The following is a 287618-nucleotide window of genomic DNA, read 5'->3' on the forward strand; positions in this document are numbered from 1 at the left end:
TATCACACTAGGTGAAACCTATTAATCCCTCTATGTCAGTAGTTCTCAAACTTCAGTATGCCAGAATCACCTAGAGGGCTCGATGAAATACAGATTTCTGGGTCCCATTCTCAGAACTTCTGACTCAAAATGGACTCCGAGAATCTGCATTTCTAACAAGTTCCCAGGTAATACTGATGCTGCTGGTCTGGGAACCCTACTTCAAGAACCACTGATCCAATCTAGCTTCTCCAAAAGATCTTCCTGGATGAAGCAGCCCCAGCAGAGTAGCTTCCCACATTCTGAATGTAGCTACTGTCCTTGCTTCCCTAGGTCTGCTCCAAGTCTGAACTCAGCTGACACTTTGGGAGGAGGCAATACTTAGTGAAATAAGAGACCAAGACACTGGAATCTTGTTAGCTGGATATATTTCTTTTTTTTTTCTTTCTTTTTTTTTTTTTGTCACAGAACACTGTTTGCAGTAAAGGAAACTGGCATTGCAGTCTGGCGGTACAATGGCTTGTTCACATAAACCAGTTCATGTTCATCCTTTAGCACAAAAAGCCCTAATGGCGCGTACCCTATAAAATTCAGGACATCTCCAATATTTTCTGTTTTTCTTTGTCATCTTTTCAAAATAAACATTTTCAAGGTTTGTCCAAAAGAAGGCCATGTAAGTTTCTTGGCTAGCGGAAGACAATTCAGAACAGTTGTTGCACACTTGGACTTCTCCAGGCTGGCAATTGATATCTTATTCTTTTTTCCAACTCATTTTTATTAAAAAAATAAAAAAATGTTCCAACTATCAGTTTTACAAAATCTCTAAGGGAAACACAAGAGCAAGGTGCTGAGGTAAAAAACACCTGAGGTAGCTTTTTTTGTGTGTTTTTCTCGTTAAAAAAAATCTGTAAATTTAACGCCCTGGGCCAACGACCTCTAGTAAATTTCTATTTTCCTCCACATTTTTTTTTTTCAAAAAGAAAGAAATCATTTTGCCGAATACTGATGGCTTATATACCAAAATGTAAAAAAGACAAAATACATTCTTTCTTGGTAGAATTTTTGTTTGTTGGCTGGTCAGTTTTGGTGGGTTCCTGTTTTCCTCTTCCAGAGTGCTAGGACAAGTACCATTGACTCTTGTTCTTTTAAGTAACCAAGTGTATGTTGAGGCTGGTTTGTGTGTTTCGCTTTTGTTCCTTTTGTGTGATGTGATACTCAGAGCACTGCTTTGCCGGGGGCTGGGGGTGGGGGGTAGGTGGGTATAAGGGGCAGTGAGGAGGGGGTGGAGTGGGTATACAGATACAGGGAATGGAGACAGAGGGATGAGGGAATTAAAAAGAATGGGAACGGGAAGGAAGGGGATGGAGAAAGAGCAGGGGAGAGATAAACAGAGAGACAGAATTATATAGCAGTATGCAAAAACCAGTCTAAAACCTGTGAAGCAAAGAGAAACGGTTATGTGAGCTAGACAGGGATGAAGAGAGACAGAGTTTCTTCTTCAAAGAGACGGTATCCCTTCTGTTGACATACACAGGTGATCCAGAACTGCTGTGAGTGTCCTTTAGATGAGATTTCTCTCTGGGTGAATTTTGTGTTGGGTGGCCTTGAAGTTCCTTATTATAGCATTAGACCTCCCCAAGAACAACTTTATTCCTGAAAGTCTTAAAAAGCCTGCTTTCTCTTTAAAAGAAAAAAATATATATATAATTGATTAAAAATGGGAGTTAGTTGAGTTATTTGATATATTATTTCTAAAATATATTAACGCTGCAGTCACCCTGTGTAACCCACAGGTCACATATCTTAACATCTTTCCCCTTCTAATATGTACACACATGTACAGAGACTATTTTCCACAAAAGAAGAAAAGGGTATGAATTTTGCTTTGCTTTTGAACATATTCACCTATGTTAGTTCAACTAAAAGGGATAGCGTCGTGGGAGTTTAGGAGAGATCTGAGTGGATGGTGATGTGGATGGCTGGGAAGCCTGCAGAACCCTGGAGTGGGCATGCCTGCTGCTGCGCGGTCCTGGGGAGACTGCTGAGCTCTCCCTCCCCCCGCCCCCCCCCCACCTCAGCCCTGAGGGCTGACCTCTGGGCCTCTGCAGAGGCCCTGGCCGGCCCCTCTGCAGACTTGTCATTTCTCAGGGTGGTCTTTGGCTTGCTCCCAATCCGGCTGGCTGTGTTTGGTCTCCTTCTGTCAGGTGTTGGAAGGGCTACATTCATCCATGGTTTTGCTGGTGCCTGGGGAGCCTCACTTGCTGCGCTGTGAGGCGACTCCCTGAGGATATTTCTGTTCCTGCTGCTTCACCTGCTGTACAATTTCCCTGATCTTGCGCTGTGCGGTCTGCAGCAAGGGAGATGGGGGAGAAAGGCAAAGAAAATGAACCCAGGTCTCAGAAAAGTACAGGGAGGGCCTGGGACATGGGGCAAGGAGGGGTTACTCCTAGGCCTTTTTTCTGTGCATGGCCCCCCCCCCCCCCCCCCGTCACAGAGCTGCTGGGTGGAAGACGAGGAGGTAGGACCTGAGCAGTTTCCATTTACTTGCTGGACAGGTAGGCCAATAAAGCAGAACCTGGGAGGCAGTGACTAGAGGGCCTTGCAGAAGTCAGAGAGCAAGCAACATACAGCTTCCCATGTTGCTGGCACCCACCTGCTTCTAGAATTACGTGATACTGCTGGGAAAGCTGGACAGCTGATAGGATGGGGGAGGAAGGGAGAAATGGCCCAGACACTCTACCCTGAACAACTGGAGAAGACACATGGACCTGAGCTGGCACCCCAGGCGCCTCTGCCCCAGTACTCCCAGGGGCCCTGCCAGAGCTGGGATATAAGGAAATGCAAAGTTTGGTGTGGCCGGAGCTGTATCTGCCAGATCAGGCAGGAATGTCATCAAAGGGCACGGGGCACAGGAGGAGCTCACCCACCCCCACCCCTTTCCCAGAAAGTCAGTTCTCAAGGCACAGGAACAGGTACTGGAAGAACAAGCTGACAGCTTAAACAAAATTCAAGGCAAACTCAGACTGTCTGTCTTTGCTAGTTTAAGACAAGGACAGGGAGTGCTCTACCCCCAAGCCCAACTAACAAAAAGCATCAAAGAGATTATATGAAGCCAAATTATGCCGAGGTGCTTGCCTTTCCATGTGAGGGCCCTGTATCCTGAGGTGGGTGGTGAGGTGGAGAAGGAGCAAGAAATAAGAAATGGATGTCTCTGGAGATTAGCATTTAACCCTTAATTGTGAGATTTTGGCACCTAGGCAAGCCCTGAAACCCCGGCTGGGGAAATTCAGAGGGTGGGGTGTGGCTCCTAAGAGAGGAAGACTGTGAGGGGAGCCAAGACCTCACATTTTAGCATTTCACGGGGCATGAAACTTGCTTGGCTTTGAGTAAGGGCTTGAATAAGTTTCACACTCTTCCCAGAGCTCCCCAAGTATGCCTGGTGAGAAAGCGTGGAACAGTATGCCCTCTCTTGCAAGCAGAGGAAATGGCTGAAGACCTAAGAAGAACAAGGAACAGGTTCCTCCTTGGGGGACGGGATTGTTCAGCGACTATGGCCACCAATAGCTTGGAGAGAGAACTGAAAAGCAATCGGCAGGAGAGAGGGGGTCTTTACAGCACAGGTACCTGGCTAGCAAAGAAATGCCCAATAATTCTGACAATCACTTCCTCGTTCTCATCTGGCGTTTGGTCGCGAGGCACGATGACTTCTGCACTGGTTAAGTTCTGCAGTTCATTCACCTGTGACGGGAGAAAAGGCAGAAATGTAGTGGGTGCAGGAGGGAGATGGAGAGGGCAGTAGGGCAAGGAGCCTGGTATCAGCATGTCCTTCCTAAGGCACCTCTGGGGGCTCCATGCTCCTAAGCATTTGAGGCCATGTTGGTTTGGGCTCTGGGAAGCCCAATGACAGGGAGAGAGCCCAACTGTTGATTCCATGGGGGCTGCTGCAGGCTGAGCTTTATCCTGGAGTTCTCATCAATGCAGTTCCTGCATGTCCTCACAGTGATACAATGCTTTCCAAAAATCCAGATGGGAATATTAATGTAGATGTGCTTATTACTTTAATGTGGACGTGCTCACCCAGGGGCTGAACATCTCTTGTCTGATTCACCAAAGTAAACTTTACTTTCTAATCAGGCTTGCACCATTCCCACTATTCATTTTCATTGTAGCCTCCAAGTCCTGCTTTTGCTTTTCCCTAACTTGGACTGTTAATACTTTCTCCCCACACATAAGATTCTGTAGCAAGCCCATCTCCCTCACGGAGCCTCCAACCCATGCTGATCCCCACCTTTTCTAAAACACATTTGCTGCCCTCTAGGGCTCCTCCCCACCTGCTTCACAGGACCTGTTTTCCACTAGTTTGTGCACTGCCTGAGGGGTCACCCTGACCTCTGCAAGCACAACAGTGGGTTCAGCAAGTGCTTAGCAGACAGAGGACTGCCTCTAAGAGGCTCAAAGAACTCAGTGACTGGTAAATATGAAACGGAAGGGTTTAGCATTTTACTCTCTCAAGGACTATTGTTTCCTTCTGCATACATTCCAACTCTGCTGGGGGCTCAGTGTGAGGCCCTAGGGTGATGATCATGTTCCTGCATCTGGGGAATAATCTGCATTCTATGCAGCTTTATTATTTTGCATAAAGGTGATTCATGTCTAGAATTTGGTTTTGATTCTTCTGTAAGACTTGATTCGAAGTGCTTTACAGAATAGCCAGCACACATGCATATATGTATGCACACACTCAGGACACCAGAGACATCCCACCCCCACCCTAATTTCTACCATCCACCACTGCCACTTTGCCAGCATGTAGTAGGCTCTACTGAAACTTCTTAGGAGTCATCTCCACAGCCGTGTCTGCTCCCACAGGTTTCAGTTAGTTCTCTGGCATCTGTCAAGTTACACTGTGCTACTGCTACCTTCAGGTTGAAAACCTTGACTTTTTTAAAAAAACTATTTCATTTTTGCTCAACACCCTTACTTCTAAACTAGTTCCCCTAAAAGAGAAAGCTAGGTTTGGGATATAGCCAGAAAGACTCAGTAGGAGGGAGAGTTAGGGCCCTGGAGATATCTGTTAGGAGAGCTTGGGAGTGAGAGAGCAGTCCGTCCAGTGGGTTAACAGGTACTCTGAGTGGAGCTCTACCCCCTTTCCTGTTTTACCTACTGCTCTGTGTGGGGATAACAGGGGAAAAGACACCTCCTTCACCTTCAGGGAGTGGACCTTCCTTTACTAGTACGTAGCTGAGATGTGGTATTGGGCACAGGACCCCAGTGATTCTGGTACCCGGCTCAGCAACAAGGACAGGGGGCACTAAATTCTAGAGAGATGTGATTACATTTTTATCCTTGGGATCCTCATTCCTCATAGAGTTTATTTTATTTTATTTTGCATGGGCAGGCACTGGGAATCGAACCCAGATCTCCAGCATGGCAGGCGAGAATTCTACCTGCTGAGCCACCGTGGCCTGCCCCTGCATAGTATTTAGATGCCAAGAGATCCTCTGTTGGTCAAAGTCCTCGACCACAAGTTGGGAAAGAAAGAGTCAATGGGGGTCTGAAGGAACCCAGTCAAATCTAGAAAGCCAGCATGGAGCAAACTTACAGTTTTGCCACCCTTGCCAATCACCCGGCCGGCTGTTGAAGAGGGCACTCTGATGTGGGCTTCAAGCTTCACCTCTTCTTTGGGGTTAAAGAAGTTTTCTTCTTTCAGTTTCCCAAAGATCCGTCCCTGGGCCTAAAATAGCAAAACATGACTTGGTAACTTTCAGCCATGCAGGTCAACCTGTTTTATTAGTGTTGCTAAGGGAATTAGTTGGTCCTGGGCAACTCCATTCTCCAAACTCATGGGTCAGACACTCTGGGAAGCAGTGCCCCCTGTTGTACTTCCCTCAAAGACCCTCTATCTGATAAGGTGCTATGCCTGCCATATTCAATTACTGTACTTTTCAAGAGGTACATGGGGACTCTCATGCCTTCATGGTTTTACATATCATCACCTACTCCAAGAAGCTTTCCATGTATTGGGGTAAAAGGGCAGATCTGTCTTATTTCCCTAACCATAGCACCCATAAATGTTCAGCTGATTGAGTGAATTTATTCAGGGTATTCTTAACTCCCTCTAATCATGGTATGTTCAGACCTCTGGTTATTAAAGAATGGAGGTGAAAGTGGTGGTGTTGAGATTTGAAGAGTTGATCATGGTTTTTGGTGTCTGACTCCAAAGCTAGTGCTCTTCCCTACAAGGTTATTGTTCTTTTCTCTCCTTTTTTTTTTTTTTTTTGACTTTTAAAAATTTGAGATATAACTCACATAATAAAAATATCATTTAAAGTGTACACTTCAGAGATTTTTAGTATATTCACTATGTTATACAATGATCACTACTATCTAATTCTAGAATATTTCTATCACCCCAAAAAGAAACGCCAAACCTATTAGCGTTAGCCCAAATTATTCCCTATTCCCAACCTGATAACCACTAGTCCTTATTGTCCCTATGAATTTGCCTATTCTTGACATTTCACATAAATGGAATCATGTAACATGTGCCTTTAGTGCCTGGCGTCTTTCATTTAGAATAATGTTTTCTAAGTTCATCGATATTGGAGCATATATCAGAACTTCATTCTTTTTAATGGCCAAGTAATGTTCTATTGTATATTTTGTTTCTCTATGCATCAATTAATTGTTCTTGAATGATTCCAGATTGTTTCCTTCTTTGCTAAATTTTAAATAGTAATAATGATAAAAATTATACTTTTATAGGTAAATATGTGTTCCTGACTTTTAGAAAGCCCAAGCTGTATTTTCCTAGGGGACAAAAAAGGACAAAAACAAAACAAAACAAATGTACCTTACCAGAGAGCTTCCAAAAGACCATGCCATTTCCCCTTACACCCTCTGTTAATGTCCCTATAGGCAGATAGGTAGAAATGACTAAATGAGTCCAAGACCTTTTCTCAAAACCATGGTTAAGGAATCAGAAAGATTCCAGAGGAGATGCCATTTGAACTGGGTACTGACAGATGATTTAATTTTCCCTGGGAAGACAAGGGAAGGAGAACTTCTAAGTAGGGCACACAAACTGAAGGAGCGACCTGGAGGTGGGAAGAAGGGTGAATGTGAGATTAGTAGGTGGCAGCAGGAAGGAAATTAGAGGTTGGGTCTCCAAAGAAAAGCCTTGACTATGCCTCTGAGGTGGGTGGTGCATGCAACAAAGGCCCTCGGCTCCCCCAAACCAGTTTCCCCATGTCCAGGGCCTGCAGGGCTGAGGTGGTCCTTGGCACTGACCTTGAACTGGGCTTCTGGTGGTCCAGTTATGATTACCATTCTTTCGCTGACATCGGGACCTTCTGCTGGAGCAATCTGCAGTTCACAGAAAAAGAGGAAAATATTGATGTTTGGCTGCATTTCCCAAGACCCTCTTTCTTGCTAAGTGGATGGTATATATGTGAAAGGGCAATGTCAGGGTTTCTGACTTTGGACCTGTTTGTCTGACACCACACTCCGGCCACCCTGGGCTCTAGGAAGTCACGGCTATAATGCCCACTATCAGATTTTGGTCTTTGGCCACCCAGGGTGAATCAGAAGCAAGTCACTGGTTACTGCCTGTTCCTGCCTGAGCATCAGGCTCCTTCTACCAAGTCAGATCTTAGGAAATAACCAGGGAGTCAACGGCTGTAGGAAGTAGGTAGTCCAGGACCCTTCAACCCACTCACGGCCCAGAGGGGAGGAAAGACTAGTCTAGAGAGGTGTTACAGTGGAGCCCAAATTGCAGGAAAGGTAACTTTGGTCCTAATTCTCAGCTCACACAGGCAGTTAGCTGTGAGTGACAACTGAACCAGAGCAGGTTTGGCTAGGAACCCCTCCTCCACGGCAAATGAATCAGAAATCTGACAGCATTCAAGCAGGAGTGGGAATGACTTCATTCCAGGCCCCAAGTCACTAAGTACTTTTGAGCAAATTCTGTTCCCTCATGTGTGACGTGTGGAGGCTGAACCTGGCAGTCTCAACACTTCTTCCGCCTCTCACTTCCTGAGGGTGATTTCTTTTGTAATACAACTTAAACAATGGGCGGAGCAAGCATTTTTTAAAATTTCTATTTTAGTAACAAATACACAATGTAAAATTTCTCCCTTTTTCACAGATATAATCCAGTGGTGTTACATTCACGATATTGTGCTACCACGACCACGAACCATTATCAAAACTTTTCCTTCACCCAAATAGAAATTCTGTATCAATTAAGCTTTAACTCCACATTTCCTAACCTTCCTAGCCCCTGGTAACTTGTATTGTAGTTTCTGACCCTATGAGTTTGCTTATTGTAATTCTTTCCTATCAGTGAGATCATAAAATATTTGTCCATTTGTGTCTGGCTTATTTCACTCAGATGATGTCTTCAAGGTTCATCCATGTTGTCGCATGAATCAGAACCTCATTCCTTTTCGTGGCTGCATAATATTCATTTGTGTGTATTTTCCACATTTTGTTTACCCATTTATCTGATGGTGGACATCTGGGTTGCTTCCATCTTTTGGCAAGTGTGGCTAATGCTGCTACGGACATGTGTACATACATCTGCTTGAGGCTCTGCTTTTCTTTGGAGTAGAGACCTAGAAGTGGGATTGCTGGGATGTATGGTAATTCTATACTTGACGTTTTGAGGAACCACCGAACTGTTTTTCTCAGAGATTATACCATTTTATATTTCTGCCAACTATGAATGAGTGTTCTGTTTCCCCATATCTTCTCCAACACTTATTATCCTAGCAGGTGTGAGATTGTATTTGATTGTAGTTTTGATTCACATTTCCTAATGGCTAGTGATGCTGAGCATCTTTCAGGTACTTTTTGACCATTCATATATCTTCTTTGGAGAAATGTCTATTCAACTCTTTTGACCATTCTGTTTGTCTTTTTGTTGTTGAGTTGTATGATTTCTTTATAGAATCTGAAAATTAAACCCTCATCAGAAAATATTCCAAATATTTTCTCCTATTTGGCAGACTGTCTTTTGATTTTCTTGATAAAAGGCCTTTGATGCACAAAAGTTTTTCACTTTGAAGAGGCCTCATTTATCTATTTTCTTCTTTTGCTGTTCATGTTTTTGGTATAAGGTCTAAGAAACCAGTGGAGCAAGCATTTTTTTTTGTTAGAGACCATTGTTATATTTTTGTTTTCTGCATACTTTGCCTTATTCTAGAAAAGACTTAAACTAGCTTTAAAAAGTGTAGCAAAGGTAAACCTAATTAAAAGTAAAATGAGTTCAAAGTAGGCTGGGCATTTGGGAATGTACAGATGAGTCAGGAGTGAGGTTAGTACATAAAATATATCCCATAAGGTCTCAAAGACTGAGGTTAGGCCATTTATTTGCTTCTAAGCTTTCTAAGAGCCAATGCAAAAATAGAAACATGATCAATTACAGGTTTCAATGTTCCTCAGGCAACACAAAACCACAGCCCCAAAACCATTTCACCAATGAACTGCATTTAGGTATTTATCATTTCTAACCCATGAAATCTGTCTTGGGCTCCCCCAGGAAAGCATCCACCTTTGCAAGAGGTATTTTGTTTTTTTTCTCTGTGTATGTTCTAAACCACATTCCATCCTTGGCCCCAGGGTCCTTGTGCTGCTCTCCTAGCTTTACTGTGCTTGTACATCCCAGATGCATTCTGACCTGTGGACTGCTCTGAAAGGAGGGACCCATTTACGAGACCTTGGACTACCTTGGAGCACGAGGATGAGGTTAAAGACAGGTTGTCAATGACTGCGCTTCTTGGGGTATTTCCCTTTGCTGCGGACGGGCTACTGACTAGCCTTCACGCAACAGGACAGCAGTCTTTTCTCAGCATCTGCCTCACCCAGAAACCACAGACTGCACGTATCCAGGGCCCTGAGAGTCTCCAGCAGGCGACGGATGCCCTGGCCCTTGAGACCGCTGGCAAGAACCACTACCTCCACTTCTACACCTGTAGCCAGCATTCAGACTGCTCGTTGTCTCAGAGTAGGTAAGATAGATCAGATAATGGACATGGCAGCCCCTAGCTCTTATTGCCACCCAAACTGAGAGGAGCTAGAAGACTCATGACGCGTGTTGACCAAATCCATTCTGCTGTCTCTGTCCACTTCCCAGTGACTCACGGTTACCTTACTCAATTTCTGAACGAAGCCCCTAATCTCTCTGCTGCCCAGCATTCACCAGCTCAGCCCGGAAGTCTAGGAACTAGATTCTTGCAGTGTTGGAGTGGTATTCCACAGGAAACTCTTTCTATAAGTCCAAGAATAAGGACCCCATTTTATGATTGAACCTGATGGGACCCAGAGATGGGAGGTGACTGAACAGGCGACAGAAATAAGCAGGTGCTAAAGCAAGGATCAGGAATTGGGTGTCCCTGCCTGTGCACTAAGCCACACTCCATGTGGCATTCTGGAGTCTGTGGACCAGATGCCCTACAGGAAAGGCAAGGCTGCCTGTAACCAAAGTGCCTCAGGGTGTACCTCCCAGATCTCGGCCCAGCACTCTGCTCCTGTGGGTGAGTGTACAGCCCTCTCCCTGCCCCGGTGCATCAAAGGTGGCCCTTGCAGACTAGTGAAGCACAAACTGGAGGGTTCTCTGGAGTTAGTGGGATCTTCCATCTTGTTTTAGAGACAGACTCTTTCAAGACCTACTGAGATAAATGGAATCTAGCAAAAATGAGATTGATTTTAAGAAGGAGGAATTCCACTCATGTGCTTGGCTTTCCTGGTTTCTTTTCCTTTTTATTTAATGCTACAGAGAGGAGGGGCTAGGGAATGAAAACGCCAGAGAACACTGTTGGCCCAGCATGGAAAACTCTGGTCATGACCAGGTGAGAGCAATTCTGACCTCCTGGTCCAGAACTGCTGTTCTTGTCCATTTCAGAAGTCACGAGCAAAGTGACAAGACAATCTGGCTGGGGCAAGGAAGGACTGTAGGCATGTTGTGAGCTTGTGAAGGCTAAGAGGTTGATAGCTATCTTTCTCTCTTTTCTCCCACCTTACTGGGAATGATTCTGACATAGCAGTCAGACTGCTACAGTGGAAAAAACACTAGATTAGAAAGAAAATATTCTGGTCAAGGCTTAACTCTCAAATTTCTTAGCTTTGTGACCTTGGACTGATCAATGGAACTATCTGGGTACCATTTCCTCATGGGCAATAATCCTTGTCTCACAGAGTTGAGTGGGTTAAATAAAATAAGATCAGGTACGTGAAAGGACTGATCACTATGACTGGCCCCAGCTTTGGTGCTCAATATCTTACAGGTCAGCAGAATTTATATCCAAGAGCCAGCCCTGCCACTTAGAAGCTAACTGTGTGTTTGGCTGTCTCTCTTTATCTCGGGGTCTCGCTTCTCTCAGGTGAGAAATAGGGGGATTTGATGAGATGATCCTGTAAGTCCCTCTTAGTTGAAATCATGTCATTCTATCTCCTGCCTGTCATCTCAGACCCAGGACTGAATGCCAGGAAAGGCCCTCAGGGTGCAGCCAGACCAGTGGCTGTCTACACTTTATCCAACCCACCCATGGGGAATGGGGACAACACCTGCCTAACAGCAGCTGGGCCAGGGTCTCACCTGCGCTCAGCCTGATCATTACAACGGCTGTGCATGCCCCCCCTCCCAACTCGGGGTTCTCATCCAGTCTTTGCACTCCACAGGTGAGATAAATGAGGACTTGGGAGGGAAATGATTTACTCAAATACAATTCTATTGTAGACTCACTACCATTTTTATCCTGTACTACTCAGAATGTTTTGCTTTGTTTTGTTTTCTCTAGCACACTTGCTGTGGGAGAAATTCCAGTCCCTCTTGGGGGAAAGTATAAGCATTCTTTCTCTCCAAGTCATGAGACTTCTTGTTGGAATCCCGGGTTGTCCCTTGGTAGCAAATTATTTTACGTAACAACGGAAACTCTGTTTCCGAAAGTGTTTCATGGGGCTTGGGATGTGCTCAGCATTCTGCCCGTGAGTCAGAGCTGATAGCTGGGCTTGGAGCAGGACCAGAGTCGAATAATCCTTCCCTTTCAGTTCTCTGACGATTCTTCACATTGTGCTTGATGAGGCAGGATGTGAGTATGTAACTATAGTCATGTTTATACTCACAACCATTTCCATAAATCACAGGCCTTCCTTCCTGAGCCTCTCTGCTCATTCCTGAGGCTTCTTATCAGGCTATATCATCAGCTTTTTCAATTTATAATTTTATCATCCCTTTCAAAGAGTTTTTCATCCAAACTATTCTCTCAAAGTTCAAGGGTTTTTAAAACTGAAACTAAAGAATCAAGCAATGATAACTGCTGAGCACAAATTATAGCTCCATGTAACTCCATTCTCTAAAGCTTAGAAAAAATCCTCAATCTTTCTTTGCTTATCTTTCTGAGAACAGGTCGGTGATAACCGACTGACTTGAATGATGTGTTATTAATATATATTTTACCATTTCGGTTGTTGAGTAAAAAAGGGATAAGAGAAAGATGAGCGCAGATGGGAATATTCATGGACACAAGTTTTCTAGATCCTGTGGGATTCTGTCCTTGGATAGTATGTGAGAGTCGCACAGGACTGACAGGAAGATAGGAGGATAAAGGGATAAGGGGTGGAAGGGGATAAATACAAACAGCCACTGACAGCAGCAGCCTTACCTTGATGGAAGCCCCAGCAAATCTTGCTAGCTGTTTAATGTGTGCCCCTTTCTTTCCAATGATGGCGCCCACAGCCTGGGTTGGGATGAAGAGATTCACAATCTCCTGCTCTGGATACTGGAAGAGCAAGACAAGACAGAAGACATCATTTCCCATCAAGGTTTCTCCCACAGGCACACAACAGTTACTGAGTGTCCGTGATGAGCCCTATGGTGAGTCAGCGCTCCCTATCCAAGGCAATGGTCAGAATGGTGTACGGGATTCTTCTGTGGGCAGAGGCGCAGCAGAATTCAACACTGGGGTGATGAATCTCAATCCAGGGAACAAGACATGACAGTCAAAATATAAACTCATCCCTCAATCTGTTGGATCCAAAAAACTGTCGGCTCACAGGGTTAGGCTTCACTTGTTCCCTAGGACACCCAAAAAAGGAAGCTCATTTTCAAGCTTACATATGGGGAAGGAGGGTGCTCGCATATTTTTTTAGTAGGAGTCAAAGAATGCATAGAAGTTGGCCATGCTGAAGTCAGCAAATTAGACTATAAAGGCCCTGACTCCTCTTCCCACATCTTCATCTGCTTGCCCAGCTCAAATGTCATCTCCTCTGTGAAACTTTTCCTGATATTTTTCAGGGAAGCCAGGCCATGATTCTTCAGGGCTCCCACATTCTATTACACTTATGTGCTCACATGCTAGATTCCCATCAGACTAGGAGCTTCTTAAAGGTAGGGGTGACCCATTCACATATTTGTAGCCTAGCACCAAAAACGGCACCACAGAGGAGCACTAAATAAACAACCTATACATAAAAAGAGGCATTCATTAGAGAGCTATTTTGTAGGACTGAACACTAACAAAGGTCCTAGGGGGACGATGGAGGGTTAAAACAAGGTTGGACTTGGGAAAAGACTGAAATAGAGAAGCTCAGAGTTAGCTGGGCTATGAAGGGATAGCCTGGAGTTCACTCTGAATGCTCAGAGCCACAACGGGGAGTGGAAGGCAGAAGTCAACCAACCCAGAGACAGACTCACACAGGTATGCTATTAAATACCCTGGGAAATTCCTCAGGAAAGAAGGGTCCACAGACACATTCCCACTGAGAGCTCAATCTTTACATCACAAAGGATGGAGCTGAGAAACTTCTGTATGGACTGCACAATCTGGTGTGCTTTCCTTTATCTGCTATAACAGGCAGTAGATTTTAAAGCCATATCTAAGCCTTCAAAGCTTCTGCGATGGGTCAGATTTAAAACCCTAAACTTGGTAGAAAGCAGCTCCCCTTCAGACTGATTACCGGTTAGACAAAATACACATGTATGTTCCAATTAAAAATCCCAACTTACAAGAGGAATCATAATAGAGGCTGATTGCTTTACAAAACCATTAACAGAAATTCTATTAAATCACGAGTCTGCCTGGTGACATTGATTCTACAATCATTTAACTGATGTGGTTTTTTGGAATGCATCCAACATTTCAGGACTCTTAAGAGAGAGTGAAAGTATCAGGGGATCTAAAATACAGGACCCCCTCAGGACTGCCAGGAAATGAGAATCAACAGGAATAAAGAGAAGTCAACACATTTATGCTTCTGCCCAACATCCATAAACTCTTCCTAGGTTAGCCCTGTAGGAAAAGACATAGACTCAAGACCCTGGAATTCGAGGTGAAGTCCCTTCATCTTCCTTGAGTCACTTGCTTAAATCCCTTTGAGCCTCAGCTTTTTGTAAGCCTGAGATAATGATACCTCTGTCATTATCTGCCTAGTGAGCACTGCGTGCGATGTAAGGCACTGCATAGTGGATTCTGAGAAACCCTAAGATGCTTTTCTGGTGGATTCAAGATGGGGTACTCATTATGGTATTATTAGTAACAATATATATATATATATATACATATATATATATATATATATATATATATACACACACATATATATATAGCCATGTCCTAGTATTCCTATCTTGTACTTTTTGTTTACAAATAAACAGGTAATCTGTATTATGAAGAAATGCTTCTCTAGTAATGGGAAGTGTGCTACTCCAGAAGGACCTGTCTATAATCTGGATATTTTAGAGCTCTTGCTTACATTGGACAGTTATGGTCTCTGTTCTTACTTTTGGGCTAAGGCACAGACTTTTGGACGAAGTCTACTTCCTCTTTCACATCCCAACCTGTCCTGACCGACCCCTTCTTCTCTATTCTGCCCTCCTATAACAGTGTCTAGATGTCCCCCAGGCATGGCCAGCTCCATCAAACAATCTCCAGTTGACATGTCCTTCTTATGGAGAGGCCGCCAGAAATGATCTTGACACTCCTTCTACTAGTCAGTATCAGGCAGGCTAGGATGGAATCCACTACAGCTCTCTCTCACTTTCCTTGATATTCCTTTCTTAATTCTGTTGAAGATTCTATGAATGCACTTAGTAGCTGTCATGTTATTTTATCTCAAATGTCTAGACAGTAAGAAATCCCAGGTCTTTCTCATGTGACCCTTTATTTTCTCTCAGCTCTCTACATTTGCTCACTTTAGTTTTGCAGCCTAACTGCAGACCTTCAGACTTTTTTCTATTGAATTCTACCTTTGCACACAGCCCGATTTCCTAGTGTGTTGAGACATTACTTAATCTGGACTCAATCCTCCACCTCACTAGTTATCCCTCCAGGTTTTGCATCACATGTAAACTGGACATGTATTTCACCCATGCCTTCATCCAAGAAATAAAAATAAAGCTATTAAGGGCGGGGCACGGTGGCTCAGCAGGTAAGAATGCTTGCCTGCCATGCCAGAGGACCCAGGTTCGATTCCTGGTACCTGCCCATGTAAAAATAAATAAATAAATAAATAAATAAAGCTATTAAACAAGACTCATCTCAGGACAGGGCCCTTTGTTAGAAGACATGGAAAGCTATCTAGCCCATCTTGTGGCCAGAGGTGAAATTTCCACAAGGGTGGCTCCAGAATCAAAATAAAGCAGCAAATAAACCTGCCCAAGCACAGCAGCATGAGTGGAACCTGGCCAGCCCCCCCCCCACCCCACCCTGGGACCTGTAAGGAGCAGGAGAGGGGCTCAGGTAAGGCAGCTGGGCGTTCTTGCCATGGGGCTCTGTGAGAAATGCCATGCCTCCATGTGCAAGACACTGTTCAATGATTGTCTTTGGAGACTTTGCTCTTCTGCCCACACCACCTTCTAACATGACTTTTTGATTGCTACTCTGCACCATTTTCCTGCCATCTATGAGATTTGCAAGTATAAACAGGATTGTTCAATGGGAACAGTCCCACCCCTTTAAAGAATTTCAAGTGCACTTAAGTGCCAGGTAGCTTGGTGTGCTTATGCTCCGTCATGCCTCACTTGCAGGATGGCCTAGAACACACCACGAACACCCACTGACCAGTCCATCAAGGACCATGAGGCGCTGGCCACAAGAGAGGAGAGTGTAGCCAGGGCTGAACTGAGGGGGCACTCACGGAGTGATGATGTGGGAACGGGCTGAACTGGTGAGGGGGGTACAGGCTGGAGAAGTATCCGGAGTGGGTCTGCAGCAGGAGAAAAACAGAAAATCAGTCAGTGGGTACATCATGGACAGTCACTCAGGTGGGGCAGGATTTCCCACATACAACAGGACTCGGCATCCTTCCCTGGGGTATATATATGGATCAGTCTCTTCTCATCGCAGTGCTCCCCTCCACTCAGAGCATGAATGCTTGGCAACGGGGCACCTCAGCACGGCTGCTCCCTGGGGTTGAATGCTTATCGTATCTAAACTGAGCTATGCTTTATGCTTCCTAGGAACTTAGCATGGGAATGAACATCTGCACACACATGCATAAATGCACACACACACACACGTGCACGTTCACCTTTTGAACCTGCCCACAAGTAGAGGAACAAGCCCAGTAGGTTCTATTTTCTGTAAAGTTCCAAGTTGTGGGTTAAAGGGAACTGAGGATACTAGAACAATATCCAAGAGTCATTCCGAATGAGCAAATGTGCTACTGAGAAGTGAGATCAGCCATCTCCACCAGAGTGAGGGGACATAGCCTTCGTTTGAGGGCCCCTGAGCACATCTCACAGTGATACACATGACCTGAATCTCCAGCTGGACTCAGCACTCCAGATCACAACTTCATCTCTTGACTCATTACGAACAAAACAAAACTCTTCCCCCTTTGGGCTTGGAGAGTGGATTTGTAGCCTTGGAGTGAAGACAGTGGTGGGGGGGCTGCTGTGCAGAGAGCACTGCTTATACAGGGAATCATCGCTGCAGAGCAAGCCTCTGCTTTCATTACTTGGCAAGAGGCTGCAGTGACACCTCGTGCCCATAAGAGGGTGTTATGAGATCAGTTTCTCTGGGTAACCTCTAGCTTTGAAGGGAGCTAGGTGAGGTCTGGCTCACCCGGCCCCGCCTCCTTCTTGAGGACTGACTCACTGGGAAGAGAATCAGCTCCAGACCCTTCCTGCACTTCCCTGTCCTAGGCCATAAAGGGTACAGAGACAATTCTTACAGCTTTTCTGCTCAAACAAAGCTGTACCTGGAGAAAAGGTGTATCTGCCATCCTCGCTCACCTGGAGAGCTGCTCCTTCAGCCCTCCCAGCAGTAATGATTTGTCTGAATTGTGATTTGCCTCTTCACCGAAAATAACGTGAAGGCCAAGAACAGACAAGCCACAGCGTGGCTCCTATTCTGGGTTCAGAGAGCCCCAACGTGAACACTGTGTCAAATTTAGACCTAGCATGTGGCAGAGGAGGAAGATGTTTCAAATTAGATGTTAAAAGATCAAAAGAACAAATTTCCCACTCCTCCTTTATTCATGAGTCACAGATGGAAAACTGCTGTAGGGGAAGAGTCCAGTTCTGGCATTAGCCTTTGTACAGAGGTTGGTTTTGGTGTCAGAAGACCCAGAGTCTGAATCACAAGCTCTGTAAAATGGAATAATTTAACTTTTCTGAACCTCATCTACACATGGAATAGAATATATCTGGATTGCGTAACTATTGTTGCGGCGGTCCACTCAATTGCTCATTCATTCATCCAAAGCCTGAGCACCTACTATGCACAAAGTATTGTTCCAGGTGCTGGGGACACAGTGAATAAGATGGCAAAGGTCCTTGCCATCACAGAACCTATGAGGCAGACACTAAGATACTTCCAGAGAAATACTGATAAAGAAACAAATAGGAAGATGTGAGCAAGGGTAGCTGCAGGGAAGAGGGAGAGGATGGCTGCTTTGGCCAGACTATTCTGGAAGGCTCCTGGAAGAGGTGACAGCTGAGCTGAGACCCAGGGAGGAGATGGTGCACCATGTAAAGTAGGGTTATCCGACAGCAGGTCCAGAGCTTGAAAAGGACTGGCCTGTTTGAAAAACAGAAAGGAGGCCAGAGTGGTGTAAGTAAGTAGGAGAGGACAACAAGTAGGGAGGCAGGCAGGGAGAGATCACACAGGACCTTGGAAGCTGTGGCTCTGAGCCTGGATTTGATACTAAGCACAGAGATGCCCCTACCTGAAGGATGCGACGTGGTATTTAATGAAGTCTTGTGAACAGAAGCACCTATCACAGCGTACTGCGTGGGCTGAATTAACAAGTGTTAAATGAGTACTTATTTATGATGAAATGTATGTCTTATCAGAGGACACTTTCTGTTTCCTATCCTCCCAGGCTTACATGGACCTTACAGACTCGAACAGAAGGGGTCTTTTAGGCATGCTTACCTATAATGATCAGAAAAAGGAATCTGTTGGTGACTAAATGTGGTCTTTAAGGGAAAGCAGAGTGTCACCATTTGCCACCTGCCCCAAGGCCCCAATGGAGGGGGATGTCAGTTCAGAACCCTGTTGTAACAGGATCATGGTCCTAGTTTGAAAGTCCCTAGCTATTTTATGAGGGGAAAGCTACTTTGTTTCTGGGAAAATATAAATCAACAAAATGGAATAAAAAACTTACAAGAAATTGAAAAGATTATAAATGCTCTTTCTCTAAACAGAAGTTGGTACGCCCAGATGTCTTACCAGTGGGCTCTATCAATTCTTTGAAGAAAGAGAATTCCTAGATATTCTTTAATTTCTCAGAGCACAGAAAAAGTTGGCCATTTTTTCAATTCATTCTTTGAGAATAAAATCACCCTGCTGTTAAAACTGTCAAAGATAGTATAAAACTACAATAATGACAGTGTAGAAAAAAGATGAATGGAACAAAACAGAGTCCAGAAATATGACTAAGTGGGAATTTATTGTATGACAAAGCTGGCATTTCAGATTGAGTGAAGAAATGGTAGATCACCCAATAAACTGACTTTGGGAAAACTAGTTATCCATTTGGGAAAAAAAAATTATAAAAGTTAGATCTCTACTTCAAAATACAAGTGCGGATAAATTTCCTATGAATTGCAGAAGTAAATATAAATAACAATCTCACATAATCAACAACTAAAAATTACTATAAGAAAACAGGAGAGAATATTTTACAGTCTTGGATGGGAGAAGCCTTTTTCCTTAGTATTTTATCAAAGGACAGAAACCATAAAGGGAAACATCACAGATTTATAATTTCTCCAAGAATTCTGGAGGGAAATCTGTGAAAATTTAAAATGCACATACCCTCTGAGATACAATAATTTCAGTCTTAGAGAAAAAGTGACTTTCAAATATACTCGATTTAGTGCAAAAACTTACATATTCTTTTGACATTGCTTGTAATAGGGAAAATGCAAATGCCCCAAAACATTGCATTAATTAGGAAAATTATGGTAATTCCACTTTGGAATACTTTGCAGATATTAAAATGAACTAGGCTTAGCTATGGAAAGATGCCCATAAAAAATTTTTAAAAATCAAGTTGTAATTCACTGTGCATGGCCTGATTCCATCAGTTTGCATTCTGAAGGTATGATTGTATACACACAAAAAAAAACTTAGGAAAAATGTGTAAACAGAACAGTGCTCCACTGCTGGGGAATAGGTGTTGGAAAAAATGTGGGTAAGAGAAGACTGAAGGGAAATATTTAAATTTTACCTTCACACTTTCGTTTAGAGTAATTTTTATTATTATTATAGCAAAAGAGTCCACAAATAAAATAAAAAGAAATGACAAGTTGGTGGAAAATATTTACAACAATGATGTGAAAAGCCTTCGTATATAATTAGCTGTTATAAATCATTAAGAAAAAGATGATGGGAAAATGAAGGCAAAGGTTCCTAAGATTTAAAGAGCCAGTTACTAAGTGCAAGTTTTAACTTATTTAATAATCCTCAGAGCAGTCTCTAAGATAGGAACTATTATTACCCCAATCTTACAGATGGGAATATCAAGACCCAAACAGATTTAGTTGTTTGCCCCAAGTTATTAAAAACAGCAGGTACTGGGGCAGAGATGTAAATGTAGCAGTCTGGCTCCAGAATGTAAGTTATACAACCTTTCAATAGACTGATGGGCAAGAGATACAGAAAGACAATTTATTAAAGGGATTAAAAAATGACCAATGAACCCAAAAGCTTATTTTCAAAATATCACACTGCAAGGACTAATTACACTGGCAGTGAGGAAACTGGAGGAAAATGTTCCTGTCACACACTCTTGATGGGAAGGATAAGTGGTAAATCCTTTATATATATTATGTATCAATTTTAAATACATATACATTCTTTGACTCAGCAATTCTATTTCCAGGAATTTGTTCTGAGGACAAAGTTGGAGAAGAGAGCCATAGTATATGTACAAGGACTTCAGTAGTGGAGCTTCTTTTTTTGAACCCCGGTTTAAAGCATAGCAGGCAAGAATTCTGCCACTGAGTCACTGTCGGATCACCCCATAGTAGAGTTATTTTCAAAAGAGAAAATTTGGAATCTATTTTAAAGTCTATTAATAAATAATTGGCTTAAAAGCTGTGGAACATACAGATAGGGATGCTACAACCAGTGTAAAACATTATAGAGCTATATGTCTGTATATAAAAACAAATCCAAGGTTAATCGAAAAAACAAGTTACTGAATGGTATCTATGCTAAGATCCTATTTTTGTTTAAAAAATTAATGTAGATAGACGGAAATTGTGGTTATTTATAGATTAAGAAAAAAAAGCTTCTACTTTCTACATTTCTGTATTGCTTCTTAAATACCATGTTTTTAAAATACATTACTTTTATAATCAGAAAAATACATACCTATATACACATATGCATTAAAAACTCCAGAGTTAAAAAAACAAAAACAAAAACAAAAACAGAAAAACCTCCAGAGTTTAGAGACCAACTTGTGTGTGTAGCCACCTATAAGGAAGGTGACACACAGACTCTTCCTGACTTTTGGATGCCAAGAAGAAAAGCACTGGTGTTTTGTGATGTATGAAAGCAACCAAGAAACACCCTAGTTTCTTGAAATCTGACTGCCTATGTGACAGGAAAACAGTAGTATTTGAAATGTACTTGGAAGTACCATTCCCAGCCTTCTCAGGAGACTTAGGTCCACCAGGGAAGCCCGCAGCCTTCAGTGCAGACCACCAGGTGGGGACTGGGGATCTGTCCTAGGTCCTGTAAAGGATGGAGTGACTGCTGGCCCTGGCCCCGCCCACTTGCAGCCACAGGAGAGAAATTCTGCCAGAACCTGCTTGTCTTAGATTTGGGGCAATCGTTGTTCTAGTTTTATTTAAAACCTATTTTATAAAGAACAGGAATTACATATTTAAGTAAAATAGCTTTTCTACTACTGTAGTAAAACTTTTGGTATAAAGAAGGTTTTAGAAATGGCAAATCATATTTTCAGGTTTAGAAAATATTCTGGTATCACCTGGAAACTTTTCTTATTTTAGATCGGTGATCAGCAAACTTTCTGTAAAGAGCCAAATTGCAAATATTTTAGGCTTTGCAGGTCAGATGGTCTCTACTGCATCGACTCAACTCTGCCATTGTAGCGGGAATGTAGACATGGACAATAAGCAAATAAATGGATGTGACTGTGTTCCAACAAAACATTTTTTTTTACAAAAGTAGGTGGTGGGTTGGATTTGGCCCTTGGGCTACAGTTTGCTGATTCCTATTTTAGATGTCCGATTTTAGAAGTGGTCTATTCCATTATGCCCCATGTATAAACCAGGTTGAGATGGTGGCCTGGCTCTTGAGCTTCCCTGGGGCTTCTCTTCCAAAGAATGAGATGTGTCTCAATGCCATTTACTTGTACCATGCTGGGTCATTCTCAAGACTGAGACAGCAGAGGTATGGGGATGTGCAAGTCTCGGAGCTGTTCTTGCCCCTTGGACTTTAACAGCTCCCTCTACACATAGACACAGGCTCACTGTTGGGCTCTGTCCTTTATTTGAAAGGAGAATGGATGTAAATCTAAAGTTATATCCATTATAACTTTCTCCGGTGTGCAGTGCCCACACCAGAGACCACCTCGCAAAAGAAAAGAGCGGTTAAGGCAATTGTTACACAATTGATTCTTCCCATTTAAACTGTACAAACATGGGGAAAAGAAAGATTGCTAAAAAAAGAATTATGTGTAAAGAAGAAAAGAATTAGGAATGAAAAAAAAAGCTGTCAGGTATCCTGGCTCCAAATCTGGTACAGTATCAATCCTGAATAATGCTGTGAAAGGGAGCAACAACTAGAAAAGTCATAAAAATAACATTTACTCTTTTGTTAATTATGATTCAGACAATAAATACTTACTGAGAACCTACTAAATGCCAGGCATTGTGTATATGTTCAGATATAAATACTGTGTAGTATTCCTTTTTAAATTGCCTACTAATGAAATCTAAAACATGGGAATTGTAGACATAGTGGGAAGTATATATCCCAACAATCACCCAGGTTCCCTAGTATTTTAATGAATGACCCAAACTCATGAAGGCACAGGTTCTTATTTGAGCTAACAAATCCTTGTTTTAGAATAAATTGGTTTCTGGTTAAATGAATTTGTGAGTAGCTAGCTTTCTCTCTTTTCCTGGATATGATGCATACTGTTTGAGAACACATATTTCAGAGGATGGTTTTAATATAAATCTGCTCATTAGGAAGAAGCCCTAAGTAATGCTACAATCAGTCAGGAGCACGGCTTCCAAATGAAAGCCTTAGCTCTGATTCGACACAGCAGAGCAACGCTGCTGCCTGGAAGTGGCCCGAGCATGAGACCTCTGAAAGCTGAGCTACTTACAGCGAAGGGGTGGTAGGGGGGAGCGGGGGGAGCTCCGCGGGGCCCTGCTGGTGGAGGCAGCATGGACAGTCCTGTTGAAAAGATGCCGAGTGCGCTGAGGTTCAACCCGGGGATCAGATTGGCTTGTTGCTGGGAACAGAAATGAAAAAAAAAAAATGAGGGGAGGAGACCAGAGAGGCTCAATTGGCCTGGGTCAACCTCCATCTCTTGTCTTGATGGCATGAGCATCTCCTAATCAGCTCTGCCCTGGTCCCATGGACCTCTTCCCCACCCTGCTGCCAGGGTGGGCCCTCCAAACCTCAACCTGACAAAGGCATTCTTGGCAAAGCTTCTTGGCCACCCTTGGGAGGGTCTGCACATATTAATAAGGCAAATGAGGCTCTTCTGGGGCTCCCAGGCTACCTCACCAGCCTGTCTCCTGGTAATCCCTCATCTCCTTGCTACCCACTCCAGCTGCTCCCAAATCCTGTGCTTTCTCTCTCACCTCTGGGCCCCTGTGCATACCATCTCCCCTGCAAGAAATGTGCTTCTCTGCCTCCTCACCTGTTTAAGTCCTACTCACCCTATGAGTTCTGCTTAGATGTTACCTCATCTTGAAAGCCTCCTCTCACCCCAAAAGGTCTCAGCCTGAGTGCCCTGTCCATGCCCTCCTAACATCCTTATGTGGTGTGTGAATTGCCTGTTTAGTTATCTCTTCCCTGTAGGCAGAGACTGTGTCTTTCTTAGTGTTGTGTTCTCAGTGCCTGGTACATAGTAAGTACTCAATAAATATTTGTTGAATGAATATGTTTAAAATAAATTGCATCAATAGTTTTTTCTAATTCTATGCAGGGAAGGATTAGACCTTTCACTAGGATATCAAATATGCAAATCCCATTACCCAGGTTCTGGACAATTTACCACTTTGGCCCTTCGACCATTCAGTTGGCAGCTTTGTGATCACTTGTTTATTTATTTCATATTTAAACATGGGAGCTCACACCGGCTGGGGTGAGTGTTAACTACACAGCTCTTACAACGCCGAGGGATGTAGCTGCCCACCTGGCCTGTGTCCTACTTGCCCCCACCTTTGTCCACCTGAACACTAAGCAGTGTCAGCATCTTCTATCTTCTTACTGTGACTCCACCAGGAGCTTGCATTCTTTTAGGACATTTGGAATAGCAGAGTTACGATTTTACCTTTACCCCATCCAATATATGAGATTAGTAACTCTGCTGTTCATCTGTCAGTGCGTGACATTTGGTATGGATGTGAACAAAGCTCAGGTCAAGACATGTGTGCTACTCAGACTCTTTTGTAGCTTTTCCTGGTGGTCCACAGAGATGTTTATAGTAAGATGACAAGAGCCCACAAAAAAACAAAATAAGATCAATGATGATATCTCCACAGCTAGGGGAGATGGTGACACTGCAGCCTCCTTCTCTACCTGTCCTCCCTGAGTCATGTGATATCATGTGATGTGGAGTCTTGAGAGGCTGAGGTTGGGGAGGGGGGCTGAGGTGGGGGGACAGACCTGAGTAAAAGGGTATTGTGGTAAGAGCTGCAGTAGGAACTGGGGGCTTAACTTACATGGCTCTTTCTCAAAATTTATTCCTCTGTGAAATGCTATGAAGTCTGGGATTTGCTTCAAAGTCATCCAAGAAGGTGGGGAAGTAGCAAAGGGTTCAGATGCAAGAAGAGATGCCATGAGCTGATATGTTGAAATTGGATTTTAAGTGTAGAAGGCCTCACTATACTATCCTTTCTACTTTTGTATATATTAGAAAATTATTATAATAGAAAATGAAAAACTTTCCTCCTCTTGCTGATGAACATCAACAGTTTTAAGATTTTCAAATGGCAGACTGGTGTCTCCCCATTATAAAGTGGGGAACAGGCAGCGAATCCATATCAGTATGCTAGAAGTGTTGGTAAAGATCAGTGGTTGACAACATCACCTGGGCAACCTAAAAGTGCAGATCAGGAAGCAAGTGATGAAAATCATAAGTTAATTAAAAAACATGTATTTTTAAAATATAAAAAGTAACAGGACAATATTCTAGAATAAGAATCAAAATATCACAGGAAGTCTGAAAAGTGAAAAAAAAAATCCCACTTTCCTAACACACTCGTTATTTTTATTTTTATAAAAATAGCCTTATTTTTATAAAAAAAATATAGCCTTCTAATCATTTGAGCCATATAACTTTACATTAATTATAGCCCTAGTCATAAATTCTTTCATATACTGCTCTTCTCAAGTAATACTCTATTATACGCATCTTCTCATTTTCCAGAGTCTTCACGGTTATTTTTACTAGCTCCCAAATATTTTGTCCAGTGTGTTCATCATAATTTACTAGTCAGTTTCCCAAACGTGTTGACGCCTTTACCCAGGAGGTGAGGAAAAATTAAGCACCTATTCTAAGGTGCTTCCTCACTAGCCGAAAGGCAAATTGTTCTCAGAGTTGTTTGGATCATTCCTGAAACCGCGTCTGACAGCCAGTGCAGAAGACACACCAGGCACTTACGTTAACAGCCAGCATGTCGTTTTCAAAGGCCTCGCGCAGCTTCTTCATGATCTCCACCTCGGCATTGGCACAGGCCTCCACGGTGCCCTTCACAGTAATGGTTCTCTCAGGGTTGTAGATGCTCAGGTCCTGCAAGCTGGCCCATGGGGAAAATAAAGACACTTCCTTTTTCAAGAGGAAAAATAAAGTGCCAGTATGATCACAAGCAAGTCCTGATGGAGAAGATGGGCAGAGGTCTGGATTCCCTCATAGCTGTGGGGCCGAGTGCCTGCCACCTTACCAACGATCTTCTAGTTATGCAGAGTATATCCACAGTGGACTACATAAGAACTAATGTATTTGTTCATGTCAGTATTGGAAATAATCACATTACTCATGATTATATTCCCATGTTAGGGAAAAACAGGTTAATGAGTTGGTCATATCAAAATCCTAACATTCTCCATTTTGGGTACAATTAATTTGAATGGGTGGCTTACGATGAAATTGTTATCTTAGTCCCCGTCTCATGTTCAATTTTCTTCAAGTTTCTGCCTTCTTTTCCAATCAGTCTCCCAACCAAGCCATTGTGGGCCAAGATTTTCAGAGGAATCTCTTCGGTTCTAAAAGAGACACACAATGACTTAACAGTTAAGGCATACATGGTGGTTGCTACCCAAGAGCCACTGCCTGGCCTTCTTTCTTTCTAATGGAACTCTCTATGTTCAGCTACCAAGTCCACAGGCTTTAGAAGAGGCCAAGTCCCTTACCAGCCCTAGTATGTGAATTCTGAATAATATAACCCAAATCATGGTAATTCTACTTTCTTGCCAGTGACTAGTTGGAAATGGGCTTATGAGGAAGATGTGATCAAGAAGATATGAAGAAAAGTCTATCACGTGACTTCAGGAAGGTTGTCAGTGTTCTTCAAAAAAAGACAAGGAAATGATGGCCCCTTTCTCAACTTGTGAATTTTTCTTCAATATAAATTAATTTTAACATTTGTTCCCCCTATTATTCATTTTTATTCTATATATTTTACTCGTCTGTTGATAAGGTAGGTAAAAGGAGCATCAGATACAAGGTTTTCATAATCACACAGTTATACTGTGAAAACTGTATCATTATATAATCACCTTCAAGAAACATGACTACTGGAACACAGCTCTACATTGTCAGGCAGTTCCCTCCAGCCTCTCCATTACATTTTGAATGACAAGGTGACATCCACTTAATGCATAAGAATAACCTCTAGGATAACCTCTTAACTCTGTTTGGAATCTCTCAGCCATTGACACTTTATTTTGTCTCATTTCACTCTTCCCCCTTTTGGTCCAGAAGGTTTTCTCAATCCCTTGATGCTGAGTCTCAGCTCATTCTAGGATTTCTGTCTCATGTTACCAAGAAGGTTGACACCCCTGGGAGTTATGTCCCATGTAGACAGGGGGAAGGTGGTGAGTTTGCTTGTTGCATTGGCTGGAGAGAGAGGCCACATCTGAGCAACAAAGGAGGTTCTCTTGGGGGTGACTCTTTGGCCTAATTTTAAGTCGGCTTGACCCATTTTCCTTTGTGGGGTAAGTTTCACATGAACAAACCCCAAGACTGGGGGCTCGGCTTATAGCTTTGGTTGTCTGCACTGCTAGTGAGGTCAAGAATTCAACTCAGGAAGTTGAATTTTCCCCCTATCTCACCATTCCCCAAAGGGGACTTTGCAAATACTTTTTTATTCACTGTTCAAATCACTCTGGGATTTATCGGGGCATCACTCTGGACAAACCAACAAAATCTCATGTCCTACTCAAGGTTCCATGTACTTATGGTGTTCAGTTAAGCTGTCTGCATAAGTTATATTAGGAAATGCACTAGTCAAAATATAAATTTTGTACCAAATAAACATTTTTCGCTTTAGTCTCACACATAAGTTAAAATTTTAAAATATTAATTATCATCTATTTTCAGCACCCTGCAGTAATGACATTCCTTTTCAACTTGTGGGTATTTTTGTGTGGAGATATACAATGTCTGCAATTGCTACAACCATCCTGTCATCACCAGGGAGTATTAGATATTCTGAGTATGGTAAAACACAATGACTTGAAAAAAATCCTGGGTCTCTGAACCCATGATTCAACTGACTCTGGAGTCACTTTACCTCATGATGTTTTGCTACATGACATAATCATTGCTTCTTATTGCATAAGCCACTTGTGTTTTCTGAGACCAAAAGTATCTAACAGATGTATTACCACTGCCTCAAAACATATATGATGTTGGAAGATGTTCCGCTAGAATGTAACTACCAGAAGGGAGAAGGATTTTAGATTTGCTTTGTTTATTGTTGAGTTCTAGCACATACAATGGTGCCTGGCATGCAATAGGTGCTCAATAAATATTTGGTAATTATAGTACAAAGTCAATTGGTTTTATAAAAACTGTATTTGCCATTCAAACCGGTGTAACACTCATTACACTGTGGAATCCTAAGAAGTATTTCATAAAGAAAAGGGAAGGCAAGAGAGAAATAAAAGAAAAGAAGAGGAAGAAGAGTCAAGTCATCACCTGGAAACTAGTATTCTATTCCTCAATGTAATCCAATTTTAAAAGAGTGCAAATGGTTTAGAAATAGAATGGGAAAACCTTTTTTGGAATGGTAAACAATAGTTTTGATGACAATGGAAATTCTATACCAGCATTGTCTGATATAATATCCATTAGCTACATATAGCTTTTTTTTTTTCCTCCTGCATGGGCAGGCATCGGGAATCAAACCTGGGTCTCTGGTATGGCAGGAGAGAACTCTGCCTGTTGAGCCACCATGGCCTGCCCTACATGTAGCTCTTTTTATTTAAATTAATTAAAATAAAATAATTAGGTTCCTCAATTTCGCTTGCTACATTTCAACATGTGGCCAGTGGAGACTGTGTGAACAGCACAGTTAGAGAATCTTCCTATCATCATAGGAAGTTCTACTGGATGGCACTGAACTCTACATTCCTACCAATGGTGTTGGGAGTGTTAGGAGCACCAAGAGTGACACATGAGGCAGAAAAGCCATATCATAAATGAAAAAAAAGATCAGTTTCCCATTGTAGTTTCCTTGTGAGCAAACTCCTTGAACATAATCCCTTTATCAAGTAATAGATTCATGGCCTTTAAAATTTTTCATGGGTTAAAGATGGGAATCTACTCTTTCACTCTGTTGAGTGATTTGAGCATTGTGTGAAAACGTACAATTTGGTCTCATCAGCCTCTTTCTGCATGATTTCAAGAATCATACGGCATGCTTCAGAAGTCCCCTCTGGGGTGGCATGGATGGTGACAGGCTTCTCTGCAGCCCCCGAGTTCTCCTTTCTGTGGATGTCTACCCTGCAGGAAAAGAGTCAAGAGCCATAAGCAGGTCACCTGGGGCAGGACCCTCGTTCCCGGAAAGCGTCACACCAGCTGACTTACAGCAAGGATGCAGACAGACAAGGAAGCGTCATTAGCACGTTTGCAACAAATACCATTCTCCATGAAAACAGCAGGCAGTGCAGGGGTAGTGTGCAAAACTTTAGTGCTATGCAGCTCCATTTAGAAGGGAATGGTTCTCACAGGGGTGCTACTGGACAGAGGTACCAGGCCAACTTGGTAATGATGCCAGTTTGGTAAATGGAGTATTTTGTGCAGTCTTTCAAATGACTGTAGAAGTGAAGGGCAAAGTGAGAAGGGTAACCTGCACAAATACCCAGTGCCAGTCCCTGAGTTGATGGCAGCTTTTAAAAGCCATATATTAATTCAAATCCAAACACCAAATTCAAGCAAGCTTTATTTATTTGGGTGTGGTAGAAAATGGGTATGCCTTCCTGCCCTTCTTCTGGTTTCTTTTCTACTAGAAGCCTGCCTTCTTCCAGTTCTTAAACTTAATGGCTCAAAAGTTTGATGACTTTATCAAAATCCTTTGGGCAACTGTGGCCCTGTCTCTATTTGTTAACTTTCAAAATCTATGTATACCATTTCTTTTTTACTTTGGTTGCCAGCAAGTCCAAAGCCAAGTCTTTGGCCCACTTCTAAAACTTTTGAGCACTAATCTCACTTCTACTTAATCTTGTATTTTTAAAGTCACTTTATACAATTTTTGGAACAAAAAAATATATAAACAAATAAAATCACTTTCACAATGAAAAAGCAAGCTTGGAGAGAAAGAAAGGACTGATTTTAAAATAAAAGAACCCCAAAAGAACTTCTCTCCACTCTTTGCTACCACATTCTCTCATCATCTCATTCCCATGATTATGGACTCTGGGATGTGGGACTCAATCACTGAAGCATTTGGGGGTAATAACATAGGCACTCTGAAGAAAGTGGCATTTTCCCTTTCAGGTTACAAGACACCGAATGACCTGACTAAAATGGACTAGCTCATGTGAGTAACTAATATTTACCAGTAAAAATTTAGTACTTTGCTATTTTAATGCTTTCATATTAATTATTTCATTCAATCTGTCCAACTGTACTATTCATCACAATAATTCAAGCAAAATAAAGAGTGTGCCTCTTTTTACAGAAGAAGTAACTGATGCTCAGAGAGGTCAAAAAATTTTCCAAGCTCATACAGCCATTAAGCAATAAAATTTGAACTTGGGTCTTTGTTTCCAAGTCCTGTGCTTTCTTCACTACTTCATGCTGTGGTCTTTATGAACATGCAAAAATTAGAGGTCCACAAGTCATTTTATCCACTACAACTTGTACTCCCGATTTATTCTCCTTAAAGAGACAGAAAACTAAACGTAAGGCCAGTGTACTTTATTTCTTGCTCATAGCAGTGACTCATCCACTTCTATGCAGCTATTTGCGAGATGACCCTGTGGTCTCAAAGAATGAATGCCTCCCAAGCTTTGATTTAGGTGAGGAGGTAAGAACTAAGGGTTCTAAGATCCCAGGAAGCTCAACCTCAAAATGCTGCAGATTTAGAAAAACGCTGCGATGCACCCACAAGCCTTAGTCAGCTCATGAGAACAATTACTGGTTGTGAAATGATTCGAATTCTCTTTATGAACCTTTAGTTTTTCAGGGTATGACCTTCCAGCTGTTAGCATGAAAGCTTATCAAAGCCCTCAGCTTTGTTAGGCTGTTAGTTGTCCTGTTTAAAGCAGCCACTTCCCGATGGCACAGTCCCCCCTCCCCCCACTGCTGACATAAGCAATAGCACTCTGATGTTGGCTGAGACCCACCGGCACGCAGTGGGCCCCGGGAAGGAAGCAACGGAAGCCCCGTAAGCACGTACCGGGACTGGGTCTGCTTAGTGATGTTCTTTATGGTCAAGCCCTCCTTTCCGATGATGGCACCAACAAACTGGGTGGGGACCAGCATCCGTAGCGGGAACTCAATCTGTCTGGCCTGAGCAGAGCCCCCAGGGGCATGGCCTTGCTCCCGGGAAGAGTGGTCCCCGCGCTGGGCTCGCTGAGGGGGTGGAGGGGAGCTCACCTCTTCATCTGGGATGTAGGAAATCTTGAACGAGTAGTTCTCAAACTGATGCCCACTTAGCTTCTCGACAGCTCTGAAATGCAGCAGGGCAGGAGAGCTTTATTAGAGAGCAGCATCGTGGAGGACCCGATGGCTGGTTCATTCAACTTTCAGTCACCAGATGCCTGTGGGTGGGTGCTGAGGTCTGGCATTGAGGGCCCAACAGTGAGCAAGAGCAAGACAGACAACACTGCTGTCCTCCGGAGCTTGAGTTAACAATCAAGCAAGTAATTGCAGTGCGCAGCTATGGTTGGACTGGATATACCACAGTGCGCAGCTATGGTTGGACTGGATATACCACAGTGTGCAGCTACGGTTGGACTGGATATACCACAGTGTGCAGCTATGGTTGGACTGGATATACCACAGTGCGCAGCTATGGTTGGACTGGATATACCAGTGCGCAGCTATGGTTGGACTGGATATACCACGGTGCGCAGCTACGGTTGGACTGGATATACCAGTGCGCAGCTATGGTTGGACTGGATATACCACAGTGTGCAGCTACGGTTGGACTGGATATACCACAGTGTGCAGTTATGGTTGGACTGGATATACCACAGTGCGCAGCTATGGTTGGACTGGATATACCACAGTGTGCAGCTACGGTTGGACTGGATATACCACGGTGCGCAGCTATGGTTGGACTGGATATACCACGGTGCGCAGCTACGGTTGGACTGGATATACCACAGTGTGCAGTTATGGTTGGACTGGATATACCACAGTGCGCAGCTATGGTTGGACTGGATATACCACGGTGCGCAGCTACGGTTGACTGGATATACCACAGTGCGCAGCTACGGTTGGACTGGATATACCACAGTGTGCAGTTATGGTTGGACTGGATATACCACAGTGCGCAGCTATGGTTGGACTGGATATACCACGGTGCGCAGCTACGGTTGGACTGGATATACCACAGTGTGCAGCTACGGTTGGACTGGATATACCACGGTGCGCAGCTACGGTTGGACTGGATATACCACGGTGCGCAGCTATGGTTGGACTGGATATACCACGGTGCGCAGCTACGGTTGGACTGGATATACCACGGTGCGCAGCTACGGTTGGACTGGATATACCACAGTGCGCAGCTACGGTTGGACTGGATATACCACGGTGCGCAGCTACGGTTGGACTGGATATACCACGGTGCGCAGCTACGGTTGGACTGGATATACCACAGTGCGCAGCTACGGTTGGACTGGATATACCACGGTGCGCAGCTACGGTTGGACTGGATATACCACGGTGCGCAGCTACGGTTGGACTGGATATACCACGGTGCGCAGCTACGGTTGGACTGGATATACCACGGTGCGCAGCTACGGTTGGACTGGATATACCACGGTGCGCAGCTACGGTTGGACTGGATATACCACGGTGCGCAGCTACGGTTGGACTGGATATACCACGGTGCGCAGCTACGGTTGGACTGGATATACCACGGTGCGCAGCTACGGTTGGACTGGATATACCACGGTGCGCAGCTACGGTTGGACTGGATATACCACGGTGCGCAGCTACGGTTGGACTGGATATACCACGGTGCGCAGCTACGGTTGGACTGGATATACCACGGTGCGCAGCTACGGTTGGACTGGATATACCACGGTGCGCAGCTACGGTTGGACTGGATATACCACGGTGCGCAGCTACGGTTGGACTGGATATACCACGGTGCGCAGCTATGGTTGGACTGGATATACCACAGTGCGCAGCTACGGTTGGACTGGATATACGACAGTGTGCAGCTATGGTTGGACTGCATATACCACGGTGCGCAGCTATGGTTGGACTGGATATACCACAGTGCGCAGCTACGGTTGGACTGGATATACGACAGTGTGCAGCTATGGTTGGACTGCATATACCACGGTGCGCAGCTATGGTTGGACTGGATATACCACAGTGCGCAGTTATGGTTGGACTGGATATACCACAGTGTGCAGCTACGGTTGGACTGGATATACCACAGTGCGCAGCTATGGTTGGACTGGATATACGACAGTGTGCAGCTACGGTTGGACTGGATATACCACAGTGTGCAGCTACGGTTGGACTGGATATACCACAGTGCGCAGCTACGGTTGGACTGGATATACCACAGTGCGCAGTTATGGTTGGACTGGATATACCACGGTGCGCAGCTACGGTTGGACTGGATATACCAGTGCGCAGCTATGGTTGGACTGGATATACCACAGTGCGCAGCTACGGTTGGACTGGATATACCACAGTGTGCAGCTATGGTTGGACTGGATATACCACGGTGCGCAGCTACGGTTGGACTGGATATACCACAGTGTGCAGCTATGGTTGGACTGGATATACCACGGTGCGCAGCTACGGTTGGACTGGATATACCACAGTGCGCAGCTATGGTTGGACTGGAGATACCACAGTGCGCAGCTACGGTTGGACTGGATATACCACAGTGCGCAGCTATGGTTGGACTGGATATACCACAGTGCGCAGCTATGGTTGGACTGGAGATACCACAGTGCGCAGCTACGGTTGGACTGGATATACCATTTTGCATTCTGCTTGTTTTTTTCACCACTGGACTGTACTTCCCTCTCCCATCAATAACTTTGTAAATACTGGTACAAAATATGACTTATTTTTCTCATTTTAATCATAATACATATTTATTATTGAAAAACTGAGAACTAGGTAAGCACAAATAAGAAATCATCCTAATCCATCCCATATCTTTCCTATCTTAAACACAAATGCATTATTTATCAAAATGGATTAATATTACATGTACTACTGTCTCACCTTTTAAAAAAGTTAATACATGATAAACATTTTCTTATGTCATTAAAGATCCTACCGTATAATTTTAATGGCTAATTAACATTCTTTTGGCTTACCATAATTTTTGCAAATGAGTCTCTATTATTAGATATCTATGTTATATTTGATCTTATAGCCTTTACACACAGTGTTGCCATGGGCAGCTTTGCAATTACCACTTAGCATATTGTATGGATTCCTGGTGGAATTCCTGGGTCAGGAGAGTGAAGAAATGGTAAGTACTGTGCCCAGTGGCTCTCTGGGAAGGCTTCACCATTTACTGTCCCATAGCCTTTTTTTTTTTCTCTTGGCATAGGCAGGCTCAGGGAATCCAACCCAGATTTCTGGCATGGCAGGTGAGAACTCTGCCACTGAGTCACTGTTGCATTGCCCTGTCCTCTAGCATTTTAACAGAGCATTTGCTTCCGTGAATCCTCAAAAGCACAGGGTATTATTACTTAAAAATAATTATCGATTTGATAGAGGGTAAATAGTACCCCACTATTACACTTTAGAAATTAAAGTGGGGCATTTTTTCACACTTTTTTGGGCAGTATTTACCCAATTCTACTTGGAAGATGTTTAGGGTTTATAAATTTCTTACAAAGTAGTTCCTTTTGAGTTCTTAAAAGGCAACAGATATCATATACAGAGGTCTTACCCAAATGGCAGCTGGACAGAGACTGTAAAAATGTGAGCTGTTGGTATATTTCCTGTACATGTATGGATATAAAAACTTTACAGCAAATGAACTATGACCTTTTCAGTGTAAAATTAATTTTAAATATGTCTTATTGTGTACCGAAACCTTGAAAAGGAAATAAAATTGGAATCCTGGGATGTATAACCAAAGTTACGCCATATCTATACAGCATATGTGATCATACAAAACTATAATTTTAGACACCATGACCTGATAGGTACTTCAAAGACCTACAAAAAAGGAACTTAAAAAAAAAAACAAAACCAAAACAAACAAACAAAAAACCCCCTCAATTCCAAGCCCATAGCCAGGCTCAAAAATAACTATCCCTGTTGCAACAGGAGGGAAAAGAACCTGAGCCAGGTGCTCTTTAATTGGCCACTCGGCATCCATTACAAAAGTGAGGAGAAAAATGAGCAACTGCTTCTTCTGCACAGGGCAAGGAGGAAGCGTTGGGTAAGAGTGGTCCCAGGTGGCTGGGAAAGTCTATGGGACACACTGTCGCAGCACTAGTACTCTCTATTTCTGACCATGCAAGATGCAGCTCCTTCCTCAGTTCTGAGGTCAAGGCTCAACTACCTTTTTCAAGGTAAATTCTTGGTGCAATCAACAAGTAAACCTCCTGGTAGGAAAACCCGGGAGCTCCACTTATATGTCAAAGGTGGCACAAATGCCCTGGGGACCCAGTGGCATGTCAAGGTCAAAGGTGTGGTTGTAAACCCAGAATTCAGTAAAGACAAACAAAAATAAATTTAAAAGGAAAAAAATCCCAAATCCACTTACGTTTTTGCTTCTTCTCTTGTTGCATATGTGACATTGACGACGGCAGTTTCTGTGTCTGTGTTGACTATGGAGAAGGAAAAAAATACATTGTCACAGAAAAAGACAGCTACCCCCTCTGGCTCAATGTAAACAGACTAACTTTAGAGAATAATGCACCTAAAAACTCATCCCCGTAACTATACAGTTATTTGCATCTCAATCTTTATTCATGTACATTGATAGTCTTTACTTCTGTAATTAATTGTACATACAACTCAGTTATATTTTTCACTTATTTTACAAACACTTTTGCATGTGTACATGTATATATATATTTTCTATTTTTCATTTTTAGTATCTACATAAAATTCCATTGAGTAAATTTGCCATGATTTAACTGTTCTAATAATTGTTGACAAATGGGATGGTTCCCAGTATTTTGCTATTACAAATAGTGTGGCTTAAAAAAAAAAAACAAAAAAAAAACCCTGTTACAAATATCATTTGATTTTTATCTGTTTGTTTTTAATTACTTTAGGCTAACATCAGAGAAGGAATAAAAAAAACTCGGTAGAACAGCATGATATTTTTAATGTGTATTTTTATATTGCTCTCCCATAAGTTTGTATCATTTTATTGTACCCCTATCAGTGTAAGAGGAGTTTAAACTTTTATGATTTGCATGTATTAACCTTCACTTCTTTCTTGTTCATTTATTTTTAAATTATTGGGAATATCCAATTTTATATACATACACACACACACACACACAATTACACATAAGTAAGCAATTTTATATACCTTACAAGTAAGAGGTTTTAAACTTTAATTTTTTATTCATTAACAAGGTTGAACTGTTAATATTTTTGTTTCCCTTTGTTTGAACTCCTCGACTGCTTGTGTGAGTTAAATCTGGTAACTGAGCACAGAAAAAAAGGGAAAACTGACAATCTCAACTCACTTGGCTATCCAAGGGAGCACGTAAACTCTAAGATAAGCTAATCAGGGATCACTCTTGTGAACTGGCTTATCTTGGTTTATAACTGCTTCTAATGTCAGAAGTTAAAAATAACTTCAACAGACAAGATAAAACTTTCTCAATTCAAGCTAGTAAACTTAAACCAAAAATATCCGTTTTCCCAAAACAAGCAAAAGTGACTAAATCACATCCTCCCTTTAAAACATAAGCTGAAGGGAGACCTGGAGTTAACGAAACATTAAGTTAAGGTCAACTCAAGGAAACTGTGATTAAGCTGTTTTTCGGAGCAATGATAAAACTAACATAGAGCAATTCTTAACTTTGAATCCATGCTTGGGTTTCAGGAATTCTATGAGCTCCCTAAATGATTAAATTTGTGGACCTGCCAATTTTTCTGGGAAGAGTATTTATAATTTCCATAAGACTCTCAGAGGGATCTGGGACCTCAAAAAGTTTAAAACAAACAAAAAAAACCCAACACTGTTAAAAATAATGTGTGTCCAAAAACTTTAAAGTAAAGTAGCTCCAGTCTTTAGGGGAAAGGGGTGTGCAATTCTCAAGAAGGAACTGCCACTGAGCTCTACATGTAATAAATGCTGAGTCACTCCTGGACCTTGCCCAGGAGTGTTCGTACTGCTCTCTAATCACACTTACCCCAGAGAAGTCCTCACAGTGCAAAACAGGTGATCTGTAGCCCATAAACGTCCTCTGAGTGCTGATACATAGAATGCTACAGAGGTTTCATATTGGCTACTTGCTAGTGCTACAAATGAAGCTGTCTAGTAGATGCCCAGAGAGGGCTGGATTTGAACCCCCTGAATAAAGCTATCCACTAGGATTCTCAGATTCTCAGATTTTGTACTCGCTTCTTAGTCAAATTCTCAGTTCTTCAAAGACATTTATCTTCAAGAAATCAGGCAGTTCTTTGTTTCTGGAATGAGCTGAGCTCCATTCAAATAATTTATTTCACTGGACATGAAAGCCCTTTTACAAAGTATCAAGTCACCTACAACTCTACTCAAGGTGTTTTCCTGCTGTATCAGGAATCACCTAAGAAACAGGATGAAACAAAAGCCCAGCAATTCTATCCTGTAGTTGTGAAGCAGCTGGAAACTGAGCCGTCTCCAGGGCAGAGGTGCCCTAGGAGCTGTAAACTGCCCCAGGGGCTGGGAATATTTCCTTCTTGCGTAGAATTGTTCTGAATTTATAACATGGTCTTAGCTAGTAACTTTTACAGGTTCATGTCTGCAAGGCCATCTTGCCTACAACATCCAATCCTTATTAGAATGTCTTCTTTTCCATGTTGAGGGAAATAACAAGAACTGAGAAATATAATCCTTGTGTCTTCTTTCTGAGCTCTTTCCCTTCACCTTTGGGCAGGGGGAGGCAGCAGCATGAAATTGAATAATAATATTTTTAATATTCATAGAGTGGAGAACATCTAAATAATTACTGCTTTAAAACTATTACATTAATTATACTGGCAGATAGAACAGACTGCATATGAGATAATGGGTTTTCTGTGATTTTTCCCAAATGAACTTGAACGATTCCTGAAGAGTACGTGTATCATTTCATAATCTAGAAATACATTATAGAGGTTCTCCTTGGGCACTACAACTATTCAGTGATATAGGAGGGTAGAAAATTGTTCCCCCCATTTCAGACACGTGAAAACTAAGTCAGTGAGATTAAGTGAGCTTCAATAGAGCTACTATTCTGGGACACAAGATATCAGTTGCAAGTACCTTTTTCTTTTCTTTTTTAAATCATAGCATTTCACTCTTTAGAAGACAATAAGAATGACGGCTGCAGGAAGGAAAGTAAATATTCTCTGGGCATCTGCAGCACTGCTGCTCTGACAGTGGTTTTCAAACGTGAGTGCATACAAGAATCACTTGGGGGGGGGGGTGGGTGCTTGTTTAAAATGCAGAATCATGAGCCCTTCCCTCAAGAGACACACTCAGTAGGTCTCTGGTAAACCCTAGGAATCTGCACTTTAAGAAACTGGCTAGGGGATTCTTGTATAGAACTCCTGCTCCTTGGGAAACACTCAGTTCAAGACATTAGGGATCAACTTTCTTAGTCAGGAAGAGGAAGTAGCAACAGTGTAAATCCAATTACCCCCACATGAATTAAGCCTTTCCCAGCCTGACAGTAACTGTCCAGTACTTGAGCACATTACAGAGAATAAGAAAAATAGTCAAAAGTCATATTCCATGAAAAAGTAAATAATAAATATAAATATAGATGGATAAAGGTTTCTCACACTAGATATGCAATACACACACTCTAGGAAGCTTGTTTCAAAGGACTTCTTTTAATTTTTCCCTGGAGTTAAACTAGCCTATAAGGAATAACAGGTAATATCCCTCTCAAAATTCAACAAGCTAATCCCGCCACTTATTACCTTGTTCCACATTCTCCACTGTCCCATACTGAGCCAAAAGTCCATCCAAAACCTGGAAAAGAAAATTTTAACTGTCAGGATGGTAAGACAAAATCATGCTCACAAAACAGCAAAACACAATGGTTATAAGAATAAAGAAATAAATTGATACTCAGCTATTCTATAAAAACAGCGAGAACTGAATAAATACATGCGGAATTCATGTGATTACTGGTCTCCAAGTAATATATTCACTAAGGTGACACCTGTCTGATTGATTGTGATACTTCGAGAAAATATCTTAGAGGGGTTAGCCTGCCCCTGCTGCATGAAGCACAGCAGAATATCAGTCTTAGTTAATGTTAAAAATTAAATTCAGCATGGTCGGAACCCACCTACTGTTCTAGAAATGAGAAGACGAATAAAGCAGAAGGCTCACTTCTCCTTTGCATAAGATATGACAATTCTTTTATCAGTTTTCTTCCAGGGATCTCCTTATTTTATAAAGTAACGGGAATGTGTATATTTGAATTCTCCATAATAAAATTTTTTTTAAAGAGTACTGAGACGGTTAGACAAAATATCCTGTTTCCTTTCAGACTATCTTGAATTCCTATAGGATCAGGAATAAAGCATAGGGCAGTTGGTTTTTAAATAATATAAAATGCCCCCATGTTTTATTTTATTTTTATTAGAATATAACAATCTTCTAAGAAATTTTACAACTGTGAAAATATATCGTAATTGTTTCTCATACCAAATAATTCCCAACAATCGAAAACCTGCTTTTAAACTAACAAGGAAACTTCTATTTTGTTGTTTTTCCAGTGATTGTATTTAAAAATCCTAATTCAGAAACATAAAAATCTTTTACAAAATCAGGAAGTGTAAAAATTACAATCCAGGGACTTCTGGGAAGATGGTCAAATAGAGTAGCTCGAGATTAGCCCTGCTCCACAGAAAAGTTAGAGAAGGTTGAGAGAGGCAGAGATTCAGGAGTGCAGCTGACCTGGGAGAGACTTCTGCACCACACAGGGCAGCCCTGGTTGTGGAGGCCAAGGAACTGAGAGGCAGAAAGCTGGGGCCTGGTATAGAGCCTCCAGGGACTAGGAAGTAATTCAGGCCACGTTCTTGTGCTACCACCTCCAGTGCAGCCTTGTGACAGGCGACTCACCCCACACCCCACACACCTGAACCCCGTCACCCGCTCCCATTTGCCGCACTCCAGGCGCCCCCATCCCACCAGCCCCCAGTGCATGTACCTGCCACCCCCTCATGCCAAGTGCAGCCCAACCTGCCTCTCCTGCACCCCTCCCAAGTACTACCTCCCTCCTCCCTGTTCCCTGCAGGCTGTTGCTAGCACATAAAGGCTGTGGGCACCAACCTCCAATACCCAGGCTACCCACAGTGTTGCACAAACAAAGAAGTCCTGAAAGAATCTGTCAACAAGAGACTGGCCCTATAAGAAATACTAAAAGGAGTTCTGTTGGCTAAAAAAAGAAGACTTGAGAGGAAGGCACAGAACTGAAGAGTATCACTAGGGGTAATTTAAATAATACAAAGAAAGAGGGAAAAGAATATATAGATCTGACAAATAAAATTAAAAAGATAAGATGGTGGAATCAAGAAATGCCTTTTCAGTAATAACTTTGAATGTTAACGGACTAAACTTACCAATGAAAAGATCCAGATTGGCAGAATGGATTAAGAAACACAATCCAGGTATATGCTGCTTACAAGATACTCATTTTAGACACAAGGATACAAACAGACTGAAAACGGAAGGATAGAAAGAGATTTTCCACCCAAGTTGTAATCAAAAGAAAGCAGGAGTACCTACACAAATATCGGACAAAACAGACTTTAAATGTAAAGACATCATAAGAGACAAAGAAGGACACCATATACTAATTAAAGGGTCAATTCACCAAGAAGACACAACAATCATAAATGTTTATGCTCCCAGTCAAGGAGCTCCAAAGTACATGAGACAGACATTGGCAAAACTGAAGGGAGCGATACATGTTTCAACAATAATAGAAGACTTCAATACACTACTCTCCTCTACAGAAAGAACAACTATACAGAAGATCAAAAGGAAATAGAGAAGTCAAATAACTTGATTAATGAATTAGACCTAATAGACATATATAGGTCATTGCACCCCAAAGCACAAGAATATACTCTAACACAGTGTTCTTCTCTAACACTCATGGAACATTCTCCAGGATAGATCATATATGCCGGGGCATAAAACAGGTCTTCAAAAATTTAAAAACACTGAAATTATTCAAAGCACTTTCTCTGATCACAGTGGGATGAAGATGGATCTCAATAGCCACCAAAGAATGAGAACATTCACCAACCTACGGAGATTAAATAAAACACTCTTAAACAAACAGTGGGTCAAAGAAGAAATCGCTAGAGACATCAGTAGCTATCTGGAGATGAGGGAAAATGAGAATAAAACCTATCAGAACGTATAGGATGGAGCAAAGGCTGTGCTGAGAGGGAAATTTATTACCCGAAATGCCTACAATTATAAAACAAGAAAGAGCAAAAATAGAGGATTTAACAGCACAACTGGAGGAACTTGAGAAAGAACAGCAAACCCCAAAGCAAATAGAAGAGAAATAACAAAGATGAAAGCAGAGATAAGTAAATGTGAGAACAAAAGAACAATAGAAAGAATCAATAAAACGAAAAGTTGGTTCTTAGAGAAAACCAATAAAATTGATGGGTCACTAGCAAGACTGAAGAAGGCAAAAAGAGAGAGGATGCAAATAAACAAAATCAGAAATGAGAAGGGGTGTGTTACCACAGACTCTGAAGAAATAAAAGAAATCATAAGAGGATACTATGAACAAGTATATGACAACAAACTAGACAACTTAGATGAAATGGACAGATTCCTGGAGACATACAAACAAGCTACACTGACTCAGAAAGAAATAGAAGATCTCAACAAACCAATCACAAGTAAAGATATTCAATCAGTAATCAAAAATCTTCCTAAAAGAAAAGCCCAGGGCCAGATGGCTTCACAGGGAAATTTTATCAAACATTCCAGAGAGAACTAACACCAATTGTGCTCAAACGATTCCAAAAAATTGAGGAAAAAGGAACTCTACCTAACTTATTTTATGAAGCTAGTATCATTTTTATACCCAAACCTAAAGATGTTATAAGAAAGGAAAACTATAGGCCACTCTCCCTAATGAACATAGATGCAAAAATCCTCAATAAAATATTAGCAAATCGAATCCAACAACACATTAAAAGAATTATACTCCATGACCAAGTGGGGTTTATACCAGGAACGCAATGACGGTTCAACACACAAAAAATTCAATTAATGTAATACAATACATTAACAAATTGAAAGGGAAAAATCACATGATAATCTTGATTGATGCTGAAAAAAGCATTCAACAAAATTCAGCATCCTTTTCTGATAAAAACACTCCAAAAGATAGGAATCAAAGGTAAGTACCTCAATATGATGAAGGGAATATATGAAAAACCGATTGCCAGCATCATACTCAATGGAGAGAGATGAAAACTTTTCCCCTAAGATCAGGAACAAGACAAAGATGCCCACCGTCACCACTATTTTTCAACATGGTGCTAGAAGTTCTAGCTAGAGCAATCAGGCAGGATAAAGAAATAAAAGCCATCTAAATTTGAAAGAAAGAAAAGTAAACGCTCATTATTTATAGATTATATGATACTATACTTGGAAGATCCTGAGAAATCTACAGGAAAGTTACTTAAGCTAATAAACAAATTAAATTCAGCAAGGTGGCAGGATATAAAATTAATGTGCAAAAGTCAGTAACATTTCTATACACAAGCAAAGACCTAGGTGAAGAGTCAGTTAAGGAAAAAAATTCCATTCAAAATAGCAACTAAAAGAATCAAGTACTTACGAATGAACTTAACTAGGGCTTGTAAAGGACTTATACACAGAAAACTACATTACATTGCTAAAAGAAATCAAAGGAGATCTAAATAGGTGGAAAGACATTCCCTGCTCATGGATAGGAAGGTTAAATATAGTTAAGATGTCTATTCTCCCCAAATAGATCTACAGATTCAAAATAGTACCAATCAAAATTCCAACAACCTATACTGAATGTTTGGAAGATCTAATTACCAAATTCATCTGGAAGGGAAACAGATCCCAAATAGCTAAAAGCATCCTGAAAAAGAAGAACGAACTGGGAGGATTAACACTCCCTGACTTTAAAACCTGTTATAAAGCCACAGTGGTCAAAACAATATGGTACTGGTACAAAGACAGAAGCATTAAACCAATGGAATCAAATCGAGAGTGCAGAAATTGACCACCAAATATATGGTCAACTGATTTCTGACAAGGCCCCAGCATCCTCTGAACAAGGTCCAATTATTTAAAAGACTATTTTGTCTTTTCAATAACTGGGCATGGAAGAACTGGATATCAGTAGCCAGAAGAATGAAAGAGGACCCCCATCTTACACCCAACACAAAAATGAACTCAAAGTGGATCAAACACGTAAATATAAAAACTAGCTCCTTAAAGCTTCTAGAAGAGAATGAAGGGGAAACATCTTCAAGATCTAGTAATAGAAGGTGGCTTCCTAAACTTTACACCCAAAGCACAAGCAATAAAAGAAAAAGTAGATAAATGGAACTCCTCAAAATCAAACGTTTTCACACTTCAAAGGACTTTGTCAAAAAGGTGAAGCAGCAGCCTACTCAATGGGAGAATATATATGGAAATCATATCAGACAAAGGTTTGATTTCCTGTATATACAAAGAAATCATATAACACAACAACAAAAGAACAAACAACCCAGTTATGAAATGGGCTGAATAGGCATTTTTCTGTCGAGCAAATACAGATGGCGTAAAAGCACATGAAGAGATGCTCATTTTCATTGGCTATAAGGGAAATGGAGATCAAGACTACAATGAGATACCATCCCACACCTATAAGAATGGCTGCTATTAAACAAACAGTAAACTATAAAATGTTGGAGAGGATGTGGAGAAATTGGGACACTTGTGCACTGCTGGTAGTAATGTGTAACGGTGTAGCCACTATGGAAGATGGTTTGGCAGTTCCTTAGGAAGCTAAATGTCGAGTTGCCCTATGGCCCAGCAACCAGGTATATACCCAGAATAGCTGAAAGCAATGACACAAACAGACATTCGCACACCGATGTTCATAGCAGCATTATTCACAATCACCAAAAGATGGAAACAAACCAAATACCCATCAACAGACGAGCAGATCAACAAAATATGGTATATACATACGATAGAATATTATCCAGCAGCAAGACAAAAATGACGTCCTGAAGCACATGACAAGATGGATAACCCCTGAAGGACATAATGCCGAGTGAAATTAACTAGACACAAAAGGATAGATACTTTATGATTCCACTTTTATGACCAGCATAAAGGTATAATCAGAGGTTTATAATACAGAATGTGGGGGACTTAGAGATACATAGAAGCTAGAGATGGGCGAACCATTAGCTAATGAGGTTGAACTCTGGTGTAACGGAATGCCCAGGAATGAAGGTGGTTCTCTATTGGGTCTATAAGTAACATTACTATATTGGGGATGAATAAGATTGAAAAGGGTTGCATAGACCTACATGTTCCAATGATTAACACTACAAATATGAATTAGTTCTTACAAGAATTACTTCAAAGATATGATTCTTAAACAAAGAGTGTTTAAATCCAGGGTTCAGGGGGAAAATTGCTATTGCATGCCATGAGCTATGTTCAAAAGGAAACCATGAGCACTACCACAGCAACAGCAGAGGTAATTAATGAGGGGAGGGACAAGAGTTAAGAGGAGGTTTAGATTTCCTATTTGGTGAGGGTGTGTTCATTGGTTTTCCTTCTCTTGGGAACAAAGAAATTATCTAAAATTTGAGAATGTTGATGGACTGTGGACTTTGGGGCCCTATAGATGATGCCCGATGAATGCAAGTGGCTGAAAGACACACTGCCTGAGAAGGAGATTGGCAAATGATGGTGTATATTTATAAATGAAGGTTGTGCTGCTACAAAAAGGAACAAAGTCATGAGGCATGCAACGATGTGAATGAACATGTGGGACATTGGTGAGAGAGAATAAGTCAGAAACAAAGCAACAAGAATGGTATGGTCACCTTCAGAAAATGCTTCTAAGAAAACGGGGGCCTAGACTGTAAGGTTTTAGAGCAGACACATTAAGCCCAGAGTGGTGATTATTATTTCTGGGTTTTGAGAGGCTGTTTTATATACATATAACCTGATATTTAGAAATAAGAAGGAAGTCGAACAGGTTGGGGTTAAAGTAATTCAGAACATAGGGGTAAGGAAGACAATGTCTATATTTTAGAAGTACACATACTCTCTGAGAAAGGTTTATTTTGGTCTGGAACTGAAATCTTCTGTACTGCATAATCTAATTTAACCTATCTTTATAGTTCATTTGAACAGTGAAACACAGGGAGCACAGAATAAGAAAGAGGTCCTTTAATCCTGTACAGATTACTGTAATGACTGGATACATCCTAGAGTATATTAAGCAGACAATCAAAAAGTATTGGCAAAGTCTCCTGAGAGATGGGAGAAAGAATATGGAACTATTAAACCTTACCATCAGGGAATCCCCTAATACTCTGTCAAACTTTAGGGATACCCAAATTAATAGGCCATGGCTTCGATTCTGAGGCTTACTCTTGTGAAGCTTATGTAGGTAGCAGAGAAGCTTAGACTACCTATAGTCATGCTTAAGAGTTACTTCTGGAGGACCTCTTTTGTTGCTCAGGTGTGCCCTTAGTCTCTCTAAGCCCAACTCCACAAGTGAAATCATTGCCCTCCCCCCATGTGGGACATGACATCCAGGGGTGAAACTCTCCCTGGCGATGTGGGAGATGACTCCCAGGGATGAATCCAGACCTCACACTGTGCGATCAACAATTCCATCCTGACCAAAAGGGGGAAAAGAAGTGTAACTATAAAGTATCAGTGGCAGAGAGTTCAAATAGAGTCGAGAGGCTACTCTGTAGACTGCACTTACACAAGCTTCAGTTAGACCTTGGTACCTATTGTAACCTACCAATCCCCAACCAGGACCATTCCAATCAATGCTAAAGAACACCTAGGTCAGTATATAAGATTCCACAAGGGTTCTATGCATAGAACTTTCCAACAACCTACAACCTACAGATGGGTCCCCGGTCCAAATAAATCCTGAAACCTAGCCCAGCCTCTAGAGAACATCAGATAGTTCTATCTCCCTACCCTATATTGGTGACAGACCCTTCCAATAATGAAAAGTTTAGAATTGCCATAGCCCAAATACCCCTAAAGAGAGGGATGGAAAGATCAAAAGTGATGGTGGAGTAATACAGTGAAGATAGGATTTAACAAATGAGTATGAATGCTGAGTCATTAAATTGACATCTCTTTCAGTCTCCAGAATTTTAGAGCAGGTAGAACTAAAAACCTAAAATAGTGGAATTGTAACTCATGTCAAACTCTGAAATATGTTCTACAACTAATTGTGGTGCTGTGCTTTGAAATTTATTGCTTTTTTGCATATGTTATTTTTCACAAAAAAAGGGAAAAAATTCTATTGTGATGATAAAAAAATATATATAAGCCCTCTAATCTCATATATTCTAGAGCAGCTAGAAGGAAAAATATGAGAGGATCATATGGTAGCCCATGACAAACTCTGGGATCTGTCCTATAACTACTTGTTGAAGAGTGCTTTGAAAACTATTGCTTTTTTTATTTCTTTGCTTTTTATATATATTACACTATACAATAAAAAAAGTAAAAAAAAAAAATTTACAATCCAGGCATGCATTTTGTTTCAGCTTCTTGCTGCTTGAGAAGCAGAGCATGAGTGATTAAAGCACACATCGTGTACACTGTAAGGGACAAGCATGATCCCAAACACATGACAAGTCAACTTAAATAAGGAAGCTGAAAAAGGAAGAGAGAGGGACCAGAGGCACTGTGGAAGAGTCTGAGAACTTCTAATTTCTAAATATGAAAGGGAACTACAAAAGAGAGAAAACATGTTGTTAGCCTAATTAAAAAATAAAATGAGGAAAGAAGAGCAGGAAGACAGTCAATATAGAAGTGACACTGACTTACCTCCCACTGCAGGTGAGGAGGGATGTTTCGAATTTGAATTTTCCTGCTCCTGTAAGAAAAAAACCACAGACTGTAATGCTTTTTCCAGGACACAAACTTCAGCAAATTAAAAAACTGAGATTAAGACAGTAATTCGAGCTCCCTTTCTCACTGTGTTCATCAAGCATCAACAAGAAACTTTCACTGTGACTCACAGTACCATGTCTTAAGGTTTCCCATGACATTGAGAAACAATAAAGAACATGATCCTAAAAGTCCTGAACAAACTAAAGAAACAATAGTTTAAATGAATACCTGGCTTTTCAATTTCTTATCAAAGTGGTTAGAATTTAAATTGCCAAAAGATTCTAAAAACAAAATTATCCCTTTCCTCTTCAGAATCTATGGTCCTGCAATCCACTTTACCCCAAAGGGTATACTAGGCCCAAACATAAATAAATCTCATATATGGTGGGTTTAATTAAACAAGATCAGATTTAGCTTGCCACTTATCTGACAATGCAAAACTTCATTTAAAAATTATTTTTATTTTATTTTTGAATAAATAGTAAGTCATAATTGTGAAAAGGCTTTCTCTCACCCTCCACTAGAAATAAACACTTGTTTCTATGTATCCTTCCAGTTTCTCTATGCAAATAATAGCAAATGCAAATATAAATTCTTATTATTTTGTCTTTTCTTAGAGAAAGATATGCACTCTATACAGTCTCTGCATCTTGCTTTTTCACCCAACAGTGATATCCTAGAGATAGTTCTATATTGGTAGAGAGCTTCCTCATGCTTTTCTGTTTTTTAAAAAAAAACTTTATATTTGAAAGTATTTCAAACTCACAGGATAGGCACAAAAATAATACAAGCCCATACAGAGAACTCCAACACATCCCCACCCCTTCCTAATAAGGTGATCCATCAATTTTGCTACCTTTGCTATAACCCTCCCTCCCATGCTTCCTATCTTTTGAACATTTGAGAGCAGGTGCACAGATCATACTCCTTGAGAACCTAACAGTTCCATGCATATTTCCTATGAACAAGCATATTCACTTATGTAATCAGCTTAAGTGCAATTATCAAATTCAAGTCATTTAACATTGATATAAAGCTTACAGTCTAAATTCCAATTTTTTCATTCTTTTTCAATAATGGCCTTTTGAGCCTTTTATCCTCCATTCTTAGATTCCATCCAATATCAGGTATTGCATTTAATTTTCAAAATTGCTTTAGTTTGTCTTTTTTTATTTAATTGTGAAAATACAAATGTAACAAAAACCTTCCCATCCCAGCCCCTCCCAAGCATTATCACTCAATGAAATTAATCACATTCACAATGTTGCAGTACTCTCAAAATTAACCTTTATTAGAACTTTCCGTTTACACCAAACAGGAACCTTGTATTTATTTTGATTTACCTCCCCCACTGTCCCTGCCCCTCGCCCCTAGTAACATGTACTCTACTTTTCATCTCTGTGCATGTGCATATTCTCTGCTATTTTCTTTGTGGTTACCACATTTATTTAACATCCTAAATCTATAACATCTTGTTTGCTTTGACACCAATGTAACCTAATAGTATACATATACCATGTTCCTATACCTCTGTCCCTCCCCCGCATTTACGTAGTTCTTGTCACAAATTACGTTTATATGTTATGAGTCTAAAACCACTGATTTACCATTACATTTGTGTACTTGCCTTTTAGATCCTATAGAAAGTAAAAAGTGGAGTTACAAGTGAGAAATTGGTATTGGTATTTATATTTGCCATGTCATTATCTTTACCAGAGATCTTTATTTCTTCACATGGCTTCAGTCAATTGTCCAATGCCCTTTCCTTTCAACCTACAGAACTTCCTTCAGCATTTCCTATAAGTCCACTTCATCAGCTAATGCTGATGAAGTCTCTCAGTTTTTGTTTATCTGGGAATATCTAAATCCCTCTTTCATTTTTTGGAAGACAGTCTTGTCGGATATAGAATTCTTGGTTTGCATATGTTTCCATTCAGTACTTTATTTCATCCTACTGCCTTCTTTCCTCTATTACTTCTGATAGGAAATCAGCACTTAATATTATTAAGGCTCCCTTGAATGTGACATGTTGCTTCTCTCGTAGTTTTCAGAATTCTCTTTTTGAGGCATTTGACAACTTGATTATAATATAGTGTGGTGTGGGTCAATTTGAGTTTATCCTGTTCAGAGTTCATTGAGCATCTTGGATGAACTTTCAAGATCTCTTTCACTGAGTTTTGGAAGTTTAAGCCATTATATCTTTGAATAGTCTCTCTGCTCCTTCCTCTCCTTCTCCTTCTTCATGTGATTCCCACAATGCATATATTGGCATATTGATGGTATCCCACAGATTCCTCAGGTGCTGTCCATTTTTCCTCACTCTTTCTTCTTTCTGTTTCTCAGAATGGATGATTTCCATTATCTTATTTTCAAGCTCACTGATTTTTTCTTCTGCCAGCTCCAATCTGCTGTTGAAGGCCTCTAGAAAATTTTGAATTTCTGTTCACTCTGGTCTTCAGTCTGTTTGGTTCCCTTTCATAATTTCCACCTCTCTCCTGGCATTTTCTGTGTGTTCATTTATTATTTTCCTGATTTACTTTAGTTCTTTGTCCATGTTTTCCTTTAGCCCTTTGAGCATATTCAGGACAATTTTTTTTAAACCCTTTTTTTGAAATGCCCAGGTCTGATCTTCATCACTAGTGGTTTTTAATGCTTCAATCTACTCTTTGCCTAGGCTATCACATACTGTTTCTTTGTATGTTTTATAATCTTTTGTTACAGTCTGTACCTTTTGATATTTTATAGTTAGGCATCACTGGAATTTAGACGCTGAGGCATCCGCTCCTTAAGCTGTAGCTGTATCCATCTCATGTTATGACAGAGCTTTCCTTAAATTCCAAGAACAAAAAAAAAAAAAAAAAAAAAAGGAGGAGGAGGAGGAGGGAGGAAGAAATAGAAAACACCTTTCTCAGTTTTTGCCAATACATAGGGGCCTTACTGGTCCTTTCTGCACCTGTATTCTTGTCTTGGATATGTGCTTGGCCTTAGGAATTCCCCTGTTTACATGGGTATGCGTATTCCCTCTTGCTTAAGAAACAGTTTCTTCATTGTCCTAGGCACTGCACTGTATGTCTCTTGTGCCCCAGGCAGCACAGCCTGACTAATTTCGCCAAGCATTCCGTAGGAGAGCTCTATGAGCTGCCTTCTATGTGCAAGGCAAGTTCTGGGATGGTGATTCTCTAAGGCCTCCACCAGACAGACTGGGCCACATATTTGCTCCCAGAACACGCACAAGTGTTGTTTGCTCCCTCCAGAATCAGGACTGGGAGTCAGCACTAGGTATGCATGCCATTCTGAGCTGATGAAGGATGGGAAAGGGGGCCAGCCAAGGGCCACAAAATCCTATACTTTTAAGTAGCCTTTTTCTTGATTTGGTACTTCACCCTGTTACTTCAGCCCTTCAACTGTTTTATGGACCTCTGAGAAAGTTGTTTCTGCCAGTTCTTGCTAGTTATTCAAAGCTTCTGTGGGGGGTGACAGAATGGTAAAGCTTCTCACTCTACCATCTTGATCTGGCTCTCTTTCTTTGTTTTACTGCTACATGGATGTATTGTACTATGTTTAACTAATCCCCTATTGATGGAAATTTGGGCCTTTTCCTGTCTTTTTATTCAGTGGCTTTTATCACAACATCCTGCTTGTCTGATAGCATTGAGTGTTGCAGGCTGTTTTTTAGATTTTTTTTTTTAACCTTAAGCATTAACATCAGACAGAAAAAAAAGAATAGAAATATGAGGATGATAATTTATTTCCTGTATTTTGAGATCATGTTAAATCTTGGAAAGAAAACACAAATCAGCATTTAAATGTTACAGGAGGCCATTTTAATGGAAGAGCTTGACATTAAAATCCCTTGGGTAAACATTTTGGGAGGTTTCCAGAGAAGGGATGTGGTGGACATACTGTCTTCATTCTTTTCCTTTCCTTCTGGTTTCAGACATACCAAGAAGCGGCCATACAAAACCAAATGTTTCTCCATGATTTTAATCTGGGCAAGAGCCCCAAAGAGAAATGTTCCAATTGAAGCACAGAGAGAAAAGGAGACAGAAAGAGAGAGGTAAACAGATAGAGGACACAGGGAAACAAACCATAAAATAAACAAAGTGCTTCAGTTTCTCACATCCTCTTTACTGAATTCAAGGGAAGTCACCCTTTGTTCTAGATCCTATATGTTAATTCTCTCTTATGTGAATTTTAAAAAGTGAGAACATATGTATGCTTTACTGGGGGCAACTATAATTACTACATGAGCTGATATGTTGAACCTCTTATCTTGTGTTATGATGGGAAGGAGGAAAAGGATGGAAAACTAATTTCTACTTCCATGTTGTGAAGGTGATTTTCTGATAGAGCCTTTGGCAAAAGATCATAGTAAAACCAACACACCATCCCACACATTGGCTACATGGAATGCTCTACAGAAGATGTTACCAGGCCTAACCATTTGTAGAAAAAGCATAAGAATTTGCAAGAAAATAGAATATTTTAAAAGAAGCACATTTTTGTTATTTCCAAGTACAAACATTAATTCCAACTACTAACCAAAAATTTATAAGTAGAAATCCTAATGAAAGAAACCCATGTATGAACACAAAAGAGTCTTGAACAAAGACAACCACTGTAACACTGCTTATAACAGCCAAAGGCTGAAAACAGTCAAAATGTCCACCAATGGGGAAATGAATAAATAAATTACAAGATAGCCATACTATGGACCATTGTACGACAGTTGAAAAGAATGATGCAGACATACATACACTGTCACTGGAAATTTGCAAGGCATGCTGCTACATGAAAAGAGCTAATTTCATATTAAGATGATCTTTTTCTTAACAGCAAAACCCAAAACTGTATGTTATCACATGCGAGCATATGTGAATGCATAGAAAAAGATAGTTACACACATCCTGCTTGGTAAATGGGCTATGAACATTTTATTCTAGCTACTTCTGTTTTGCTTGATTTTTTAATTCTTTATTTTATTTTTCCTGCATGGACAGATACCAGGAATAGAACCAGGGTCTCCAGAATGGCAGGCAAGAACTCTGCCTGCTGAGCCACCGTGGCCTGCCCTTTGTTTGACTTTTAAATGAGAATATGTTTATGCCTTACTTGCTTTAAAAGATTAATTAAAATTTCTATTAAGGCTGAATCAATATAAAAGATTTATTTTTAAAAAGTATACTGAAGGACTCTGGTTCACCAAGATGGCAGTGTAAGATTCCCCCAAAGAATCCTTGAACAACTAGAAAAAACAGGCAGAGATATCTTCTTCAAAACTCCAGAAAATAGTTAAAGGATTCCAGAAACTGGGTAAAGGAAAAATCAAGGAAAGGCAACTTTAAAAATGGCAAGAACTCACGGCACCTTTTCTAATCCCTCTACCACTCCCCAACCCCACCCCTGTGCTCCCATTATGGGTCCCTGACCCTATTTCAGAGGGAGCAGGGTAAACCCTATGCACAAACCGGGGTGCCTTTATATCAGTGACAATCTGTTAGTTGGCAGCCTGAAAGAAGGAATTAGATCTGGCTCATCCTCCCAGAATTTGTCCTGAAGTCAGAAATCGTTGTAAACATCTGAAGTAGTACAAGAAACAAACTAAAAGAAACCTGGGGCAAAGGGAACACCCGGGAGGGATGGTTATTTCTTAAGGAGCAGGGGGGACATTTGGATTCCTAGCATGTGCAAGAAATCCAGGAAAGGATGCAGGCTCAGAAGAGACAGAGGATTCTGTGCTTCACATTCATTTTAGGCTTATCTTCTAGAGGGGAAGGCTAAGCTGTGAAGGAGAGGACTAGCAGCCAACGAGAGCCAGTTTGCAAAGACTGTGAGAGGTTGTTTTGTGCATTAGTGTGTTTGTTTTTGACAGCTCTGGCTCAGGGAAATCTCTTTCTTATTACTACTTATACATAAATGCAAAGACCAACAACTTGGAACTAAAACACAGAATTAACACATTAAAATAAACAGTATGTAACAAATGACCACAAGACAAAGAAACAGGAAATGATGGTCCATCCAAAGGAACAAGACAAAATTTAGAAACCATCAATGAATAACAAAATTTAGACATATTGGACAAAGACTTTTAAAAAATGATCCTCGATATGTTCAAAGCAATAAAGGAAAACATGGAAAAAGAACTAAAAAAATGTAAGGAAAACAAACAATATGAAAATCTCGACAAAAAAAGATGGAAATCTTGAAAAGGAACCAAATAAAATATGGAGCAGACAACAACGAAAGCTGAAATGAAAAATTCCCTAAAGGGTTTCAATAGAATATTAGAGCTAATAGAAGAAAGAATCAGTACACTCAAAGACAAGAAAACTGACATTACTCTGAGGAACAGAAAGAAAAAAGAATGACTAAAAGTAAAAAGAGGCTAAGGGACATCATCAAATACACCAATATATACATTATGGGAGTCTCAGAAGAAGAAAAAGAAAAAGGAGCAGAAGGAAATATTGAAAGAAATAATGGCAAAAAACTTGCAAATTTAATGAAAGGCATGAATATGCAGATTCAAGAAGCCCAATGAACACCAAACAGGATAAACTCGAAGACAACCATACCCAGATATATAGCAAACTGTAGAATGCCAAGGACAAGGAAAGAATTCTGAAAGCTGCAAGAGAAAAGCAACGTGTGATGTACAACTGAACCCCAATAATATTAACTCCAGATTTCTCCTCAGAAACCACGGAAGCAAGGAGGCAGTGGGAATAAATACTGAAAGTGCCGTAAGAAAAAAATTGCCTATCAAGAATTTTATATAGAGCAAAAATGTCTTTCAAAAATGAAGAGATTAAGACATTCCCAGTTAAACAAAATCGGAGGGAGTTCATCACCACTAGACATGCCCTACAAGCAATGCTAAAGGAGTTCTTCAGACTGAAAGGAAAGGACATTAGATAGGTGATCAAAGGTGCATAAAGAAATAGATATCTCCAGTAAATGCAACCACATGGGTAGTTATGCCAGTACTGCTGCATTACACTTTTTGGTATGTAACTAACTTCACTTCTTACAGTTTCTAAAATGCAAATACATAAGAAGTAATGATAAATTTACAGTTGTGGACATACAGTAGATGAAAATATAATTTGTAACAAGTACAATGTAACAGTGGGGGATGCTATAAGACATGCTTATACATGCTACTGAATATAAGTTAGCATCAAAACAAATGCAATTATTATAGACTTAGGATGTCAAATTTAAGTTCTATGGTAACCACAAAGAAAACAACTGAAAAATACATACATAAGGAAAGGTAAAGGGACTAAAAATCATACAGTACAAAATCTTAAATAAATATGAAAATAGGCATTAATAGGAAAATTCAGGGATTAAAAATTTACAAAGACTAAATAAATACTAAAATGGCAGAAGAAAGCCCTGCATTATCAGTAGTTACTTTAAATGTAAATGGGCTTAACTTTTTAGTCAAAAGGTAGAGACTGGCATAAAGGATAAAATGGTATGACCTAACTATATGCTATTCACAAGAGACTCATCTTAAATTCAAAGATGCAAGTAGGTTGAAAGTGAAAGGATGGAAAAAGCATATTATGCAAATTGTAAGCAAAAGAGAACTGTGGTGGCCATACCAAAAATAGATAAAATAGACTTTTAACTGTTATAGGGGCAAAAGAAGATCATTATATACTTAAGGGGTCAATTAAACAAGAAGACATTAATAATTATAAATAAATATGCAACTAATAGCAGAGCCCCCCAAAGGTAAATAGTGATAGATTTGATGGGAGAAATAGATGATTCTATATTAATAGTAGGAGATTTCAATTCAGCATTTTTAATAATGGATAGACCATTGAGACAGATAACCAATAAGAAAACAAAAGACTTCAACAATACTATAAACCAACTAGAGCATGTATATATGGAACACGTCATCCAAAAGCAACAGAATACACATTCTTCTCTATTGCATATCATTCATTCTCTAGGATAGATCATATCTTAGGTAAAAATAAACTGAAAAATATTGAAATCATAAATGAATCTCTCTGACCACAATGGAATGAGTCTAGAACTCCGTAACAGACGGATAAATGGAAAATTCAGAGATATGTGGAAATGAAACAATACATTTTAATTAACTTTTTTTAATTGTATAATATGACACATATACAAAGCAAAGAAGGAAAAAAGCAATAGTTTTCAAAGTACTCCTCAACAAGTATTTACAGGACAGGTACCAGAGAAACAGTACACTCTTACAAAAACCCATTGGTTTTCAATGGGTCAAACTGAAATCACAAGTGAAATTAGGAAATATTTTAATGTGAATGAAAATGAAAACAAAAACAAAACATACCAAAATTTATGGGATGCAAAGACAGTGCTGAGAGAAATTTATAGCTCACTTATATTTAAAAAGAAGCACAAACAAACAAACAAACAAAAACAACAACAAAAAAACCCAAAGGGAGCAGAAGTAAGGAAATAAAGATCAGAGTGGAGACAAATGAAATGGAGAATTTTAAAAAAATAGAGAGGATTAACAAAGCCAAGAGTTAGTTATTGAGATGATCAATAAAATCAACAAACCTTAGATATACTAACAAAGAAAAAAAGAGTAAAGATGCAAATACCTAAAAATCAGAAATGAAAAAGGGAAACATTACTACCAACCCCACAGAAATAATAAGGATTATAAGAGGAAGCCATGAACTACTGTATGCCAACAAATCAGAAAACCTACATGAACGGGCAAATTACATGACACGCACAAAGTAGTTAGACTGACTGAAGAGGAAACAGAGGATCTCAACAGACCAATAACAAGTAAAGAGACAGAATCAGTCATCAAAACCTCCCAACAAATAAAATCCAGGACCAGATGGCTTCACAGGTAAATTTTACCAAACATTCCAAGAATAATAACACCAATTCTGCTTAAATTCTTCCAAAAACTTCAACAGGTGGGGACATTACCTAACTCATTCTATAAGGCCAACATCGCCCTAATACCAAAGCCAGATAAAAATACTACAAGAAAATTATAGACCAATTATTTTAATGATGCAAAACTCCTCAACAAAATACTAGATAACTGAATCCAATAGCACATTAGGAAAATTATATACCATGATCAAGTAGGTTTATCCAAGGCATGCAAGGGGAGTTTATTTAACATAAGAAAATCAATTAATCTAATATACATTAACAAAACTAAGGGAAAAAAACACACAATCACCTCAATTATGCAATAAAGGCATTTGACAAAATACTGCACCCCTTTCTGAGAGAAACACTCAGAAAACTAGAACCAGAAGACAACTGTCTTAACATGATAAAGAACATATATGAAAATTCCATAGTTAACATCATATTCAATGATAAAAGACTGAAAGCTTTCCCCCTAAGACCAGGAACAAGACAAGGATACCAACTGTCACCACTGCTAATCAACATTGTACTGTAAGTTCTAGTCACAATGATTAAGCAAGAAAAAGAAATAAAAGGCATCCAAATTGAACAGGAAGAAGTAAAACTTTCCATTTGTATATGACATGATCTTATATATAGGAAATTCTGAAAAATCCACAACAAAGCTACTAGAAGCAAAGAAATGAAATCAGCAAAGTGCCAGGGTACCAGATGAACAATTAGTGTTTCTATACACTAATAACGAACAATCTGAAGAGGAAATAAGAAAAAAATTCCACTTACTATAGCAACTAAAAGGATCAACTATCTAAGAATAAATTTAACCAGGGATGTAAAGGACTTATAAACAGAAACTGACAAAACATTGCTGAAAAGGAATCAAAGAAGACCTAAATAAATGGAAGGATAATTCATGTTAATGGACTGCAAGATAAATTTGCAATGCAATCCCAACCAAAATGCCAACAGCCTTCTTTGCAGAAATGGAAAAGCCAATCAAATTTATAAGGAAGGGTAAGGGGACCCCAAATAGCCAAAAACATCTTGAAAAAGAAGAAAAGAGTCAGAAGACTCCTATGTCCCCATTTTAAAACTTATTACAAAGCTACAAAATTCAGAACAGCATGGTCCTGTCACAGGACTGACATAGACCAATGAAATAAAACTGAGAGCTAAGAAGTAAACTCCCACATTTATGGCCAATTGATTTTTGACAAGGGTGCCAAATATTCTCAACTGGAAAGAAGTCTCTTCATCAAGTGGTGCTGGAAAACTCAACAGCCACATTTAAATAATGAAGGTGAACACTTACCTCATACCATATAAAAATGAACTCAAAAGGATCACAGATCTAAATATAAGAACCCAAACTATAAAACTCCTAGAAGAAGAAGATAGGGAACCATCTTCAGGACCTTGTATTAGGCAGTGTCTTCTGAAGAATTTACACCTAAAGCACGAGCAATAACAACAAAAATCAATAAATGGAACTTCATCAAAATAAAAACTTTTGTGTATCAAAGGACTTGAACATAAAGTAGAAAGATAACCTAGAGAAAGTGTGACAATATCTGGAAGCTATGTATCTGACAAGGGTTTAATATCCATAACATATAAAGAAACCCTACAAGTTACTAACAAAAAAATTTAAAAATGGACAGAAAACTAGAATAAATCTTTCTCCAAAGGAGATATATAAGTGGTCAATAAGCACATGAAAAGATACTCAACATCATTAACCATTAGGAAAATGCAAATCAAAACCACAATTAGATACTACTTCACAGTCACTAGGAAGGAAAATAAGAAGTGTTGGTGTGGATGAGGAAACATAGGATCTCTTGTTCATTGTTGCTGGGAATGTAATGGTGCAGCCACTGTGGAAAACAGGTTAGCAGCTCCTCAGAAAGTTAAACAAAGAATTACCAAATGACCCACAATTCCACTTCTAGGTACATCTTCAAAAGAACTGAAAGCAGGGATATGAACAGATGATCTGCATACCGATGTTCGCAGTGGCATTATTTACAATTGTCAAAGGATGGAAACAATCCAATTGTCCATCAATACATGAACGTAATGGTATATCTAAAAATGGAATATTTTTCAGACATTAAAAGGAATGAAGTTCTGATACATGCAACAATATGGATGAACTCTGAAGACATAAAGTTGAGTGAATAAGCCAGACACCAAAGGACAAATATTGCATGAACTAAATGATATGAAATAATTTAGAATTAGCATATTAATTGATTCAGAAGCTAGCTAGAATACAGGTTATCAGGGACCAGGGTGGGGTGGTGGTGGTTGAAGGGCATGGGGAGTTAAAGCATAATTGGTACAGAGTTTCTATTTGGGGCAGTGGAAAGTTTTCATAATGGATGGTGTGACGGTAATACAACATTGGGAATGAAATTAGTATCACTGAATTATATATTTTAATGTGGTTAAAGGAAGGTTTAGGTTGCATATATGTTACTAGAATATATATATATGTATTTAAAACTACAGTTTTACTTTAAAAACCTAACTACAGACCAGAGTTAACAGTAAAATTACAATAATACGGCCTAATATAAACTACAGACTATAGTTAATAGTATAATCATAATAATATTATTTCCTCAATTGTAACAAAGGTACACACTAATGTAAAGTGTTAATAACAGGAAAAACTGTGAGTGTGTGTGGGTGTGTATGGGAACTCCGTATTTTCTGCATTTTTTTCTGTAAACCTACAATTTCTCCAATAAAAAAAATTTTAAAGAATATTGGAATTTTCTAAGTAAAAAACAAAAGCAAAAATGTCCCTTACATTTTCTTTTCTGTAAGTAGCTTAGGTATTCTTGCACTCTTAACAAGGTCATAAACTATTTGGCAAACGCTTTGCTCACTGTGCAAAAGAAGTGAAACTACTCAGTTCAGATTTCCCCTAATCCTAATTGAACGAGTCTAAAACAATGCTGCTATGTCCCCATATTCCCACATGATTACACATCAGACAATCAGTCTGTTCAATGAGGTCAGTAACTGGAACCTTCCTTAAGCAGAACATTGGGAGAAGTAATCTCCAAAAACCTGGTCTGTAGCACCTCTAATCTTAGATAAGGACGGAAAGGAAGAAAGAGAACTAAAATAGGGAAATGGAGATAACTATAGGAGAAACAACTGAATTGGAGGTCACTGAGATACCATCAGAAGAGGAGATGAAGATCTCTGAGATCTGCTATTTCCTATGGTACAGCCTTCCTGTCATGATACCCAGGACGCCTTTCCCCCTTCATCCCTGGTGAGGACCTCAGTGGCTTTTTCAAAACTTAGTTCATACACTATTTCTGCAGAGTGAGCCTTCCAGATAGGACTGTTTTTCCCTCATTCTGTAGCTTTGTTAATAGCTCACTCTTAGCTGTAATTATTTATCTGCTGGTATTCTCTCCTGCTAGATGGTGATTTACTCAAGGATAAGTACCTTGTTCACTATTCTATTGTTCAACATGGGGTCCAGCAACAGAGAAGGAGAAAATGAAACCCCTTCGATGACGTACTCCTTTCTCAAACTGTACTCTGTTTATGATGCGTATCCCCCTTCCAACCATGGAAGATGACTTGTTCCTTTTTCCTCCTTTGTCAGGTAATCTAAAAGAGAATAAGGAATTCTTTGCCCTCTTCCTTTAGAAAAGAAACCCAGTATTCATATGGCCCAGTCTCAAACAGAAATATGGGTCTTCTTCCTTTGATGACAAGAAAGTGTGCTGTGCTTTAAGATTACCAAAACAAAAAAATCCAAACTTAGACAAATTAGAAAAGTGAGAGAATAAAACATTTGTCTCCTTAAAAACAGAATAATCTCACAGTTCTTTAAGTTTAAAAAAGAAACCAAGCTTTTCTAAATATATTTAAATAGGTTTCTCACCCTCACTGCCACCGAACTATAAGACTAGTTTCCTAACTGGCCTCTTCATATGGGCATTTCTGTCTCCCTCCTGTCCCATCCTTCCCATACTTGGCTGTCAGTGACTTCTAAGATGCAATTATGACTCATGACTCTTGTCTTCCTTAGATGACTCCCTGCCATCAAGTCCAAATTCCTTTCAGGGCCCTGTTAGTACCCCCTTTGCCCTCTCTATCTTAAAGCATGCCTCTCCACACCAAACTGCTCACACTTTGTCCTCCTCCTTGCTTCGTGAACAATGATGTGTTACACCTGTAGCTTCTAAGAGTGCTGGCTGTGTGTGTCCATTACCCCACTTCACCTTAAAAACAAAGGGTAAGAAGGGCAGTAGGGAGCATGGTTTTGATTTATTTTTTATTTTAACTGAAAGCAAAACACAATGAGCAGAGGATCTCTTTAATATAGATACAAACACCCTTTCTGCATCACTTTGGGATTAAGTAACTTAGAATTTCCAACTCTCCTACTAGAAAACTAAGAGTTTTAGGTGGGAAAGGGCAAGAAGTCTCGCCTCCACACCATCAGGAAAAGGATAATATAGCCCATGTGCCAGCTTGCTTGGTTGGGTAACTGGCTACTCTGATTCTACACCGACTAATTGGAGATTAGGGTATATAATGTGTCATCAAATGTTAAAGAACTACAAAACAAAATACATGTAACTCGACCTCATCTGACTCTTAGTTAGCGGATGATTTCCAAGGCCCTCTAACATATAAATTCTCTTTTTATGGATTATTATTTTGGTACTGTAGATTCCCAGAGATAACAGAAGATTCCAAGTGGGTGAATTTCAGACAAACTAGATGTCCATTGTTAGGAATTTCAAGATTGTGGCAGAAATTATTTCGTGTGGCAGAGCTAATTACTTTTAAAAAGTGGGCAATCAGTTGGGGAAATAAAATCATATATAATTATTGAGAAATCTCTGTGATATGGAAGAACCATTTCACCTGCATTATTTTTTTCACCCGTATTATTAAAACAAAACAAAACAAAACAACTCTTTGCATATGAGAAGGATTTGTAATGCCACAGTTTCCAGGTACACGGTCGACTGACCACAGTTCTGGTCAGCAAGCTTGGGAACTCAAACCCAAGTCATGTCCATGCTGGGGGCTTGACCAGAGAACAAAGACAACAAAGGCATAGGATCCCAGGAACATTTAAAACTGGGTCACCTCTAAGGATCCGAGAATCTACTAGTACAGTGTGAGCAAGAAAGCCAACAGAGATGTTTCCAGGCCTTGCCCTATGTGTCTTTTTGACTTCTGATTCAAATCCATTTTTGCTGTAATAAAATTATAATTATAAAGAAACTGAGCATTAGTTAATTTGCTCAGAGCTGCATGGATTCAGGCAGGGACTCATACCCAAGTCTGTTAATTCCAAGGCATTTAGAAATTAGTAGAAGAAACTTTCCTGGGCAGAAAACAACCTATGTCTGGATATCAAAAAGACTCACTCTGAGTATCAAAATTATTAATGTAATACATCACATTAACAAATCAAAGGGGAAAAACCACTATCGAGCATCATCTCGATAGATGCAGAAAAAGCATTGAAAGAAAACCCACCACCCTTTCTTGATAAAAACACTTTGAAAGTTAGGAACAGAGGGAAACTTCCTTAACGTGGTAAAGGGCTTATATGAAAAACAGCCAACATCATACTCAATTGTGAGAGAAAACTTTCCTTCTAAGATCTGGAACAACAAAGAATGCACATTATCACCTCTGTTATTCAACATTGTGCTAGAAATTCTAGCTAGAGCAGTTAGGTCAGAAAAAGAAATGAAAGATTCAAATTGGAATGAAAGACATAAAATTTTCACTATTTACAGATGAGATGATCCTACATGAAATCCTGAAAAACTGACAACAAAGCTATTAGAGCTAATAAACCAGTTCAGCAAAGTGGCAGGATATATAAGTGGTCAATAAGCACATGAAAAGATACTCAACATCATCAACCATTAGGAAAATGCAAATCAAAACCACAATTAGATACTACTTCACAGTCACTAGGAAGGAAAATAAGAAGTGTTGGTGTGGATGAGGAAACATAGGATCTCTTTTTTGTTTTTTATCTCTTTTGATCAATAAGCAAAAGTCAGAAGTGTTTCTATACACTAATAATGAGCAATCTGAAGAGGAAATCAAGAAAAAAATTCCATTTATGATAACAACTGAAAGAATCAAATATCAAGGAATACATTTAACAAGTCCTTCCTGTGTAAAGGACTTGTATAGAGAAAACTACAAAACATTGCTAAAAGAAATCAAAGAGATTTAAATAAATGGAAGAGTTTAAATGGAATTCCATGTTCATGGACTGGAAGAGTAAATATTGTTAAGATGTCAATTCTACCTAAATTGATTTATAAAACCAAAACAATTTCAATCCAAATTCCAAAAGCCTACTTTGGAGAGGTAGAAAAGCCAATTATCAAATTTATTTGGAAAGTCAAGGAGTCCCAAATAGCCAAAACCATCTTGACAAAGAACAAATCTGGTGGACTCACACTTGTGTCCTACATATTACAAAGCTACAGTGGTCAAAACAACATGATACTGGTGTAACAACAGATATATTAACCAATGGAATCAAATTCAGAATTCAGAAATTTACTCTCAGGTCTATGGTGAACTGATTTTGGACAAGGCTCCCAAGTCTACTCAACTGGGATAGAACACTCTGTTCAACCAATGGTGCTGGGAGAACTGAATATCCATATCCAAAAGAATGAAAGTGGACCCCTATCTCACATCTTATACAAAAATGAACTCAAAATGAGTCAAAGTATGACTCCCAGAGATGAGCCTGGCCCTAACATCATGGGGTCAAGACTGCCTGCTTGACCAAAAGGGGGAAAAAGAAATATAACAAAATAAGGTTTCAATGGCTAAGAGATTTCAAATGGAGTTGAGAAGTCATTCTGGAGGTTATTCTTATGCAAGCTTCAGTCAGATATTACAAACTGCCACAGTATGCCAAGACCCAACCAACAGTATCCCTGAAAACCCTAAAGAAAACCCAGGGCTCTATATAATATTTAAAAATTTTACTTATTAAGTTTATTTTTCAGAAATTTAAAACCCAAAGATTGTTCCTATGCCAGATAATCCCTGAAACTTAGAGGCACCAGTCTCTCTCAGAACATCAACCAATTGCATTCCCCTACATTGACACCCCTTTTCAATATGAAGAAATTAGAATGGTCAATGCCCAAACATCCCTGAAGATTGAGAGAATGGTCAAATGAAAGGGAGGAGTTGTAAAAGAGAAGTTAGGATTTAACACAGGATTATGACTACTGAATCATTATATAGATATTTCTTTTTAGTTTCTAGTGTATTAGAACAGCCAGAAGGAAATACCCGAAATTGTAGAACCGTAACCCATACTATACTTTTAAATTTGCTCTATAGTTTCTCGTTAAACTGCACTTTGAAATTATCACTTTTCTGTGTATATATATATATATATATATCACAATAAAAATGTTTTTAAAATAATTAATATACTTAAAAAAAAAATAAGTCAAAGATCTAAATACATGAGCCAGAACCACAAAAGTTCTAGATGAAAATGAGGGAAACATCTTCAAGATCTGTGGCAAGTAATGTTTTTTCTTAGATTTTATACCCAAAGCACAAACAATGAAAGAAAAAATAGATAAATGGGATCTCCCTAAAATTAAAAACTTTTGTGCCTCAAAGGATTTTGTCAAAAAGTGAAAAGGCAGCTACTAAATGGAAGAAAATATTTGGAAACCACATATACAGTAAGGGTTTGATATCCAGAACATATAAAAGAAATCTTACAGGGCGGGCCACGGTGGCTGAGCAGGGTAGGCCACGGTGGCTGAGGAGGCAAGAATGCTCGCCTGCCATGCCAGAGGACCCGGGTTTGATTCCCGGTGCCTGCCCATGTAAAAAAAAAAACAAAACTTACAATTCAACAATAAAAACACAAACAATTCAATTTAAAAATGGGCAAAAGACCCAAATAGACATTTTTCCCAGAGGAAATACAAATGGCTAATAAGCACAAAAGATGCTACTAACCATCATTAGCTATTTGGGAAATGCAAATCAAAACCACAATGAGTATCATTTTACACCTACTTGCTCTGCTAGCCACTATTAAAAGAAAACAAAACAGAAAACTACAACTGTTGGGGAAGATGTGGAAAAACAGGAACATTCATTTATTGCTGGTGAGAATGTAAAATGATGCAGATGCTGTGAAGACAGTGTGGTGGTTGTGCAAAAAGCTACTTATACAACTGCCATATAATGTGGCAATCCCGCTTCTAAGTACATACACAGAATAACTGAAAGCAGAGATGCAAACAGACATTTGTACAACAATATTCATAGCGGGCTTGCTCAATAATGACCATATAGATGGAAGCAACCCAAGTGTCCATCAACCAACAAATGGATAAAGAAAATGTGGTATATACATGCAATGTATTATTACTTAGCATAGGACACCATGGATGAACCTTGAGGACATTTTGCTGAGTAAAATACAGAAGACACAAAATGACAAATATTGTATGATCTCATTGACATGAACTAATTACAATAAGCAAACTTAAAGAGTTAGAATATAGAATATAGGTTAGCAGGAGATAGAATGAGAGTAGAGAATGGGAACCTGATGCAGAATTTTTAATTCAATTCATTGGAAATGGGTAGAGGTGAAGTAGCACATCGTTGTGAGTGCAATGAACAGCACGAAATTATGTGTGTGAGTGTAACTGAAAGGGGAAATTTAGGGTCATGTATGTTACCACAAGCAAAGTCAGAGAATAAAACATGGGACTATATAACAACAGTGACCTCTGTTGTGGATCCAAACTGTGGTCAGTGTACAAATACAAGAATGCTTTTTCATGAACTAGAACAAATGTATGTCACTATTAAAAAGTGTTACTAATAGGGTGGTATATGGGAAAAATAAGCCTAATGTAAACTCTGGACTATAAGTAATAGTAATATTTTAATTTCTGTCATCAATTATAACAAAGGTACCAAATCAATGCTTAGTGTCAATAATGGGGGAGTGTAAGCGGTAAGGGGAGTTTTCTTTTCAAAGTAATGAAAACGTTGTAAAATTACCTGTGGTGATGAATGCACATCTTTGAAATTATATTGAAGGCCACTGACTGTACACTTTGGATGGATCATATGGTGTGTGCTTTAGTTTTTTTAATGCTATTAGAAATGCAATAGTCGGAGGGGCCAAGATGGCAGCTTAGTAAGGTACGTGCGTCTTAGTTCCTCCTCCAGAAACTACTAGATGAACAGAAACAGTGCAGAACAGCTCCCGGGGCCATGGCAGGGAATGGACACACAGCGTACCCCAGTCTGGACTGGCAAGACTGACTGCGAGACTCTGCTGCGGTGAGATCCCTGAGCGGCGCGCGATTCCCCGAGCAGCGGCAGCTGGCGGCCGGAGCACCTCCCTCCTTCCTTCCCCGGCCGGCTGAGAGTCTCGGAGAGGCAAGTTTCCCAAGCTGCGGCGGCCGGCGCCCCTCTTTTGCGGGCAGCTTCCTGAACCGGCTACGAGTCTCGGATCAGAGGGCTACCCAAGCCGCGGTGGCCGGCAACCGGCGCCCCTCCCCTGCGGGTGGTTTCCTGGTCCGGTGGCGAATTCCCCAGGCCGCGGCGGCCGGCAACCGACGCCCCTCCCCCGTGGGCGGCTTCCTGGTCCGGTGGCGAATTCCCCAGGCCGCGGCGGCGGGTAACCGACGCCCCTCCCCAGCGGGCGGCTTCCTGGTCCGGTGGCGAGTTCCCCGGGCTGCTGCGGCCGGTGACCGACACCCCTCCAGGGAGAGGAGGGAATTTCCGACAGTGGTAGGGACTGGGTCCAACCAAACATCAATAGGGGTATTAATAAAGGAGCCACAGCAGACAAACTGAGAGAATTGGATCGGAAATCCCCAGGCCGCGGAGAATGGTGACCAGGGGAATCCCTTCCAAACACGTGAGACAAATGTGTGCCACGAGCGCCACCTACTGGGCAGGATAAGAAAAACAGAACCCAGAGATTTCACAGAAAAATCTTACAACCCTGTTGGGTCCGACACCCAGGGAAATATGACTAAATGCCCAGACGCCAGCAGAAGATAACGGATAGCGCTCAGAAGATTGAGAATATGGTCCAGTCAAAGGAACAAACCAATAGTTCAAATGAGATACAGGAGCTGAGACAACTAATGCTGAATATATGAACAGAAATGGAAAATCTCTTCAAAAACCAAATCGATAAATTGAGGGAGGACATGAAGAAGACATGGGCTGAACAAAAAGAAGAAATAGAAAAACTGAAAAAACAAATCACAGAACTTATAGAAGTGAAGGATAAAGTAGAAAAGATGGAAAAAACAATGGATACCTACAATGATAGATTTAAAGAGACAGATGATAGAATCAGTGATTTGGAGGATGGAACATCTGAATTCCAAAAAGAAACAGAAACTATCGGGAAAAGAATGGAAAAATTTGAACAGGGTATCAGGGAACTCAAGGACAATATGAACCGCACAAATATACGTGTTGTGGGTGTCCCAGAAGGAGAAGAGAAGGGAAAAGGAGGAGAAAAACTAATGGAAGAAATTATCACTGAAAATTTCCCAACTCTTATGAAAGACCTAAAATTACAGATCCAAGAAGTGCAGCGCACCCCAAAGAGATTAGACCCAAACAGGCGTTCTCCAAGACACTTACTAGTTAGAATGTCAGAGGTCAAAGAGAAAGAGAGGATCTTGAAAGCAGCAAGAGAAAAACAATCCATCACATACAAGGGAAACCCAATAAGACTATGTGTAGATTTCTCAGCAGAAACCATGGAAGCAAGAAGACAGTGGGATGATATATTTAAATTACTAAAAGAGAAAAACTGCCAACCAAGACTCCTATATCCAGCAAAATTGTCCTTCAAAAATGAGGGAGAAATTAAAACATTCTCAGACAAAAAGTCACTGAGAGAATTTGTGACCAAGAGACCAGCTCTGCAAGAAATAATAAAGGGAGCACTAGAGTCAGATACGAAAAGACAGAAGAGAGAGGTATGGAGTAAAGTGTAGAAAGAAGGAAAATCAGATATGATATATATAATACAAAAGGCAAAATGTTAGAGGAAAATATTATCCAAACAGTAATAACACTAAAGGTTAATGGACTGAATTCCCCAATCAAAAGACATAGATTGGCAGAATGGATTAAAAAACAGGATCCTTCTATATGCTGTCTACAGGAAACACATCTTAGACCCAAAGATAAACATAGGTTGAAAGTGAAAGGTCGGGAAAAGATATTTCATGCAAATAACAACCAGAAAAGAGCAGGAGTGGCTATACTAATATCCAACAAATTAGACTTCAAATGTAAAACAATTAAAAGAGACAAGGACACTATATACTAATAAAAGGAACAATTAAACAAGAAGACATAACAATCATAAATATTTACGCACCGAACCAGAATGCCCCAAAATACGTGAGGAATACACTGCAAACACTGAAAACGGAAACAGACTCATATACCATAATAGTTGGAGACTTCAATTCACCACTCTCATCAATGGACAGAACATCTAGACAGAGGATCAATAAAGAAACAGAGAATCTGAATATTACTATAAATGAGCTAGACTTAACAGACATTTATAGGACATTACATCCCACAACAGCAGGATACACCTTTTTCTCAAGTGCTCATGGATCATTCTCAAAGATAGACCATATGCTGGGTCACAAAGCAAGTCTTAACAAATTTGAAAAGACTGAAATCATACACAACACTTTCTCGGATCATAAAGGAATGAAGTTGGAAATCAATAATAGGCGGAGTGCCAGAAAATTCACAAATACATGGAGGCTCAACAACACACTCTTAAACAACGAGTGGGTCAAAGAAGAAACTGCAAGAGAAATTAGTAAATACCTCGAGGCGAATGAAAATGAAAACACAACATATCAAATCTTATGGGACGCAGCAAAGGCAGTGCTAAGAGGGAAATTTATTGCCCTAAATGCCTATATCAGAAAAGAAAAGGCAAAAATGCAGGAATTAACTGTCCACTTGGAAGAACTGGAGAAAGAACAGCAAACTAATCCCAAAGCAAGCAAAAGGAAAGAAATAACAAAGATCAGAGCAGAAATAAATGAAACTGAAAACATGAAAACAATAGAGAAAATCAATAAGGCCAGAAGTTGGTTCTATGAGAAAATCAATAAGATTGATGGGCCCTTAGCAAGATTGACAAAAAGTAGAAGAGAGAGGATGCAAATAAATAAGATCAGAAATGGAAGAGGAGATATAACTACTGACCTCACAGAAATAAAGGAGGTAATAACAGGATACTATGAACAACTTTACGCTAATAAATACAACAATTTAGATGAAATGGACAGGTTCCTGGAAAGACATGAACTTTGACTCAAGAAGACATAGATGACCTCAACAAACCAATCACAAGTAAAGAAATTGAATTAGTCATTCAAAAGCTTCCTAAAAAGAAAAGTCCAGGACCAGATGGCTTCACATGTGAATTCTATCAAACATTCAAGAAAGAATTAGTACCAACTCTCCTCAAACTCTTCAAAAAAATCGAAGTGGAGGGAAAACTACCTAATTCATTCTACGAAGCCAACATCAACCTCATACCAAAACCAGGCAAAAATATTACAAAAAAAGAAAACTACAGACCAATCTCTCTAATGAATATAGATGCAAAAATCCTCAATAAAATTCTAGCAAATCGTATCCAACAACACATTAAAAGAATTATACATCATGACCAAGTAGGATTCATCCCAGGTATGCAAGGATGGTTCAACATAAGAAAATCAATTAATGTAATACACCACATCAACAAATCAAAGCAGAAAAATCACATGATCATCTCAATTGATGCAGAGAAGGCATTTGACAAGATTCAACATCCTTTCCTGTTGAAAACACTTCAAAAGATAGGAATACAAGGGAACTTCCTTAAAATGATAGAGGGAATATATGAAAAACCCACAGCTAATATCATCCTCAATGGGGAAAAATTGAAAACTTTCCCCCTAAGATCAGGAACGAGACAAGGATTGTCCACTATCACCACTATTATTCAACATTGTGTTGGAGGTTCTAGCCAGAGCAATTAGACAAGAAAAAGAAATACAAGGCATCAAAATTGGAAAGGAAGAAGTAAAACTATCACTGTTTGCAGACGATATGATACTATACGTCAAAAACCCGGAAAAATCCACAACAAAACTACTAGAGCTAATAAATGAGTACAGCAAAGTAGCAGGTTACAAGATCAATATTCAAAAATCTGTAGCATTTCTATACACTAGTAATGAACAAGCTGAGGGGGAAATCAAGAAATGCAATATACAGAAATGGGTTGGGTTGTGTATTAGTTAGGGTTCTCTAGAGAAACAGAATCAACAGGGAACACTTGCAAATATAAAATTTATAAAACTGTCTCACGTGACCGTAGGAACGCAGAGTCCAAAATCCACAGGGCAGGCTGCGAAGCCGATGACTCCAATGGATGGCCTGGATGAACTCTACAGGAGAGGCTCACCAGCCAAAGCAGTAATAGAACCTGTCTCATCTGAGTCCTCCTTAAAAGGCTTCCCATGATTAGATTTAGCATCACTAATTGTAGAAGACACTCCCCTTTGGCCGATTACAAATGGAATCAGCTGTGGATGTAGCTGACATGATCATGACCTAATCCTATGAAATGTCCTCATTGCAAGAGACAGGCCAACGCTTGCCCAATCAGATAAACAGGTACCACAAGTTGGCCAAGTTGATACCTGTCCCTAACCATGACAGGTTGTTTTATCTTTTTTTTTAATTTTGAAAAAAAAACATATATACAAAGAAGCAATAAATTTCAAAGCACACCACAAAAATTAGTTGTAGAACAGATTTCAGAGTTTGGTCGGGTTGGCTTTTTTAACAGGGGTTTGTTATGTTACAAGTTTACAGTTCTACGGTCATAAAAATGTCTAAATGAAGGCATTCAGAAAAAGACACCGTGACTCAAGAAAGGCTGATCTGGGAAAGCAGGTGGCTGGCATCTACTGGTCCTTTGGCTTCTGGTTTCAAACAGCTTCTCTGGGGGCATTTTCTTTCAGCATCTCTAAACATCTGTCTGTGTCTGCTCTCAAGCTTTTACCAAAATGGTTCCCTCTTAAAGGACTGCAGTAGGTCACGCATCATGAATGGGTGGAGACATATCTCCATCGAAACAAGTTAATCAAAAAGAGCCCACCTAACAATATGGAATCAGGATTAAAGAACATGGCTTTTCTGGGGTACACAACATTTTCAAACTGGCACAGTGTGTGAATATATCTCAATAAAACTGCTCAAAAAAAAGGAAGCAACAGCAAAGCAAAGATGGTCCTGCAAGGGAGTCCTTTGGGGATCAATGAGGAATTCAACTAAATCTCATCTGTTTCCATAGCAATTCCTGAAAGTCAGCAGATGACATGTGGTCTACATTTTGGAGGGAAATCAGGACCATGGAATGGGCATTATCTGAAAAAGAGACACAATGGAATGTGCATATCTGTACAGAAAGGCAGGTGTGTCAACTGAATCCAAAGACAGTGGCAGAGTAGGGACTGAAAACACCAGAGGGCTCGCCCCTTCTCCCCTCTTTAGCACTACAGTAACACTCCACTGCATCCCATGCACTCATTAGTATGTGTTTGGGACACTTTATCTTTCTCTCATCATTCATTATTTTGAAAGTTCCCCTTAAACTTCTGGACATTCTGTACAAGGGACATCCTGCCTGTGCTAAAGGAAAAAGGACTGAGGGTTGCTCAGGGAAGCAAATGAATCAGGGAAGATGGTCAAGTCCAATCCTCAAACCAACTGTCTGTTAAAGTTCTTGCATGGAGGGAGGTGAGCACATGGAATTATTAAGAGCCAATTAAAAAACTGTCTAGTCACTCTCTTTGTTGCAATATGATTAAGAACAATTGTCTTTGCCTCTACAGAATCCAAAAACAAATGTATTTTAAGAGTTGTTAAGAAACTAAATGCTTTCAATATAATAAATGTTGAAAAATTAACAGAAAGAGGTTTCTGAGCATGGGGAGGAACCATGTGATCAAAGGGAAGTCCTTGTGAATATTATCAGTGTTAGGGCCAAATCATAAGAGGATTAAAGCAGATATCATTGTGGTGGCCCACTGCAAAGGGTTTTGAGCCAGGAAAACTGCAGTTATGAACCCAGGAAATTCACTGTTCTACCAACTAGAGTCCACAAACCCATAACACCCCCAGGATGGCCCTACACACCCATGTTTCCTGAGCATTGGATGACAACAGCGCATTTAAGTTCCCTGCTTGAGAGAGACAGAAAGCAAACAAATAAGCAATAGTCTGAGATCTTGTCATTCATTTACCTCCTCATCACCTCTCAAAGAGATAATCTACTAGCTCATAGCAGGATTTGTGGTTTTGGGGAGCTACTAACACATGTATAGATTTCCCTTTAAAAAAAAAAGCATGAGGGATTCTCTATTGTTTTCTGCGGAAATAAGTGAAGGGGAATAGAGGAAAATCTGTGGGATGATTAATAGACAGGCTGGATAGCTACTCTATGGAAAGACAGGGAATTAATTCCTGTATTAGACTGTGGGAAGATGAGTAAGGATTTGCATTAAGACTAGGATTTGCATTAAATGACCATTAAGTTTCGTTCTTACCCCAGGATCCTACAAGTCATTCAGAAAGAGGTGTAAGAGGAAGGTTAAAACCATCACCTGTTGAAAGGAATCAGTGTGCTTGGCTATGGATTGGAACCATCATACTCTGTTCTAATGAAACAGATGACCACATTTCTCAGAGATTCAATATTTTAGTTTTTTAAAAAATGTTTCATTATTGTTAAATATAACACATGTATAAAGAAAAGAAGAAAAAGCAATGATTTTCAAAGGACATTTCAACAAGAAGTTACAGATATCAAAGTTTGTTATAGGTTACCATTCCACTCTCTCAGATTTTTCCTTCTACCTGCTCTGAAACACTGGCGCCTAAAAGAAATGTATTTTTCTTTTTTTTGTGAAAAATAACATATGCAAAAAAGTAATAAATTTCAAAGCACATCACAACAATAAGCTGTAGAACAGATTTCAGAGTTTGGTATGGATTACAATTCCACAATTTTAGGTTTTTACTTCTAGCTACTCTAAGGTACTGGAGACTAAAAGAAATATCAGCCTAATGATTCAGCACTCATACTTGTTTATTAAACCCTACATCCTCTGTATAACTCCACCATCACCTTCGATCTTTCCCCCTCTCTTTAGGGGTATCTGGGCTACGCATATTCTAACTTTTTTATGTTGGAAGGAGCTGTCGATAACATGGGATAGGGGGATGGAATGGAACTAGTTGATGTTCTCAAGAGACTGGCCCCTCTGTATTTCAGGATTTATCTGGTCCAGGGACCCATCTGGAGGTTGTAGATTTCTGGAAAGTTACACCAGTACATGGATCCTTTGTAAAATCTTATAAATTGCCCTAAGTATTCTTTAGGATTGGCTGGGATGGTTTGGGTTGGGATTTGACAAGTTATGATACGTAGCAATGTCTAACTGAAGCTTGCATTAGTGTTTTTAGTAGGGAGGTTTCCCCAAACCACCACCATTACCTATCTTTTTGGGTGCTAATCAATTCATTTAGGCTTTACTACTTACTCCCCTGTGAAGTAGGTATTGTTAGCCCGTATTCTTCAGAAAAGTAAACTGAGGCATTGATGAGTCCTTTGTCAGAATCTTACAGCCTTTAAGTGTATTTGACTTGTGGTCTATAAGCTTAAATCTTTGGTCTTAAAATGTGGTTCTGGCATTTTCAATTCACTAATTATAAAAATTACATTTTGCACATATTTTGCAGTGCAACGAATGCCTCAGGCAAATTCTAGGAAAATGGGTTTTAAGAATGGATTTCCACCATTTCCTTCTCAGTGTCAACCTTACTTGTAGGCTCTCTGACCAAAGACATGCTCTGCAGCAAGGGTTATTTTGGAAACTTTCACCAGTCATGGCTCATTCTTTCTTCTTCAAAAGGGATTACTTAAATATAAATACCTTTTAGAGAGGGTAGCAAAGGTGTTTGACTAGTACAATGATCGGTTGACCCAGCTGTGAGTGAGGCTCTCCTGGAAACGGCTGAGGGAGGGAGGTGGTACATGTGAAAAATCACCCACTTCACGGTTCTGCTTATCACAGGCCCCAACCAGTGCTGTGCTGAACCTCACAGGGCAAGGAAAGTTTGAGAACGTACCCCTAAAATGGATTGCTAAATGGAGAAGAGTGGAAGGAAACCTCAGAAGGGCCATTCATTTGAGCCTGAGTATGAACATGCATTTGGATTCAGGAGGTGAGATTTTGAGGGGCAAGGCTGAGTCTCTGTGAACCAAAATCTGTATCCCGGCTTCTAGCTTTGCAAGATTTGTACACAGTAAGAATTGAAGGCACTTTCTTTAATATTTCTTTAATATACTACGATGAAGACTCCAGTTAATAAAACTAAACTGTGTTTCTAGAGAAGTGATTAGTTACTCTTATAAGGTCCTCAACTTATTATCAGTAATTGAAACTAAACAGTAAAAACAAATATATACAGATAAATAATTTGAGCCCAGATAAATAACCCACATAAGTATGATGCAATACAAGTTATAATCTATACCAAGATACCTTAATATATAAATGTTTGCTTTGAAGGGCACATAAATACAAAAATCACCTTTTTTAAAGGCAAAGAAGTCACACAATCACCAATCGGGTTATCCTTTTAGTATCTCTTCAACTGGTTTTCAAAAATTTTTTTCTCTTTTAGTTTTCCCTAAACAGCATTCAAATCTATCCCTTTCCTTTCTTCACTACTACCTGTGTCTTTTTCATTTATCATCCTACTCAGCCCAAATAGTGTCTAGAATAGAGCAGGTGCTCGGCAATCAGCAAATTCACCAAGAGCATTTGTTGCTGACAGCTGGACTCCCCCCAACCCCCACCCTCTCCATCCCATATTCTGTTTCCCAACAATAAGAGGAACATGCAACTATTGAAGAGACTGACTCGTTTCAAACAAGCCAATTACTTTTACTCCAGTTTAAGCTAGTCAGCTCAACCCAATAGGCTGCTGGCTGGAAAATTTGGGGGAGACATTTCCCAACACAGTAGCCACTGTGTAAATTTCCTTTGATTAGATGTAATGACTCATGTGGAAGTGGTACTTTTTCTTTATGGCATGCCATGACTTACTGAAGAAACAGTTTCACAATGAATACAAAAATTCAAGCCAGAAGCCCTGAGTATTCAATGTTTGAGAATGAGTGATAAACAGTAACATTTTACTATAAAGAAAGAATTGTTCCCAGAGGTTATAAAAGACTTTGATCTTATTCATTATTGTTATGATGATGATTAAGGAAGATTAAGTTCATCTTAATAATATAGTCCTAAACTCCAAGTAAGCAGGGAAAGATTGAAGAGGGTTGCCAAATCGCATATTCCTCCCTCCTTAAAAAAACAGTTCCTCCCCTTACTGCGTAAACCAAAAAGCATTTTCCATCTCACACAAGACAGGGTCTCTCACCCACACTAATGGTTGGTGTGATGAAAACAATCCAAACCACTCAAATGCAAATGTTTTGACTGGATGTTATGTTACTGGCCATATTACCTGATTTCAGAGAAACCTCACGATTAAAAGTTTCTCCAAACTCATTTAACTAATGTTCACTTGAGTGCCTATTATGTGCCAAGCTCTTGTTTTAGGTATTGGGGTAATCAAAACAAAAACAAAGATATCCTCGTGTAGCATACATTCTAAAGAGTAAAAAAACTAAAATATTGACTTCAGCAATCCTTAGAACTCTCCACTTGATATAAAACAGAATTCAAAAAATTTGTGGTGACATATACCATAAATTTCTTATTTTAATACACACATATGTACAATTCAGTGATATTAATTATATTCCCAATATTGTGCTACCATCACACCATTCACCAAAATTTTTTCATCACCTCGAACAAAAAATTCTGTATCCATTAAGTAATAATTTCCTATCTCCACCCTCCAGACCCTGGTAACCTGCAATTCACTTTCTGTCTCTATGAATTTTCTTTTTCTAGGTACTTCACGTAAGTAAGATCATACAGTATTTGTCCTTCTGTTTATGGCTTATTTCACTCAACATGTGTCTTCAAGATTCATCCATGTCGTAGTATATAACTTCATTCTTTTTTTACAACTGAATAATATTCCACATGTTTATCTATTTCATCTGCTAGTGGACACATGGATTGGGTACACCTTTCAGTGGAATTGATAAAGTCCAATTTACCTACTTTTTATTTTGTTGTTTGTGTTTTTGGTGTCATATATCAAATCCATTGTCTATTCTAAGGTCCTGAAGAGTTTCTAAGAGTTTCTAAGAGTTTTATGGTTTTAGCCCTTATATTTAGGTTGTTGATCTATCTTGAGTTAATTTTAGTATAAGGTGTGAGGTAAGGGTCCATTTTCATTCTTTTGCAAGTGGATATACTGTTTTCCCAGTACCATTTGTTGAAGCGAATGCTCTTTCCTCACTGATAGAGTTGGCTCCCTTGTCAAAAAACAACTGGTCATGGACATCTGGGGTTTTATCAATCCATCTATCAATCTATTGAAGATTTTGAGAGCAGGTTGCACACCTTAAACTCTTTGAACATGTAATAGTGTCATATACACTTCCTAAGAACAAGTAAACTAACTTTCATAATCACCTTAAGGACAATGATCAAATTCAAGAAATTTAACACTGTTATAAATCTTACAGTCTATATTCCATTTTTTCATATGTCCTAATGTTTATTCAAACTTTTCTCTACCATTTCTTAATCATTGTTTCTTTAGTTGCTTTTTAAAAAAATTATGGGAACGTACATACAACATAAATCTTCCCATCTCAACCACTCTCAAGCACTGGGATTAATCATATTCACAATGTTGTATTAATACACTTGATGGTGTCCACAGGTTCCTCAGGTTCTGTTCAATTCCCTTTATTCCTTTTGCTTTCGGTTCCTCAGACTAAATTCAATGGTCTTATCTTCAAGTTCATTGATTCTTTCTTCTGCCACTACAATTCTCCTGTTCAATCACTCTAGGAAATTTTTAATTTCCATTATTGTGGGTGTTTTAGTCTGTTAATGCTGCCAGAAATGCAATATATCAGAAGCGGGTTGGCTTCTCTAAAGGGAATGTGTTAAGTTACAAATTCACAGTTCTAAGGCCATAAAAATGCCCCAATCTAAGGTAACTGGGGAAAAGATATCTTGACTCAATAAAGGCCGAAGGGTCTGGAACACCTCTGTACCTGGGAAGGCACATGGTGATATCTGCTGGTCCTTTGGATTTTGGTTTCAAACAGCTTTCTGGGGGCATTCTCTTTCTGCATTTCCAAAGGTCTCTGAAGTTCTTTCCAAAATGGTTCCCTCTTAAAGGACTCCAGTAAGTGACCCACTTTGAATGGGTGGAAACACATCTCTATGGAAACCACTTAGTCAAAAGATCCCACCCCTAGTTGGGTGGGTCAAATCTCCAAAGGAAACAACTTAAAAGATTCCACCCTAAACAATAGGTCTGGCCCCACAAGTTTGGACCAGGACCTAAAGAACATGGCTTTTCTGGGGTACACAACAGCCTCAAACTAGCCCAGTGGTCTTTAGGTCTGGTTGGGTTCATTTCATCTCTCTCTCTATCCTGATATTCTTTGTGTTCCTCTGTTGTTTTCCTAATGTCCTTTAACTACCTGCCAATATTTTTTCCTTAGCTCTTTGAGCACATCTAGGTCCATTTAAAAATATATATTTTTATTGAGAAATCTTCATACACATATAGTCCATACTTGCTGTACAATCAATGGCTCACATTATCATCACATAGTTGTGCATTCATCACCATGATCATTTTTTGAATATCTGCATCACTCCAGAAAAAGAAACAAAAAGAAAAAAACCGGACTTCCGGAGAAGATGGCGGCTTAGTAAGACGCGCGGGTCTTAGTTCCTCCTCCAGAAAAGCAACTAAAGAAACAGAAACAATACGAAACAGCTCCCGGAGTCACGACAGAGACCAAAAAGACAGCGTACCCCATTCTGGAACAGCTGAACGGGCAGGGAGAATCTGCTGTGGTGAGCTACCCGAGGGGCGCGCGTTTTCCCGGCCGGGGCGGCTGGCGACTGGGGTCCCCTCCACGCACGTGGCTCACCAGCCTGACTGGGAACGTTGGATAGCGGGGCCCTCCCGTCACGCTTGGCGTTTCAGGCCAGCTGGGCAATTAGGACCGGCACTCTCCCAAGCCGCGGCGGCCAGCGACCCCCACGTCCACGCGCGGTTTCCCGGGCCGACTGCGGTGCAGACAGACGAGCGCCACGAGCGCCACCTACTGGGCAGGAAAAGAAAAACAGAGCCCAGAGATTTCACAGAAAAAGCTTTCAACCAGCTGCGTAACACACCCAGGGAAATCTGATCAAATGCCCAGACACCAGCAGAAAATAATGGATGACGCTCGGAAAATTGAAGATATGGCCCAGTCAAAGGAACAAACCAATAGTTCAAATGAGATACAGGAGCTGAGACAACTAATGCTGAATATACGAACAGAAATGGAAAAACTCTTCAAAAATCAAATCAATAAATTGAGGGAGGACATGAAGAAGACATGGGCTGAACAAAAAGAAGAAATAGAAAATCTGAAAAAACAAATCACAGAACTTATGGGAGTGAAGGACAAAGAAGAAAAAATGGAAAAAACAATGGATACCTACAATGGTAGATCTAAAGAGACAGAAGCTACAATTAGTGAACTGGAGGATGGAACATCTGAATTCCAAAAAGAAACAGAAACTATAGGGAAAAGAATGGAAAAACTTGAGCAGGGGATCAGGGAACTGAATGACAATATGAAGCGCACAAATATACGTGTTGTGGGTGTCCCAGAAGGAGAAGAGAAGGGAAAAGGAGGAGAAAAACTAATGGAAGAAATTATCACTGAAAATTTCCCAACTCTTATGAAAGACCTAAATTTGCAGATCCAAGAAGTGCAGCGCACCCCAAAGAGAATAGACCCAAATAGGTGTTCTCCAAGACACTTACTAGTTAGAATGTCAGAGGTAAAAGAGAAAGAGAGGATCTTGAAAGCAGCAAGAGAAAAACAATCTGTCACATACAAGGGAAACCCAATAAAACTATGTGTAGATTTCTCAGCAGAAACCATGGAAGCTAGAAGACAGTGGGATGATATATTTAAATTACTAAAAGAGAAAAACTGCCAACCAAGACTCCTATATCCAGCAAAATTGTCCTTCAAAAATGAAGGAGAAATTAAAACATTTATAGACAAAAAGTCACTGAGAGAATTTGTGACCAAGAGACCAGCTCTGCAAGAAATACTAAAGGGAGCACTAGAGTCAGATACAAAAAGACAGAAGAGAGAGGTATGGAGTAAAGTGTAGAAAGAAGGAAAATCAGATATGATATATATAATACAAAAGCCAAAATGGTAGAGGAAAATATTATCCAAACAGTAATAATATTAAAAGTTAATGGACTGAATTTCCCAATCAAAACACATAGAATGGCAGAATGGATTACGACCCAGCAATACCACTGCTAGGTATCTACTCAAGGGACTTAAGGGCAAAGACACAGACGGACATTTGCACACCAGTGTTTATAGCAGCATTATCTACAATTGCAAAGAGATGGAAACAGCCAAAATGTCCATCAACAGACGAGTGGCTAAACAAACTGTGGCGTATACCTACGATGGAATATTATGCAGCTTTAAGACAGACTAAACTTATGAAGCATGTAATAACATGGATGGACCTAGAGAACATTATGCTGAGTGAGTCTAGCCCAAAACTAAAGGACAAATACTGTAAGGTCCCACTGATGTGAACCGACATTCGAGAATCAGCTTGGAATATATCATTGGTAACAGAGACCAGCAGGAGTTAGAAACAGGGTAAGATAATGGGTAATTGGAGCTGAAGGGATACAGACTGTGCAACAGGACTAGATACAAAAACTCAAAAATGGACAGCACAATAATACCTAAGTGTAATGTAACTAGGTTGGAACACTGAATGAAGCTGCACCTGTATGTTTTTTTGTTTGTTTGTTTGTTTGTTTGTATCTTTTGTTTTTGTTTTTTTTTCTTTTTCCTTTTTATATATATATATATTATTAGTATTATTATTTTAATTCTCTTCTCTATATTAACATTCTATATCTTTTTCTGCTGTTTTGCTAGTTCTTTTCCTAAATCGATGCAAATGTACTAAGAAATGATGATCATACATCTATGTGATGATACTAAGAATTACTGAGTGCATGTGTAGAATGGAATGATTTCTAAATGTTGTGTTAATTTCTTTTCTTTTTTTTGATTAATAAAAAAATTAAAAAAAAAAAAAAACCTATACATCCCATAACTCTTACCCTTCCCCTCTCACTGACCAGTATTTCAATCTACCAAAGTTTTTACCCTTAATCTCTTCCCTATTATTTACTTATTTATTTACTATCCTTATTTTTTCACTCATCTGTCCATGCCCTGGATACAAGAAGCATCACACACAAGGTTTTCACACTCATACAGTCACACTGCAAAAGCTATTTAGTTATACAACCATCTTCAAGAATCCAGTCTACTGGAACACACTCAACAGTTTCAGGTACTTCCCTCCAGCCACTACAATACACCATAAACTAAAAAAGGATATCTATATAATGCATAAGAATAACCTCCAGGATAACTGCTCAACTCTGTTTGAAATCTCAGTCACTGAAATTTCGTCTCATCTCTCTCTTCCCCCTTTTTGGTCAAGAAGGCTTTCTCAATCCCAAGATGCTGGCTCCTGGCTCATCCGAGAAGTTCTGTCCCATGTTGCTGGGAAATTTACTCCCTGGGAGTAATGTCCCATGTAGGGGTGGGGGGTAGGAAGGGGGACAATGAATTTCACCTACCAAGTTGGTTTAGAGAGAGAGGCCACATCTGAGCAACAAAAGAGGTTCTCTGGGGTGATTCTTACGCACAGTTATAAGTAGGCTTAACTTCTCCTTTGCAGGAATAATTTTCATGGGGGTGAAGCCTATGACTGAGGGCTCAGCCTATTAATTGGTTGTCCCTACTATTTGTGAGAATATTAGGAACTCCCCAAATAGGGAAGTTGAATATTGCCTCCTTTCTCTCCAGTCCCCCAAGGGAACTTTGCAAATACTTTTTTATTCATTGCCAAAGTTATTCTGGGATTTATCGGGCATCACACTACCTGCACAAACCAACAATATCTCACGCCCTATTCAAGATTAGAACTTTTTCGAAAGTCCTTTCTCTGGTATATCGCAGGTCTGATCTTTCTCATTGATGGTTTCTAATGCTTTAATCTTTATCTCTCCATGGGTCATTCTTTCCTTTTGTTTGTTTTGTAATCTTTTGCTGAAACCTGGGACATTTTGTTATTTTAATTGCTATCACTGGAATTTAGACTTTGGGGTGTCTGTTGTTAAGCTTGTATCTAGTTAGCGTTATGACAGAGCCTTCTTTGAAAACCAGGAGCTAACAAAGGGGGGGGGGGGGGAAAATTCCTTTCTTAGTCACTGAAGATTGACTTATGTGAGTGCTCTCCTCCATAGCTTAGCCATACAATGTCCCTTCTGTGCGTGTGACTTGCCTTGGGCACATACACATGGCCACAGGAATTCCCCCATTTACATGGATAAATATCTGCTCTTTCCTAAGAAAAGGTGTTTCCCCATGGTCCAAGGCACTGCATTCTGTCCCACAGTCAGTCATCTCCTGACCAAGGCTGCCATGACTTGACTGCTCTCCCACAGCATTTTGGAGGCCACTTCTGCATGCTGTCTCTACACGCAGGGCAAGTTCTGGGATGGCAAGCCTGAATTGAGCATCCTGGTTCAGCTCTTCCAACTAATACCAGACAAACTAGGCCAGAATTACATGCACCTGGTATGTGCATGAGGTTTACTTTGTTCTGTTCTGAACTGGGGCCACTGACCTGCACTAGGAGTATAGGCTCTGCAGTGAGTCAGTGTGGGGCTGGTTCAGAGGCCAACACAGGTGCCAGGAGATTCTACTGTTTTTAAGTTTACTTTTTCTTGATTTGGCATTCAACCTGTTACTACAATTCTTTAACTGTTCTCTAGAACTTTGAGAAAGATGTTCCGCTAGTTCTTCATGCTTGTTCAAAGCATCTGTGGTAGGACAGAGCCCCGGAGTGTTTCACTCCACCATCTTTATAGGGACAGGCCAGCTTCTTTTTCTTCAAGGCTTCTGGAAATTTGATTGGGATTGTGATGAATCTGAGACTCACTTTGGACAGTACTGATATCTTAAATATTAAGTCTTTCAATCCATGGACACAGATGTTTTTCCATTTATTTCTTATGTAATTTCTTCCTGCAATGTTTCATAGTTTTTAGTGTACAATTCTCTTTATCTCTTTGGTTAAATTTAACCTAAATACTTTGTTCTTTTAGATGCTATTGTAAATGAAATTGTCTTCTTGATTTGCCTTTTGAATTGCTCGTTTCTGGTAATCAGAAACATGGTGGTTTTGTGTGTTGATCTTGTACACTGCAACTGTGCTGAATTTGTGTATTAGCTCTTTTGGTTTCTTGATTCAAGTAACAAGTCTTCAAGGAAAATGGCAATGATCAGTCTTTCTTCGTCCTGCCCTTTTCTAATATTTTTTGTCTTTTAGCCAGAAGTGAACCCAATATTTTAAATACCTATTTCTGCATAGCATCTTTATAATGCAGTAGCAGCTAGTAAATAACATCACATGAAACATTTCCAAGCATGAGAAAAGCAAAGCTGGGGCAGGTATTTTTACGTCAAATACCGAGAAAAGGTATTGGTGAAGCTTTCTTCAGCCATAAGGGTTAGCCACCATGGCACCTAACTCCCATGGACTTTTTTTTCTAATACACAAAGGAGAAAATAAAAAGATCTAGATTAATTCTGGTTACTTGCTCCAGAGGAGGAGGGAAAGGAATTTTTTTTTAATGCCTTAAGGAAAAGTTATTTATTAAAATTGGGAGGGAGATCCCAAAAAGTAAGTTCTCAGAGAAAACCAATAATAAAATAAAAGTACTTCAGAGAAGAGAAAGAAAAAGAAGTACATGAATATCTTTTGGTATCTTACAAGGTGCTGATGGAATAAAAAGGAAAATCATTTGATCACAGAGTTAATGCTACATGATTTGAATACAACGAAATTCACTTTTTTTTTTAAAAAAAGATGAACTGGGGAACGATGGGATATACAATTATTCTTCTTTTAAAAAAGATTCATTAGCTTATTGAGAATTCATATTAAAATCATTTAAATCTATTTTGAAGTGAGGGAAAAGTTAGTGGGACGATAACTTCAAATACACAAATTCGATTTATAGCCAGTTTTGGGAGACTAAACTTTTGCACAAAGGAATTTTTCCAGTTGTATTGATAGAAATGTAAAACTTTATACTGTATTCCTCCTGAAGTATGTACATCTCAGTCCTATCTCTTCTAATCTGGGGACTTGTACACAGCAGTCACACAGCTTGATGAATGAGTGAATGTAAATGACAGGGTTAACATCTCTGGCATGTAAACACAGAGTTCCTTCCAGCTGTTGATTCACACTATCTTCTGAGTTCCTCGTCTTGTGTAAGACAGTAAACAGAGCATCTGTCTCTGCTGCTTCCTGAGTTTTCATCACTTCCTCTCAAGCCAGTACCATTAACTGGGCGGGTCCTGGCAGGACCCATCAATGAATGTGAACAGGAGTCAACACCTGACTTTGAATAAAGGGGAATACCCTATGTACCGGTGTGAAAGGATTAGGTTTCCTAGAAAAGCCATGCTTTAATCCTGATCTATTTTGTGGAGGCAGCCGTTTCTTTTAATCCCTATCCAGCACTGTAGGTTGCAAACTTGATTACATTATTTCCACGAATATGTGATGCACCTAATTGTGGTTATTAACTTTTGATTTGAAGGAGATGTGACTCCACCCATTCTAGGTGGGTCGTGATTAGTTTACTGGAATCCTTTAAGAGGAAACATTTTGGATAAAGGTTTAGAGTCACAAGAGCCATGAGAACCATGAGAACCCATGCAGCCAGAGACCTCTGGAGATGAAGGAATATGCCTCTGGAGGAGCTTCATGAAACAAAAAACTTACAGAGAAAGCTAGCAAATACTGCCATGTGCCTTTCCAGTTGAGAGAGAAACCCTGAACTTCATCAGCCTTTCCTGAGTGAAGGCAACCTCTGGTTGGTACCTTAATTTGGACATTTTTATAGATTTGCTTTTAATCTGGACATTTTCACAGCTTTAGAACCGTAAACTTGCAACTTAACAAATTCCCCCTTATAAAAGCCATTCTGTTTCTGATATATTGCATTCTGCAGCTTGCAAACTAGAACACCCTAACTGACCCAACAGGCAGCCACAGGAAATCCCTCCTACCACAGTTTCAAATTCCTTTTCCTCTCTTTTCCCTTCTCTGACTGTAGCTGAGGATTTCTCCCTACTTTCAGGATCCTGCTTCTTTCCTTGCTTGGATCCAGACCCTAGGCAGCAGGACTGAGGGGAAGGAAGGGCTTAGCAAGTACCCTCCCACAGATGCTCACAGGTCCCCAGTCTCCTTGGCACTGTGATGAGCTCCTGCCTCCTGCCCTCATCCACCCCTCACTAAACCTGAGGAATTATAAGGAAGTACTCCATAAACACCAGTACACCCTAGAAATATGGGTGCTTTCATAGGAAAACATTTTGATAATTAATACCTCAAAGCTCCGCTAGAACCTCTCACATCCCAGCTTTAGTTTCGATGTGCCTGGGAGACTCAGTATCTTGTTTTCCTATGAAATGTAAACAAATAAAACTTTGCTGATGAATCACAGTCAGATAACTAATTAGAAGGCATTGCCTGGAGCCAGTATTGAATAAAAAAAAAAAACTCCCAAAGTTGTACAGCATCACCTGTGGATTAAAGCAGAAGATCCATTACAGAATAATTTTCAGAAGCTGAATTGGCAAATCGATGGTTATGTTTCTTCTTCATTTAACAGCACTTTGATTATCATGTTTATTAAGTGACAGTACTTTTGTTCCTTGGTGTGAAGTACAAAATTTATAATATTCAAGCGCAGATACTGGTGAAAATACAAACACTTGTACTTACTAATTTCTATAAACAACACAAAAAGCCTTGATTTCTTCAAGAGCAATACTTTAAGAAAAATAATTTAATGTATTCCCTAGATTTTCAAGTGCGATAATATCTCCATCTTCAATAAAACATTTTATATATTCTACCTTATTGCAGAAAGCTTTATGCTTATATTTTATTATTGCCAGGGTTAGTCTTGTACAATCCTTTGTGCCAGGATTTGCTGGTGATTGACTGATCCAGTGAATGTTTCGAAGGTGTAATGTTGTTTCATGAAATTTGCTATGAATACAGAGTATAGCACAGCTAAGTAACTGTTCATTGATTTCATACAGGCATAGGAGTCTTGATGTGGAATTATGAATTAGGAGTCTCTGTTTGTCCCAAGGAATTACAATGATGTCATTAACCACCAGATCAAAGAATATGTTTCTATTAACACAGAAACAGAACCCTGGCCCATAATTCAGATGTGGTTAATTAGTATTGTAGAGATACTCTATTTATTTTTGCAACTTTTTTCTAAACAGCTCTGTAAAGCCCACATTCACATTTTTAAAGTGGCACATTTTAGCAGCAGACAAGAGGAACTTACGACACATTTATTTGTAAAACAGCAGCAGGGAGCTTTATTTCATGGAAACACCACTAGATTAGTGTCCAAGGCCCTTCCTCTCCAGTTTCAATGCTCCAAGTAACAGATAAATAAGAAGGACTTCAAAGGTGGGAGGAAAGGTGTCTCTATTTACCTGGAACTCTTCCTAATGATTTTGACAAAGTGATTTTGCAAATGTTGGAAAATCTGAACACTTATACGTACCACTCAACTGGTTATCTTGAAAACAAATGTATGTTTAGAGTACTACATATTCTTTGCACAGAATTCATAAGTTACCAAGGAGTACAGTAGAAAAATTCTCCCTTCTACACCTGTTCTTCAGACCTCCAAATCACATTCCCAGTTTTTAAATTGTTCTGGAGTATTATATGCATAAAAGCAACTAGGTATATACTTTTTTCCTTCACACACAAATGTTCGTGCTCTGTATTTGCTTTTAGCACTTGGTATACCCTGGAAATTGTTTCATATTCATATACATAGAGCTGCATTATTCTTTTTTTCTACAAATGTCTAATATTCAAATTTTATAAGTGTACCATAATTAAACTGGTTTCCAACAGACGAACATATGATGCTTCTAATCTTCTGCTATTTCCAAAAAAATGCTGCAATGAACATCTATCTATCCTATTTACCTACCTATGCCAGTTTTGCACCTTTGTGAATGTATCTTGGGAGGTAAATTCCTAGAAGGGTGTCATGAGTCACTGGGTCAGAGGGCTGAGCATTTGTAATGGCTGACATTACAAAGGTCTTATTTCCCCATATATGTGAAAACACAGAACTACCAAACATTTTTATTTCTGCCCAAACATAAATGAAAAACACTATTTTAATTACATTGCAATTATGAATGAGGTTGATCATTTTTCTTATGTTAAAGAATCTACTCATGCCCCTGGGAAATTCGTATTTGCAGAAATCTTCCCTGCTCTTTTTTTTTTTAAGATTCAGGCGGGTGACTATTGGTCCTATTAATGTCATTCGATTCGTTTCATTTGTCTGACAAACTCTTACAGTCAATTACTATGTAAGACATCAAAGAGATGGAGGTGAAAAATCTCTTCCCCACCACGTGGAGCTCACAATCCAGTGGGGAAGACAAGCAAGTGGACCCTGCATGTGGCAGTGCCACAATCCAGACCTTCCCGGCTGGAAGGTGGAGCTGAAGGAGGAGGGGCCAAGTGGACAAAGGCAGGAAGGGTCAGAGTGGAGAGGGGCAGGGAAGACATTCCAAGTCAAAGGAGTGAAGTCTACAAAGGCACATGGCCAGGGAGGACACCTGTAGGAGGAATTTCAAATTATGGGGCTTGAGAGTAGTAGAAAATGCTTCGGGGGGGGGTGGCAAGAAAGCAGTTCAGAAAGGTTGGCAGGAAGCCCTCCTATTTCCTGAGGTGATAAACCCTTCCCAAAGACCCAAAAACTAATAATCACGTCCTACAGTGTCAGTAGACACCAGCTGAATCACTGGGAAACACTTAGATAAAGCCATCAGCATTAACTTCATTTTCGGATGTTGTTTTCTTATTGACTTCCTTAGAGAAGAGAGTCTTGTGGTTCTGAAGATTTGGGTATAAATAATTCTATCCTTTCCTATGACTGGGTACATGCCACTATTGGGGCATTCTACTGCCAACTTCTCACTTCTCTTTGACAGTGGCTGCAGGGTAACCTTAACCAATACATTAAGTGCCTCTTTATCTTAAAATAAAACCATTTCAGCAACTACCATTATAACACTGTTCTATTCTCAGCAGGTATTTACCACAACTCTTGAGAGTGCAACCGAAAGCTCCATTTAACATATTAAGAGTGTTTTAAGTCAATAGAAGATATGATTAAATAACATGATTTTTTTTCAAAACAAACACAGCAGAACTTTTATTTTTAATCCACATGAATATTGCCTTCTTCATGATGGCCTTCCTTGGAAGACTATTTTACTTATCCAATAATTTCTCTGGGCACCATATTTTTTGAATCCTTTCAATGACATTTTATGCAGTACCTATTTAATCAAAAGTGATTTAATTGATTTTTGCCTTTAGTCTGTAGCACAATGTTATGAATTAGTATTGAAACAATATCCTTCTTCTCCTTTTCCTCTCCTTTCTGTATTCAATAGAAACAAAGCAAAATTCAGAGGCTTCTTTTTACACCTCTGCTAATGGCAAAGAGAACAGCTCTCCCAGGGGCACACTGCCTTATTTTGTAGAAGTGGAAGCTGCTGGGTGGGCCATCACACCTCTGTCACTAAGCTATTCTCATTCAAGCACTTGCTTCCTACTTTCCTTCAGGAAGAGGTAGGGAGGAACAGCACCAGGGAAAGTAATGGCCTATGGCTAAGGAGAGGTGTTTACTCAGGGCCCCACTAGCGCTGGGGAAGCCAACCCCATCCCCCAGCAGAACAGCATGGTGCTGGAGGGCATTCTCCATATCCAATTCATATCTGCTAGACATCTAGGTCAACATCAGGGTCTAGGATCAACATTTCATCTGAACTGAGGGGCCAGGCAAGGCTGTCCAACCTGGCAGGGACAATGCTCCTGCAACCCTTAGCTCATACCTTGTTTGTGGCACTTATCACATTGCACTGTAATGCTCTGTTTATACCTTTGCTGTTCAACCAGACTGTGCCCTCCTGTGTTTCATTCATCCCACCATCGAGTACTTTACATGCTTGAGGAACGATTGTAAACAGGTGAACAGATAGCAGGAACAGCAGCTCTTTAAGTCCACCTCACTGGGTCTCTCAATTCAGCCCACCGTGATCAGTCCAGGTCATCTGTATGTAAAGTCCACTCTGTCTCTGATCAGGCTCCTCACAGCCCTCTGATGACCATGGAGCTTGGAGAAAGGGTCATTCTCTGGGAGCCTGAGTCTCTTGGAGGGTCAGAACAGACATTAGGACTCTTGGGCACAAGGCCACCAAATGGACATGTGACTGGCACATTATTTTACTTATCTGGGGCCAGACAGCTCCTTCCTACAATCCTCCTAAGTATCCAAGCCCTGCCTGCTGTCTTAAGGACAGAATAGATGCTGTTTCCTCCAATAGAAATGTATGCAAGAACTAGGTTGTCCAGGCAAAGAAATCTTTGAAGGAAAAATTTCTGAACTGTGAGTGATTTATTCTGAGAGTAGGCTAAGAAAAGCTTTAGAAATCTTTATTCAAAGCCATAGATAGATAGACAGACAGACAGATTTTAAACTGTAAGCCAAGGAAAATGGTTTGTGAAGACTAGAAGAAAAGAACCCCATGGCTAAGAACGTGTAAAAACATCTATGATAAACAAAAGTTCTAAGGGAACAACTGTGAATCAGCAGGATTTCAGGAGGTGGAGCGGAGCTTTGGAACCGCACAGAATTAACTGTCTAAAGGGAAAATGGCAAAGAATACAATCGCAGGAGGTGACAAATATGAATACAAGCAGCATCCAGAGTCAACAGAACACAAGTTTTCATCCCAGGCCTGAACTAAAGGGGAAGGAAAGCCTGCCCTACCTGTATTTTCCAGATGATGGTAAGTAAAAACCACAAAGATTCACTACAATTTTAGGGGTTGAAAGATTGGAATGACACTTTTCACTCACTTCACTGACAGCTTTGCCCAGTTGCAGGCAAATGCCAAGGGGTGATGCAGCTAGAAGCACCCCACCCACCCCCCCACCGCCCCAGTCTCTGCCTTCAAGGAGATCAGTTCAGGAGGTGAGAAAGAGAAGGACACAAAAACCCGAGGTACGGCCAATGATAAAACCAGAGTAGACTTTACCATTACAAGGCATTTTTTACACACTTCATCTTACTTGATTCTCACGATGGTTGGCAGGCAGCAATTCTCTCAGTTATGTTGTGCTAATTCACATATACTACTGTGAGACCTGTAGGAGATATTCTGAATTCACAGGAGTCCCAAGGACAACAAAAAGCTATGACAATGAGCGCCCATGCTATGGACCAGCACTGTACTGGGAGCTTTACGAATACCAGCTCCATTCCTGAACGAGTCCAGGACTGGCATCAGGCTGGCCCAGAGTCAATAACTGATGCCTATTTACTGAAGGTGAGGTAGCATGAACTGTTTCTGCTCTGTAGTTGGGGAAATCTGAGGTGAAGTCAGTAATTTGAACATAGGTCTATGTGAAATGCTTTTAGGTGGTACACGAGACACAGGGTTCCAGGCAAGGACTGCAGGAGGTGAGCAAACTCAGCAATATATAATAATGACTCACATTTATGTTTGAATATTTCTTGATATGTCAAGGAAAAAGTCTCTGTTTGGCGCTGGCCAGTCTTTACCCTAATATTAATCCTTCTCCATCTCTTAAAAAGAGAAAAGTCTTAGGGCATAGAACCTTCTAGCAAGCAACACTAGCTAGAATTCAATAACAATACTTTGTTTTCAGTATATTTTATTTTTATGGTTACTTCTAATTTATGGCATATAGTACTGTCCCATTTATAGTAATTATTTAGTTTATTTTTAAAGGAAATTTAGGTTAAGTTTTTAAAGAGGGGATCAATTTAACAGATAGTATTAAGTAGCAAATATGGCAGAAAACATGAAAGTAGTAGGTGGATGGCTGAAATTTGAGAAATGCTGCTCTACATCATACTGGCCCCAGAATACAAACGTTTCTAGCCGGATTTGAAACAGAGCTCTTTCGTGTATAGGACAAATAAGAAAAGGAATGTGCTACAACTCTCAACTCTGAAGCTGCAGGGTTCTCAGCTGGCATGTCCCAGACATGATCTCACATGAGCTACACTAATGAACATGGCGTATTCAGGCTAGAAGGCGGTTATGCGAACAAGTGTCAGGAGTGAGTCTTAACAGGTGTTTGACCAGGGCAAGGATCAGCAAACTCTGGCCCATGGGCTAAATCCAGCCCAAAGCCTGTTTTATGTTTAAAGTTTTATAAAAACATACTTTTGTTTATATATTGTATAAAGCTGCTTTCTTGCTATAATGGCCAACTTGAGTAGTTGCAACAGAAACCATATGGCCTACAAAGCTAAATATCTGGCCCATCATAGAAAAAAGAAATTGCTGGTCCTTGGCTTAAGTGGACCAGACATTGAAACTGAGAAGATTAGGGTCAAGGAGGGGATTTGAGCGTAGTTCAAGGGCCAGAAATTAAGCCAGAAATTCCCTCCTGGAACTGGCAGACGGGTAGGAAGAAATCTGAGTGGAAAACTGAAGCAGGAAGAGGGAAAGAGCAAAGCCATGATCAAAATTTGAGGAGAGAAGGTAAAGAAAGGGCAGGCAACTTCGCAAGTGAAATCATTGCCCTCCCCCCTACATGGGACATGACATTCAGGGGTGAAAGTCTCCCTGGCCACGTGGGAGAGGACTCTCAGGGATGAATCCAGACCTGGCACCATGGGATCAACAATTCCATCCTGACCAAAAGGGAGAAAAGAAGTGTAACTAATAAAGTATCAGTGGCAGAGCGAGTTCAAATAGAGTCGAGAGGCTACTCTGGAGGTTGCTCTTATGCAAGCTTCAGGTAGACCTTGCTATACCTATCATAACCTACCAACCTCCAACCAAGACCATTCCAACCATCCTAAAGAATACCTAGGGCAATATATAAGATTCCACAAGGGTTCCAGGCACTAGAGTAACTTGCCAGAAAACTACAACCTCCAGATGGGTCCCTGGTCCAGATAAATCCTGAAACCTAGCCCAGCCTCTCCAGACATCAGATAGTTTCATCTCCCTACCCCATATTATTTATTTTTACTGGCGCAAACCTTCTATTTATTCATATTATTAAAACTGCAATAATAGAAATGAAAGCCACTTCAATGAAAAAGGCAGGAATGGGGAGTGACAGACCCTTTCAGTATCAAAAATTTAGAATTGCCATAGCCCAAACAACCCCAAAGAGAGGTATGGAAAGATCAAAGGTGATGGTGGAATTATACATAGAAGATAGGACCTAACAAATGAATATGAAAGCTGAATCATTAAATTGCTATCTCTTTTAGTCTTTAGGATTTTAGAGTAGCTAGAAGTAAAAACCTAAAATTGTGAAATTGTAACCCATGTCAAAGTCTGAAATACATTCTACAATTAACTGTGGTGCTGTACTTTGAAATTCATAGTTTTTTTGTATATGTTATTGTTCACAAAAAAGAAAAAAATCTATTGTGATGATAAAAAAGTATTTAAGTCCTCTAGCCTCCTATATTTTGGAGTAGCTAGAACGAAAAATATAAACTCCTGTAACCATTTTTTGAAGAGTGCCTTGAAAACTATTGCTTTTTATTTCTTTGCTTTGTATATATGTTATACTATGCAAGAAAAAAAGTTAAAAAGTTAAAAAAAAAGAAAGAAAGGACAGGAATAACATCTTTTGGAGCCAACACTCACTCCTTCGTTAGGCTCTTCTGAGATTCCCAGACAGGGCTTTCCAAGGAGCTGACTCTTACATCTAAAAGAAGCCACATCCTTAGGAAAGTCAGGGACCCCACTAATGCCCTGCCAGATGATATTCAGGGAAGACCACGACAGGACTGTGATAGGCAGAGGTGGGCTTGGGTGGGGAAAAGAAGCAGTCCAGAAAGAGGAAGTAACAGGTTGCATGTGGTCAAGAGCAACTAGGATACATCTAGTGGTAAGACAGATGAATACCGAGTTGGCATGATGGTGGAGGCCTTATTTAGTAAGGTGAGGAGTTTGCATTAATATAAAAGGCTATGAGAGATCACTGCAGGAATTTGAACAGGGCAGTCATTCATGATTACAGCTGCAGCAGATTCTTGGTAATCATGGTAGTTATGTTCTATATAGTTGCTGCAAGCACTGAGTTAGCGAATAACTGAACTATTGCTCCTAGGGAAAATACAGGGTTAGGTTCCTGCAAGCTGGTGGTCTCAACATTTTCCTCAACCAATCAATAATGAAGATACTTTTGTAACCCCAAGTATTGACTTTGGGGTTATAAATAAATTTTAGCAAGAGAATTCATAAATATGGAATCTGTAAATAATGAGGATTGACATATTTGTGAGGCAAAGATAGCAGGGCATGACAAAGCTCTAAAAAAATACAAGAAAACACATCTGTTTGACTAACAATAGTATAAAAGATAAAAATGGACTGGGTTTGCTAAAAGAAGTGTTAAGATGGCTGTCACTAGCAGTACTGGAATCTTCTGTAGCCAGACTCAAAAACATGTATGCCCAGCTCTTCTTTCATGTGCTTCATCACATTTGCATGAATGTATGAGTGACTTAGAAAGAAGGTAGTGATGAGGTTTTCAGGAGTGTTGACAGGGGAGTGAAGATTGGAATAGAAAGAAGTGAGCCTTGATGGAAGACAAACTCAATGAGAGAAGCAAGCTGCACAGGGTCTAGGAGCCACTAATGTATACTTGAACTAGTCAAGTATGGGAACAGCTGCAGACGTGCATTTCTGGTTATCCAATGTTGACCTAAGGAGATGATGGTCCCTTCTACAGTGAAAGCTCCTGGAAAGTGGGAGAACATTCTCCCTCTGGTAACCTTCTGTCAACAAGGATCTTACAGACACTGGTCACAAAGCAGGTCACCAGGCCTATGTTTCAGTTTTCAAAAACCCTAAAGTTTCTGGCCATGGTCTATATATAAGACAGTAATAGCTTTCTTGGAAATGAGAGCAGTATTGATAGGCAAATCAAGTGTGTGCTAGTAAGGCTCTTCACAGGAGGTGAGGACAATCTGTAGTGTTCGCCAATTTACATAGTATAAATACTCCCACCACAGGTGATTTCAAGCTACTCATTTGATGTCACTGAATGGGAGTTGGAGAGAAATGCATACAATTGGTTCTGGTGAGCAAAACAAGGCTCTTTCAGCACAGCAATCGAAATCCAGCATCGTGCTCACAGCAGCTCTTTCCTGAATAATGGTCTGCTGGGATGTGAGTTGGCACTAAAGGCTCACTCAGCAGTCCTGCTGGTGAACACTCCACCTGCCCAGTTAATCAGTCTGAGACCTCAAGCTGACATTTTCAAGAGATTTTTGCAGATCCTCAGTTTCAGACTTCATGAGAACTTCATTTTGCAGACTAGAAAACAGAGACTCATGCTATATGGAATGGCTCAGTTTGGGCTACACGGCAGGGGTGGAATCATTAAGCTTTCTATGATCAGAAACAAATTCGGAAATCAAAGAGTAGTGAGAAGAATGGTCGGATGACATGAGCTGATACAGGGGCAGGTAAATGTACTCCAAAAAAGTCTGGTCAAAGAAGGGAAAGGAAAGGAGGACACTGGGATGCCTGGATGTTGCGTGTATGTTTATGCATGTGTGGGTGGCTGGGTGCCACCACGCACTCACCACAGCCACATCCTGTGCATTGTCAATAAAGCAAGAAGTCCTAGGAACCTTGCAGAAACAACAAAAAATTAGTTTGTGAATTTTAACAAATTAATGCCATATGTGAAAGGGGAGGCTCTTTCTCTCTTATTCTTTAAAGCAGGGTTTTTCTTCTCCCTTAATTTTCTCTCTATAGTTAAAACATTTAAGTTTTGCTATTCACTCACCTGAGCCAAAGTGAATTGTGAATTTTATTGAAAATCAATTCTTTTAAAACCTTCCTTTTGTGCTCATTTCCTCAAGTGGGTCTCTCATTCACCTGTCTCCCTCCTTCCTTTCTGTTGGCCAAGAAAAGGAAAAGACATGAACACCTTCTGTCATCAACGCCAACAGACCCTGAGGAGAATTCAGCTGTTAGCCTTCTTTCTGACTATTCCTGCCTCCAACAAATGCTCTTTTGGCAAGTCAGGGCAACTTTTTTGGTATGTTTGTGAGAAGCTTTTCTTCTGGGTGGCAGATAATACCTTCTATTTACCAACCATTCATTCACCACTAATCAGCCTCCTTGGCAGCCCTTAGAGGAGGAGCTTTCAGGTGGCAAGTGTTTATTTACCCCCATTTCTGGGGGGATGAAACTGAGGCAAGGAGAAATCACTGTCAAGACATGCCACAAGAGCAAGATACTTATGAGTTGAGAGCAGTTCAGCTTCATGGATTATTTTTTATAAACAGAGACAAGATTGCAACAAGAACGTAATCATACCTACTACAGCATTGCTTTCTACTTCCTTCACCAGCCAACTGTGAAATTAAACCTCTAATGAAGAGCAAAACTGCTTGAGTTTTAGCTTTAGGTCATTTTGTGTTTTCTAGAGGAGGTATAGTGAGCTTATAAATAAGCCACAAGGTGGAAAGGGGAAGAGAGGGCAGGCAGGACAAGAAGCTTGTATGATCCAGAGCTGGGATAATCAGAAACTATGAATTATCAATGTGGTGGAGGTTGCACAGAGACTCTGGGAAATGACAAACGAATGCTTTTTACATCTAGGTTGGCAGGTGGAGAACTCAGGCCTGATGTGGCATAACTATATAATGTTTTACAAATACACACACACACACACACACACACAAATACATGCACAGTTATATATAATTTTGTCATCATAATTGGGTTACAAGAACCCACTATGTTAGGGACTTCATTATAAGAGAAAACAGCCACAGAAACACCGTTTTGTCTTATCCTCAAAGAGATAAGATATGCCATTTTGTCCTGCTTTTGCTGGTTGAGAGTTGAAAATGTCTCTTGTCGGCTAAACTGAAGAAAAGACAATGACATTCAATAGAAACACAAGTCTTGAGAATCAGGATCCACTGAAGTTTATGTGGGAAGAGTAAAGTGTGTGTGGAGTATGGATATGTTTATGATTCCAATAAATTTAGTCAGCCATAGCCTCACATCAGGGCCATCATCTTAAAAATATGCAAACAACTAAGATTCTCTCTCGTGGAAATGATGTCAATGGATAAAATCTGCAACACTTAGAACCTACTGCTTGGTTCCATGGTAGCTTATCATCAAAAGTTTATCAGATGGAGTCATCTTCACAGAGTATTAGGCCTGGAAAGGTCCTTGGGGCAGCCCTTTCATTTTATAAATGAGGAAACTGCATCCCCAAAGAAATATTAAGGTACATAAGATTTCAGAATGAGAAGCCACATTTTCTGATTCTCAAGATACCCGAATCTTCTTCCCATTCCAATGACTCTGCTGGTGGCATTGCCCCATCAACCCATTAACCGGCATGAACAAGCACCAGTGTTACAGGCACTGTGCCAGCCACCTAAGGAGAATGTGAGGGTCTCTCAAGTGCTTTTCAGTTTGAACAGGCACTCAGGACTTCAAGACGAGTGACACACAGCTTCTTCCCTCTGCAGGTGAGGGTCAAATGCAACTAAACAACTGATGAGTAAGGAGGAAGGTGCAAACCCCTCTAAAATATATACAGGATACTATAGGAGCCCAGAAGAGGTGCCAAAACCCAGTCTTATGGGAGTGGTGGGAACCTAATCAGAATTTCAAAAGACAAGTAGACATTAGCCAGGGAAAGAAAGGGACAAAGGACATTCATCCTGCAGAGGAAACGGCATGGGAGGCAGGTAAGCATGTTTAGGCTGAGCAATCCCAGGAAAACCAGGTAAGCGAAATCCAGTAGAAGAAAGACTATGAAGATACAAAATCTCTAACTCTTAAGTGGGACTGCAATAAGCGCACGGTCAAAACAAATACATGCTAGAATGAAGGAGTCCCAATTAGGCAGGAATGAACAGATTAGGGGAGATTGGCAAGAGAGCCTCCCAGACAGTACGTGAGCAAAATAGCCCACTAAGGGCTGAAGAGTCAGACACAGGGACCAGTCACTGAGGTTATTTCCTGGACTCTTCTTGTCCACTAAGGACATGTGTGGTCCAAAGACTAAGCTAGCTTGAGTCATCAGCCAAGAAGGGTCTTGTTTACCCTGAATTATGAGCCCTAAGGGACGGTACTGGATAACTGAGAAGAACAGAGTCTAAACTAAAACTAATTCCTTAATGCTTTTTAACTGCTATTCTCTCCCTCCCCACCTGGGCTTTTGCCTTGATAGACCAAAGCCTATGTTTTTACTGAAGTAAAAGATTTTGAGTTTAAAATTCACACAGCTATTTACTGAGTGATCATTGGCAAAGCTGCTTTCACCTCCCTGACTCAGATCCCTCATCCAAACTCTCAAAATTATTACATTCAATGAGAATGCATAAAAAGTGTTTTCAATGCAGTGCCTGGCACATGGTAAGTACTCTGCAAGTGGTTGGTATACTAGTGTTCTATTTAAAAGGAAGGCTGCATCCCAGTTTAAAGGACACCCAAATTAGTCTGGTATTTGTGGTAGATTGTATTTTCCAAAGACGACTGCAACAAAATGTCTCATCTCATTCACACACTCTTCTTACGATGTGGCTTTGATGCTCCTCCCACTGAAATACGGGGTTCTAGATTTCTTCCCCTTGAATTCTGGCTGGCATGTAGCCACAGCTAAAGTGATGCTGTGTGACTTCTGAAGTGAAGTCACGAGAGATGATACAGAGCCTGCCTGTCTGCCTCTCTCTGGAATGTTTACGCTTGGAACCCAACCACCCTGCTGTGAAGATGCACATAGAGAAGTCACTGCTTTGGTGGGCAGCCCCAGCTGAGGTCCCAGCCGACAACCAGTATCCAACCACCATGTGAGCGAGCTGGCAGGGGAAGGTAACAGTCATTTATTGAGTGTCTACCATACATTGCCCATTTGATATCTAAACTCATGAGCTATTGGTACCCCCCTTTTATTTCCCAAGATTGAAAATTATTTTTTAAAGAAAAAGGGAACCTCAGCATCATGTCCTGAGTGCATCACTCAAAGTATGCAAGTATACTCATACTATATTGACATAAGCCAGAAGAACAACAACAAACTAATAAACACTACAAAAGCATCATGTTGCAAGTCATTCTATCAAATCCTTTATGTTTAAGCTTTAGCTACAACATGATACAGGATGGCAGCCCCATTTTAAAACAGATTAAACAGTGGCTTGAGAGATTAAATGCTTTGCCCAAGGCCACACAGCTAGCTCATTACCGAGCCAGAATTTGAGCCCTGGTATGTCTGATTCCAAAATCTCTTTTGTGCATTGCATTACATTGCCTACCTTTCATTAATGACAAGTTTAATGTTAGTCAGGTCTAAACAAATGAGATTTATTGTGCACCTTAGAATGGGAGAGTGCGCAAGGTGGAACAAATATTAAGTATACTTGAATGACGTTAGCAATTCACAAAAGAAAAAGAAGTGGCCAAAGCCAGTCCCAGTGTACTAGAGGCAGACTTCCTGCTGCCCTTTCCATTCCCTTAGATCCATTCCCTTAGAGAAAGATTCCTTCACTCAGTACTCTCACGCTATACTCTAGCTGTCCAAGGGACCTCCTCTTCCCCTGACTTTCTCGGGTCTTTTTCCACCTCCTCCCTTCATGAAGCACTATATTTCCTCTTCTCCATACCTTTGGAGACTTGACTTGGGAGGCAAAAAGTGTCAGGTAAATCAGATAAACCAAATCCCTGCTAAACTGTTAGCTAATATATTACCCCTTCTAGGATATGAAGTTTAACTCAGTGAATGTTTACTTTGCCACCATAAGAGTACCAAAATAGTAATTATAATGGTAGACATTTCAGGCATTTTGTAAGACTGAAAGAGGAGACAGATTTAGGACAAGGAGGCCTTTGGGCATTTCCCCAACCAATTGATCAATTTATCAACTATGCATTGAGTCTTACCAATACCCATTTAACAGATGAACTATTAGGTGAATCAACTCATCAAATGAAGTAGATACTATTATTATATGCATTTGCTGAGAGGAAACAGTCACACGAAATTCAATAACCTCCCAAAGTTGCAGAACTATTAAGTGGCAGAAGCAGGATTTACAGCCAAGCAATCTGGATTCTGAATAATGCTCCTTTTTTTGTTTAAACTTGTTATCATGTTTTATTCTTATTTTAATCAACTTCAAATGTACAATTCAGTCACATTAGTTAAATTCACAATGTTGTGCCACCATCACACCATCCATTTCTAAACATTTTTTTATCACCCAAAGCCAAAACACTATACCCATTAAGCAATAACTCCCATTTCCCATCTCCCTTGCCCTGGCCCCTGATAACCTGTAATCTACTTTCTATCTCTATGGATGTGCTCTATTCTAGTTGTTTCATATAAGTGAAATCATTTATGTATGTCCTTTTGTATCTAGCTTATTTCAATCAACATGTCTTTAGGACTCACCTGTATAGTAGCATGAATCAGAACTCCATTTTTACAGCTGAATAATATTCCATTGTGTATATATATACACCACATTTTCTTTATCCATTTATCTGTTGACAGGTGGACTGCTTACACCTTTTGGCCACTGTGAATAATGCCACTATGCACAGTGGTGTACAAATATCTGTTTATGAGTCCTTACTTTCAATATTTTTGTGAATTTACCTAGAAGTAGGATTCCCAGGCATGTGGTAATTCTATGATCAACTTTCTAAGGAACTACTAAACTGATTTCCACAATGGCTGTACCATTTTACATTCCCACCAACTATGTACAAAGGTTTCTGCTTCTCCTCATCTTTTTCAACACTTGTTATTTTCAAGTTTTTTTACTACTAGCCATCCTAGCAAGTATGGAGTAGTATCTCTTTGAGGTTTTGATAAGCATTTCTCTGATGACTAATGAGGTTGATCATCCCTTCATGTGTGTATTGGCCATTCTTCTTTGGAAAAAGGCATATTCAAGTCCTCTTGGCCATTTTTAAAATTGGGTTGCATTTTTACTGTTGAGTTATAGGAATTCTTTATGTATTCTAGATATTAAAACCTTAACAGAAACATGATTTGCAACTATTTTGCCCCATTCTGTCAGTTGTCTTTTCACTTTCTTGATAATATCCATTGGTGCACAAAAGCTTTTAATCTTGATAAAGTACAATTTATTTATTTTTGTTGTTATTGTTGCTCGTGCTTTCGGTGTCTTGTCTAAGAACCTCTTACCTAGCACAAGATCTTAAAGATACTCCCTTATGCTATCTTCTAGGAGTTTTATGGTTTTGGTTTTTATATTTAGGTCATTGATCTGTTAGCTCATTTTTGTATAAAGTGTGACGTAGGAGTCTATTTTCATTCTTTTGTATATGGATATCCAGTTTTCCCAGCACCATTTGTTGACAAGACTATTCTATCCTCATTAAGTGAACTTGGCCCCCTTGTTGAAAATCAACTGGTCACAGATGTTTGAGTTTATTTCTGAATGCTCAATTCTATTCCATAGTCTATAGTCTACCTTCATGCCAGTATCACACTATTTTTATTTTTTATGCCTTTGTAGTAAGTTTTGATATTAGGACGTGTGAGACCACCAACTGCATTCTCCTTTATGTGACTGATTTTGTTATCTAGTGTCCATTGCAATTTCATATGAATTTGAGGATTAGCTTTTCCATTTCTGCAAGAATGGCTGCTAGAATTTTGATAGGTATTATGTTGAACCCACAGATCACTTTGGGTAGTGCTGACACTGTATTAGTTAGTGTTCTCTAGGGAAACAGAACCAACAAGAAATATCTGCACATATGAGCTCTTATAAAAGTGTATCACAGAACAGTGGGGAATCACAAGTTCAAATTCCACACGGCAGCTCACAAGCTGGCAACTCTGGTGAAGGGATTTGATGAATTCCCCGGGAGAGTCTGGCTGCTGAAATAGAGTTGAAAATTCTCTCTTCTGATCTCTCCTTTTAAAGCCTTCAACTGCCTGGATTAAATGTTCTTATAGCTGAAGAGACTCTCCTTAGCTGATTACGGATGTAAGCAGTCATAGCGGCAATCAATCAACTTATTGATGATTTAAGTCCATGAAATGTCCAGGCAGTAACTGTTAGGCCAGTGCTCATTTGACCAGACAACTGGGCACCATTACCTGGCTAAGTTGACACATAAACCTAACCATTACAACATCTTAACAATATTAAATCTTTCAATCTATGAACATGGGATGTCTTCCCATTTATTTGGTTCTTCTTTAACTTCTTTCAGCAGTGTTCTGTAATTTGCAGTGTACAAGTCTTTCACCTCCATACTTAAAACTTATTCACAGATATTTTGTTGTTTTAGATGCTATTGTAAAGGAGCTGTTTCCTGATTTTCGTTTTGAGTTGTTTAGTACTGGTGTATAGAAACATAAATGATTCTTGTGTGTTAATCCTGCAGTCTATCATTTTGCTGAGTTTATTAGCTCTACTAGTTTTTTTGTGTGTCATGCCATCTACTAACAAAAATAGTTTTACTCTTCCTTTCCAATTTAGATGCCTTTGCTTTTTTTTTTTCTTGTCTAATTGCTTAGGCTAGAACTTCCAGTACAATGTTGAATAACAATGGTGACTCCAGCGGTAACTGGAGAACAAATAAAAATATTCTGTGTCAAGAAATGGAGACATACACATAAAGTAATCCTGATACATACTAAAGATGTCTTGAGGAAAGACACATGTCAGGTTGAGTTGTGACTCAACCTGTCTTGCTTTTTTTATAGAATACAATTTTATTTGAAAGAATGTCTGCTAGAGCGCTATGGCTATTCAGAATTTGGTATTTGACATACATTTTCTAAAAATGAATGAAATGAACTGGTTACTTCAAAGAATATAACTGACAGTATTTGTTGTCAAGGACCAAATTTGAGCCTTCAAGCAAAAATCAGAATTGTGAAAAACTTGTATTTACTACCATGACCTTACAGTTTCCCTATGTTTAAAGACTTTGATTGGTCATTATATTAACAGATATCTTTTTTATATTGTATAATATAACCTGTCAAAATTTTGAAGAGCTTAATAAACTGGTATGCTGATTTGAAACTGTTATACACCCCAGAAAAACCACACTCTTTTAATCCAATCTTGTAGGTACAGACCTATTGTTGGTGGTACCTTTTGATTAGGTTGTTTCCATAGAGTTGTGACCCCGTCCATTCAAGGTGGGTCTTGGTCTGCTTGCTGGAATCCTTTAAGAGAGCTCATGGAGAAGGAGAGCTCAGAAAGAAAGCACGCCAGAGAAGCTAGAAGGACTCACAGGAGCTGAGAAAGCCATTTTGAAACCAATCCAGCAGAGAGAAGGGCTAGTAGATGTTGCCATGTACCTTCCCATGTGACAGAGGAACACCAGATGCCATCGGCCTATCTTCAATGACAGTGAAGTGTTAATACCTTAGTTATGACATTTTAATAGCCTTAGAACTGTAGATTTGTCACCTAAAAAATCCCCTTTATAAACACCAACCCATTTCTGGTATATTGCATTCTGGCAGCTTTAGCAAACTGAAACAGCCAGTGAACCAATATTTTCCAAATGGCTAATGTTACAAAATCCTGCATGAGTAAAAGATTGTAATGGAACATAATCTAAAAGTTCACTCATGTTTCAAATACATGGCAACCAGCCTTTAAGAAACTACTAGGTCTATAAGTATGCCTCAGAGTCACCTCCAGATGACCTCTTTTGTTGCTCAGATGCGGCCTCTCTCTCTCTCTCTCTAAACCTGTTCTAGCTTGCTAGCTGTCAGACATCTGTATTAGTGTTCTGAATATACCAGAAACAGAATGGCTTTTAAAAAGGGGAATTTAATAAGTCACAAGTTTACAGTTCTAAGGCTGTCAAATTGTCCAAATTAAAGCAAGTCTACAGAAATGTCCAAATTAAGGCACCAACAAGAGGTTACCTTCACTGAAGAAAGGCCGATGAAGTTCAGGGTTTCTCTCTCAACTGGAAAGGCATGTAGTGAATATGGTGATGTCTGCTAACTGTCTCTCCAGACTTCTTCTTTCATGAAGCTCTCCTGAGTGTTTTCCTTCTTCATCTTCAAAGGTGTCTGACTGGTGGACTCTCAACCTCATGGCTCTGCATGGTTCTGCAGCTCTCTCGTTGTTCTGAAGTTTTCTCCAAAATGCTTCCTCTTTTAAGGATTCCAGTAAACTAATCAAGACCCACCTGGAACAGGAACAGGCAGAGCCACATCCCTGTGGAGATAATCTAATCAAATTTCCAGCACACAGTGCTGAATGGGATTTAAAGAAGTGGACAAGATTGCATTAGGATTTAAAAAGTGGCTTTTCTAGGGTGCATAAATCCTTTCAAACTGGCACAAAGCCCAACTCTGCAAGTGAAACCATTGCCCTCTCCCCACCCTATGTGAGACATGACATCCAAGGATGAAAGTCTCTCTGGAAGTGTGGGAAATAACTCCCAGGGATGAGCCTGACACTGGTACCATGGGATCAACAATGCCATCCTGACAAAAAGGGTGAAACAAAGTGTAACAAATAAGGTGTCAGTAGCTGAGAGAGTTCAAATCAGGTCGAGAGGCTACACTGGAAGCCACTCTTACACGTTTCAATCAGACATTGCAAACTATCATAGCTTGCCAAACCCTAACCGAAACCATTCATGCCAATCCTAAAGAATACCTATAAGATTCTACAAAGTTTCCACGCACTAGGGTAAATCCCCAAAACTTATACCCTTCAGTTGGATCCCTGGACCAAAAAAGTCCTGAAATGCAGTGGGGCCAGCACTTCTAGAACATCAGCTACTTCTATCCCCCTATCCCATATTATGGCAGCCCCTTCTGACATGAAAAAGCTAGAACAGGCATAGCCCAAACATCCCTAAAGAGTAGGATAGAAAGATCAAAGGTGATGGTGGAGTTATACAGAGAAAGTCGGGTTTAATAAATGAGTATGATTGCTGAATCATTATACTGATATCTCTTTTAGCCTCCAGTACCTTAGAGCAGCTAGAAATAAAAACCTAAAATTAAGGAATTGTAATACATACCAAATTCTGAAATCTATTCTACAACTAACTGTAGAACAGATGTACTTTGAAATTTATTGCTTTTATGTGTATATGTTATTTAAAGAGAAGAAGTTTAACAGAGAAAATAGGATTTAACAAATGAGTATGCCTGCTGAATCATTATATTGATATTTCTGTTGGTCTCCAGCATCTTGGAGCAGCTAGAAGAAAAAACAAAAACTCATGGAACTGTAACACATACCAAATTTTAAAATCTGTTCTATAATTACTTGTTAAAATGTACGTGGAAATTTATTGCTTTTTGGTATATATGTTATATCTCACAATAAAAAAAGAAACTACAAGTCATCAAGTTTTGGTATAATTATCAAAGAAAAATATCCACAATTAGTTGAAAAGACTTATTGAAATATCCTTCTTTTTTTCCAACTATAATCTGGGTGAGTACAGATTTTCTTCATATATTTTAGTCAAAATAACGTATTAGTGTCAGATTGAACACAGAAGTAGATATATGAATCTATGTGCTTTCTATTAAGCAAGGTAGTAAAAAGGTTTGCAAAATCAAAAAGGTAAAATAAAATGCCATTCTTCTAATTAAAAATTTTTGGCTTTGGAACACAGATGTTTTAATTAAAATGTTATGTTACATTGTAACTGGTATATTCACATTATTTTTAAATGAATTGATAAACAGTTCACTTATGGTAAATATGCATAGATATGACCCAACATGAACAAAAGCTCTTTGAAGTCCTCAATAATTAGTAAGGGTATAAAGGAGTCCTAAGACCACAAGTTTGAAATTCACTGCTGTTCGGCTTGGAGTTTAAAAGGGAGACAAAAGAGCACACTGTACAGCTGTATCATTTGCTAGGTGATTTGCGAGGACTTGCCACCATTAATTTTATGAACTTTTCAATAAGAAAGCTTTCAGGACCCAATTTCTCATCAGGCTTTATGGCTTAATGAAAATAAGCATTAGAGATTATCCCTGACGCCTTGCAGCTTCCAAAGTGCACTCAGCCTCTATTCTTGTGCACTTGCTCTCCCTAATGTCTGAGAAACTCCTCTTGTTCAAGATACCTATTTCAGTAAGTTTTTGCCTCTACTCTCTGCCTCCAAAAACCTACTTATTCCTTCCTGCACAAGCAGGTGAGTCTGGTATCTGCTTACATGGTTCTCTCTCCCTTAGGACTATGAGTTTCAAAAGCTAGAATTTTGTATTAATCCTATCACTTTGCTCAGTAGTTGGCACAGAGAGTGGCACTCAATAAAGATCTGCTAAATTAATGAAACAACTTAACTTCTCAATGCCCATGAAGCAATCTTCCAAAAGTAATCTGGTTTCTCCAAAGGAAGACTATGATGATCAATGAAGAGAAAAAATGCTGTTGATAATGTTGTTTTGGCATTTCTCAATACACGTTATTCAACTGGCATTTTTTTAACACACATCTTCAACAGATCATTATTTTGTTGAAAGGGATAGACTGGGAAAGAAAAAAGCATAGGGCAGGGAGAAATATAGAATAGAAAACAAATACAAATGTGAGCTGTTTTGCTGTTTTATAACCATAACAAATTAGTACAGAGAATGCCTTGTACAAAACAACACAGTAAAGGTTCAGAGATCAACGTGTCCCGTTAGCACGGCTGAGGATTTCCGTCTCTGGTATTTGGAGTTTGATCTTCAGTCCTTGTTTTTGGATGGATCAGTGGGTGTATGGAATGGCCCATGCTTTAATCAGATTTCAGCAGAAGAATGGCCACTTGGCCCAGGTAGAAGGAGATGAAGTGCTTGGTTTCATGTGTCACATAATGACCAAAGTTCCTCCCCATTATGCTGTGCCAGGTGTGGTTGTACTTAGTGTCAAACCCCTTCTTGATATGGGCTAGTGGGCTGCAAGGTCCCTCTCTACGTTATATTTCTTCAACTCCTGTGCAGGGTACTCTACTGAGTCCCGTTGCATCTCCTCCAACCCATCTGCATCTTTGATAGTGACCTTTCGGTTGCACCTGGTAATGGAGGGGCAGGGTTGGTCAACTGCAGCAGTCTCTTGGGCAAGGGGCTCGCGTGGTTTAGGCTTGGTGGGGGCAGTTATCGTCCTTGAAGCTGCCACTCATCTCTCAACTGACATTTTGATTCACTCTCAACTCTCTCGTGAGATTGTGATCCGGAAATTTTAACAATGAAACCCAAACGTGGGTCTATAAGATAGCCCAGCCAAGTCCCTACCTCCTGATGCAGTTCGCCTTGTGCAGACATGACCTTCCTCTCGGAAACTGTGTCTCAAGAAGAAATTTCTTGTAAAATGAAGAGTCTATGAAGTCAAATAAGAAGTCAGTGACTGTAGTTAGTCTAAACTACATGATCAGGGACTTCATACCTCAATTAGAGAAATATATTTTTTCCCCAAATTTAATATGAGCAATGTGTGGGATAAAGGATGTTGAGTCAGATAATCCCTTATGAAGATCACAGATGATACAATGTATATAAATTATGCCAGATGCTCACATTCTTCAGGATGCTACAGTTTCTTTCTGGAATGCTGCTACTGTCCCATTAATCCTGCCCTCCACACACACAGCCTCCTGTTGTTCATCTGACTGTTTCCCTCACTTTCATGCCTTTCCTTCTTCTCTGCCTTGTTCTAATGCTTCTCACTGTATGTACCTGGAAACTGGGGGAAGCTACAACAAAGCTGAGAGGCATAAGACATCTCAAAGCCTTTTTAGGCTCTGCCAGAGAGTGTAACCTTCTTATTTCCTTATCCCTAATGAGAAAGAAGGAACCTTGGAAAGCACCTATTCTTACTCTCTCATTACATCAGAGAGGAATTTGAGGAAACCACATTAATTGACTGAAATGCCACACTCCCTTATTTAATTTCTGTATGTTTCAGGAAAACTGATAGCAAGGAAAATGGGCTACCCAAGGTTAAAAGGAGTAAAGAAATTGAGGAATGGGTAAGAAGATCATCAGCCTCTACTCTATACCACTTAGTGAGTATTTTGTATATCTAGGGTGCCCGAGGCCCTATGTTTGCACAGGCAGATAAAGAGAGCCCTTGTATTAAAAATTAAGACATTAAACCAGAACCCAAAAAATGAAGTAAACACAAAAAAGTATAAAAACAACAGTCCAGGAAAATAAAAAGCCTAGCTATGCTCTCTACGAACTGCACAGAAAAGAAATGGAGGAAAACATAACACTTTATTCTGAGTGAATAACAAAATGGAGTATCTCTCACTGCAAGAAAAATTCAGTAAAAACTAAACAATTTATTCACACTGCAATTTAAGGATTTGTTCAGAAAAAGTGTGCACACTCATTACTGGGAAAGGATTTCTGGTGACAGTTAAAAAACAAACAAACCAGAGTAACATTCAAATATTTTTTTCAGCAGCTGTCCCTCCCCACTCCCCATTTCAACATAAAAGGGGACACATTTCCTTATTAATACAGGAAGCAAGGTAAACTCTTCAATTCATCCAGAGGGCTGCCCAACTTTGCCCTGGTGCCTCACTCTCCAACTCCTGCTGCCTCACAAGAGTAACCAATATCTGAACAGAGTTAAGGAGTTTGAACTGCTTCTACATACAGCATCTCATCTAATTCTAACAACAGCTGTGTGAGGGTGGGTAGGCCAAAAAGTATCTATGAGAAAATACACCCTCAGAGGTCAAACAACTCACTCAACGTAACAGAGATAATGTTAGACCCCAAACTTAAACTAATATCTTATGATCCCCAAATCCTATATATTTTTTTCATTATTTTCCTATAAAAGCATCATCAATGCCCATACTCCAATCATTAAGGGCCTCTATGCATTCTACTTTTTCTGAGCAAAGAATTTGCAAACTGAACAGATCGGGAGACTTTGCTTGCTTTTGCAATGTTAAAGCTCTTTTGAAAAAAGTAGCATGCATTCATTACTGGCAAATATTTTGATGGGTTTCCAACGCAGTGAGAAGTACGCTGATACTTCTCTATAGTAGTCCAAGACAGCGTGCACATGGCCTACGATAATTTTAAGTGTTGCTTTCAACAGGAAAATTGACTGTAAGCTCAAATTTCTTTGGACACATCTTAGGAGAGTCAGGCTAAACCATAACCCCAAAGGCCTTCTCTTGTGAAAGACAGTATACTCTAAGTGTTCAAGGATGTGGACTTGGCAATCAAACTACCTGAGTTCAAATGCAGGCTTTGCCACTTATCATGTGGCCTTCACCAATTATCCAACTCCTGTATGTCTCAGTTTCCTCTGCAGAGTACTTATCTCCCAGTACAATAGTGAAGAAAGAGTTATTATATGTAAAGAACAAAAACTAAGGTCTTAATCAGTAAAAGGCAGCCCTTATTCAAAAATGGCAGACAAAATAATTAAATAATTATTAAAGAAAACATTATTTGTGTGTGCTTGTATATCAAGCAAATTGTGTTTGTGTATCAGCAAATTATACCTATCTTAAAGGATTTAGAGCATAAATATATAAATTGTTAAGGAGTACATAGTTCTCATATAAATATCTTTACTTTGTTAGTCATATCTGTGGTTAATTTGATGCCAAGTCCTTGATTAGGAAAGAAAACCTAAATTACATATTTCCCGGGAGGAGGAAATATGCTTTCTACAGCAGGCAGGATTCATTGTCCTACAATCCTGAAGATCTAGGTTGTAGTCATAACTCTACCACTGAACAGGGACCCTGAACTCCATACCTATATCTCCTAAATCTCTCTAAAAATATACCATTTCTTTTTCATTTTCACCACTACAGTCTTGATATCTTTATCATCATAGCCTCCTAAGTAGCCCCAGGAAAGGCTCATTAAGTTAGCTGAATGAGTGAATAAATGTGGATGGGGAGGGAATAGTGACACTAAAGGAGAACACTGCAAAATCAAGGACAAAAATATTCATTTACAAACTATATACATACACTTTAGTCCTAGCTCATTTGTGACTTGTAGAATTCTGGGCTGCTCCAGCAAAGCTGATCTGAAAGAATCCTCCCACCCTCTCAGAACTTTTTCTTCGTGGTAATATCACAGGCACCATGAGGACCCACAGTCTACCTTTATCAGTCCTGCACAGTTTGACAGATCAAATTCACAGATCATTAAGGCTGGCTGCTTCTGCACCTGGGTGAAGCTCCTCTAGGTCTAAGGTAGCACTGGGCCTAGACTCCATAAGCTCACATGCACTAGGGGTAGGGTGGACCATTCCTTCACAGGGTCTGATGTGTTCCAACCCCTTCCAATGACCCCAAAAGACCCCTGACCCTTCTCATTCCGAACATCATACTCCTTCCTTTTAAGACTGCTCTCAAAATTCTCATTTATTTGAAGGACATCTCTCACCTAACTCCAATGGGGCCAGAGATAATACCATGGATATATCTCAGCTAAAGCTGAACAACTTTTACAAATGTGACTTCAGCATTTATGTGATGTCCCCATGGGCACTGGTGCCCCACCTGGGGACACAACTTTATACACACAATATGCATAAGATTTATGGTCTTGTGCATATTGTGCCCAGGGAGTGGCAATATTTTACTGCATTTCTTCCTAGATGCCCTCAGGAATGAGCCCACTTGCTTCTCAATGTGGCACCTTTGCATCTCACCCACATCCTGAAAATTCCAGCAGGGTGCACAAGGCAGGGGGAAACAGTCACCTTCTCACAGCACGGTTAATCATCTTGGGGTTCCGGTTTAGCCTACACAGCAGGCTTGGCAACGTCTGACTACATGATGTTGGGAACGTGCCCGAGTTCGGTTTCTAGGAGATTCTAACAAGACTCTTCCTTCTGACCCTGATATGTACAACTGTGCAATTAGAACAGTTGGCATATCCATGGCAAATCCATGTTAGGAAGGGACATGATCTCAGTCATCAAAATTAGAAATGGAAGAGACCTCCCCAAATTGGCAGAATAGCTCAGTCCCAAATGCCTTTCTATATAGGTCCTTTGATATTTCCTTTGGGACTCTATCTAATTTACAAGCTCACAAGTCTCACCATGAAATAAGGTTTTCTTGATGTTCAGCATTAATTTTTATTTCATTTTAAATACTGCTTTGATTGAGTCTAAATACGTTTTCTCTTTCCATGCTGTTTACATCCTTCACATTCTTAGGGACTGTTATCATATCCACTTTAATCATCCTTTGGCCAAGCTATACATATTTAGCTCCTTTCATCTCTCCTATGTCCTTCCTTCCAGCAGTGTTGGCTCCTCTTTAAATTCCTTCTAATCTGTCAACATCTTTCTGGAACTGATGCACACCCTCGTTTAATAAACATTCTAGGTACTCGTTGTTTCCTAAGAGTTCTCCAAAGACTCCTGTAGTGAAAATAACACTCCACCAGGAGTTAGCAGCAGTAGCTCTAATCCTGGCTGTTCTCCCAACCTTTTTTCCCCTCCATTAAAAGTAAGTGATACCTTTTCTGACTTGATCCACAAGAAAACATAAAATATGAAATCACATGGCAGGTTCAAAAGTATTGTGCATGGAGAATATGTGCATATACTACCTGCATAATTTTTAAATTATAAACAATGAAAATTAAGATTGGAAACAAAAATGTCAAATAATACCAGTTGTTAAATCTGTGCAGGGGTGTAACTGTTACATTATACTATGTACTTGCCCTTTTTTTTTTTTTTGCATGGGCAGGCACTGGGAATCGAACCCACGTCTCTGGCATGGCAGGCAAGAACTCTGCCTGCTGAGCCACCATGGCCCACCATATTTGCTGCCTTTTGTTTCAAATCTAGAGAAATATTCATTCAATAAAAACATTTACTGAACCTTTACTATATGGCAAGACAATGGGCTGGAAGATGGGGAGACCATAAGAAGTTATAATTATCATACCAAGTTCTTAGGAACTCACTAGTCAGTTGGGAACACATAAAATCAGAAAGTTGTTGCTCTGGTCTTTTTATGTTTTATATTATAACATTGGGGTGAATTCTTACTTTTTCTAGAATAGATTCTTAGAAATAGAATTACTAGGTCAAAGTGTATACTCACATTTAAGCCTCAAATTTCCGAACCATTTCCCAGAAAGGGTGTGCCAATTTATACTCTCATTACCAATGTGTAAGAGTTCCTCTTACCACATCATTCCCAACACCTGACTACTTTTAGAAATATATTCATTTTTACCAACACAAAATATCTCCCACTTGGCACCAATGCCAGTGTTGTCCTCTGATAGTTAAGTTTCATGAGAATCTTTAATCATTCAAAAGATATTAGCTGACTGTTTATTACTTTCTAGGTAATATATGGGGGCTAGACCACAAAGATGAATTAGACTAAATCATACCCTCACAGGGCTCATAATTAAGGCCAGAAAATAAACACCAATAATTATAGAGCATTGTAGAAGTACCTCATGATAAGCAAATGTAGAGTGCAAAAGCAACAGGAAAGAGGAAACAAGGGAAGGCTTGAGGGAGGTATTAACAGCTAAGTTAGGTTCTGAAGGATGAGCTGGCCCTGTCCAGAGAAGGGAGAATGAAGGAGAATAATCTGGGTAGAGGAACCAGCTTTTAGTCACCCAGAACTCGAAAGGGGTTCAACAGCAGGCTAGAGCTGGCAGAAGAAACAATCAGAGGACTTGAAGAGAAGACATTTTAAATCATTCAATCTGAGGCACAGAAAGAATAAAGAAGAAAAGTAAAGAATGCCTGGGGAACCTCTGGGACATCACCAATCCCATCAGTGTACACACTGTGGGAGTCCCATAAGGGGAAGAAAGAGGAAAAGAGAGACTATTCAAATAAAGGCTGAAAACTTTCACAATTTAATAAAAGACATGAAAATAAATATCCAAGACGCTCAATGAACACCAAAAGGGTAAACCAAATAGACCCACATAATAACATCTTATAATCAAACTGCCGAATGTCAAAGAGAGAATTCTAAAACCTGAAAGAGAGACGCAATGTGTCACATAAAAGGGAGCCTCAAAAAGATTAAGTATTAATTTCTTATCAGATAACATGGAGGCAAGAAGGTAGTGGGATGATATATTTAAAGTGCTGATTGCAAAAAACTGCCAACCAAGAACTATATATCTGGCAAAACTGTCTTTCAAAATTGAGGGAGATTAAAACAGTCCAGATGAACAAAAGCCTTACCACTAAAGAGACCCTATAAGAGATGCAAAATCTCTGCAGGTTGAACAGAAAAGTCAAAAGATAATAGACTAAAGCCATATGAAGAAATAGAGACCTTCACTGAGTAATGACATGGATAAATACAAATGCCAGTACTATAGTATTTTTGGTTTGTAACCCTACTTTTTACTTTACTCCTACAGGATTTAAAATCAAATGTACAAAATGTAATGATCAGTGATTTGGGACTCATAATGTGTAGATGTGCAATCTTGTGTGTGACAAGAACTACTTAAATGTGGGAGGATGGAAGGGCATAGGAACACAGTTTTTGAACTCAAGTTGGTATCAGAGCAAAAGAGATTGTTATAGATACAGGATATTAAATTTAACCCCCATGGTAACTACAAAGAAAATATCAGGGAATGGGCAAGTTCATAGAGACAGCATTACAATACAGGATGCCAGGGGCAGGGGGCAAGATGAACAGGGAGTTTATACATAATGGGTGTGAGGATTCTGTTTGGGGAGGTGGGAAAAGGTTTAGCAATGCAATGTGGTAAGGGTACCACAATACTGTAAATGTGATTTATCTCAAGGTATGCTTGAGAGTAGATGAGATGGGAAAGTTTATGTTGTACAGAGCAACTATAGAGAAAATGACAATTAAATGCAATACATGATCTTGGATGGGATCTAGCAAAGGAGAAAAAGAAAAGGCTCAAAGGCCAATTATTGGGGCATACAAAAAAAATGGAATATAGACTGTAAGTTTCATATCAATGTTAAATACCTTGAACTTGAGAACTGTGCTTAAGTTGGTTATAAAAGTGAATATTCTTGTTCATAGGAAATGTACGTGGTAGTATTAAGTGTTCAAGATGTATCATGTGTACAACCTACATTCAAGTATTCAGAAAATACCTAGACAGACAGACACACAGACCGATAGGCAAAGTAAGAAAATGTTAAAATTGGTGGATCTGGGTATCTGCAAGTGTAGGGGTATGTTAGAGTTCTCTGTATAAGGCTTGTTTTGTTTTCACAAATGTCCTGTAAGTTTGGAAGTATTTCAAAATAAAATGTTTTTTAAATTGCCTTTTTCCTACCACAGAACTTCTTTTTATGCTCCAGGAAAGAAGAAAACAATATTTTTTTCAAAAAAGGCAAGCAGACTTTTCCGACTCTAAATCATCTCTGACTCTCTCTGGCTCCCTGGGAATCACCACCACCTGCTGGAATGCAGCTGTGCTTGGCCATGAGCAGATACCTGCTATCTCTGATGCTGCTGCTCCCATGCTGGGGACAGATTCTCTGATGAGGGTGAACTGGGTTAAAGCTATGACCCCAGAGCTCAGGTGAGCAAACACACACAGCCTTGGTTTCCAATTCAGCCTAGACGGCAGCCAGATTCCAGCAGAGGCTCAAGCCACCTGCTATAGTGCCAGGACTCACAGGTCAAGCCTCTGTTCAGATTTGGAAAATTATCAGCTATGTTCATCAGCTATTAAAAATAAACAACAAATTTTGTTTGGTTGCTTTTTTCCATCTTTTTCTTTTTAACTGTCAGAAAGCGAAGGGGATCCTCACACAAACACTAAACCATATATGCCCACACAATTTTCAATGGCTTGAAGAAAAAAACTCATGTTTTTGTTTTTTTCAAATTTAGGAGACATGTCTACAAGGTGAAGAATATTTACCTATTCAGTCACCATTTAATCAATGAGGCTTGTGCTGAGGATACTGAAATGAATGAGTATTTCATTCCTAATCTCAATACACTCACAATTTAGTGTAGTATAACACTGTTTTCTCCTTTGTATTGTATTTCTGTCTGCTGGATTTCCAGCAGAACCAGACCTGCCAATCAGCTTTGTTCACCTTCTAATCTCACAAGCAGAATCATCTGAAGTATTTTTTCAGTTTTATACCTAATAATCATAATAGTGAAAATAGATAGGAGAGGCTTACGGTTTGCCGAACATCAAATGAACCATTTTCTGCACATTATTAAGGGCAAACCTTTGAGCTACCTACTAATATCATTGCTTGTTCACAGACGAGGAAACCAAGCTCAAAACCAAAAGTGGGGGCAGCGCAACGGTGGTTCAGTTAGCAGAATTCTCGCTTGCCATGCCAGAGATGGCAGGTTTGATTCCTGGAGCCTGCCCATGTTAAAAACAAAAAACAAAGGTGGTTTCTCCAAGTCAAATCCTGGTAAGGGGTAGAGCCAGGATGCAAACGTGGGTCTGCCTGACCAGACCTTATGCTCTTAACCACCAGGCTGTACAGTCTCTACTCATTCAAGGGACAGTCAGGATTGTTGCAATGAGCGACTCTTTGGGTATTTTTTCCCTTGGAGTTGTATTTTCAAAGCACAGGGGCGAAATACTCCAATAGCCTATTAAGATCCTCTCAGAGATAAGTTCACTGGCTTGCAAGCATTTGACCAGTGAACTGATAATTTTATAAGCCCATCAGTTCATATGGATAATGCTATAACTACTAGCAGAAGTACAATTCTGAAGCTATTGGTTGGAAATTTTTACTTGTATTACCTTCTGCAATCCCAAGAGTCTCACCTTTAAGGCACAGCTTCATTTCTTTCACATTTGAGATTCACAGGCTAATCTGACAAACACATGAAGACAGAATGAATTAGTATCAATAGTATCAATAACGAGCGGCACTTCATCCATGGATAACTGTTTTCTGTCATTTTCCAACACCCTGGAATTCTTGAGCAGAGCAGAATTCTGTGTCCCGTAAGATTAAAGCGATCTCATAAACCAGAATAGAAAGCCATGGGAAGATTGACAAAAACAGAAATTGGACATCAGGATGACAAAAAACAAGTCAGGCTGGCTCCAGAGCGTGTGACCTGTGCAGTCACAAAGGGGCCCTGCACTTGGTTTAATGCACTGCTGGCACAGCCTGGGATCCTTAATAATTTGTCTTTGAACTTGTGTTTCTGTAAGTTAAGTCCAATGGGGCGACAGAACACGCATGCGAGCAGAGGAGATACGGGCAGCAAGCATGTTGCCATTCCTCATTGCTCCTTCTGCACACAGCATTTGTGATCCCCATGAGCACAGAATTCCAGTGGGACAACAATGTGTAGGCTTTCAGGAAGATTCACAGCAAGCGCAAGTAAAGCAGGTAACGTTTATGACCAAATATGTGGAGGTGCTGACAGACCCAAGAGACCCATGCTTTTTCTACTGGAACCAGAACTTGGTTCAAACATAGAAAGAAAGAAGGCAATGGCATCCTAAGGAACATCAAGGAAGCCTATCATATCCTTTCATATGTGTGTTACTTCCCCCATGTTAACCAACTGTTTACACTGAAATTGATGATGTCTGATGTAAAAGGAAAGGGAAAGATAGGGCAACCCATAGCTCCTTTTCCTTTCAATTGTTCCTGTTTCATCAGTAGTAAGCCAACAGTAGAGAATGTTGGTAGAATGTGCACAAATTCAGAAAGGAAATAAAAAACAGTTGAGTCAGTTTGGTGCAGTATTTCACTGCTTAAAATGAAATACATATACATGTATGAGCGACAGAATACGAATTGTGTATTTTTCATGCTAAGCGTTCTTACATTTGCATTTAAAACTGCATTTCCCATTTAAAGATGAACAATAAAATCCATACTTTCAATAAAAATTTCTATTTTTTTTTTACTTAGGAAAACACTCAGCAAATAAAAATTACCAAGCTTCATAGTTGAGCTATATTTATATACAAAAATTTTTAAAACACTTGAAATTATATTTTTATAGATATAATTATAATAAAACTATTTAAATACATCTTAGCTACATACACAAGCCATATTTTACAACACTTTTTTCTTTTTTGAATAAGGAGCCACACATTTTCATTCTGCACTGGGCCCTGCAAATTATGTAGTTGGCCTTGACAACAATAACAGATAAAACGATGAAAGTATGATTGACTTACTGACTCCTTCCAGTTAAACCTCTAATCAAGAGGTAAAAGACTAGATGTTTCGATGATAAAGTAAAGGATTGTTATTGCGTGAAATCAATTAATCAAACACATGCACTGGGAACCTAGTTCCCTCTTTGGAAACTTAGACCTTTGGTTCTGATAAGTGATATCCTTTAAAACTTCCTGAGACCCAGACCTGGCCACTCAAGATAGCTGTTGTAATTGGGCCCCTTTCAGGTTGCCTATTCCTGAATCCTTACCTTCATAACCTACCTAGTATCGTAAGCCCTTAGTATTCGGATGCTTTGCCTTGTTCTAGGATGGAGTTTCTCAATCCCAGCAGGACTGTCGTTTGAGGCCAGATTAACTCATGGTTGTGGTGGGCTGTCTTGTGTATTGCAGGATGTTTAGCAGCATTCTTGGCCTCTATCCAGCAGATGCCGGAAGCAAACCTGCCCCATCACCCAAGCTGTGACAACAGAAAATGTCATAAGACATTATCAAATGTCTCCTAGAGGGGGAAAATTGACCTCCTGGTTGAGAACCATCTTAAGGTCTAGGCCAAGTTCCCACCCAGAGGCAACCTCCTCAGACTTTCATACATCATTCTTAATTGTCTCCATGACTTCTATGCTACACCAGCTTTCTCATACCCCTTGTTGATGCTCTCACCACTGACCACCAAGACCTGGCCCACCACCTGCTGCCTATGTCAGGATGGAAGGCTCCATGGGCTCAAATGAACTTCCTCCTATCACTTGCATATTCACAGCCCCTCCCCCATCAACACACCTTTCCCTCAGTGTGTCCCTTCATATAAACCATTCAATTCTAAGCTTCCCCTCCTGAAAGGCTATTCAGTCTAACACCTCTTACCACCATGTGCAAACACTGGGATCACAGAAGACCAAGAGTATTCAGCCTGAAATTGAGTAATGAGGTTTTACTTTAAATCAATCACTAGTAGTTCTCCCAGTGTCCAAGACTGCCTAAAGGGCTTCCCCAGGACGGGAAAACATGCAGAAAGGACAAGTGGTATAAACGATTTTTCAGAGATTTTTCAGTCAAATCTCTGTATGACACAGCAGCCTCAGACTTTGTAATGGCTTACTGCTTATGTGTACCTGTACTCTTCAGCAATTTAGAGGAGAAAGATAACTTCTTATGTCTGGTGGATGTTTTAAGATTTAATTAACACAGCACTTTCATATATAGTCATTTCATTCTATGTAAGAGACTCAGGAAAAGAATTTCTAATACTATTTTTATTGTTAGTATTTCAACAATAAAAGTAATGTTGCTTTTAACGTTCTTGGCCTAGCTGGTCATTACATGGTATTCACATTATATGCATTCATCAACCTGCATATATGTCCTATTATGTGCTTTTGTGTATCGTATATCATACAACAAAAAGAAAAAATGGTAATAAATGTTCAATGTAAGGAATGCAATGAGTAAACACTTCCCTAATACTATCAGAGGGAACTACTGTTTAACAACTTGGTGCTTCTCCTTCTGTCTTAATAAAGTTGGAACAATACGTTCAATGAAGTTTTCTGTCTTTTTTTCTCTTAACCAGGATAAGCCATAGTTTATTTAACCAATTTCCTACTGTTGGATATTTGGGTTGTTCTAATTTATTTCAGTAATTACCAGAGGGCACAGATCCTTTTTCAGCAGAAAGGAATAGCTCATGGAGGTTAACGATCCTGCAGCTAGTTTGCAGTGGAGCAGGAGAAGCCATACTCACTGGGTTTCCAGGCTTAGCTCCTCTCCATACACTGCTCTGCATTTCCTTTGATCACAAGGATTTAACATGACAAATTAAAGGAGGAAATAGTGAAAGACAATCCACTCCTGACCCTTTCCCATGAACTCTTATCCTATAAAGAGGCACAGTCCATCGAGTTCAGAGTTAAATCAGGAAGAATACATTTCTGTGGTACCCAGCCTGCAAATGAAGAAGCACCATCAGTGTCAGTTTGAGGTGTCCTGCCTGGTCCAAAAACTTTCTTGGGAGGTCAGAGAAGAAGGAGAATAAACTTTTCAAAGGTACAAAGTTGCGGGGTCCGAGGTTGGTAAGGAGGTTCTATAAATATTTACTGAACAAAACTCTGCCTGTTAACTGGTTGACACAGAGCAAGGTGTGGTTTTCCTTCCCACCCCAGTAGGCGGCTGGGAAAATTGATCTGACAAACTAGTGGGAAACACTGCCCAGCCAAGATGGAACCAAAAGACGGCAAGCATGCCTAAGATGATTCAGGAAATGAGTTCAACCATCTTCTGTCCTCTTTCCCAACCCCCACAACTCCCACCCTGTTCACTGAAGCAGGAAACCGTAGAAGGAAAGACAACTCACAAACAAAACACTGGTTACAAAAATGAGAGCCTGGAGTAGCTAACCAAACAAATAGCTCTGGTCATAGTACACAGTTTAGCTGTTTTCCAACAGGTTGAAATATTACTGGCATCATTCAAAAATGTGAATATGCCACTGGATGGCAATAAAAATCATGAGCTGTGGGGAGACTATGCATAGGAAAAAAAAGTTCTAGCCTTCCCCTGGTTTGGTGGGTGGTCTGAATGTTCTCTTTTTGGCAGGGCCATATCCATTCCTTTGTACTCCTTTTTAAATTGAAGTAGCCAAAAATCTGAGTTTGAGAAGACAACCTTTCCTAAAGCAGAACCACAATTAAATCTCTTCAGACCTAAAAGAATCTATCCTATATTTAAGGACCCCAGAGACAAGTGATTCCAAAACCTACTGGAAAACATGAAAATATTTAGCAACACTTAACTGGGAAATTCCTCCTACTCCCCAAAGTCAACTCTAACCTAAAACCCTGATTTGAAAAAATAAACTTATTTCTCATATAACTTAGTTTATGTGACATGATAAATTTTACTTTGGGGTATATTCTGGGTAGAAGGGGGCATTAACAGAGCTAGAAAGCCATTTCCAGAGCTGCTGAAATCAAGGTGCCTTGTGATTGTCCACAGCATCTGTGGGTACAAAACCTCTTGACTGCAAACATGGCCTTCTCAAGAGCAGCTGCTTTGAATGGCAGGCACAACTCTGCAATGGAGCTGCTTCTTACATGGGCAGCTCCATGCCCTCCCAGTAAAAGCAGGGATTGATTTACCTAATAATAAATGATCTTCCTGAGCAACAATGGGGAGGCCAAATAGGAAATCATAATTCAGAAGGACAAGTGTTTTGGGCATGACTCTTTTAGATTAAAAAAAAGGCAGCTTTCACTAACATGGGTATGAAACACAGTTTTATTTATAAGTTGTATATAGACCAGAAGAGAGGATAAAACCAACAAGAAACACGTATCATGTTATGCAAGCAAGATACCTATTTATAGCTTTTATCTAAACCTTCATTTATATGAGAGATTCTTTTGAGCTAGGGATTCTTGTAAAAATTATTTGAAGTACTTATTATATAGATCTCATTTTTGGAAGCAGGGCCCAGAGACAGGTCTCTTTGCTACTTTAATTGAAAAGAGAGGTCTCTAATGATCTAGCTATCCAAATGTAAATTTGAGTGTGGGCTCTTTTTCATTCCTGTACTGCCTTCTTTTGGAAGTGTGATTGGTCAAAAAATAAAAATAAAAAACAAAGGCAAAACAGAGAAATAAAACAGAGATCCACAAAACCCACAAATGAACAATTTTCAAATCACTAGGAGATGAGGATAATTATCCAGCTATGTATCAATGGAACAACTATGTTTTAACTTTCTAGGATCCCTGTTCTTCCAAAATTAATTATCCACTTTTAGCTTTTAACTCATAATTTAGGGTCTAGAGTGCTGGCTTTTACAGTTTTGCCTTTTTCAAAATACATGGAAAATGAATATTTCAGTTTCTTTAATATATTGGGAGGGTCCCAAATCTGATTATAAAAGAAGTGTCCTTTTTATCTTTTTTGGGGGGGGGTTGGATCTTATTCAGACTGCCCTCAGCAGCAGCAACAACAAAAAAAAGTGGAAGAAGGCAAGATGGGTTGGTATAATGGATATTCTGTCAGGTGTGTGATGTACTGCCTGCTTATGCTCAGTGTGTCGTTAACAAGTATCACTGTCTCTCAACACTCGTAAGTAGCAACTGGCAGATAGAAAGACATGCCTTGAAGCTTGCTGCTGTTACTGTTCTGGAAAGTCAAAGAAGAATCTTTTCAAATATCTATTTCCTTTCCTACAATAAATAGAAAAGCTTTCTTCCAAATTAAAAAATTTTATTTATTTATTTTTTTTAGCGCTGCAAAAACCTAAGGCAGAGCCTCCAAAAATTTTATACACCAAGTAAGTATGTTGTTTTGGTTTTATCAATAAATTTCCAACCAGTAAATCTTAGACCAGCAGTAGGTAGGGCAATCATTAGATTGTCCTGATTTAGAATACAACCACTCCTCCCCAGTCTGCACTGTGGCAGTTCTGTTCCAGAAGGTCTGACTATCCCTCATAATTCATTTCCTGAATCCCCAAGTTCCTGATTCAAAGAACGCCAATGTTACTGATAACCTCTGAAATTCCACAAGATCCTCTTACCTCTTTCCAGCCATTAAAATTATTTAAAAATATAAACAGTAATAGAAAAACTTCCCTTTTTTCCTGCTAGATTTTCATTTTAAACAGTAGTTTAATCTACATTTATACACACCGGGCTGTGTTCTAAAAGATAACTGCTGTTAGTCTATTCATCAGACTTCTGGCCTTCAAGATAAACGTCAGGAGGGAAAAAAGAAACTAAGATGTTGGGGTCATTCCTTGAAGATTCAACATGGTTGGAGAAATTAGTACACAAAATAAATTACTGATAAGACAGTAATGATTATAACGAATGCTGGAATCCATAGTTCAAACAAGCAATTAAGGTCAGGTTGATATAAGAAGTGTAAACAATTAATGAATGGGCCAACTGCTCTTCTGAATGGAGACTCTGCCCTCTCTGGCTGCCACTCCTCACACAAACTCTGCGACACATCCCGTCAGATCCCCAAATCCCTACAGTAACTGCCATGCCACTTCCTCCCACATGCAGCGGCAATAACGCAGGTTTAGGTTTTATGAATGCCATTTCTTTCTCTGGGCAATTATAAGCAAAATAATGCAACCTGCTTTACAACACAGTATGAAAAGTAAAACAGGCCCTATCACATACCTTAGGCTTAGAATTAGTCAGGATATGATCTCTCACTGAGATCATGAGCAAAGGTGTGATGTGTGGAAAAGGTCCCTGACACCAAATCAAAAACATGAATTAGCTTGGCTCAGAAAGAAAAGAGACTGTTCCTGAGATAAACCAGGCAAGCACACAGCTTGAACGAAAACTAAAAGCACACAAGAACACAACAGCATCTTGGCCTTTATCTTGGTGATTTAATATGTGACCATAAATTCTTCCAAGGTGGGGACTACCTCCTAGCTTATCTGTTTCAACCTCAGCATGCATCACAATCCCCCTTGCAGGACATGTTACCACACACACTGCAGGACACATCTCCAGAGCTTCTGATCCAGTAGCTCCAGGGTGGGACCCAAGGATTTCTATTTTTAACAAATCCTCAGTGGATGTTAAGGGATCACATTTGAGAATTACTGTCCTGGTTTATATATTAGAATGGTGTACAGAAGTGACAGGACAATTACTTTTCAGTGGGGAACATCCTCTAAGACAGTACTAGGGTGCTGCACTGTGAAGGGATCCTTCAGGAAAAGACCACATAGGTCCACATTTTGTCCTTGACATTGGAAATTTATCATCTTTTGATTTTTAATGTATATATTATAAACCTCTCTCATTTTACAGATCTTCCAAAGAACGCTGAAATCTTCCAAAGCAAAGGAGAGCAATTTCCCAGTCTCAGGACCAGCTGCCCTGAGATATCATTCTTTCTATCCCGCAGTGGTACTTGTTATTTGTTTCTTCATCTTTAGACTAGGAACAATAATAACAAAGCTTACACCTCATAGGGTGGTTTTAAGAATTCAATGAAAATAATATATATCTAAAGCTTTTAGCCCAAAGCCTAACTCACAGAAAACTCAGTGTCAACTATTCCACTGCTGGTCCTTGCTGAGGTTATTAGAGTTCTCTAAATAGATCATTTGTAATCCAGGAACTCTTTCTCCACTGACAGCTCCCACTTCCCCATTCTCCACTGCCAGCTCCCACCTACCCAGACTTTTCCAACAGGAAGAGAGGTATGGACCATCATGAATTCAGCCAACCAAAGATGAGCAAATCATTACACCACACACACCATGAACACATACATTTACAGTGAAATATATACAAGTCAATGCACATTCTTTACTTTTTAAAATTTAAGTTAGAGCTTTTTGTTATAAAATACATGTAGAAATAAAAATGAAGGTCACTGGTAATTCTATTATCCAAAGATAACTACTGTTAACAATTTGATGAATATTAATTAGAGTTAGTTATGTGTATTTACAAAAATGGGATCATACTATTTACCACTGTTCTGAAATCTTTTTCACTAGCATATTGTACGTGTCTTTCCATATCATTAAATATTCTCCCACAACATTAATTTAATGACTGCGAAGAGTTTGTTGGCACAGTTAGGCAATTATTTACTTAACTCCTTGAAGCCTTTTCTTTTTCTCACAAGCTGTGTATATTTAGGATGCAACAGAATGAACGTGTGAATTTATAACAACCACTGCTCTCCATCACCAAGCCACATGCAGAGAACTGTTGGATGATAAAGTAAAAAGAATTATTACCTAATAAACTTGTAGACTCTCTTAATCAGAAAAACTCATTTAAATTAATTAATTAAAAAACATTTCTGGGCAGGCCATTGTAGCTCAGCAGGCAGAGTTCTTACCTGCCATGCCAGGCCTGCCCATGCAAAAAAATTATAATAATAAAATAAAATAATAACTTTCTACTCATTTCCTGCACATTCTAAGACTGGAGAGCAGGTAGTTAAACTACTTCCCCATTCTACTCCATGCAGGTCAATTTTTTTTCACTTTTATTTAATTGAGAAACCTAATTTTTTCAATGAAACAAAATTAAATTAAATCAGAATATATTTTATGCACATTCTCCAGGGCCTGAAGTTAGCAGAGCATTAAAAAAAAATAAGGGGAAAAATGAAGACTTACATAAACTATTTACTATGGTTTTTTTTGGGGGGGGGCACACACCAGGAATCAAACCAAGGTCTCCAGCATGGCAGGCAGGGTTTTTCTCTCATCTGGCAAGTCATGTGGCAAACATGGGGTCATCTGCTAGCTTTCTCTCCTGGCTTTCTGTTTCATGAAGCTCCCTGGGAGGCACTTTCCTTCTTCATCTCCAAAGGTCGCTGGCTTGTGGACTCTCTGCTTCTCGTGATTATGTTATTCTCTGCTCTCTCAGAATCTCTCGCATTGTCCAAAATGTTTCCTCTTTTATAGGAGTCCAGTAAACTAATCAAGACCCACCTAATCCAGCTTAACAACCGTTCTTGATTGAGTCACATCTCCAGAGAGATGATCTAATTACAGTTTCAAATACACAGTACTGAATAGGGATTAGAAGAAACAGCTGCCTCTACAAAATGGGATTAGGATTAAAACATGCCTTTTCTAGGGTACATACATCCTTTCAAACCAGCACAAAGGCCATCTTTGATTATTCATCTTTCTTACCTTTGTTAGACTTGTATATTCAGTCATTAACTCACCAAGTCCTGTTTCTTTTCTCTTCACAGTATCTCTTCTATCTGCCTCTTTCTTTCACCTTCCTTAGCCATATCCTAGCCTAGACTATTCTTACCCAACACCAAAACAAAGCTGTAGTCTTTTAACTGGTCTACCCCACCCCCAGTTCATTCCAATCATCCACCTGTTTTGATCACCTCTCTCCCCTGAACAGAAACTCAGCAGTCTACAGAATAAAATCTGAAGTTCTTAGCCCACCACTCAATATACTCCATGGTTCCATCCATATCTTTTACCTAGTAAAAACTGGTCTATTCTACGCTAGGGCACTCTATGTTTCCAAACAACTCTTGACACTTTTTTCCTATATTCGGAATCTTCTTTCTATTTTCCCACTCTTTTCTTGCTGATTTCTATTCAGATTTTAGTGGCCAGCTCAAACCTAACTTCTTTCATCAATCCATCATAAAAGCTACAAATCTCCCTCTTCTGCATTCTCATTCAATGAAAAATATTCTCTGAGTTCCTATGATGTGTATGCAGGGCACTAAGCTATTTGCTGAGGATGAGGTGATGTAAAAAAAAGTTTCTATTTTTATATTTTTCTCTCTGTATGAGTCATATCTGCACCAATTAGTTCTAAACCTTTAAGAGGCTGACTGTTATCTCACACATCTTTTTTTTTAAATACATTCTGATGTATTATTCTGATGTGTAAGCATAGTGTCATACACATGGAATATTCCTAGTGCATGCTTGCTGACTGATTTTTGATTGGTGACTACAGATTCAAATTCATCCACACATATTCCTCCTGACCTGCTTGTGACTGCAGCTTTTTCCAAAGAACACATCCAAGTTAACTAGGCTTGTACCTGAAGAGGCTCACCTTTATTAATGCTATGCTCCAAAACCAAATAGGCTGACTGGCCCACGTGACCAAGAGCAGTGTAATTTTCTCTTCCAAATAGCATGTGAGCAATTTGCCTAGAACAGTTTGTGAAACCCTCCTGAATGGCAATAGGAGAGGATACAGATGGTCTTTGCCTTCATACGATGAGGCAACAAAGTATGGTTTGGTCAGATTCCCACCCAATTAATGCCTTTAATATTCCTCTGGATTCAACCATTTAATTTCATATACATTTAGGAGGTAGGCAAGACCAGTCAAGTATACAAAGTGTGCATCAATTCAGCAAATACATATATCGAATACTAACAAGAGGCAAAAAATTTTAGAGGGAAAAGCAGCATGGGCTTTGGAATTAAGAACCCTGGGTTTGATTCCTGGCTTTACCACTAACTAATTATGTACAGAAACATCTGACCTTGCTCAGCTTTGGTTTCCTTCTCTATAAAATGAGGATAGGGCCACCCACCTCGCAGGGTTGCTTTGAGGAATAAATGAGATAATGCACAGAAGTATCTGGCACAGAATGGATGTTTGGTAAGTGGTAAGCTGTGGCCATGGTGAAGGAGAAGAATAACAGACAGCAGTGGTATTGCTAGTGCTGAGCACTGTGCTTCATGCTGCCGTATAGCTAACAAAACAACCTCAAGGGAGACCTTCATGTAGTGAGGGAAATAAGATGAATACACACAAAACTATCTTATAGCTTAGAACTCTGTCACACAATTCTAAGTCATGTGGAAATTCAGATATTTCACTGATATCACAACATTATCTCAAAGCATTTATTAAGTAAAATGTCCATCTCCAACCACACTCATGCCATAGTTGCTTGGTGCTTTCAACAATTCAAACAGCTTTCAGGGTACGGCTCGGTGGTTGAAACATTTGGCTGCAATTCCAAGTGCTTTCTCCTATTTTACCTTGAGTTAAATAGCCTGTCAACTCCTGCGGGGCCACTGCCATGTCCAAAACCAGTGTTGGTTCTTTAGGGAAGGTAATGCTAGGAATCCAAAACCAGTGCAAAAATTCAGCTCCCATGTTGGCCACTGTGACAAGGTCACACTTAGTACACAGTAGACACACAAAAGTTTGCTGAACAAGAATGAGTTTCAGTTCCAATGGACCTGTATATTCAATGTCATAAGTACCTGGATAGCATGCCATAAATACTACTGCTACTAAGAGTCCTGGTCTTCAATATCGGAGAAGGAAATGGAGCAAACCCAGTTTCGCTCTCTCAAGTACAAAGAGTACCCGAAGAACAGGTATTTAAAAATGCTAGCATTCACTCTCAAACACATGCCACTGACACATGTTTCTTCACTCATTTTCCTCCCCAGTCTTGTGGTAGGGTGTGTGTGCATATTTTAGCTGATTGGGCTTCAAATTCATACAGAAAGTCAAAGATAAATGCTGTTCTTCAGTACCTTCCTAAAAATTTTAACTCCCTTCTCAAAAGATATTCAAGTATAATAGTGCTCAAATTCCTCTGAAGCGCAGGAGGAACTGGGAGACAAAGCAATATGTAAAGGGCTAGGCCACCCTTACGAAAAAAGAGTTGAGTGTTCTTCCCTGACTATTCCTCCATTACCCCAGTAGCAGTATCAGAGAAGTACAGGGAAGGCTGAAAAAGCTGTAGATGGCTTTACTTAAAATTCCATTCTTACTTACACATGTGACTTGGAGCCAGTACCCAGGCTTCCAATCTCTCAGAAATCATCCACTGATCAGCAAATGAGACAAGTGCTACAAATAGCATACTTTCTCATAAGCAGGAACCTTGGTTGTGTTGGTAGACACAGAATAGTTAAATTCTGTTGACAGAGAATAATTAAATTTGTTTTAACATTTTAGCATGCCAGTTTCAAATTTACACCCAGTAAAGAGACTATAGTGTAATGAACCCAAATTTAACTGTTATGAAATATAGTCAATCTTGTCTAATCTGTACCCTCTCTACTGGATTATTTTAAAGTTAAACCTAGGTATTCTAGCATATTATCTTTAAACATGCCAGTATTTATCTCTAAAAGATACAGACTTTTAAAAAAACCAAATACTGCCATCATATGTTAACAATGAAAAGTAATTCCTCGATATGCTCAAACATGCCATCAAGGTTCAAATGTTCCCACTGTCTCATAATCTTCTTACAGTTGGTCAATAACTGAATGTTCACCATGAAAAGAAACCTGTGATTGCATAGTCCATCTTCTACCCAACATGACCTAATCAATCCCCTGTAAATTAGAATCTCAGCAGTGACATTTCCCCTGAGAAGCGTGCATTTGGGGAAGATGTGAATTTTAAAATGATCAGTTGTTTGTTTTTGCTTTGGTTGTTAGAAAGCTCAGAGTTTCATCTGTGGCCCAACTTTTATAACCGTGCAGGATATCACATACATTTCTCTGATCAGGCTTTCCCTGCATCCTCAATTTACTATCCTATCTGAACATTTCCTTTCGTTTTGTTCATTTCCTTTTGTTTTTTCTTATATTTCAAAAAATTTATACTTTATCTCAAATACTTTGAAACAAGAAAGATTTAAATGTATAATATTTCTCTCCAGACATTTTGAAGCATCCTATCATTGTCTTATGCTCTCCCATTTGGTTACAAGTATTTTCTCTTTGATGATGGATACTTGGACTGAAATTCCCAGAAATACGGTCCTAGGACTCCCACTAAAGGATGTGGAAGAAAAGAAAAGCATAAGAGGTATCTTGAATGAGGATATGTGAAATTTATTCCTGTACACACACAAAAAAAGGTATAAGTATGGGGTGGGAACTGTGAAAAAAAAAAAGTTGGTGATTCAACAGCTCAGAAAACCTAAACTTAAAGTTGACAGTAAGGGGAAATAAAGAGAAAAAAAAGAAACACATTAGGTATCACTTTGGGGTCTTGGGCTGATGGCTCAATAACAAATTACTACATTTACTGAGAGGTGTGTGACGGGTGTGGAGTATGTGTGTGTATGAGAGAGAGAGAAGAGGGTCAGAGAGACAAAGTTCAGAGAACCAGAACTGTAGCTTTAGTGCTAAAAGTGGCTTTAGTGCTAAAACTCATCCCTGTCCCAACTACTGGCTGTTTAGTACATTCTACTTGATGGAAATCGGTTGCTTTGCTCTTGCCAAAAGAAAAATATTCTGTACCAAAATAACATTAAAACCCAGGCTTGTGCCTGCCCATGAAAAAAAACAAAACAAAACAAAAAAACAGGCTTTCCCAAGGAAGACCTCACAGGCAGAGGACATTAATTCCTAAGATGATAGAATTCAACAAACCCTCTTCCTGTACCCAGGAATGCAATGATTAATTAACTAATTTGGACCCAAGTTTTATTTATATGTTCCAACCCTAAACATTAATTGAAATATTTCCACTGCAATAAAAACACTTTGGTTGGATTTAAACACCTCTCTGACAATATGCAAGCATATTCAGAACATGAAAGCACAATTTAGCAAATCCAAAGGGGCACACAGTGAAAAGTGCATTATTCTAAGGCTGCATGACTATTTAAAACCTAGAGCAAGGGGGTGGGATTTCCTTTTCCACGTGATAAACTGTAGTAGCTATTTCACCTTGTTTTGTGGCTTTAGAAAAATGCATTAAGAAATATTTGCTTGTTGATATTCCTTGGTTTTGTTGGAGTTGGGAAGACTCCGGTTTTATACACACAGGAAAAAAATGGCACAAATGTAGAAAATGCCAAGTCAGAGAGAAAGCATGTTTTGATCTTATTTGAATGTGGGTCAAATTCCTGGAAGAAGCATGGATACAATAACAGAGGTAAATGTGATGACATAACTTGTCCTGGCTGCATTCTATTTTAGATATTCTCTAGAGAAAGTAGCCTTTAGGAGGGGAAAAAAAAAAGTCTGGGCAATATAAGATACACAAGGGCTATTTTCTTAATAAAATCCAAAGATTAATTTTATCAAAATGCTACATATATCCAAAAGTACAAATACCACAGCATAAACCACCCCAGCTAGTCTAACTTCCACCAAAACTCTCTCATCCACAAGAGGAACCAATCTCCTGGTTTCTCCAATAATGTTACAGTGAGACATTTACTTTAAAAAAAAAAAAAATCTCTGCTTAAACTGTGGTTCTCAATCCTGAATGCATTTAGAATCACCTTGCAAGCTTTTTCTAAATTGTTAAGCCAACCCCTAAGATTCTAATTTAACTGGTGTAGGATGGGACCCAGGCATTGATATTTTCAAAAAGTTCCTAAGTGATTTCAATGAATGTCAGGGTTGACAATCAATGGCCTATACAGACTTCTCCCTATTTACATACCCAATCATATCTGTCATGGCATTTTTTTCCCCACTTAAAAAAATGATCTCCTTCTTTTCAAAGCTGAATCCCCTCCATGTAATATACCAAACGGTCCTACTGCAGCTTAGTCATTGAACCATTCCAGACATACCTCCAATATTAAAGCTTTTTTGCATTGTTCTTGTGACACAGTATTCATAAATACATTCAGTGTTACGTTCATAATGCTGTCATGTCTGTTTTTGTTACTGTGGTCTTGCACATAAGCTGTTTGCCTTGCCTTCCTTGTTTGATTCAGCAAATTTTGGAGTGCTTATTATGGTAAAGTGGGAAAGGTACTGCACTCAAAGCCTGTAAAAGCGGGGTGGACATGGACTGACCACTAATCACAGCTTCACTAATCACTGCTTTTGATTAAGAACTTCAGATTACTGGGCAGTAAGTACCTGCTTTGAGGGTGGCTACTGTTTCAACCCACCCCAGACAAAAGCTACAGAGAAGACTTAAAGAAAGAATGTTTGGTTTGTTAATGCTGCAGAATGCATTATACCAGAAATCGACAGCTTTTACAAAGGGGGATTTATTAGGTTACAAATAATAGGCAGCAACAACAGGAAACCTCCACTCAAGAAAGGCCAACTGAATCCAGGGTTACTCTGTCACATGGGAAGGCACATGGCAACCTCTGCTGGCCATTCTCTACTGGCTTCTGGTTTCAAACAGATCTCTCAGCTTCTGGCGTCTATGGGGCATTTTCCTTCTGCATCTCCAAACATTTGTGTCTGTGCTTCCTCTAAAATATTTCCCTCTTAAAGAACACCAATAAGCTGATTAAGACTCACCTTGAATTGGGTGGGTCACATCTCCATGCAAACAACCTAATCAAAAGGTCCAATCCAACACCAGGTCTGTCCCCACAAGACTGGATTAGAAGACTATGGCTTTCCAAACCAGCACAGTATGCTTCCTCAGAGCTACAGTGGACAGGTGAGGGGCTGAATTTGCTAGACAAGTCAAGAAAACACAGGTTTGGGGAACGTGGAAGAAACTCTTGGTGCCTTTCCAGGCCCCTCCATCATCTCCTCTGGAGGGCAGTTTAGAGCTGGCTAGGCTCCCTTTGTGGGACTCCAGCTTTGTTATGTCTGGGAAATGCTGACTGGGGAAAACCCTCTCCAGTGCACACCACAACTTTCAGAATTTGCCTTCCAGTGCCTGCCCACGCAAAAAAAAAAAAAACAAACTGTGCTGGTTAGAAATGATATATGTACCCTAGAAAAGTCATGTTTTAATCCTAATCCCATTTTGTAAAGGCAGCCATTTCTTCTAATCCCTATTCAGTATTACACGGTTGAAATTGTAATTAGATCATCTCCCTGGAGATGTGATTTAATCAAGAGTGGTTGTTAAGCTGGATTAGGTGGAGGCATGTCTCCATCCATCTCAGTGGGTCTTGATTAGTTTCTGAAGTCCTATAAAAGAGGAAACATTTTGGAGAATGAGAGAGATTCTGAGAGCAAAGCGACACAGCCACAAGAAGCAGAGTTCACCAGCCAGCGACCTTTGGAGATGAAGAAGGAAAGTGCCTTCTGGGGAGCTTCATGAAACAGGAAGCCAGGAAAGAAAGCAGATGACACCATGTTCACCATGTGCCCTTCCAGATGAGAGGATAACCCTGAACGCGTTCACCATGTGCCTTCTCACTTGAGAGATGAACTTTATCAGCCTTCTTGAATCAAGGTATCTTTCTCTGGATACCTTAGATTGGACATTCCTATAGACTTGCTTTAACTGGGATATTTTCTCAGCCTTAGAACTGTAAACTAACAACTTATTAAATTCTCCTTTTTAAAAGCCATTCCATTTCTGGTATATTACATTCCAGCAGCTAGCAAACCAGAATACAAACAAACAAAAAAAAGAAATGAGGGAGAGATAAAGGTATTCCCAGATAAACAAAAGCTGAGGGAGTTCACCACCACCAGACACTACGCCATTAGGGAAACGTAAAATCAAAAGCACAATGAATTAGAAAATGAGATCTTTTCTGTACAGATTAATATAACATGATACATTCCAGAGTAATTTAGGCAGAAAATAGACCATTTGCAAAGGTCCCTTGAGGGACTGGGGAAAAATTAAATTTCCCTTTCTCAGGAATTCCTGCTATTCTTACAAGCATTAGGGACTACCAATTTAATAAGACAAGCCCTCAATCTTGGGGCTTAACCTTATGAAACTTACACCCGCAAAGGAGAAGCTAAGACTATTTATAGTTATGCCAGAATCATCCCCCAGAGAAACTCTTTTGTTGCTCAGATGTGACCTCTCTCTCTAAGCCAATTCTGCAAAATAAACTTATTGCCCTTCTCCCCTTCATGGGACATGATTACTAGGGGTATAAATCTCCCTGGCAACATAGGACATGACTCTCAGGGATGAACCTGGTCCTGGCCACAGGGGAATTGAGAAAGACTTCTTGACCAAGAGGGTGTAAAGAAATGAAATAAAACAAAGTTTCAGTGGCCAAGAGATTTCAAATAGAGAGGTCATTCTGAAGGTCAGTCTTACGCATTAGACTATTCCTTTTTAGTTTCTAGTTATTAGAGCAGTTAGAAGGAAATATCTGAAACTGTTCAACTGTAATCCAGTAGGCTAGATTCTTGATGATGATTGTATGACTACATAGCTGTTATCATGTGACCATGTAATTGTGAAAACCTTGTGACTGACACTCCCTTTATCCAGTGTATGAACAGACAAATAATAAAGACAAAAAAGAAACGAATAATAGGGGGATAAGACGTCACAAGATAAAAGCTAATTTCAGAAAACCTTATGACTGACCTTTTATCCAGTGTATGGTCAGATGAGAAACAAAATAAAGATTAAAAAATAGAAAATGGAGGGGGAAAGGGTATGGGATGTTTTGGGGGTTTTATTTTATTTTTTTTATTTGTTGGAGTAATGAAAATGTTCTAAAATTGACTGTGGTGATGAATGCACTACTAAGTGATGGTACAGTGAGCCATTGATTATATACTTTGTATGGGTTATATGATATGTGAACAAATACCAATAAAATTGTCTTAAAAATAAAAAAAAAGCAGTTTCTATTTGGGACAATGGGACGGGTTTGGTAACATGATGGTAATGGTAGCACAACATTGCAAATGTTAATTTTTAATTAACAGCACTGAATTATATATTTGAACATGATTATAATGGGAAATTTTAGGCAGTATATATATATGTTACTAAAATAAAACATTTTTAAAAACTCCATGGATTTGCACAACACAGTGAATCTTAAGTTAAACTATGGACTATAATAAATAGTACAATAATAAAAATGTACTTTCATCAGTTGTACCAAATGTACCACACCATTGCACTGTCTTGATAATAGTGTGGTATACAGGAACCCTATATTTTATATATTATTCTGTAAACCCACAACTTTTCTAATTAAAAAAAATGTTAACAGAGATTATATCTAAGAAATGGGATTATTTGTGTTTTTCTGTTTTTCCAAGTCTTACAAGAGATATGTGATGGAAAATATTCTCTATAGAAGGTGACATCAGTGTGAAGAATGGAAACTCAACAGGTGGAAAAGGGTCATAAGGAAAACAAAGCACCAAATGTTTTCGGTAAAAGTGAATAGCTCCATTTTGAGAGTGTAGGGCAGAATGAAAAGGAGGCTAGAAAGAGAGATTAGAGCAATACTGCAAAGGCACTGAATGTCAAGAGGAAGACTTACTTATAATCAGCCCCTGGGAAACACTGAAGGCTTTTAAATAGTATTTTATATTATTTGTAAAAATAACACACACCCCCCACTACCAAAAAAAAAAGTATTATTTGTTCATTGTAAAAATAATTGGAAAACCCATCAAGTAAATCAGAGTCACTACCAGGAATCTCATCACTCAGAGAAAAATCACTACTAATATTTTGGCACTTTTCCTTTCAGTTTCTTCTCTTTGCATATGGTTCTGGAAGATTTCTGAGCAGCAAAGTGACATCATCAGGGCTAGGTTCTAGGAAGGCTAGTTTCAAGATGTCATAAAGAGGACTTTCTCTCTGGCAATAAAAGTGACCAGCTGAGCCTTCCTTAAAGACATCTACAGCTTCTCCTGCTTATCTATCCACAAATACATCCTATCATATCCAAATATGAGTAAGAGGACAGAGAGGGAAACCCAAAGCTGAAACCTAGGGGTAAACCTTTCTAATAATATTCAGCAAAATGGAAAGAACTTAATGGACGCAGCAAGACTGATCTACAAAGCAAAAGCAGATTGTCAGGAAGGGAAAATCTAGTCTTGGGAAGGGGGATTGTTTCATCAGCTGAAGGGAGCTTTTCTAGAGACAATTCTCACCACGATTCCCTGTTAGGAAATTGCTAAAAATAGGTGATAACTACAATCTACTATGTGATAACTCTATTACGATAAACCCACACATATTATGACAGCTACTGCCTATTATTCAGAAATCACGTTGACTCTGAGAACACAGCCTCAAGAAGAGATTGACCTGCCTCAAAATTCACTGATGGGCTTTATTTGCCAAGTCATTTTTCACAGCCCTCAGGATTTACCCCTTCTCTGAGACAATGGGGCTCTGTGAAGGAGCAGAGGCCCAAAATTGGAAGCACATTTGCATGCCTCTTTTACCTCCACAAGGTATTTATTATTTTGCTTCCAAATAAGCTGAGTCCAATGTTTCATTCCTCCCTCTACTTCTCTTGGCTAATTTTAACTCAATTTCAAATTAATGTATTTCAAGAGATAACAATTAATTTCCTAGTCCCTCCTACCTCTGTTTTTGACTTAGGAACGTAAGCACAAAACATCTTGTGATGGCCTCAAAATAGAAAGCAAGTTTCAAGTTTTGTTTCTCTGCCCCCAAAGCCGCCAAAGCTCTGGCATGTCTTAACTTCTGCTCTATAACACTGTTTTCTCCTTCCCTCCCTCCCATCCAGCTATATTTAGTAATGCCCAAATAAAAGGGATCCATGCAAAGCAAAATTAAATATAGTTTCTTTGAATCAGTAAACCCCAGAGTTAGCCGAAATGGCAGCAGCTAAGAAAACGAAGCTCCCATGAACATACGTATACTACTAAAGCATGTCATGCGCTAAGATGGCTCAGCAGTCTCACCTGCTTCACCAAGTAGCAGGTGCACCTAGGAAGGCAAACACATTATCTCCCCTTTTCAATCTCTGACTACCATTTCCCTACTTGTTCCCACATCCCACCTCCATCTCTCTCTTCTCCATGTCTAGATGTCAATGTATCTACACCACATACTACTCTCTGTCTACACACAAAAGCAAAACAGAAAAAAAAAAAAAAGAGAGAGAACGATAAATCTAGATGAAAAGAAGCATGGAAGAGTGTTTAGATGACCAAGGAATTCTGAACCAAGCTAGTTCAGAAACACACCTATGTAAGTGGCATACATTATACATTTTTGCCTCAGTTGATTTCTAAAAATTGATCTTGATTTTTGTTAACTGGAGGAAATTTCTATAGGACTTGGAGGCAAGGAAAATGCTCTGGTTCTTGTTTTCTGCTAGAGATAATGTACCTATAATGCCAATAAGTTTTTCGGGGGGAGGGGGAGGAGGAGCTTTTATCCATAAGATAACAAAGCTGTTAACCTAAATATGGAACATTCCAAAGGAGAGAACAGGGATGGGCTTGAGGAGCAGGGATCATGGACATGGATATGGAGACGGTATCGAATGCAACTTTAGTTCGTCCCATTAAAAAAATTACCTGATTTCTGTCCCTGTACCCAAACCATGGCAATGAAGATGACAAGGGAGAAAATGTGGAAGTACTAAGAACCTAATGGCTGGGTAGCAAACTCATTCTTCATAGAGAATTAGTTATAGGTTCTAATTCCCCATAGGAATTAGAATTCTAATCCCCATAGGTTCCTAGGGGAACCTATGTTCCCCTAGGTTTATATACATGACCATTAAATTAATTTAATTCTACCATCAAGGAGAAAACAACTATCAACTCCAATCTGAACAGCAAGAAAGGCAGTACACTCTATTTAGACAGTATCATCAGATGAAGCTCAAAATGTATTGCTACTACATTAAGGCAAAACAACCCTAGTTTTAAACTATTTTAAGTAGAATGGTCTAGAATAGGTGTCAGCAAACTATGGCCCATCGGCCCAATCCAACCCGCTGCCTGGTTTTATACAGCCCATGAGCCAAGAATGATTGACAGAAAGAAAAAAAGAATAAGATTCCAAGGCATATAAAATTACATGAAACTCATATTTAGGTGTTCAACTCTTACAGAATTGAGTACGTGCAAAAGAGACTAAATGGCCTACAAAGTTGAAAATATTTACTATCTAGCCCTTTACAGAAAAAGTTTGCCAACCTCTGGTCTAGAGACATAATCTGAGTTGTAAAAAATACCTTTCACTTACTTCATACTTTACAGTCTTTCCAGGTACATTTACCCATATTATTCTATTTCATGTTTACTACAAGCCTGTAAGAAGATAAGGAGAAATTATATTTGCCCAAGGCCATGTTTCTGGTTAAGTGGCAAGGTCAGTGCTAGTTTTCTGACCCATATCGAGACATTCACATTATACAATTTTGTCTTCTTGGATACCCCAGTGGGAGGTGGCCAAAGTCTTTTTAAAACACTTTTCATATTTAACAGTTCACCGTAGAAATATCCTTAAAGTAGAATCTAAAGCACTATACTTCCTAGCTCCTCTTCCTGCTAAGATACAGACATATGATTATTGACCTGGTTTCTGATCTTAGCAAAGACAGCAAGGTTCTGTTGGCAGCCCTGGTGGAAGCTTCCCGATGGTGAGGAGGCTTCAGCTCTCCTGGCAGACCAGTTTTGTGGAGTTCATGGAAGCTGAACCTGAAGTCTGTTTCTTAGCCCACCCAACAATTCTATAATCTATCTACATACCTTCATAAATTATCTTCTGCTTAATCTAGCGTGTGTGGATTCCATTCTCCACAACTAAGATATAAAATGATACAATTTAAGTACTGTACTTAATTTATATTTTAAATATAATTAAAAAAATACTTATATTATATTTATATTAAATTATATTTATATAATTTAATTATATTTATATAATTTATATACTTAAATTATATAAATCCTTATAATTCTGTAGTACTTCTTAGAAACTTTTGGAACAACTTTCCACCACCATCACCATCTTCCAAAACGTACTCATATTTCCATAAGATATCACCAGATGAGTAAAGAGGATTTTATAATTAAAGAAATAAAATTGGAAAAGAAATAAACTTGGAAAATGCCAAGGTCAACTGCTTTACTGCGAGACTTCTCAAAGCCTTAATATGTACACAAGCTTCATAAATTTCAAGAAATGAACAAGTATGCAATATCTGAAAAAGTTATTTGACCACTAAACCATTGTTTATATATCTCCCCAGGGTAGTAAAATGTCTTGAGAAACATCAACATAACCTTTACCTAGAAAAAATGCTTATAATTATAAAATGTGGAAAAAAAAGTCAAAATGAGAATTCAATTCTAGATCGTGTTACAGTGAGAAAAATACTTGCATACAAACAGTATATATTAGTACAACCTTTTTGGAGAGCAATTTGCCAAAGTATAGCAAGAACTTTAAGAATATTTATATTCTCTGACCCAACAATTGCACTTAGGAATGTATCCTAAGAAAATAATTTGAAATGTAGACAAATACCACGTCCTTAGCATGTACACCTTTGTCACCTTATGAGGAAAAAAATACACCTCTGGCTTGAAATAAACATAAAAAGGAGCTGCTTTATCTTTCCATTTAGGTGATTAAAAAAAACAACAACACTCATTTATGATGGAGGGAAAACAGACAAAGGCATTTTCATATTCTTAGTGGCATCATGAAAAACTACATAAACATTTATATAACATTCAGCTCTTTACCTTCTACAGAAAGAGGAAGAAGGAAAATTGAAAAACATTCCTCAGACTTTATCGTTAATTAAAACAATCTGGGCCAGATGCCTAGCATCTCCTTAAATGAAGCAGGGAGAAGATATCTGTACAACATAAATATATAGTTAGAGGTGCTGTTATTCTCGGTTAACCTGGAGGCTGATGATAAACTATAAACCCTTGGTACAGATTTTCACTCCAGAATTCTGGATAACTTGGTTAAGAATACATTAATAATGATACAGAACTGTATCTTAAATATTTACTTTTTAAAGTTGATTTAAATATTTTAAAAGGTTATTGACTATTATTTAAATTACATTTTAAGTATGTACATATATATAAATTTAACACATATACAACAGAAATTTAAGTATGATACTGTGTAAGACAGGATCTTCAAGTTTGGCAAACTGAAGTTCTAACCACGTGATGAGGGTATTGTACTGCCCTCTAGCGATGAACAGCCACACTTTCACTCTGAGACACTTGAGACTCTTCAGCCACCGATAAGCACCTTTAAAATTCCAAAAAATAAAGTCTGAAGACACAGCAAATATTTTTAATAAACTAACTCTCAAATGACGAAGGCCTTAATCAAATAGGGGTATTCAGTCTAAAGGTCCTTGATCTGCTCTCAAGTCCATTTTACCCATCCAGAAGCCAAGGCCTTTAAAGATTAGAAATGATGTAGAAACAATAAGAAAATGATCAAAAACTATTTTAAAAGATCAGAAACTGAGCGGATTGTGTCTCTGTCATGCTTACTGCCTATTAAGCAAAACCCACAGACTGAGGATGAACGAACCATGTTTTTTCATATTTTATTTTTAAATATGAACTGCTAATACCTGTAGTAGTTATGCTTCTTTGCGAAGTTTCAGCCCTGTGGACTAGAGGCTCACACAAATTGTGTTTAAGATCCAGCTGCCCCCAGGACGGAAATGGTACCTGACCCATAAGCAGTCTTCACATCTTCCCAGTAAGCAGCATATAAAGACTGCCTTCCTGTTCACCTCACATGCCAACAGAATCACTGTTACACAAGGGACGTGGTGGTGGGTGTATTATTTACATCAGAAAAGGAAGGCCATACTCTTGTTCTGAAGGAGCGCAACCACATAGTTAGGACTTGGGATTGGTAAAGTAGGACCGGCCAACCCTAGGGAGTATATTTAGTGATTTACAGGCAACTCTACATCTGTCAGGGAAAAAATGGGATGTGGCAGGAGAGGCAAACCAGAGACCAGAGTACCATCATGTAGATGTGAGAGATGGTAGTTTATATCTGCAGAGTACTTTATGCATTGCCAACTATTTTCACAAATGTCTCCTTTGTTCCTTTAATCAGGACCCTGTAGGAAATTAATCTTTATTCCAAAATTACAGATTAAGAAAACTCCAAGTGGTTTGCTGAGGAGATCTACTGTTTTCCACAGCATTTGTGAAGTGGGAGGTGACTTAACTGCCAACAAATTATGAGGAGTCCTAACAGGCAAGCAGGTAGAGCAGCAAAAAAAGATGGTTAAAAGATAACTTCAAAGAATATTTATTCTTTCTAGTCTCCTATATTCCGGAGCAGCTAGAAGGAAAAATCTGAGATGATGGTATGGTAGCCCATGACGAATGCTGAGATTCGTCCTGTAACTACTTGTTGAAGAGTGCTCTGAAAATTGATTTTCTTTCTTTGCTTTGTATATACGTTACATTATACAATAAAAAAGTTTAAAAAAAAAAAAAAGGTAACTTCCTGGAGGGTGCACAGCTGGTTCCATGGAAGAACACTTGCCTTCCATGCAGGAGACCCGCGTTCAATTTCCAGATCGCCCCCCCCCTCGCCACACACACCCCTCTCCAGGAAAAAAAAAAAGATAACTTCTTGGAAAGGTTTTTTTTAATCTAAAGAACAGTCACAGAACTTAAAGAACAAAGCAATATGAGACCATTTAGAATAGGGACAAACAGGCCAACAAAACTTGAAAGAGCCTAACATAATCATTGTATTGCAATTAATAATGTTCAATATTATTTCAGAAGAGGAAAGTGAGAATTCCATTTAGAAAGACTGCCATTCAAAATTGCTAAAACACTTGCTTCAAGAGGTTAAACTCCCCACTTTGCAACAATCTTTTGGATAACCAAAGTTCTGGCTTTTTGAATTCTCTTCTCAACAATTTGAATCAATTAGTCAATCTCTCTCTTTTTCTTATGCTCTCATTTTCCCCTGCATATACTTACAATTTTAACAAATAGTCTTGTACCCTAGTTTTTAAGATGATACATTTTAAATCTTCTGAGCTTATTTGTAATAAAAAACTCATTCTTTTTTTAATTATTATTTTTAATTTTTTATGGTATAGTATAACATACCTACAAAACAAAGGAATAAAAAAGCAATAGTTTTTCAAAGCACTCTCAACAAGTAGTTACAGTACAGATCCCAGAGTCCGTCATGGGCTACCATATGATCCTCTCATATTTTTCTTTCTAGCTGCTCCATTATATAGGAGGCTAGAGGGCTTAAACATTTTCTTATCACCACAATCGATGTTTTTTTCTTCTTTATTTTGTGAAAAATAAGCGCATATACAAAAAAGTTATAAATTTCAAAGCACAGCACTACAATTAATTGTAGAACATATTTCAGAATTTGACATGGATTTCAATTCCACAATTTTAGGTTTCTACTTCTATCTGTTCTAAAATACTGGAGACTAAAAGAGATATCAATTTAATGACTCAGTATTCATATTCATTTGTTGAATTCTATCTTCTCTGTATAACCCCACCATCACCTTTGATCTTTCCATCCCTCTCTTTAGGGGTGTTTGGGCTATGGCAATTCCCAATTTTTCATATTGGAAGGGTCTGTCACTAATATGGGGTAGGGAGATGGAACTATTTGATGTTTTGGAGAGGCTGGGCCCTCTAGGTTTCAGGACTTATCTGGATCAGGGACCCATCTGGAGGTTGTGGGTTTCTGGAAAGTTACTCTAGTGGATGGAGCCCTTGTGGGATCTTATATATTGCCCTAGGCGTTCTTTTTTTATTATTATTATTACTTATTTTTTTTTGCCTGGCCAGGCACTGGGAATCCAACCCGGGTCTCCGGCAGGCAAGAACTCTCTCTGCTGAGCCACCACAGCCCGCCCCCTAGGTGTTCTTTAGGATTGGCTGGAATAGTCCTGGGTTAGGGGTTGGCAGGTTATGATAGGTAGCAAGGTCTAACTGAAGCTTGCATAAGAGCAACCTCCAGAGTAGCCTCTCGACTCTATTTGAACTCTCTGCCACTGATACTTTATAGTTACACTTCTTTTCCCCCTTTTGGTCAGAATGGAAATGTTGATCCCACGGTGCCAGGTCTGGAATCATCCCTGGGAGTCATCTCCCACGTCGCCAGGGAGACTTTCACCCCTGGATGTCATGTCCCACATGGGGGGAGGGCAGTGATTTCACTTGCAGAGGTGGGCTTAGAGAGAGTGAGGCCACATCTGAGCAACAAAAGAAAACTCATTCTTGGTAATGAGAAAGCGATGGAACTGTAAAGGTATAGAGCCTAAGTAGACCCATTTCTGAGACTCTCCAGCTCACAACCTCAGGAACCGCCTCCGTCATCCACAGGGGTGGACTCTTGGAGGTCATGTTTATGTTCGGGAAATATGACCCTGTGGCCATATCTAACTGCGTCAGTAGAAGACATCTGTTTGAAACAGAGCTGATCAGAAAAGCCTTCACAACAATTCCTTTTGCTTAAGCTACCTTGATTTTGTCTCTATTTCTTGAAACCAGAGGTTTACTTTATTTTCTGTTTTACCACAATAAATGGCTTATTTCCCGAAGGCAGAGATTTTTGTCTGTTTTGTGCACTGTTATATCCCAAGTGCCTAGATAATGCCTGACCCATAGCAGGCACTCAAATATGTTTGCTAAATAATAAGTATTGTGAGCCTTTCTCAGTTTTTCCCATTGTAAGTTTTATTTAGTATATACATTCCATTTGCTTAAGGAGCAAAGCCCAGCGCTGCAGAGTTTGCTTTTTACCATCTTTCCACACAGTCTCTAAAAGATTTTTAAATTCATCCTTTGTCAAATATCTACTTACTCCCCATGCTTTTGTCTCTGAGTCACATCGCCACATCTCTATGTCAATCCGTTAGCACTACATCTGTTGTAGGCAGTATACTGTCTCAGCACAGGGACAATCCCTATACTTCCCTTTCTTTCCTTCTCTTTTATCTCTTCAAATGTCTGCTTTCAATAACGTCACAGACTGGGCCATCTATTAATGAGTCAGCAGAGGGCCTCATTTCACAGGGACTTCTTCACAAACTCCAGGTTTAAATGATGCCAGCAGGGGAATAAAGAGGTACGTGGGGAACCTGATAACTCAGTTATGGGACTAATGAGGTTCCCAAGAGCAGCAGCATAAAAAAAGTGATTGCTACCCAGGAGGCCAAACCACACCAGGACACCTCTAAATTCCTTCACTGAGAACCAGGGCAGTGGACAAATTATGAAGACAGCTGGCCACATCTTTACACCCCCTAGATGCCGTTTCAGTGGCTATCACGGAGCCATTTAAACAGCTCTGTACATTGACTGATAAGGAAGATAATTCCTATTCCCTATATTGTTGAGGAGGAATAATCATTATTATAAAACTAGACTACATAACTCAAGCTCTTGGCTAAGATAAATTGATCTTTTAGACTTTTAAGTAATTTAGGAAGCAAAAACACTATATAAATATAATTTTTTTCCTATATAAAGTTCAAGTGGAAGCATAATGAATAAGAAGATATTTTTAGAAGTAGAAAGTTTTCCCAAGCATATTGCTTTAAAATTTAGTGTTTATATTGAAAATCACAACAGACTTCAGTGAGTTAAAATTCCCAACACAGAAACCAAGTTAGAGAGACCAAGAAAAGCCTCATTTACAAAGTGGGAAAAAAAACCTCATCAAAACTGGATAAACAGGCAACTAGCCTCATCCCTACAGTTTCTTTTATCACATCACCCACCACCTCCTTTTGCTTGTTGAAATTTCTTGCCATAAACCCTTTTGGGTTAAACACAATTTTTTCATATTGTGACCACTCACTAGTTCAATTTATTTTCTTGCAATCTAAATCCTCTAAAAACAAACACACGAAAGTACTTGTACCACACTTTTAATGTGCTGAGTACACACCCTTCTACGTGATCTGACAAAATCACATACTTTTCCAGCTCCATTTACCTTCTCAGATTTCTTCTCACTTTTGGCCGTCCCTGCCAAGAAGTCCAGGCTTTCTGATAAAAAAGAAAAGCGGGGGTGGGTGGGAGGGGGGGTGCAAGGGTAGTTCAGTGGTAGAATTATCGCCTGCCATGCAGGAGACCTGGGTTTGATTCCTGACTTGTGCATTTACCAAAACAAAACAAACAAGCAGAATAAACAAAACTTCAGCAAATGGTGCTGCAGTAACGGGATATTCACATGGAAAAGAATCAAATGTGACCCCGCCATACAGGACACCAAAAAAAGAGAGAGAGAAGCAAATCTCTTTTGTAAAAGCAGCATGCCCCTCTCCACCTCCCCTTAATACAATGCTGAACCTATTTTATGGAGGAACTCCAGTATGAATACTGTTTACAATGGTAACGAATTGTTGCATCATCCTTATTCCTCTTGATCCAGAGCATGTCGAGGGGTCCAAAGCAGAAGAGAAGAAGGCAGGGATGCTGTTGCATAGGTCTTACATGATGTTGATGACATTTATCATGTTTCAAGTTGTTTTCCTCCATTATGGTAAATCATAGGCCAAGAGAATTAGAGCAACTTCAAGAAATAATCTTGAAGCCCTGCCTTCCCAAAGATAAATAGTTCTCAGATAATATAGTTGAAGAGATAGCATGGGTTCAAATCTTGGTTCAACTACTTATTTTTTGGGTAAATTCTAGAAAGTTACATAAACTCTGTCCCCAGGTTATCTCACTTGTAAAAATGGATAATAATAGTACTGACTTCATAGAATTCCACAGAATTACATGAGATAAGCATTTAGAATATTACTGAGCATCTAAGAGCCCAATAAGTGATGGTAGTCATAGCTGATGATGTTATTGCTATACTACTGTTTTCTAAAGGAGTTCCCATAATTATTATTCCTTCATTCAGCAAACATTTAAATGAACACTTACCATGGCTGTAAAGCTGGTGCTAAATACTAGTGGTACAGACTTAAAAGCCTCAATCTGGACATTCAAAGAGTCCCCAACAAAAGGGAGTCTGTTGCTTCAACAATTACATTATGGAGTGTTAAGAACTAAACAGAATCTTGAGAGGCAAGAAGAAACCTGGAAAAGTTCAAGCAAAGGAGAATGAAACAAGCCTTAGAAGGTAAACAGGAGTACACCAAAGAAAGAGGAAAACAAAAGTAAATCTGGGCAAGGATGGAGAACTGCAGAACACAAGACTTGAACAAGCTCAGCAAAGGCCGGTAGATAAAAAGCCTAAGCAAACTATAATTTAGACTACAGACAAAAAGGCACCAATTCTTGAATTTATGGCAAAGAATTCAGGAATAATAGGGGCAGGGGACTGAACAGTGATTAGTAACAATGATAAATACCCCAACGTGGGTAAGGATAGATAATAACCCCATAAGGGCTTTAAAAGAAAGATGGAGTAAAGAAAACAGACCCAAGAAATATTTAGAAGACAGATCTTGGTTGCTGACTAGATATGAAGGGTTAGAGGATGGAAAAAGTGAAAAATCATGACCAAGTTAGTGGCTGGAGGTACATGGACGTGGTAGAAGACGCCACACTTGTGATCCGGGGTGGGGGGTGCTTGCAGAGAAGGTGCTGAGCTTAGTTTTAAACATGCCAAGCACAGGTGCCTGTGGGCACTTGGATGGAGCCATGCAGTAAGAGGGAAATACAATATGGATCTGCATTTGTGAATCCAGGATGAGACTAGAGATGACCCATCATTGCTGGGTATGCCACAGAAAAGAGGTGTTAGCGGCGAGCAAGATGGATTACTGAGGGAGACAGGACGACCAGGGAGAAAAAGAGAACAGATGCCACAGCCATGAACATCTTCTCAAAATTACAACACTATTTTCATCTTTATCAGTTTTGTCAACAACAACTTGCTCAAATATTCCAATGTTCTTTATTTATATACCATCTGTTTCACAAATATTTGAGGCAGCTTATGATAAAGACATACAATAAACTGTGAAACAAAAATGAAATGAATAAATCAAGACAAGGAAATTATATTAGGAGATTATATATAAGGAATTATATTAGGAGATTAAGGAAGAGGCAGGCTAGGGGAGAAGGAGGATTAGAATACAATTTTGTAGACCAAAGGAGACTAAAATTGCTACAGCAGAGCTGCAAGTTTGACTCTGGACAAAGTAAAAAGAAAGTCTGTTACCTCCATAAGAAGAAACTATACCTTCCTTGGGATTAAATGATTTGCCCAATACCACACGGTTAAAAGGTGAATGGTTTCCTCCAATCTACCAAGTTGCTTCAACATGCAAATAAATATTCTACAGCATAGTTAGCTTCCATTTTCAGGGTAGAACAGTAGAAAAGGAACTGGGTACTAGCTCCTCCTCAAATCACAAACCTTAGGCAGAACATTTAAATTCTTTGTGCCTTGTTTTCTTACCATGAAGTAAGTGCTTTCAACTGATTCGGGGTCAACTGATTTTTAGCATTTGTGCTAAGTCTCCATTTAGAGAATTATGGCCCTGGAAAGCAAATCAGAACTTTTTTCTATAGGACACTGAGGAGACCTGAAAATCCTGCTCAGCAGTGTTCCAGGTAATGACTGATCAGTCAATATCGGTATTCTGGCCCTATATGTTCTCTACAGTGCCTCCAGCACAAACAAGCCCTTGTCCTGCGACAGTGGTATATCACACTTTACTGCATCCTCTTTTGAACAGGGAAGACTGAGGGGGATTCAACCACAGCTGCTAAGACTGGCAGATATGGAACAAAGCTGTTGTATCCAGTTATTTTTAAATTTCCAAAACTACTGTGATATATTAAAATTAAAACTCACATGAGTAAAAATATACTACTGACTTAAAAAAAAAAAGACTTTAAAATCATCTATTAAAGAAATCCAGGAAAGGTAAAGTAGCATGTACAACAAGCTGAAAACCTTTAGGAATAACTCAAATTTCAAAAGATCAAATTTTATTTTCTTTTAAAAACATTATTATGAATATTTCCAAACAGACACAAAAGTGAAGAAAGTACTACAATGAACCTATATGCACGCATCCGTCATTCATTCACAACCACCAGCAGCCATCAGCATTATTCCACACATGTTCAGAGGATGTAACCTTAAAGTTCAAGCTTTCTGAGGTTGGAGTTTAAATTCTTATAGCAAAATATAGCTTCTTCTGTGTCCTGTGTCCATGCATCAATGTATAGGCACACATATGCTCACACACAAAACAAAAAACAAAAAACACAGCAGTTTCAATTTCAAGAAACAAGCTAAAGAAAGATATGTTCTCCAGATCCTTGCTATTCAAAATGTGGTCCCTGATCAGCAGCATCTGTATCAACAAGAACTTGTTAGAAATGCAGAATCTCAGGCCCCATTCCAGACCCACTGTCATAATTTTCATTTTAACAAAATCCGAAGGTGATTAGCTTGCACAGGAAAGTCTGAGAAGCGTTGATCTTCTCTAGAACACCATTAACTGTCTTCTGGAAACTTTTTCCCAACTAAGTGGCACAGAGGAGCTGAACAAGAAACTAAAGAGTGAAAAATAGTGGTCGCTGAACTTCCAGGAAGATGGCGGATTAGGGAGCTCCAGGATTCCCCACTTCTCCCAAAGAACTAGTGGACAGCCAGGAACCATCCAAAAAGTTCTGGGTTTCCTGAGGCCAGGGGAACACTGGACACCACCCAGAAAAGAGTGAGAAACTCTAGGTGGCGCTGCAGTAGCGGCTGGTGCCCATTCCCCACTCTTAACCTAGTAGGGTCCTGAACCTGGCCGGTTTCTGCAGACAGAGAGACATGGAAGCCCTCTTCCCCAAGAAAAGGGGTGGTGGGGGGGGGCAGGTATGGCTGAGCACCGATCATGGCAGCTGAGCAGCAACTTCTGGCCGCTGGACAGGGATAGAGGTGGCCACCGTCTCAACATTTCCCCTTAACAGTGGGCAGAGGTTGTGGAAGTTCATAGACACAGTACTTTCTAGGGCTGTGGGGAACAATTGGCTGACGAGCACCATCTGCTGGGCGTGCCAGGAAAGCACAGCTTCTGGAAGTCATCAAAAAATCACTTCTGGCATCTTTCCTGACCCTTTCCCCAGGGCTTTTTGTGCTGGTCTGCACCCCCTTTGTAGGTCCCCGGCCCTGTTTTGTCTGGTAATTACTGACTTCCGAAAATACTCTCCAGGGTAGCCCTCCTCCCAGAATTTGCCCTCCAGGAAAAAGCTATAAGAAATGAAAGGAGCGTTTAAAAAAAAAAAAAAACCAACTATAAAAGCAAAACAAAACCAAAGAGAAGCGATCAAGAACTAAATTGACTTCCTGCAGTTTAGAGTCTAAAGTTTTGCATCTGCGGATGGACTTGGATCAGAATGCGGAGTGTAGGGTGGGGCACAGGAATGCGATGACGTTACAGCGCTGATATGGGCACAGGCTGGGGACTCTACGCTGGTGCCTTTGAGCATGGGGTGTGTTGTGGGGTTGGAGAGGTGCAGTGCGGGGGCCACAGATATGGGCAGACCTTGGGGGGGGGGCAGGAGCAGGGTGACGTGTAAGGGACACAGATGTAGAGTGCTCCTAGTCCCGGGCTCCCCGTCCATGCACTCCTATGGAGTCCAGGCTTCCACTGGAAAGGGGCACGTTAGGTTGTTTACACCAACTGGACGGTCTCTAGTTCTCTGCATCTCAGTCCTTCAGTTTTTGTAACCAACCTCCCAGGTCACTTAAACCCTGGAATCACTGTCTCGGTCGTCCTCCCATCCCTTCTCTAGCTGTTCTTTGGAGCAGGGGTGAACTCGACATATCCAATTCCGCCATCTTCCCGGAACGCTCTATTCTGCCATCTTCCCAGACCCGGGACCCAGCCCTTTTGTGGTATTTTGTCCTGTCCAACTCAAAAAACCTCGAGTTTTTTGTTTTTGAGTTTTTTTTCCCCCATCATCCCCACCCCGCTCTGTCACAGAAAAAATCCTACTACCTTTAACACTTATTCCAGGTTTCTCTATGCTGGGGGGCTTGTTTTCAGTAGTCAGATTTCGTTAATTAATTCCGCAAACGGAGCAGGGTTGAACTAAGCCCTTGCTGCTAGTAAGGTCTCTTTCCTTTCCCCCCAGGGAACCAGCCTGCCGCACCCTAGGTGAGGGGCGTTGGCCTCTGCGGCTTGGATGACTTACAATTCTGTGTGGGGTCCCAGCTGGTCCATCTGTTAGGCAGAAAATAGGTAGAAAGGGGTGGAAGAGGATGTCCAGGTGGAGCTCTGAGGTTCCGGCTGAGGCTGGAGATAGAAGGTTCTGAACCGCACAGTTCGGTGGAGGGACAAGATGAGGTCAATTATTGCAAAGGGGAGCATGCGCGGTATAGAGATACAGCGCCACCTCACCATAAGCATGCGCAGTACAGGGACATCGGCCACCTCAGCATGAGCACGCACTGTAGAGGAACACAAGGCCACCTCACAGTGAGCATGCGCGGTACAGGGCCACGGGCCACATCAGCATGAGCATGCGCGGTACGGGACACCTCAGCATGAGCATGCGCAGTCCAGGGACACAGGCCACCTCAACATGCGCATGCGCGGTACAGGGACACAGGCCACCTCAGCATGAGCATGCACGGTAGAGGGACACAAGGCCATCTCACAGTGAGCTTGCGCGGTACAGGGACACGGGCCACATCGGCATGCGCGGTACAGGCGCATGGGCAAACTCAGCATGAGTACGCGCGGTAGAGGGACACAAGGCCACCTCACAGTGAGCATGCGCGGTACAGGACACGGGCCACATCAGCATAAGCATGCGCGGTACAGGGACACGGGCCACCTCAGCAGGAGCATGCGCGGTACAGGGACACGGGCCACCTCAGCATAAGCATGCGCGGTACAGGACACGGGCCACATCAGCATGAGCATGCGCGGTACGGGACACGGGCCACCTCAGCATGAGCATGCGCACTATAGAAACAGGCCACCTCAGGGTGAACATGCGCAGTACAGGGGCACAGGCCACCTCAGCATGAGCATGCGCGGTACGGGACACAGGCCACCTCCGCATGCGCATGCGTACTATAGAAAGGCCACCTCAGCATAAGCATGCGCAGTACAGGGACACAGGCCACCTCAGCAAGAGCATGCGTACTATAGGCCACCTCAGCAAGAGCATGAACATGCGCACTATAGGAACACAGGCCACCTCAGCATGAGAATGCCACTGGCCTAACCACAGCAGTAGAAAAGGGTTTTACTCTGGGAGGAAGGGGCCAGCCTGCTCCGGCTGAGCCCATCTGAAAGGTGCCTGCTGGTGCTTGTCCTTGCTTAATAAAGCTGGTTTCTGAAAGCCACCCCCAAGACTGACAAAATTCTTTTCGCCACTGCTTCACCAAGGCATTCCTCCCGAGTAACACATCTTGTCCAGACTGGTATATACTGTGTGTCCGGTCCCTGATGTAGCCCCGACAGTTGCTCTGTACTGTTCTATTTACTAGCTGCTTTGGAGGATAAACTAAATTCCACACCTCACTAAGCCGCCATCTTGGCCCTGTCCCCCTGCCCCCACCCCCTGGGCCATCTTCTTCAATAAATTTAAGTCAAGTGAAATTATAAAGAACTTTCTCTGATGACAATGGAATGAAGTTGGAAATAAACAATAGGCAAAAAAAACCTAGAAAATTCACAAATGTATGCAAGTTAAAGAACACACTTGAAAACAATGGGTGGGTCAAGAATCCTATTTTCTTCAATATCTAGCTGATACTTCTCACTGTTTTCTTCACCATCTAGCTGATACTTCAGCATCTAGCTGATACTGGGCACATTTAAGAATGTCTTCAAAAATGGTCTGTTCATTTTTCAATGTTAATGTTTTTTTTTTATTCCCTTTATTGTCTACGAGCTACCTGAGATCAAGTTATATCACATATCAAACACATGACTATTTTTTGCTACATATTCTAGGTTCCAGTTTAACAAATGATGCACCACAGTTAAATTAATAACTCACTACTCTACATTAAAAAAGCTTAAAAATCCCTAAGAGGTAAGCGAGCACCTATTGTTCCTATTTTATGGCTCAGAAAGGTTGGATGGCAAAGCCAGAGCTTACTTAGCACTAGCCTTGTGACTGATTCCAAGTCCTCTGCCCTTTCTAATCATTAGACATTTGCCAAACTCCTATATTTAAATTTAATACTTATTTGCACTTTAAGGCTGTTTTTAGAGAGCTTCAGATTGAAAACCCATAGGAGAAATATTAGAATTCAAATACTGCCTACTCTTTTGGGATCTCAAATTTATTTACTTATTTATTTTAAGTTTCTTTTCTTTTCCAATACTCTGCTTTGAACAGCCCAAGGAGATGATGCTGGGGGAAAAAAACAAACTATCACCATATCCCCGCCATAAAGTAGGAGAACTATGGATTCCAGCTATTCTAAGTTTTTACAAATTTGTCTAATCACGGAAAAAAATTTTAAATACAAAAGTAGACAGAATTCCATGTACCGAATTCCCACTTTCAACAATTACCATAGCCCAATTAGAAAAATCCTACCGGCAATGTAAATAGTATCTGGGGAGCTGGAGGGAACGAGAGAATCTAATGTCTGTTCTTAATAATAGCTGAAAAAATCCACTTCTAAAGTAAAGTAGCAAGATAACCAGAAGTTCTGCTCCATATGAAATATTCTCAAGCTAACCTATAGGCTTTATGAAGTTAAATCTTTTTAAAATAACTTGAAATTAACAAAGTTAAATGGTCACACTGGGCCTCAGACATCAAATAATACAACTGACTTCTTACATGAATCCTCTTAAGTCTTGTGACCAGACAGAAGCATGCAGAAAACTGCAAATGTGGACATATATGCAAGACTATTTATAGCAGCAATCACCAAGTCTTATGGGAAATGCTCTTCAACCCTTTAAACGTCAAACTATTTTAAGTACTCACAACTTTCTAAGAATTTTGTTTGTTTGCTTTATCATTGTTCCCAAAAATTGGGTTATAAATTGTGTTGTGTGTGTATGCGTGTGTTTCCTTATTTTTGGGAAATGTGTAAAATAAATTAGTGGGTTTGAAACATTAAGGTCACAGTAAAGAGTTCTAACCAGGGCTGTGTTAATGGGATAAAGTCTTGAGAGTTCACAATATGACTAAGAAATCAATTAGCTGCTTAAATATATTTTTAGAATTAGGAAGAATATATATATTATTAAAAAAGATTAATCAAGCACAGCTCATTCCAAGTAGAAGGCATATTTCCCACAGCCATTTAAAACATATATATACCGACACTGGGATCTTGCTAAATCTAAACACTGACTCAGTAAAATAAGACAAATCCTTCTTTCCTCTTTTGGGGAAAGAAGAGTAGAAAAGATTGCCCTCCAATGGAGAGTATTGTTAAAAACAAATAGGTACCAGGAGCTTGGTAGTGACAGAATTATCAGCCTTATAAAAAATAAGAAATTAACAGGTTGAAGAAGTTTAAAAATATGCATAGGATCACACAGCTAACACTGGTCTGGTGGACTCAAAATCTACCCCTTTTTTCTCTCTCTACCACATCAACAATGACCATCTCTGTTTGAAACTAACCTTTTGATCTTAGCTTTCTCCAATGTACAATGCTCAGAAAACTCACATTCTTTATGGAGAAAGTTGTATCAATACTCACTAATTTTGAGGAGACTTGAGGAGAGCTTTCCACTACACCATGGCTTTCACAAGGTGGTCATCAAAAAATGGTTATTCCTAGTATTTTTATTCCATCACCAAGAGCTCAGAATGTAAATTAATAGGCACAGTTGTGCTGCCCTTGTCTGAAAATAGCTGCATGACTAACTGTGTCCACACATTGACTAGGATACATCAACGTACAAGACTCATGGGGTCCAGTACTTTCAGTAAAGGAGAGCCTACAGGAAGGTAGACCAGAACTCTGAGTCTGGGGGCTTAAAGGTAGAAGTCACTTGCTTTTTAGCTTAGTCACCCAATGATACCCACTTGAGATTTCTACCAAAAAGTCTTGATGTTGTACATATGACAAAATTACACAATAGGGATTAACCACCTGTCAGCTGTGGTCCTTGTGTTATCGAGTTACCAGCTTGACTCAATTAGTAGTTATAATTAATCACACAACTATTATTCCAGGTTTAATGCCACAAAAATATCATATGAAGCTAGGCCATTTATGAAGGCTTATGGATAAAAGGGTTAATGATAATATTAAAGGTTTTCACACACTAGATTCAGATTTAAGACACCTGAGATAACTTGTACACCAAGAATGGATCCTGTTGTTCCAAGACAGCAATAAAAGTAAATATACCCTTCACATGTCTAGGTTTCTGAACATTTAAACTCTTACTGAAAATAAGTTGAGAGGCTTCTTCTTGGAGAAGGCTTTGGAAGTCCTAACTCCACAGCAAGGAAAATGTGGTGGGCCTCTCCAAGGCTGGAAAGACACCTGCAGCCTCTGAAGAAGTGAAGAAGGATGGTGGGGAGCCCTGGGCCACTGTGCCGGTCACGGTCAGGAAATGGAATTCTCACCACTGAGGGCAAGTCAAAGGGATCCCCAAGAGATTCCAATTTAGCAGGTGGTTACAAACTCAGGGACATAAACCAGGCAGAGTGTGAGAGGGTTGGCATTGTCACTCTAACCAAAGGCCATGGCCTCTACACCTGGTTCTCTGTCTTTTCATTTTATGTGAAAACACATCACCATTTCAAGATCTGACTGGTCAAAGAGGCTGTCTGTGTCCAACTAATATTCCAGCTCCACTTTTCCATCTACAGTGTAACTCATTCTTGGGATTCCTAGTGATGGACTAGAGGTACAGGATGAATGCAGTTCATTTTTGTGGAGTACCAATTCCAAGAGCGTAAATTTAAAAATATTTTTTGATATTGTTATACTAAAATGAACACATATATGGTGGAGTACATTGCTACAAACACACACATGTTAAAAATATAAAACAGGAGACAAACTTCATGTTCTTAGAAGTCACTTTGGCAGAGAGCTCCTGATTCCCCAGGGGCAACCTGCTCTGTTACGAAGAGAATTTTGGTGTAGATATTGAGGAATGCTTGTCTGCTAGGGCAATTCCCTCCGAGCCTCAGGATGGAAAGCGAGGTTGCTCACCCACTGCCACCTTTACCTGCCACCCAGCAGGAGGCACAAATCCTTGGCACTGCCTCTTTCAGGATCCCCCATCACACTACTCTCTAAATCAACCACAAAGCTTGGCACTACTACATCTTAGAAAAGCCTCCAGATAAAGCTGGCAGTGTTGGTTCTGCCCTGAAGACTTTTCCGAAGCAATGAATGTTGTGTGAACAAGTCCTGCCCTTTATCAACATCAAACCCTACAACAGTGATGAAAAGACAAATCAGTACTGGGGACCAGAGTAAGAGAGGGAACTATAGGCAGGGGAAGGGGTCTGTGAGTGAGAGTAAGTTGGAGGGAAAAAAAAGCCTCAGGTAGAAAGAATTTCAGGGTATAATGGCATGTGCAGAACTACTGTCAGCAGTGTCAGTCCCAGAAATACATTAGCTGGCCACTACCATGTGCCTGGCATTGGGGATGCAGAGCTATGTAAGACACAGCTTTCACTATGAGGCAAGATCAGGATGGCCCCAGTTCCTGACATTTCTGTGGCCTGACATCAAAATTTGTATATTCTAAATCAGACGTCATTTTTCAGGTATAAAAATGATAAACGTGCTGTCTTTTCAATTTTGTGTTGACCAGACAGGGAGGAGCCCTCCGTGGGGGCCTTTACCTCCCAGCACCTATACTCATTTACTGTGCCACTGCAAAAGAAGATAAGGAAAATAATAAGAATTTCATTCTAAAAAGCAAGAAGCATTAGTGTTACATCAGACAGACTAATCATTCAACAAACTCCTAAAAGATTAAAATTTTTCTTTTTTAATTTCCAGTGCTACTGAGTTTATTGTAGAAGCAATTTCTACACGGAATGCATCACTGAACTACATGAGAGGTTTCATTCACTCAACTCCACTGTAACAAATGTAATGGATTGAAGAAAATATTCTAGCCTCTGCTAAGTGCTGGTATATTCAGAAGTGAATAACACATGTCCTGCCTTCCAGAATTCAGTTTTGGACAGTGTTACCCAAAACTTTTTTCACTGTTGCTCCCCTAAAGGGTCTTATGAGATACTGTCCCCTGTCCCCCCTTGAAATGTTAACAACAGAGATATACTATATATCTTTTCACATACTGTGAAAAGCCTTTCAACCCTTTGAAAGGCTACAAACATTAAAATATCTACATCACTTCCATCTCCCACCCAAGACCTAATTTTCACCACATTAAAGAGAACATTGCCTTCCTAGAGAACGGTCTTCAAACACGCACATAGTTTCTTAAAATAATCAAATTCTTAAAGGATTCTATGATATAATAAAAAAACAAAAACATACACACTAGAACAGGGGTCAGCAAACTTGTCTGCAAAGGACCAGATAGTAAATATTTTAGCTTTTTTGGACCACACACTTTCTCTGTTGCCTAGTTTGTTTGTTTCTTTTGCTTCTTTTTTTCTATAACCCTTTAAAAATACAAAAACTTTTAGTTCAAGAGCCTTACTAAAAGAGGTTATTGGCTAAATTTGGCCTGTGGTTTGAAGTTTGCTGACCCTTAATCTAAGGAATAATGGCGAATGCTTACTGCACTCATATTATTTAAAAAAACAACTTTCATTTAACATTCAACAAAAACCCCTATGAAGTAGTTTTCATTTTCATCTTATAGCTTAAGAATGTGAGGCAAAAGGAGATTTGACACTTCAACAGGTAGGAATAGAAGGGAACTTTCTCAACATGATAAAGGGAACATATGAAAAACTCACAGCTAACATCATCCTCAATGGGGAAAGACTGAAAGCTTTCCTTCTAAGACCAAGAACAAGAGAAGGATGCCCACTGCCACCACTGTTATTCAACACTGTTCTGGACATTCTAGCCAGAGAAATTAGAAAAGAAAAATAAAATGCATCTAAACTAGAAAGGAAAAAGTAAAACTTTCACTGTTTGCAGATGACATATGTTGAAAATCCCAAAAAATCTACTATAAAGCTACTAGAGCTAATAAATGAGTACAGCAAAGGGGCAGAGTACAAGATTAACACCCCAAAATTAGCAGTGCTTCTTTCTGTATTTAGTGATGAGAAATCTGAGGAGGAAATCAAGAAAAAAATTCCATTTACGACAGCAACCAAAATAATCAAATATTTAGGAACAAATTTAACTAAGGACACAAAAGACCTATACACAGAAAACTACAAGAAATTACTAAAAGAAATCATGGAAGACCTAAATAAATGGAAAGGCATACCATGTTCATGAACTGGAAGACTAATTATAGTTACAATGTCAATTCTACCCAAATTCCTTTGTCGATTCAATGCAATACCAATTAAAATGCCAACAATTTACTTTGAAGAAACAGAAAAACCAATAACCAAATTTAGTTGGAAGGGCATGGTGCCCCAAATAACTAAAAATATCTTAAGAAAAATGAAGTGGGAGGTTTCACACTACCTGACTTTAAAGCATTTTGGAGAGAGTCCCTTTTTAGAATGATGAGATAGCCACGAGAATGATGAGAGCCCAGGCAGCCAGAGACCTTTGGAGATGAAGAAGGAAAACGTCTCCCAGGGGAGCCTCATGGACAAGGAGAGAAAGCTAGCAGACATTGCCATGTTCACCATGTGTCTTTACAGTTGAAAGAGAAACCCTGAACTTCACTGGCCTTTCTTGTGGGAAGGTAACCTCCTATTGGTGCTTTTATTTGGAAATTTTTATAGACTTGCTTTAAATGGGATATTTTCATGACCTTAGAACTGAAAATTAGCAACTTAAAAATTCCCCCTTTTAAAAGCTGCCCATTTCTGGTATATCACACTCTGGCAGCTAGCAAACTAGAACAGATTTGAAGTGAGAAGTGAGGTGCTACTGCAGTTTGCAAATATCAAACATGCTGAAATGGCTTTTTAAATGGATATGAGGAAGATTTTGGAAGAGGTGTGAGGAACTTGATAGAGAAGGCCTAGAATGCTTTGAAGAATAGAAATGTGGACTCTAAAGATACCTCTGACGAGGTTCTAGACAGAAATGAGGCATGCGCTATTGCAAACTAGAAGGCAGGTGAACCTTGTTTTAAAATGGCAGATAATCTGGCAAAATTGACTAGTAACTTTGGCTAGAAGGCAGATTTTAAAAGCCATGAACTTGGACATTTAGCAGAAGAGATTTCCAGATAAAACGTGGAAGGTGCAGCCTGGTTTCTCCTCGCAGTTTATAGCGAAATGCAACAGGAAAGAGACAAACTGAGAACCAAACTCTTGGGTACACCGAAACCAGAAACTGATGTTCTGGAAAATTCTGGGCTTCCAGGATGGGAGATGCCAGAAAATAGTGCCCCATATGAGGATTTAACCAAATGTGTAACCTGTCAACCATTTCAGAAAAAGCTAGAATTGGACAAGGACTTATCCAGGAAGAATTTGTGGAAACTCCTGTTGTCTGATGGGCACAATCCTTGCTTGCTACACAGAAAACCCAGAAGAGTGCTGTGGGACCTGTGTAAACAGAGCTGCTTCCAGTCTCGACTGGGGGGTCTTCATAAAAGGGACAATGGAAAGGTAAAATAACTTCAGAGGCAGAACTACGGAAGCGAAAGTCTAAAGTCAAGAAGCCTTGGGCCAAGAGAGTGGACCCACCAAAGCACGTGGAAAGGGTGAGTCTGCCCCAAAGGGTGGACCTCCCACCTCATTGCAGAGGAAGAGTCATGCCGCCTCAGGCCTTGGTGAGAGTGGATGGAGTACACTCCTTAAGGATTGAGGCAAGCCTGACTGCCACCACATGGCAGGGTTGAGCAAGTGCCCCAGAAATGGCAGAGAGCCCATGAAGCCCCGATGCTTGGAGAAGGTTGAGCCGAGAAAAAGGTAGTCTCCCCAATGTCCCCCCAGATGGCACTCTATGATAGGCAGGCCTCTGCGTAAGCCCTTGGAAATGGTGGGACTGCCACTTTCTAAAGCCCTGAAGATAAATGACTCTCAAACTTTGAAATCTAATGGACTTTGCCTTGCAGGTTTTTGAAACTGGTGGGTCCAGTGACCCGTGTGTTTCTTCTAATTTCTCCCTAAGGAAATAGGACTATGTTTCTAATGACTGTCCCTCCTTTGTATGTTGGCAGCAAATAACTTGTTCTGAGTTTTACAGGTCCAGGGCCAGAGGATAATGTTGCCTTAAGACATATACCTGTAGCTCACTTTGATGAGACTCTGTACTGGTTTTAACTTTGTATTGCTTTTGTATTGTTACTGAAATGCATTAAGGCCTTCTGATATTATTATAGGATGAATGTATTTTGTATATGGGAAAAACATGTCTTTTTTAGGGGTCCAGAGGGTGGAATGTACCAGTTTGAAAGGATTTATGCACCCTAGAAAATCCATGTTTTAATCCTAATCCATTTTGTGGGACCAACCCATTGCTTTTAATGTAGGTTAGAAACTTGATTAGATTAGCTCCACAGAGGTGTGACTCACCCAATTGTGGACATTAACTTTTGAATACAGTATGATGTGCCTTCACCCATTCCAGGTAGGTGTTGATTAGTTTTCCAGAATCCTTTTTTTTTTTTTTCTGGGTGCATGGTCCAGGAATCAAACCTGCATGGAGGGCAAGTATTCTACCACTGAACCACTAGTTTACTAGAATCATTTAAAAGAGGAAGCACTGGAGAGAATCCCTTTTTAGAATGGTGAGATAGCCACGAGAACAACAAGAGCCCATGGAGCCAGAGACCTTTGGTGATGAAGAAGGAAAACATCCCTGGGGGAGCTTCATGAAACAAGAAGCCTGGAGAGAAAGCCAGGAGACATTGCCATGTTCACCATGTGCTTTTCCAGTTGAGAAGGAAACCCTGAACTTCACTGGCCTTTCTTGAGGGAAGGCAAGTTCTTGTTGGTGCCTTTATTTGGACATTTTTATAGATTTGCTTTAATTAGGGCATTTTGAAGGACTTAGAACTGTAAACTAGCAACTTACTAAATACCCCCTTTTTAAAAGCCATTCCATTTCCGGTATATCATATTCCAGCAGTAGCAAACTAGAACACAGAGTAAGTGGATTTCTTTTAGTTGCAACCAAGAATCTTAAAATATGGACTGAGGCATTTGAGTGACTTGGAGGGACAGACTGCGTCATCCTAGAGAAAGTAGGCTAAAAGTAACCAGCTCCTCGATTCATCCTGTATTGGTTCAGCATCCTTCCCCCCACCTTGAGTTATCATTTGAGAAACTAGTTATACCTCTTTGCTGCCAGGTGAGCTCAAATCCCTTAACCAGTCAGATGTGACATAATGTATTGTGCTAGCTTTTTTGCTTTCTTTTTGGTTTGCTTTTTTAAAAAAGTGGAACAATTATATGTTTACAGAAAAAACATGTAGAAAGTACAGGTTTCCCATTTAACCCCATCTCACACACACATTTTGTCGGTTTGAAAGGATGTATGTACCCTAGAAAAGCCATGTTTTAATCCTAATCCCATTTCACAAAGGCAGCCGTTTCTTCTAATCCCTATTCAATACTGTATGCTGGAAACTAATTAGATTATCTACATGGAAACGTGACTCAATCAGTGTAGGTATTAAATCTGATTTATTAGAGACAAGTCTCTACCCATTCTACGGTCTTGATTGGTTTTACTGGAATCCTTTAAAAGAAGAAGCACTTTGGAAAAAGTTAGAGAACAACAAGAGAGAAAGCCACAAGAATGTGAGAGAGCAGAGAATGCCACAGTACCACAAAGCACAAAGTCCACCAGCCAGTGACTTTTGGAAGTGAAGAAAAATGTCTCCTGGGAGCTGGAGAGGAAGCTAGCAGATGATTCCATGTTCACCATGTGCCCTTCCAGGCAAGAAAGGAACCCTGACTGTGTTCACCATGTGCCATTCCAGATGAGAGAGAAACTCTGTGTTCACCATGTGTCTTTCCACTTGAGAGAGAAACCCTGAACTTCATAGGCCTTCTTGAACCAAGGTATCTTTCCCTGGATGCCTAAGATTGGGCATTTCTATAGACTTGTGTTAACTGGGACATTTTCTCGGCCTTAGAACTGTAAACTAGCATTTATTAAATTCCCCTTTTTATAGGCAATTCAATTTCCGGTATATTGCATTTGGGCAGCTAGCAAACTAAAACTCCTATTATTAACATTTTGGCATTAGTGTGGTTCTTTCACTACAATTGACAAAACAGTATTATTATATTATGCTATTATTTTTAGCCCACTGCTACATTAAAGTTCACTCTGTATTTTAGAGTTCTGTGTGATTTTTTAAAAAAATATTTTCATCAAGAAATCTTTACACAGACAGTCCATACATGGTATACAATCAATGGCTTACAATATCATCACATAGTTGTGTATTCATCACCATGATCATTTTTAGAACATTTGCATCACTCCAGAAAAAGGAAAAAAAAAAAAAAACCTCATATATCCCATACCCCTTACTCCTCCTTCTCAATAACCACTAGTATTTTCATCTACCCAATTTTTTTACCCTTTATCCCCACTATTATTTATTTCCTATCTTTATTTTTTACTCATCTGTCCACACCCTGCACAAAAGGAGCATCAGACACAATGTTTTCACAATCATATGGTCACACTGTAAAAGCCATATAGTTACACAATTGTCCTCAAGAATCAAGGCTACTGAAACACAGCTCAACAGGTTCAGGTACTTCCCTCTAGCCTTCCCTCTTCCCTCTGTGCTGGTTTGAAAGGATGTATGCACCCTAGAAAAGCCATGCTTTAATCCTAATCTCACTTTGTAAAGACAGTCATTTCTTCTAATCCCAATTCAGCAGTGTATCTTGGAAACTTTTTTTAGATTTTGTCCATGGAGATCTGACTCAATCAGGTGTGGGTATTAAACTTGATTAAGTGGAGACATGCCTCCACCCATTCCAAGTGGGTCTTGATTTCTTTCCTGGAATCCTTTAAAATTGGAAGCATTTTGGAGAAAGTTTCAAAACAACATAGCTGTGAGAAGCAAAGTCCAAGAGCCCACGACCTTTGGAGATGAAGAAGGAAAATGTCTCCCGGGGAGCTTCATGAAACATGAGGCTTGAACAGAAAGCCAGCAGATGCCACCATGTCCACCATGTGCCTTTCCAAACGAGAGAGAAACGCTGGCCATGTTCGCCATGTGCGTTTCTACTTGAAAGAGAAACCCTGGACTTATTCGGCCTTCTTGAATCAAGGTATCTTTCCCTGGGTGCCTTAGATTGGACATTTCTATAGATTTGCTTTAATTGGGACATTTTCATTGTCTCAGAACTATAAACTAGCAACTTATTAAATCCCCTTTTTAAAAGTCATTCTGTTTCTGGTATATTGCATTCTGGCAGCTAACAAACTAGAACACACTCCAATACACCATAAACTAAAAAGGGCTATCTATATAATGCATAAGAGTAACCTCCACGATACCTTCTCAACTTTGTTTAAATCTCTCAGCCACTGAGACTTTTTTTTGTCTCATTTCTCTCTTCCCTCTCTTGGTCAAGAAGGCTTTCTCAATCCCTTGATGCTGGGTCCCGGCTCATCCTGGGATTTCTGTCCCATGTTGCCAGAGAGATTTACACCCCTGGGAGTTATGTCCCTCCCACAAGGCGGGGGTGGGGGCAATGAGCTCACCTGCCAAGCTGGCTTAGACAGAGAGGTCACATGTGAGTAACAAAAGAGGTTCTCCGGGGGTGACTCTTGGCATAATTATCCGTAGGCTCAGCTTATCCTTTGCAGGACTTAATTTCATGGGGGTGAACTCCAAGATCAAACGGTTAGCCTATTGAATCTGCTCAAATTACTCTGTGATATTTCGGACATCAAACTAACCTGTACAAACCAAGAGGATCTCACATTCTATTCAAGATTCCATGTAATTATGGTGTTCAAATAAACTGATCACATAAGTTAAGTTAGATAATGTGCTACCTAAAATATAAATTTTGCACCAAATTAACACCTCTACCTTTGGTTTCACACAGAAGTTGAAGTTTTAAAATATGGGTCATATCATCCTTCACCCAGTATTATGATGTACCTTAGTCCTACCCAAATAGCTTCATTCATATCTCTAGTTGAAGTCTGATCACTTTTTCAACTTTTCAACAGTTGCTGAATGGAGTAATGCTGACTTTCATAGCTTCAATGCTCTACCTCTCAGTCTCAGATCCACACACATACCCGAAGTTTCAGGGAATGACCAGGTTATACATAAATAGCTCAGTATCTCAGAATTTAGAAATAACAGTTACAACTCCTGAATATATGTGACTGCTGTAAGAGCTTACAATCTAGGACCCTTTACAATAGGCCTCAACCTGCTCTCAACTTCAATCCTCCAGGTTTGTGCATTATAGTTAGTCCATATGTGCGAGGCATGATATTTGTCTATTTCCACCATGTCATTGAATATATTTGTCCTTAAACTTCATTCACCTAGTTGCATGCCTCACAACTTCATTCCTTCTACTAGCCTCACAGTCGTCCATTGAATGTAAACACCACAGTTCCCCTTTCCATTCCTCAACTGTGACCTTAGGCCACCTCCATCCATTGCAGCCATCAACAACCGATGTACAAATGTTCATTCCCGTCAGCACAAATGGGATTTTTGTGGTAGCTTACATACAACCTAAAATTTCCCCTTTTACCCCACTGTAAAAATACAACTCATTCACAAAGGGTTCCTCTATCACTACCATCCATCACCAAAACTTTTCCATCGCTCCAAACAAAAACTCCATACCAATTAAACATTAACTCTCCATCTGCGTTAATTTTTATTCATTCATGTTCTCAAACAGAAGTGAGACAAAAAAATCTCTAAAAGGAATACTTTCTATCTTGAAGCACCTCTACACTTCATAGCGCATCCATTCACAGACAAATGTGGAAAAGTGACTGTGCTTCAGGCTACACATCACAAAGAGTTTTAGAGGAAATGCTAAGAATGTAATCTCTTCATATAGCCCACATAAATTATACTAATCTAAGGAAAGAAATCTTGCAACACAAAGAGAAGGCCAACAAAAAAATTCCATTTCCTTCCAAAGTCAACCACCAGCCAATCACCCTTTATCTTGCTAGTTTTATGTTGTTTTCTTACCTTTTCTTCTTAGAGTTTTGATTGTTTTTTTCTGTGTGAAACTAAATGAAGCTATTTGTGTTAAATCTGCTCAATTCTATCTAAATTTGAAGACCTATGAATAGAAACAGTACGCAACTAAATTAGTCAGCAGCCACAAAAAACCCTGATGTTTGCCTTAATAGATAACTCAGAAAATTAATAATTTATTAGCAGAATATTTTTAAAAGGTCACCTTTCTTTAATATCTCAGATTACTATTTTAAAATTTCATCTGAAAAGAAGGTAAATAATAATTACTTTCTAATCAAAGACTATGTTATAAAAAGCAAACTACATCACGTTTTCCACCAGTTTATCTCTAAGGACAATTTTGAACAATTTTAAAAGTCACTTTTGATCATTGATATTTAGACAAAGAAAAGATTTCAATATTACACACCTAGGCAACTTCGAGGTCAGTCCATGTATCTCGAAAACAGCAGCAGTTTCTAGAGAATAGTTCTACCTAGACTCGATTAGTGCCTTTCCAGCTGTGGGATATATTCTCCCTGACTATAAACTCCAACAGGCAGGCACTGGAAGAATACTGATCCACTGCTGTGTTTTTAGTGCTGGGAGTGCCTAGCTCATCATGGGTGATTAACAAATGTTTGGCGAATAATGGGATCAGTAAGAAATTCAACTGCATGTCCCATTCTCAACCTGGATATAGAGTTAGGCATAAGAATGTTATTAAGAAACTGCCGAGGCTGAACATGGAGAATGTAAAATTTCTACTTCTTAAATTCAACCTAAATCGTCAAGTATTTTTGGCATGTACTCTGTGCCAGGCACTGGAAGAGGACCTGCTGACCCCCAAACAAGGACGACAGAACCCCCGCCTCCAATGTGCACGTCAGAGGGAGCTGGCAGCACCTGGGGGTCTTCACCTGGGGAGCACCTGGGGGTCAGAGCCTGAGAAAAGTATCCAATCATGCATCAGGGAGGCTTGCCTTCTGTAAAGCTGTTAAAAGTAGGAGGAACTAGAAGAAAACCATGGAAAACTTAAGAAAATAGATTTATAAATGCAGTTTAGTATCCTAAGTAGCCATTAAAAGCTTACAGTAACATATGACCTATTAACCATAACATCGTTTCCACAGAAAAATACATTCTAACAAGATGCCACAGTTCCAGGGATAAGCGTCAACATCTCTTTTCCCATTAGAGCTTTATTCAGGCAGAGGTGGAAGGAAGAAACACAATGATGGGAAAGAAAGTAGGTTGAAAAAATATGGGAAGGAAAGATTGTTGGATGACATTCCCACATGATATGGATTATTCAATTAGTCGAAGAAGGGAGTGGCTGCATCTTTATTTTTGAACCTCATTAAGCTCAGATGAACCTTCCCATATCCGAATTCCACCTTACAGAAAGGTATTACTGGCACCTGCCTGAATGTATGATCACAGACACTTAAAATCATTCATCAAATTTTAGCAAATCCTATTAAAAAGCTGATCATTAATTAATAGGTTCAGATACCATCAAATCATGACCTCTCCCAACACACAGTTTTCTAAGAACTGCAAGCTCTTTTATCTATACATCCACCTATCCATGGAACATCAATTATGAGCCAGAAAGCACATCAGCCTGAAGGAAAAATAAGGGCGGGGGTGGGGTGGTTTACCATACCCTCAACTAGTAATACCAAGTAGTATTCTTTCTACTTCTTATCTTGACTCTTAATATCAAAGTTTAACTGAATGACTAATGAGTGGAATAGGAAAGGAAGATAAATTCTATAAATCCTATCCCGCAGTAAATTAGGGTTAGGGCAGAAGTTAAAAAAAGATTTAGTAAAAGCTGCTATTACTCAGAAATACACAGGTGCAGACCAAATGAGGTATCTGGTCACATCAAAAGCACTCAAAAAATACCATAAAGAGACCTACAAAGACCTAGACGCACGGGGTGGGTGCCCCCATAATAGCCCCTGAACTACATGAGACCCCTCACAAGCAGCCTACAGCTTCTCCTCCTCTCTCCTGGCTGGAATAGTCCACTGTCCTAACACAAAAGGTAGATTAATTGCTAACTGTTTTTGGGCATGATGACTGCAAACATGGCTCCACAGTCACAGAACAGTTCAGATTTTGGCATTACAGGGGAGAAAATTACAAACATGGCCAGTTAGTAATTCTATTAGAGACTTCTTGAATTGAAGATAATCTTTCTGTTCTAGATTACCAAATAGCATGGTTACCTGCCTTCCTATATTATGTGCGGTTATAGCACAAAGAACACAGGCTTTATGGTCAGATTAAACTCAGACTAAGATTGGTCACTGTCCTTCCTGGTTGCCTGGGGAGAGTAGCAATCTGTGCTTCAGTTTCCTCTCCTGAAGAATGAGGCTTCCCCTTGCCTCACAGGGCCACTGAGAGATAGGTGATAATCCACATAAAGTAACCAGCCTAGTAAACGATCTCTGTTTTTCATGGCAATCTGTCCATAACCCCTTCCACTCAACATATGCAGAAGCTAATCACACACTACACTCAGAATGTGTTAAAGAAAGCTTTAGCCTGTCAACTGCTCTGTCTGTGCTCAAAAAAAAGCAAAGCTCTGCTAATACAAGCCTAAGTGAAATCTAAGGGGAAAGATTAACTCGGCACAAAACCACATGCTTTAAAGCCAAAAAGAAACAACTTCTATAAAACTGACATCACTGGCAAAGATAAGAGAGCATCTTTTCCCTGAATTACTGAAAATAAGGACAGTTTAGGAGGTATAGGCCCATCCTCCAGGAAATGATAAAGAAACTGGTTTCCTTTGATGCCTCAACTGCACAGTTAAAAGCACGGAAAGAAACAGTCCTGCTCTCTACCAGGACTAAAACACAGTCCTGGAACCTGGCAAGTTCTATGGGCTCTGGTCCTGTCTAGAAACAAATGAGGAGAGACAGATAGCAGATCCAAGATGTTTACTATTTTCAACCCCCTAGACATGTGTTGGTCACAACAGGTTTTGGAGAACTGTTTTTTGCCCTCATATCATAGGTGTGCCCAGCACCTTATCGTCATACAGGAAGCTGTTCCTAAACAAGTTTTTTGTTGTTTTTGTGTTTTGTTTATGCTGAGGACTCGTGATTTCACAGAACTCTAAGGCAGATGGAAAGGCTGAAGAACAACAGGTCTATACCCCACCTTACTGACGAGAAAACTAGTAGTCACAGAGCTGGTTAGTGACAGAGCTCCTTCCACTATATTTCACCACCTCCTGGAAAGAGCAGCACAGCCGGTCTCCTTGGGTTGTTGCTATCAGTGCCATTTGGAAATGTCTCAAAGGAGGCAAAGCAAAGACTAAATCAACTTGCTTTGGTTCATTTCTTTAAAAAAATGAAAACCCCTGAAAGTCTGGGTCCTGAACTTTACTTAAAAACAAATTATATGAGAAATCTTTTAGAGGTGGTATAGTGTGAGGTAAAGCACAGCAATGAGAGTGAGAAAGAGACTTTGTTATTAATACCCTTTGTAATAGTGGACAAGTGTTCTGACCTCCCAGCATGAAATTCCATAGTTTTGGGGCAGGGAACAGTACTCTAGATGATCCCTCAGGGTTACCACTCTGTGGGTTCTATAAATCTACAGAAAAGCTTACTCAGAGTACTATTTTATTTAATCATTTTTACATTTTCTTTAATGCTGTTTGAATTATCTTTTCTTCTTCTTCTTCTTTTTTTTGTTTTGCATGGGCAGGCATCAGGAATTGAACCCGGGTCTCCGGCACAGCAGGCAAGAACTCTGCCACTAAGCCACCACTGCCCTCCCTAAGCAGACAGATTATCTTTTAAAGAACTGATTCTAAAGAATTAAGTATATTTTTGAAACAACACAACAGCAATGAGAAGAAGTTCTAAGCTAGAGAGACCTCATCAAGTCCAATTTAATATAATAGGCAATAATTTTCTCTATCAGTAGATTTTTTTGATAATTGCCTTATAATTACTGCAGTGTAGTACCTGTATAATCTGAATCGCTGTGACATAATCTGAGTCACTGTCAATTTGTTATCAAACTACCAAGAAAAGTTTGATGAAAAACAATGGTCAAAACAACAGTTCCGTTACCGAACAACATATCATCATCAAGATCCCTGACTAACAGAGCATTCTGATTGAAAACGCAGGTTTAATTCCAGGTAATACACCAACAACACATGTCAACACCCATCCATCCCTGGGCCTTCCCTAATGACCCAGATAGTGGACACTGATCTCTTCTCAGGAATAATCCCTTTTCCCAGGAAAGATTTGCAGGGTGAGAAACTCTGATGCACCCTGTTCCCCCAGCTCCCTTAGAACTGTCTCTGCGTGGGTGTCCACCCTACAGCAAGCTTTCAACTCTGGGCAAGGAGGGCAAGAGAACAGATAAAATTCTTCAAGTTTGTCCTACTAATCAGTGTTTCAACCATTTAAAGTAACTTTTACGGAAAGTTTCCTAAGCTGGGTACAACCATATACACTAACACGCACTCAAACTTTACAATCTTGCAAGACGGGGGTGTGCAGGAAAGGAGACATAAGCTCAGAGAAGTGAGCATCATACCGCGAAAGGAGGACAGTTGGGTTTCATCAGTCTTCTGGCCTCCAAACCTGTGCTCTTTCCACCACATCATTTGCCCATGTTCTTACCAGCCTATACCAACTTGGCCACTCAGAAGAGAAGAAGATCTGAAGTGGCCCTCTTAAAAAAGCCCTAACGATTAATAATTACTTGTATGGCTTTTCAATCAAGCGTGGAGTGTGGTGATAACATCATTTATTCTCTCACCTTTATTTCAAATGATAGGCCACATGAGACTGTCCAGAGGAGAAATCTTGGATCAATTCTTTTGTTAAAAAAATGCTTTTCGGAATGGAAACCAGTATTATCACCAGTCCCAACAAGCAGCAGACACTCGGGGGATCCAGAGTTCTCAAATACCGTTAAGGAGAGGGCAGGGACTCTGAACCTCAGACTTGCTTCTGGGAAGTCTCCTGGGGGAAAAGGCATCCACCTAACACTTCCTTGGACATACTAGGAGAGTTAGACTTTCCAACTCTTCCCTCTCAAATTCTAAGAGTTCAAAGCGTGGTAACTAATATTTATTACATAAAAGATTTAAGAAACTGTGTTTTGTACAGCCATGTGGCTTTTTCTACAACACAGAGACCTCTGGGGTAATTCTAGGGTGTATGCTAAAATTATGCCAATTTTATTGGCCTTAGAGCATTACTTTATTATTTTAAATGGCAAAAGGTTTATAATTATCATATCATTGGTTTTATGGTACATTATTGGTCCCACATATGATTTATTTGATGCCAAGACCTTGATCAGGAAGTTAACACCCAAATATGACATTGTGCCTGTGGGAAAATATCACTAGCCTTAAAACACCTGCTTTTACAGGGGAATTTTTATTAATGTGATGCCACAAAAAGCAAGGGTTTTCTGTTCAATAAAAGCCTGATTATACAAAACGTAACTAAGTTTTTCTTTACCCAACTTCTAACAGAAAGAAGCATTACCTTGCATATATTTCTTAAGTAAGTTGCAGAGAATAATGGTGGAGTAAGTACAAAGTTTTTACTCTATTTTCTGAATCAGTGGTTCTCAATTTTGGCTGCACATAGTAGCATTCATGGGTCATGTAAAAAAAAAAAAAAGAAAGCCTATGTGAGGCCCCACTCCAGATCAACTGAATCAGAATTTCTGGGCATGGGCTTGAGGGCTGTTGTTTTAAAAGCTCCCAGGTAATTACAATGTGCATCCAGGTAGAGAACAACTGCCTTACAACAGTTGCTCTCAAATTTGAGGGACCATCAGAATCACCCAAAGGCCTTGTTAAAACAGACTGCTGGACCCAACCCCTAGAATTTCTGATTCAGCAGGTCTGGAGTGGGGTGGAAAATGGACCTTTCTAACAAGTCCCAGGTGATGCTGATACTGCTGGTGCCATACTGAAAACCACTGGCCCTAGCTTGTGTAGGTGAACAATACTGCTATTCTAAATTATTTTTATTATACAATTATTTACTATTATAAAGTAAATACAAACATACTTATATATTAAAAACTAAGGAGTGGCCTAATACATTTGGAAGGTTTTCAACAGTATGGGCTAAAAAAAAAAAAAAAAGGATTTTCTGCTTAGCCATGAATTAAAACAGATAACTTAGTTTATCAGAACGTTCCACTCCCTGAGAATTTCGGTCACTAAAGTAAAACCAGGATAAATTCAGAAGCAATTCAATTCAACCATTAGGAAGCTCCTCCCCTGGAATGGCTGGTACGAGGCGTTTGTGGGCACACTCCATGAGTAAGTCATTCTTCCCTTCCTAGAAGAGTGCACAGTCTACCAGGCACAACTGTTGTGCACACAAATAGCTAAGCAGTCTGATCATGACAGCTGAGGTACCAGCCAAGACCTGAGAGGGAAGGGTTCAGGAGGAACTGGGGGAGGTTTCAAGCAGGGGAAGGGGAGTGATTTTAGCTGGATCTTTAAGGGGACTACCCAGCTGCCGGTGTTCTATTGTCCAAGACAAACTTTACACTATGAGTGCAGCTTTCTTGTGCATCTGGACCTTGTCCCCAGACATTATAAGAGCCACCAGGAATTACAAGGTAATTTTACTTCTAGCTGAAGGCAGAAGTGGTTTATCCACCTTTGTACTTTTTAGAATAGCCCACCACCTGACACAAAAGAAGGTGCTTGCTGAATGCCTGTGAGTAAACGGTGAAAAATGTACTCTGGAAGGTAAGCCTAATGCACCCCAGGAGTGCAGACAGGTAGACAGGCAGAGGGGGGGCAGGCTCAGACCCCTAGCCTTCTGCTCTCTATAGCCATTTCCATTCCAGGCTCAACACACCACAAGCATAAGAAAGTGTTCTTGACCATCCAGAAATGTGGCAGCACATTGAGCTGGTGTTGGGAAGGAAAGTGTGGGAAGAAGCATTTTCGTCATGCCTTGTTTCTACAGATTTGGAAAAGGGAACAGGAGAAGCCTCATAAGTGCAGGGTCAGAGGGCCAGCTCCTTGTGCAGCCCATACTCTGCGCTGTGTACTTTGGCTAATCACACAGTAGGTGCTCAAGTAAGAAATGCACTTCGGGATTGCCATAACTTTTAAAAGAATTGTGACATTATTTGACATTCAGCAATTAGTTCAGATGAGGTAACAGAGAAGTGAGAGGCAGTAGCTGACTTTCAGGACCCAAGTGCACTATCACCAACCAGAGAAGAGCTGTTGGTGAGGCTTAGCTCTCTAAAGACCCCTGATAGCAAAAAATATCCCAAACTATAAAGGCTTTTCTTAGAATGAGAACACTCACATACTTTTTTTTTTTTTTTAATTAGGAAAACTGAAATAAACGCAGAAGTTAAATGCTGAGACTACCCTTTGGAGAAGTAATGCAGCAGGTCTGGCTGGCTGTGGGACTCTGCCCCTCCCAAGACACCAGAACACAGTTTCCAGGCAGCATACTCTACTCAGTACCAGAACACAGTTCCCAGGCAGCATCCTCTACTCAGTACCAGATATTCGAGGTTAGCATCCTATTTATGACAAATGTACTTTGCTAGGCACAATCCTAGAAATCACCCATAACACTTCTTTCAAAACCAAGATTTTTAAAAATTTACCTTTAAAGAGTGGTACAGAATAAAACGTCAAATGATCAAACATTAAAACAACCCAAAATTTAAGTACTACTGGTTATTATTCTTAGTGACTATTTCCCAAATAATGGCAATAAAAAAGAAGTGTCTTCATTTAATTAAGACGTGATTATTCTGATCAAAATTGTCTTCATTTTCTTTCAGTTAAATAACATTTTATGCCATGACTTAAATTAACCTCTTTATTTTGAACGAATGGATTTTTTTTTACCACTTTCTACACCATGTAAAATCTGTGAAAGCACAATCCTAACTTCTTCTAGAAAGAATGGTACCCAGATATTACTAGTTGTATCTCAAGGGCATCCTAAATCTAAAATGAATCAAACTATAATGGAAAAAATAGTGGAATATCATTAACTCTAAACTACAATAAGACAAAGCTGGAATTTACCCTACCTTTTACTTAACAAAAAAAAAAGGGTTGTGGGGGTTACTTGTTCAACAAAGGAATCAATTTAAACAAGATCATAAAAGGCATATTTAAACTACTCAGAGAATAAGTTAATTAAACATTTCAAAAGTGCTTATATATAACTAATATACTGAATACAAGTTACTTTTTAAACTCTATTCAGTAAGGCTGGCAGAACTGGTTTTTGGCAACTTTTTTTAGCATACTCAAGTTATAATATTTAATTGAAAGTAATATAAAAAAATCTGTTTCTTTCTTGTAACTTTTTTTAATTTAAGAAATTAAAAAAAAAATTCTGACCAGTCAGATCTTCTACTAATTATCACTGATCTTCCCCATGAGATTTCTCCGACTAGTCTGAATGAATGAGGCTTAATGTATTTAATTTTAACTATCATAACCTCGGGCCAAGAATTGAACAGGATCAACCAACTTCAAAGAAACTAATAATTTTGTGTTTTCAGAGAGGAGGATCTAATGCATTGTGGTGATGAAAAATGTCCAATCTTACTCCCTCTGTTTGATGCAGCTCTAGGCTCCTGAAAACAAAAGGTGAGCCTCTGAGGTTCAAATATCAGTTGCACTAACCCAGAAGCATTTCTAAAAATCTAGGTAGGAGCCTGCCAAGGGCTTACAGCCCCCTCCAGACCCACCCAGGAGTGCCTCCCAACCGGAGCTCTGAGGGAAGGTTCAGGGAAGTAACATTTTGTAGGTAGAGACACCTACACAGCACTGTGAGGAGGTCTAGGAAACGGGCACTGTCGGGTCGCCAGGTAGGAAATGTTCTCTTTTGCACCAATTTCAAATGCTGCTTTTTCTTGACTTGAAAAAATAATCAACGGGGTGCAAGAGTAGTTCAGTGATAGAATTCTTGCCTGCTATGCAGGAGACCCAGGTTCGATTCCCGGCCCATGCACTTTCCAACAAACAAACAACAACAAAAAAAATCAACAAATGGTGTTGCAATAACGTGATACAAGGAAAAAAGAATAAAGTGTCACCCCCACTATACAGCATACAAAAAAAAATCAACTGGAAGGATAAATTAAGAAGAAATACCCAAGATGATGTTTTGAGGCCTGAATAGGTCACTTGAGGCAGTTCTGCTCAACAGGATGGGCCTCTGCTAGGGATTATAACAAGAAGAATTATGACTGAGGAAAAATAAGAGAATATATATTTCTTTCTGTGCATATCCACAGGTAGTCAAAATATTTATAAACCAACAATAAAAAAGGGTCTAGACCATGTCAACCAATCCTAAAGAACACCTAGGGTAATATATAAGATTCCACAAAGATTCCAGGCACTAGAATAACTTTCCAGACACCTACAACCTCTAGATGGGTCCCTGGACCAGATAAGCCCTGAAACCTAGAGAGGCCAGCCTCTCCAGACATCAGCTAGTTTCATCTTCCTATTCCATATTACTGACCGACCCTTCCAACATGAAAAAGTTAGAAAGGCTATAGCCCAAACACCCCTAAAGAGATGGAAAGATCAAAGGTGATGGTGGAGTTATACAGAGAAGGTAGGGTTTAATAAATGAATATGACTGTTGAATCTTTAAACTAATACCTCTTTTAGTCTCCATTATCTTAGCACAGCTAAATATAAAAACCTAAAATTGTGGAATTGGAACCCATGTTAAACTCTGAAATACGTTATATAACTAATTGTGATGTTGTGCTTTAAAATGTATTGCTTTTTTGTATATGTTATTTTTTCACAAAAAAAGAAAAAAAAGTCGACTGTGGTGGTAAAAAAATATTTAAGCCTTCTGGCCTCCTATATTCTGGAGCAGCTAGAAGGAAAACTCTCAGAGGATGGCATGGTAGATCACGACAAACTCTGGGATCTGTTCTGCAACTACTTGTTGAAGAGTGCTTTGAAAACTTGGTTTTTTATTTCTTTACTTTGTATATATGTTATACTATACAATAAAAAGTTAAAAAAAAAGGGTCTAGAGATACAATATTATATTTGGTCTTCTGAGCTCATGGCATTCCTTGTTTCTGCTCACCTCCTCTTTCTTGAAGATTTAAAAAACATGAAATAAATTTTAAACCCAATTTCACTGAGGACAGGTGGAGAGTTCTCTCTAAACCCTCTACACAAAATAAAAAAAAAAACATAATCATTTGATTGTTTTGTGGGAAAAAAAATTAAGATTTTAAACTATGGAGAGATAAACAGTCCTCTCAGAGTGTACAAAAAAAAAGCGGAATGGGCAAAGAATTGCTCAGGATATGCTCTGTTTGATTGAAATACATAAACTATGTAGAAAATATAATATTTACCCCTAGCAGTTTTTTATACCAAAAACATCCTTCTTTCCTAAAGAGCAGGTGTTCCTAAGACACTCTAAATATCCCATAAGCCTCAGTCTTTACACATTCAAAAGGAAAAACCTAAAATAACTTTTCACTACATGTAACTATCATGTTTTTAGAATCCTTAAAAGAAAAGGTTAAATGGGTTATGGAAATATGTAATAGAAGTAAAGTAAGCACTGAGATTCAAAAAAAATTTAAAGACATGACTAATAAAATATGTTCTTTGACTGAAGATAGGGTAATTTAGGGCCTTCTATAAGCAAAGCTGATATTTTGCATGCGTTTGGCAAAATGCTCATAAAGTATGAATCACTTACATCAACATGGATGTGCCTGAATCAAAAACAATATAAAGCTACTATCCCATTTCTTCAAGAAAATAATATCATGTACTATTATTTTCATTTGTGGTATTTTTCCAATGTATTAAAAAGGCAGATACCAAAGATGCCTGATACTTGCTTTGTTAGTGGAGAATTAGCCATGTGTGATATCAAAGTCACCAGTGCATTTTTGCCTGAGAAAGAGTTACTCAGATTTGGTATAGTAAATGGCATATTTCTTAGAAAACCAATGATTTTAAAGAAGAGTAAATATATTTTCCTCTTGTAGACCATGGCTAACCACAGTATGGCATAATTCTGGAGAAATGAGACCTCACCCAGTTATAAAAATAGCAAAAAGTTTCTTGCTGATGACAGAAAAGCGACAAACATCTTTATTGATACTAGAAGAGCCGTGTTTTAAACTGATTTTCAACTAAGCAAACAAAAATCAGCTCTTTTCAGGGAAGACTGATAGGGGAAAAATTTAATTATGTTTTAAAGATGTTGAAGTTAATGAAATAATTCTTTAGGGGGAAGAATAGAAAGAGCAGAAAAAAGGAAAAGAAAAACCAAAACTGTGGCTGAATGCTAAACATATAACCTCCTCTGAGGCACTCTGAATAATCCAGGCCTCTGCTACCTAATGGGGATATTAGCATCTGCCTTCCTTACCAACAGGGTGTTGTGACAATTAAATACAGATTTACAAAAGGATTCAGGAACCAGTGAAGTACCACAGAAATGCACCGTCTACATTATTACTATTGTTTAATAAGGGACTCCAATTTTCCTCTGAAAGGGGCCTTACCATAATTAGTACCAAAGAGGGATTACTAGTTTTCAAAGTGGGCATCAAATCTACCAAGTCTACCTTTGGTTTACTGACTTTTTTCAGGAAGTTAAACTCTACGATGGCTCCCAATTATCTCACCTTCTTGTGCTCACACTCTTGTTCCTTTGAGTGCTTTACCTCTGATGAAGAGAATGAAGCAAAAGTGACAACTCGAAACTGAGTGATGAGGTCATAAAAGGCAGGATAACATCACACCTCTTGCCCTCTCAGAGGACTCATGCTGGGGAAGACTAATGTTATGAGGTGGGCAGCCCGATGGAGAGGCCACCAACCCACACCCAGACAGAAACAGGCCTTCAACTGCCACCTGAGTTAGGTGGGAGCAGCTCCTGCAGCCTGGCTGACAACGTGCCTGCAATCTCACCATAGTGGGCCAGGATAACCCAGCTAAGCTGCCCCCATATTCCTAACCCTCAGAAAAAGTGTGCAATAAGAAATGTTTGGTGATTTAAGTTCCTGAGTTTTAGGGTAATATTATGCAGCGACAGATTACTAATACAGAGCATATGACAGCATCTTGCTTCTCAATTAGCATTTAAGACCAGCTACTTCCTTGGTTTTGAATTCTTATCCATCGACAAACGTCATTTTGTACTTGTCTGGGTTTTGCTTTGTTTTTACAATAACTTTAGACACACTCTGCTTAAATTGATCATATTTACGATATGAAAACATACATTAAGTGTGGCTCTTGTATCCACCTGCTATCTTGAAATAAGAGGATGGCTATTAATTTTTTTCAAATAGATTTTTTTGCAAGTGATCCTAACCAGATTTTTAGTGCAATTTAGGATTATGGAGAAAAACAGCTTCAGGGGTAAACTATATTTTCATGTTTCATACTGAACGTTACAATTCTAAGAATTAATCTATTCTTACTTGATTATTTTAAAAAATGACTGATTTGTGAAACCTACTCTAGTTTCATCAAATCTAAAGCTCTGCTTTCCAATGCTCATTCTGAAGCCCTGTGCAATTGCTCTTTGCAGCCCACCTCATGTTTTAAAGAATCTCCCTACCCAAACTGCCCATGAAAAGGTTTTATTTCACTCAGGCCAAAGATTCAGTCAAAACTTTAAAATCCATTTATAAAAATGAAAAATCTTTCAACAGCTATTTTTTTCTTTAATCCAGTTTGAAATTAAGAAGAAAAATAAGACAAAAAGAGGGACTTTAATTTCATGGCTTTAATTTTAATTCATTCATTAAAATATTTAATGAGCAGCTATTTCTACTATTCAAGGCATCCAAGAAGCAGCTATGGAAAGGAAAAAAAAGTGAGAGCGAGAGAGAGAAGACCCAGCCCTCACGGAACTTCAAATTATTAAAGTTCAAAAGACCAGCCAAAAAAATTGGAGTTGGCTATTTTTGTGAAACTAATGACCATCTGGATTTCACCACAGAAGCCAAATGAAATCCTGAATTCCTAGAATGTATGCCCTTCTCTTGTGCCTTCCCATACATGATTTGCTAATGTAAGATCTCCAAGACATCAGCATCATAAATTGATTACCAATAAGCTATTTCATTATGTACATTAAGTTACACAACAAAAAGATACATTTTAAAGTGCTAATTAATTAATTAATTAATTAAAGTGACAAAGTGTCAGAGTAAGTTTGTTTTTTTGTTTGCTGTTTAATTTTGTTTTTCAAAAAGGAAAAGGGTCCCTTAGGCCACTGGCAGTTTTCATTTAGTTTGGCCTTAATGAGAACTTACTGTACCCAGGGCCCAGCCCAGAAGCAGAGTCCGTATGTTCTTCAATTTCCTCAAACTTAAATAGAAAAAAGAGCTCAGTAACCAAGACACTTTTCAAACATATGTAAAAGTATCATTTTTCTCCAGTGAATTTTCCTACCAGGTACACTCTATGCTTTTACAACTACCTGCCTTATATTAGGCATTAAACAGGCAAGAGAACTGAATTATATTTTTAAAAATGTTTCGTGAACATGCAAGGATCATATTTTCTTAGGAAATGCTTTAAAACATTGTATTTGGCCTCAGTTTTTAATTGGAGAGACTGTAATTGAGATAATGTGGGAACATTTTCCAACAATTATATGAATATAGGTTTATTTTTTTCTCTTCAATATATATTATAAAATACTACATACATACACTTTTAAGACTGTTACATATTCAGAATATGTTCACTCTGCATTTATCTACAAGAGGATGCTGGGTGGTTTAATACAACAAACACAGTAAGATCATTACATAAAGACAAAAATACGGGCTAATTTATAAGGGAGAAAATAAAATAATTATTCCAGAAAACTAAACTAAGGATGGTTGCTGCAACTGAGACTTAATTTTAATTTTGAACTTCCAAGCAGCCATCGTCATTAGATAAGAGACATACTAGTTCATCCAGTTCCATCAAAAACAGGACGTTTCCCTCTCCTTCCAAGTTAAGCCTTAAGTATAAGAGAGAGTGGTGGACAGTACCTTCAACATTTTGCAGAAGGTACAGATTTTCACGTGGCAGAGATTGCAAACTAGTTACCCACAGGCCAGTTTCAATCCCCAGCCAGGTCTTATTTTACTCTCAGTGTCTACAAAAAGTTTTTAATTGTTGCCAATGTTTTAAAATTCAGAGATTTAACATAAGATCTCAGCTTTCCCTCCGCCCTGCACTAGCAGCCACCTCTACCTCACCCTCTGCACTTGTCGACCCTCTCCAAGGCCCCGCCCACCCATCATCACCTACCTGACACACTTACTGCAAACTCCAAGACCTGTGCCCTGACCCTACACACTAGGGCACCCGCAAAAAAAAAAAAAAGATCTCAGCTTTCCAGCTTCTCTTGAAAATCAAATTTGGGAACTCTGGCTCTACCCTTCCATATGGCAGTAGAAACTAGAGCTGAGTAACAGCTGCCCCTCCTGTACTCCACAGCAGCCCCTTTGAAAACCATCACATCATTTACCTGGCCCCTACAGGCATGTGAATGTAGACTCCTGTAAATGAACAGCAATCTGTTATAACAATCTTACTACAAAAGTTGGGTGTATGATATGAAATCATTGTTCTTTGAAGATGAGGGGCAGGACACTGTGGCTGGGCATCAGAACCACCCATGGAATTCTTTAAACAGCACAGAAGCCAAATTCTGAGGACTTTAAGGAATCCCCGAGAACTCTTGGTCATAGGGTAAGAAATCACTAAGAGAACAATACATATTTTTTCAAATAATATCCTATCTTTTAACAAAAATCATGCATGCAAGACATACTCAGCAAGTGTGTACTGGCAGAATAACAGCTCATGTCCCTTCTGATGTGGTGAGCTTCCATTCTAACCAGTTGAAAGTATTTTGAAAATCATCTATGTTCACGGTATCCCAACATTTACAACAGATAAAAGTGGAACTACTCTGGTTGAAGTAGGGGAAGGAGGGCAAATAACTCAGATCTTTTGAAGCAAAATCCTGTTGTTGATGCATGAGTGATTGCCATCTTACCAGATCCATAATTCTTAAAAATCACTTGGCTCTGATGGACTCTGCCAAGAAATGGAGCACCAACACTGGCCAGAAAGGTCTGCACTCTTCCTTAAGGGCAGTCATTCTGTATTGTGGATTGTAGAAAAAAATCCATAGATTTAGTGGTCTGGCATTTAGTTGGTAAAGCAAACATTTGTTACTAAAGCCAAAGTGACAGGAGGTGGAAGGTCATTCCACAGAAAGCATATGCAGAAGTAACAAAGGCAGGGTCAAAATTTTCAAGAAGGAGCTTTGGATCTGCTGGAGTGCTTCACCACAGAATGTCCGTCCTCAAGGCTAAGACATAGCACAGAGCAGGCACTTTTAAACTTTTTAAAAAGCAGCAAATTCCTTTTCTAAATGAAATTCTAGACAGAACTCATATATAAAATAGAAATGAATGCAGCTGTCTTCTGCTTAAAAGGTGGGTGGGAAGCCAGGAGTTCCTGTGTACATTTGCCCACTCCCCCTTCCCATGAATTTGACCTCTCCTCAGAACCCTAAGACTCTGGTTAAAAGCACCGTCGTGGGGAATAAAAGATAAGATTTTGGCCTGGAAAATTTTAAGCACAGGTGTTAACACCTTGACCATGATCATTATATGAGGATTAAAGCCCATAAATCATTTTCTATATATAAACTACTGTACTGAAACCACTACTGAAATAGACATACACCAAAACAATATAAAAAGCAATAAACCAAAGAACTTTCCCTAGCAAAACTCTTAAAATGCATAAGAAGTTACTAGAACCAATCACCTGTTCCCAGTCCTTCATAACCCTAAAAAAAAATAAAGAAACCCTAAAATCCCTGTCCTTTTTTTTTCTCCTGTCCATTTTATTTCAAATAATTGAGTAACCTGAATCTTTATCATCTCAACTCTTCCATGAAGAAAAATATAAATAAAATGTGTCAAATTTTAAAAATATATTAAGTAGCCAAAAAATTTAAAGAATATTAAGCCACTAGTATTTTGTTCTTTATTCCTTAAAAGGGAGAATTAACCTTACATTTTTAAATATCTGAGCTTAAAATTTGGTTCTTAAATCTCTAATTTCATCAATTTTAGCAATGACATGACTCAGGGAGTTTTAAAAAAACTCAGTTTACAAATTCAGTATCCCTGACTTAAAGACATCAGTATCAGTTTGTAAAGAAAAAGAAAAAGAATCCAGATGGATCCAAGGGAGAGGCCAGATTATTAATGCACCCACAAAATTTTTAAAAAGAAGATGTTTTCCTTTTACAAAGAATAAATACAACTGCACTTCAAGGAAAAAAATAACAAACTTTCAGGACTCGGAAATTCCTTCCCACATTTTCAAACACTTATAAAAGCCTACGAAGTTTGACCCCTACAACCACTGAGGAGCTTGTGTCTGCTGTGCATTCCAAGGAAGCATATGCCACAGTACCCATACATTCCAACATATTGAGCAAGCACATACACGCCTCCCCAGTTTCCCCAAACCTCAGCCAGAGAGGGGGCAACAGGCTGGAGGCAGGCCTAGATACCAAGTACTGCCCTTCCTCCCTTCCCAACCATCCTCACAGAAATACAAAGGGGAAGGAGAGTAAGAGAGAGAGGAAGTGGCCAGTGCACTGCCTCACTGAAAGAAATACAAAACCTTTTGTGGGGTGGGCCAGGTATACACATTTAGAGTTGTTAAACATCCAAGAAAAGAACAGGCTGTATGAATCTCCCTGCCCCGTCACCACTGGAATTACTTACTGCCTTCTACACACCATCAGTGAGCACCAGTCTTTCCCACATGTTCTGGAATTATAAAGAGAATACACAGACGATACAACATGGGTAGGCCAGGCACCTCCACTTCTATGGCCGCCTGCTTGCTTTTTGCTTATTCTGCCTTATTTTTCTTTTCTTTTTCTTTCTTTCTTTCTTAATAATTTAAGATGCTAAACAAGAATTTTTTCAATGTTAAACCGCTTTCATCATCTACATCAGACTCTCAAATAATAATGCACATTTTACTCCAAAATCTTCTCTAGAAAAAGAAAATACTCCAAAATCTTATCTAGAAAAAGAAAATCGTCCATTTTTCAAAGTATGCACTGTTAAATAATCACAAAGATCAGAAGGCACTAAAGTAAAAGGTCTTCAGGTAATACAAAAAAATCAATACAGCCTGACCTCACATGTACTTTTTCAAAATATCCTCCACTTCATCATTGGTTTGACATCATTCAATTATATATTTTTTTGCTTCATTTCAGTTTTTAAAGCCAAAAGGTGAAGAAGATATACGGCATAGTATCAGAAATGTTTTTATGATATTTGTTTTTAAGCTCTACTAGAGGTTCTTGACTGAAAATAGCCATTTTTTTAAGATAATAATAAATTTCATAAAATTATGTTATCAAAAAAGAACCACCTCTTTATCCAGAAACATTCTTGTATATGTCATTTCTTTATAATTTAACTATATTCTAAGTCTTATATTACTAAACCAAAGAGGAGTCACAAACACATAATACGCTTACTAATGGTCTCAGAAAGAGCATACAAATCTTTCTACCCTCTGTGCTTTCCTGACTTTTTCATATATCAAAAAGGTTTAAGTTTTTCCAGTATTATTAAAATGAAATCTTTTATAATATGTCATTTGCAAAAAGCCCATTCTTTCCTTCTCCAAATCATACATTTTTTTATATTCAGATAAAAAATGAAACCATGCCAAATTTTGTATAACATTCTAGATCTTAAACAAAAAATCCTGAGTTTTTCTAAAAAAAAAATCTGAGTCAAAGTTATGGAATACAAACCCTCACTCCACATTGCTACTTAACTTTCAATCCCAGTGATTTTTAAAAAAACACCCTTATATTTGTATATAATTAAAAATACCTCTACTATAGGACTACTACAAGAAAGTTCCTTCAAATTATGACTAAAACTTTTGCTTTTCAATTACATTAAATTAAAAACATACTAAATTTCACTCACTGTCTTCAGCATGTCTGCTGTATACATGTAAACTATGTCTCCTATTCTATATTAGGAAAAATTATACAAAGTTATTATATAACCTACGTACACATTATCACAATTTCCTCCTTCACCACTATTATGCTGTTATTGTATTCAAGTTAGATAACCAGCAAGGAGAATATGACTGCCACTCCTCTGGACAGTTTTGGTCAGGTGGAAGGAGGAGTCACTTTGGAGTCTGAAGCTTTGCAGCCCTATCTGTAAAAGGGATTAAAAACAGATTTCAGTGGGTGCAAGGATAGTCCAGTGGTAGAATTCTTGCCTGCCATGTAGGAGACCTGGGTTTGAGTTCCAGTCCATGTACTTCCCAAACAAACATACAAGCAAACAAAGAAATGAAAAACCAAAACAAACAAAAATTCAACAAATGATGCTGCAATTAAGGTGACACTCACATGGAAAAAGAATGAAATGTGTTGTCCCCACCATACAGCATACAAAAACAAAAAAAAACAGATCTCTTCAAATTTTTTTTGAGAATTAAGTTAGATATACAGACGGCTTTGTCCAGTGCCTGGCACACAGAAGATAGTCAATACATATTATTTTTCTACCTTTTTATCCAGCTTCTGAGTCAGAATCCAGTGGAAAATACCATGTCCCACTTTAGACTGTACTAACTTAAGAAGTATGTGGAGAGTTGGAAATAACTTTTGTTCGCCTATTTTTTTTCTTGATCATTTCTTCTGCCCTCTGATGATCATCATACATATGATGGTCCACAAAAGTTAAAGAAACAAGATAAATGAGGAAAGAGAAAAAGTTTACAGTTAAGGCGAAATGGACTGTACTTCATACACACAGTAATTTGATGTATATCAAGGATACTTTCGAATGGTATAACATCAGTGAAAAACTCAGAGGGGCTTTATGGATGCTCTCCTATTAATACTCACACTATCACCACAGGACAAGCCAAAAGCCATATTTTATGCAGAAAATGAAGTAAATCTTGGGAAAGATTTGGCTACCAGGAAAATACTTAAATCAAAACACAGTCTTGGGCGGGCAACAGTGGCTCAGTGGCAGAATACTCATCTATCATGCCAGAGACCCTGGTTCGATTCCCAGAGCCTGCCCATGCAAAAAAAACAAAACAAACAACAATCAAACAAAAAAACCAGTCTTGACCTTATCCTACAATAGGCTGGCTGAAACCAGGTGCCGAGGATTCCTTGAGGTAGCCTTCCATCTATCACATGGAATATCACCTTGAAAAGGATTTCAGCCACTACCTAATCTTAGATGCTGAGAGAAATGTTTGTCTTTGCAATGTCCTATTTCATAGCACAAGGAACACAACCACTGAAAAAGGGCAATGAATGTAACAATAAAAAATACAACCTTCTTAGATACAAGCTCCCATTCATGAGCAAACATGGTGACAGGAGGAGGGAAAGTTGCTCTTAAAATTACCTCTGTTTTATTTCTTTTTTTCTAAGAAACTATAACAAAGTACAAACCATTCAGACTGAGGTGAGAACAAGATCATTTCAAACAATCAATTTATAAATGAATCTATTTTCCAATATTTCCATCACTTTTGAATGGCACTCTTTGAACTCTATAACACTTTCAGTTGACTAATTTAGTAAAAAAAAAAAAAAAAAAGGAAAAGAAAATCAGTGTAGGTGAAACACACAATTGAGAATCAGAAAAAACTGGATTTTTGCCCTAGTTCTACTACTTGATAGCCATGTGCCTCAGGCAAATTACTAGAACTCTCTGAGCCTGAATCTCCTCATCTGAAAAAAGAGTTATCAGTGTCCTATCTTCCTCACATAATAATTATTTGGAGTAAATGAAATAATATTTCAAAGAGGCTGCAACAGTCTCAGTGCTATATGAATATAAGACGCAATTGCATAAAAATGCATATCTCTTTCTGAGATAATTCTACTAGTATTGTTGACATAGCAACACACGGAATCACACAAACACCTTTCTGCAAAGATTTAGAACAAAAATTAAAATCCAAGCTCCCCCCAAGGCAAATTCACAGTTTGTGACATATTTAAAATATGACAATAAGAAAAACTGAAAATACCATTCGTACTGCAATCTCATACAAAATTTCCTGGCCATGAAATGCAACATTTCTTACGATATAGGTAAATATTAGAAATTCTAAAACATGCCTCAGGCTAAATTTTTATTTATTGGCCTTATTAAGATACCTATTTCATTTATGAAACATCCACTTCACCATGATAGTAAACAGAATGGGAAAATCCTAATTAAGTGTTCACATTTTAAGAAATAAAGTGTAGAACAGATAATAACCAGGAGAGCTGGGAATAAACAAACAAAATGTACCTCAGAAAGGCAAACATTATTTGGTGAAAACTAGATACGTGGGGAGGAGACAGATTACTACTGAATGATGGACACAGGATTAGTTCTCAGTTTTGATTGCCTCCTATTAAAGTAAAAGCATTCATTTTCACTGGTCTACTTATTCTATCTCACTATGCCATCAAAATAAAGCAAATTTTTAAAGGAACAGTTATTGTACAGCTCTTCCTCTTTGGAAGCCAAGGCAACAGAATTTGAAATTTCTGCAAAAGAAAATCTTTTTTTTTTTCACTATTTTATGGAGAGACCATAGTAAAGTTCATGATCAAAACAGGAAAGTAGGAAAGTAAAACCTTAAAAATAATGCTCTGAGCACTCTGCAATTTTGTTGCCCAAAATAGAACCCATACAGTCCATGCCACCAAATGAAAATTACAAGTTTCTAAGCATGAGGTCAAATTATAAAGTAAAAGACTTTTTAAAATGTTTTAATGGTAATAAATGGGAGGAAAGACTGTTATCGTTACTGGTAGGTGTTTACTGTTTATCTATTATGTTTTGTTCAACGATACTGCTTTGAATGACTACCCAAACTATTTCGAACTTCAATTTGCATGTAAAAAGCATAAACTTGACTAATAAATTATTTGGGTACTTTTGTTAAACCGAATTCTCCTGCCCCCTCAGATTAAGAAGTTAATCACAGCCTTTCAGATATTGTGCTTCTAAGTTTTAGAGGGAGCAAAGTTTTTAAACCACACACAAAGAGTTTACCAAGCTCAAAACACTCCTCCTTAACACCCAAAAGAACCTTGAAATTCCTTTGTTATTTAAATAAAATTTGTTAAAATATACCTTTTAAATTTATAGGTCAACTTTAACAGCCTCCAGAGACATCTCAATGCAGTTTCTTCTAAAGAAATTAATTCACACTAGAATTCTTTTGTTATGCAAAGAAATATTCCTTTTCAAAATACAGAATTTCTAAATGAAAACAAACACTTAAAAAATGGCTTATAGTTTATCAAAGTCCTCATAGAATCATTTGGATAATTCTATGAGATAAAGGGACAGCCAAGCTAAAATGCAGGAGGGTGGATTTTTGCATTGGTTTGGTCCTTTCTGCAGCACGTTCACTGAAAAAGCCACTACAGGTGCCAGTGACTTGCCTTCCCCTACAAGGCTAATCACCTACAAGGGTGATGCATCGCTCAAGGCAAATACTAGTGCACCTGATTCTATCTGCCACAAAGTCCAGTCACCTAAAGATTTTTCATTTGCAGTGTTAGGACTGAAATTGAGTAATTCTTGCTCAAATAATGGTTTCCTCCTCTTCTCTCTTTCATACCAGCTATTTTTGAAACTACAGACCCTCGCAACACACAAACATACACAACATACATATACACAAACAACACACACGTGCACACATTCCAGTGACTCATAGAAACGACACACTCAGCTCAGATAATATCCTCTAATAACAACTCTGACCAACTGCACATCTACTTTGGAGGATTTCATTAGCAGACTTGGAAAGTGACTCAGCTATAGACAGCATATATTTAGAAAGTTTAAAAGTATCAAATATATATAAGTAGCTCCTGTAGAAATGTGGGGTTTTTTTTGTAAATTTTTAGACTTTTAATCAATGTACCCAAGCTACTATCCTTTTTATATACATGATTTACATTCCCTCCCCTAGTACTTCAAAAATTAAAGCAATCTGCACAAAATAAAAGCATCTGTTTACTCAATAGTGAAATGCTAATTTCAATATGCAGTAAGATCTAAATCTTCAAAAGTCCTTTCAAAAATATTTAATAGTTAAAATAATTTATTCTTGTAGAAAATACACTATACTTTAGATTATTTATAAAAGCCTTTGTACAAATATTACTAATCTTCCCTCATCTTCTCCCTATTAAATGACAATATCAGGCTACCATAAAAAAAAAACAAAAATCATAGACTGCCCTTAACAATGTTATAGACAGCCACAAGTACAAGGAAACATTATGATTATTGAAAAACAATTTGGCAAATATATTTCAGAGCACCAAATCACCTTTTAAAATTAAATGTTTAGGCATTTAAACAGCTAATAAATACTTGTATGAATTGATATTTCCATTTGATAAAATGGAAAATCAAGCAATATATAACTTTTGTAGATTTCAATGGTTTTCAATGTTTAACTTAATAATGTATAAACATGAAATGACCAGGCTTTTTAAAATGTTAACTAGAATTTTAAACCTACATTATCACCTGAATTATCAAGTAAATTCTTTTCTTTACTGCTTCTATTTTAATTCAATTACTTCTCTCTCAAAGATTAAAAGTATATAATTCTCTATAGCATTACCTAGAACCATCATTTAAAAAATCACTAACCTTTTTTAAAATGGGAAATTAAATATCTACCCAAAGCCAGATCAAAATAATCTTACTGTTTGATATTACATATTTTGTATGAAATATATTATAACCACACACAGAATCTATAAAAATTCAGGCACTGATATCTGATTCAACAAATTCTTGAAATAGAAGGCTACCATATGATTTTAACCTAATAAAGTCTTTTCTGTTTCTAGAAAATTAAAAATTGATGCAGCAAAAAGTCTTTGTTGCAGGGAAGGACTGAGGTTGAGTTTTTTGTTTGTTTGTTTGGGTATTTTTGTTTTGTTTTGGGGTGGGTTTTTTGTGGGGTTTTTTTGGTATTTAATTCAACTACACACAATGTAGTACATACAAGCAAAATACAATTGAGATACTGTTTTCTTTAACATTCCTATAGGAGATCAAATTAATTTGCATTGGAGAGAACACAATTACTGATTTTTAACTCATGAAAGGCAAATTCATAGCTTTTTCCTTCACTACTTCATAGTATTCACACCATCACAGAGGAAGCATGTCTAGCACCATTTAGTGACTTCCTAGAGGTGGGTAGAAACTGCATTTTTCAAAGTTTTGTTTTTCATAGAATCAGTCAACTTCAATCACAAAAGCACATTCAAGTTATCGAATGTCTTACTTCAAAATAATATATGAGTGTGTATATCTACATATATTCTTTAAACTTGAACACCAAAAATGGAATTTCTATCAAGGAAATTTCCACAACTTTTAAACAGCATTTTAAACCTTACCAGTTTTTCCCCCTTAAGAAACTCTTGATCCTTATATACTACCAATGCTAAAATTTATCAAACCAAAAACTGAAAAATATGGAGAAAAAAGATCCAAAGATTCTTATTTACCAGAGCCTGAAACCAACTAAGAAAGTAAGAGAAACAGATGTTCTGTGTATAGTTTTACCTAAGAATAATTTGCAATTAATAAGAATGAAACATGTAAAAAGAAAAAGGAGTTTTCTACTCCTGAGTAACCCTGAGAAAGTAACGGTGTCTAGCATATCTACTATAACAACACATATAAAATGATATTAGAATGACATTTAACAGAGCCAATTTATAAGCAAATGGTATGCCAATAATTTTATAACTTAAGAAATCTTCCCCCAAAGTATTAGCTTAAAAAAATCTATTTGTGTATACAGATATTAAAACTGAATTCTGGAAACTGAAACAAATCAGTACAACATAAAAAAAATTAGCACTCAATTGTTGAGTAATTTTTAAATAAGCAAGCAATGAGGATGAATTATTTTCATCACATTTTCACTTCAAGTAACACAAAAACCACACACAGAATTGACTTAATGTTGACAAATTTACTTCTAACATTCATTTTCACAGAAATACAACAAAAGAGCAGTAAGAGAGCCACCAGAGAACATAAAAGCTTTGGTTTCAAATGTCATAATGCCTTGCTTTTTTGAAAGCCACCACCGTGGTAGTGCCCTGTACATAAAAACATACAACTGCCTCATCCCAGGCATCTGACCTCAGCACACAATTCCAGTCATTAGCCATCTCTCCCATAGCCTGCAGTACTAGTAACTAATTTCTGCATTTTAAACTAATAACAGAAAGGAAAAAGGATTAAAAAATATCCAATCAGAAATCATGCAACCCCTCTACAGCAGCAGCTTATGCATACATATGGTATGTTAGACTTCTTCAGCAGAATGAATCATACACAGTGCATTTTAATCTACCTCCTGGACATTTCCAATCGCCCAATGTTCAAAGTAAGCATGTACTAATACGGCTCTTTAAGTCCTAGATTGCTTTATATTTAATTTATACTAAAACCTTGGGGGACACTTTTAATTCTGAGTTCTTATATAAACACAATCAAATTACTTAAATGACATTCCAACTAACACCTTTCCATTTGGAAAGAAAAGAAGACTAAGGAAGCTAAAAGAAAGAGTAGAATACGTAGTTTCGAGACATGTTGCTAACATTAGATAAACCAGCATTTCACTTATATTGCAACATTAAAAAACTTACATTGCAGTATTAAGTGAGACACTAACCAAAGTTAAAATTTTGGTGATTCTTACTACTTAAAACCCAAAAAAGGGGCTCAAAACAGCTATATACCCAACAGAATCAAACATTCATAAATACCCAAGTCCATCAAATAGTTTGGGTGGTCCTTTCAAACCTTGTTCGATATATTCATTAAATTTTCAAGTGTGTGAGACAGTAATTTAAGTTTACAATAAATAATATATCATAAAACTTAAACTTGGATTTCTCAAACAAAAAAATATTATTTAGACAAAATTATAACATTTAGAATATTTAATTGAAAAACCAATTATACATTACATCTTTTCCTACAGGGAAGAACTAACAGTATTACAGATGAAACTGCAAATCCTAACTCTCATCTCCTTATTTTCCCCCTTAAACTCTTATCTCCTTTTTTCCTCTTAAAGACGCTATTAAGTACTTTTCTGATATGTCACAGAATCATTTGCAAACAAAAGATATTCTGTTGCTTATTAGAACCTATCTAGAAATGTGCACACAAATTTCAGAAAACTCTTCAACAAAACACGTAAGTACTTACAAAATTAGAGTAATTTGTTTTAAAATCTATTCAATCCTGGCAAAAATCAAATGATTATTGACTATCACAAACTGTAAAGATGGCAAATCAGACTAGGAGTCTCCAATCTAGGTACTTAATGACTAATGGTGAAGAAATGTATGTGAATGATATAAACTAAGTTACAACAGCAAGAGAGAAAAGTTAGAATGAGTAATAAGAGGCACAAATTTAAAGTCCACAATAAACTTTTAAACAAAGATATTCTTCCTCATTCTCTCTTGTAAGCAAATCACTGGGGAGAAATCCAACCTCCACAAAAATTTTTACACCCTTATTAACACAGAGCACTTAAATATAACTATAAACTTCATAGTGAGCACTTAAATATAACTATAAATTTCACAGTGATACTTGCTCAGCTTTAAATTTTTTTTAAAAAACAACAACAGAATGCTCAAAAACTATATTCAGTAGCCGACAAGACTACCATAAGTCTGGCTTTTAACTGCCAACCAATCCAAACAACCTAGTTCTTTAGAATGTTATGCAAAATACTGACCCCTTACTGAATTATTATTCAATTATAAGCTATCTAAAACAGAAAACTAATTAATCGAGAAGTTTTGTTAGGCAGTTTAGCTGACACAGTAAATATTTACTCTTAACTCACAGGAAGTCTTGACAAGCATTTGTTACCAATGTGCTGGGGGCAGGGGGTGGGACGCAACTTTTGATAAACAAGTTAAACGGTCCTAGAGAACTCATAGCTAGTGTTTGCCACCGCCCCCCACATAAGGCACCAGATATTTTTCAAATGCAGCCAACACCTTATATAATGAAAGTTAAAAATGTAACTTTCGAAACTATTCCTCTCTACTAACAAACAAAAGCCTTTAAAAACTGTAAGAGCACATTTATAAAAGCTGAGTGGTTTTTTTTTTTACTTATACGTAAGCCCAATCACAAATAACTAAGCAAAATACAATTACCTTAGCTTTTTAGAGACTGAGTAATCAACTTCCATGATTTTCCCATGCAATTCCACTTTACCTTTAAAACAAAAAATTAAAACACTCAGAACCTTGCTTTAGATCCAACCCGCGGGGGTCTAGGAGGGGCAGGCGCAGAGCTCCACGCTCCGGCTCCGCCTTCGAGCGGCCTCAAGGGGTCTCCCACCCGCCTCCAGCTGGATGAACTTGGTTTCTCAGTATGAAGATGGGCGCCCCAAGTTTTGGGAAAAGGTGGGAAATGTTGAGAACCCGGATCCCACTCCAGGTATAACTGTGGGTGGCATTACCGGAAAAACAAATTTAATAAAGAGCGGCGCCAATTTGAAAGGATGAGCTCATTTGAAACTCCAGCGGCAGGGCCGGCGCGGCCCCGCTGCTCTCTCGGCTCCCACCTCCCCATGCCTCTGACCCGGGGCCCGAAGGCTCCGCTGTGCTCCCCTACCCGCCCTCTCGTTGCCCGACTAGCCCGTGGAAGCCGCGCCGAAGACCCCGGGGTCCGCTTCTGGGAGAGCCCGTCCCTACCCACTTCTGGGTGTCACCTTGGCCTCGCCACCGCCCCACCTCTACCCGCGCGCCGGAGAGGAAGGGGCTCCCGCCTGGCCCCGTCTCGGGGGGCTCAGCCTCGTGGCCGGGGGGCGAGCGGGGCTGCGATCTGTGCGTGTGCGGGAGGGAGAGTTGGTGAGTGCGCGCGCGCGAGAGTGTGTGTGTGTGTGTCGCTCTCCGTCTCCCGTCTGGGCTCCGGCGCGCTCGCGGGCCCCCCGGTCGTCTCTTTCCCGGTTCTCAGCCCCGGCCCCCACCGAGTTGAGACAGGGCACCTCGTAAAAAGGTGCTTCTGGCCGAGCAGGAGGCGGGGGGACGGGCGGCGGACAGCCCCCAGCCCGGAGGTCTTCTCAATAAAATCGGACAAAAAATTCAGAGAAAAATAGGAGCGCTTGAGAGACGAGCGAAAGGGGACTGAGATTCCAGAGAAGACCCAGGGAGATATGTTGTCCTGCAGGGGTTGGGGTTGGGGGAGCCCCCGGACCTCGGAGGAACTCATCAGGGGGGCGCCGAAGGGGTGCCGAAAGTGGGGGGCCGCAGGGGGAGGTGGGGAGGGGACTTGAAAGGAGAATGCGGCTCGGGGGACGCCACGGGCGAAAGATCCTGGCACGAGGTATGCGAAGGGGGTAGGTATGGCCAGGGGAGAAGAAAAAGATGCAGGATTTAGGGAGAAAGGGTTCCTGATAAGGTGAGTGACGGAAAGGTCAGGGGAGAGGGGAGCCGGTGGGGGGGTCTCTCTAGGGTGGGAGTGGGGCGCTCTGGAGAGTAGCTCGGGGCGCCAGGGGAAGGAGAAGTGCCTCCAGAGAGCGAACGAGCCTCGGGGATCCCCAGAGCGGCATAGGGGCGCACCGAGGCCAAGGGACGAGACCGAGCTGGGGGGGGGAGGGGAGCCGGCTGTCCCGAGAGCTGGCGGGCAGCGAGAGTTGAGGGTCTGGTGCGTGGAAGTGAGCGTGCGGGCTCCAGATCCCCCGCCGGGCGCCGCCCGCCGCGCTCGGCCTCCCTCGGGGCGCCGTCCGGGCCTGAGCTGGGCGAGGCGGGGGGAGGGGGACAGCGCCGAGTGCTTACCCGAGAGGGTCTCGATGGCGCGGATGGCCCAGTTCTGGTCGGGGTAGTCCACGAAGGCGTAGCCGGACTTGAGCAGGACCTGTCCCGCCAGGGGCAGTTTTCTGTCCCCGAAGAGCTGCCGGAGGTCGTCGGCGGTGACGGCAGGGCTCAGGTTCCCGATGTAAAGCTTGTTCATCATCCGTCTCTTCCCCGCGAGCCTGCGGCTCCCCCGGCCCGGTACCCGGCGCTCCTCGCCTCCTCCGCTGCCCTAGTCTCTCCTCCTCCTCCTCCGCCCCCCCCCCGCCCGCCCGCCACCCACCCCCACCCAGGCTCCCCCCACCGCGGCCGGCCCGGCCCGCGCGGGGGCAGAGGCGGAGGCGGGGACTCGGCGCGGCTGCCTCCTCGGGGCAGAGTCCCGGGCCGGGCGGCGGCGCGCGGACAAAGCGCTCTCTCTGCCTCCCTTTCTCTCCTTCTCAAGGCGGTGGCGGGAGGAGGAGCAGCAGCGGGCGGCGGCAGCGCACCCCGCGTGTGTCTGTATGAGAGTTTGTACGGGCGTGTGCGCAGCCGAGAGGGAGCCAGCGAGCGAGCGCCCCCTCCCCGCCCCGCGCTGCGGCGCCCCTCGCCTAGCGCCCGCGACGCTCCGAGCGCTCCGCGCGGTTCCCCCGGTTCCTGCCCAGCGTCCAGCAGGCGGAAGCGGGTCGCGGCCCCGGACTGGGGCTCCCGGGCGCCGGAACCCCTGGCCGGCGCAGCGCGGAGGCCGGACGAGGGGCAGGGCGGAGAAGGCGCGCCACGGCCACGGGTGGGAGTGCGCGAGGGGGCGCGGGGGAGCTGCTGCGAGCTGCGGGCGTGGGAGGGAGAGGGACTGCGAGTGAGCGTGGAGAAGGGGTGTGCGCAAGGTGGACCGGATGTGAGGGCGCGGCTGCCGGGGCCGGCGGGAAGGTGTCTGAGGTGAGAGACGAGGGCAGGCTAGGAGAGAACAACTTTCGCACGAAGTTGGCCGAGTGTGGCGCCCTGCGTGTTCCCGGGCTGACCGCTGGTTCCGAGACCCCCGCCCCGCTCTCGGAAGCGACCCGGCGGCGCGCGTGATGGAGGGGTCGCGCGCGGACTGGAGTAGGGACGCCTGGGCCCCGGGACTTACGGGCTCTCACGGGCCGTGCACGCCGGGAAACTTGTTCCCGGCCCTGGACCTCAGTTTCCCAACCCTTAAGGGAAGGCGGAAGGCCAGAGCAGCGTCACGTCCCCTCCACCCGGACCCCCGCGGTGGACTTCAGCCTGACTTTGGCAACTGCTCTCTAGTCTGGGAAATACCTAGGGCTGCCCGGGCGGCCGCTGCGAAGCCAGGTGGCGGGAGGAGAGGAGTGCGGGGAGGGGGCAAGGGCTGCGGCTTAGCCTGAGCAGTTGGGTCAGCAGCTGGGAAGACGGATGCTTGCTGCAAGCTCGGGGGCCACAGTTGCCCCAGCGTCAGCGTGGTGGGAGGTGAGGAGGGGCTGTAAGCGGAGGCGCGCAAGCTGTGTAGGAGTTCCCCGAGCACTGGGTAAGGGCCCTGAGAGGAAAGAGGTTTCTTCCTGGCGGAGGAAACGGCGTGATCGACGGAAGAGGCTGGGTTGGAATGAGAGCAGCCCGAGCCGAGGGGCTAGGGAAGGAGGCAGACAGGCTGGAGGCCGGCCTCAAGTTTCAGGGGTCACACCTGGAAGCCTGGTGGCTAGAGCCTGGTCCCAGGAACTGATATTTGGCAGTAAAGAAAATGGGAGGATTCAGAGGTGAAGAAACAGAAGACTGTAAGCTCTGGATTTCTTGGGGGCCTTGGGAGAATTGATGGTTTGACGGGGAAAATGTTGGGTTTTGTGAGGGCACTGGGGTTCTCTGTGTGGGAAAGGCACACATGTAAGGATGGAACAGGTTCAGGACTCTTAACAGGATTCTATGGTCTTTGCTGTTGAGGCTGGAAGGTAGTGCTGCTTTAAAAAAAAGTTAGAGAGAGAAACTACACGCATGTGCCCCAGGTTCTTCCTTGGAGCCTGGATTTTGTATTTTCCAAAAGTACTTCTTACGTGCATGTTTAGGAAACGGCTAAGACCGCAGTTCTATCTGCTTAGGTGTAAAAGCTTTGTCCTCTGCCCCCATGTTCTAGCATGGGTTGAAAAGAGTGCTACAGGAAGGATAACTGAGCAAGTGTGCTGAAATGCAATAGATACTCAATGTTGGCTTCCTTTCTTCCCCCAGAAATGTATGAGCTTTGAATTTTTTTATTCTTAGGAAGGAAATTTTAAATAATTAGTTGTTCAGAGGAGAAAATAATATAGCCATTCTCAACTAGATATTTGCAGTTATTTGGTTCTGGCTTTTGACTCAAATATTCACATATTTCCTTCTCTTTAAAAAAAGAATTGGATTTTACTTCTCCTGGGATTGGGAATGGACTATGCCATTGATTCCCAAACTAATATATAAATCAGGTGTGTCTACTTCCCTGCTAAAGGCAGTGGAGACTTGCAAATGAAAACTACTTGTGTGTATAAACTTCAGCAAACTGGGAGGGAACTAATTCAGAGTTTTTATGCAACCACCTCTAATTGTCATTTTCATCTCACATCTATTGACGATATCTACAATAATTCAAAGTCACATGTTCTAAAAGAAAAACAAGAATGCAAAATTGGTCTCATTCCTCTCTAAAAGGTTAAAAAACTTTGTTGTAGAATATTCTTGTACCTGTCAATTCTTTAGTCATACTGTAAAATATCAGATATTTAGCGGGGATTCTCTATAGAGCAGAAAACATAATCTAGGAATTCTTGACAGAGATGATTTTCAAGTCACTTTCAAACTTTTTTTTTTTTTGAGAAATAACTGCTATTTTCTGTAATTTGTGTCTCCTGTCCTGCAGGCAGAAGAAAGGTAAGATGGTAAGTACTATTGAGACCTGTTTCCATCACATCTCTGATTTGTAGCGTAGCTCAGGGTTCCTTATTCTAGAATGCAGTTGCTTTTTCACCTTTGAAAAACAAGAAAACAGCCTTCACATGCAAAACCAAGTATCTGTAAGTCATTGTCTCTGCCTAACAAAATTTATGTTCTACCTGATTTCTCCTGAGTTCCCCTACCTTATCCCTCCCCACAGAGCTGAAATGGAGGTCATTTGGAGCTCTTGAGTGATCTGTACTCAAATGAGTCATGATAAGCCGAGATTTTATGAATATTTAACTGAGAGAAACTTAAAAAAAATTCTTCTAGTAGGCATATTGCTTTTTAAGCATGTATTATAATTAACCTTTTCCTCAAACGTTTTAAAGGCATTGGTTTCCCAATGAATCTTTCGGGCTGGATGGTGATGGGGTGGCTGGGACAAGATTTCACAATCCCATTTTGCAGATTGGAAAACCAAGGCCCAGGAAAGTAGAATTTCTTCACAGTCATGCAGAGGACTTGAAACATAACTGGCAAGCGCATTTCAGCCTAAAAAGAGTCCCTGAAGCATAAGATTTCATCTTAGACATTTCTGTCTATGGTCAGAGCACCTTTGGATGGATAGCATTGCTCTGGTTGTTGTAGCCTTTTGGATCTACATAATTGCATTGGAAATGTTTTTTACTCAATGAATGATGTCTGATGTGGCCAACTTTTCTAGGTAATGTGAGGGTTTAGAAAAGAAAATGAAGCCTATTTGCTAGGATGCTGGGGGAAAACAAGCATTTGGTGGTAATTTTGAGAAGGTGAGGTTAGCACTTGGTTGCACATCAGGAATGGTTTCATGGGAGGGTAATGTCCATTGGACACCTTTTCTTCAGTTCGCATACATGAGAGTTGAGTTATTTCACCTCTCCAAGCTTCTGATTCTTCATTTGTGAAATGGCCTAACCTACTTCCTCTCTATAAACCATAGCCTACCCCCTGACCCTCGCATTTTTCATATTTCCCAAATCCTGGACCACACTGTAACTTTGCCTCTTTGAACATACTGCTCCCTTACCCTGCAATACATTTCCTTGCCTGATCTCTCCTTCCTTGACTTGGCCCCAGTTAAACATAGCACTCCGTTCATGCAGATAGAGAACATCTTGTCTAGGGTTAATGGTTGTACAACTCTGTGAATAGACTAAAAACCCCTGAAGTACTAAAATCACTTTTTAAAATTAAGGTGTTTTTTTGTGGAATGTGAATTATATCTCAATTAAAAAAATTGTATGAGGAAAAAAAGTCTCTTCTTTCATACTATAACAGTGAGTTTTTGGAAGAATGAGATCTTGTCATTTTCATTTTTGTACTTCCTTTGACCAGAACCAAGCCTGGCTCATAGTTTGGGCTCTGGTAATTGTTGAATAACCGATGACTGTCCAAGGTTTGCTATAAGTATTAAATGAAGATGTATGTGCTGGTACCTGTGGTGCTCAGTGCTTGACACATAGCAGGAAGAAATGTTTGCTTTTCTCCCCTTGTTGGATGAATTTATTTATTCATGGCATTACACAGTGCTGGGCACCAGGGATGCAGAGATGAATTGACAGTCACGGCTCTCAGGTCAGTGGGGAAGCAGATGTATAAAGAGATTATATTATGGTGTGAGAAGTGCCACATTAGAGGTATTTACAGTATACCCTGACAGCATAAAGGAGAGCACATCTCATTCTGCCTAAGGCGGGGGAGGGGATCATCATGGAGGATGTTATGTTGGAACTGGCTTTTTAAAGGATAAATAGGGGTGGTGCGATGGTGGCTTAGTGGCAGAATTCTCACCTGTCATGCCAAAGACCCGGGTTCAAATCCCTGCGCCTGCCCATGCAAAAACAGAAAAATAGGGATTTGCTAGGATGGGGAGTGGGAGAAGAAATGCATCAGAGACCAAGGGAATAGCTAATGCAAAGTCACAGGCATCTGGTTCACACCTGAAATCAAATCAAATCCAAAAAATGTTAATTCAGAAATAAGTTTGAGAGAGAACAGAGGAAACAATTTTTAAAAGGTTCTTCAGAATCAAACATGTGATCTCCACATTGAAGGGGTTCACTGAAGGCCCAGCAAAATGAATAATGAAAGATCCAGACAAAAGGCACATCATTGGGAAATTTAGAACTCAATCAAATTATAAAAGTTTAGGCCACATGTAAAGCACTTTATATGTGGGGATTTTTTTTTTTTTTGTAAAAAAAAATCCTAGGAGGCAGTAGAGCAATGTCTTCAAAACAATAGAAATTACTTGCAGTCTAATATTTTAAGCCTCGAACATCAATTAAACAGACATGCAAAGATTCAGATATGTACCCATTCTTGGGAAGCTACAGGAAGATAAGTGCCAGCAAAAACACCCATGGAAAAAGAAAATGTGAGATTTGGGAAATGGAGAATCCAACATGGGAGATTCTGAATAGAAGATCCAGAGTTCCAGCAGAGCATCCAAAGAGCAACCAGAACAGGCTGGAGCAAGGAGAGATGGCTAGGAGAGTGAGGGCTTCCAGAGAAAAAGAAAAGGAACTAGTGTGTATGAATACATGCTACCATTTCTGATAGGAGAGCAGGCTACTGTTGGAGCATTTGGGAAAAAATAACCAAGATATATGGAAAACCAGGAAAATAAAAAAATAAGGAAATCGTTAACTCTAGGTAAAACACATGGTCATACAAGAAAGGAGCAATGGTCATAGGCTCATCAGTGAGAATATTTCTACCGTCATTATGTAAACACTGAAATACTATTCAGACTGCATAAAGAGAACTTATTTCCAATCAGAGAAATAAAACTATTAGAAAACTGGACAAAGAATATAAATGGGCTAATTCACAGAAGATGAAATTCAGATGAACCAGTTCAACTCACGAGAAATCGAGGAAATTAAAACTATTCACAACCATCAAATTGGCAAGAGTTAAAAATTACAGTGATAATTGGTGAGAGTGTGGAGCATCAGAAACAGTTATCCATGCTGGCAAGAGTTTACATTGCTCTAAAGATCAATTTGTCAATATCTAGTAAAGCTGAAGATATAAGCCCTTAGTACTACCTGACGGTCATTCTCCTATTCTGTTAGATGGTTATTACTTATCTTATTCCTCTTCAAACCTCCAACTCTTCTTCCACCCTAGGTCTCAGCTTATGACCTTGCTTTCTATTCCATCGAGAAAATAGCAATCACAAGAGTACTTTGACAAATTCCCATCACATCTGCCATATGATTCTGCCTTCTCTCATAATACTGTGGATCACTATGCATATTCGGGTGGAATCTGATGATTCCAGAGAAAATGAATAAAGGTATATACCCTTAGACCTAACAGTTTCTCCAAAGAAATTATGTGCACAGGGAGACATAAGACTTCGCTGTAGAACTATGGAAGTGAAAAACAGGAAGGAACCTAAATGTCCTCAAAAAAGAAAATAGTTGAAGTATGTAACAACATGAATGGACCTTAAGGACATTATGCTGAGTGTGATTAGCCAGAAACAAAAGGACAAATACTGTATGGTCTCACTGATATGAACTGACATTAGTGAATAAACTTGGAATATTTCATTGGTAATAGAGACCATCAGGAGATAGAAATAGGGTAAGATATTGGGTAATTGAGGCTGAAGGAATACAGATTGTGCAACAGGACTGAATATAAAAACTCAGAAGTGGACAGCACAATATTACCTAACTGTAATACAATTATGTTAAAACACTGAATGAAGCTGCATACGAGAATGATAGAGGGAGGAGGGCTGGGGCATAAATGAAATCACAAAGAAAAACTATAAAGATTGAGATGGTGTAATCTAGGAATGCCTAGAGTGTATAATGATAGTGACTAAATGTACAAATTTAAAAAATGTTTTTGCATGAGGAAGAACAAAAGAATGTCATTACTGCAGTATGCTGAAAATAGATGGTACTTAGTATTTTAAAATTTCAATTAATGTGTGAGACTAAAGCAAAAAATGTTTATTTGATACAAATCTATGCTTTGACTAGTGCATCTCCTAATATAACTTATGTAGATAGTTGATTGAACACCATAAGTACATGGAACTTTGTATAGGACATGAGATTTTGTTGGTTTGTCCAGGTGATGCCCTGATGAGTCCCAGAGTGATTTGATCAGTGAGTGGAAAAGTATTTGCAAAGTCCCCTTTGGGAAATGGTGAGAACAGGGGAAAACTCAACTTCTCCAAGTTGAATTCTTGATATTCTCACAAGCAGTGTGGGCAACCAAAGCTATAGGCTGAGCCCCCAGTCTTGGGGTTTGTTATATGAAACTTAACCCCACAGGGGATGGGTCAAGCCTACTTAAAATTAAGCCTAAGAGCCACCCCCAAGAGAGCCTCTTTTGTTGCTCAGATGTGGCCTCTCTCTCCAGCCAACACAGCAAGCAGACTCACCACCCTCCCCCTGTCTACGTGGGACACAACTACCAGGGGTGTGGATCTTCCTGGCAACGTGGGACAGAAATCCCAGAATGAGCTGAGATTCAGCATCAAGGGATTGAGAAAAACTCTAGAATGAGCTGAGACCCAGCATCAAGGGATTGAGAAAACCTTCTCGACCAAAAGGGGGAAGAGTGAAATGAGACAAAATGTCAATGGCTGAGAGATTCCAAACATAATTGAGAGGTTATCCTGGAGGTTATTCTTATGCATTAAGTAGATATCACCTTGTTATCCAAGATGTAATGGAGAGGCTGGAGGAAACTGCTTGAAAATGTGGAGCTGTGTTCCAGTAGCCATGTTTCTTGATGATGATTGCATAATGATATAGCTTTCCCAATGTGACTGTGTGATTGTGAAAACCTTGTGTCTGATGCTCCTTTTATCTACCTTGTCAACAGATGAGAGGAACACATGGAATAAAAATAAATAATAAGGGGAACAAATGTTAAAATAGATTTAGTTTGAAATGCTAGTGATCAATGAAAGGAATGAGTAAGGGGTATGGCCTGTAAAATTTTTTTTCTGTTTGTTGTATTTTTCTGTTGTCTTTTTATTTCTCTTTCTGAATTGGTGCTAATGTTCTGGGAAATGATCATGATGATGAATATGTAACTATGTGATGATAATGTGAATTTCTGAGTGTAGGTGTTGGGAATGTTTGTTTCTTGTACTTTTTTTTAATTAATAAAAAATTTTAAAGAAAATAAAAAATAAATAAAAAATTAAAAAAAGAGTGAACTGAACTTTTCATACATTCAGAAGCCATCTGTATTTCCTTTTCTGTGAACTGTCTGCAAATGTCATCTGCTACTTTTTCTAGGGGGTTGTCATATGCTCACTGGTTTCTGGAAGTCCTTTATATGCAGGCAGACTGGCCTTTTGTGATGAGTTGCTGACATCTTTTTCCAATTTGTCATTAGTCTTTTGACTTTATGAGTTTTTCACACACCCCTCCCTCATATTAACGCTGTTAACTTAATCCTGGGCAGTACTCCTGACATTAGTCCAGTTTTTTCTACCTCCTAAATATTTCTGGAATACCCCCCACTTCCCTCTAACCCTCTGCCACCTCCCTAGGCTGGTCCACTATTATCACTCCCCTACATTACTGGTATTCTAATTGGTCTCTCAGATACCAATCTACTCTTGCCCCTTCGCTCATCCATTCTACATTTTGCAGCCAAGAGTATTTTTCTAAAATAAAAATATGATCATGTCACTTCCCTGCTAAAAGTCTCAGTGGCTAACCAATATGGGCAACAAGGTCCCCTGCATGGTCTGGCTCTTCCACTTCATTCCCTTGTCAGTCCCCACCTCCCATTCCATCTACCAGCCACAGAACTGTTCCCATGTCCTCCCTTCCACAAGCTCTCTTACCTCTAGGCCTTGCATATGCTGTTTCCTCTTCAAGGGCCCCTTTCCCCCTCCTCTTCACTTGCTTGACTTTTACTCACCCTTCAGATTTCATCTTAGGCATTATGTCTAACAGAAAGCCGTCTCTGACCATTGTAGAAAATACTAAGTGTCTCACCTATCCCATACTATTCTTTTTTTTTTCTTGTTTTATTTTTTGTTTATTTTTTTATTAATTAAAAAAATTAACAACAAACAAGAAAATAGTTAAAAGATGTAAATTTTAATATAGTCAATAAATTGAATAATATACATCAGGTCAAAGGGTATGCACGTTTATTCAATTTCTTTTCCCTCCCTTCTCAAAAGAAATAAATTGTTTATATATACTAACATTAAAAATCAAAACACAATGTTGAGTGAAAAGTTATATTATAGAAGGATGTGTTTGTCATGATACCATTTATATATAGTCTGAAAACATGCAAACAATTCTATGTGTTGATTATAGACACATTTGTATGAAGTAATTGTATAAAAATATGCATGGGAATGAGAAGCTCCAAATTTGGGATAATGATTACCTCTGGGAAGGAAGGAAAAAATAAAGGAGAGGGAGGGGCACACGTGGAATTTCAATTGTATGTTTTTTTTAAAAAAAAAATGGTGCTAAGTTCATGGGTATTTGTTATCCTTTTTACCTCTTCAATATCAGAATTTTATTTATTATCCTGTTTTGACAAGGGCTGATTATGCATCATAATAACCAGGAGAACTTTAAAAATAGAGATTCCCAAGACCCACTACTAGAACTCTTGAATCAAAGCTTTCAGACTGGGGCCCAGGAATATATATTTGTTTTTAAGATGTATCATTTCAGACTTACAGGAAGTTTATAAGAATAGTAACAAGAAGTCCCATATACCTTTTACCCAGATTCCCCAAATGTTGATATATAACATTATGCCACATAAAATTTTATCCTTTTCTCTTTTCCTGAACTATTTAAGAGTACTTTGAAGACAGGGTGCCCCTTTATACCTAAATACTACAGTTTGTATCTACTAAAAAAAGAACAGTTTCTTATGGAACCCTGTAAAATTACAAAACCAGGAAATAAACACTGATACTATTATCTAATTTAAAGATTTTGTTCAGATTTCACCAGTCGTGCCAATAATACTTATTACAGCGAGAGAATCCATGATCATTTGTTGCAGTCAGTAGTCTTGTGTGTTTACTCTTCTTTAATCTACACAGTTCCTCATTCGTTCTTTGTGTTTCATGACCAGGAAATTTTTTTTTTTTTTTTTTTTTTTTTTTTTTTGGGAGGAAGGGAAGGAAAGACAGAGAAAGAAGGAAGGATGGAAGGAAGGAAGTGAGGAAGAAAGGGAAACATTTTTAAACATTTTCTTGTTTTATTATATTTTGTTTGTTTGTTTGTTTTTTACATGGGCTGGGGCCGGGAATCGAACCGGGGTCCTCCCGCACGGCAGGCAAGCACTCTTGCCCGCTGAGCCACCGCGGCCCGCCCAGACCAGGACATTTTTGATGAATACAGGCCACTTATTTGGTAGAATGCCTTTCAATTTGGGTTTGTCTGATGTTATCTCATAATTAGATTTAGGTTCTGTATATTTTTACAGTAATGCCACAGAAGTGATTTTGTGTTCAGGTGACAGTATGCATCAAATCAGGAGGCACATGAAATCAATTTGTCCCATTACTGGAAATGACAATTTTGTTTAGTTGGTTAAGATGGTGTGTGCCTTGTTTCTCTATTGTAAAGTTGCTAAGTATCTCTTGGAAAGACGCTTTGAAACCCCTTCTTACACTTCCAAATGTCAACCACTCCTCTGTCTTTAAGCCAACCTGACAGGTGATCCACTGCCCTCCCCGCGTACAAGGGACATGACTCCCAGGGGTAAATCTCCCTGGCAACAAGGGACAGAAATCTCAGAATGAGCCAGGACCTGGCATCATCGGATTGAGAAAATCTTCTTGCCCAAAAGAGGGAAGAGAGAAATGAGACAAAATAAAGTATCAGTGGCTGAGAGTTTTCAGAGTTGAGAGGTTATCTGGGAGGTTATTCTTATGCATTATATAGATAACCCTTTTTAGTTTATGGTGTATTGGAGTGGTTAGAGGGAAGTACGTGAAACTGTTGAACTGTGTTCCACTAGCTTTGTTTCTTGAATTCAATTGTATAACTATATAGCTTTTACAATGTGACTGTGTGATTGTGAAAACCTTGTGTCGGATGCTTCTTTTATCGAGAGTATGGACAGATGAGTAAACAAAAAAAGAAAGAAAAAATATAAGGGGGGAGTGATAAGGAGTAAAAAAATTGGGATAGATGAAACACTAGTGGTCAATGAGAGGGAAGGGTAAGGGGTATGGGATGTATGAGTTTTTTTCTTTTTACTTTTTTTCTGGAGTGATGCAAATGTTCTACTAATGATCATGGTGATGGATACACATCTATGTGATGATATTGTGAGCCATTGATTGGATGGGCTGTATGCATGTGAAGATTTCTCAATAAATTTTTTTTTATTTCCAACCACTAATTTTAATATCTATTTAGTATCTATTGTTGATTTATCATTATTATTATTATTATTGCCAAATGGTGATCTCTAATTTAATCTAATCACTCATCATTCCTTTTATATTTATTAGTTGACTTTCTGTTATAAGGAAATTTTTATGCTAAAGTGGACTAAAGGATTATTTTATTCAAAGTATTATAAATATTTACTATCATTAAGTATTGTTATGTTCACATTCCCTGGATTTGTCCAGTGAAATCTCCTTTAAGCTGGCACATATGAACTTCTGATACTATTCCAGGTTTGTACTTCCCCTGCCTCAAACCTGCAATTAGTCAATTGTCCAGGAGTCCTATTACTTGTTAGTGGAGAACAGTATTTAGAAACCAAGATCTAATTCTAGATATGATTATTGCTATTGGAATATTGTTGATTCTTGACCCTCTCTGCTGAAAGAACTAGGAAATAGATTATGTATGTAAACCCACACATATGCAAATTACATCTATCTGTATTTATTTATTGCTATATTAAAAATCACACATTCACACTGATACCTACAATTCTAACCCAACACCACAGCATTCATTCTCTCCTTCTGCCTTTTCATATTTTTAACTCTCTTCTTCAAGAGAAAGTTGTGAGAAAACTGGCCCCTTTTATCTACCATATATTTACTTATTTGCTCAAACCTAGATGCACAATATTGCTAATCCATGCTTTTATGAAAAATCTATTAATTAGGCTTCTAACTATTATCTAATATTTGTTTAGAGTCCTTTTGTCTCTAGCCTGAGGTATATTGTCCAAATGCAGGGTTCATTAGTTAGTTGAGTTTTCCCGCCTCAGTGTTGGTTATGTTATTCATTTGAAATTTGAATGAATTTGAATCTTTCTGTTTATTCCATTTAAATTTTTCCCCCATGTTCATTGCTTTTATTTAGTTTATTCTTTTTGTGGTTGTTAACACAGAACATAATTCCAAATCACAGATGGTTTTTGTCAAATGAGTTCAATCCCTTCCCCATTCCTTCTAATCTGTCCAGCCTGCCCACTATTGGTTACCAATCTTATTAAAGTCTGACCTATCTTTCCTGTTTCTTTCTAGACAAGTGAATAAAAACATGTATATTTTCTTATCCTCCTTCCTTCCTACAAGAAAAGGTAGCATCATACAATGAATTCTGTTGTGCACTTTGCTTTCTTCTGTTAGCAATATAACCTGGAAATCACTCCATATTAGTTAAAAGAGATCTTTCCTATTATTTTGTTTTTTTATAGTTGCAAGACACTTACATGTCCTGTGTATGGACGAATATGTGGCTTCCAGTATTTTGTAATTTTATAATTATGCCATGAATTACCTGTTTGTGTGTATTTTTTGCATTATTGCAGGTGTAACTTCAGGGTAAATTCCCATGAGTATGGTTGCTAAAAAAAAAAGATAATTCAGCTTTCCAGTTATCAAGATAGTGGAGTGAGCCACTCCAGGCCTCTCTCCTACAGTAGCTTTAAGCAGCAAACAAGATCTGGCTGAACCATCTTTCTCAAGCCTCCAGAAAAAAAGTTAATGGACCATGTGCTGAATTAAGAAAAAGTCAACTTAAAAGCGGGAGGAAAGGGTGGTGCAACGGTGACTCAGTGGCAGAATTCTCACCTGCCATGCTGGAGACCTGGGTTTGATTCCTGGTGCCTGCCCATGCCAAAAAAAAAAAAAAAAAATGCAGTTGGAATACCTCCTTGTGGCGCCCTGGCTGGCCCCTTCCCTAGCCCTCAGCAGCTCGGCATGGAGCCAGCCAGTGCTCCCATTGCAGGTCCCTGGTCCTAGTTCCAGAAGGAGCAGAATAACTCACGGGCACATATGTGCATGTATATCTGTGCCAGTCTATCTGGTGATAGCCCGAAGTACTGAACCAGAATACTCATCACAGTTCTCATTTGTGATGAGTGATTTCAAATATTGGCACAAAGTGCCAATCCAAGAATTAGCCCTACACATGGAGGGCAGGTCCCAGAACCCCTCTACAGAACACTCTAGGAGAATAGTGATATTGCAGATGCTTGGGGCAAAGGTTTGCTGGGTGTGGAACATAAAGTTCAGTGCCTAGGGTCACTATTTCTTAATGAATAGAGAACATTCAGATCTGTGTAAATGAAGCAATTCCTAGGACCATGGATGTGTGCCCAGGAAAAGATGTGTGCAAAGAAAAGACCAAGGATGACCCTACATTTTACACCTCGGGCTGCTCTCAAACTTACTGTTAGGACAGCTAAGTTCTGAGGGATAGTATACATACAAGCCAATCTGCAAATACTGATAAAAGTGGTGCACCTCTCTCATTCTCTCTCTCTTTTTCTCTTTCTTTGTCAGCTCCTGGCATGCAAGGAAATCTCTGTCAAACCATTAATTAGATACAACAGATGCCTCAGTGTCTAAATTTTTGAGATAACATTAAATACCAAAATGTCCAGGTTGTAAAAAAAGATTATAAAAATACAAAGAAACGGGGTGCAAGGGTAGTTCAATGGTAGAATTCTCACCTACCATGAGAATGCCATGCGGGAGACCGGGTTCAATTCCCGGCCCATGCACTTCCCCAAAACCAATCAAACAAACAAACGAAAAACCAAACAAACAAAAATTCAGCAAATGGTGCTGCAATAAGGGATACTCACATGGAAAAAGAATGAAATATGACTCCAGCCATACAGCATACAAAAAAAAAATACAAAGAAACAGTAAACAATTGCTCATGTAAAAGAGTAAGAAAAAGAATTAGAAACCAAAAACAAAGAAGACCTGAGCTTGGACTCATAGCAGATGAAATTTTTTTAAAAAAATGATCCAACTCCCAGGGGTGTAAAAGAACCTCTTTGGTTGCTCAGATGTGGCCTCTCTCTCTCTACGCCAACTCAGTAGGTGAACTCACTGTCCTCCCCCCTACATGGGACATGACTCCCAGGAATGTAAACCTCCCTGGCAATGTGGGACAGAAATCCGGGGAGGATCTGGGACCCAGCATCAAGGGATTGAGAAAACCTTGACCAAAAGGGGAAGAGAGAAATTTTGTTTGTATGATTGTATGTTGAGTTTTTACTATAAAAATATTAAAAATAAAAAAAACGTTCAAAATATGCTCAAAGAGCTTAAGGATATTATGGACAAAAAATTAAAGGAAATTTGGAAAATGATAGATGAACACAAAATAAGTGGCTGAGAGACTTAAAACAGAGTTGAGAGGTTATCCTGGAAGTTATTCTTATGCATTATATAGATATCCCCTAATACACCATAAACTAAAAACCTTTTTAATTTATGGTGTATTAGAGTGGCTAGAGGGAAGTACCTAAAACTGTAGAGCTGTGTTCCAGTAGCCTTGTTTCTTGAAGATGAGTATATAATGGAATAGCTTTTACAATGTGCCTGTGTGATTGTGAAAACCTTGCGTCTGATGCTTCTTTTATCTAAGTTATGGACAGATAAGTAAAAAAACATGGATAAAAATTAAAACAAGTAATGGGGAACAAAGGTTAAAATAGAGTAGATTGAAATACTAGTGGTCAGTGAGAGGGAGGGGTAAAGGATGTGTTATATATGAGTTTTTTCTTTTTTATTTCTTTCGCTGGAGTGATGCAAATGTTTAAAAAAAAGATCATTGTGATGAATATACAACTATGTGATGATATTGTGAGCCATTGATTGTACACCATTTATGGAATGTTTGTATGTCAAGAATGTATGATTGTATATTAAGTTTTTACAATAAAATATTAAAGTTAAAAAAATCTGATGTATGCTCAAAGAGCTTAAGGATATTATGGACAAAGAATTAAAGGAAACTTGGAAAATGATAGATGAGCACAACAAAGATATGGAAACCATGAAAAGGAACCAAACAGAGATGCTGATTACAATTAAAAAAATTAAAAATTCCCTAGAGGGATTCAACAGCAGATGGGAGCTGACAAAAGAATCGGTGGACTTGAAGACAAAGCAATTGAAATCAGTTGAAAGAAAAAAGAATGAAGAAAATGCATAGAGCCTGAGTGACCTGTGGGGATACCACCAAATGTATCAATATATGCATTGTGGGCGTTCTATAAGAAGAAAGAGAGAAAGGGACAGAAAAAGTATGTGAAGAAATAAAAGCTGAAAACTTCCCCAATTTAATGTATACATTCAAAAACTCACTGAATTCCAAAGAAAATAAAACCATACTTAGGCATATATAATCAAACTGTCAAATGCCAAAGACAGAGAATTCTGAAAACTTTAAGAGAGAAGCAACATGTCACATACATTAAGTGCCAATTTCTCATCAGAAACCACGGAGGCAAGAAAGCAGTGAAATAACATATTTGAAGTACTAAAAGCAAAATATTGTCAACAAAGAATTCTATATCTGGCAAAACTGTCTTTAAAAAATGAGGGTGAGATTAACACATTCCCAGATAAACAAAAGCTGATGGAGTTCATCACCATTAGACAATACCTACAAGAAAATTCTAATGAGTCCTCCACTGGTTGAAGGAAAGGGCACTACACAATAAAGATTAAAATCACATGAAGAATAAAGATCTCCAGTAAAGGTAATGACATGGGTAAATATAAATGCCAGTACTATAGTATTTGTGATTTATAAACCCACTTTTTTACTCCCTACAGGATCTAAAACACAAATGTATAAAAGTGATGAGAAATCAATAGTTTAGAACTTACAATGTATAAATAAGTAACTTGTGACAAGAAATGCTTAAAGGTGGGTGTGCTGGTTTGAAAGGATATATGCCCTCTAGAAAAGCCATGTTTTAATCAAAATCCTATTTCATAAAGGTAGAATAATACCTATTCAATACTGCATGTTTGAAACTAATCAGATCATCTCCCTGGATGATGTGATTTAGTCAAGAGTGGTTAAACTGGACTAGGTGACAACATGTCTCCACCCATTTGGGTGGGTCTTGATTGGTTTATTGGAGTCCTATAAAAGAGGAAACATTTTGGAGAATGGGAAATTCGGAGAGAGCGAAGAATACTGCAGTACCACGAAGCAGAGAGTCCAGAGCCAGTGACCTTTGGAGATGAAGAAGGTATATGCCTCCCGGGGAGCTTCATGAAACCATAAGCCAGGAGCTAGCAGATGACACCGTGTTCACCATGTGCCTTCTCACTTGAGAGAGAAACCCTGAACTTCATTGGCCTTCTTGAACCAAGATATCTTTCTCTGGATGCCTTAGATTGGACATTTCAGAGACTTGTTTTAATTGGGACATTTTCTTGGCCTTAGAACTGTAAACTAGCAACTCATTAAATTCCCCCTTTTAAAAGCCATTCCGTTTCTGGTATATTGCATTCCAGCAGCTAGCAAACTAGAGCAGTGGGTGAATGAACGAGTATAAGAATATAGCTTGTGTATGCTATTAAAATTAATTTGGTATTAAACCAAATGAGATTGTTATAAATTTGGTTTTGGGACTGATAGAGACTGAGGTTAAGCTCCATGGTAACCACAAGGAAAATATTGAAAAAGTATGCAGAGAGAAATGAGAAAGGATTCTAAAGGGTTCACTACAAAAGTGATCAAAAGAATTGAATAGACATTTCCAAAGTAAATAAACTAGTTTGTTAAGATGCCAGAATGCAATATAACAGAAATGGAGTGGCTTTTAAAAGGAGAATTTAATAAGTCACATGTTTATAGTTCAAAGCCTATAAAATGTCCAAGCAAAGGCATCCAGGGAAAGATACCTTAATTCAAGAAAAACCAATAGAACTAAAACCATTCCTGCCATCCTAAAGAACTTCTAGGGTGTTATATAAGCTTCTACAAAGTTTCTATGCACTAGGGTAACTTTCCAGAAACCTACAACCTCCAGATGGGTCCCAGGGTCAGATAAGTCCTGAAATGCAGAGGGGCCAGCCTTTCCAGAACATCAGTTAGTTCCATTCCCCATCCCATATTATCAACAGCCCCTTCCAACATGAAAAAGTTAGAATGGGCATAGCCCAAATACCCCTAAGGAATGGGAAAAAGGTCAAAGGTGATGATAGAGTTATACAGAAAATGTAGGGTTTAACAAATGAATATGATTGCTAAATCATTAGTCTCCAGTATTTTAGAGCAGCTGGGAGTAAAAACCTAAAATTGTGAAATTGTAACCCATACCAAACTCTGAAATCTGTTCTATAACTAATTGTTGTGATATGCTTTGAAATTTATTGCTTTTTTGTACATATGTTATTTTTCACAAAAAGGGGGGGAGTCAACTGTGATGATAAATGCATAATTATGTGTTAGCATTGTGAACTATTGTGTGCTCTTTGGATAATGTGAATCTATAATCAATAAAAAATAAAAAATTTTAATTAAAAATTAAAAAAGAAAAAGGCTAAGGGGTCTGGAACACCTCTGTCAGTTGGGAAGGCACGTGACTGTCCCTTACTCTTTCACTCCATTGCTTTCAGTCTCTGTTCCTGTGGGGGTTCCTTACTTTGCTTCTGTGGGGCTGGCTTTTGTCTCTTGGCATCCCTTGGCTTTCTCCAGGTTCTGACTTGCTTAACATCTCATGGGAAGACACATAGCGATGTCTGCTGAAATCCAAGCATTTCCGAACATTTGTGTCTCTGTCAGCTTTGAAGCAACTGTTTTCCAAGCATCTCTGTTGGCTCTCTCTGTCAGCTCTGAGCTCTCTCTAAAAATGTTTCCTCTTTTAAAGGACTCCCGCAAACCAATAAAGACTGGTCCTGAATGGGTGAAGTCACATCTCCATCTAATAAAAAGGCCACACCCACAATTGGGAGCATCACATCTCTGTAGATATAATTTAATCAAAGCTTCTCATGTATTGTGTTGACTCAGGATTAAAAGAAACTGCTGCCTCCACAAGATTGGATCAGGATTAAAAACATGGCTATTCTGGGGTACATAATACTTTCAAACCGGCACATATACTAATGGCCAATAAGCACATGAAAAGATGCTTAATATCATTAGCCAGTAGGAAAATGCAAATCAAAACCACAATGAGAAAAGCCAGTTAGGAGGATTGGAGGAAGATGATGGACTAGGAAGCTACAGGAATCAGTCCCTCCACCAGAACAACTATGAAGCAGGCAGTAACTGTCTGAATCAACTATTTTGAGACCTTGGAGTCTAGTAGAACACTATGCATCATCTACAAGAGTAGGAGGAAGAGGATGGTAATTGCAGTAAATATTGGGGAATTTCACTTTCCATCTAGAAATTATCACCCCATTCCCCAATCACATGACATGCAACAGTGAAGTATTCAACTTGGCCCTTAGGCTTGTTGATGACAGGGTAGTATATAAAGAACTGGTTTCCCAAGATCCAGACATGTGCAGTCCAATGGCTCATTACTGCTTTTAATTAGCTACTTCAGATCAGTGCAGGCCTGGCTATAAGGGTGACCATTGTTCCAACCCACACCAGGCAGGGAAGACTTAAAGACACTACACTTCCTCAAAAATACAGAAAATAGTTAAAGGGCTACATTTATGAGGCAAGTATCCAATCAAGAAAATGCAGCTTTGAAGAGCTACAGGAAAAACTCCTGGCACCCTTGCTGTTCTCTCTTTCTCCCCACTCCCCAGGGCAGTGAAGGGGCAGCTAAAACTTCCTAGTTCCTGGCTGGGAAAGAGTGACCTGGGAAACTTTTCTCCTGCTTGCCCCCTTTCCCAGAATTTGATTTCCAGGCAAAAGCAGCTTGAGACAGTGAAAGTGAAGTAAGAAACAATTGAGTCAGGTGATCTTGGCAAAGGCTTACCTACTTTAAATCCTGCAATGGCGCACCCTGCAAGGGAGAAGATCTGTTTCTTAGGGAGTAGAGGGGACATTCAAATTATTATAACAGGGCAACTTCTAAGGCCACCAGCAACTACAAGCTAAGGACAAGACACAGGTCAAGAAAAGATAGGAAGGACCCTGCACTTTGCATTTGTCTTGGACTGACCTTCTTGATAGGAGAGGAAAACTCTGAAGGAGAGCACCAGCCAAAGCAAAGCCAATTTGAAAAGACTGTGAAAGGTGTTTTTTGCATTGGTTTGTTTGCTTTTGTTAGCTCCTGGCACTTAAGAAAGCCTGCTATATCCAGCTAGTGAGCTGGATACAAACTCAAAAAATAGTTCAGGACTAAATCCCAGAGTTAGCATCCCAAAATATTAAAATGCACAGTGTGCAACAAAAGGTTACAAGACAAAGAAAGAAAGAGGAAATGATGGCCCATCCAAAGGAAGAGGATAAATATCCAGAAAGCATCAATGAAGAAAACCAGACTGTGCACAAACTGGACAAAGACTTCAAAAAATTGATCTTCAAAGTGCTCAAACAGTTGAAGGGAAGTACGGAGAAAGAACTAAATGATATCAGGAAACAATAAAGGAACTCTGTGAGAATCTCAATAAAGAGATAGAAATTTTAAAAAGAAACAAAGAGAACTACTGGAGTTGAAGACCACAATAACTGAAATTAAAAATTTCCAAGAGGATGTCAAGAACAGACTGGAACTGGCGGAAAGAATCAGTGAACTCACAGACAAGACAATTGAAATGAGTTGGGCTGAGGACAGGAGTGAAAAAATAATTAGAAACAGTGAAATGAGCCTAAGACACCTGTGGAACATCATTAAATATACCAGAATATGCATTATGGAAGCCTCAAAGGGAGAAGAGAGAAAATAGCAAATGGAATAGCCAAAGAAATGACCAAAAGCTTCCCAAAGTTGGCAAAAGATGTGACTATGCACATCCTAGAAGCCATCAAACACCAGACAGAAGAAACTTGAAGAGAAATATGTCCAGACATGGTGGACAAACTTTGAATTCAAAGGACAAGAAGACAGTTCTGAAAGCTGCAAGAGAAAAGCAATGCACTAAGTACAAAGGAGTCCTATTTAGACAAAGAGCCAATTACTCATCGGAAATCATGGAGCAAGGAGGCAATGGGTTGTCATATGTAATGTGCTGAGAGAAAATAATTGCCAACTGTGCTGGTTTGAAAGGATGTATGTACTGTAGAAAAGCCATGTTTTAATCTAAATCCCATTTCGTAAAGGCAGAATAATCCCTATTCAATACTGTATGGTTGAATCTGTAATTAGATCATCTCCCTGGAGATGTGATTTAGTCAAGAGTGGTTGTTAAACTGGATTAAGTGGAGACATGTCTCCACCCATTTGGGTGGGTCTTGATGAGTTTCTGGAGCCCTATAAAAGAGGAAACATTTTGGAGAATGAAGGAGATTCAGAGAAAGCAGAGCAGAACGACATAACCATGAGAAGCAGAGTCCACCAGCCAGTGACCTTTGGAGGTGAAGAAGGAAAATGCCTCTCAGGGAGCTTCATGAAACAGGAAGCCAGGAGAAGAAGCTAGCAGATGATGCCGTGCTCACCATATGTCCTTCCAGATGGGAGAGGAACCCTGAACTTCATCGGGCTTCTTGAACCAAGGTATCTCTTCCTGGATGCCTTTGACTGAACGTTTATATAAATTTGTTGTAATTGGATATTTTCTCAGCCTTAAAACTGTAAACTAGCAACTTATCAAATTCCCCTTTTTAAAAGCCATTCCGTTTCTGGTGTATTGCATTCCTGTAGGTAGCAAACTAGAACACCAACTAAGAATTTTATATACAGTGAGACTTCCATCAAAAATTAGGAAGAGGGCAGTGTGAGGGTGGCTCAGTGGCAGAATTCTCGCCTGCCATGCCAGAGACTCGGGTTCAATTCCCGATGCCTGCCCATGGGGAAAAAATTAGAAAGAGGTTAAGATATCCCTAGATAAACAAAACCTGAGGTGATTCATTACAACTAGACTTGTCCTGCAAGAATTGCTAAAGGTAATTCTTCAGAATGAAAGGAAGGGACATTAAACGATGGATCAAAGTTTTATAAAATAAAAAAGACCTGCAATAAAATTAACTATTTGGGTAATTATAAATGCCAGTACTATGGTTGTTTTTTTTTTTTTTTTTGGTATGTAATGTCTTCCTAATTCCAACAGGTGCTAAAATACAAATGCATAAAAAGTAATGATAAGTCTGTGCATGACATTGCTTTTTTGTATATATGTTATTTTTCACACACAAAAAAAGTGGATTATGATGATAAAAAAATATTTATTCTGGGCAGGCAACGGTGGTTCAGTGGGAGAGCTCTCACCCGCCATGTGGGAGACCCGGGTTTGATTCCCGGTGCCTGCCCATGCCTAAAAAAAAAAGAAGAAAGAAAGAGAAAAAGGGCAGTGCGATGGTGGCTCAGTGGCAGAATTCTAGCTTGCCATGCCAGAGACCCGGGTTCGATTCCTAGTGCTTGCCCATGCCAAAAAAAAAAAAAAAAAAAAAAGATTATTCTTTCTAGCCTCCTATATTCAGGGGGCAGCTAGAAGGAAAACTCTGAGAGGATCATATAGTAGCCCATGACAAACTCTGGGATCTGTCCTGTGACTACTTGTTGAAGAGTGCTTTGAAAAATATTGCTCTTTTCTTTCTTTTCTTTGTATATATGTAGTATTATACAATAAAAAGTTTTAAAATAATGATAAGTCTATCATTTGGGGGATACAATGTACAAAGATAATTTGCAACAAGCATATTAAAATGTGGCAGGATGAAGAGGTATAGAAACATAGAAGTATGCTATTGAAATCAAGTTGACATAAAATAAAAAATGATTGTCTTATATATAGGATGTTAAATTTCAACTGCATGGTAGTAACAAAAAATATACAGGAAAATATTTCTGAAAAACAAGAAGGGGCTTAATATGGTACAATATAAAAAATTGAATAAAAATGAAAGTAGATACCAACAGAAGAATGAGGATCCAAATAAAGCATAAGACTTGAAAAGACTTAATAACAGAATGGCAGAAGAGAGACCCACATTATTAACAGTTACTTTAAATGAATATATGCTAATTGAATACTCTTTTTTAAACCCATGGAACTGCAGTACACAAACAGTAAACCCTAAGTTAAATCTTGGACTATAGTTAATAGTACAGTTATAAAATTGTGTTTTTCAATCATAACAAATGTTCCATACTAATGCAAGATGTTAACAATAGGGTGCAATGTGGAAATCCTGTATTTTATGCAATTTCTCTAATAAAGAAAAAAATTAGAAAAGGTATAAGACTTGAAAAAACTAAATAGCAAAATGGTAGAAGTACTGCATTGTAAGTAGTGACTTTAAATATAAATGTATTGAACTCTCTAGTCAAAGGCAGAGATTGGCAGAATGGATAAAAAAGCATTACCCAACCATACGTTATCTACAAGAGACTCACTTTAAATTCAAAGACATAAGCAGGATGAAACTGAAAGAATAGAAAAAATGTGCCATGCAAGTAGTAATCAAAAGAGAGCTGGAGTAGCTATACTAATGTCAGATAAAATAGACTTTAAGTCAAAAATGGTACAAGTGAAAAGGAAGGGCATTATATACTGATAAGGGGATCAATTCAACAAAAAGACATAACAGTTATGTAATGGTTAGGTTCTGATGTCAACTTGACCAAGTGATTATGTCCAGTTATCTGGTCAGGCAAGTGTTGATTGCCCTGACCCTTGCTGCAAGGATATTTTGGGGCTGGTTGATAGATCAAAAGGATGGTGTATTAAATCATCAATCAGTTGCTTACATCTGTGGCTCATTATGTCTGTGACCAACTAAGGCATGTCTCCCACAATGAGACAATCTAATCAGTTGAGGGCTTTTAAGGGAGGAGAGACTTTTTCACAGCTTCTTCAGCCAGCGAGCCTCTCCTATGACGTTCATTCAGACCCTTCATCGGAGCAGTCAGCTTTATAGCCTGCCCTATAGATTTTGGACTCTTCTAGTCCCATAGGTGTGTGAGACATCTTTATCTTTACATATCTCTCCTGTTGGTTCTGTTTCTCTAGAGAACCCTGACTAACACAGCTTGGTGCTAGGAGTGGTTCTTGAGAAACAGTATCTTAAAAATGGATTTTTACAATTGGTTTTCTACTCTGACTAGACTCAGAGGCACTAATGACCCTACTTCCCATACTCAGGATGGCACTGACATTCCATGGGGTGAGTTGACAAAACAGATAGTAATAATATCACCGTTAGATTCTGCTAATTGTACATGTATACAAGGCAAGGCTCTGGTGAGAATATTTTTGACACCTTCACAGAGTTAGTGGAATTAAGAGGTATACCAATGTTGGCTGGTTATTGTTAGATATGCTGGATACAGTGATGAGGGAAAGGGGTGCACTGAAGGCTTCAAATTTGCACCTTAAACACCATATGAATGATGTGAAAGTTTCCATGTGTGCCCTGAAAGAAAATAGTATTTCCTGTGGTCACAGACTTGAAATCTCTGAAAACCAGAAACAAAGCCTCATTGTGCAAGTAGCAGATTTACAACCGAAACAAAAATCTCAACCTTACAGGGTGTTTGCTGTTAAAGTAAGGGCTTTGATTGGAAAAGGTTGGGATCCTGAAATGTGGGATGGTTGATATATGGCTTGATAATGAAGGCGATGGAAAGATGGGATCCCTAGAATCTGCTGAGCCTTTGCTAGATAGGTGTGGAATGGACTGCCCAGAGAAAATAGCTTCTCAGCCTCCAGTCTCCCCAGAGGAGTCTGCCATCCAACCTCCACCTAATGAGATTAACTCTTCAGTGCCTGCTAACCCCGTAACCACCTCTCCTTGGGGAAACAACCCTCACTCCTCTGTCGGGAGTGATTAATCCTGTTTCACCAAATGAAACTGCAACAGAATGCCCTGAGGTAATTGGCTCGAAAGACACTTCTATTTCTTTTCATGACCCACCCCCTCCAGCTCTCTTTTTTAAAGACCTATAACTAAAGTCCCAACAAGCCCTGAAAGGTGAGGTACAAAAAGCGACCCATAAGGAGGTACGCTATACTCCAAAAGAACTGCATGCTTTTCATATCTACATGACTGAAATCAGGGGAATATATGTGGGAATGGATATTAAGGGTATGGGATAATGGTGGAAGGAATATGAAGTTGGATCAAGCTGAATTTATTGATATGGGACCACTAAGCGGAGACTCTGCATTCAATGTTGTAGCTCAATGGGTTAGAAAAGGCATTAACAATTTATTTGGATGGTTGGCTGAAACATGGATCAGAAGGTGGCTGACATTACCTGAGGTTGAAGTGCCAGAACTGCCCTGTTATAATGTTGATGAAGGGATTTAGAGACTTAAGATATAGGAATGTTATCATGGATTTATCATGGAAGACCTGCTCACACCCTCCAGGAATGCCCAAAGGACACATCTTTCACCAGAACCTTGAGAAATAAATTTGTGAGATGCTCCATCACCCTTGAAGAGCTCTGTAGTTGCTGTTCTTTGTAGAGCAGATATTACTGTAGAAACTGCTATCATTGAGCTGGAATCATTAAACACAATGGGGATGATTGGATCCTGAGTTGGCAGAAGTCATGTGGTGACAGTTAATCACCACAGAAGAGACTCAAAGTAGCTGTTCTAGTTTGCTAGCTGCTGGAGTGCAACACACCAGAGACGGACTGGCTTTTAATAAAAGGGGATTTATTTCATTAGTTCTTCAGAGGAAAGGCAGCTAATTTTCAACTGAGGTTCTTTCTTACATGGGAAGGCACAGGGCGATCTCTGCTGGCCTTCTTTCCAGGCCCCTGGGTTCCAACAACTTTCCCCAGGGTAATTTCTTTCTGCATCTCCAAAGGCCTGGGCTGAGCTGCAAGTGCTGAGATGAGGTATGCTGAGCTGCTTGGGCTGTGCTACGTTAAGCTATCTCATTTAAGCACTAGCCAATTAAATCACTCATTCATTACAGCAGGGACGCCTCTTAGCTGACTGCAGATATAATGAGCAACAGATGAGGTTCACGTACCATAAGGCTCATGTCCACAGCAACAGAACTAGGTGCCTAACTACCACAGTATCAGTCAAAATAATCAAGATAATCAGACTCACAGAGACTTATGGCATTGGCTAGTAGATTATGGGGTACCTAGAAGTAAAATAGATGGGTAGTCTACTAAATTCTTGTTTGAGTTGAATAAGCAGAAAAATTCTAAGTCAAGTGAACAGAAGTCTAACTTGAATTACCAAAGTAAAGAGTTACTGACCCTTTATCAATTCCCAGACTTGAGACAGTTTATGAACCCATAGCCCCTTGAATAAGGGGGTAGGGCAGGTACCCTTGGGGAAGGATCCTTTGACACTGCCGAAAATTTACACTGTTAACATTCCTCCCAACCTTCCCCAAGGAACCATATGACCTTTTGCCAAGGTAACTGTGCACCTTTTCCTGGGGAAAAGGAAATGATCAGATATTTTAGGGATTATTGAACACTGGCTTAGAAGTGACAATAATTCCAGGAGACCCAAAACATCACTGTGGTCCACCAGTCAGAGTAGGGGCTTATGGATTGTTGGAGTTTTAGCTTAGGTCTGTCTCACAGTGGGCCCAGTGGGCCCCCAGACCCATTCTGTGGTCATTTCCCCAGTTCCAGAATGTGTAATTGGAATCAACATACTCAGCAACTGGCAGAATCCCCACATTAGTTCTCTTACTCATGGAGTGAGAGCTATTATGGCAGGGAAGGCCAAATGGAAGCCACTAGAACTGTCCCTACCTAGCTGTGCTGATTTGAAAGGATTTATGTACCTTAGAAAAGTCATGCCTTAACCCTAATCCAATCTTGTGGAGGCAGCTCTTTCTTTTTTTTTTTTTTATGTTTTTTTTTTTTATTAACAGAAAGAAAAAAAACAAAGAAATTAACACAACATTTAGAAATCATACCATTCTACATATGCACTCAGTAATTCTTAACATCATCACATAGATGCATGATCATTGTTTCTTAGTACATTTGCTTCGGTTTAGAGGAACTAGCAACACAACAGAAAGAGATATAAAATGTTAATATAAAGAAAAGAAATAAAAGTAGTAGTAATAGTAAAAAACAACAACAACAAACAAACCAACAAGCAAACAAAAACAAAAAAAACCCTATAGCTCAGATGCAGCTTCATTCAGTATTTTAGCATGATTACTTTACAATTAGGTATTATTGTGCTGTCCATTTTTGAGTTTTTGTATCTAGTCCTGTTGCACAGTCTGTATCCCTTCAGCTTCAATTACCCATTGTCTTACCCTGTTTCTAACTCCTGCTGAACTCTGTTACCAATGACATATTTCAAGTTTATTCTCGAATGTCCGTTCACATCAGTGGGACCATACAGTATTTGTCCTTTAGTTTTTGGCTGGATTCACTCAGCATAATATTCTCTAGGTCCATCCATGTTATTACATGGTTCATAAGTTTATCTTGTCTTAAAGCTGCATAATATTCCATCGTATGTATATACCACAGTTTGTTTAGCCACTCTTCTGTTGATGGAGATTTTGGCTGTTTCCATCTCTTTGCAATTGTAAATAACGCTGCTATAAACATTGGTGTGCAAATGTCCGTTTGTGTCTTTGCCCTTAAGTCCTTTGAGTAGATACCTAGCAATGGTATTGCTGGGTCGTATGGCAATTCTATATTCAGCTTTTTGAGGAACCGCCAAACTGCCTTCCACAGTGGTTGCACCCTTTGACATTCCCACCAACAGTGGATAAGTGTGCCTCTTTCTCCGCATCCTCTCCAGCACTTGTCATTTTCTGTTTTGTTGATAATGGCCATTCTGGTGGGTGTGAGATGATATCTCATTGTGGTTTTGATTTGCATTTCTCTAATGGCCAGGGACATTGAGCATCTCTTCATGTGCCTCTTGGCCATCCGTATTTCTTCTTCTGGTAGGTGTCTGTTTAAGTCTTTTTCCCATTTTGTAATTGGGTTGGCTGTCTTTTTGTTGTTGAGTTGAATAATCTCTTTATAAATTCTGGATACTAGACCTTTATCTGATATGTCGTTTCCAAATATTGTCTCCCATTGTGTAGGCTGTCTTTCTACTTTCTTGATGAAGTTCTCTGATGCACAAAAGTGTTTAATTTTGAGGAGCTCCCATTTATTTATTTCCTTCTTCAGTGTTCTTGCTTTAGGTTTAAGGTCCATAAAACCACCTCCAGTTGTAAGATCCATAAGATATCTCCCAACATTTTCCTCTAACTGTTTTATGGTCTTATACCTAATGTTTAGATCTTTGATCCATTTTGAGTTAACTTTTGTATAGGGTGTGAGAGATGGGTCTTCTTTCATTCTTTTGCATATGGATATCCAGTTCTCTAGGCACCATTTATTGAAGAGACTGCTCTGTCCCAGGTGAGTTGGCTTGACTGCCTTATCAAAGATCAAATGTCCATAGATGAGAGGGTCTATATCTGAGCACTCTATTCGATTCCATTGGTCGATATATCTATCTTTATGCCAATACCATGCTGTTTTGACCACTGTGGCTTCATAATATGCCTTAAAGTCAGGCAGCGCGAGACCTCCAGCTTCGTTTTTTTTCCTCAAGATGTTTTTAGCAATTCGGGGCACCCTGCCCTTCCAGATAAATTTGCTTATTGGTTTTTCTATTTCTGAAAAATAAGTTGTTGGGATTTTGATTGGTATTGCATTGAATCTGTAAATCAATTTAGGTAGGACTGACATCTTAACTATATTTAGTCTTCCAATCCATGAACACGGTATGCCCTTCCATCTATTTAGGTCTTCTGTGATTTCTTTTAACAGTTTTTTGTAGTTTTCTTTATATAGGTTTTTTGTCTCTTTGGTTAAATTTATTCCTAGGTATTTTATTCTTTTAGTTGCAATTGTAAATGGGATTCGTTTCTTGATTTCTGCCTCAGCTTGTTCATTACTAGTGTATAGAAAAGCTACAGATTTTTGAATATTGATCTTGTAGCCTGCTACTTTGCTGTACTCATTTATTAGCTCTAGTAATTTTGTTGTGGATTTTTCTGGGTTTTCTACATATAGTATCATATCGTCTGCAAACAGTGATAGTTTTACTTCTTCCTTTCCAATTTTGATGCCTTGTATTTCTTTTTCTTGCCTAATTGCTCTGGCTAGAACTTCCAACACAATGTTGAATAATAGTGGTGATAGTGGACATCCTTGTCTTGTTCCTGATCTTAGGGGGAAAGTTTTCAATTTTTCCCCATTGAGGATGATATTAGCTGTGGGTTTTTCATATATTCCCTCTATCATTTTAAGGAAGTTCCCTTGTATTCCTATCTTTTGAAGTGTTTTCAGCAGGAAAGGATGTTGAATCTTGTCAAATGCCTTCTCTGCATCAATTGAGATGATCATGTGATTTTTCTGCTTTGATTTGTTGATATGGTGTATTACATTAATTGATTTTCTTATGTTGAACCATCCTTGCATACCTGGGATGAATCCTACTTGGTCATGATGTATAATTCTTTTAATGTGTTGTTGGATACGATTTGCTAGAATTTTATTGAGGATTTTTGCATCTGTATTCATTAGAGAGATTGGTCTGTAGTTTTCTTTTTTTGTAATATCTTTGCCTGGTTTTGGTATGAGGGTGATGTTGGCTTCATAGAATGAATTAGGTAGTTTTCCCTCCACTTCGATTATGTTAGCTCTTTCTTTTAAACCCTATTCAGTACTGTATGTTGTAAACCTGATTAGGCTATCTCCACAGAGATGTGACTCATCCAATTGTGGGTATTAACCTTGGATTAGAGGGAAATGTGACTCTGCCTACTCCAGGTGGATCTTGACTAGTTTACTGGAATCCTTTAAAAGAGGAAGCATTTTGAAGAAAGCTTCAGAATGACGAAAGCCAGAGCCCATGCAACCAGAGACCTTTGGAGATGAAGAAGTAATACGCCCTTGGGAGACCTTCATGAAACAAGAAGCCTGGAGAGAAAGCTAGCTGACACTGCCCTGTGTGCCATGTGCCTTTCTAGTTGGGAGAAAACCTAAACGTCATCAGCCTTTCTTGAGTGAAGGTAACCTCTTGTTGGTGCCTTAATTTGGACATTTTTATAGACTTGCTTTAATTGGGACATTTTCTTGGCCTTAGAACTATAAACTAACAACTTATTAAATCCCCCCCTTTAAAAAGCCATTCCATTTCAGGTATATTACATTCTGGCAGCTAACAAACTAGAACACTAGCAAAATAGTGAATCAGAAGCAGTATAATATTCCTGAAGGGATTGCAGAGATTACTGCCACTCTTAAGGACTTGAAGGATGCAGGGGTAGTGATTCCCACCACATCCCCATTCAACTCTCCTGTTTGGCCTGTGCAGAAAACAGATGGGATATGGAGGATAACAGTGGATTATTATAAACTTAATCAGGTGATGACTCCTATATGTAGCTGCTGTTCCAGATGTGGTATCATTTCTTGAACAAATCAACTCATTGCCTGGTACGTGATAAGCAATTATTGATCTAGCAAATGCTTTTTTCTAAATAGCTGACTATAAGGACCACCAGAAACAGTTTGCATTCAGCTGGCAAGGCCAGCAGTATATCTTCACTGTCCTGCCTCAGGGGTATATAACTCTGCAGCCCTATATCACAATCCTGTCCACAGGGACCTTGATCATTTCTCCTTCCAACAAGATATCACAGTGGGCCATGGTGGCTCAGCAGGCAAGAATGCTTGCCTGCCATGCCAGAGGACCCAGGTTCGATTCCCGGTGCCTGCCCATGTAAATTAAAAAAGATATCACGGTGGTCCATTACATTGATGATATCTTGCTGATTGGACCTAGTGAGCAGAATTAACAACTACTTTGACTTATCAGTAAGGCATCCCCATGTCAGGGGATGGGAGATAAATTCAACAAAAATACGGGGGTCTTCCACCTCAGTGAAATGTCTAGGTGTCCAGTGGTGTGGCACATGTTGAGATATCCCTTCTAAGGTGAAGGATAAGCCATTACATCTGACCCCTTCCATGATCAAAAAGGAGGCACAATGCCTAGTTGGCCTCTTTGGATTTTGGAAACAAAATATTCCTCATTTGGGTATGCTACTCTGGCTATTTACTGAGTGACCAGAAAGGATGCTGGTTTGTAATGGGGACTGGAACAAGAGGAAGCTCTGTGACATGTCCAGGCTTCTGTGCAAGCTGCTCTGCCACTTGGGCCATATAATCCAGTAGATCCAATGGTACTGGAAGTGTCAGTGCCAAATAGAGATGCTGTTTGGAGCCTTTGGCAGGCCCCTATAGGTGAATCATAATGCAAACCCTTAGGATTTTGGAGCAAAATCTTACTATCTGCTGCAGATAACTACTCTCATTTTGAGAAACAGCTTTTAGCCTGCTACTGGACCTTAGGAGAGACAGAACGCTTAACCATGAGCCACTAAGTTACCATGGGACCTGAGTTGCCTGTCATGAGCTGGGTGTTGTCTGACCCACAAGCCATAAAGTGGCACAGCAGCACTCTACATAAAATGGAAAAGTTATATTACAGATAGGGCTCGAGCAGGTTCTAAAGGTACAAATAAGTTACATGAAGAAGTGGCCCAAATGCCCATGGCCCCCCTGTTGCCACATTACCTTCTCTTTCCCTGACCAGAGCTATGGCCTCTTGGGGAATTCCTTAGAATCAGTTGACTGAGGAAGAGAAAACTCCAGCCTGGTTTACAGATGGTTCTACATGATATGCAGGGACCATCCGCAAGTGGACAGCTACAGCCCCATTCTAGGATGTCCTTAGAGGACAGTCCACATTTTCCTCCCAGTGGATGGAACTTTGAGCAGTGCACCTGGTTGTTCATTTTGCTTGGAAGGAGAACTGGGGAGAGGTGTGTATGTATATTGAGTATGGGGCTATGGCTAATGGTTTGGCTGGATGGTCAGGGATGTGGAAAGAATATGATCGGAAAATTGGTGACAAAAGTGTCTGGAGAAGAGATATATGGATAGACCTTTCTGAGTGGGCAAAGAACTTGAAGATATTCGTGTTCGTTGTGAATGCTTACCAGAAGATGACTTCAGCAGGGGAAGATTTTAATAATTAAGTAGGTAAAATGACCCATCCTGTGGATAGAAATCATCCTCTTTCCTCAGCCACTCCTGCCATTGCCCAATGGTCTCATGAACAAAGTGAGCATGGTTGTAAGGTTATTCATGGGCTCAGCAACATGGACTTCCATTCACCAAGGCTGATCTGGCTATGGCCACTGTTGAGTGCCAATCTGCCAGCAGTAGAGACTCACACTCGTTCCCCTATTGGCATCATTCTCTGAGATGATCAGCCTGCTACCTGGTAGCAATTGATTACACTGGACCACTTCCATCATGGAAGGGGCAGCGATTTGTTCTAACTAGAATAGACACATACTCCAGATATGGGTTTGCCTTCCCTGCATGCAATGCTTCTGCAAAAACTACCATACATGGACTTACAGACTATCTTATCCACCATCATAGTATTCCACACAGGATTGATTCTGATCAAGGAACCCACTTCACAGCAAATGAAATGTAGGAATGGGCACATGTTTATAGTATTCTCTGGTCTTACCATGTTCCACATTGTGCTGGTTAGAAAGGATGTATGGACCTAGAAAAGCCATGTTTTAATCAAAATCCCATTTTGTAAAGGCAGAATAATCCCTATTCAATACTGTGTGTTTGAAACTGTAATCAGATCATCTCCCGGAGATGTGATTTAATCAAGAGTGGTTGTTAAGCTGGATTAGGTGGCAATGTGTCTCCATCCATTCAGGTGGGTCTTGATTAGTTTCTGAAGTCCTATAAAACAGGAAACATTTTGGAGAATGAGAGATTCAGAGAGAGCAGAACAGAATGAAACAGCCACGAGAAGCAGAGTCCACAAGCCAGCAACCTTTGGAGATGAAGAAGGAAAATGCCTTCTGGAGAGCTTCATGAAACAGGAAGCTGGGAGAAGAAGCTAGCATATGACGCTGTGTTCAACATGTGCCCTTCCAGATGAGAGAGGAAACCCGACTGTGTTCACCGTGTACCTTTCCAGATAAGAGAGAAACTCTGACTGTGTTTGCCATGTGCCCTTCCACTTGAGAGAGAAACCCTGAACTTCATCGGCCTTCTTGAACCAAGGTATCTTTCCCTGGATGCCTCTGATTGGACATTTCTATAGATTTGTTGTAATTGGGACATTTTCTCAGCCTTTGAACTGTAGACTAGCAACTTATCAAATTCCCCTTTTTAAAAGCCATTCTGTTTCTGGTATATTGCATTCCGGCAGCTAGCAAAGTACAACACCCATCATCCAGAGGCACCTGGGTTGACAGAACTGTGGAATGGCCTTTTGAAGGTTCATTTATGGTGCCAACTACATGGCAATACCATGCAGGGCTGGGGCAATGTTCTCCAGGAGGCTGTGTTTGCTCTGAAGCAGTGTCCACTGTATGGTGCTGTTTCTCTCATAGCCAGGATTCATGGGTCAAGAAATCAAGGGATGGAACTGGGAGTGGCACCATTCACTATCACCCCTAGTGATCCACTAGGAAAATACTTGCTTCCTGTCCCTGAAACCTTAAGCTCTGCTAGTCTGTAGGTCTTAGTTCCAAAAGGAAGAGTGCTCCTACCAGGAGACACAACAATGATTCCGTTGAACAGGAAGTTAAGCCTGCCACCTGGCCATTCTGGACTTCTCATGCCATGGAATCAACAGGCATAAAAGAGGATTACTGTTCTGTCTGGTGTGAATGATCCTGACTATCAAGGGAAAATAGGGCTGCAACTACACAATGGAGGTAAAGAAGAGTTTTCCTGGAATACAGGAGAACCCCTAGGGTATCTCTCAGTACTACCATGCCCTATGACTAAAGTCAATGGAAAACTACAACAACCCAATCCAGGCAGGGCTACTAATGGTCCAGCAACTTCTGGAATGAAAGTCCAGGTCACCCCACCTGGAAAAGAACTACAGCCAGGTGAAGTACTTGCTGAGCATAAAGGTAACATGGAATGGATAGTAGAAGAAGGTAGTGATAAATATGACCACATGACCAGTTACAAAAACAAGGACTGTGATTGTATGAATATTCCCTCCCTGTTTTGTTATAAGTATGTTTGCATTTGTTCATAAGCAAATATCTTATGTTCCTTTTATCATATGACATCACTTGTATTGTTTACATCATAGTATTTAAGTCATAGTATATGAAGTTTAAGAGATAATGTTACCTAAGGACTTGCACCCTATTCTGGAGAGATGTAGTGCATTTCCAGTTGTATGTCAGACAGTGGAGTATTGTTAGGCAAAAAATACATCTGCTAATGTTTTCTATTTAGATATTAAGTATAGTTTAAGGTGCTGTGTATAGCTGCCAAGTTGACAAGGGGTGGACTGTGATGGTTAGGTTCTAGTTTCAACTTGGCCAAGTGATTATGCCTAGTTGTCTGGTCAGGCAAGGGCTGACCTGAGCATTGCTGCAAGGATATTTCATGGCGGGTTGAAAAGCCAGAAGCTGGTGCATCAAATCATCACTCATTTAATTGCACTGTGGCTAATTACATCTGTGATCAACTAGGGCATGCCTCCCACAAAAGATAATCTAATCAATCAAAGGCTTTCAAGGAAGACTCTTTCATTGCTTCATCAGCCAGTGAGCCTCTCCTGTGGAGTTCATCCAGACCCTTCATCAGAGCCCCCAGCTTCATAGCCTGCCCTACGGATTTTTTACTTTTCCATTTCCATGACTGTGTGAGACACCTTTATAGATTTCATATTTACAGATCTCTCCCGTTGGTTGTGTTTCTCTAGAGAACCCTAACAGAAATTATAAATATCCTATGTTTCTACCAGAAGAGCCCCCAAATATGTGAAATATATTCACAAATTTGAAGGGATAAATAAACAGTCCTACATTATTAGCAGTAAGTTTTGATATATACTTTCAATTATGGATGGAACAGAGAAAGAAAAAATAAACATGAAAAAATAATGGATAGGACATCTAAATAGAAAATAATTAAGGAAATACAGGACTTGAACAATACTCTAAATGAGCTAGAACTAACAGACATTTGTAGAACACATCACCCAACAAAAACAGAATACACATTCTTCTTGAGTGCACATAGAACATTCTCCAGGATAGAACATATGTTTGTTTACAAAACAAGTCTTGATAAATTCAAAAATATTGAAATCATGCAATGTATCTTCTCTGACCACAAAAGAAAGGAGTGAGAAATCAATAATAGAGGGAGAAAGGAAAATTCACTAATATTTGGAAATTAAACAATATACTTTTAAACAATCAATAAGTCAAAGAAGAAATCATAAGGAAAATTAGAAATTATCTTAAGGCAAATGAAAACACAATGTACCAAATTTTAGGGGATGCAGCAAAGACAATGCTAAAAGGGAAATTTTTAGCTCTAAATGTTTATGTTAAAAAAGAGGAAAGATTTCAAATCACAGACTAACCTCACAACTGAAGGATCTAAAAAAAGAAGAGCAAACTAAATCCAAAGGGAGGAGTTACCATAGATTACAGTGGAGATAAATGGAAATAGAAAGTAATAATTAAACAAAAACAATAAAGAGAATCAACAAACAAAAAAATTGGCCTTGAAAAGATCAATACAATTTTCAATACAGTACAATTGCCAAAACTTTAACTAGACTGATGAAGAAAAAAGAGAGAGAACACAAATAGCTAAAATAAAAAATAAAAATTTGGACATTACTAACAACTCCAGAGAAATAAATTGACACTTAAAGGATACTATGCACAGCTGTTCACCAACAAATAAGATAACTTAGATGAAATGGACACATTCTTAGAAATTCACAAATTACCTACACTGATTTAAGAAGAAATAGAAGATCTTAACAAATCAATAACTAGTAAAGAGATTGAATCAGTAATAAAAATAAATTACCAATGAAGAGAAGCCCAGGTTCAGATGGCTTCACAGAGAAGTTTTACCAAACGTCCCAAGAAGAATTAGCACCAATCTTGCTCAAACTTTTCAAAAAAGATGAAAAGGATGGAAGACTCTGTAACTAATTCTGCTAGGTCAATCAACACCACACCGTCAAATAAAGATTCCACAAGAAAAGGAAATAATTCTCAACAAATTGCTAGCAAATCAAATCCAACAGCAATGTTAGTAGCATAAACCATGATTAAGTTGGATTTATCCTGGGTATGCAAGGGGGGTTGTTTTAGTTTTCTAAAAACTGTCAAAATGCAATATATTATATCAATAAAAAATTACTTTTTTAAGAAGATCAAAGGAGAAGGTAGAGTTATAAAAGAAAAGATAGCATTTATCAATGAGTTGACTCCTGAATCATTATATTGATATTTCTTTTAGTTTCCAGTGTCTTGGAGAAGCCAGAAGGAAAAGCCTAAAATTGTGGAACTGTAATACATACCAAACACTGAAATCTGTTCTATAACTAATTGTTGTGGTGTGCTTTGAAATTTATTGCTTTTTTGTGTATATGTTATTTTTCACAATAGAAAAAGTTTTAAAACAGTGATAGGTGATTTGAAGACTTACATGTGCTGTACATCTACATGCTTATTTTTTGGTCATGTTTTATATGTCTTTCAATTAATTAAAGAACATTGCAAGATTTAAAAAAAAAAAAAAAGAGCCAGTATGGAAAGTCAAAAGATCAGATGACAGAGGAAGCCAAAAGAGGAGGCCACTGGAACGAGGAGCTGAAAGCAAGGAAACCTGGGAACAAAGGGCCAACAGAAGTCACCATGTGCCTTTCCATGTGACAGAGAAATCCTGGATGCTGTCTTTCCTTTGAGAAGCTATCCTCTTGTTGGTGCCTTAATTTGGACATTTTCACAACCTCAGAATTATAATTTGTAACTTCATAGACTCCTTTATAAAAGCCAAAAAATGCAATATATTAGAAATAAGTTTGCTTTTAACAATGGGAATTTATTAGTTTACAAGACTACAGTTCTGAGGCCGTGAAACTGTCCAAATCAAGGTATCATCAAGATGATACATTCTTCCTGAAGACAGGCTACATGCAATCCTGTACTTTTCTGTCACATGACAAGGACATGGTCTCTCCCTTCCCTTCTGGATTTCATTGCTTCCAGATTTTGGCTTCTGTGACTTCCTTTCTGTTTTTGAGGCTTTCTCTCTCAGCTTCTGTGTCTTTCTCTCTGTGCCTTTCTCTGAATTTCATCCTCTTATAGAATTCTAGTAAGAGGATTTAAACCCACTGGGGGCATGCCTCAATTATAACCTAATCGAAACTTCTCCCCCACAATAGGTTTATACCCACAGGAATGGATTAGCTTTAAGAACAAGATCTTCTGGGGTCTATTCACCTTCAAACTAGCACAGTGTTCAACATAAGAAAATCAATTAATGCAACACACCACATAAACAGAAGGAGTGATATAAGCACACGATCATCTCAATTGATACAGAAATGGCATTTGACAAAATCCAGCATCCCTTCTTGATATAAACACTTAGAGAGCTAGGAATAAAAGTAAACTTCCTCAACATGATAAAGGGTATAACCCACAGATATCATACTTAATGGTAAAAGTTTGAAAGTTTTTTCCCTGAGATAGGAACAAGACAAGGATGTCCACTGAATGTCTTTTATTCAGCACTGTATTGGAAATTCTAGCTTGAGCATTTAGGCAAGAAAAAGACATACCTGACATTCCAATTGGAAAGGAAGAAGTAAACTTTCCCTATTCACAAATGACATGATCTTTTATGTAGAATATCCTCAAGAATCCACGAGAAAACAATTAGAGCTAATAAATGGATTCAGAAAAATTTCAGAGTACAAGATTAGCTCTTGAAATTTTAGCTCTGTTTATATATGCCAGCATCTAACAATCCAAAATGAAAATTAAAAAAATAATTCCATTTTCAATAGTATCTAAAAGAATAAAATATCTAGGGATAAATATAACAAAGGAGGTGGAAGACTTGTGTATTAAAAACTACAAATCACTACTGCAGGAAAGACCAAAATAATGGCAAGACATCTTGTGATTATGGATTAGAAAACTTAATATTGATAAGTTGTTGTTCTAGTTTGCTAGCTGCCAGGATGCAACACACCAGAGATGGATTGGCTTTTAATAAAAGGGGATTTATTTCATTAGTTCTTCAGAGGAAAGGCAGCTAACTTTCAACTGAGGTTCTTTCTTTTGTGGGAAGGCACAGGGCGATCTCTGCTGGCCTTCTTTCCAGGCCTCTGAGTTCCAACAACTTTCCCCAGGATGATTTCTTTCTACATCTCCAAAGGGCTGGGCTGAGCTGCGAGTGCTGAGACAAGGTATGCTGAGCTGCTTGGGCTGTGCTACGTTAAGCTATCTCATTTAAGCATCAGCCAATTAAATCACTCATTCATTACAGCAGGGACGCCTCTTAGATGACTGCAGATGTAATGAGCAACAGATGAGGTTCACATACCATAAGGCTCATGTCCACAGCAACAGAACTAGGTGCCTTCACCTGGCCAAGTTGACAACTGAATCTAACTACCACAGTTGTCAATACTACCTGAAGTGATCTGTAGATTCATTGCAATCTCTACCAAAATTCCAGCAGCCATTTTTTTTTCAGAAATGGAAAATCTAATCATCAAGTTCACATGGAATCTCAAGGGGTCCCAAATAGCCAAATAAATCTTGGAAAAAAAGGACAAAGTTGGAGGTCTCATGCTTCCTGATTTCAAAACTTACTACAAACCCACAGTAAAATCCAAGCAGTGTGATACTGGCATAAAGTAGACATATAGACCTATAGAATAGAGGTGAGAGTCCATAAATGAACCCAGACATCTATAGCTAACTGATTTTCAAGAAGCGTGTCAAGTACATTAAATAGGAGAAAATAGTATCTTCAACAAATGATACTGAGAAAACTGAATATTCACGAGCAAAAGAATGAAATTGGAGCCCTACCTCATACCATATGCAAAAATTAATTCAAAATAGATCAATAACCCAAACACAAGAGCTGAAGTCATAAAATTCTTAGAAGAAAACAGTGTGAAAAACCTTCATTATCTTGGATTGATGGGTTATTTCTTAGATATGAAAGCAAAAGCAAAAGCAACAAAATTAAAAATATATAAAGTGAACTTCATAAAAATTTAAAACTTTCATACATCAAAGGATATTATCAAGAACAAAAAGCAAACTTCTGAATGAAAGAAATATTTGGAAATTATATATTAAATAAAGGTTTAATACCCTGAATACATAAAGAACTCCTACAACTCAACAACAAAAAGACAACCTAATTTTAAATGGGCAAGGGACTTGAATGGATTTTTCTCCAAAGAAGATATACAAGTAGCCAGTAACAACATGAAAAGCTGTTCAGCATCATTAGCCGTTAGGGAAGAGCAAATCAAAACCACAATGGAACAAGGGTCTAGTTGCTGGAAAGGAAGCTGCTGTCGCAATCATTTGGGACCCACTGGCTGCTTGTTGGTGCTTATACCAAGACCGCAGTTCTCTCCACATGCGTTTGGTAGCCACATGGAGCTGGAAGAGTTGGATATCCAAGAGAAATGTGGTGTGCTCATATTCGGGAGCATGGCCCATGCAACTGGATGTGTCACATGTGATCACCTTGGACTCATGGGGCTGCAGAACTGGGATCAGGAGAGTGCTGATATTGTGACCAGTGACAGGAATACAGTGCCAACAGGCAAAACACATAAGATGCATTTGTACTTTTGATTTTGCAAGGGTATGCATTTGTCAATCACATCTTTACTGAAGACTACTTAAAGAAATTATATATTTCAAATCTTGGAGTGGGACGTAAAAGGTATATTGCTACAGGAAATTGAATTAGAAAATTGTCAGACTTCATGGGAAAATAACAGTGGTACATAATGGCAGATGGGTAGATGCCATCGAATTAAGGAAAAGGCTTCTGTGTCATGGTGCTTGTCGACATGTTTCCATAGCAAAATGATTATATATTGGCATATACCTCTCCTCAGAATGAGATGAACCCCAGACTGGGTATCAAGGATCAAAAACTTAATGAAGTAGGGGTATAGAGATGTGTTGGAGTTCTCTGCAGGAGTTGTATTATTTTCATAACTGTCCTGTATGTTTAAATGTATTTTAAAATGAAAAGCTTTTAAAATTTTAATGGAGGCACCTACGGCATACTCCTTGCTTATCAGGCACAGAGATGTTATTTACACAGTTCAATATCCTTATGAAAATTGGCCTCTATACATTGGTTGTGTTATTCTTGTATTTGATATAAATGAAAAAAGGGAATAAAACTCTCAGAAACAGAAGGATGGGTGGTATCTTCAAAATCTTTTAACTTTTTTACCTGTTGGTGCAACATACATCACCATAAAGTATTGCCTGGAGAAACTGTGAAAATATCCAGATTTAATGTCCAAACTCTTAACATTATATCAAGATTTAAGGAAATCCAACAGCTTTTTGTACATCTTAGTATGTTTATTTTCCAAGACTAGATAGTATATTTGAAGGCCAAATGGTTTACACAGTAAGATACCATTCTGGTTAGCAGTTGGCATTGAAGCACCTGTGGATGCAGATATGGTCAGCACTGTTCCAGAATCTGCTATGCCTGTTGCCCCTAGTTATGCAGTAAAGTATAGACTTTCATATGTGGAAGTGCTGTGCAAAACCTCTTAGGTAGGAAGAACCTTCATTCAGACAAATATGTGATTAAGACAATTCGGTGTTACAAAAAAAATTGAAGTATTGTCAGACAACTTTATAGGCAAAAGAATTGTTCTTGTTGATGACTTTATTGTGAGCGGCAATACCATCTCTCCCATAATAAAATTGTTCAAAGAACCTGGTGCAAAAATTTGAGTAGCCTCACTACCAATTAGATTGCTATCTTTCATGGGAATAAACATTACCGCAAAAGAAGAGCTTATTGCCAATAAGCCAGAATTTGATCATTTTTTGCAGAATATTTATGAGCAAACACTGTTGTATATCTGTCAGTAGAAAGGCCGGTTTCATCTATACAAGAAAGGGTAAAATCTTAAACAGAAAGTGGAAAAGCAAGAAATTATGATTCAAGAAAATGGGAATGGTCTGAAATATTTTGAAAAGAGCGGTCATTATACAGCTTGTCTCACTGGAGAATGCTCTCTGGAATTGGAACGGTAGCTGGTGGATGCAAGTATGTTGTTTTAAGATATAAAGGTGGTCAAGAAGTTACAGTAATTACACCTTATTATCCAGTTACTGTTACTCAGTACAATGTAAAATACCTATGCTTATCTTTACCTTTGTGATTTGGCGATTTTTCTGAAAAGGCTACCCAAGTACTATGGTCTCTATCTTAGATAAATATTTTGGTGTACTCTAGAAATTTGTGTGGTCTTTTCAGTTTTATTTATAAGTTTAGTAAAACTTTGAGGTTACCTGTTATAAAGTCAAATACATCTAATTTCAGATATTCAACAGTAATGCAAATAAGAGTTAAATTTCTATTTAAGAGCAGAATGCTAGGTAGTATACCTTCCCAAGAATTCTTAGAGAAATGTTTTTTGAGAGTTGTTGAAATTCAGTTATTTTCATAATTGAACTTTACTAATTGCATGCAGTATAGCAATATGAGGTACTGCTGTACTTTTTCTTTTTAACACACAAGTGTTAACTAGCCTTTATCATTAGGTCAGGAGGGCAGATGGTAAGTGGCGTTTGTCAAGTCCATGCTGAAAACGTTTGCAAGAGTAAGTCATATCAAAGTAGGAGATCAGAGGCAGACAGGGTAGGTGAGTGAATTTAACATTTCCTGCAGTTTGAATCCATTATGCCTCATAGGACTCTAGCCTCTAGAGTGCTCCTTGTGGTTACATCTAACTTAGACACATCTCTGTTTAAAAAAAAATTACACAACATAATTGCTTGTGCCTCAGTTACTCCAACTATAAAAGGGATGCTTATCTTATTAAGCTAAATAGGAATACTAGTGCCATGCTTTTAGCGGTAGAAGCCATCACCCCTAAATTTCACCCCTAAATTTTTTTTTTCATGTAGAGACATACTTTTAACACTTCTACAATCAATAGATATCCCTGAAAAGGTATTCATTTTTAATAATTTGGAAAGCATAATCATTTTAGAATGAAATACATAGTACATACGAAAGTACTTGTGGCCATACTGTACTGAAATTTCATAACATCTTAATTTTATATCAGTTGGATAACCTTTTCTGTGGAAATGGAAGAGACTAACTTCTCCTCATTCAGTTGGTTTGTTCTTTCAGAACATCCTTAGCCACTAGAACCTCAGAATGATGTTACAATCCTCTTGTACATATGAACATGTAAAGAATAAATACATTTTCTGAGGCTTAAGAGGTTATTATATTTGGGAATACAACTGTGCGTAGAAGAATCCGACGACACGCCACACAAGTAAAGACGGAGTATGTAAAATAGTCCCTCTTCCATCTTTGGATCATCCTTCATCTTGCACATGAAGATTTAATAGTTCCTTTTTAAAACTTGGTTCAATTTTATTGCTTATGAACATTAGCAAGTGATTGCTGGAGCTAGAGCCAGGCAAGCTTACACCTCTGCCAGGGCACTGACCTGCAACACTCCAGGTATTTCATTTCTTGGCCTCTGTCACTCCTAAATTTTAAGATTGTGCATTATTACTAGCTTTTGAAATGTTGGCTGTTATTCTGAAAATGATTTTGTTATAATATGAGGAGACACAATTTAATGTGCTTTGCAGCTTTCATTGAGATGACCTAAGAATGGTTGTAAAAAATGTGTCTGCTAGATTGTGCAATAGGACTGAATGCAAAAACTCAGAAATGGACAGCACAATACTACCTAACTGTAATACAATTATGTTAAAACACTGAATGAAGCTGAATGGGAGAATGATAGAGAGAGGAGGGGTGGGGGCACAAATGAAATCAGAAAGAAAGATGATAAACACTGAGATGGTATTATCTAGGAATGCCTAGAGTATATAATGATAGTGACCAAATGTACAAATTTTTAAAATGTTTTTGCATGAGGAAGAACAAAGGAATGTCATTACTGCAGGGTGCTGAAAATAGATGGTAATTAATCTTTAAAAATTTTAACTTATGTGTGAGATTAAAGCAAAAAATATTTATTTAGTACAAAATTTATATTTTGATGAGAGCATTTCCTAATATAACTTATGTAGACAGCTTAATTGAACACCATAAGTACATGGAACGTTGAGTAGGACATGAAATTTTGTTGGTTTGTCCAGAGTGATGCCCCGATAAATCCCAGAGTGATTTGAACAGTAAATCAAAAAGTATTTGCAAAGTCCCCTTCAGGGAATGGTGAGAAAGTGGGAAAATTCAATTTCCCCAAGTTGAATTCTTGATATTCTCACAAGCAGTGTGGACATCCAAAGCTATAGGCTGAGCCCCAATCTTGGGGGTTGTTCATATGAAACTTAACCCCACAAAGGATAGGTCAAGTCTACTTAAAATTAGGTGTAAGTGTCACCCCCAAAAGAACCCCTTTTGTTGCTCAGATGTGGCCTCTCTCTCCAGCCAACACAACAAGTAAACTCGCCATCCTCTACGTGGGACATGACTCCCACGGGTGTGGACCTTCCTGGCAACATGGGACAGAAATCCTCGAATGAGCTGAGACTCAGCATCAAGGGATTGGGAAGACCTTCTCAACCAAAAGGGGGAAGAGTGAAATGAGACAAAATAAAGTGTCAATGGCTGAACAACTCCAAACAGAGTCGAGAGGTTATCCTGGAGGTTATTCTTATGCATTAAATAAATAGATATCACCTTATTAGTCAAGACGTAATGGAGAGGCTGTAGGGAATTGCCTGAAAATGTGGAGCTATGTTCCAGTAGCCATGTTTCTTGAAGATAATTGTATAATGATATAGCTTTCACAATGTAACTGTGATTGTGAAAACCTTGTATCTGAAGCTCCTTTTATCTACCTTATCAACAGACAAGTAAAACATATGGAATAAAAATAAATAATAGGGGAAACAAATGTTAAAATAAATTTAGATTGAAATGCTAGTGATCAATAAAAGGGGGGGGGTAAGGGGCATGGTATGTATGATGTTTTTGCTGTTTTCTTTTTATTTCTTTTTCTGAATAGATGCAAATGTTTCACAAAATAATCATGATGATGAATATGCAACTATGTGATGATATTGTGAATTACTGATTATATATGTAGAACAGAACGATAAAAAATTAAGAATCTTTGTGTTTGTTTGATGTTTTTTGGTATTTAAAAAAATTTTTAAATTAATTTTTAAAAAATATGTCTGCTGGATATACAGTTTCCTACATTTGACTAGAAAGTGTGGTCCATGATACTTAGTGCCCTAATAGCATAAGCCCAGCAAGTAACATAGTACATTTGAAATTTTTAAAAAAATTTAGATTCCCGTAAATCTTGAATTTCACTTTTTGTGCAATGATCATTTGCAAACACACATACATTTATGTATATATGCACATATAAGTGGACATGTATAATTGCAATAAGTGAGCAGGTAGATACACTGTAAGGAGCAATTTTGTTTAAGGATCAAGGTGATAGCTACTTTTTTAGAATTGGGTGCTCATATCCAAGAACCAACTTATAATCACTTTTTCTTACTTTGTTTTATTGGGATCTAGCAAATTAGATTGTTTTTTTAAAAATTAGATTTAGTTATGAAACTATCTTGTTTTTCAAATACTTTTCTTGTAACAGTTGAGAATTAGAATTTTAAGAAGACATTTCATCTAGCCCCCATTTCTGTAAAATTAAATAAACATAAATTTTGTTTCTGTGTTATTAAGTTGCAATAATTTGATGTATATTCATTTAGAAATTTAATATTTATTAATGACGTAAGCTCTTTCACCCTCATTTGGAACATAGTCTCACATATTATATTATTGCTGGACAAGGTAAAATCTTGACAACTTTTGGAGTTCACCTGCACCAGCAGGTCAGATAACCCTGTGGCACAAGCAATTCGGCATTTGATTATGAGTCCTGGGCCCATTTCAGCTTGTGCAGACACTGGTCTTGAAAATATTCTCCAAAGATTTAGGTCAGAATTTGAACCAAACTTACATTTGATTTTTTTAAACAAGAGACTCAGGGAAGATTCCAAACCAAAATCTCCAATTTGACTTTTGTGTTTTCCATGATATTTATTTTGTTTTATTGAGTTGATTTCATAATAGAAGATAGTACTGCAGCAAGTTATCTTAATGTTTTTTAAATATCTTAATATTTTTCTATCATGGCCTTTTTTTAAAATGTTTTTTGCTGTTGTGTAATATACATATATACAAAGCAAAGAAAGAGAAAAGCAATAGTTTTTAAACCACTCTTCAACAAGTAGTTACAGAACAGATCCCAGAGTTTGCCATGGGCTATGATATGATCCTCTCAGATTTCTTTTTCTAGCTGCTTCAGAATATAGAAGCCTAGAAGGAATAAACTTTTTTCTAATTGTTGCAATTGATTTTCTCTTTTTTGTGAAAAATAACATATATGCAAAAAAGTAATGTATTTCAAAGCACAGCACAATAATTAGTCGTAGAACAGATTTCAGAGTTTGACATGGGTGACAATCCCACAATTCTACATTTTTACTTCTAGTTGCTCTAAGACACTGGAGACTAAAAGATTTATGAATTTAATGATTCACCAATCATATTCATTTGTTAAACCCTACCTTCTCTGTATAACTCCACCATCACCTTTGCCTTTCCATCCCTCTCTTTAGGGGTATTTGGGCTATGCCCATTCTAACTTTTTCATGTTGGAAGGGGCTGTCAATAATATGGGGTAGGGAGATGGAACTAGCTGATGTTCCGGAGAGGCTGGGCCCTCTAGATTTCAGGACTTATCTGGTCCGGGGACCCATCTAGAGGTTGTAGGTATCTGGAAATTTACATCAGTGCCTGGATCCTTTGTAGAATCTTACATATTACCCTAGGTGTTCTTTAGGATTGGCTGGAAGGGTTTTGGTTGGAGTTTGGCAAGTTATAATAGGTAGCAATGTCTAACTGAAGCTTATGTAAGAGTGACTTCCAGAGTAGCCTATCACCTCTATTTGAATTCTCTCTGCCACTAATACTTTATTAGTTACACTTCTTCCCCCTTTTGGTCAGTATGGAATTGTTGCTCCCACTGTGCTAGGGCTGGACTCATCCCTGGGAGTCATCTCCCATGCCGCCAGGGAGACTTTCACCCCTGGATGTCATGTCCCTCGTAGTGGGAAGGGCAATGATTTCACTTGCAGAGTTGGGCTTATAGAGAGTGAGGCCACATCTGAGCAACAAAAGAGATCCCACAGAAGTAACTCTTAGGCATGCCAATAGGTAGTCTAAGCTTCTCCACTACCTACATAAGCTTCACAAGATTAAGCCTCAAGATCGAGGGCATGGCCTATTGGTTTGGGCGTCCCTAATGTTTGACACAGTATCAGGGGATTCCCTGATGATAAAGTTTAATAGTTCCATATTTTTTCTCCTATCCTCAAGGGACTTTGCCAATACTTTTTTGATTATCTGCTTAATATATTCTAGGATGTATCCAGGCATTACATTAAGACATACAGGATTAAAAGCCCTCATCTTATTCTGAGCTCCCTGTGTTTCAATTGTTCAAATGCACTATCCAGACAGGTTGAGTTAGTTTATGTGCTACAGAAAATTTAGATTCCAGACCAAATAAACCTTTCTTCCTTTGGTCTAAAGGAGTAGGTATGGGTCTAAAATATAGACATTGTCTTCCTTACCCCGATGGTCTGAATTACCTTAATTGAGACCTGATCAGCCTCATTCTTATCTCTAAATACCAGATTATACATATATAAAACAGCCTCTCAAAATCCAGAAATAGTAATTACCGCTCTGGACTAAATGTGTCCACTTAAGAGCTTACAATGTAGGCCCCTGTTTTCTTATAAGCATTTTCTAAAGGAGATCATACAATAATTATTCTTTTGTTTCTGGTTTATTTTGCCTCACCAAATGTCCCACAGGTTCATTCACATCATTGTATGCCTCACAACTTCGTTCCTTTTTGTAGCAGCACAATATTCAGTCATATGTATACACCACTGTTCACCAATCTACTACTCAGTCAGTGTATCCTTCAGCCACCTGCATTCATCAGGCATCATGTATAATGCCCAATGTCCACAGTCCATCAGCACTCTCAATTTTAGATAATTTCATTGTTCCCAAGAGAAAGATAGCCAATAAACACACCTTCACCAAATAGGAAATCTAAACCTTCTCTTAACACTTGTCCCTCCTCCCATTATTTATCCCTGCTATTGCTGTGATACCACTGATGTTTTCCTGCTAAACATAGCCCACAGTACGCAACAGCAGCCACCCTTCCCCTGCACCCCAGACTCAAACACCCCCATACATGAATCACACCATTGAGGCAGTTCCTGCCAGAACCCATTTATATTTCTAGTTTTAATCAGTGGGACATGTAGGTCTACAAAACCCCTTTCAATCTTCTTCACCTTCAATACATAATATTACTTATAGACCCATGAGAGAACCGCCCTCATTTCTATCTATTATCTTACATTTGAGTTCAACCTCATTAGCTAACCATTCATCCATCTCTAGATTCCACATATCCCTAGGTCCCCTATATTCTGTATTATAAACCTCTGATTTTACCTTTACCATGGTCATAAAAGTGGACTCAGACAGTATCTATCCTTTTGCGTCTGGCTTATTTCACTCAACATTATGTCCTTAAGGCTCACATATCTTGTGAAGTGCTACAAGATGTCATTTTGTCTTACTGCTGCATAGTATGTATAAAACACATTTTGTTAATCCACCCGACTGTTGATGGGCACTTGGATTGCTTCCATCTTTTGGCAATTGTGAATAATGCTGTTATGAACATCAGTGTGAAAATACCAGATTTTTTTCACTGCTTTCAGCTCTTCTGGGTACATACTTAGTAATGGTATTGCCAGGTCATAGGGCAACATGATATTTAGTTTCCTAAGGAACCACCAGACCATCTTCCATAGCAGCTGTACCATTGTACATTCACATGAGAAGTGCATAAGTTTCCCAATTTCTCCACATCCTCTCTAACATTTGTGGTTATATATGTTTACTAGCAGCCGTATTTATAGGTGTGAGTTAGTATCTCATTGTAGTCTTAATCCGCATTTTCCTTACAGCTAATGAAAATGAGCATCTCTTCATGTGTTTCTTTTTAGCTATCTGTATTTGCTCTTCGGAAAAATGCCTATTCATATCTCTAGCCCATTTCATAATGGGACTGTTTATTCTTTTGTTGTTGAGTTGTATGATTTTTTTATGTAACAGGATATCAAACCTTTATCCAATACATGATTTCCAACCATTTTCTCCCATGTAGTTGGCTCCCTCTTCACCTTTTTTTTTTTTTGCTACTATGGGATTTTGATTTACCTTTTTTTTTTTTTTTTTTTTAGTATGGACAGGCTTCGGCAATTGAATCCAGGTCTCCAGCAGGGCAGGCGAGAACTCTGCTATGGAGCCACCATTGCCCACCCCTTCTTCACCTTTTTGACAAAGTCTTTTGAGGTGCAGAAGCATTTGATTTTGAGGAGTTCTCATTTATAATTTTTTTCTTTCATTGCTTGTGCTTTGGGTTTAAAGTTTAGGAAGCTACCTCCTATTATTAGGTATTGATGATGTTTCCCTAGCTTTTATTCTAGGAGCTTTATGGTACTGGGTTTTTACTTGGTGTTTGATCCATGTTGGGTTCATTTTTCTGTAGCGTGTAAGGTAAGGATCCTCTTTCGTTCTTTTGGCTATTGAGATCCAGTTCTCCCATGCCTATTCATCGAAAAGCCTATTTTGTCCCAGTTCAGTGATTTTGGGGGCCTTGTCAAAAATCAGTTGACCAGAGATTTGGTGGTCTATTTCTGCACTCTTGATTTGATTCCATTGTTCAGTATGCCTATCTTTATGCCAGTGCCATGCTGGTTTTGATGACTGTGACTTTATAATAATTTTTAAAGTCAGGAAATGTTAATCCTCCCACTTTGTTCTTCTTTTTAAGGATGCTTTTAGCTATTCGGGGTCTCTTTCCCTTCCAGATGAATTTGGTAACTAGCTCTTGCAAGTCTTCAAAGTAGGTTGTTGGAATTTTGATTGGTACTGCATTGAATCTGTAAATCAAGTTGGGTAGAATTGACATCTTAACTATATTTAGCCTTCCTATCCATGAGCAGGGAATGTCTTCCCCCGTTTAGCTCTCCCTTGATTTCTTTTGGGAATGTTATGTAGTTTTCTGTGTACAAGTCCTTTATGTCCCTAGTTAAGTTAATTCCTAAGTACCTGATTCTTTTAGTTGTTATTTTGAATAGAATTTTTTCCTTAACTGACTCCTGAGTTAGGTCATTGCTTGTGCATAAAAACATTACTGATTTTTACACATTAATTTTATATCCTGCCACCTTGCTGAATTTGTTTATTAGCTCAAGTAACTTTGTTGTAGATTTCTCAGGATTTTCCAAGTATAGTATGTCATCTGCAAATAATGAAAGTTTAATTTCTTCCTTTGCAATTTGGATGCCTTTCATTTCTTTGTCCTGCCTGATTGCTCTAGCTAGAACTTCTAGTACAATGGTGAATAGTAATGGTGACAGTGGGCATCCTTGTCTCATTCTGATCTTAGGGGGAAAGCTTTCAGTCTCTCTCCATTGAGTACAATGCTGGTTATTGCTTTTTCATATATGTCCTTTATCATATTGAGGAAGTTACCTTTGATTCCTAAATTTTGAATTGTTTTTTTTATCAGAAAAGGATGTTGAATTTTGTCTCATGCTTTTTCATCATTAATCAAGATGATATATGATTTTTCTTTTTCAATTTGTTAATGTGTTGTATTACATTAATTGATTTTTTTTTGCATTGAACCATCCTTGCATTCCTGGTATAAACTCCATTTGGTCATGGTGTATAATTCTTTTAATGTGTTATTGGATTCAATTTACTAGTATTTTGTTGAGAATTTTGTATTTATGTTCATTAAGGAGATTGGCTTATAGTTTTCTTTTCTTATAACATTTTTACCTGGTTTTGGTATTAAAATTATATTAGCTTCATAATGTGAGTTAGGTAGAGTTCCTTTTTCCTCAATTTTTTGGTAAAGTTTGAGCAGGACTGGTGTTAGTTCCTTATGGAATGTTTGGTAAAATTCCCCTGTGAAGCCATCTGGCCCTGGACTTTTCTTTGTTGGAAGATTTTTAATGACTGATTGAATCTCTTTACTTGTTATTGGTTTCTTGAGATCTCCTATTTCTTCCTAAGTCAATGTAGCTTGTTTGTGTGTTTTCAGTAATTTGTCCAACTCATCTATGTTGTCTGGTTTGTTGCATATAGTTGTTTATAGTATCATCTCATGATTTTTTTTTCTTTTTATTCCTTCAGGGTCTGTGGTAATGTACTGTGGTAGTTAGATTCAGTTGTCAACTTGGCCAGATGAAGGCACCTACTTCTGTTGCTGTGGACATAAGGCAATGGTACATGAACCTCATCTGTTGCTGATTTACATCTGCAGTTGGCTAGGAGGCGTGCCTGCTGCAATGAATGATGTTTGACTTAATTCACTGGTGCTTAAATGACACAGCGCAATGTAGCACAGCCCAAGCAGCTCAGCACACCTCATCTCAGCACTCGCAGCTCAGCCCAGGCCTTTGGAGATGCAGAAAGGAATTGCCCTGGGGAAAGTTGATGGAACCCAGAGTCCTGAAGAAAAGGACAGCAGAAATTACCCTGAGCCTTCCCACATAAAAAAGAAACTCAGTTGAAAGTTAGCTGCCTTTCCTCTGAAGAACTAATGAAATAAATCCCCTTTTATTAAAAGCCAATCCATCTCTGGTGTGTTGCATTCCAGCAGCTAGCAAACTAGAACATGCACCCGTTCTCATTTCTGACTTTGTTTATTAGCATCTTCTCTTTTTTCTTTGTCAGTCATGCTAGTTGCCCATCAATTTTATTGATTTTCTCTAAGAACCAGCTTTTGGTTTTATTGATTCTTTCTATTGTTCTTTTGTTCTCCTGTTCATTTAACTCTGCTTTAATATTTGTTATATCTCTTATTCTATTTGCTATGGGGTTAGTTTGCTGGGTTTTTTTTTTTTTTTTTTTTTTTTTTGCATTCCTCCAGGTGAACAGTTAAGCCTTCAATTTTTGCTCTTCTTGTTTTTTTAATATAGGCATTTAGGGCAGTAAATTTCCTTTTCAGCACAGACTTTGCCACATCCCATAAGTTCTGGTATGTTTTATTCTCATTTTCATTTGTCTCCACATTGATACTGATTTATTCTTTGACCCACTGGCTATTTAAGAGTATGTTATTTAATCTCCATATATTTGTGAAAATTCTTATTCTTTGGTGGTTATTGATTTCCAACTTCATTCCATTGTGATCAGAGAAAGTGTTTTGAATAATTTCAATGTTTTTAAATTTATAAAGATCTGTTTTCGGCCCCAGCATATGATCTACCCTGCAGAATGTTCCACGAGCACTAGAGAAGAATGTATATCCTTGTGTTTTGGGGTGTAATGACCTATATATGTCTGTTAGGTCTAATTCATTTATCAAGTTGTTTAACTTCTTTATTTCCTTGTTGATCTTCTGTCTGGTTGTTCTGTCTATAGGGGAGAGTGGTGTATTGAAGTCTCCTACTATTATTGTTGAAACATCTATCACTCCCTTCAGTTTTGCCAATGTTTGTCTCATGTACTTTGGAGCTCATTGATTGGGAGCATAAACATTTATGGTTACTATTTCTTCTTGGCGAATTGTCTCTCTTATTAATATATAGCATCCTTATTTGTTTCTTATTATGTCTTTACATTTAAAATCTGTTTTGTCAGATATTAGTCTAGCTACTTCTGCTTTCTTTTGGTTACAACTTGCATGGAAAAATTTTTTCCATTCTTTCAATTTCAGTCGTTTATATCCTTGTGTCTAAAATGAGTCTCTTGTAGGCATCATATGACTGTAATCCATTCTGCTAATATGTATCCTTTAATTAGTAAGCTTAGCCCATTAACATTCAAAGTTATTACTAAAAAGGCATTTCCTGAATCCATCATCTTATCTTTTGGATTTTATTTGTCGGATCCATATATTCTTTTACATCTTTCTCTTTTTATCCTTTAAATTATCCTTACTGGGACTCTTCAATTCTGTGTCCCCCTTCAGAGCCCCCTCTCCTGTCTTTTTTTTTTTCCAACTGGTGGGACCCCTTTAATATTTCTTATAGGGCCAGTCTCTTGTTGACAAATTCTTTCAGGATTTGTTTGTCTGTGAAATTTTTAATCTCTTCCTCAGTTTTAGGGGACAATTTGGCTGGCTACAGAATTCTTGGCTGGAGGTCTTTCTCTTTCAAGATTTTAAATATATCATACCACTGCCTTCTCACCTACATTGTGCCAGTTGAGTAGTCTGAACTCAGTCTTATGTGGTTACTCTTGTATGTAGTAGATTGTTTATCTCTTGCTGCTTTCAGGGTTTTCTGCTTCTCTTCAACGTTTGACAGAATGATTAGTGTGTGTTTTGGGAAAGATCTATTTGGATTTATTCTATTTGGAGTTCATTGAGCTTCTTTGACTTGCGTATTTATGTCCTTCATAAGGGTTGGGATGTTTTCCTCCATTATATACTCAACTAATCTTCCTTGCCCTTTACTCTTCTCTTCTCATTCTAGGACACCAATTATTCTTATATGTGTGTGCTGTGTTTTGTCCATCATTTCCCTGAGATCCAATTCAAATTTTTGCATCTTTTTTGCCATTTTCTGTTTTGAGTGTTCAAAATCAGTTGTCCTGTCCTCTAGTTTGTTTATTCTTTCTTCTGCCTCTTCAAATCTGGTGTTGTGTGTCTCTAGCATGTCTTTTATTTGGTCTACAGCATCTTTAATCTCTGTGATTTTTGCTATTTTTCTATTTATTCTTTAAAATTCCTCTTTATGCTCTTCTAGTGTCTTCTTGAACTCCTTTATGCCATTAGCCATCCCATTTATTTAATTTAGTAGAGTTATATGGACCTCTTTGACTAGTTGTTCCAACCACTATGTCTCCTCTCGTGTTTTAATTTGGTCATTAGGCAGGGCTATATGTCTACATCATGTATACTTAGTGATCACTGTTGTCTTTGCGGCATGTAAGTATTTTGATTGGTTTACTTTAGAAGTTGATTTCCTTCAATAGCCTAAAGCCTATTTGTGGGATGGATGTGGCACAGGATGCAGGGTGCAGGGTGGAGCATAACATTGTAGTGATGTGACACAGCACAGGTATAGGCGCAGGTTGAGGATGCTATGCTGGTACCTGTGAGTGTGGACGCCTAGCGGCAGAGGAGGATATGGCTGCATGGATGCATTGGTCTGTGGCGCCAGGCCCTGGTGTGCGCTGGCTTTGTGCGCATGTGCAGAACTAGGACAGCCAGTTGGTGTTGCACCTGCATGGGCTGGGGGCGGATGTAGCAGGCTGCACAAGTCAGCACTTTCCCAGAGCTGGGAGTGTGACTGGGGGTTGTGCGCATGTGCAGATCTGGGTGTGCTGTAAACTGACATACACGTGCACAGAGCCTAGAAGGGTCGGGTGGAGTGGGGTTGCGCATTTGTTTGGGCCTTTACACACTGCCTGTAGGTGGCAGGGACTAGGAGACAGGGCTCAGGTGGAGTAGGCAAGATTGTGCTTGTGCAGAGTAGGTGGGTTCGGCTGGGGCAGGCGTGCGCACACTTAGAATGGGTTTGCAGAGCAAACCATTTGTCCATCATTTGTCAACACCCGCAAGGAGTTGACTGGGCAGGGGTGCTGAGAGAATTCAGGCAGGTGACCGGTTTCAGGTGCATGGGGTGTGCTGGAGGGTAGCACGGTCAAGGAATGTGGCTTGGCTTTCTCCCTCGTCCCCATCTCCCATCCTTGCAATCCTGAGGGCACCATGTTTTCGCGGTAGGCTCTATCATAGCCTTTTATTTCACAAGTTTCCAAAGCCTGAATTACATTACATTTTTTTTTGACAAATTTAATCTCAAATGTTGTTTAGATGCTTTAAAAATTATGTAGCGTACTATAAACTGTAAAATGAAAAATATTGTCACAGGATCTATATTGTTGTGAACTACACTAAACCTACTTTTTTGTGACTTTTGTGATGCCTTGGTAATAAATATATGTAGTAAGAATGTTTAGAAAAAAACAGAACAGAACAGGGCAGTATAATAGTGGCTCAGCAGGCAGAATTCTCGCCTGCCATACTGGAGACCCGGGTTCAATTCCTGGTGACTGCCCATGCGAAAAAAACAAACAAACAAACAAAAAACCCCCCACTTGGATGGCTTTTATTTCAAAAATGGAAAATGGCAAGTATTGGTGAGGATACAGTGAAATGGGAAACTTTATTGGTGGATATGTAAAGTGCTTCAATTGCTGGGGAACACATTTTGGCAGTTTCTCAGAAAGCTGAACATAGACTTATTAAATTACCCAGCAATTCCACTTTTAGGTATATACCCCCAAAGAATTGAAAACTGGAACTCAGATATATTTATATAATAATGCTCGTAGCAGAATTATTCCCGATAGCCTAACATTGGAAGCAACCCAAGTGTCCAGCATGGATGAATGGATAAACAAAATGTGGTATATACATACAATGGGACATTATTAGAGCATAAAAAGGACTGAAGTTCTGTATATGCTACAACACGCATGAACAAGATGTCACATTGAATGAAATAAACCAGACACAGAAGGATAAATATTGTATGATTCTTATTACATGAAATACCTAGAATATATAAATTCTATAGACTGAAAGTGAATTACAGATTACCAAAGGCCTGGGGTGGGAAGGAAAAGGATGGGGAATTATTGCTTAATGGGCACAGAATCTGGTTTTGGTGATGAAAAATTTTAGTAGTGATGGTGGGTATTGTAGCACAACATTATGAATATATTTACTTCCTCTAAGTTGTACACTTGAAAGTGGTTAAAATAGGAAGTTTTGAGTTGTCTGTATATGACCATAATAAAAAGTTTTTAAAAAGGTAATGCGTGTGTGTTTGTTTTAAGTATATATTGTGAAATTCTCCACCATAGCAGTTTTACCAATTTGTAGTCCCACTAGCAATATAAGCATGTCTACTTCCCTATAGTCTGCCAAACTAGTTTGTGATTAGCCTTATAAATTTTTGCCAACCTGATATCTGATAAATAGTATCTGTGTGGGTTTTGTTTGTTTTAATTGTGTTTTTCCTCAAACCTTTTATTTTGAAATAATTTTAAATTTGTGGGATGGATAAAAAAATAATGTAAAACTTGTACAGAGAACTCCAGCAAACATCCCCCACCTTCGGATATCTAGATCCACCAATTTTATCATTTTGCTGCATTTGTGGCCATCTACTTACCTATCACTTTTGAAAACATTTGAGAGTAGGTTATATACATCATGCTCCTTGAAACGTAATACATCCATGTATATTTCCTATGAATAAGGATATTCACTTATGCAACCAGTTAAATACAATCATCAGGCTCAAGAACTTTAACATTGATATGAAGCTTTCAATTTATAATCCATTTTTTTTCATATGTCCCAGTAATGTCCTTTTGGGATTTTTTTTTCCTATTAGATCCAATCCAGGATCATGCATTGCATTTGATTCTCATTGTCTCTTTGGTTGCATTTAAAAAAAAAATTGTGGACACATATATACAACATAAATTTTTCCATCTCAGCCATAAGAAAGCATGCTAGTTGGTGGGATTAATTACACTCGGTGTTGTACTACTCTCACCACCATCCACTTCTAAACCTTTCCGATCACCCCAAATGGACCATACACCCATTACGTGTTAGCTCCTCATTTCTCCCTACTACAACCCCTCTACTCTATTCTGTCTCTATACATTTCATATTCTATCTGCTTCATATAAGTGAAATCATGCTATGTCTGTCCTTTTGTGTCTGACTTATTTCCCTTAACATGATGTCTTCAAGGTTTATCCATATAGTGGCATGTATCAGGACTTCATTCCTTTTTTAAGGCTGATATTCCATTGTTTTTATATACCACATTTTGTTTATCCATTTATCTGCTGATGGACATTTGGGTTGCTTCTACTTATTATGAGTCAGATGGAACATCTCAAATGTTCAATCATCTCTTCTTTTTGGTACATAGTCTTTTGCCCTTTCCTCTATTGGGCTTTTAAAAATGTTTTTACTGTTAAAAAAAAATATATATATATATATATATATATACCCACACACACAATTTTTGGGGATTTTTTTTTCCTATTAGATCCAATCCAGGATCATGCATTGCATTTGATTCTCATTGTCTCTTTGGTTGCATTTAAAAAAAAAATTGTGGACACATATATACAACATAAATTTTTCCATCTCAGCCATAAGAAAGCATGCTAGTTGGTGGGATTAATTACACTTGTTGTTGTACTCCTCTCACCACCATCCATTTCTAAACCTTTCCCATCACCCCAAATGGACAAAAAAAAGAAAGAAAAAATGGTTCTTTTCAAAGCATACTTCAGTAAGAAGTTACAGAACAGATATCAGAGATTGTCATGTGCTATCATTTCACTGTCTCAAATTTTTCCTTCTAGCTGCTCCAAAACACTGGAGACTAGAAAGAATATTAATGTAGTGATTCCAGCAGTCATACTCATTTGTTAAATCCTATTTTCTCTCTTATACCTCCTCCTTCTCCTCTGATCTTTCTCCCAGTCTATAGGGATCTTTAGGCAATGCCTGTTCTGATTTTTTCACATTGAGAAGGTTGTCACACTAGAGGATAGGGGGATGTAGTCAATTGAAAATCATGGAGAGGCTGGTCCCTCTGGGTTTCAGGATTTATCTGACCCAGGAACCCAATGGAAATATCTTCTGTTGGGTTTTGATCTTTTTTCCTCTTATTTTTTTAATAGTTCTTTAAATATTAGGATATAAGCCCTTTATTTGTAACTTAGGTTGCAAATATTTTCTCCCAGGTTTCAATTGGGTTTTTATGTTATGATATTTTTTCTAACATAAAAACTTTACTTTTATGTAGTCAAGACATCCACTTTTCCTTTTATTGCATCTGAATTTGACTTATAGTTAGAAAACTTTTCTTCACACCCAGGATCAAGAGGAATTCACTCACTTTTTATAAGACTTGTGTAGTTTCATATTTACATTTAGACCCCTGATCCATTTAGAGTTCATGTTGTGTACAGAATGAAGTATGGCTTTAATTTTATCTTTGTTATCCAAACGACTAACTACTTTTTCCAGCATCATTTATTTAAAAAAAAATTTTATGACCAGGTGTTTTGAGATGCCAACTTTATCATATACTAAAGTTTCCATGTAGTTTGTTCTACTTATGGACTTTCTTTTTTATTCCACTGGACTATCTATTCATGTGCCTATACTTCAGTATTTAATTATAAATACTTCATAGTATGTTGTTGTTTTTTTGTATGCTGTATGGTGTGGACCACATTTCATTCTTTTTCCCTGTGAGTATCCCGTTATTACAGCACATTTTGTTGAATTTTTGTTTGTTAGTTTTTTCTTTCTTTTTAATTGCTTGTTTGCTTGTTTTGGGGAAGTGCATGGGCCTGACATCGAACCCAGGTCTCCCACATGGCAGGCAAGAATTCTTTTTTGCTTTTTCTTTTTTTATTAATTTTTTAAAAAATATATAACAAACAAACACAAACATTCTTAACTTACGATCATTCTGTTTTACATATATAATCAGTAATTCACAATATCATCACATAGTTGCATATTCATCATCATGATCATTTCTTGGAATATTTGCATCTATTCAGAAAAAGAAATAAGAAAACAGAAAAAAATTCATACATACCATACCCCTTACCCCTTCCTTTCATTGATCACTAGCATTTCAATCTAAATTTATTTTAACATTTGTTTCCCCTATTATTTATTTTTATTCCATATGTTTTACTCATCTGTTGATAAGGCAGATAAAAGGAGCATCAGACACAAGGTTTTCACAATCACACAGTCACATTGTGAAAGCTATATCATTATACAATCATCTTCAAGAAACATGGCTACTGGAACACAGTTCTACATTTTCAGGCAGTTCCCTCTAGACTCTCCATTACATCTTGACTAATAAGGTGATCTCTATTTAATGCATAAGAATAACCTCCAGGATAAGCTCTCGACTCTGTTTGGAGTCGCTCAGCCATTGATACTTTATTTTCATTCTTCCCCCTTTTGGTCAAGAAGGTTTTCTCAATCCCTTGATGCTGAGTTTCAGCTCATTCTAGGATTTCTGTTCCACATTGCCAAAAAAGGTCCACACCCCTGGGAGTCATGTCCCACATAGACAGGGGGAGGGCAGTGAGTTTGTTTGTTGTGTTGGCTGGAGAGAGAGGCCACATTTGAGCAACAAAAGAAGTTCTCTTGGGGGTGACTCTTAGGCCTAATTTTAAGTAGGCTTGACCTATCCTTTGTGGGGTTGTTTGATATGAACAACCCCGAAGATTGGGGGCTCAGCCTATAACTTTGGTTGTCCACACTGCTTGTGAGAATATCAAGAATTCAACTTGGGGAAATTGAATTTTCCCACTTTCTCACCATTCCCTGAAGGGGACTTTGCAAATACTTTTTTATTCACTGTTCAAATGATTCTGGGAATTATTGGGGCATCATTCTGGACAAACCAACAAAATCTCATGTCCTACTCAAGGTTCCATGTACTTATGGTGTTCAATTAAGCTGTCTACATAAGTTATATTAGGAAATGCACTCATCAAAATAAAAATTTTGTACCAAATAAACATTTTTTGCTTTAGTCTCACACTTAAGTTAAAATTTTAAAATATTAATTACTGTCTATTTTCAACACCGTGCAGTAATGACATTCCTTTGTTCTTCCTCATGTAAAAACATTTTTTAAATTTGTACATTTAGTCACTATCATTATACACTCTAGGCATTCCTAGATTATACCATCTCAGTCTTTATCATCTATCTTTCTTTCTGATTTCATTTGTGCCCCAGCCCTCCTCCATCATTCTCACATTCAGCTTCATTCAATGTTTTAACATAATTGTATTACAGTTAGGTAGTATTGTGCTCTCCATTTCTGAGTTTTTACAATCAGTCCTGCAACACAATCTGTATCCCTTCAGCTCCAATTACCCAATATCTTACCCTATGTCTATCTCCTGATGGTCTCTGTTACGAGTGAAATTCTTCAAGTTTATGGTAGGTGAGAATTCTTACCAGTGAACTACTCTTGCACTCTGTAGTATGTTTTAATGTCTGCAGACCTAATGCTCCTTGCAGATTTTTTTCTTTTCTTAGTATTCTCCTGGCTATTCCTGCATGTTTGTTTTCCCATATGAGGCTTAGAATCAGCTTGTCAACATAAAAAAGGTTTTGATATTTTATTGGGATTGCATTATATTATAAATCAAGGAATTTTCTTAATTTCCTAAGCTGCTGAAAGCAAATACTATGAAATGGGTCAGATTAAACAATGGGAATTTATTAGCTCACAGTTTTGAGGCCAGAAAACTGTCCAAATGAAGGGATCATCAAGGTGAGGCTTTCTTCCTGAAGACTACCTAACAGTGATCCTTGGCTCTTCCGTCACATGGCAAGGCATGTGGCTGCATCTGCTGATCTCTGTCTTCTTTTTCTGGTTTCCTTGATTTCAGCTTCCTACTTCCCTGGCTTTTTCTCTCTGTGTAATCATTCCCTTTGTAAAGGACTCCAGTTATAGGATTAAGGCCCTCCTTGAATGGGGTTGGTCATAACTTAAAAAGTAGCCTCACCAAAAGTTTACAATGAGTTCACACCTGTTCTAGTTTGCTAGCTGCAGGAATGCAACACACCAGAGATGGATTGGCTTTTAATAAAAGGGGATTTATTTCATTCGTTCTTCAGAGGAAAGGCAGCTAACTTTCAACTGAGGTTCTTTCTTTTGTGGGAAGGCACAGGGCGATCTCTGCTGGCCTTCTCTCCAGACCTCTGGGTTCCAACAACTTTCCCCAGGATGATTCCTTTCTGCATCTCTAAAGGCCTGGGCTGAGCTGCAAGTGCTGAGATGAGGTATGCTGAGCTGCTTGGGCTATGCTACATTAAGCTCTCTCATTTAAGCACCAGCCAATTAAATCAAACATCATTCATTACAGCAGGCATGCCTCTTAGCTGACTGCAGATGTAATCAGCAACAGATGAGGTTCATGTACCATTGGCTCATGTCCAAGTCCACAGCAACAGAACTAGGCACGTTCACCTGGCCAAGTTGACACCTGAACCTAACTACCACACACCACATAATCGATTAACTTGAAGAACATGTTTTTCTGGGATCCATATACAGTTCCAAGCCATCACAGGAATAACAGTCATCTTTATTATATCGAATTAATATAAGTACAAAGGCTATCTTTCCAGTCATCATTTAGCAATAACATTGATTTCTAACTATTTTAGGAAGAAGGAGATGTGGGAGACTGTATGGAGGTGGTAGCCTTTAAGCTGGCTATATAGCATTATAAAGTGGCTGGGGGGATGGACAGTGGTCCATTCTTCTGCAGCAAAACATCCCTGGGAGAGTGTGAGTGATCAGTCAAACTTCATGGTTTCTGTGTTCTTCTTCCTGTGGATATTTGCCTTTTCTTTTATTTATAAGGCTTTGTACTGTTATGCTTTTTCCAATTTCTATTTTATATTGGTGCCCTCACCAAAATGCAATGACTGAGTAAGTGCTCTGCCCTGGCATTGTGCTAAGGGCTTTACATGCATGAGCTCATCTACTTTTCATGACACTTTGAGATAAGTCTGTGATCCCCATTTTATAGCTTAGAAATCTGAGATTTTGGGGGAAGTAACTTAGCCAAGGACACATAATTAGGTAAGGATCATGAACTAGATTTGACTCCAAAGCTTACTTTTTAACCAGAAAGGAAAAAGTAATAGTTTCAAAGTTCTCTTCAACAAGTAGTTACAGGACAGATCCCAGAGTTTGTCATGGGTTACCATACCATCCTCTCAGTTTTCTCCTTCTAGCTGCTCTAGAATATAAGAGGCTAGAAGGAATAAGTATTTTTTAATCATCACAATAGACCTTTTCTTTTTTGTGAAAAATAACATACATACAAAAAAGCAATAAATTTCAAAGCACAGCACAACAATTAGAGGTAGAACAGATTTCAGAGTTTGGTATGTGTTACAATTCCACAATTATAGGTTTTTATTTTTGGCTGCTCTAAGATACTGGAGACTAAAAGAGATATCAATTTAATGATTCACTAATCATATTCATTTGTTAAACACTACCTTCTCTGTATAACTCCACCAGCACCTTTGATCTTTCCATCCCTTTCTTTAGGGGTGTTTGGGCTATGGCCATTTGAACTTCTTCATACTGGAAGGGGCTGTCAATAATATGGAGTAGGGAGATGGAACTAGCTGATGCTCTGGAGAAGCTGGGCCCTCTAGGTTTCAGGACTTATCTGGTCCAGGGACCAATCTGGAGGTTGTAGATTTCTGGAAAGTTACCTTAGTGCATGAACCTTTGTAGAAACCTATATATTGACCTAAGTGTTCTTTAAGATTGACTGGAATGGTTTTGGTTTTGGTTTGGCAAGTTATAATAGGTAGCAATTCTAACTGAAGCTTGTGTAAGAGGACCTCCCGAGTATACACTGCTTTTTTTTTTAATATCACTTTTTAATATAGGAATTTCTGATACAATTCCCAGATTTCCTTAGCAAGGATTCAGATCTTCCCACAGGTTCTTGACACATGGTCACACCATCTCTGCTCATACAATGAAGAGCTCACCACCTCCTAAAACTGCCTATTATCAGAAGACTCGTTGATGGAAAGGAAGCTTTTCCTTGAATTGAACAGATTTCACTTTCCTGTTTAATTAGACTTGTGAAGACATTTAGAGCTAAAAGGAATCTTTAAGACCATCAAGGTCACCAGCTTCTTTATGGGTGGAGAATCTGAGGCTCAGGGAGGTAAGGTGAGATGCTGCTCTTCTTGGTAATGCTTTGTGGAGCTATGCAGAGCAGTCTCTTCCCAGCTCTTCAGTGCATCAATACAGTAAGCATAGCCTCCCATTTCTATAGCTCTCCCCATTCCTTCTACTTTCTCGCCCTAAACCAGGGTTCATTCTTCACCATTCTGATCACCTCCTTTGCCCATGCTCAGTACTAAACATGATTCTTATTGTGATCTGACCCCAGCAGAATGAAATGAGACTATTACTGTCAGATCTGGAGCAAGGTATGGTCATCAGACTTAGAAAGGCCAAGATCTTGAGCTAAACAGAGCCAGCAAGACATTTATAGAAAGATGGTTGTGGTTGTTCAGTTTTATTCAGATCCTCTTCAATAGACACTTAGAATTTGTCCCATGCCAGTTTTTTTATGCCCCATGCGGGGTCACATTTCATTATTTTTCCATGTGAGTATCCCATTATTACAGCACTGTTTGTGGAATTTGTTTTGTTTTGTTTTTTGTTTGTTTTGCTTGTTTGTTTGTTTTTGGGGGGAAATGCATAGACCAGGAATCGAACCTGGATCTTCTGCATGGCAGGGGAGAATTCTACCACTGAATTACCCTTGCATCCCCTGTTCCATGCCCTTTTGAAACATCTGTGCATGACACAGAGAAGGTCCTCAGTAATGTGTTACATTAATATATATTTGATTTTAACCTTTTTTTTTTTGTAACAAACACACACAAAAGAAGGAACTGAGGAAGATTGGGGAAAGTACCAAAGGAAGAAATAGACTTGTTGTTTCAAAACCGGAGTTATTAATTAGCAACTTCTCCCAAGGAAAAAATTGGATTTACTACATGACTTTAAAATAAACCTAAGCAAAATTTCTGGAAATCAGTATTGTTGGCATTTTCTGGAAATGTTAATAGAGAAGACACAACAAAGAACTGTTTAGTACAAGATACAATAAAAGGTGAGACTTTTTGTCAAAGCCATTCAAAGAAAATATCTCAGTGATTCTCACAGCATTTCTGAGAAGAGGAATAGAGGAGTATGGATGAAAAGATTACTATATTATTCAACTGAATAATCCTCAAAGATGTTATGTTTTCATGATATTGCTGTAGTCACTAACATAATTTAAAATGACATTTACTCAGTAATTGGCTGTTGTTTTCTGAGATTTTTCTTTTCTGAATCTTAAAATTCAATGACAATTGCCTTATTCAAATGGTTATAAATGGTCTGAAAGTACATTTAACTCTAGTTTTTAAAACTTTCTTTAGTAGAGAAGTTGTGGGTTTACAGAACAACCATGCTTATAATGCAGAATTTCCATATACCATCCTATTATTAACACCTCGCATTGGTGAGGAATATATGTTATAATAGATGAAGCACATTTTTTTATAATTGTATCATTAACTATAATCCATGGTTTAAATTAGGGTTCACCGTGTAGTGTACTTCCATGGATTTTTTTAAAATAAGTTTTTATTCTGTTACCATATGTACAGCCTGACATTTCCCCTTTCAGTCATATGCAGATATATATTTCAGTGCTGTTAGTTACAATCACAATGTTGTGCTACTATCACCACCATCCATTACCAAACATTTCCATTATTCCAAATTATGTTTTAAGACATAGCTTCCCGTTCCTTATCTCCACCCCACATAATTCTAGTTTTAATGGAAATTTCGCATGCTATATCCCAGATACTTGTGGGGTTTTTCTTTTTCATTTATTTATAGAAGTTTCAAAAATTTAGACAAATTGGAAGTACACTCTCCTGGATAGCAATATTTTAAAAATCACCCTCCTTTACGTGAAAGACATTTTTAGCAATCACAGCCCAGAAGCGGTCTTCACAAGCAATTGATCCAACTAGTTAATTATTATCAAAAAACCAGCTAAGTACATGCCATGCCAAAACTAAAATTGTTTTTGCCAGAAGCTTGCCATTCTCAAATGGGCAATATTAAGTAACACACATGCAGCTGCTTATAGGTATTTTTTTGTGGTTGCTGCTATTTTAAAAAGAACAACTAACACAGAGCTATTAGCAACCATCCCCAGGTCAATTAAATAAACAAATAGCTAACTCACTCCTGTAATGCTCTCTAAAGGAGACTTTGTCTTGAGCTCAGGCAAGACTGAAAGGCTAAATGTAAAAGTCAGGCAGTGTTCCAATAAGCATCTTTTGCTCCAGTCTGAGGAGATGGAGTTTCTGCAGCTTTGTAAAATATCAATTTGATTTCAGTGTAGTAGAGTAACTGTTTTTGGTGGTATATTTTGAATTTATTTTTAAAGCCTAGTTTATAAAACCTTGTTGCTTTCTTGAATATTATTTGTCTTATGGGCAAAACATTTCTTTTTCTGTGCATCAGAAAAATTAATTAATAATCAAAGTCAAAGGGAAATCTGGTTCAATTTTTAAATTAGCATTATTTGCAAATTTATTTAAACTTGTCATCTATCTTATTTTTCTGAAAGAAGGGGGGGTGAGGTCTGCATGAGTCTTTACTGTATCTACAAAGTTCTCTGACTTTTTAATCCAACAATAAGGAATTATTCCTAAAAACTGCTGCCATCAACAAAAAATCGTGAAAAACATGCTGCTTTTGATGAGAGAGGAAAGTGATTCTCTGAAGTTATTAACTCATCACAAACAAAAGAATAAACACAATCATGTGGTTAACAGCAATTTGATAGGAAAAAGACACAGCTTTAGAAATAGAAAACCTCGTTTCTAGTTCTCACCACTTCTTCACTCCATGAATTTGGGAATTACTTAATCCCTTTGAGTTTCAATTACCAGAGTGCTGGGTCCAATCATCTTTGGGAGTCTTTCAGCAATGAGATCTATTAGCAGAACTCCTCTTGGGGCAGTGGTCTTTGTTTCAAGAATTCCCACAATAAGCCCGTAGGGTGAAAGGTGAGCCCCCTCAAAAGAGTATGGGAGTCAGCTAGCGCTCAGGCATCCAAAAAGGGCCAAAAGGCTGCACTTGCAGGAGCAAAACAAATACATTCTTTTGCACAGGGATAGCGAGGGAAGGTGCTCCCTAGAGGCTAGAAGAGTGAGAAAAAAAGGATAGGGGAGGTTAGGAAATTGCTGGAGTAAGGGCCCTGCATGGAGTAAAAAGCAGCGAGAAAGCTGCAGTGGGGAATAATTAAAAGTACTTTTAAGAAGAACAGCTAATATCTAATTTTAAATGGTGTGTGGTATGAGCACAGTGGTCCTCTCCCTCTCAGCTCTTCAGCATAGTTGAACACAGTAACTAACATTCTCTGTGAGTGGGGGGTTATTGAAATAGGAGTGAGGAGACGTATGGACATTTTGGAGATCAGAGAGAGTCTCAGAAGAGCCCAAACTGGGGAGAGACCCTTAGAAACGCATGTCCTGGTGAATGAGGAGGCTTCTAGGCTCCGGCCCACTGCTGGGCACGATGGGGCTCAGACTCTCTGAGCCGGTCAGGAAGGACCAGGCCAGCAGAGCCCGTTTGGGTTACAAGTGATCTCAGTTATTGTAGTGTCGGTGTTCTGCCCTCCGAACATGCTTCATTCTCTGAGTGTTTTCATCATTTTCACATCAGTGACACTTTAAGGGTTGATTTCAGAGTCTCATAGGATCATCTCTGTCCATCTTCTCCATTCAAATGAGATCATAAAGCACTTTTCCCTCAATGCATTTCTTTTTTTGGCGAGGAAGATGAGGTGTTTATTGGTGCTCACACGGGGTCCCCGCCATCCTCGGTGGCGAGAAGAGAGACAGCAATTCTTTGCCATGATGGTTCACACTGTTCAGGGGGACAGGCAGGATTTTACAGTGGGCATAGAAAAAGAAGGCACGGAGCCAGGAGAGCACATGCACATGATTGCCAAAACAGTTCTGTTTCTTAATGGCAGTGCATTTCTTAAGCCCCTCCATACTGTTCTTAAATTGTTTTCTAGCTTTGGCTCACTTTGCCTTTCTGCTTCTTTTCCTTAGAAGTGAATTGACAGAGATTCTGGTTTTATTTGCTACTCCTCTTCCCCTCAACTGTAGTTTGCTTTCTATAAACACTATTCTATAGGACACAATTTTTAGCATATTTAAGGTAAATTAGATCACCTTTCAGATACAAAATTTTATTGCTTCTTCCAATTCCAGTTTTTAAAAGAAATTCATATTTTAGTGTTTCTCATTCAATTCTATTCTTTGAAAGTTTCACATTCTCACCCTAACTGAAAACATTAAGCATTAACAATACCCTCTAAAGATTATGCTGATGGGAGAATAAATAGGTATCCACTTTTTGGCAGGCAATTTTGAAATATGGTGCTTTAAAATGCCTATAATTTTTTGGCCCCATGATCACTCTTCTAGGAATCTTTCCCCTGGAAATAGTCAGAAATGTGATCGAAGATTTATGTACAAGTATGTTTATTACAACATTATTTATTTATGATAGGGCAAATTGGAAACAACCTGAATGCCCGGCAAAAGACAAATCCGTTATTATATCCATGTGATAAAATTACATAGGCAATTGCAATTTATGCTTTTCCCTGAACTTGGTAATCAGTTAAAAATATTTGAAGAGCCACCCTAAGTGTCCAGGATTTCCAGGATGGAAAGCAGGAATGACTATCTGCTGACTGTGAAAATCAGCCCACCCTGAAGGTGTAGGGGTGAGGTTTCACCCCAGGAGCCCAGCTCCAAGGGTTCCAGATGATTCTGATGTGAGCCTGAGGCCCCCAAGATCTGAACTCTGAAAAGAATGGGGGTGGGCTAAGAGTGGGAACAGAAAAAGATTTCTTTTTCAAAAGTGCTTTAATATATGGGGAAATGCTTTTTGGAGTTAGAATTATAAAAATATCCATTGTTGGGAGCTGAGCCATGTCCCCCAGAAAGACACGCTCAAGTATTAACCTTGGTTCTGTGGGTGTGAATTCATTTGTAAATGGAATCTTCGAAGAGCCAAACTGAAACAGGGTGGGCCTTGAAACGATGTGGTAGGAGCCTTTATAAGCAAATGAAATTTGGACACAGAGGTAGAAGCCACAGAAGGAGAAAGAAAGAGACAGATCACCATGTGATGGAGGCAGAGACTGCTAGCTAGCAAGCAACTATAGAAGCACTACACACTTTGGAGAAAGCATGATTTTGGGCTTCTCATCTATAAATTGTGAATCAATAAATTCCTGTTTAAGCCAACTGCTCTGTGGTATTTTGTTAGCAGCCCTGGCAAACTAAGACACCTACCTATTTTGTGTTATTCCAAATTTGGGGGAAAACTAATATATGCTTAGAAAAAATAAACACACCCAAATTTCTAAAGGGTTAATATTTGGGTGATGGAATTGTGGAGCCATCCACAATTTAAATGAAGAACTAGGATTGAAAGAGGTGAGCTGATTTGCCAACAAGAGCTGAAGTATAGGTTTAAACTCAAGTCTAATTGACTATAAAGCCTATCCTCTGATAGTTGTTGAAATATTACTCAAATGGAAACTATGAGTAAAAGGAACACAAATACAATGTTCTAAGTGGGGTGAACTGAAGAACTGATGCCAGTTATTCACTATCCTGTTAAAGCAGTTTACACTCACACCTTTTATGGGCAGACCGTACTTCCATGCCTCTTGATTGGGGCTTGAACAGGTGACTTGCTTTGGCGGATGAACTGGGGGTAAACATGCTATAAGGGGAGGCTCCAAATGGGCTAGCGTGCCTTGGCCTTTTCTCTTGCGTTCTTGCCTTTTGCCACAAGCATGGCATGTTTATGGTGCCCACTGGTCACGGGAGAATGAGACCTGGGTGAAGCAGGCAGGTCACGGGAGAATGAGACCTGGGTGAAGCAGGCAGGTCACAGAGGAATGAGACCTGGGTGAAGCTGCAGGTCACGGGAGAATGAGACCTGGGTGAGGCAGGCAGGTCACGGGAGATGAGACCTGGGTGAAGCTGCAGGTCATGGGAGAATGAGACCTGGGTGAAGCAGGCAGGTCACGGGAGAATGAGACCTGGGTGAAGCAGGCAGGTCACGGGAGAATGAGACCTGGGTGAAGCAGGCAGGTCACAGAGGAATGAGACCTGGGTGAAGCTGCAGGTCACGGGAGAATGAGACCTGGGTGAAGCAGGCAGGTCACGGGAGAATGAGACCTGGGTGAAGCAGGCAGGTCACGGGAGAATGAGACCTGGGTGAGGCAGGCAGGTCACAGAGGAATGAGACCTGGGCGAAGCAGGCAGGTCACGGGAGAATGAGACCTGGGTGAAGCTGCAGGTCACGGGAGAATGAGACCTGGGTGAAGCAGGCAGGTCACAGAGGAATGAGACCTGGGCGAAGCAGGCAGGTCACGGGAGATGAGACCTGGGTGAAGCAGGCAGGTCACGGGAGAATGAGACCTGGATGAAGCAGGCAGGTCACGGGAGAATGAGACCTGGGTGAAGCTGCAGGTCACGGGAGAATGAGACCTGGGTGAAGCAGGCAGGTCACGGGAGAATGAGACCTGGGTGAAGCTGCAGGTCACGGGAGAATGAGACCTGGGTGAAGCAGGCAGGTCACGGGAGAATGAGACCTGGGTGAAGCAGGCAGGTCACGGGAGATGAGACCTGGGTGAAGCAGGCAGGTCACGGGAGAATGAGACCTGGGTGAAGCTGCAGGTCACGGGAGAATGAGACCTGGGTGAAGCTGCAGGTCACGGGAGAATGAGACCTGGGTGAAGCTGCAGGTCACGGGAGAATGAGACCTGGGTGAAGCAGGCAGGTCACGGGAGAATGAGACCTGGGTGAAGCAGGCAGGTCACGGGAGATGAGACCTGGGTGAAGCTGCAGGTCACGGGAGAATGAGACCTGGGTGAAGCAGGCAGGTCACGGGAGATGAGACCTGGGTGAAGCAGGCAGGTCACGGGAGAATGAGACCTGGGTGAAGCAGGCAGGTCACGGGAGATGAGACCTGGGTGAAGCAGGCAGGTCACGGGAGAATGAGACCTGGGTGAAGCAGGCAGGTCACGGGAGATGAGACCTGGGTGAAGCAGGCAGGTCACGGGAGAATGAGACCTGGGTGAAGCTGCAGGTCACGGGAGAATGAGACCTGGGTGAAGCAGGCAGGTCACGGGAGAATGAGACCTGGGTGAAGCTGCAGGTCACGGGAGAATGAGACCTGGGTGAAGCAGGCAGGTCACGGGAGAATGAGACCTGGGTGAAGCAGGCAGGTCACGGGAGAATGAGACCTGGGTGAAGCTGCAGGTCACAGGAGAGTGAGACCTGGGTGAAGCAGGCAGGTCACAGAGGAATGAGACCTGGGTGAAGCTGCAGGTCACGGGAGAATGAGACCTGGGTGAAGCAGGCAGGTCACGGGAGATGAGACCTGGGTGAAGCAGGCAGGTCACAGAGGAATGAGACCTGGGTGAAGCAGGCAGGTCACGGGAGAATGAGACCTGGGTGAAGCTGCAGGTCACGGGAGAATGAGACCTGGGTGAAGCTGCAGGTCACGGGAGAATGAGACCTGGGTGAAGCAGGCAGGTCACGGGAGAATGAGACCTGGGTGAAGCTGCAGGTCACGGGAGAATGAGACCTGGGTGAAGCTGCAGGTCACGGGAGAATGAGACCTGGGTGAAGCAGGCAGGTCACGGGAGAATGAGACCTGGGTGAAGCAGGCAGGTCACAGAGGAATGAGACCTGGGTGAAGCAGGCAGGTCACGGGAGAATGAGACCTGGGTGAAGCTGCAGGTCACGGGAGAATGAGACCTGGGTGAAGCTGCAGGTCACGGGAGAGTGAGACCTGGGTGAAGCAGGCAGGTCACAGGAGAATGAGACCTGGGCGAAGCAGGCAGGTCACGGGAGATGAGACCTGGGTGAAGCAGGCAGGTCACGGGAGAATGAGACCTGGGTGAAGCAGGCAGGTCACGGGAGAATGAGACCTGGGTGAAGCAGGCAGGTCACGGGAGAATGAGACCTGGGTGAAGCAGGCAGGTCACAGAGGAATGAGACCTGGGTGAAGCTGCAGGTCACGGGAGAATGAGACCTGGGTGAAGCAGGCAGGTCACGGGAGATGAGACCTGGGTGAAGCAGGCAGGTCACAGAGGAATGAGACCTGGGTGAAGCAGGCAGGTCACGGGAGAATGAGACCTGGGTGAAGCAGGCATAGACCTGAGCCAAAGCTTAAAGCTTAACTTTTAGCCAACTTGAAGACACAAAGTGAAAAATAACTGATTATGGTTTTAAGTCATTGAGTTCTGAAGTGATTTTTCTTTAATGCTGATTTATATAAAACATAAAGACATTTATGTTACAATAATAAGAATGAATTTCTTTATTTCACTTTTATATGTCAATATAAGTCCAAATTTGTCTATGCAAATGCTTTAGTGTGTATAGGTACTTACCATCTCGGGGAAACAGTATAACAAGACCTTTCATTTACGCACACTGCTTCACTGGTTGGAATGAGAGCTAGGGTCTGGTGAGGAGAGAAATATTTACAAATGTAAGCATGTATTCTGGGAAAAAGTCACACTATCCCAAATCTCTAAATCCCTGGGTCAGGAAAACAGCAGTTATATCCTCAGCTCAGTACAGGTGAAGAACAAGGAGGACTAGAGAGGAAATAAGCTGGTCCCCAGAACTCAAAAAGAAGTCCCCAGTCTATGGAAGACCCTATACTCAACAACCTTCACGTTTGTAGCAAAAGGTCCTGAGACACAGTCACCGTAGCTACCGTGTGTTGAGCTTTCAAGTACTGCAACTCCGTCTGTGAACTGTAATTTGGCAACCCAATCACTGCTTCCGCATATACCATCACCCCCCACTTTCTCACAAAAATTAGTTCATATCTTCTAATCAACTACATTTTGCAGTATACCATGAACTATCTTCCAAATCATGTAATATTCTTCTGCAATTTAAGTTGTAATGGCTTCAGAGTATTGTTTTCAATAGTTCAGCATCCTACAGCATCTGCTATTTTGGATGTTAGTTCAGGCAGATAGAGGCATTTTCTCCCATGCTCTATCCTCTACCTTTTTAAAAACATCTTAACATTAGGGTTTAAAAGACAAACACAAATCTCCACCTAAAGCAACATATGCTAAATAAAAGCACCAGAAAATAAAGAAAAGGAAGGAGAGGAAAAACTAAAGAAAGCAAAATAGATAAAAGAAATTTATTTTATGCAAAATAATGAAATGAAACATAAATGAAAATAAATTTAAATGAGATTCTCTAAATATTTTTTCATCTTTCATAAGAAATATCTATGAGCAAGCGTACCTTGAGACATAAAATTTTTAAACTTTTTTTTTTGTAAATCCAAATGCTGAAAATTTATCTTAAACATAGGTATAATTAAATGTTTTGAGGTTTTCTTTTAAAAAAGGAATAGCAAAGGGTAAGTGTGGTAGCCTAAAAAATCTCCTCCTCCCCCCACAAAGAAATCCACATCCTAATCCATGGAACCTGTGACTGTTCCTTTACATGGCAAAAAAAAAAAGTTATTTGCAGATATGATTTGATAAAGGATCTTGAGATAGGGAGAGTATCTTGGGTTATACAGGTGGGCCTTTAATGCAGTCACAGAGGGAGGTAGAGGAAGATTTTATACATAGAAGAAGTGAAGCCGATGTGACAATAGGAGCAGAGATGGAGTAATGCAGCCACGAGCCCTGGAACTCCCCCTCAGAGCCTGTGGAAGAAGTATGGACCCATCAACATCTTGATTTCAGCCCTGGTTTTGGACTTCTGGACTTTAGAATTGTGAAAGAATAAATTTTTCTTGTTTTAACCACCAAGTTTGTGGTAATTTATCTCAGCAGCCAAAGGAAACTAATTCAGTAAATTACCCATCTTTAGAGCTTTTGGCCTAAAGCTAGGCCACAGTTAGCTCTGTATGAGAGACTAAAACATGGAGAGAACACTCGCAATCTTTCTGACCTAAAAAGACACAGGACAAAGTTCAGGGAAATCCCAGATACTTAATGCTAGAGGTGGGGATCCCAGAAAGGAGAGAGTCTAGAGGAGGAGCCCTAACTTCTGTGTATAAACTGCGCCCAAATCTCTGGTTGACTCTTGGCCCCTGAATCATGCATGCATGAGAAAGGCTTGAACTAAGTATAAAAGAATGGAATCGAGATTCAATTCTCAACCAAAAGATAGAGTTTGCAGTTCAAATCCAATTAAAGTAACTGCCTGCTTTTAAAAAAAGACATTCATCAGAAGAATAAACAGAATCCAGAGTCTCTACTACACAGCATGTATAACAAAATGATCCAAAATTACTCTACCTAAGAAGATCCAGGAAAATGTGACCCATTTCCAATAGAGAAGAAATTAACCAAGACCAATGGAGAGATGGCTCAGATGTTGAGCAGTAAACGATTTAAATGCTATCTTAATAATGGCCAGGAATGGAAAATATGCCTAAATGAATGAAAAAATAGGGGATCTTAAGTGATATATAGAAACTATAAAAAAGAACTAAATGGAATTTCTAGACCTGAAATATACAATATCTGAAATGAAAAGCTCCCTGGATGAACTTAACAACAGAATGCAGATGAGAGAGAAAAGATTCACTGAACTTGAAATTTGAAGGACAAGGGGAAATAAGATTGAAAAAAATAAACAGAGCTTCAGGGAGTTGTGAGACAATGTCAAAATATATAATATATATATATTAGCAAAGGAAAGAAAATGAAGCAGAAAAAATATTTTAAGAAATAATAGCCAAAAGTTCTATTATGTAAAAGATATAAGTTTACAGATTAAAGAATCTCAGTGAAACCCAAGTAGGATGCCTAAGAGTTACTTCTATGGAGAACCTCTTTCGTTGATCAGATGTGGCCTCACTTCCTCTAAGCCCGACTCTATAAGTGAAATCATTGCCCTCCCCATGTGGGACATGACACCCAGGGGTAAAAGTCTCCCTGGTGATGTGGGAGATGACTCCCAGGGATGAATCCAGACCTGGCACTGTGGGACCAACAATTTCATCCTGACCAAAAGGGGAAAAGTGTAACTAATAAAGTATCAGTGGCAGAGAGAGTTCAAATAGAGTCGAGAGGCTACTCTGGAGGTTGCTCTTATGCAAGTTTCAGTTAGACTTTGCCACCAGCAAAACCTGCCAACCCCCCAACCAGGACCATTCCAGCCAATCCTAAAGAACACCTAGGGCAATATATAAGATTCTACAAGGGTTCCAGGCACTAGAGCAACTTTCCAGAAACCTACAACCTCCAGATGGGTCCCTGGTCCAGGTAAGTCCTGAAACCTAGCCCACCATCTCCAGAACATCAGATAGTTCTATCTCCCTACCCCATATTAGTGAAAGACCTTCCCAAACCAAAAATTTATAATCACCATAGCCCACTCCTGAAGAGAGGGATGGAAAGATCAAAGATGATGGTGGAGTTCTACAGAGAAGACAGGATTTAACAAATGAATATGAATGCTGAATCATTAAATTCATCTCTTCTTTAGTCTCCAGTATGTTGGAGCAGCTAGAAGTAAAAACGTAAAATTGTGAAATTTGTAACCCATGTCAAACTCTGAATTATGTTCTACAACTAACTGTGATTGCGATGCTGTGCTTTGAAATTTATAGCTTTTTTGTATATATGTTATTTTTCACAAAAAAAAGAAGAAAAAAAGTTGATTGTGATGATAAAAAAATATTTAAGACCTCTAGCCTCCTATATTCTAGAGCACCTAGAAGGGAAAATCTGAGAGGATCATATGGTAACCCATGACAAACTCTGGGATCTGTCATGTAACTACTTGTTGAAGAGTGCTTTGAAAACTATTGCTTTTTTATTTCTTTGCTTTGTATATATGCTATACTATATAATAAAAAAAAGTTAAAAAAATAAATAAATAAAAAAGAATACTATGCCTACAAAAATCAGAATGAAACTGCTGAAAAAATGATAAAAGTAAAATTGTGACAACACTGAGAAACAAAATTTTGAGTGACTGCTGACTTCCTATCAGAAACTTTAGAGACAACTATGGAGAACAGCATTTTTTTTAGTGTTGAAAACAAAACACTCTAAACCAGAATTGTGTATTCAGCAAAAATACCCTTCAATAATGAAGGTGAAAAAAATGACTTTTTTCAGATTAAAAAAAACGGACAATTTGTTGCCAATAGGCCTACACTATAAGGAATGCTAAAGGAAATTCATTCTTCAGGCTGAGGGGAAATGATACTAAGAATGAAACTCATCTTCAGGAAAGAATGAAGAGCGTCAGAAATGGTAAATATTTGGTTAAATATAAAAGACTATTTTTTCCTCTGAATTTCTTTAAAATATAAAGGACTATTTAAATAAAAATTATGACAATTTCTAGTGAAATTTATAATGTATATAAAAATAACACGTGACAAATATTGCATAAAGGATGATGTGAAGATGGACAAAGGACCTATGTGGTTTCAAAGTTCTACATTTAAAAGAAGTGATAAATTATAAACTCTAAATTAGACTGCAAAAAATTAAGGATGTATATACTATAATTCCTAGAACAACCAATAAAAAAGAATGTAAGAGATATGGTAAGAAACCAATAGATGAATTTTTAAAATCTTCAAAAGAACAAAAAGGAGGAAAAAAGAAACAAACAAAATTAATAAAAAGCAAACCCTTTAATAGTTTCCCATTGCTCCAGGATAAAATCATGAGTCCTGCATGCCCTGGCCACTGACAAACTTGCCAGCCTTATCTCACCAGCCCACTAAATTCCCTCCATATTAAACTTTTGCTCCTTCCCTAGACTCTCTCTCCTGTTGTCTGCTACCAGGAATGCTCTTCCCACTTTGCACATGGCTAATCCTACTCATTCTTTAGGTCTCAGCCGAGGTGGCACCTCCTTCGGGAAGCATTTCTGGGTCAGGTCCATCCTCCTGCATGGTCCATGACGTCCCACATCGCCTCCACCATTTCATTCACCTGGCTTCTCCGAAATTTCTGGCTCAAGGCTTCTGTCCTGCCCCACCCCACCCACAAAAGTTCCATAAAGTCAGGGACATGGTCTATGCCATGGCCTAGCGCAGTGTTTAGCACATAGTAAATGCCCAGGAAACATCTGTCAAGTAACTAAAAGAGCAACCAAATAAAGAGGTGGAAAAAGAAGACATCAATTAGTCTGCCTAGGGAGAAAGTCACCATGCTGGAAGTCTGCTGCCACATGATCTTCACATCATCCTTTATGCAACATTTGTCACGTGTGTTATTTTTATATACATTATGAATTTCACTAGAAATTGTCATAATTTTTATTTAAATAGTCCTTTATATTTTAAAGAAATTCAGAGGAAAAAATAGTCTTTTATATTTAACCAAATATTTACCATTTCTGATGCTCTTCAGTCTTTCCTGAAGATGAGTTTCATTCTTAGTATCATTTCCCCTCAGCCTGGCGAATTTCCTTTAGCATTTCTTATGGTGTAGGCCTACTGGCAGAGAGGGTAGCTGAAGGAATGATCCTATCAGAACACTGAGGCAGTACATACAGTATGCAAGAAGGCCAGGGTATGTCACTGAACGGAAAAGTATAGAACACAAATACATGCTACATTTGTGTGGGAAAAAAACAAAAGTCCACATCCTAAATAATATGCAAGAAATTTTAAACAGTAGATTCACCATGGAGAAAGGGAAATATTCTCAATTTGTACAATGTGCAAATGTGCACATTTAAAATAAATAAAATTAAAACAAAAAGAATAGGTTATTGTCATATAAGTTTTATTTGCAGTGCTAGCTATGATTAGAAAAAATTGGAAACGACCTACATGGCCTTCAATAGGATAGTGGAATATAAGGCAGCTAGTGAAGTATTAATTTGAAAACTAGAGAAAATTATTAAGATGCTGAGTAGAAAAGTAAAGCACAGAATATCAGATTGTATAGAATTATAGATTCTATAATTGCAACTGTAAAATACTTGTACATGTGGATAAAGAATGGAATAGAATAGGAGAAATAAAAATAACTTTTGTGATAAAATGGTGAGATTATGAGAAAGAATTTCCCCTATATTTTTCCCTCTAATTTTAATAAAATTGTTAAGAATTCAAGAAAACAGAGACCCTAGGTATAGGACTTTGCAGGAGGATGGAAACAGTGACTGTAGTATAGTGTGCCCTCGATAACTGCTGAATGAATGAATGATACCGACTATCTTCCATATTCTCCCAGAATCAGACCATGTAACAAGCATTTGAATGCAAGTAGTTTATTTGGGGGTGGTCCCTGGTAGGAGGAGTGGGGAAGTGATGCAAGGAAGGAAAGGGAGTCAGCATAGGATGCTTTAATGAGGCTACCACTGGAAGCAACTGGTTCATAATCTTTTGGGAGGCCACTGGGAGAATGTTTAGAACATTTGAGATTTGAGATAAACTTTGGGTTTATCTCACTCAGCAGACAAGATACAGTTTTTAATCAATCAACTCCCATATCTATTTTGTTGAAAGGGCTGCTCCTGCAGGCCCTAATCTGTTGGCATTAACTGCCTGCCCAGGCAAGGGCTGAACATACCTCCTTGGCTAGAGAAAGCCCCTTCGGCAGAGTCATAGGTGCCTGCAACAAGAAGCTATTGGTTGAATGAGAACAGTGAGTACTGAGAGGATATGTTTGGGCACCAACATCTGCAAAGTTTACTATTATTGAACTCCTGCTGTGATTCAGGCACATTTTCCTCTAATACCTACAATTTTACCCAGTGAAAATTATTATTTCCATCTTTCACGTGAAGAAACTGAAGACCAGAGAGATTGTAGCTTTCTCAGTCATACAGTATAAGGTACAAAGCCAAAAAAATACTTGAACTATAGCCTAATTTTTTTTTCATTCTTTCTTGATATCTCCCAGTCAACTTAGCACTGGGACTTCCTAGACAAATTCACCAAAGTAAAATAGTGACTTCTAAAACAAAGGTAACAACAATTCAGTAAAATATACTGCAAAACAGCATAGCTATCCAGATCCAATCACATAATCAATAAGTATTAAAATCTTCAAGAGAAGGAGCAAGTCATCACGAGGAAGAGGGGATCTCCCACTACAGAAGTACCAATAACAGCTAAAATTTAGGCCAGGCCCAATAATCTCAAACTCTCCACTTTCTGTGGGATGAAAGGAGAAATCATAACTGTAGAAGGTAACTTGGTGTTATTAGAAAAGTGAACCTGCCTTTGTTACTCCCTCACTCAGAATCTTACAATGGCTCCCGGTTGTCTTTAATATAATTATTTTAGTAGAGCATACAAGTGCTTTAAGATTTGACCCCTTCCAACCTCTCCATGATTATCTTCTACCACTCACAGCCAGAGAAGAGTCCCTGCAGTTCCCAAACTACCCCAGCTCTGTCACATCCCTGAGTGCTTGTAAGACTTGTTCCTCCTATCCAGAATTCCTTTTTCCTCTCTTTTCTACCTGGCTAATTCAAGACTTATCTTAGCCATTACTTATTATAGCTAAGTTCTTTAACCTTTTTATTTTTTCATAATCTTTTTAAAACCATACCCCCAAGTGACAGATATAAATATCTGTGATGATTAAGTTCATGTGTCAACTTGGCCAGGTTAGAGTGTCCATTTGTTTGGTTAAGCAGGCACTGGTCTGATTGTTACTGAGTATATTTCATGGACTCAAGTCATCAGTCAGTTGGTTGCATCTGTGGCTGAGGAAACTGCCATCAACATGAAGGGACATCTCATTCAATCAGCGGAAGGTTTTAAAAGGAAAATTTATGACTTCAGCAGTCAGAAGGGAAATTTTCACGTCTACCTCAGTCATCCAACGTCTCCTGGGGAATACATCAAAAACCTCATCGGCGGGTGGCTCAGTGGTAGAATGTTCGCCTTCCATGCGGGAGACCCAGATTCAATTACCAGACCATGAACCAAAAAAGAAAAAACAACCTTCACTGGAGGAGAAAGAGGACAAAAGCGGTATGCAAATTATCAAGTAAAATTCCCATTAATAAATGAGGAAGATGCCGATCCACCCCAAGCTGTCTGACAGCAAAGTCCATGCTTCTCCACTCAAACTTCATTTTTGGCTTAAGGGCAGAGGCTGTCTAAGGCCTGCATTTACATACTCAGCACAGTGCCTGAAACATAGCAGGCCTATAAAATTTGGGTATGTGTGTGAATAAATAAGCAAAAGACTCAAGAAAAGTGATAAAGATCTAAATGGGTGTCACTGAGAAAGATTGAGAAGGTATACCAACCCAGAAATCTAAAATCTCAGGGTATTTACACAAAAAGTTTTTTAAGCGGGGGTGGGGGGGTGGGGGGGTGGGGGGTGGGGGGGGTGGGGACCCCTAACAGACACAGATTAATCTAGAACATAGATTAACAAGATCCACGTGGAAACAATAGGGGACTCAGGAAGAAAAGAAGGCTAAGGTTGTGGGAAATCATCATCAGGGAAATAAATAAAGAAATGAAGCGGAATAGAAAAAAAGTACAGCATTCTTCCTATAAGTATATGTGTGCTTTCTTTTGAGGCAGTCAGTTCCATGAGGGCAGGAATCATTCTCTTGTTTGTCATTGTATTTTTCTTCAGTTCTTAACACAGTTTCTGACTGTGTAAGTTCATAAAGATAGGAGCTCAATCAATTGCTGAATGAATGAAAGAAGCTGAGCATGGATCATGAGAAAGTATGGAAGATTTCATTGGAAAATTTTCAAAGAAAGGCACCTGTAGTGATTTTAAAACATTGCCCCCCAAAATAAAGTGGAGTCTATGCTCTTAAATCTTGGGAGGGCTTATGAGTTTTTCACCCAGAGTTTGGCATAAGTGATGCTATGTAACTTCTAACGCTGGGTGAGAAAGGCCATGCAGGTTCTTCCTGGTTGTACTAGATGCTCACACTCCAGATGCCCCCTTTTGGGATGCACCTTCTCGGAAACTAGCCACTGGGCTCTGAGGAGCCCAAGCCAGATGGAGAGGCCACAAGAGAGCATGCTAGTTATTAGATTCAGCTGAGCCTAGCCCTCAAGTTGTCCCACCCAGGTGCCAGGCATACGAGTGAAGAAATCCCCAAATGATATCATCCTCCAGCCTTACAGGCATCCTCAGCTGAGGCCCCAGACATTGTGGAAAAGACAATGTCTTAAAGAGACAAGCCAACCTTGCTGCACCCTCTCTGAATTATTGATGCACAAGTTCCATAAACATAATAAAATGGTGGTTGTTTGATGCCACCAAGAATGGGGTGGTTTATTAGGAAACAATAAAATAATCAGCCAAAATACCTATCGACCCCTTTTAAAGATATCCCCTTGTCTGATGTTTGCATTTGAAAAACAAAGGCAGGGACACTGCAGGGAAGGTGGTGGAATAGGATACATGAGTTCAACTCTGCTCCATGGAACAGTTGACAAGGGATGGGAGGGCGACTGAGATGGTGATTCCAGGGTGTAAGTTACCCGGGAGAGTCTTCTGCACTACATAGGGTGGCCTTGGTTGCAAAAATGAAGAAACTGAGAGGCACAGAACCTGAGACAGTCCAACCGGTGCAAACAGCCTAAAGCGGAAGCCCAGGGCCCTTGGGAGTGCACAGGCAGGGAGATGGGGACAAAGAAGTAAGCCAAGCCGCATTCCTTGGATGCACTATCCTTACCAGCACAGCCCCGTGACCCATGACTCACCCCACACCCCACGCACCTGAACCCCCTACCCCGCCAACCTCTTGCACGTGTACCCACCCCAAACCCCCACCCCAAGCGCCTGCACGCCTGCCCCACCCCAACTCACCTCTCCTGCAAAAGTGCAGTCTCGCCCCCGTCTCCCAAATCTTACCTTCCCATACTTGCCCCTTGCAGGCAGTTGCTAGCACATAAAGGCTATGGGCGCTTACCTCCATATCTAGGCTATACCCAACCCAAGTCCATACAGTCACACAACCACACCCCGCACCCCTGAGCTCTGCGCATGTGTACATCACTTTACGGCCCTCCCAGATCTGCGCATGTGCACAGCCTCAGTCACGACCCCCAGATTTAGGCATGCGCTGATGTGCGCAATCGAGCCACAGCCACCCCAAGCCCACGCAGGCGCAACACTGACCCTGGTGCTCTGAGCTCAGAGCATGCGCACAAAGGACCCCGCGCCCTAGACCACTGCACACTGGGCCCCACCCCCAGTCCCATACACCTGCACAGCCACATCCTCCCCACTGCTGGGCGCTGACGCTCACAAGTACCAGTGTAGCATCCCCAACCTGCGTGTATACCTGCACTGCAACGCATCACCGCAGTGTTGTGCGCTACCCCATGTCCCGCATCCTGCTCGACATACATCCCATAAATACAAGGCTTTTGAATACTGAGACAAATCAGCTTCCAAAGTAAATTAATCAAGACATTTACATGCCATGAAGACAGAAGATCATTAAGCGTATCATGATGCAGACATATATAGTCCACCCTAACGACCAAATTAAAACGCCAGAGGAGACACAGACATTGGAACAACTAATCAAAGATATTCGTTGGGAGATATCTTATGGATCTTACAACTGGAGGCGGTTTTATGGACCTTAAACCTAAAGCAAGAGCACTGAAGAAGGAAATAAATAAATGGGAACTCCTCAAAATTAAACACTTTTGTGCATCAAAGAACTTCATCAAGAAAGTAGAAAGACAGCCTTCACAATGGGAGACAATATTTGGAAATGATATATCAGATAAAGGTCTAGTATCCAGAATTTATAAAGAGATTGTTCATCTCAACAACAAAAAGACAGCCAACCCAATTACAAAATGGGAAAAAGACTTGAACAGACACCTCTCAGAAGAGGAAATACGGATGGCCAAGAGGCACATGAAGAGATGCTCAATGTCCCTGGCCATTAGAGAAATGCAAATCAAAACCACAATGAGATATCATCTCACACCCACCAGAATGGCCATTATCAACAAAACAGAAAATGACAAGTGCTGGAGAGGATGTGGAGAAAGAGGCACACTTATCCACTGTTGGTGGGAATGTCAAAGGGTGCAACCACTGTGGAAGGCAGTTTGGCGGTTCCTCAAAAAGCTGAATATAGAATTGCCATACGACCCAGCAATACCATTGCTAGGTATCTACTCAAAGGACTTAAGGGCAAAGACACAAACGGACATTTGCACACCAATGTTTATAGCAGCATTATTCACAATTGCAAAGAGATGGAAACAGCCAAAATCTCCATCAACAGAAGAGTGGCTAAACAAACTGTGGTATATACACACGATGGAATATTATGCAGCTTTAAGACAAGATAAACTTATGAACCATGTAATAACATGGATGGACCTAGAGAATATTATGCTGAGTGAATCCAGCCAAAAACTAAAGGACAAATACTGTATGGTCCCACTGATGTGAACGGACATTCGAGAATAAACTTGAAATATGTCATTGGTAACAGAGTTCAGCAGGAGTTAGAAACAGGGTAAGACAATGGGTAATTGAAGCTGAAGGGATACAGACTGTGCAACAGGACTAGATACAAAAACTCAAAAATGGACAGCACAATAATACCTAATTGTAAAGTAATCATGTTAAAACACTGAATGAAGCTGCATCTGAGCTATAGGTTTTTGTTTTGTTTTGTGTTGTTTTGTTTTGATTTTACTATTATTACTTTTATTTTTTTCTCTATATTAACATTCTATATCTTTTTCGGTTATGTTGCTAGTTCTTCTAAACCAATGCAAATGTACTAAGAAATGATGATCATGCATCTATGTGATGATGTTAAGAATTAATGATTGCATGTGTAGAATGGTATGATCTCTAAATGTTGGGTTAATTTCTTTTTTTCCGTTAATTAAAAAAAAAAAAAAAGAGAAGGGATAATTGGAGATGAAGGGATACAGACTGTACAACGGGACTGGATATAAAAACTCAGAAATGGACAGCACAATACTACCCAATTGTAATGCAATTATGTTAAAACACTGAATGAAGCTGCATGTGAGGTATAGGTTTTTTGTTTTTTTTTTTTTGTTTTTTTCTCTTTCTATTATTGTTTTAATTCTTATTCTGTTGTCTTTTTATTTCTTTTTCTAAATCGATGCAAATGTACTAAGAAATGATGAATATGCAACTATGTGATGTTATTAAGAATTACTGATTGTACATGTAGATTGGAATGATTTCTAATTGTTTTGTTAATTCTTTTTTTTAATTAATAAAAAAAAAATAAAATAAAATAAAAAAAAAAGAATAAATCAAAAAAAAAAAAAAAAAGATATTCGTATAACTCTACTAAACAAAATAAGTGGGATGGCTAATAACATAAAGGAGATAAAAAAAAAAGACACTAGAAAAGCATAGAGAAATTTTAAAGAATGAATATAAAAATAGCAAAATCACAGAGATTAAAGATGCTATAGACCAAATAAAAAACATACTAGAGACACACAACAACAGATTTGAAGAAGCAGAAGAAAGAATAAGTGAACTAGAAGACAGAACAACTGATTTTGAACATTCAAAACAGCAAATGGCAAAAAAGATGCAAAAATTTGAATATGATCTCAGGGAAATAATAGATAAAATAAAGTGCACAGGAACTTCCGGAGAAGATGGCGGCTTAGTAAGACGCGCGGGTCTTAGTTCCTCCTCCAGAAAAGCAACTAAAGAAACAGAAACAATACGAAACAGCTCCCGGAGTCACGACAGAGACCAAAAAGACAGCGTACCCCATTCTGGAACAGCTGAACGGGCAGGGAGAATCTGCTGCTGTGAGCTACCCGAGGGGCGCGCGTTTTCCCGGCCGGGGCGGCTGGCGACTGGGGTCCCCTCCACGCACGTGGCTCCCCAGTCTGACTGGGAACGTTGGATAGCGGGGCCCTCCCATCACGCTTGGCGTTTCGGGCCAGCTGGGCAATTAGGACCGGCACTCTCCCAAGCCGCGGCGGCCAGCGACCCCCACGTCCACGCGCGGTTTCCCGGGCCGACTGCGGTGCAGACAGACGAGCGCCACGAGCGCCACCTACTGGGCAGGAAAAGAAAAACAGAGCCCAGAGATTTCACAGAAAAAGCTTTCAACCAGCTGCGTAACACACCCAGGGAAATCTGATCAAATGCCCAGACACCAGCAGAAAATAATGGATGACGCTCGGAAAATTGAAGATATGGCCCAGTCAAAGGAACAAACCAATAGTTCAAATGAGATACAGGAGCTGAGACAACTAATGCTGAATATACGAACAGAAATGGAAAAATTCTTCAAAAACCAGATCAATAAATTGAGGGAGGACATGAAGAAGACATGGGCTGAACAAAAAGAAGAAATAGAAAATCTGAAAAAACAAATCACAGAACTTATGGGAGTGAAGGACAAAGAAGAAAAAATGGAAAAAACAATGGATACCTACAATGGTAGATCTAAAGAGGCAGAAGCTACAATTAGTGAACTGGAGGATGGAACATCTGAATCCCAAAAAGAAACAGAAACTACAGGGAAAAGAATGGAAAAACTTGAGCAGGGGATCAGGGAACTGGATGACAATATGAAGCGCACAAATATACGTGTTGTGGGTGTCCCAGAAGGAGAAGAGAAGGGAAAAGGAGGAGAAAAACTAATGGAAGAAATTATCACTGAAAATTTCCCAACTCTTATGAAAGACCTAAATTTACAGATCCAAGAAGTGCAGCGCACCCCAAAGAGAATAGACCCAAATAGGCGTTCTCCAAGACACTTACTAGTTAGAATGTCAGAGGTCAAAGAGAAAGAGAGGATCTTGAAAGCAGCAAGAGAAAAACAATCTGTCACATACAAGGGAAACCCAATAAGACTATGTGTAGATTTCTCAGCAGAAACCATGGAAGCTAGAAGACAGTGGGATGATATATTTAAATTACTAAAAGAGAAAAACTGCCAACCCAGACTCCTATATCCAGCAAAATTGTCCTTCAAAAATGAAGGAGAAATTAAAACATTTATAGACAAAAAGTCACTGAGAGAATTTGTGACCAAGAGACCAGCTCTGCAAGAAATACTAAAGGGAGCACTAGAGTCAGATAGAAAAGACAGAAGAGAGAGGTATGGAGTAAAGTGTAGAAAGAAGGAAAATCAGATATGATATATATAATACAAAAGCCAAAATGGTAGAGGAAAATATTATCCAAACAGTAATAATACTAAAAGTTAATGAACTGAATTTCCCAATCAAAAGACATAGAATGGCAGAATGGATTACGACCCAGCAATACCACTGCTAAGTATCTACTCAAGGGACTTAAGGGCAAAGACACAGACGGACATTTGCACACCAGTGTTTATAGCAGCATTATCTACAATTGCAAAGAGATGGAAACAGCCAAAATGTTCATCAACAGACGAGTGGCTAAACAAACTGTGGCGTATACCTACGATGGAATATTATGCAGCTTTAAGACAGACTAAACTTATGAAGCATGTAATAACATGGATGGACCTAGAGAACATTATGCTGAGTGAGTCTAGCCCAAAACTAAAGGACAAATACTGTAAGGTCCCACTGATGTGAACCGACATTTGAGAATCAGCTTGGAATATATCATTGGTAACAGAGACCAGCAGGAGTTAGAAACAGGGTAAGATAATGGGTAATTGGAGCTGAAGGGATACAGACTGTGCAACAGGACTAGATAAAAAAACTCAAAAATGGACAGCACAATAATACCTAAGTGTAATGTAACTATGTTGGAACACTGAATGAAGCTGCACCTGAAATATGGTTTTTTGTTTGTTTGTGTGTTTGTATCTTTTGTTTTTGTTTTTTTTCTTTTTCCTTTATATATATATATATATATATATATATATATATATATATATATATATATTATTAGTATTATTATTTTAATTCTCTTCTCTATATTAACATTCTATATTTTTTTCTGCTGTTTTGCTAGTTCTTTTCCTAAATCGATGCAAATGTACTAAGAAATGATGATCATACATCTATGTGATGATACTAAGAATTACTGAGTGCATGTGTAGAATGGAATGATTTCTAAATGTTGTGTTAATTTCTTTTCTTTTTTTTGATTAATAAAAAAATTAAAAAAAAAAATAAAAATAAAGTGCACAAATGTAAGAATCATTGGTGTCACCAAAACAGAAGAAAAGACTAAAGGGCTAGTAATATTAGTAGGGAGAATATAATAGGGGAAAACTACCCAACTTTATAAAGGACATAAATACACAAACCAAAGAAGCTCAATGAATTCCAAATGGAATAAATCCAAATAGGACTTCCCCAAGACACAGACCTATCAGTCTGTCAAAAGTTGAAGAGAAGCATAAAATCCTGAAAGCACCAAGAGATAAACAATCTACTACATACTAGAGTAAACACATAAGACTGAGTTTAGAGTACTCAACTGCCACTAAGGAGGTGAGAAGGCAGTGGTATGATATATTTAAGATCCTGAAAGAAAAAGACTTCCAGCCAAGAATTCTGTACCCAGCCAAATTGTCCTTCAAAACTGAAGGAGAGATTAAAATTTTCACAGGTATACAAATCCTGAAACAATTTGTCAACAAGAGACTGACCCAACAAGAAATACTAAAGAGAGTTCTGTCAGTTGAAAAAAAAAAAAAAGACAGGAGAAGGAAGTCTGGAGGAGGGCACAGAATTGAAGAGTACCAGTAAGGGTAACTTAGAGGATAAAAAGAAAAAGAGGGAAAAAAATATATGAATCAGGCAAATAAAATCCAAAAGATAAGATGGTGGATTCAACAGACATCTTTTTAGTAATAACTTAGAATGTTAATGGACTAAACTTACCAATTAAAAGACACAGATTGGCAGAATGGATGAGGAAATATAATCCAGCTATATGCTCCTTACAAGAAATTCATCTTAGACACAATAATGCAAATAGATTGAAAGTGAAAGGATGAAAAAGATGTTCCATGCAAGTTGTGACCCAAAGTAAGCAGGAGTAGCTATACTAATATCTGACAAAATAGACTTTAAGTGTAAAGACATCATAAGAGACAAAGAAGGACACTATATATTAATAAAAGGATCAATTCGCCAAGAAGAAATAACAATCATAAATGTTTATGCTCCCAGTCAATGAGCTCCAAAGTACATGAGCCAAACATTGGCAAAACTGAAGAGAGTGATAGATGCTTCAACAATTATAGTAGGAGACTTCAATACATCACTCTTCTCTATAGATAGAACAACCAGACAGATGATCAACAAGGAAATAGAGAAGTTTAACTGCTTGATAAATGAATTAGACCTAACAGACATAAGTAGGTCATCCTCCCCTCCCCTCCCCCCCCCCAAAAAAAAATACCAGGATATACATTCTTTTCTAGCACTCATGGAACATTCTCCTGGATAGATCATATGCTAGGGCACAAAACACGTCTTCATAATTTTAAAAATTGAAGCTATTCAGAGCACTTTCTCTGATCACAATGGAATGAAGTTGGATATCAATAACCACCAAAGAATGAGAACATTCACAAATATATGGAGATTAAATAAAACACTCTTAGACAACCAGTTGGTCAAAGAAGAAATTGTTAGAGAAATCAGTAGCTATCTGGAGACAACTGAAAATGAGAATACAACATATCAGAACTTATGGGATGCAGCAAAAGTTGTGCTGAGAGGGAAATTTATTGCCCTAAATGCCTACATTAAAAAGCAAGAAAAAGCAAACATCAAGGATTTAACTGCTCACCTGAAGGAACTTAAGAAAGAACAGCAGTTAGCTCCAAAGCAAACAGAAGAAGAGAAATAATAAAGATTAAAACAGAGTTAAATGAATGAGGCAACAGAAGAACAATAGAAAGAATCAATAAAACTAAAAGTTGATTCTTTGAGAAAATCAATAAAATTATGGGCCACTAGCAAGACTGACAAAGAAAAAAAAAGAGAGGATGCAAATAAACAAAATCAGAAGTGAAAAGGGATACGTTACCACAGACCTTGAAGAAATAAAATAAATGATAAGATGATATAATGAACAACTATATGCCAACAAACTAGACAACTTAGATGAAATGGACAAAATCCTGGAAACACACAAACAAGCTACACTGACATAGGAAGAAACAGAAGCTCTCAACAAATCAATCATAAGTAAAGAGATTCAATCAGTCATCAAAATCTTCCTACAAAGAAAAGCCCAGGGCCAGATGGCTTCACAGGGGAATTTTATCAAACATTCCATAAAGAACTAACACAAATCCTGCTCAAGCTTTTTAAAAAAATTTGAGGAAAAAGGAGCTCTACCTAACTCATTTTATGAAGCTAATATAATTTTAATACCCAAACCAGGTAAAGATGTTATAAGAAAAGAAAACTACAAGCCAATCTCCCTGATGAACATAGATGCAAAAATTCATAATAAAATATTTGCAAATCAAATTCAGCAGCACATTAAAAGAATTATGCACCATGACCAAGTGGGGTTTTACCAGGAGTGCAAGAATGGTTCAACACAAGAAAATCAATTAATGTAATACAACACATTAACAAATTGAAATGGAAAAATCATATGATCATCTTGTTTGATGCTGAAAAAATACTCAACAAAATTCAGCATCCTTTTCTGATAAAAAAAAAATTAAAAAGATAGGAACCAAAGGGAACTTCCTCAATATGATAAAGGGCATACATGAAAAACCCACAGCCAACATTGTACTCAATGGAGAAAGACTGAGAGCTTCCTCCCCAAGATCAGGAATGAGACAAGGATGCCCATTGTCACCACTATTATTCAATATTGTACTAGAAGTTCTAGCAAGAGCAATCAAGCAGGACAAAGAAATAAAAGGCATCTAAATTGGAAAGGAAGAAATAAAACTTTCATTATTTGCAGATGACATGATACTATACTTGGAAAATCCTGAGAAATCTACCACAAAGTTACTTGAACTAATAAACAAATTCAGCAGGGTGGCAGGATATAAAATTAATGTGCAAAAATCAGTAATGTTTCTATATACAAGCAAAGACCTACCTGAGAAGTCAGTTAAGGAAAAAAATCCATTCAAAATAGCAATGAAAAGAACCAAGTACTTAGGAATGAACTTAACTAAGGCTGTAATGGACTTGTACACAGAAAAACGATGTAACATTGCTAAAAGAATTCAGAGATCTAAATAGATGGAAAGACATTCCCTGCTCATGGATAAGAAGGTTAAATATAGTTAAAATGTCAATTCTACCCAAATTAATCTACAGATTCAACACAATACCCAAATAAAAATTCCAACAACGTACTTTGAGAACTTGGAAAAGCTACTTATCAAATTCAACTGGAAGGGAAAGAGACCCCGAATAGGTAAAAGCATCCTAAAAAAGAACTAAGTGGGAGGATTAACACTTCCTGACTTTAAAATTTATTATAAAGCCACAATGGTCAAAACAGCATGGTATTGGCACAAAGATAGAAGTACTGACCAATGGAATCAAATTGAGAGTGCAGAAATAGACTACTAAATCTGTTGTCAACTGATTTTTGACAAGGCCCCCCAAACCACTGAACTGGGACAAAATAGTCTTTTCAATGAATGGGCATGGGAGAACTGGATATCAATCGCCAAAAGAATGAAAGCAGACCCTTACCTTACACATTAAACAAAAATTAACTTAAAGTGGATCAAACACCTAAGTATAGGAATTAGCACCATTAAGCTTTTAAAAGAAAATATAGGGAATAAAACCTAGTTCAGCTTCCTAAACTTCGCGCCCAAAGCAAAAGCAACAAAAGAAAAAGTAAATAAATGGAAACTCCTCATAATCAAATGCTTCTGCACCTCCAAAGACTTTGTCAAAAAGGTGAAGAGGCAGCCAACTCAATGGGAGGAACTATTTGGAAATCATACGTTGAACAAAGGTTTGATGCCCTGTATACATAAAGAAATCATACAACTCAACGACAAAAGAACAAACAACCCAATTATAAAATGGGCTAAAGATATGAGTAGTTTTCTGAAGAGCAAATACCCATGGCTCAGAAGCACATGAAGAGGGCAACAGTGGCTCAGTGGCAGTTCATTTCCCAGTGCCTGCCCATGCAAAAAATAAATAAATAAAGCACATGAAGAGATGCCCATTTTCATTAGCTATAAGGGAAATACAGATCAGGACTACAATGAGATACCAACTCACACCTGTAAGAATGACTGCTAGTAAACAAGCAGGAAACTATAAACGTTGGAGAAGATGTGGAGAAATTGGGACACTTACGCATTGCTGGCAGGAATGTGTAATGGTACAGCCACTATGGAAGACAGTTTGGCAGTTCCTTAGGAAATTAAATATTGAGTTACCCTATGACCAGCAATAGTGCTACTTGGTATATACACAGAAGAGCTGAAAGCAGTGACACAAACAGATATCTGCACACCAATGTTCATAGCAGTATTATTCACAATTGCCAAAAGATGAAAACAATCCAAATGCCCATCAACAGATGAGTGGATTAACAAAATGTGGATATACATACGATGAAATATTATGTAGCAGTAAGACGAAATGACATCCTAAAGCACATAACAAGATGGATGAGCCTTGAGGACATAATGCTGAGTGAAATAAGCCAGACACAAAAGGATAGATACTGCATGACTCCACTTTTATGACCATGGTAAAGGTATAATCAGAAGCTTATAATACAGAATATAAGGGTCCTACAGATACATAGAAGCTAGAGATGGGTAAACAGTTAGGTAATGAAGTTGAACTGAAATGTAAGGGAATAGATAGAAGAGAGCGAGGGTGGTTCTCTAGTGGGTCTATGAGTAATATTACCATATTGATGGTGAACAATATTTAAAGGGGTTGTATAGACCTATGTGTCCCACTGATTAACACTAGAAATATAAGTAAGTTCTTGCAAGAACTACTTCAAAGTCATCAAAGGCATGATTCATGTACAAAGAGTGTTTGTTTAAGTCCAGGGTACAGGGGGGAAACTACTATTGCATGCTATGGGCTATGTTTAACAGGAAACTATCGACACTACCACAGTAACAGCAGAGGTAAATAATGGGGTGAAGGACAAGAGGTAAGAGGAGGTTTAGATTTCCTATTTGGTGAGGGTGTGTTTATTGATTATCTTTCTCTTGGGAACAATGAAATTATGTAAAATTAAGAGTATTGATGGCCTGTGGACTTTGGACATTATACATGATCCCTAATGAATACAGGTGGCTGAAGGATACACTGACTGAGAAGTAGATTGGTGAATGATTGTGTATACCTATGACTGAATATTATACTGCTACAAAAAGGAAAAAAGTCAACAATGTGAGTGAAGCTGTGGGACATTTGGTGAGGCAAAATAAGCCAGAAACAAAAGAACAATTATTGTATAGTCTCCTTTAGAAAATGCTTATTAAAAAACAAACAGGGGCCTAGATTGTAAGCTCTTATAGCAGACACAGTTATTCTGGAGTGGTAATCATTATTTCTGGATTTTGAGAGGCTGTTTTATATATGTATAACATGGTATTTAAAAATAAGAACAAAGCCAATCAGGTCCTGATTAAGGTAATTCAGAACAGAGGGGTAAGGAAGACATTGTTTATATTTCAGAACTGCACCTACTCTTTGAGACCAAAGCAAGAAAGTTTATTTTGTCCAGAACCTAAATTTTTTGTAGCACATAAACTTACTCAACCTGTCTGGATAGCTCATTTGAACAATTGAAACACAGGAAGCCCAGGATAAGAATGAGGGCCTTTAATCCTGTATAATTTAATGTAACGCTTGGATACATCCTAGAATATAATAAGCATATAATCAAAAAGTGTTGGCAAAGTCCCTTGAAGGATGGGAGGAAAATATGAAACTATTAAACTTTACCATCAGGAAATCCCCTGATACTGTGTCAAAATTAAGGACACCCAAATCAATAGGCCAAGCCCTTGATCTTGAGGCTTACTCTTATGAAGAGTATATAATTAGCAGGGAATCTTAGCTTACCTATAGGTATGCCTAAGAATTACTTCTAAAGGACCTCTTTTCTTGTTCATATGTGACCTCACTCTCTCTAAGCCCAACTCTGCAAGGGAAATCATTGCCCGCCTCTCTACATGGGACATGACATCTAGGGGTGAAAATCTCCCTGGTGGAGTGAGAGATGTCTCCCAGGGATGAGTCTGGCCCTGCCACCATATGATAAACAATGCCATCCTGACCAAAAGGGGGGAAAGAAGTGTAACAAATAAGGTATCAGTGGCTGAGAGTGTTCAAATAGAGTCAAGAAGATACTCTGGAGATCACTCTTATGCAAGCTTCACTTAGACATTGCTACCTAACATAACTTGCCAAACCCCAACCAAAACCATTCTAGCCAATCCTAAAGAACACCTAGGACAATATATATAAGATCCCACAAATGTTTCATGCAGTAGGGTAACTTTCCAGAAACCTACAACCACCAGATGTGTCCCTGGACCAGACAAGTCCTGAAGCCTAGAGGGCCCAGCCTCTCTAGAACATCAGCTAGTTCCATCTGCCTACCCCATATTACTGACAGCACCTTCCAACATGAAAAACTTAGAATGGCCATAGCCCAAACACCCCTAAAGAAAGGGATAGAAAGATTAGAGGTGATGGAGTTATGCAGAGAAGGTAGGTTTAATCATATGAATATGATTGCTGAATCATTAAATTGATATTTCTTTTAGTCTCCAGTATCTTAGAGCAGCTAAAAGTAAAAGCCTAAAATTGTGGAATTGTAACCCACACCAAACTCTGAAATCTGTTCTACAACTAATTGTTGTGCTGTATTTTGAAATTTATTGCTTTTTTGTTATATGTTATTTTTCACAAAAAAAAGAAGAAAAAGTGATTGTGATAATAAAAAAAATATTTATTCCTTCCAGCGTCTTATATTCTGGAGCAGCTAGAAGGAAAGATCTGAAATAATGGTATGGTGGCCCATGACAAACTCTACGATCTGTCCTGTAACTACTTGTTGAAGGGTACTCTGAAAATTATTGCTTATTTCTTTCTTTGCTTTGTATATATATTATATTATACAATAAGAAGTTTTTTAAAAGGCAGGATTTTATGAGTTAAAAGTAAAAAAGGGGAAATAGTTTTGAGAGATCCAAAGATAAGTATGTGTTGGAGCAATACTTAAGAGGAAATCTAAGAGCACTGAGTTATTTCCTAGTCAGGTTGACTTCTCTCTTTTAAGGCAGAAGGAAACCATGTCATGGCCCTTAAAATCACATTCACTCACAACTTCTACAATAGATCATTATTAGGAGCAGCAGAAGTCATAGAACACATACATGGAGCATAAAGGTAAGAAAGACACAGAGAGTCAAAGGAGATAAGTGACTTCAAGCATTAACAAAGGCGAAATTTCAGTGTTGTAAATGTAACCCAGTTTAGGGCAGTGTTTTTCAAATTCAGATCACAGTCCATTAGTGGGCCATGAAATCAAGTTAATGAATCTCAGCCAGCTTATTTTTTTTAATGAAATAGAATAAACTAGAATACAATGGACTAGTAAATACCATAGTTCATGATAAGGATGCTTAGCAAAATCTTAGCACCAATCATCTGCCCCATTGCAACGAGTGGGGATAGAGAAGGCTATGATGCATTTACGAACTGGTTATTTCTAGGCCATATGATCCCTTTTTCCCTGGTATTTGATGGTCAATTTGATTATTGTCATAATGGGAGGGTTAATGTTGTACAATTGCAGCTAATATTGAAGCAAAGTTTAGTATAATTTGATTGTTGGCAAAATTATTGAAGCTTTCCAGTGAATTTTAGATAAGAACTTTCAGCATGTTTTTCAGAAAAGGCATTATTATCAAACATATTGAGTTTATGACAATTATAACATTTTAAGTGAACTTTTACAAAACATTTTAAAATGGATTATTTTATTAGAAAAAAATGATGGTGTGAAAAATTCTGAAGCAAGTTCAAGTATTCTGGGACAGAGCAAGGATCTGAAAGTATAAATTGTGATAAAATAGAGAAAAACACCTACCAGAATAAGCAAATTTTAACTTTACTCACATTCTAAAGTAAAAAGTTAAATGCAAGACTATACAATGAACATTATTTAAAGTATGGTTTTATTAAATATTCAAAAACTCAACAGAATGACAGCAAAGAATTCTTTGTATTGATGTTCCCATGAATGAAACCTTAAAACCTTCAAAATAAAAAAGATGATAGGAAACAGTGTATTATTCAAAGTTCTCTAGAGAAACAGAACCAATAGGAAATATCTGTAACTATGAGATTTATAGAAGTTTATCATGCAACCATGGGAATACAGTAGTCCGAAACCCATAGAGCAGGCTGCGAGCCTGGCAATTCAATGAAAGGTCTCAATGAACTCCACAGGAGAAGCTCGCTTGCTGAAGAAACAGCAAAAATTCTCTCTTCTCCCTTAAATGTCTTCAACTGATTGGATCAAATCCAACTGGTTGGATTCTCTCCTTTGTTGGAGACCTGTCCTTAATTGTTCATAGATGCAATCAGCTACAGCTGCAATAAAATGACTGATGATCTAATACACCAGCGTTCTGGTTTGTCAACTAGTCATGAAATATACTTGCAGTAATGGTTAGGCCAGTTCTTGCTTGGCCAGATAACTGGGCACCAACACCTGGCCAACATTATACCAGAACCTAGCCATCACATACAGCATTCTTGGTGATAAGCCCCTTGAATATTTACAAAAGAAATAAAAATATCTAAAGTTACTTGCACAATTTCTTCATTATTCTATGACTGTTAAAGAATAAGCATCATTGTAAGCCTACTTGGTTGCATATTGCATGGCAAAAGAGAAAATGGCTTGTCTTTGCTACAAAAAAAAAATCCTTCTGCCAATTTGCATGGGGCACACAATTTCTGATGATAAATCAGCTGATACATTAAGCACTATATCTTTCATAGTTACATATTGTGTGATAACATAGCCTCTTATCAAACATGCACTATTTGTAGAACATTTAGAAATAAAGTTTATTACCTGGTTGCAGTATGTAAAAGGATTTTTTTTTGTTTTTTTATTGTTCTTTTTTTTTGTAATGGGTTTTTAATACAACTTAATAAGGGCACTGGTAGTGCCTATTGGGCAACAGTTTTACTTTGTCAGAAATATGTGACAAAATTTTGTGGACAATTTGATGTGGTGCTTAAATTTAGCTGCATAACTAACTGAATGACAGATGGTTTCAGAAGTGGAAAGGTACAAAAATGTAAAGAAGTTATATATGATGGAGCAATAATATGCCCAGAAAAAACATTTAAGTTTATAATTAGATCCTATGAAGGGTGATGCTATTTGAAATTACTGTTTTATACGAAGTTTTGTGTTTATGTTAACCATTTTTTATTTTCCTCTGCCAATCCTCTACCATCTAATACAAGATGTAGATAATTATTATTATTATATTATTATGAACTCAATACATTTGATATACTGCAAATAATTGCATTTATTTTTCTTATGGATAAGCAATTGCCCCATTTGGGGGTTTGTGGGTCATTTTAAGACACCCTTACTAGTCTTCAATGGTTTTCTTATTTCTGCCATTTCAGGTTCCACTTGCATATTTCTTGGCCCAGACTTGGAGTAAGTCATTTTTTTTTTTAGAGACCTTTGGCTTCTTTAAGTGGTAAAAGTTTTTTGATTTTAGATGCCACAATCTGGGTGGTAGGATTCTCATTGATGCTGGATTGTGCCTTGATTCTAGACTTTTTCAATGACATTGCTAAGAAATATTTATTGTTTTAATGGCAAAATACATCATGGATTTATACTAATATTTACAATTCAAATTTGGGACTACAGAAATTTTACTTTACCTCATCTATCCTAGTCTGTTTCTCTCACTTTCTCTTTTTTCCCTCCAAACTGTAAAACCATTATAATCATTCATCTACTTTTATCTCACAGTTCACATGCAATGGCCCTAGAATAAAGCACTGACATTAACACTGACAGTAGGACTACTGAAGACACCTTTTCCTGTCCAGTTCTTTCTGTCCTTAAGCTATATTCCATTAAGAATGTACAGCCAAATTACAATGTTTTAAATAATCTATATTTGTGTGGTTATGCTGCTAACTCAACATACAGTTAGGTTTATTGCCTTTCGCTTTTGAGTTTTAATGATTATTTTTAAAATTGAACATTTTATAGTAACATAAATGTTGACACGATTTCATAGTCAAATTTATCAAATAAGATGCATTCAGAAAGGTTTAGCTTCTGTTTCCTTTATCCTTTCCTTCTGTAGCACACCGAATACACTTTTTTTAGTTTCTTTTTTCATTTAATAATATGTCCTGGATATCACTCCATAGCACATATAAAGTATTATTCATTTCTTTGTACCTCTGGATGGTAGTCTAATGCATGTGTATACTATAGTTAATTCCAACAGTTCCCTTGTAGGGAATATTTGTGTTATTTCTAATCTTTTTTTATAAATAAATAACTAGCCCTTAAAATATTTTGTTTATATATTGGAGCTACCATACCCCAGTTAGCTGTTTGTCTTCAGTGGAAATACTTAGCAAGTTGCATGATGCTAGGAATGAGATTCACATTTTTCTAGTCCCAGACTTCATTAATTTTTCTTTTTGTATTATGTATTAGTCCAGGGTTTCTAGAGAAGCAGACCCAACAGGAGATACCTGCAAATATGAGATTTATAAAGGTGTCTTACACAACCATGGAACTGGAAGAGTCCAAAATCCATATGGCAGGCTGTGAAGCTGGCAGCTCTGATGAAAGGTCTCAACAATCTCCACAGTAGAGGCTTGCTGACTGAAGAAGCAGTGAAAATTCTCTCTTATCCCTTAAAAGTCTTCAACTGATTGGATCAAATCTAATTAGTTGGATTTTCTTGTTTATGAGAGACCTGTCCTTAGTTGATCATAGATGCGATCAACCACAGTTGCAATAAATTGAATAAACCAGCCTTCCAGTTTATCAACCAGCCATGAAATAACCTTGCAGAAATTAGGCCAGTGCCTGCCTGACCAGATAACTGGGCACCATCACCTGGCCAACTTGACAGCAGAACTTAACCACACGTATTGCTTATTTTAGAATTTATCTATTTTGTACCTAAATATTAGTAATACTTAATATTAATAATTTTAATACAGTTATATTTTTACTACATCATGTATAGCAAGATTTACCTTTTGTCAAATTTTTGTTTCCTATCCTATATATTTGTATTAGATCACAATGTAGAAACATATCTTATTGTGAATCACAGTCAAAAGGCACATGACTAAAAGAAGATAGAATATCTATAAACATTGATTATTGATATTTTAAAAGTTCCTTGACCTCATCTTCTCTGAAGCTGAAGGCACCAACATTGCCACTCCAAAAGGTCATGTTCTCTACTCTGCCTCCAGGCTGAGAATCCTCATGTAATTGCATCCAGTGCATCCAGCCTTCGCACTTCTCCCTACCTGTACTCCAATAGCCTACAGCCTCTTGACATCACCATTCTTGTCACCCAGCTCATCCTGTCATTACTATGGCTGATGAGGTAGGGGAAAGGCCCCTCCCACAAGTTTCAAAACTTTTCAGGGGACAGGAAGTCACCAGTCATGTCTCCTTGGTTCCTTTCAGCATGCCAAGTGTTACAACCTTGTTTATTAAACCATTCACCTCTCCTACCCTTAAAAATGTTTCTTGTAAAAACTGCTTTCCACCAGTTGCCATCAATATTACCTCTTGCTCTTCACAGCCAAGCATCATGATCTTCACCTCCTCATACTCCATTCTTTTGAAAGTCCACTGCAATTGCATCTGCTTCCACCATTCTACCTCAGAGTACATGTGTCATGGTCACCAAGACTTCATAGTCGGCAAATTCTATGATGCTTTTCAGTTCTCATCCCAGTTGGATGTTCTTTGCAGTACTTGACATTGAGAGCCACCCTCTCTTCTTTTTAACCTCTCACCTTCCTTGGCTTCCATAGTAATGTTCTCTTCTGTTTTTTTTTTCATGCCACTCAGTCTCGTTTTCATTCCACACATGTAAGCCTACCTCATTTAATATAGCCTATTGGATTTTTCCTTTCAACCTACAATAGCAATAAATGCTCACTGAAAGTAGACAATGAACTTTCCCAACAAAGTACAAAGTTGCAATGCAACGTGGCAATGCCACTTCTAGTTACATACCCCAAAAATTGAAAGCAGGGATTCAAACAGATATTTGCACAATTTTTTCATATTGGCATTATTAACAATTGCCAAAAGGTGGAAGCAACCAGAGTGCCCATCAACAGAAGAGTGGATCTCAAATTGAAAACCATGTACATAAAATAACTGCTTCTTTTTTTAAATGGAAAAAGAAAACAAAAAGATTTGGAAGGTTATCTATATGAAGACAGAGGATTAGTGTAGAGAGGAGAAAAATAAAAGCCAGACCTTTTTTGTAAACTTGACTTGGGAACTATATAAATATTTTATATAATTGTAAAACAAAATTAAAAATTTTTAAATATCTTAAAAATTGAAAGCAAAACAGAACAAATGAGCCTAACTGTAAATCAAATTATTGGCCCCGACACACAGAGGGGACTTATTTCAAGTGTGTTTAAAACATGGTAATTTTATTGTTTATCACTAGAACTCTTAAAAAAATCATAAACTGTTTATAGTAACCATATGGGTGCTATTGTTAGTATTGTGATTCTGATACTGCTACATTCTGAGTCTACACTGTGGGATGGAGAAAATGAGTAATTATGTGATACAGTAGTATCATTCCTAGTGTCACTGAGCATGGAAAAAAGGAGTCTCAGCATGGAAAAAAGAAGATACCAATGTAAGATAAAAGAGGTTAACTATAAACAGTGAATTGGAATTGAAAGTATCATTATAAACTTGGTCATGAATTTTATCTTAGAAAACATTTAAGTATTTTCTAGCTCTGCCAACTACAAAGGCCTAGAAACAATGATTAATCAAGAGCAACGAGCACCCTGGTACCCAGTTGTGATATTAAAATATCATATCCCAGGCCCGCGCCCCGCAGCAGCCGAGCCGCCCGCCATCCTTCTCCCCTCTCTTTCTCCGCTGGCCCGCCGCGCGGCACCCGTGCCCCGCAGCAGCCGAGCCGCCCGCCATCCTTCTCCCATCTCTTTCTCCGCCGGCCCGCCGCGCGGCGCCCGCGCCCCGCAGCAGCCGAGCCGCCCGCCATCCTTCTCCCCCTTCCTCCCCCTCCTGCTCCGGCTGCTCTCCAACCACCACGGTGCCCTCTTCCCCTGCCTTCACCGTGCTCCTCCGCTACCAGCCTCGACAGCCTTGCCGCCCTCACCTTTCCTCCTCCAGAACAGCTACTGGGGGAGTGGAGATAATACAGAGCAGCTCCCGGAGCCACGAGGGAGATCAAAGGGACAGCGTACCCCATCCTGGAACGGCTGACTATCTGGGAGAACCAGCTCCGGTGAGATCACCAAGGGGCACGGGCTTTCCTGGGTGGGACGGCAAGCGACCGGAGTCCCTCCCTTCCACCTTCCCGGGCCAGCTGGTAGAATTGGACAGGCGGTCCCCTTAGGCCGCGGTGGCTGGTGCCCCCACCACACGAGGCCCCCCGGAACAACTGAGATAGTTGGGTCGGAAATCCCCAGACTGCGGAGAACAGTGACTGGGGGATCCCTTCCAAACACGTGACTCCCCCGTTGGCTGGGAACAGTGCACTCTCCCGGGCTGCGACAGCTGGCGCCCTCCCGCCACGCTTGGTGCCCCGGGCCGACTGGCTAATTTGGCCAGACGCTCTCCTGTGCTGCGACGGCCGGCGACCCTCCCCGCGTTTGGAACCCCGGGCCGGCTGGCATTCTTCCAAGACGCTTCGGTTGCCGAACCTCCCCTACGGCGAGAGTTTTCCAGAGTTGAGGGACCCACAGCAACTTTCGCTGGTGGAACCCACAGACAGGCGTGTGCCACGAGCGCCACCTACTGGGCAGGATAGGAAGAACAGAACCCAGAGATTGCACAGAAAAATCTTTCAACCTGTGGGGTCGAACACCCGGGGAAATCTGACTAAATGCCCAGACGCCAGCAGAAGATAACGGATCACGCTCAGAAAATTGAACATATGGCCCAGTCAAACGAAGAAACCAATAGTTCAAATGAGATACAGGAGCTGAAACAACTAATGCTGAATATACGAACAGAAATGGAAAACCTCTTCAAAAACGAAATCGATAAATTGAGGGAGGACATGAAGAAGACATGGGCTGAACATAAAGAAGAAATAGAAAAACTGAAAAAACAAATCACAGAACTTATGGAAGTGAAAGATAAAGTAGAAAAGATGGAAAAAACAATGGATACCTACAATGATAGATTTAAAGAAACAGAAGATAGAATTAGTGATTTGGAGGATGAAACATCTGAATTCCAAAAAGAAACAGAAACTATCCGGAAAAGAATGGAAAAATTTGAACAAGGTATCAGGGAACTCAAGGACAATGTGAACCGTACAAATATACGTGTAGTGGGTATCCCAGAAGGAGAAGAGAAGGGAAAAGGAGGAGAAAAACTGATGGAAGAAATTATCACTGAAAATTTCCCAACTCTTATGAAAGACCTAAAATTACAGATCCAAGAAGTGCAGCGCACCCCAAAGAGATTAGACACAAATAGGCGTTCCCCAAGACACTTACTAGTTAGAATGTCAGAGGTCAAAGAGAAAGAGAGGATCTTGAAGGCAGCGAGAGAAAAACAATCCGTCACATACAAGGGAAACCCAATAAGACTATGTGTAGATTTCTCAGCAGAAACCATGGAAGCTAGAAGACAGTGGGATGATATATTTAAGTTACTAAAAGAGAAAAACTGCCAGCCAAGACTCCTATATCCAGCAAAATTGTCCTTCAAAAATGAGGGAGAGGACTTCCTGGAAGATGGCGGCTTAGTAAGACGCGCGGATCTTAGTTTCTTCTCCAGGACACCTACTAGGGGAGTAGAAACGATACAGAAAGCGCCCAAAGCCACAACAGAGATAAAAAAGACAGCGTACCCCATCCTGGAACGGCTGGCTGGCTGAGAGAAGCAGCTCGGGTGAGATCGCCGAGGCACGCGGGCCTTACCGGGCGGGGTGGCAAGCGGCCGGAGTTACTCCCTTCCCCCTTCCCGGGCCGGCTGGGAGAATTGGAGAGGCGGTCCCCTGAAACAAAGACGGCTGGCGCCCACACCACGCGCAGCCCCCGGACCAACTGAGAGAATTGGATCGGAAACCCCCAGGCCGCGGAGAACGGTGACGGGTGGGGGAGGCCCCTTCCAAACCCGTGACTCCCGGGGAACGTGCACTCTCTCGGACGGGCCGCTGCCGCTGGCGCCCTCCCGCCACGCTTGTTGCCCAGGGCCGACTAGGAAATTCGGACGGGCTCTTTCCCTGGCTGCAGCGACCAGCAACCCTCCCTGCGTTCGGACCGAGGGCTGGCTCAAGCCGCTTCGGCTAGCAAACCCCCAGGACGGCGAGAGTTTTCCAAAGTTTAAGGTCCCACAGCACCTTTTACTGGTGGGACCCGCAGACAAACGTGTGCCACGAGCGCCACCTACTGGGCAGGATAAGAAAAACAGAACCCAGAGATTTCACAGAAAAATATTACAACCTTGCTGGGTGCAACACCAAGAGAAATCTGAATAAATGCCCAGACGCCAGCAGCAGAAGATAACTGTCCACGCTCAAAAGATTGAGAATATGGCTCAGTC

At 39.3% G+C, this 287618-nt stretch overlaps 1 protein-coding gene, 1 long non-coding RNA gene and 1 pseudogene across 15 annotated transcripts; 2 read left to right on the forward strand and 1 right to left on the reverse strand.

Moving 5' to 3' along the window:
- Nucleotides 1–403: 403 nt before the first annotated feature.
- IGF2BP2 (insulin like growth factor 2 mRNA binding protein 2) lies at nt 404–187918 on the reverse strand. 14 transcript variants are annotated; one of them, XM_077117805.1, is made up of 21 exons: nt 171337–172383; nt 124584–124726; nt 120932–121043; nt 114583–114778; nt 112936–112984; nt 104440–104524; nt 46586–46634; nt 38446–38497; nt 35078–35141; nt 30548–30820; nt 28516–28650; nt 25785–25907; nt 25306–25441; nt 22795–22923; nt 16114–16182; nt 12642–12758; nt 7270–7344; nt 5582–5713; nt 3604–3717; nt 2072–2326; nt 404–1413 (listed from the first exon to the last, which is right to left on the reverse strand). In XM_077117805.1, exons 5-20 carry the CDS (start codon nt 112952–112954, stop codon nt 2234–2236), a joined length of 1665 nt encoding a protein of 554 aa, XP_076973920.1. In that variant the 5' UTR covers nt 112955–112984; nt 114583–114778; nt 120932–121043; nt 124584–124726; nt 171337–172383; the 3' UTR covers nt 404–1413; nt 2072–2233. The 14 variants fall into 14 exon arrangements, with proteins under 14 accessions (XP_076973920.1, XP_076973925.1, XP_076973921.1 ...); XM_077117810.1 differs by lacking the exon at nt 124584–124726 and adding an exon at nt 168803–168866; XM_077117806.1 differs by lacking the exon at nt 171337–172383 and adding an exon at nt 145598–146978.
- On the forward strand, nt 131312–134184 carry LOC143648169 (uncharacterized). The gene is made up of 3 exons (XR_013158420.1): nt 131312–131426; nt 132496–132659; nt 134017–134184. It is a non-coding gene; the product is annotated as an uncharacterized LOC143648169 (long non-coding RNA).
- A 38466-nt stretch (nt 187919–226384) lies between the features above and the next one.
- Nucleotides 226385–228028, forward strand: LOC143648901 (amidophosphoribosyltransferase pseudogene; annotated as a pseudogene).
- The last annotated feature ends 59590 nt before the right edge of the window (nt 228029–287618 follow it).

The sequence above is a fragment of the Tamandua tetradactyla genome, chromosome 10, assembly GCF_023851605.1.
Source record: "Tamandua tetradactyla isolate mTamTet1 chromosome 10, mTamTet1.pri, whole genome shotgun sequence".
NCBI lineage: Eukaryota > Metazoa > Chordata > Mammalia > Pilosa > Myrmecophagidae > Tamandua > Tamandua tetradactyla.

Coding starts and splice junctions, on each gene's coding strand:
- IGF2BP2 (XM_077117801.1), bottom strand. CDS start 187,827: ATGATGAACAAGCTTTACATCGGGAACCTGAGCCCTGCCGTCACCGCC. Junction 22,924..25,305: donor ACGACATGCTGGCTGTTAAC/GTAAGTGCCTGG, acceptor TTCTGTTCCCAG/CAACAAGCCAATCTGATCCC. Junction 3,718..5,581: donor TTGGCAAGGGTGGCAAAACT/GTAAGTTTGCTC, acceptor CTCCCGTCACAG/GTGAATGAACTGCAGAACTT.